A 288,358-nucleotide genomic window follows, 5' to 3' on the forward strand; every position below is an offset into this window, starting at 1 on the left:
ATTGTACCACGACTCTTCATTCTTGTGCCTGCTCAGCTCCTATATTTTCACCTAGGTATTTTTGTCACCACTAAGAAAGCATGGACTCAAGGCCTCTTTACTGACTACAGTGTGTCTGACTGTCCGTCATACCTCCTCTGGGTGACTGCCAGTCGTCTTGGTTCTATGCCTTTAAAATACACCCTCGGTGCTAAGCCATTGGTTTCCTTGTATCACGCATTTAGATCCTTAGATGACGATCGGTGTATTAAACAAACTTGAATCAACCTATAAAATGACACTGTATAAGCTACCTTTTGAGAGATACTTTTGCGCTGGTTAAACGTGTTACAGCAAATAGTATTCAGTGTTTGAACATATGTCGCTTTCATTATCGCTTTTCCGCTCTGGTTTTACAATAATAACATATTTGGCGGAAACTGAGTCAGATAATACATCCCATAGATACATGGATAATACCACCCAACACACATTCAGAACCTCTATCTGGAAGATAACAGATATTATCCATCATGAGATGAGGAGAAAGGCAAGTTAAATATGTATGTTAGGGTATGCAAGCCATTTTCACCCGTCAAACACAGAAAGCATATATCGGTCTTTGCTGTATACATACTGAATTATATAACGTTCGTACTGAAACCATGTCTTTCCTCTTTAGATGTTTTTGACAAACGATGTGTACAAAACTACAACAATAAAATCCTCCAGTGCAACGACGTTTCCCTTGCGTTGATGCCACATCGTTGAGCCTATGGTTGTCCTCCCTAACGTCAAAAACGATATCAGAGCTTGTGAGAGGGGTTTATCGGCGTGTAATACCTTCCGTATTTGAATTACAGTTATAGTAAGAGAAAGAAACAGATAAACAAACATAGACCAATTTACAAATTGCGGTATAGTTCATTGTGTCATCCTTGGCGGTCTCATTTGTGTTGGTGAGATTTGCTGATGTTCACGCACATGATGACGCCATTCTTTTCCGTTACACAATCATCTCAGAATAAGTTCACACCATCAATAAGACCTACATAATTTGTTCCAGCATTACAATCACGACGCACAGGTTGAAATGCTAAGGCGTTGTCAACATAACACCGGTATACACGTATGAAAAATTACAGGGTTAGCGATCTTCCAATTTCAAGTTCATCAATTTCATACTTCATCAGCTTTTATGCAGACATCCCTTTTTCTCAAATGCACACTTTTGAACTCAGGATATGACAATCGTTGTGGAAATCGATACATTCAGCAATTCTGTTCTCCAATTAAAAACAACATTAAAGTAATGCAACAATAGAACGGATGTGTTGCTTTGGTTATGTGACATATACGTCTTCCTGGATAAGCTTACGTTTCCGATATATGTCATAACATGAAACCACGGAATAATTTCCTCAAAACCTGAAGTACATAGTCATTCATATTGAAGCTTTCAGTTGCAGGCGAAATAACAGAGACAGGAGAACGGTAGCCAAGGAATCGAGAAATCAGTTGTCGATTCCCTGGGAAAAATGAACTGTACACTTTGTAATTGTAGACAAGATCAAGTTAGCCAATCTTTCATTAGAAATCCTAGTTTTCGAGTCTGCGATTGGGTTATTGAGGTGTAGAGTTGTCTGTTGTCAAGATCTTACTTATTCAACGGCTTTCAGCAAAATATTAGAGATCTGGAAACGATAGAGTCTGCACCAGGCAATCCAGTGACAATCTAGTGTTCATCAGTATTACTGGACTCAACAGCAGCACTTTTAGCTCCCATTTCAATTATCTTTCAATACACAATCTGACTTAACAAAGGTAACAGCTCGATTCAGCTGCCTTTTTGGCTACTGCCTGTAAATAACCGAACCATGGTCACAAATGACTGATGTTCAAACGACATTGTGGTACGATGAAATGATACCACAGAAAGTCACCTTTTCTGACCACCAGACCCTTGTAGTGAGTGAATGAGTCGGTTTGGTATTTTTTGGCGCATTTAGCAGTATTCTAGCAACATCATGAGGGGGACACAAGAAATGGTATTCGTTTGTTGTATCCATATGGAGAATTGAACCTGTGTATTCATACTCTAAGAAGAGCTGTCTCTGGAACCACCACCACTACCAGGACAGTGTATATGAAAGCCCTATTTTAATCAAGGTTGCTTTAAATGGACCAGGCGGCAGACATGTTTTACCAAATCTCATTCATTGATTGTCTGGTACATTTGAGCGTAGAACACTGACTTGCAACCATCAGTTACAGGATATGGACGACACATTGTAATCAAGGGTAGTATAAATGGCCCAGGACTTCGGGAAAGGCCGAGGTAACATTCCAGTCAAACATAAGTATTGGCAAGCACTTGTTGCCCACTCTCACTCGTCTTTTCAGAGACGCTTTCATCACTATCAATTAGTGTGAACGATCTTTCAAAGACACTGCTCATCATTATATGCTCGTTTGGAATGAATGCTATTAACATGAGACAGGCACTAAATCGATCTGACAAGCATATCCCATTCGTCAGATCTCTTTAACTGCCTTTTATAAAGCGTAAGTGGAAGTAAGAGAGATAGCCAAAAATAGTATTGTTCCTTTTCAATGTTTGAAGGTTCTCTTCTTCAACAGTAATGTACATGAAAGGACTGGATATATTTACATTCCGCCAATTTGAAGGATCTTTGAATGCTTTAATCATTTCTGCTTGATGTTTCGCAAAACATTATTCCCACAGTTACCGCCCGCGGCAGTTTATACTTTATATTTGGCTATCATAGCCATGCGCTTAAAAGAATCACTATCTCACAGATGCATTATTACACTATTACAGAATGATTGTTTTACCTCTGTGAAACTTTTGCAAATTGACCATGATATGATTTAAAGGAGCACATGGTTTCAGCATTCATATTGCTTCATTGTACCCTGTAGTTATTGTGATAAACATATGCAATAGCTGAGCATCTCCACTGTCCAAACTGAAGGAAAATGTCCCCTTGGATTGCTTGCATTATTCCTTTGATTTCTTATATGCAGCAATCTTCGTCAAGATTAAAGCAAAGGCTGGTATGGCCATTAGACTAAATTATTTCATTAAGATATTACATGATCTTAAGGTAAATGTCAAACATGTTTTAAAGCTAATTTAAAGTTTAGAAATCGAAGTTCTGTTCTGCGGTACGATCTGCGATGCACATGCATGAATTCCAGCAAAGATTTTGGTAGAGTGCGGGTATATGACATAACCATGAAAATGTTCTTACTCGTTTTTCCTATGGTAAGTAGACTTAGACTGAATAGATTGAACACAGGTATAGAGCCTTAACGGGTTACGTTCGGTTTCCTTGGATTGTGGTTAGCTTTTCAAACGAAGACATTGATCAAACAAAACCACCGCTTCAGGGATGATCTTGTCTGATTTTCAGTCATTACTCACATTCTACCTCCAATTTCTGAATATCTCGTTGTAGAAATTCTCTTAATGTGTTACATCAGAAATTGAGTTACATCACAATTATATGCAATGCATCACGGTATTTCAAATCAGCCATAATGCTTATAAGCCTGCATCAACAGTGAATCTTGTTTGGTGCCCAATGTAATCATGCACGACATGATTATGGCATGAAAACAGTTATGGTGTGCGATATTGATATGGCGCAACGTGATTCACGTGTAAGTATCTCTTTCATTACGTTAACTTGATTATATTACGGGTTTTCTGTTGGTCTTTTGTGTTAGTTTTTTTCCCATTCAATTTCATGTTGTTGAAGTTAATCAACATTATATCCACATCTTTGTGATTGCACGTATTTTAGTATGCAGGTTTATATCTTGTAAACGGGGTTATAAATTCAATTCACAGTTGGTGATTCTAAATGTGAAATGTGAATGTCTTTCGTTTCTTGTAAACTCCATGAATGTCCTCTTTTTCCATTTTAATCCGGCAGCTCCTGGTTATAATCTGCCTTTTACTTTTCACCACCTTTGTTCTTTACAATGATTACTATTCGTAACTTTCCGTTTCATGACATATGGTTCGAGTTCACATAATGCATGTATGTTTCTAGATGTTATATTTTGTATTCAGAATTTAATTGATTGTTACCATTTTGAAGTCGTGACTTAATTCATATTTCGTAAGCAGTCTCTACCAGTTCTAATTGTATCACTACCATTTTCCCCATTCATTTGATCTCATAACGATCAATAGTTATGCCCGTTACGATTCACCAGTACGGGCAATCGTGGGCTTGTCGTCTCTTGAAGTTTCATCTGGGAAAAACACATTTATTAAACTTTCAAAGTTTGTAGTAATGATGACGTGCCTTTACGATGACAGAATATCTCTACTCCTAATGCTATGTGCTATTACCGTGTGATGATACTCATCAACATAAAGGACCAAACGAAAGACCAACCATGCCAACCAGACCAACAGCTTACCAACTCATGCATTTGTATAATGTTTTCTCTAAAGCTATAGACAACGGGAAAGAAATCAACACTGTACTCTGGGATATAAGGCAACTGATAAAGTTAATTGATAAACCATAAACTACAACCACGTGGGATAGATTGGAAGTTATTGACATGATTTGAAAGTTATTGGCATTCATTTGTTACCTTCTTTGGCATTCTATCAGTAATAAAATGAAAATTAGCCATTAATTTCCGTCGTAGCTTTAAATGAAGACTCTCACGCAAAACGCAAGACAATGTATTATCATACATTTATTTGATTATTGCTTCCATCTCCGGGATCATTGTACAAACGAACAGTCTTATCACTCACTGGAAGACCTGCAGTTAGATGCCTTACGCATCATATGCGGTTCAGTTAAAGGGGCGATCCACGCGAAACTATATCATGAGACAAACCATGAGACTTTCTTAGCAAAACAGAGAGATACTTCTAAATTAACTGGTAATGAAATGGTGAACCATATGGTCCCTGACTATCTTTGTGGTTTTGCTCCGGGGAATGTTTTGTACCAACAAAAAATATTCTTAAGAATAATGACAAATTTCAGAATATAAGATGCAAATGTACTAATTATGCCAAATCGTTTTGCCCAATGCAGTTAACTCTTGCATGACCTACTTACAAATGCGACAGACGCTTCCTTTGTTTAAGCATCTAATCACACCACAAGTTTATAACAACACGTTCGATCTAAAATGTGGTAGCCGAATCTGTTAGATAATGCTCTGTCACCTTAGATTAAGATGCAGTGTCTTAAACAGTGATAAGTGTAGTTCTTTGATTTCTCATAATAATTTTTGTTTCTGCTCACAAGGTTATGAGGATATATTTCGCTATTTATCATGTGCCCTAACTATAACAGCTTCATGATAAGGCCGGAGGCATCGTATAAACGAGAAGAGATTTCATGTGATTATGGAAAAGATTTTTGTTTCTATATCATTTTCACATTTAGTCGAAGACTGAAACATGGGTAAAAATTACTGCTGGAGTTACTCGCATCTTTGGCCAAAGTACGGGTATTTATTAACGTATTGTACCCAGGAGCCAAATAATACCACAGACCAGCGTCGTGATAAATACTATAAAAAAGCTTAGTCCTTCACACACTGAACCTGTGTGAGTATTTCAGTCTAAAACAACAATGCTCTCTATGGGATGTTTCATCAATGATAATGTTCTCCTATATGTCAACATGTAGAGATTTCACTGTTATGAAAATGACTTTTGTTCCTGTGGTTCTGTAAACACCGAAATTACATTCTGAAAGAACAAATCAATAATGCATATTCACTTGAAGACGAAACACGGTGTATGTACTGTCAACTAAAATCAACATACCTCAGATCCAGTTCGTCGGTAGTATAGGCTGTCGTTGACGTATAGTAGCTTAGAGTACCCGTGAACGCTTTCAAACCACACAAATGACATAGTAAATACCACAGGTCGACTTCATGTGAGATGTAACGTAAATTATCGTGCATTACACAGTTACAAAGCTTTGTTCTGTACATACTGAAACCATGTCAGTATTCCGTCTAACGCGACATTGCTCTCTTAAGAATATTTTACAGATGATACATCAGGTTCAATTCGACATCATCTGGCACCCGTGCACGGCCACCTCCTCATGGTGGGTGCTGAGTAACGCTGAGAGCCGTTCAGCCCCCCTTGTGGACCCGGGGGGATATTTGGTCCACCCACCCGTTTGCCGTGGGTTGCGGCCCTGTGTCGGTGGAGGAAGGGATCCTGGTGGTTGAGAGCATGTGAGCAGGACCATTGTTCCTGTTGCTTAACACCCCACTTTGGCCCTGACGTCACCTAGCCGGGTGGTTGAATGGGCTCGATTCAATCTATCGGCTGGTCATGCTAAGCCCTGTACATGTAAATCTTCCTGCATAAATGTTTAGAAATTATTTAAGACTTTTGTCAGCTGTGATGGTCTCATGACGATACATCTTTTTTGTGATTGTATAACTCCAATTTCGTACCTTGCCTTGAGTCCCATGTCCAAAAGGCATGCGCTAATCTGGTGGAATAATTACTTGTTGATTATTCTGCTTGAGTATATCATCCGGGTATCCTTGGTGCTGCAAGCTGGAGACCAGCCTGCTCTTAGCATAGTCCTTGTGATACTTCGTGGGGGTGGGGAGCTTGGATGACGACACCATACTAACTTACCATGGAATACCAAACCCCAAACAAAAAAACGAAACACCAACTAGATAATGGTGATGATGATTGATTACTGGCCTCGTTTTCTGATCGTTGAGACTCTTGATAATACTCCCTTAAAGGTGAATCCGTTTTCGATATCTAAGGGCATCCACGGAATAGCAGGGGACTTTAAGGATGTGAAATGCTTGCGTTCAGGATGTTTATAACTTGAATGTAATAGAAAACAGCGAGCAACTAAGCTGTTGTCCACTGAAACGTTTGTTGGAGTCCCTTTTAAGGTCTCTGCACACAGAACTCTGAACTCCAGTAAAGGTATTGTACGAGACCGAGGTGGCCTATTTGCAGATATGGGTGAGACTGACATTGTATCAGAAATGAAGGATCAAGGTGTGATGTATGTAAAAAGGCTTTCCTCTCGGAAAAACAATGAGAGTGTTCCAACTAACAAATAGCTGTTTTCTTTTTCTACACCGAATCCGCCCAAATCAATCAGGGTAGGTTACTATAGTGTTGATGTTGATGTATACATCCCCAATCCTCTGAGATGTTTCAAATGCCAGAAGTTTGGACATGGTGTGAACACTTTCACATTGTCTGTTACATGTGTTCACTTTGGTGAGAATACTCATGTAACAGACGATTTTGAAAGTAGCTCCAAGAAATGTGTCAACTGCCATGAAATCACTCAGCCTTTTCTAAGGATTGTCCCACATGGAAAAAGCAGATGGAGATCCAACAGTATTAAATCCACTAATAACATCAGTTTTGCTGAAGCCCAAAAGTTTATACAGTCAAGGGATACTAGTGAAACGGATGCCTCCATCGTCAGGAAACCATCAGAAATGACCACCAAAGAAAATACTTCTCCAGTCATTACTTTGTCACATGCCTGTCAAACAGACTTGACATGGATAGACGCAGACACTCCTAAAACCTTTCTCCTGAACAATCAACACAGACAGCAGAATCACTTACTGATCAGCAGAACTTCTCGCAGCAACAATCTCCCGTTTCCAACCAGAGCCAGAGATAAATGAGAAACAGACATGTGAAACAATGATCAAATCAAGATCAGACACTTCGAGAACAAATCGAGCACCTAAAGGGTCAGACAAGATCAAATTATCTAATACGTTTGGGTCACTGGAAGATATGGATGTGTCTGATAACATCCATCCTCGGACACATAGCTTGTCGCCCTCTATGAAGGTGTGGGGTAGATCCCCAATCAACCCACCATAAAGATAGTTTCTTCCAAAAATATAATATAGTGGAATTGTAGAGGATTAAGGACTAATTTTAATGAATTACAGCTATTAGTCCAAGATTTTGCACCATCAGCTTTCTGTCTATAGGGAACTTACCTGAAACAGACAGATACTTTAAATTTACGTCAGTGTGATGCATACAATTATTTTTCCCCTCCCTGTGACAGGGCCACTGGAGGATCTTCAATCCTCGTTAAACAAGATGTTATCCATAGTTTTGTAGCTCATAAAACTAACCTCCAAGTCGTTGCAATGAGACTTACTCTTCACGTTACATTTACACTATGCTCATTGTATATACCGCCTTCCTCAACACTCCAACACTCTGATCTTCAAGGTCTCTATGACCAACTTCCTAAGCCATGTATCATAATGGGTGATCTCAGTGGCCATAACACTAACTCAAAAGGTCAAATACTGGAAGATTTTATCTCCAATAATGATTTATGTTTATACAATAATGATTCAAGCACGTATTTGCACCCTGCAATTGGCACCTACTCTTCTCTGGATCTGTCCCTTGTAGACTCTCCTCTACTTAATGAATTTGATTGGTCAGTCCACAATGATCTCTGTGGAAGTGACCACTTTCCAACTATTTTATCAGAACTTATCTTATCAGAATCAATCTGGCTGCCCATCATATACGAGATGGAATTTTTGCAGGGCAGACTGGTCCTTATTTCAAACAATACCCACATCTAAACTAAGACCCGAATATTTCAGTGACATAACCCATCCTATTCAGTGTTTTCAGACGTTTTAAATGAAATTGCTGATGAGTGTATACCAAAGTCCTCTTCAGCTCCATATGTATGGAAACCATGGTTTAATACAGACAAGCCTGGAATGCGAGAAAACAGAAAACTATTTCCGCCATCACCAAATGTCCACAACTTAAAAAAAAAAAATTTAAGATACTCAATGCAAAGGCACATCGTACCTTCAAACAAAATAAACGGCAATCTTGGAGGAAATATGTCTCCAAAATCAATTTACGTACACCAATGTCCAAGGTATGGAACATGGTTCAAAGAATTAAAACAAAGAATTAAAAGCAAAGTTCAAAATCTGCTGTTCACCATCTTAAAGATGGTGACAACATAATTACTGACACATTTAAGATTGCAAATAAAATTGGCGAAACTCTTGCCAAAAATTCATCGGCAACTTATGTCCCTGAGTTTCAGAGATATCAGAAACAACAAGAAAAGATCAAACTTAATTTTGACTCAAATAATGGTGAAGATTATAATGAAGTGTTTTCATTACATGAGCTACATACTGCTCTTGAGCAAGCTCATGACACTGCAACTGGCGATGATAATATCCATTACCAGCTTCTGAAACACTTACCTGAGCCATGTCTGATAAGACTTTTAGATATATTTGGTCAAATATGGACGTCTGTGGAAGTTATTCCTTCATGGCGTAATGCCATTATAATCCCGATACCAAAACCTGGTCGGGTTCAGACAGATCCGTCAAACTACAGACCGATATCTCTGACAAGCTGTGTCTGTAAAACCACGGAGCGTATGGTGAATAATAGATATAATAACTTGGTATCTTGCAACCAGTAACCTAATAACCAACATTCCGTGTGGTTTCATGAAAAATCGGAGTACAACTGATCATTTGGTACGTTTAGAATCCTTCACTAAAATGATATAGTTAATAAACAACATGTTGTTTCTTTTTCTTTTCTTTGATCTCGAGAAAACTTATGATTCAACCTCGAAGCATAGAATTTTGAAGGATTTACATGAGTTTGGTTTGAGAGGCCTTTTGCCTCTTTTCATATCACAGTTTTTAAAAGACAGGCAATTTCAAGTCCGAGTGGGTTCTACCCTGTCTGATCATTGCAATCAGGAGCAAGGTGTACCTCAAGGCAGTATATTGTCTGTCACACTGTTTAACATCAAGATCAATAGTTTATCCAAGGTTTTAAGTGATTCAATTGATGGATCAATATTTGTGAATGATTTAAATATTTCCTGTCGTGGTAAAAATATGCATACTATTGAACGGCAACCGCAGTTAAGTTTAAACAAAATATGTAAATGGTGTCTTGAAAACGGCTTTAAATTTTCTAAATGCAAAACCCATTGTATACATTTTTGTAGAAAACATAAGCCGCATAAGGACCCAGAATTATTCTTAAATGGAACTCCCATCAAAGGTGTAAAGGAGGCCAAGTTCTTGGGTTTAATTTTCGATTCTCATTTAACTTTCTTACCACACATTAAATCCCTTAAAGCTACATGCCTGAACGCAATATACTTGTTAAAGGTGGTTTCAAATTTGTGGTGAGGGATCAAACTACCCTCTTACACCTATACCGATCACTGATCCGTTCAAAACTCGATTATCGCTCCATCGTATGTGGCGGTGCCTGTAAAAGTAACCTTAAACTTCTTGATTCTGTCAACCAGCAAGGTTTAAGACTTTGTCTTGGGTCTTTCCGAACTTCTTCTATTGGCAGTCTTTACGTTGAGGCCGATGAACCATCTCTTACACAACGTGGTATAAAATTATTCTTACAATACATTATTACATATAATTATGCTCTAATGAATCTAACCCTGCATATAACTGTGTGTTCAATCCACTTAAGAGGATTTGTACCAGAAGAAGTCTTCTCTTGTTCCACCTCTAGGGCACAGAATTAAACCATTTCTTTCTTCGGTCGGCATCGAGCTAGAGAACATAGCTCCCTCCCGTCTTCTTTCTTCTCCTCCTTGGCAGTTGGTTAGGCCACAAGTCGACCTAACGTCATTTAAAAAATCATAAACTAATGAATTACAATATAAGCATCATCAATTAACGACTGAATATAGCAATTACAAACCCTTATTTACAGATGATTCCAAGAACGGTGCTGCAGTGGCTTGTGCCACTGTCTTTGGATCGAGAACAATATCTTCTAGATTACCGGATAACAGCTCTATTTTTACAACAGAAGCTAGCGCCATATTAACGGCTCTTAAATATATTCAAAGACACCCTAAACATAAACAGTATATAATCTTTTCAGACTCTCTTTCTTGCCTCCAGGCTATTAAAAATCTATCTTGCAAACATCCATTTTTAATTTAAATTATTGAATTGCATAATAATCTTGCTACTGGCCAAAACGACATCGTCTTCTGTTGGTTACCCAGCCACGCAGAGATTTCTGGGAACACAATGGCCGATGTTGCTGCCAAGGCAGTACTCAACAAATGTGACACACAACTTCTTATTCCATACTCTGATTACAAAGCGAGCATTAGAACTTACATCCGTGATCTGATGTAGAAGTGGGACACCTAAGTAGGTATAAATGATTTACATGAAACAAAACCGTATATTGGTTACACCTACTTGGGCTGTCAGTCCAGATGTCGTATTGGCCATACACGATATATACTCATGCATACCTGCTGAAAGGTGAGGATCCCCCGTTTGGTATCCCTTGTCATGAGAGAGTCACGGTCAATCATATCCTGCTTGACTGTGTTGAATTCTCCTATCATAAGGGATAAGTATTTTACAGTTAAAACAATTAAGGACCTTTTTAACACAGTTAGTTCTCATTTAATTATTGGATTTTTAAAAGAAATTGATTTCATAATTGAATTTTGATCATTATGTTCTGTATATAGTTGCATTTTAATTATTGGTAGTTTAGATTAGTAACTTGAATTGTTAGTGGCTGTACCCTGAAAGGGGGTTGAAGTATTGTAACATTATTGTAATCCTGAGAGGGTACGTAAATCGAAAAACATTCACAATAAATATAAACTTTCATCTGTTTTTAATCGTAGCATATGTGTATTTTTAATGTTTGGACAGATGTGTCTAAATTGCTAAATTGCTGAGGGGATGATGTAAAGTCAACTAGGGTCCATGCAGGTAGTAAAGGTACTGTACGTCCCCATGATCCCTAGTATGGTGATCTACCTTCACTTGTTGGTAATCTATAGCCCATTTTCATTTTGTATTGTCCTCTATAGTCAAACTTTTTTTAGATTTAATTACTAGTCTTAAATGGATATCTGTGATATATACTAGTGGTTTTACTGTTCTTCGTCAACAGGGTTTTAGTTTCTTATGTTCATCCATTCTATAAATACTTCTCATTATTACTTGTTCTCGTCACGATATAACTGCAATATTGCCGATGTGGCGACAAATATTAACTCACTCACTCACCCACTCGCCATCATCTCAGGTGTCGATTAGATGATTAAAGCCAGGAGTTACTGAGTAAACACAAGTGAAAAAAGTGACGCTGCCTTGGAGTGCATTGTCAGCCTTACGTGTAATGAACGACGGTCAATCAGATTCAGACACTTGCACCAATGGGTATCGTGCTGAGCCAAATTTGAAGCCACGACCAGTGGAGAATGTGACTGACATCACTACCATAAAACATCCCGAATAAACATTTCCAGTCCGCCATGGCCGATCCGAGAATAATAGAAGGCATTTGATGAAATAGAAAAACAAACCAACTGATTTAAAAACAGACGTTTTGGAACATTGATGTGTGACGCTGTCCAAAGTTTTCTTTGTATCTTCTTCCTATCTGTCTTCAGAAGAGTTTTCAAGCAGCTTCTAATACGCAGTCAAGTTGCGATGAACTGCTTCATATTCAGCTATAGAAATCTCATCGACGCTACGTGACAAAAAAGTAGATTTGATACTTTTTTGAAGGCAAATGTCCTTTGATGTCAGGCACAGGTTTCATTTATTTCAACTTTCACTGTCGACTTCTGAAGTGCACACACCAGTTGTCTCTTCCACTGATGGTGTTTCATCAGCGTTGCTAGTAGGGCATGTTGTGATTCGGTGTACTTTGTACCAAGTATTCAAAGGTATGGACAGTGTTTGAACACCGTTACAAATAAGTAAACTGATGCTGCACATGATATCATGGGGAGGGTGAACTGGGTGAAGGGTTTGTTTTGCAATTTCAGTTCTTTGTTCCAACCAATCATGATCCTTGCATTGTCATGGCGTTGTCCTTTAGCAATGCGGGCGTTATATCTGAAACCAAATTAGGAGTATTTTGGCTAACGTTCGTAGCGGTACACTCCCATTAGAAACAGAAATTGATGGGATGAACGGTATAGAGCCAAAACAAAAACAGACGTTGTAAATCTGGAAATGACTACCAATTTCTTTTGGGTTGCCGATTACTCGCACACGTTTAGAAAACAATATAGCGATGTGAAGACGATTTCAGTAGTAGTAGTAAACGAAAGTATTATCAGAAATGTTTCAATGTATTTACATCATGCAAATTAATTTGAGAACTTCTATACTATTCCCACATACATGAATGATTGTACCAATACGATACTATACATGTGAATATGCAATTTTTACGAATGCGCACTGTGCTATTTCGCTGAACAAGTATTCAATGTTGTAACAGGCCGTCGGCTGGAATATCAACTGAAATAAAGCAAAGCAAATAAAAGCGAAAAAAGAACCCTTTCCACATCCATAAGAATGCAGAGTCGATTGTACAATGGCAACTAAACCATGAGTATATATTTGAATCAGTAGTACCGCAGTTGTAAGCTGTAAACAAATCAAGAGTGGACCGGAGAAACCAGTGATTGATCACAAATAATGAACAAATGTTTGCCTGATGAGAAACGTTTAAAATGACAAGAAAACTGGTTTTGACTTTGATATATGTCCGGATTACTGCCATATCATTTCCTTTTCATCGTTGAAATATGCTGCGAATAATAAATAGTAAATAACGCCAAGTCACATTGGCAGTATGAAGTAAACACAGGATAAAGTGAGTACTTTTGTTGATCTTGATATTTAGCTTATATAGCCTCGCCAACAATTACCCGAGTTAATTAATATAAGATCTGTGTCCAATGAAAACGATTTTGAATAAACTCAAAAATTTCTATTTGTAGTACGTGACATTTTCGAACCACAGTCTTAAGACTGGTAGCAATAGGCTACAAGAATCTGTTTGACGTACGCCAATAAACACAAAATACTGGAGTTGTTTTGAAGTGCAGACGTCAGAATTTAGAACACTTTAAGGAAACGCCTCTTACAGTTATCCAAGGCAGATGCCCAGGGAGCTTGGCAGCCTCGTCTCCCCCGGGGTGCACATGACGCTGAACAGAATCTGGCATCTTACAACTCAACGATTTATTCGTGTCCTGCCCAATTTCATATGTGTCCCCCTCTGATATTGGAATGCTGGACTGTACCAATAAACAAATGTAGGCCCCGCAATTCTATTGAAATGATGTCATTTGACATCACAGTTACAGAATGAAGAATCGAGCAGTGTCGGACTGTTTTGAGTGTGATTGTGTTACCTTTCAATGAAAGTGGCAATGTCAGTTATGAATCATGAACATTTCAAGACTCACGACATCATCACAGTCATATCATACATAGACAATCATTATCAGGTCTTCACATACATACTTTGAAGGCACGGCTGTGCGTAATATTCCAGCAACAGAAATATTATACAGGCAAATACTCAAGCCTGAACTGATATCAGACCAGTGGTTGATATCAACACCAACGTCCTTTGGTAAGCGGGGACACGAAGCCTCAAACGAAATCCGTATCATCTTCAAGGATTACTACAATATCAAATTTTATCAGTAACATAAAACATACTTTATCATTATTAACCGGCGGCTAAGAGCGCCGTCACCAGTTTTAAGGAGTTACACCCCATGGACGCACCAGGAGGCTAATCGAATAACATCTTTCTCAGATTACGTTTCAAGGGTTCGTGAGCACGAGTGCTTTGTCCGTGGATTTCAAGTGGTAAAATTCTCCGACCGGTATCGGTATACTACAGGTATTCCTGTCCGATCAAGTTGACGCGCAGTTTTGTAACTGAACCACCTCACTCACTTACTCACTCACTCACTCACGCACTTACCGTTCCTCCTGTTATGATCCGTGATGATCAAGGTAATTGTTGATCTTCAGCAAACCATGTTTGTTGTAAGAGGCGACCAAATGTGGTCAGGCTCGCTGACTAGGTTAACGCATGTCATCATATCCCAGTTGCGTAGATTCATGCTCATGCTGTTGATCACTGGATCCAGACACGATTATTTACAGACCGCTGCCTTATAGCTTGAATATTGCTGAGTGCGGCGTAAAACTAAACTTACTCCTCCTGTTACTTACTCCAATGAATGATGAAGCTTTCAAGGGTAAGCATTATGAGCCTACATGTATATGTGTGGCTTTGAAAAGAGCCTTTGATTCATGAAATCTTTGTCTTGGGAGTTTATCAACGCTTAACCGTCTTCAAGGTGATTACTGATAATATAAAACCTAACCCCCGTTGAAATAATCCGTAGCCCAGAAACTATGCTCGCCCGTAATTAAAGAGCGCATCGAACTGTGCTTAAGTGTCTTACACGCATCGGGCCATCTTAATAGTTAATTGTAATTACTTCTCGGTGAATAACCAGCTGTTTCGTGCACAGACACCTAACGATAAAGTGAACATAGCCACGATGTAGTTTTCATTGTCCCCAAAGACTCATAATTGTACACTGGGTGTTACAAGTGGTAAATCTAGACTATATCCAGGTGATCGATTTAAGAGGGAATGATATGGGAAGCAACATTTCAATCACTTCTCAGATTTTGTACCGGGAATATAACGCTTCAGTTACTGAGACGGTTAGTCATGAAGTATTACACATATCTGGGTTTCTCACTCGTCGAATACAGTCATGGAACCAAGCAACGCAACTGCTAGACATAACCTTGGGCTATTAAGCGTTCCGCCTCTAGTCCGTAAAAGTATTGCTCCCAAACTAAATATTCCTTTCTAGTCAATGAGCCACGATAGGTGCTTAATGGTTAAGACTTAATTCGAACGATTTCCTGCATTGGTGCAACATATGAAGCACATTTCATCATTCCCTACATTTATGGAATATTGGCCTCCGAAATATATGCTCTTTAGGGTTTTAATGTTTCATTTTAAACCATGCGATTCTTGCTTAATTACAATGAAAACATCTTTTATGTGGTCTTCCATGCTCAGACAACTAACCGTCAATATACCGTACTGTGTGCTTACCGAGAAATGGATTAAACACAAGGTAATAACGTTGCTGCTTCCTCCAGCTGAATCGCTGTCATTTCATGATCCATTTGTCAGTTGCTGTGGAAGTTCTGCTATTATTAATCACCTTGTAAATATTGGCCAGATTTTCTAAAAGGATCTGGGCTTTTTCAGTGTGTGATTCGCCTATGGAATCTCATTGAAGTGATACCTTATGGGAATTAATAGACGAAGATTCCGTTGAAGTGGAAACTATCTCGAATTTTTGAGGGTTTTTGGTACTTTAAAGGACAAATGTTTGATATCACTGCTTTAATCAATGATTCCAGTTACTTATTTATATTAATTTGACTCACAAAAAAACACTGCTTCATATCTTAAGATAGGTAATGTTTAAGACCTCCATCAAGAAATATGCTGGCTTCAAAACACGCATTGGATAATAATGGAATAGACGTGTATAGACTTGTATTTTTGTACCGCTGACTTTAAGTGAGACTGTACGTGTTTGGGACAACAGAGAAACGTGATTTCAGCTTATCCGAGGCAGGTTATATAAGTCTAATAACACATTCCTCACGTGAAAGGATTGAATTTCGAAAGTAGGGAGCAACGTGATTTTTTACGTGCCGTTCGATTCCGTGCTGTTTACTCAAATCACAAGCACCGATTAAAATGAAGGATCGGACAACTCGGTACTTGGGATGCATGCATGGGCTTTCACAAGAGAGGCACGACTGTTGTCATATTAGTGGCAACAGTGACACTGAATTTAATTATATAAACGAGATTGAAAACACAAAGACATTATCGGATTCGTTTGACTGGTCAAAGAATTATACAATAATCATATCCTCTATATATTCTCGGTCGTACCATGGATGGTCATTGCATGTTTGGCTAAACGCTTAGTGTCCACTGACAAAGTGTAGGATAGATTCTTGAAATTCACTGTAGTATCTACATTTCATATTTACAGTTTGATTCTAGTGTAAGACGAAATAGTATGGTTGTCAACCTTTTGTTTATCTTGTTAAACAAAATATTTTGGATGTCGACTTCTTGTTTGTCTTATTAACAACATTTTGTTTAGTGGTTTATCTTATACTTGAATACCAACTTGAATGTTGTGTTTGGTTCCCTAAGTGGGTGACCTATGAAACCAGCAACATTCAAGTCTTAAATTCATCAATGACACGATGTATAGGAACAAAAATGGCTGATATATTATGTGCAGTAAGCGTTAACGTGTGTTTTGTAGACGTAAAGGCAGCATCTGCTTAAGTACCTCTCGTGAAACTCTCAAGTACGTAACCTTGAATATTAAAGTCACTGCAACAGATGTTGTGGTATCGTGCAATGTACGTTTTACGATTCTGCTATACATTCATATTTCCATATTTTCAAGTGCCTGCTGTTGGTAACAGGCGTAAAATGTGTACGAACGACATTTATTCATTTTTCTGTATTTTTCAACTTCCATGTTTCGTCAGTTATTTGAGAGAATCCTGTCGAAAAGAAGGTTAAAAACCGTTTCAATTGATAACACATATGCTTAAACCGTGAGAGTTAAAAGGAAACGGTTAACACGTTTGAAATTCTCTTTAAGGTAATGACGTCATTACATTTCTTTGATCGTGACATTTTCAAAGAATGACTGACAGGTCCATATTTGTAACATTCTGAAACAAACGATGCTGCAAATAGCAACTTTGGAACAAAGAGGTTCAATGAACTCTTTTTCATAGAAGATGTCCAAGTATAATGATCATGTTACGTTGTCCTCAGAATGACCCCCGAACAACGGTTCAGCTCAACAAAATGACCACGAACGTTGAACTTCTGTGCATCCTGTTCGTTGAAACCCATCACAGGTGAAAAATTAAAGTTTATTTATACTACCCATCATTCCTGACACAAACATACCACAATTACTACTGTACACAATCAGCGAGAGGCAAACGTTACTTTACTTAAGGGTTCGTCCTCAGCGAAGCAGCAATCTCGTGTACCGTAAACTTCAATCACGTGTAAGCTCTCCTGGCTTGCTGGTTTCGAGAAGGAACTAAGAAAGCTTAAGTAAATGGCTATGGTTAATTAGCCGATCTACAAGGACTATACTTCCATCTTATTATCTCTGACCAACACTCGTGTTATTAGTTCCGCGTGGTGTAGGCCAAGGTGGCGTTCCTGTTGGGGTTGATGATAGCGTAAGATGTGTTTCATTTGGAGAGTGAAAGCCAGCAAAACGTTTGACAACTTTTTATTACAATTTTATAGTATGTGACATCAACACTGCGACACCATTCGTTGTGTCGTTTCGTACAGTCTCCACACACATTCATTGTCTTTTTGCCCCCATATACTTAAAATTACCTCTTATTTCAGCTTCCGTGTACATTTAAAGTCGCCGTCAGTTTCTAGCGGGAGATTTAATAAGTGAAATCAGAAGACTACTGTAATTAGACAAAGTGTCATTGTTGAAGAATCACCTGACAGATTCTGTTTGGTAGAAAACTTTACAAAGTCTTGAATTTACATGAACGTTGAATTAAATAAACCTTCAGATTGTAAATATTTCGTTCCAAGTACATTTGAAGGGTGAGAGAATGAAAACATTCCGTTTGTACTTGAGGACATCTTGCAGTAAGACGAGGCGAGTATTGTAGATCTCGTGCTTGGTTTCAACATCAAAGAGTTTGGCTATTTGAATGTAAGTATGACGTGAATGGGTCCATGGTTTTTATCATCACAAAACGGAAATATAATTACACCAGTTATTCTCAAGATAAGATTCATCAATGTCGATAGGACTGTACAAGATGCAAACATATGTATTCGTAAACTTTTAAGCGTTTAAAAGTCATCAGTGTGTTAAAATGCTCTGGAGTCCAAAAATGCGCAAGTGACAACTGGGAATGGTTATATCCATACACTGGCATCTGTAACGCTTTCTACTCAAGCGGTTGTCACTCTGTATGCGTTTCTCTGTGTTATCCCCACGAGTTTACATAGAATAAAAGAATATGTATTGTTTAACGTTGTATATGTTTCAGGATAGTAGCATATGTATTCGTCAATCTTTGAGACTGTCGAAAACCTTTTAAAGCCATGCGCTCTCGAAAATGCTCTGGAGTCAATGAAATATGCCAACGGCAACTGAGGGTTTCCCAACATTGGCATCTATGATAAGTTGTAGACGTTTACCGTTATTCGCACGAGTCTTGTAGGCTAGAAGAATGTTAACGCTTAACGCTGTATACATATACTACTCCATAATGGAAAATGCAATAAACCATTATACACTGGGAGAAACATTGATTGATAGTAATTTCCTCGCTGTCTTGGAACAATGACACAAATTTAAGAATGTCGTGATGCCTTCTGACGAAACCGTATAGTGGTCCTAACCTGAAATTTCAACTGTGAAACCATCCCTCAGAAAACATTATCGTGATCCTATCAAGTTTCCCTGGCTCTGTTAAAGGTTCATCTCGATGCGATACTACTTATGGGGAGAAGCATAAACTACGTGAATATATTCATAAAATATTTGCTTCATGTTTCTTATGAGAGTTAGTGCTTCAAGAGAACTGTCACTCAACTAGACAGTAAAGGGTAATGCATTCTTAGACGTATCAAAACCTGCACAAAATGGATGCCATGGAATTACTTACACGATCTGTTGAAAATGTTGATGGTCAAGTTATGATGGTGATACGTACCCTGCTTCACAGGGGCCTGGGGCAGCCCAGTAGTTCACTTGTCACCTTCGTTTATCCAAATGGATACAATGAGTGAAGCCCATTTCTGGTGCCTGTCGCCGTCATATTGCTGAAATATTGTTAAAGCGGCATACGGCCCAAGTCACTCTCTCATTAATGTGCTTCACATATACATGTTATGAATTGTGTAATAGCGTAACCTTTTACCGTGACATGTTATACTCCTACCGTCCATGCTTCGTACACCTTTCAAAGGTCATGTATTCTATTGGCTTGTCACAGCAAAAAGCATTAGCGCAAGTCATGTAAAGTGTTGAGGATATGTTACATCGGGAGATTTCATTATAAAGTAATCTCAAGCCTTACAACGTACCGCTGAACCTTCTATACTGAACTTGACGGTACCAAAAAGAGTGATCGTGTGAGTTTAGTTTTACGCCGCATTCAGCAATATCCCCGGGGCGGCCAGACTATCCAGTAATCAGCAGCATGAGCTGTGTCAACGTGTCAGCGAGCCTGACTACAGAATGTAACGTCTATTAAAATCCTATCATCAGTATTAGACATCAGGTATGTTCTCAATACTTTCTTGGTTAAACTGTATTATTTCATCCTGATTCCAAATCTGTTGCAAGCAAGTACCTTTCCCGGGCAAATACAGTCTCTGGCTGGATTAAGGCAAACGCCTCTTTGGCAAAAGGTCGGATCGAAAGAAAAAAAAGATGAAATCCATAAGTCACGTCTGTCCTGTACTGCAACATCTAAAAAGCCACTTAGAGAAACGTGCACCATCCATTGATCTGGAGTCACTGAGTCTGAGTTCACCGAGTGTTTAGCAGTGTTCTAACTGTATCACACTGGGAACACAACAGATGGACCTAGTCACTTTTGGAGGAAATGAATGCTCAACGTCAATGCCAAAAAAGAAAAATAACCCGCCTCGACTACCCTCAGAAACAGATACCATTATGCGTAAAGGGCAAATGGCAAGCTGCATTATATCAATGGTATAGTGGAAATCAGTTTGACAGCAGGTGTTCACCAAAAGGGACAGTATAGGTCTTCGTTGAGAAGATGGTACCCATCTAATGATCGGTCCAGATCAGAAGAGCTTTACTTTATCTTAACTGAGCGTCTTAAATCATAATGGGTGTCATGGTTAGTCTCGTAATACTGTTTCAGGGAAGCGAAACCGGATGTGCCATGTATGTAACTGTGACACTAAGGTATTGTAGTGACATTTCCGCTAAATGCAGATGGAGAGGAGAGTCTCGAAGTTTTAAATTATGTCACAGACATAAACACAATTAATGTTACACAATGATCATTTACACGCTACATTACTCAATTGTTTGATTACTAATGAAGGAACGCATTTCTAAATTAAAGAAGTAAACGAGTTGTCTCTTTGATTTTATGCCGGCAAAGAATGTATAATGTATGTGAAGTCGAACCCCATTTTCCGGACATTTTGGTTACATTCGGAAATCGTCTGGATAGCGAGACTTCCGGTTAACTGGGTCAAACAAGCAAAACGTATTGATGATATATGTTGAAAATTTATTCATGTACATTTTATGTACTTCAATAAAGCAATGAAATTTTTGAGGTCTTTCTGTATTTATTCATGTGAATGTAGGTCATCGGACCTTGATACAATTTTATATATTAGCAGTCCCCGAGCTGCAGCGGCAACAATTATTAGCATGTTACATAAACATGGCAAGATTTCTAAACACAGAGCAGTCGGTTGAATGAATTTACACATGGTTGGATGGGTGAAAGCATTCACTCTGAGGTGAAAATGAACAGAATGTTTCATCGGCATTCTAGTAGTTGAGTCGAAAAATGAAACATACAATTTTATCGATGATAACTTTTTGTTTATGGCATAGAGCAACGTTTCGGTGTAGATTCTTATATTGTTTTCAAGCTAAAAGTGACAAGAACCAAATGATTAACAGCATATATGCATCTTCTGTATTGGTAAACAGCAGATTTACATTGTCAACAGCCTGTTATTTATGGAATAACAACTACTACATAATTAGGAGAGGCCAGTTGGGGACTATGAACAACAAAGGGACGAATGTTGAAACCAGTATTCAAGGGGGATTAAGTTACAACAAGCCGATGGGGTGCTGTGATAGAGTCTTTGTTCATCAGAGGTCAATGGTATGTAGTAACCTTGTCTCTGTTTATCAAAGGTTTGATGGCGATGGCTTCCAAAGGTTTTCTCTGACTCTTGGTGGATAGGACTTCGAATATGTCAAACTTGATTTCATACTATTAGGTAGGGCATTTCTGTTGTTGAGCTAAAAGGCCGATTTGCTGTCTGCAAATGCCCTTGAGCAAAGACTCGGATCTCATACGATTATGGACGAAGAACGCGCAGGGTGTATGGTCTATTTACGATCAACATTTTATGCGTGGTTTTAACAATTTGAAATAAATGTAAACTGCACGGAAAAGCTGACAGTTTATGGAGAGTCGGTTTATCTTCTAATGGAGGGGGAAAGTGGGCTTTTGTGTGTCATTATCAAATTACATGTATAAAAACATGCGACAAAACCATGACCATACGGAATATCTGGCAGAGTCCGCTGTACGAGTGGAAATATGAAACCGACACATGTTTATGAAGAATTATCTAATAGGTGCGTAAATGAGCGTACCCTGCTTCTCAAAGACATGCAACGAAAAGACAGTTGTCTATTTGACAAAATACACAAGAACAATTTTTCGTTGCATGGTGGACGTCAAACGTTTTGAAACATACCACTTGGTCGAGATGCCAGGATATTGATATAGACAAAGGGAAACTTTGATGAAGGGAAGATGAAGTCATGCTCTTTAATGCTCTACGTTTGTTCAAGTTAGTTGAATTGTGACATCTACATTCAACTACATATTTAATAAACTGTCCGTGTTGCTCTGGTGGAAATCTGAGTGAAAAACCCTACACTATTTTCTTACTTGCGATGACTATACCCAGATATTACACTGTAATTTTACACTACCGGTTAATACCTGGGTACCATTTTGAATTTACTCCTCATGTAAACCAGGAAATAGTTGAATCTGTCCACGAGTTTGCCATCAAACACAAAGCTTGAAGTTGTTTCGGGAAAATAATTAAATCAACTCAACGATTCTCTCAGGACTGATTTATATTTCTACAATGGCCTGGTTAGACAAATACAACTCAGTAATTAGACCGCTCTCAGTATAGCTGTAGTTGATGTAATGTGTATATATTTATATGAATTTATAAATATTATATTTCTGCGATATTCATTATCGATGACGTACTACATGTACACTCTGTTTCATTTTGTATTACTTTCATGTTGCATGAGAGCGTTGGTAACAATAATGCTTGTTCACCAATTCCAAATCATTTTCATGAATATAAATATGTTTAAACCACATTCATCTATATCTAAACTTACATCGATTTGTCCAATGCCTTAATGAATATTGTAGGGTAGGCATGTTCTCCAGCTGAAGGTACACGAAGACATTTGGTTTGTTTCCCCACTTTCTTCTTGTCTCTGCCTCTAGTATGATGATCTACCTTTAGTTGTTGGCGATCTATAACCTGTTTTTGTATTGCATTGTCTGAATAGTGATATTAGTTTTAACTTTTCACCCTAGTTTTATTTCGCATTGTGATATTCTAGTTGTTTTACTGTCCTTTGTCGACAGGTGTTTTACCATATACATAAATTCCTTTTTTCAAGAATGTTCTCGTCACGATATGGCTGGCCGATGTGACGTTAAATAGTAACTCACTCACTCACTGTTCTTGTGTCTCGCGTTGTTGATATGACTGGAGTGATATTACCATGAAGTAGAAACAAACTTTCACGCTCTACGAAAATAACTATCCAGACCGAAGGTTCATATAAGCGAGATAACAACAGCATCCCTGTTTTAGATCGGTTGTGTTATAATAGGGATAAACATATCTCTACTAAAAGAAACCCCATAAAAATACATATAAAAATCATGAAAGGGAGAAAACTCACTGTCTTCATTTCACGTATTCCATCTAGTGCGAGCTGTTTGTATGCAAGAAATCACCTTTGATGAGATCGCATGTGGTATTATATTTTCACATGTAAAAAAATTAAAACCTGTCAATTAAAATGCTTTCTTTCTAAAAGAGCTCGGAATAGTAGTTTTCGAGTTCAGTTCCTGTCGAACCAAGATTTATTGATCTGTCCAATTGTGTTGATGTTGATTGTGTACATGATTTTGGATATTGCTCATGAGCAGGTCTTGTGGTTTATTGAAGTGTTACACATTCTTGTAGTAGGGGAGTCGGATGATTAGTTTTAACAAGCTGGTCCAATCACCATATTGACTCAAGAGATATTTTCTATTACAATTATATTTCTATAACAATTAGCGTAAGAAATTGTTCTTGATTGATGGTGCTGCACATGCAGTTCGATGCTCTGAGATGTCATGTAGAACAGCAACAGGCCCATTTTCATAACCATGGAAAATGTTTGCTCAAACCATAGTCCAGTGTACGAATTCATCTATATCATGAGCATGACATTACATTACAAAGCGCTCGCAAAAAGATGGGCGTATCCAGTCACATTGGTGGTACCTGTTACAAACACGTGGAAAAGTAACTCTGTTGTTAAAATCACAAAAACATAGTGCCACAATTATTGACCCAAACATGTTTTCCATAACCAAGGTTGATGCGGCGTTGAGCAATATTCACCCACTCACTCATAACCAAGTTCGAAAGCTTTGCTGAGGCCCTGAATGTTACAACCTTGATCAATAAACATTTGAGGGTGATTGGTGTAACACCCTTGAAATTGTCAAAGAAACAGCAAATGTGATAGCACTGTTGTGAAGTGCAGACCTCATGGATGGAAACTGTTGGGATAGTGCTCGACTTAAAGAGGACACTCACTGTGAAAAAGTTGAATTCCGCCTTCTTGTCGTACTTGGGGAGAGTGATTTTGTCAGTCTGAATCTTTAGGCATTGATCTGAATATAAAAAAGGTCATGAAGAAGGGGAACTCAGTTTAAGTCTCCGAAGAAGTCTACTTTTTGTATGTTGGCCAAGATTAAGAACAATATTTCCAGTATTGTTTATTGTTTTCTGCATGAACTTTAGATGACATTTTGCTTTCATTTTTTGTGACATTTTTCCCGAGTCAGTTTAATTTTACGCCGCTTTTAGCAATCTTCTCGCACAACGGGGGACACCAGAAATGGGTTTCACACATTGTACCCATGTGGGGAATCGGACCCCAGGTCTTAACTACCAGACTAACTCACCACCCAATGAACGCACTGAAGATAGAAATGCAATGTAGTGTTCAATAATGGCAAACTAGACGTTTGGATACAACTGAACTTCCTAAACTGGTATGAATTCACATCTTAACGATTCTTACTGATCTTAGACACTTTGAGCAAATATATGTAAAACATCCCCAAAATGTTGTCAGAAGTATGAGTGATATTTTAGACACGAATGTGGTGGAGGTTTGATGTGATGGTACTCAAACTGATGGTAAAAGTGCAAAACGTGTCTTTCAGTGTCAGACAAACGGTACTCTCGACTTTGTATGAAATGAAATCGTGCGCATTTGCTTAAGAATGTTACTTTATATATGGTTTTGTTTTCTTTGCAAGCTTGGCCAAACACACTGTATACTTTCTTTTGAGAAGTGTTTATATCCTTTGAAGAATACATTATGTAATGAGGTAACTGCAACTTTGTCCTTCCTTCTTAAGTCGGTTTTGTTCAACGGGACTCAAAGCCGCAGCACTTTGCATCAAAAATAATTGACTATTTTCCCATAAAACACCACAAAATCCCCCGTTCCTTTATTTGACTAAGGCAAGCCAGGAAATCAACATCCATTCATAATTAATGTTTTCAATTTCGCCGAAGGGGAATCACTTACTTATTAAGAGAAAACTGAAAAAATCAAACTGCTGACATGTGTGAAAAGTTTATTGAAATAAAGAAAAAACCGCGAATTGGGGACGTCTAACTTACACAATACCATTAATGGTTCGATTGGAAGACGCACATATCAGTATAAAAAAAAACCCAATGAAAAACAGAATATGTGCTGGCTAATTACTGTCATGGGATAAGTGGGCTCTGACAGCATATCCTTGAGACAACACATCCTGTTTTTGTTGTTACTCAGCAATATTCCAATTATTTGGAGGTGGTTTATAAATAATTGACTCTTGGTAAGACCATCCTGGGATCAACAGCATCACCATCAATCTACGTAATTCAGATACGATGACAAGTGTAAACTAAGTAACCACCCGTTAGTCGCCTCTTACGACGAGCAACTGAAGACCGAGTCTAATCCAGATCTTCACTGATCTTCACTCGCATATAACCGTCCTAATAATTCACCATCGACATTTACAAAATCAGATCCAGGGAACACACGAATGTCTAAACCTGTAGAATAAGCACCACTTGTATAAAGGAGGACGTTGAGCCAAGCGTCGGCCAGTCTGAGACATAAATTAGGGGTTCCTGAAACTACTCCTTATTGTACAAAGGTCTATGAACGCTTGGTCTCCAATCACGATAACGATTGTCTCATATCCCCAAACATTATTCATATTAAGAAGATCCCAATAGACTTCGATTCCAGACGAGCTACACCGATTCGACCGGTTGGAAAGGAATGTCCGTAGGCGTTTCTCGACCGATCGGATTAACTTCATTCTTGGTAAACCGACCATTCTGGATGTAACATTGTAACACCCACTGAAAACAATCCTCGCTGAGGCTTTGTCCAACAAAACGTGAAATCTGTCACTGTTGTCCATTATTCAACAAATGTGAATAATAGATACACAGGGTGTATAATTCTATGGGTTTTTCAAGCGAATGACCTTGGCCATCTCATTGGTGTTTGGCTGATGGACCTTATCAGTTGCCCTAATTTTATCATATGGACATGAAAATGCTGAGGTACCGTTGTATTAGTTGTAGTTGTAGCAGCTGTAGCCGTAGTAGTAGTGGTAGTGCAGCAGTAAAAGTGGTAATACTAGTATCTGTAGTAGTGACAGTAGTATCCTTAGTGGTGGTAGTAGTAGTTGTTGTAGTTATGTTAGTAATGGTGGTAGTGGTAGTTGTAAAAGTGGTCGTGGTAGTAGTAGCAGCAGCAGTACCTGGCAAGATAACTTAAGACGGTCCGTAGGACCTTACTTCATACACTGGTAGTAGTAGTAGTAGTAGTAGTAGTAGTAGTAGTAGTAGTAGTAGTAGTAGTAGTAGTAGTAACAGTGAGTGTTAGTTTGTAGTTTTACCCGCTTTCAACAATATTCCAACCAAAACTTGGGGGACACCAGTAATGGGCTGTATAAATCCATGGCGAACAAACAGTGAGTGTTAGTGTGTAGTTTTACCCGCTTTCTGCAATATTCCAACCAAAACTTCGCGGACACCAGTAATGGGCTGTATAAATCCATGGCGAACACCACGCACGCCCCTGACAGGACACGAATCTAGAGAACCAGAATTTCAAACAATATCAGCCAATTTATTACATATCATGGCAATGATCAGTGCACTATATGACCACGTATATGTTTGGTTTGATGCCAGAGAAAACGTGCACCCAATCCCGTAACCTGCCTCACGCCAGGCATGGAACATCCTATCCATTATATCTCCTTGTACGATGGTTATACCTTTCTGGGAGGCTGGAATCCCCATGGATATGACACAGAGTTTCTCTTCCTAAATCAGAGTGTACGTAGTTTAACCCGACAGCATTTGTTTAAAAGTCAATTTACTTCAGCTGATTTAAACACATGAAATAGAAAGACAAGAGACAACTGGGAACACTGATCTGTTTAGATCTATTCAGATGGAGACAGGAGACTACGAAACTGAATAACAAAAGCCATGATTTCTACTTGCCGCAAGGTAATCTTTCCCTTTTTTGTCCAGTACTACCCAACCATGTAATGTCTTTGGAATCGTTAGCAACCCATGGCCGGGCATGTCTCCCCTTGTGAAGATCTGTTAGAATCGGTCTTTGGCGATCCATGCTTGTCATACGAGGCGACTAACGGGATCGATTGCCTCATATCCCACTGGCGTAGATCGATGGTCTGGATGCTGATCACTGGATTGTGTTTGTCCACTCTCCATTATTTACGGTCCTTAAACATATAGTTGGAATATTTGCTGAGTGTGGAGTTAAACAACAAACAAACAAACAAAGATTCCAGCATCTAGCGTGCTTCATATACCAAGATCTGAAAGGATGTTCCATAGAGCTTAGATATGCTCGACTAACCATTTCAAGAGGTGCATATATGAACAACATTTCCAAATTCATCAAGTGTAGCTAAAGTGTCGTCATTGGTACGCCATGCTCCTGTAATTGTTCAGGTGAGAAAATGACCTGATTTTGCATGTGTTTGTCGCAAGTGTCACCTGTGGAGTACTTTCTGCAAACACCTGGAATGGAGGCCATAGGTATATGGTAATCCTTTGGAAGGGCATGTTGATGTTGACTGCAATAATATGTTATTACAACAATTATTCAAATTTGAGCACTTTTGAGATATTAAGACAAGGTTTATAATAATTTGCATTTAACATACTGTAATGTTTTGGCCAGTAAAAATCCGAAACTCGGCATTTTATTTCTCTCAATGTGCAGAGTGAATAAAGGTGATATTGTCCCGCCGAGACATGTTTTGGTTTTAGTGCTATATCGGTCAGGAGAATTGAGAATCGGTCAGGAGTGATAAAAACATATAGCCAGGCACATTTTTGACATAGCCCTCTTTACGTTCTTCACGCGTCTACGACATAGAATATCGTCAAGACAGGCGGACCTGTCTAAAGAGTAGCCCCACCATTTGATATTCTGAGGACGTTTTCCAAAACAATTTCTTCTCAAAACTACTAGGAAAAATATGTTTGCATTTTATAAAACAAAAGCAACAAAACCGTTTTTTATGACCATTATAAATCTTAGAGGATACAATCAGTCTGTCACGAGCATGTGATTATGAATCAAGTTTCAGTTTTGCAAAGAGGTGTTTGAACACCTTTCCATTTGGTACAAATCATTTTCAGTGACCGAGGATCATCCTGGCATGCATGAAACAACTGAATGTCAAGGTGAAGGTCATTTGTTCTCATCATCTGCGGTTGCGTTTTACGTGATCACTCACTAATTATGATCATTTCTTAAATGTTGGTGGTGGTTCTTCTAAAAGCTGTAGTCAGTCTTGCCGAAGTGTCATGATCTTCCCACAAAACGGACGTTCAGCGGTTCGATTCCAAGTCACGTCATACCAACAAGTGTTAAGAGTAGATATGTGCCCGGGAACTCTGCCTGAGTCGAGGCATTAATAGGTAAAATCAGAGTGTACATACATATATATGTCTACGTCGTGCAATCGAGGGGCTATGGTCTGGAGACTTTGAGGGCAATGCCAATACTTGGATGTTGTGGTTCTTCAAAAAGGCCATAGTCAGTCTTGTCGAAGTGTCATGATCTGAAGTTTAGTGGTTCGATCCTAAACCACGTCCTTTTAATGTAGATTACATTCCATCGTTAAAAATAGGTTTCATCTTTTATCATTTTGTGATAATCTAGTAATTTTACTGTCCTTCATTGATAGGGTTACTTATACTATGTGTATTATAGATTTAGACCTAGTTTTAGTCACGATATGGCTGAAATATTGCCGATGTGACTCACTCACTCTGCCTGACCTTCTTCATTTAGAACATAAAACCAGAGTGAACTTAGATGTAAATATTTTGGTGAACTCGGGCTTTCATGCTCATGAAGCGTACACGTGGTGGTATTACTGGAATGCCGTGCCCAGCTCTATTACTGCTCGTAGCTCATTAGCGTTAATGCACACGCTTTGAGCATTTGTATTCTGCTTTAAATAAAAGTGAAACTACGAGAAACTCCTGAACCAATATTTTCCACATTTTCCGTCACATTGTTAATCTGATTTACATCCTTACATGCTATACACATGCCATTACACAACCAATGAACTTGTCTTAACCTGTGGCCATTTCTCATTGAAACTATTACTGAGTCACAAAAGACTTCACAAAATGTAATATTTAAAAATAAGTAATACCTTTTCTCTGATGATACATCTACGTATCCGAAATGGGATCCTTACCTTCCCACTCCATACAAACGTTAGCAAAACCCACTCAAACCCATCCATTCATCGTGCAAATGACGTTAGTGCCAAATAAGGTTTTGCACGTGCAGTCGATCATGTGATCTTTGCATCGAAGTTTGCTTGCATGGGCCTCAAGAATGGGAAAAAACACTTTTAAACCACACTTTTAACGGTACTTTAAATGGCACGACTGTCAAATATGCAACGTGAACGTGCCGTTGGCATGTTGAAAGCGGGAAGATCAGTTATTGACGTCGCAAGAGCAATGGGATGCTGCCGTCGTATTGTGTATGACGTGCGAGGTCGTCTATAACAAACTGGCACTAGCGTCCAAGGTCGGGTCGTCCACGTGTGACGTCACGAGCAGAAGACCGCCAAATCGTCCTACGTCACCTACGTGACAGATTTCTACCGGCTACACGAACCAGGGGTGAGATGTTTAGAGGTTGACTGTCCTCACAGACCAAATCGGTTGCGGGATGCAAATCTCCATTCTCGACGTCCATATCGCGGGCCAATATTGACGCCGTTTCATCAACGTCAACGTCTGATGTGGGCCCAACGCCACCTCCGATGGACCCAGAGAGACTGGAATCGAGACGCCTTGAGCGATGAATCCAGGTTTACACTCAGATCTGCGGACGACAGGCATAGAGTCTGGAGACGACGTCGTGAACGGTATACCCAATGTTGTGTACAGGAAGTCGACAGATTCGGGGCGGAAGTTGCATGGTGTGGGGTGCTTTCTGTGAGAACAACAGTTCCCGACCTCTGGCCATCAGTGGAAACCTCACAGCTGCTGCTTACCGCGACCAGGTGCTCACCCTTGAACTCGTTCCTTTCATGGCGACTCATGGCCCAAGTCTACAGTTCCAGCATGATAATGCTCGGCCTCATTCCGCGATGTTGACGCGATATTTCCCTCAAAACGCTGGAATCAACGTCATCGAGGCCCCCCGACCTCATTCCAATAGAGGACGTGTGCGAGAAGGCTTCGTGGTCTTAGGAACAGTCGACGAGGCAGTCATTAGGAGACAGCGTTTGGCAGCAGTGAATGCGCGGAGCGACTATACACAATATTGAACTGAGAAATTTCGAATTTTTATTCTTGTGACTTGACATTCTGTATACCCATGTTTTGGAGCGGCGGCGTAGCCTAAAGGAACTGATTGTACCTCACACAGATCTCAGCAATGATATCTTAACAATTTCTCTATTGTGCCCTGAAAAAAGAATGTGAGGTTTCTTTTTTTGACTCAGTATATTAACAGAATTTTGGAAAAACAAGCTAATCATAATGAATCAGGGCTCTTTACACGGAGATTACACATATCAACTCATAACACATAAAACAAACACAATTAAAGGGAAATATCAAAGAACATACATCAGAGCAATGACAATAACTGCATTCCATAATGTGTGTTTTGCTTTTAAATTATTTCCTTTAATTTGATTTAGTTGACAGTGTGTAACAAAGGGCACTATCTCAATGTCACATCCCACCTACCACCTTCGTCAGTCTTCGATCCTTGCCTCTCATGGTGTCTAAGTTAATGCATCGCTTTGACTAAGATGCAGAGCCCTATATGGTAGTTATGTTTCTCAATATTTTCCTCCTTTGATTCAATTACTCCAGTCTCTTACATCATGGGTAAGCCTCTCTAGTTTTATCACCCCTGAAACCGTGCTCGAAGGTTTCATCAGCATGGAACACGTCTAAGACCTGCATGACTTCAGTCTTACTTCAAACGTTAAGAGATGACACATCGTGACGTAACTGATCCAGATCGACATATAGCATTCGGGTTGTCATGGCTATGTCCCTCCCTCAGGTCGACTTTCTTCTTTTCCAAAGCCTTCTATCTCCAATATCACTTCCAACTCCTCCCATCATAACAGCAGACAGCACAAACATATGTCATTAGTTGATGGATCCCTAGCAATTTCATTAGAAGATCAGTCCAAGTTTATCAGTTTCAAGAAGCAGTAAATCACAGATGTAGGGCAACTATGTGTGTAATCCACAGGGGAAATCATAAAATAAACAGCCAGTAAGCATCTCCAAGAGGTTCAAATATAATATGTAAAGTCAAATGAAGCATGTTTCTACGTCTGGTGAATTGTCGGACTATGCAGAACTCTCAATCGGAGCGATATATTAACTCCGTCAGTGTGAGAGGCAAGGATCAAAGGCTGGCAAATGTGTGTCTTTTGCCGGAGGCAGGAGTTTCATAAATCAAAAGTAAAACGACCGTTTAATAGCAAAGCGAAAATTCAGAAATATAATCACCCGTCTTGTTGAAATGTATGTTCCCCATTAATTACAAGCAGACAGATGTAATCACCATGTTACAAGATGCAATTAATCATGTTTAACTTGTTTCTACAATATGCTGTGAGTGGTCCCTTTGCTAAATAGCCATGATTCAAGATCTAGCTCATATCTTAAGAGACGCAAGTGGATTGGTTCTGTAACATGTGGTTTATATTGTAGTAATAACAGATGAACAAAGTTATATAAATTTGGAAACTGTCTTTGCAGCTTCAGTTGGAAAGTTTGTATTTAAATATAGTTCCACTATGTGCATGGAATTAAGTAGCATTGATCACTACCCGGAAAATCCGGGTAAGAATTGATCTTCAGTAACCAGACTCGCTGACTTAGGTGACAATGAGTGTATTAAATGCCTGGATCTTTTGGACCAGACTCGACTGTCTTCACACGCCAGCTGTAATACTGCTTGATGTGGTGTCAGGCAACAACTAATGGTATGATCTGAAAATATACTCTGCTTTTAGGAGGGATTTCTAGAAAGGGTTTCTATTGCTATGGTTAGACTGACTAACTGACTGACTGACTAAATGACTGACGGACTGATTGAACATCCTCTAGAGTTGATTGATTTAAAAAATCATGCACAAGAACATAAGCCAAGAAACAATGACAATATGTAATCGTCATCATCTGTTTTCACATGCCCATCAAAAACAAAGTTATCAAACAGGCAGGAAAAGAAATGATTTGTCACATATACACGTTTCACAGTGATGTGATAGGGCAATTTCAGTCATAATAATGTTGATTGCAGTGGTTACTTTCTTTTAACACTTTTGCTCCTGGTTCAAAATTGTATGTAAAGTTGCAGGAGTTAGTTTTTACCTCAGATGCTTCAAGCTGTAAACAGCGTCAGACATTTGTAATCATGTGTGAATTCTTGTAATCACGAGAGATCGGATCTCTATGCTGACCTCGGTCTTCTTGGTTATTTTCTGACCAGTCGCCTGATTACAAAATCTCGCCAGACGGAGTTAGTTGGTAATGAACCACTATCCGTTAATTCTTTGTTATATTGATCAACATGATATTTTTCTCTGAATGTAGACGGTTGCCGTAGAAGGTAGTTACATATGAATGTAGGTGGGCTGGTATCGTCAATATCGTTGGTAGTAATATGACAGCAGAACAGATCTTTTGTTAAAATCTTTATTACAGGTCCTTCCTAATAATTGTAAACTACATATATCTATAGGGCCACATCCATATTTCTTAGCTGAATGTAGACCAATTTGCTGGGTGTCTTTTCCCCGGGCTTTGTACCTCGTGAGTTGAGTATCGGTGTGCGCTTTCAGCCATTCCAAGCTGCTTTTGCTATACGTCTGGTAACAGTTCACATCTATAACAGCTTGAAGGCAAAATGTTTAGTGTATACTGATACATGTAGCAGTGTGGAAGTAATAATCGATAGAGGAGATATACTGAATATAAACGTGTACAATTTGTTAAAAGGCAACCTATTTACGCAAACGATAAAGTCATTCCTGATTGTGTTTCATCCATCTGTTGTTATTGCACAACCTGCAAATCGTTAGCCCACTCCCGGCAGTGTTCGGGCTGTGACGTCATAGACTTGTTCTCGTTTCGTTTGTTTGAAGTGGGTCCATCAACATGGTAATACAGTATTTGTTCCGTTATATATGTAGTAAACGCGAGATGGTATATAATATTGTGTGGGCGTGTCTCAGTCCATCAGAAAAGGGCACCAATTATTGTTTCTTCAGACTTTCATGTTAGAGGACCAATTTAGCAAGGAAGAAATTTTGATTACTTGTGTTCCTTGGATTTTGAGACATCTGGACAAACTAAAGACACCTCGAGGCAAGGTGTTGTACCTATTAAGTTTGAAAAGAAGAAATTTGACAAACATGTCTTGCAAACGGGAATGCCTCTCTGATTATATTCACGCCACATGCAGGGGGGTTTGTTTACAATATTCACGAATTCTTCTGTGATCTAGTCTTGGAAATATTATGTATACGTAGTACCTAAAAGCACTAAAAGTATAGATTCGTTTTTCCTTGAATATCATTTTTTAACCTATAGCTTGCTGAATTAATTTCAGCATAAGGCATTGATAAGAGGGTCGGTGATTTCAAACAGTCGCTGTGTCACTAAATAAGGAACAACTGAAACAATATTCGCCTGTTTAATACTAGATACAAAATTTACATCATTATGAAAATGTATCCAGATAATTTTTAAACGTACAGAGATTAATTACAAGTCAAACACAAATAATGTTAATTATCCTGAATTTGCCTTAATTACTAGATTGACAGCCGTTTTTTGCGACTGTGTGCTGAGAAATTTGGCGATCATATTTTTAATTCGCAGCGTTTCATTTTAAGGTATAAAACTTATCGAAGATTATATATTTAGAAAGCTGAGAATGTGTGCATTCCATACATAATTCACATGACACATAAGGACGACTCGTTGAATAATTATTGCAAGTTTTAGTTGGAAATACCTTCTGCAAACACTTTGAAAGGAGACCATAGATATTTAGTACTGCTTTAGAAGGACATGTTTACATGGGCTTAGTAATACACTACCCTCGGCTTTTGAGGGCATTGAATACAGAAATGTATTTGTTGATTTTCTATATTTGCATAATGCTCCTTTTGTAACACCGGACGCATAAAAGTTTAACTTTTCTTATGAAACACGGAAAAACGTGGTTTTATTCTTCTTTGGGCTTCAGAACTGTATTGCAGAATATTTAACGGAAATGAAACTGGTTATAAACCGATAATCACGAAAATTGAAGTTATGATATCTAAACTATTCTGGCTGCAAGTACGAAAATAATGCTTCTATGTGTTTTTTCCTTGTTCGAATTTAATTTGATTTAATTTAAAAAGAAGATAAGAATCCGAATTGTTGGAGGAATAAGTGGTGGCATTCATGTTAAGGACTTCATCGTACATTATCCTCTGCCTTGGAGGAGAATCCTAATGAATACAGAAATAGTTTTGTCTGTTACTTCATGAACCTTTTGTATCGCCAGACACACCAACGTTGAACACATGTTTATCTTTTGAAAAGGGGTAAACTGATGGTTCCACCCTTCCTAGGGACCCCAACGTCTCCGATAATCATTGAACTTAAATCTGAACTGTTCTGGCGCTAAGTGCGAAAATAATACTTCTATATGGATTTTCCCTTTTCAGATTTAATTTGATTTAAAACAACATACGAATTCCGCTACGAACTGTTGCAGAAATAAGTGGTGGTTATGTGGACATAATCAAATTTAACAATAAATCAAAGCTATCAATGACAAAAAACCCCGAAACTCACAATACATTTTGCCGCTCAGTTTGGAAACGGTAAATTGTAAAATATCCGTTTGCAAATGAGTAGGTGTTAAACGAACGTAATGTCTGTCGGTAGTTTTACAGTTGTAGTCTTCCATCAAATACAGTGTACAAAAATGACATTGCTTCTGTTTACGACCCATGATGATCTTTTAAAAATGAACAATGATATGTTATTACAATAATTATTCAAATTTGAGCACTCAGGTTCGTAAACAGAACCTAAATATTCGTCTAACCAAATGCTTCTTGAGATATTAAGACAACGTTTATAATAACTTGCATTTAACCTGCTATAATTTTAGGGCAGTGGAAATCAGAAACTCGGCGCTTTATTTCTCTCAATTTGCAGAGTGAATAAATGTGATATTCTCCCGCCGAGACATTTTCTGTTTTAGTGCTATATAGAGAATCGGTCAGGAGTGATAAAATTACATAGCCAGGCACATTGTCGGCATAGCCCACTTTACGTTCTTCACGCGTCTGCGAACTAGAATATCGTCAGGCGTAATGTCAAGACAGGCGGACCTGTCTGAAGATAGCCGACCATTTGATGTTCTGTTTCCAAAACAATTTGTTTCCAAAATTACTGGGGTAAATATGTTAGCGTTGATATAGTATAACCAACAAAACCCTCTTTATAACCATTCTATATTTCAGAGGATACAGTCAGTCTATGAAGAGCATATGTTTATAAATCAACTGTCAAATTTGCAAAGATGGATTTGAATATATTGCAGTTTGGCACAAGTCACTGTCAATGACCGAGGTGCATGAAACAACTGAATGTCAAGGTGAAGGTCATTTGTTCTCATCATCTGCGGTTGCGTTTTACGTGATCACTCACTGATTATGATCACTTCTTAAATGTTGGTGGTGGTTCTTCTAAAAGCTGTAGTCAGTCTTGCCGAAGTGTCATGATCTTCCCACAAAACGGACGTTCAGCGGTTCGATTCCAAGTCACGTCATACCAACAAGTGTTAAGAGTAGATATGTGCCCGGGAACTCTGCCTGAGGCTAGGCATTAATAGGTAAAACCAGAGTGTACATACATATATGTATATGTCGTGGATAACTCTGGCTTCCTTGCACATTACACGTACACGTGGTGGTATTACTGACATCACGTGTCGTGTACGGCATATGTACATCTTCTTCTGCATAGGGACCACTGACACCATGCTGAAGAAACAAGGTCATGATGTATAAGCAGGTCTCTTTGCACAGATACTACATTTATCACACCCTAAAACAAAGCAGATTTAAGGGGAAAGATGAAAAAAAAACCCAAACCCACACACATGTGAACAATAAGGACGATTTCATAATATTTGCGTTTGGAAATAACTATTCCCATTGATTTGATTTTATTTGATTGACTGTGTGTAACAAAAGACGCATTCTCATACAAAACCTAAAGGCACATAATGGTCTCGCGTACCAACCCCAAAAGATGCTGATTCCTACATGGTGTTTATGTTTCTCAATATTTGCTCCCTTTGATTCATTTACTCCAGTCTCTCAGATCATGGGTAAACCTCTCTAGTTTTATCACCTCTGAACCTGTGCTCGAAGGTTTCATCAGCATGGAACACGTCTAAGTGTATCGAGTACATCACACAAGCCTAAGCAATGAAATAATAACAATTAAACCGTCTTACCATCTCTATCGTGCCCTGAAGAAAGAATGTGAAGTTCCTTTTTTGACTCAGTATATACAGAATTTAATCATAATTAATTAGGGCTCTTTACACGGATATTACAAATATCGACCCGTAAAAAACAATCACACATATCGACGCGTAAAACAAAACACAATAAAAGGGAAATATCAAAGAACATACATCAGATCACTAACAATAATTGCATTCCATAATATGTGTTTTGCTGTTAAACTATTTCCTTTAATTTGATTTGGTTGACAGTGTGTAACAAAGGGCACTGTCTCTTCAATGTCACACGGAAGGCACATACGTATACTGATCTCGCATACCACCTTCGTCAGTCTTTGATCCTTGCCTCTCATGGTGTCTAAGGTAATACATCGCTTTGACTAAGATATAGAGCCCTACATGGTAGTTATTTTTCTCAGTATTTTATTCCTCTTTTGATTGAATTACTCCAGTCTCTTAGATCATGGGTAAACTTTTCTAGTTTTATCACCTCTGAACCTGTGCTCGAAGGTTTCATCAGCATGGAACACGTCTAAGACCTGCGTGACTTCAGTCTTACTTCAAACATTAAGAGATGACACATCGTGGTGTAACTGATCCAGATCGACATATAACATTCGGGTTGTCATGGCTATGTCCCACCCTCAGGTCGACGTTCTTCTTTTCCAAAGCCTTCCATCTCCAATACCACTTCCAACTCCTCCCATCATAACAGCAGACAGCACAAACATATGTCATTAGTTGATGGATCCCTAGCAATTTCATTAGAAGATCAGTCCAAGTTTATCAGTTTCAAGAAGCAGTAAATCACAGATGTAGCGCAACGATTTATGTAATCCACAGGGGAAATCATAAAATAAACAGCCAGTAAGCATCTCCAAGAGGTTCAAATATAACATATAAAGTCAAATGAAGCATGTTTCTACGTCTGGTGAATTGTCGGACTATGCCGGACTCTGCGTCTCAATCGGAGCGATATATTAACTCCGTCAGTGTGAGAGGCAAGGATCAAAGGCTGGCAAATGCGTTACTCGAGATTGACGTCTGCCTTTGCCATTGTTACACAGATGAGAAGCTGTGCCTTTTGTTGGTGGCAGGAGTTGCATGAATCAAAGGTAAAAGGAACGTTTAATAACAAACCCAAAATTCAGAAATATAATCATCGGTCTTGTTCAAATGTTTGTTCTTTAAGATTTCTCCATTAATGAATTCTACACGCAGACACATGTAATTTCCATGTTAGGAGTGGCATTTTATCATGATTAGCTTGTTTCCTGGATATGCTGCGAATGGTCTCTTTGAGAAATATCTGTGGTTCAAGATCTAGCTTAGATGTTATGGCACACGTGTTCATTGATTCTGTATTATTATGTGGTTTGCGCGGTAGTAATAACAGATGAATACTGTGATATACAGTTGGTGTAGTATTAGTGTGAAAAAATAAATTGTGCATTTAAATACATTTCCTCTGCTTGCACGAAATTTACTTGCATTGCTCATGACATCGCTTACCAATTACATTAATGCTCATGTTGTTGATCACTGGATTGTCTGGTCTTGACTCGATTATTTACAGACCGCTGTCATATACTTGGAATATTGCTGAGTGTGAAGAAAACCTATGCCCCCTGCATTGGACACGTGTAGCAGCAACCCACTGGATTTCTATGATCTTCCAACCAACGTGTTGTACGTATATTGTGGCATTTGTTTCCTTGGAGTTTCTGGCTCAGACTCGACTGCTACCATACCGAAGCTGCAATAATGCGGTGTCGGACAAACATATACTAATGATATAGCCTGAATTGTATAGACAGACAGACAGGCCGACAGACAGTACTCTGTCACTTAAAAAAGTAAAATTACTTGAGGTACATGACTGTCACTGTGTAACAGCAGCCAGAAGATTAAAAAAATCAAATTAAAAAAATGTGTTACGTCATTAATGAGTGTTTCAGGCGTTGAAAGTACTTGCCCCTCATAGAGAAATGAAAGGTTAGTGAAAGTGACCCCGACTATTTTACTAGCTGTTTTTACTATGTTTTTATTTATTTTTGACCGAAAGAGACTCGAATCAGGACAGAGAAGAAAAGACATCTATACTATACAAGGACATCTGTGTTTGTATTCCCCGTTAACGCATCAATAACAGTTCAAGGGCACTTTGTATTCAGTAACTGTCTCAACTCGTTCATCATTAATGAAAATAGGTGATACTGTTGGGCAGATGGTGGTACAAACGACTAAAGCATATGCATTTAGCAGACATGTATCTGTTTTCAAATGTACATCCAAAACAAATTTATCAAACAGATAGGAACAAAAACGATTTCCATCACATGTAACCGATTCAAAGTAATGGCAACACAGTCAGAATAATGTTACTTTCTCATGACACGTTTACTGTTGATTCAAACTGAACATAAAGTTGCAGGTGAGGTTAAAAAACTGGAAAACGTGCATTTGTAATCATGTGTGAATTCTGGTAATCACGAGAGATCGAATGTCTGTGCTGGTCTCGGTTTTCTTGATTATTTTCTTTGTTCAGTCGCCTGATCACAATATCTCGCCAGACGGATGTATTTGGGAATGAACCACTAACCGTTAATTCTTTGTTATATTGATCAACATGATATTTTTCGCTGAATTAGCTAGATACGGTTGAAGGTGGGCTAATATTGTCAATATCGTCGGTAGTAATATGAGAAAAGAGCACATATTTTGCTACAACCTTTATTATAGATCCTTCCTAATGATGGTAACCTGTATTTATCCATATAACCGCACCCACATTTCTCAGTTGAAAATAGAATAATCAGCTGGGTGTTTTTATCCACGCTCTGTTCATGATGAACTTTGTGCTTTCAATCATTTTAGGTTCAGTTCCTGGTAACAGTTCACATCCATAATAGCTTGGAGACAATATTTCTTACCGTATTATGATACATATATATATAAATATATGTATCGATGCTTGATTTTTGAACTATCCTGGGGAAAACCAAATGCAAGTTTTATGCAGATAAATTGCACATGAGGATCATGTATCAAATTGCTAAATCGCCTTTTTCAATATCGTGCATGAAAACAGATGCGTTCAGTTTTCACTGATTTTCATCATGTTCTGAACTCATGACTATAATGTTACGAATTTCTTTTACAATACATCAGTTCATGTGTAAACCGTACCTTTAAACAGAATGGAATATTTTTCAGTGACTACATTAATACAAGTGAGTCTAAACTTTTGATGGGTACTGAATAATATTATAGGCTTGTACAATTTGGTAAAAGGCTACCTGTTTACGCAAAAGAAAAAACGATTATTTGCGAGTTTGGTTTATCCAACTGCTGTTATTGCACGACCTGCAAATCCTGTAAATCTCATTCCCATTCTCGGCAGTGCTCGGGCTTTGACGTCATAGTGGGGGGACCCCTAGTTTTTTCTTTGCTTGCTGTGTATTCATCTACATGGTAATGAGGTATAGTTTCCTTTATTCTAGTAGATGCGAGATGTTGTGATGCACGGGGGTGTCCATCACAAAAAGACATCAAGTATTGCATACGGAGTATTCAGACTTTGAAGACCAATATACCAAGAAGGAAATTTTGATTATAGCAGTGTTTTGTGTAACTTGCATTTTGAGACATCTGGTCAAACGAAACAAACCTGGAAGAAAAAGGTTGTGCCAACTAAGTAACCAGAAGAAGAAATTCGACAAACAGTTTCACAAGAGGGTGTTTTTTTATACATTTTTCCGAATTCGTTTGTAATGTAGTCTTGAAAACATTATGCATACAAAGTATTTTTAGGCACTGAAATGCATTCATTTGTCATAAAATATTTATATAATTATAGTTCAGATCCGCAACAAGACATTACATACAGTTTTATGAACATTAAGTCAGTACAACAGTTTTAGAGAAACCTGTTTGTGTTTCAGGATATGCCTCTTATCGATGGGGTAGCTATATGGCTAAAGCGTTCGCCCGTCAAGCCGAAGACCTAGGTTCGGTTCCCCAAATGGATACAATGTGTGAACCTGAACATGCAAATGTGTGTACATGATGGTTTCATGCTCATAACGCTCTTCTGTGAATTGATAAAATGAAACGTGAGGGGAACAACCACTACATGACAGACGAGTTTGAAATGAAATGCACGATGTCAAAATGGGCGATGAGAGGGAGGAGATAGCGATGTTGAGTTGGCACCGACAGCGTTGTTGCTGGATGTTCCTCATCATTTCTGTGCAAAAAGTCATTTGAAGGTGATTATAGTGGTGCAATAAAGTCACACACTACCCATTTCTGTCGAAAACTGTTACAATATATCATCAGTCAAAACATAAGTCGATCATTTGCAGTGTTTATTCCTTCCTAGAATTGTTTCCTAGAAAATAATCACCCTTTTCTCTAACTTGACCAGAAACACAGACTTCAACATGCAAGTATGCAAAGGATTATATTCAACAAATCATGTTTATTTGTTAGGAAGTCCGACAGTGTTGTCACAACGGAGAAACGAAAGTTACGAAAGTTGCATCGATCAGATTGCATACCAATGGAAAACAGTGCATTGACCATTGGTGGACTTAGGTTTTCACAACCAGCATGAGGAATGCATGACATTTGTTAAGTTAACAGGTTTCCGTGACTATGACAATACTAAACAAGGCGGCATGGTGTTTGAACTAAAGAAAACTAAAACCAAAAAGAGTTTCGCCTTGTTTGATGGTGGCTAGGAGGGAAACAAACAAGGACTAGTTAATCAGTCTTGATGCATTTGATGCGGATAGTTATGTATCTTGTCCTAACTTTGTCACGTTTCTTTGACCGTTTGTAATCCGTGTGTTGTGAAATTGAACTACAGTGTGTACTTGCCTTTGCTCGGCAGTACAATTGGAATAAGAATGGTGGGGGAAGAGCTTTGTTGGCGTTGCTTAAAAGAATTTACATAATTACTTTAATTTTAGCAAATAAATTATTGGATTTATACAAAGCATTCCACTGAGGACATAGTATATTTCTACCTGACCTACACAAATACCTACCGGGGGTTCAAGTAACAGGCTTCAACATACAAGTATGGACAAGTTAGGACGATAGCAATCGTTGACCAGTGAGAGGGTTTGCTTTGACCACATCCCTTTTTATGCGGACCATGTGTCAAGGTCGTTCATTTGAGGGTCAAAATCGGCGTTCATTCGACATGGAGAAATAACAAGAAAGACCTTTTAGGTGTCATGAGTGGTGATCGATAGACGAATCATCCATGATTATGTGTAGATGAAGTTTTAATCGATTGCATGCGACAGTAGCGCAGCGATTGGCAAAGCAAGCGGTTGGGGCACACCGAAGTGTCTAGCCTTATCTAGGTATATTGTACCGTGAAGCGTTTCAAGTCGGGGGTCATATCAACATTTTTTATATTATTGTTTTTTTTATTTGTTTTTTTTTTTTTTAAAAAATTTAATCCTCGTAACGACCTGTTGTGCACGTCCCAACCAAGGACTATTTTCAGTTGTTAAAAGAAATGTCTTAATCGTACAACGTTCCTGATTTGTACACTTAAAATGATTCTCAAGTCACCATATACAACTTCTTCATTGGGGCGTGACGTAACATTTAACATCATCTCCTTTTACTGCAATCTGCAGGTCACAACGCATATGGTAATTATAATAAAAATCAAAATACGATGTATGTGCATATGTCTGACCTGGACTTTGTCTATGGCAGAAAAGTCAAGTAACGTTTTACTATTTAATTTCAAGTTTTAAACCTGTTACAAATGATCTGCAAACACACATTTTCCTTTTCGCTTCACTGGCAACTTTCTCGAATGCATCTATTATTACGTCTGAAGAAGAGACGAGAACTCAAAGAAATCGATTCGAAATTGAGAACTCCTCAGAAATACCGACAAGTAGTCACACATTATTAATCTTTATTGAAAACAACTGCCTCCTAGCTGCCAAAACACAAACGCTTAAATGAAAACCAGTCGAAGTTATTGATATGGAAGGTATGAGAGATGTGCAAGAAACACTAAAGCTGGCGAATCAATGGAGAGTTCCATGCAGCAGTTTTAGACTGGGTGAGAACTGCAGCCTCTCCACGTCAGGTTCATTCACGGTCTTTTTCAATGCAACATTGATTCCGACCATTACCGAGGGACTGATGACATCTTTACAAACTAGGCAGAACAGACTTTTTTCTGATGTGGATGGTGCTTTGCATTGGTGGTGCCAAACAAACATTGTGAAGGAACATGTATTGGATATTTTTTTTAGTAAGATGCAGGTATCTTTACACGATTAAGCACCGATGTTGGTTCATTGCGGACACGATATTTCCAAAAACTATTTTATTGTGTTTACACGTGCTGGGAGTAAGCATGATGGCTAGGATTACACAGTTTGACAACATTCCATCTTTTCAGGAAACTTCTGCCAAAGTACGTCGACTGCCACAGCCATTGCTTGCTGCTGCAATTACGTCACCTATCATTATGCTTTAGAGATTAAGATAGAAATGCAGCTGCTCAGGGCTCTCGGCCCCTCTTCACGCAGCCCAGACAGCGAATGGGACTTCTCCCAGGAAACTCTGCCTTTTTGAACCCACCAAGAACTTTTCGGAGAATATGAAGGCTCCCCAGCTGCATTACCCAGATTGTCAGAAGGGCTGTGCTCCCGGTGGAGAACCCGGGCACTCTCCTGATCTGCGCCAAGAGTTCAGGAGATACCAAACCAAGGGCACCGAGAACAATGTGGGGAGCCTGACGACAGCGTACTTGGGATGCAAGCGAGACATTTCAAAGGCGAGGTCCGCATATTTATCATGCTTTTCCCGAATCCCGAAAAAGGACAAGATCAGGCTTGGTGGCTGGAAACAGGCATGGCAGAGACGATAGTTAAAGCAGCGAGCCATGTCATCATGTCTTTTAAGATATGCTGTTTGTGCCAAGGCAGGGCTTCCACTGACGAGGTGTTCGACAGTCTCTGTACATTGATTGCATAATCGATATTTCATGTTAACATTTTGACGAAGAATCACATTCTGACAATTGCGAGTGGGAAGTGACTGGTCCTGAACAGCAGAAAGGAAGCCCCCAGTTTCACATTTGAGACCAGCCGACTTCATCCAGGCGAAAGAGTCGGTTGGCTGGATTGCTGTTCTGTTACACACACTGCAAGTAAACAAAACAGCTTCCCTACAAAGGATGTGCACAGAGCAGACTTGGTGAACAACTTCACCTGGTTTACTCACGTCACTGTACCGTCAAGCGGTACATCGCCATCAACAAAATCAACCTCAAATTTCAGATTGTGTCCAACAACTTTGGCACGCTTACAACAGCAGTGGGATTCCTTGCTTTTATCATGAGTCTTGACGTGCACCACCAGAGGATCGCCCGATAAATAAATATCTGTAAAAGTACACAATAAAACGTTATCATGAAGAGCCTCCACATTAATCTTACCCCGACCTCCAGAACTGATTGGTAATATACAAACGATTAAGAGAGGAATGAGGGTGGTGTGCTCTGTTATCAGACATGATCCCTCTTGGTCCGGCGGTCAAGACTCTGGATGTCGTGTTTGGTCCAATCCACTACTCCAAAGGAAAAGGAGAGGACCGGCACAGCAAAAGTATTGACGGCTTTGACCGTGTTTCGAGCATCCAGCTCTGAACTCCTGATTTTCTTTAAACAAGATTTATACTTGACCCGAAGTTTATTTTGAATCGGGGCGTTCCGGAACTTGTCTCGCTTGTCTTGCTTGTGTCGCTTGTCTTGCATTCCAAAATAGGTGTAGGCCATCTTCCACAAGATGCTCAATAACCCTTGCCCCTTGTGACTTGACTGATTCATCATTAGGTATCTTGCCACGTTTCACATGAAGGGTATTACATTTGTCGAGTCCAAATGTCATGCCAATATCATTAGAGAAGGACTCGACAAGCATAACCTGTTCTTTCAAATTGGTATCTCCTTTGGCAAGAAGCTCGATGTCATCCATGTAGAGGAGATGAGGAAGAGGTGTTTGGGATTCGTGCTGAGGAGGTCCGGGATGGTAGCTATCCTCCCAATTGAGCTGAAAACTCAAATGAATTAAAGACAGACAAAAAAGCAAAGGACTGAAAGAGTCTCCCTGAAATATTCCCCTCCTGATTGGAATAGATTCCGAAGTCTGCCCCTGTCCGTACATCTCAAGTTTAATCGACCAGCAACTCATTAAAGACATCCAGTCGCCATCGCACACTCAAGTAATGTGGATTCTTTTATGTTTTGACCAAGATTTTCTTGGCCGGGTTCTGTGGCTTCCCCTGGGGCAAGTCCCATCTCCAGTATGGTTGGTTTGACTCCTGGGGGAAGGCTGGCTGGGCTGCGGAAGTGAAAGAATATTTTCGTCTTGTCTATCAGTAACCCAGTAAGATAACCAGCTTTTGGGGGTCAGCCCTAACTGATTGATGTACGTTCAGTTCAGGGAATTAAATTACCCTATCTATGTCCACCTCGGAGAGGCACACATCACCAGGCCCTTATTATTTTAACTACTACTACTACTGCTGCTGCTGCTGCTGCTGCTGCTGCCACCAGCACTTTCACCACAGCAACTACTGGTATGCATAAAATCATTTTATATATGTGGTCTTATTTCACACATTTGTTTCTGTCCCACCCCAAAATATTATGTCAACGTGTTTCTATATGTACTTTTAAATCGTAAATCATGCTGTTTCATCCTTCATTACCTTGATTTCCCTACTTCTATTACTACCAGAACTCCATCGTTAAAACTATGTTGTAATACACAGTCGAACAAAGTACACAAACAATGCTTTCAATCTTCAAGTTTGTCGTAGATTAGTGTCACGACAAATGATTCTGGTGACATCACTAAGAGCTGTGATGACCATTTGGCTCACTCTATTCATTATAAAAGCCTGGATGTAATACACTCTGCATAATCAGGGAATGTACACGCTCAAAACAACCTTTGAGCAAAGTTTCTTAACATTAAAACTAATGTGGTGTATTATCTACGCTGCATTGCTTGAGGACATGCAATTAGGTCAAAACACTGACATGCTGAAGTTGATTAAATGATACGAATTTACCAAACCAATGCTCTGTGTTTCTGACGTGACTTATTGGCGCTGAGGCATTTTTATCTGCGACTAGCTGTCACGCCTACCTCGTGACAATCATTAGCCAAATCAGAACCTCATTACTTTCGAAGTTTTTAAGCTTTGAGCAACTGCTTGGATGAGTGCATTAAGAAGAAGAATATGGTTGCGAGGAAATGGAAATTGAACCTTGAACCACATACTTTCTTTAGGAATCATGGCTATGTTTCTTGAAGTATTTTGAATGCTCACAACAAATTCTTCCATAGCAGTTTTAGGTTAAAACACGTTGGGGTCACGGGTTGCTTATTCAACATGAGTGGCCCGAGTAGCGCCCTATGGTAAAACAGAACCCACTGGTTCAAATCCAGATTCGTTCTGCTTTTCCTTCTAGGACTGCTGGATATTCATATTTCATTTTCTTACTACAGTGGATAAGTACGGAGAAGAAATTATTGCAGTTTTTTGAGTGAGTGAGTTTAGTTTTACGTCTCACTCAGCAATATTGTAGCGGCGACAGTCTGTAAAATATACACAACTGAGGTACGATGACATAGGGCAGCCACGTCAGTGAGACTGACCACCCGATCCCGTTAGTCATCTCTTACGACAAGCATGGGTTACTGAAAATCAATTCTAAACCGTATTTTCACGTGCTCAATACACACGAAGTTATGTGTGATGATGTATTGAGTTTCATCCAAAACTTAACTCACTGCATTGGAAACGTGTTGCAGCGACTCATTGGCATGCCATGGTATTGCAACCACCGTGTGTACTTCAATGCTGATTTACTAATACTGTTTACATGTACATTAAAGTGACATTCAAATGAATGAGTGTGACGTTAAATTATAACTCACTCACTCACTCACTCAGATGAATGAGTGTGTTCAATCCCTGGATCTTCTGGCCCAGACTCGACTTTTTTTCACGCCACAGCTGTAATACTGCTGAATACGATGTCACTCATACTCATGATACTGTCTGAACCGTACAATCGATTATTGCTTTAGCAGACATGTGGAGAAGGCATTTTAGTATTAAGATTAGAATGATGTCGTACAGCTGCAATAGTGGTATACTGTCAGACAAACACAAACTCGCGATAGTCAGTTGTTCGGCTGTTGTCAACCACTGGATAGTCTTCCAGATTCGATTATTTATGCATTACCATAATATTACTGAATGCAGCTTTAAGCGACAAATATGCTTCCAAGACTGCAATAGAGTTGGATCTGGATTAAACAATTACTTACCTGAAAAGACAGCTGTTATTGATATACGTACTTACACTTGAATTGGAAAAATCACTGATTCTGTTAAGATGTTGAATTTGGATAATTCTTCCAATCACTTTCGATCATGCACTGTCAGTTGTGTTGATATGTGTTCTCGCCTGAAATAATTGGTATGCTTCCTGGGTCTATGGCTTATAAATTCTGTGAAGGAAATGAATGTAACACGAACTGCTTATTTACCACGTTTCCTCCAGACAACTGGTAACACCGTTAACCAAAGTGATAATTAATACGCATCAAACAACATCCTTGCTGAACAGTCTCTAAAGGAAGAACAGTATCAGGATCCCTCACACATTGAGCACAAGGGATCCACAATGGTCGAAAGGTGCATCTCCAGATCTATAAGAATTTTACTGTGACTAAGCATAGCTGTTCGTGAGGTTTATCTTAACGAAAGACATTACATTTAAACATACGAGGGGATATCAAAAGTTTTGAGCTTTGCATATTTATACTTGCAAAATAGTAATGGGCAGGGCACCTAACGGATATTAGTGTCCAGGCTACATATTCCCGGTAGGATCACATAGCTGATGCATTTCTTCAATGACAGTGCCTTGTAGAAGAGATATACCCCCTAGCGAATGTGAAAAGGTTGAATATAGAGCAGTAATAAAGTTTCTTGTCCTTGAGGGCAAAACGGCAAAGCAGCTTGAAGAACTACTCACTGCTGTTTACAAGGAGTCTTCCCCTTCTGCTGCAACCATCAAACGTTGGGTGAAAGAGCTTCAGCGAGGAAGAGAGAGCTTAGATGATGACCCCCGTCCAGGACGACCCTCAACCAGTACCACCCACGCAAACATTGATACTGTGCATCAACTAGTGATAGGAAATCGTCGTATCACCCCGCACGAGTTAGAGGATGCAACCGGGCTCTCATATGGATCCATTCACAGCATACTCTATGACAATCTCCACATGTACAAGGTGTGTGCAAGATGGGTTCCAAGAATGCTTTCTGATGACATGAAGCTTTCTCGGGTCAACATCCGTGGCTCGGATTACCATGCTAACCCAGACGATTTTCACTTTAGAATTGTAAGCTGTGATGAAACCTGGCTTCATCATTATGACCCTGAGAGCAAGCAGGAGTCAATGAAATGGAAACATAGCGCCTCTCTAAGGACAAAGAAGTTCAAATCGACCAGGTCCCCAAAGAAGGTTATGGCAACCATTTATGGGGACAGTAAAGGTGTTATGCACATCGACTACTTGCCTAATGGTACGACAATGAATGGAGAGCACTATGCTAACCTTCTGAAGCAGGTACGCCAGTCCATTAAAGAAAAGCGGCGAGGAAAAATCCGTCGAGGGATTCTTCTTCACCAGCACAATGCGCCAGTCCACACCAGTCGAGCTTCAATGGAAACTGCGCGCGAGTGCGGGTACGAAATTTTACCTCACCCTCCCTATTCACCAGACCTAGACCTAGCGACTTCCACCTCTTTCCTCGACTGAAAAAACACATCCTAGGCCAGACATTTCAGGATGATGATGAGTTTATCGCTGCTGTGGAGGGTTTTTCTAGGGTACCAAGATGTGGAGTTCTTCACATCAGGAATCAGCAATTGGCAAACCAGATGGGAGAAGTGTGTGAAGTTGGAAGGGGACTATGTGGAAAAATAAAACAGTATGAATTCCAAAATCCTGCTTTTTCAGGGCGAGGCTCTAAACGTTTTGACATCCCCTCGCATAGTAATTGAAAGTGTATTATTTTATACGCTACAAGAAAGGAGTGTCATACACGTTCAAATTTGAAAACCGATATATAGTCGAAGTCATTAAAATTCCCAGTTAGGACTATAAAGTGTCCTTCGTCTCTATATTGAATATTGACCATCTAATCTAATATGGCCAAGAAGCATATCAAGCCTATCTGTGGTTTTATTTATACACCCAGGCATTTGGCTTATTATTATTTTGTTTTCTTTCATTTTGAATAAATATTTACTCACAATATCATTTTATGTGTTAATAATTTTTTGGTGGAGCAGTTAGTTAGTTCAAGTATAACTTCCCAATCGGCGGAATATACTACGATTATCATGATCTGTATATTGTTAAGATAAAACATTGCTCTCTTCTTCAGCCTCATGGGTGCTGTTGTACAAAACAACCATAGCGCTAAGGCTACCCTAGGTCAGTGTAAAAGTAACGGTCACCTTAGCGCAAACATCGCCCTGTACAACGGCACCCTGGTGTCTACACAAACATGCAGAGCCAAATAAACAGGTTCCTAGAATGATTATTTGTACATGAATTATTCAAGGATTGTGACAATAAAAAACGCTGAAGCGGAAACGTCCGCGATCTTGAAGATTTCCTTTGTGGATGTTGTTTACCACACCATACGACAAGATAACTCCGTCGTTAATGACAGCTAGGCTTTCATTATCACAGCAAAGATCTTTGTGTTTAAAAGCAGATTTGCTAAGCATTTGTTATATCTAACACGGAATACCTTCATCCCAACATCTGGAATGAAAAGCTGCCAATTTAGACGCGGATGTTTTCTGACTGCTCTACGTAAGCTGATAACAGGTTTCATCAGTTGAAATGAGTCCACGATAGAGATAACTGCTATAGTCGAAAAACCTTTATTTGTCTTTCAGAATTTGATGAACGTAAGTGTGGTTTATCGTATAGAAGACTTTAACCTTAAACATTTAGTAACTGGAACAGTTTTTATTTCACACGTTATAAGAAAGACTTTTCAGTACATACATGTTCACATTGGAAATTCGATAAAATAGTCGAAGTCAATGAAATTGCCTGTTAGGAAAGGAAGTTTCATGTGCCTTTCGGCATATTCTGTTAACGAGGATGCTTTTTCTCAGCCGCACCCTGAAAATGGACTTGGGCTTACAAATCATTATCAGGAAACTCGCACATGCCTCAGTGGATGTGTGGGGAAACAGCAGTGTTAAATTTATTGGTGTTGTCAGCTTAGTGCGTAAACAAGTCCTGTAAATAATCCTGCGTTGACCAGATACGTGCAGCATCTCAAAGAAGAACTGTTTTCCCCTCGATCATTGGATGTTAGTCTCAAATGGCACAATTAACCTTGGGGATCTAACCTCCTTGGGGATCATACAACTCTTGCAGCCACTTGGTGCACAGAGTTAATGTGGCTCTCAGGTCCTTACGGGGTACCCATTCACAGCTGGGTGGACTGGGACGCATAGTCACAGCAGTTTGACCAAGTTTACTGCTCTTTGCTGTACCCACAACTAGGTGTATGCACGTGTTCATGTGGCCACCATTTGGTTATATACCAACGGATTCGGGGGTTCTTTTAAGTACTGTACACTAGGGGTAGTGACAACACTGAAAGGGTTGACTCCAAGGTTTTTTACATCCGGTCCAAGGTGGGCTCGATCTCGTCACTCGGTCCCGTCCTATGTTCTATGTATGGTTGCATTTAATTGGTATGATCGTGGATATAACTCTTATCTAGGCACAGCCTGATTTCCCTTCAGGTTAGTTGGTAGTGTTCCCTTGCTTGCAGGTTCCCATGAGGTGAGAAATGCCTAAGACCTGCACCCCCTCGATCGAACTTAAAAAATTAAGTGATGATTATTCGTATCATCTTGGAGTGTCATAACGATGTACCACTCACAGGTCGACTTTCTTCTTTTCAAAGGCCTTCTGTCGCGAAGATCTCTCGAACGTCTCCCATCATAGAGCATGCAGCACCAACATATGTCATTAGTTGATGGATCTCTACCATATTCACTAGAAGATCAATCCAAAATAATCGGTTTCAAGAAGCAGTAAATCACAGATATGGAACAACCATATATGTGATGTATTAACTCTGCCAGTTGATTTATTGATTGATTGATGGATTGATTGGGCGTTGTTGACTATATTCCAGCTAAACCAGAGTCACTGTTTGTCTTGATGTAAGTGCCGATTTATCATCCAAAACTGTGTTCCACAGGAGATATCGCTTGTGTGAGATCAGACATCTCTAGGAGATATCGCTTTGACGAAGATTTTGCACAATGCCCTGACAATGCTATGACGTCATGAACTTGATGCGATGACATCGTTGCATTGCATTGCTGTGTTCTGTGTTTTGTTTTCATTGAAAACTAAGGAAGAATGATTTTGGATGATACATAGAATCTCACCCTCATGTCTACTGATATCAATTATATCAATACTCAATTTGTTACTTTATCAACTCGTGCTGATATATTTGATATCAATAGAAACTTGGGAGAGATTCTCTATTTATCACCTAGAGATGTTTCTGTTCGGATTTTTGCTGTATCTTACTTTGAATGTACTCTAATTATGTAACCCACTGAGCGTAATGAAGAAAAGGAAACAAGCAAGCAAAGAAAACGAACACACACACACACACACACACACACACACACACACACACACACACAAACAAACAAACAAACAGAAAAACACAATATTCCATCTACATTGCGGTGGTCTGTAAATAATGGAATACGTTTATAATTCTCAACCAAGCTAGCGAGCCTGATCACCCAATCTGATAATCGCGTCATGCAACAAGCATGGGTTATTGAAGACTAATTCTAGAGAAGAACAAGAACTGGTGAAGGCGTTATGTGCTGCTCTGATTAGTGAGGATGTGCGTCTTTTGTTAGAGAGTGAAGTCTTGTCAATCAAAGGGTAAATAACCATTGAAGAGTAAAGCAAAAGTTATGAAATGAAATCATTCTCCTTGTTCAAAAATATGTTCTTTTAGACTCCCCATGAACGTGTTATGCGGGCAGATAAATGTAATATCCGTCTGAAAAGGTGTGATTGATCAAGATTAGCTTGTTTCTTCAATATGCTGCCAATGATCCCTTTGAGAAATGACCATTGTTCAAGGCCTGGTTGAGTTATTAAGGGGCGGAAAAGTATTGGTTATGCAATATCCTGTAGCGTGTGTGATTGCAATAAAGGAAGAATGAAAAAGACAGAAAGTGTGGAAAGTGACCCTGCTGCTCTATTCGGTCTGAAAATTTGATCAGGTGTTGAAAAACAATTCCACGGCTTGCACGCAACTAGCTTGCATGGAACACCTGCAGCAGACAGTTGATAAGCAGGCTTTACGTCACGGCCCCTGCAGCAATATAAGCAGATATATTTATGCTTTTCGTTTGGTTGTTGTTTAACACCGCACGCAACAATAGTCCAGCTCTATGGTGGCGGTCTGTAAATAATCCAGTCTACACTAGACAAACTAATGATCAACAGCACGGGCATTGATCTACACCATTGGGATACGATGACATGTGTTAACATGACCAGCCGATCACGTCAGTCGCCTCTTATGACAGGCATACTGAAGACTAATTTTCATCCGGGTCTTTACGGGTTACTTATGCTGTTATTATGAAAATGACACATTGTATTACCATCAAAGGTGGGAAAACCACATTTATTGGGAAGCTACAAATGAAGAAAAAGGATAATTTGATTAAATAATAGTTATTTTGATGTTTTTATTTTCTCTTTTGACACACGGACCGGATCTAGCACTAAAACGATCTCGTGTCCTTGCCTCTCACACTGCCGGAGCCGGAGCCGGAGCCGGAGCCGGAGCCGGAGCCGGAGCCGGAGCCGGAGCCGGAGCCGGAGCCGGAGCCGGAGCCGATGTATAGCTGTGATTAAGACGCGCGATGTTGCGCGGTAAGCAATTCGCCAGACTCAGAAACATGATTCGTTTGACTTATATCTTAAATTTGAACCGCATGGAGATGATTCTAGACTATTTATTTGATGATTTCCCCCGTGGATCAGACATACAGTTGCACTGCTTGTGTGATGCACTGCCTGTGTTAACGGTTTGGTTAACTTGGACCGATCTCCTAATGGAATTGGTAGAGATCCATCAACTGATGATTTTGGAGATAGAAGACAATTAAAAAGAAAAAAGTCCACCTGAGGTAGGAACATTGCCACGACAACCGAGATGGTGTTTGTGGATCCCGATCCGGGTCACGATGTGTCATCTCTGAATGTTTGAAAGCAAAACTGAAGTAATGCAGGTCGTAGAGTGAATGACTTAGCGACTTTAGTTCTACGCTGCCTCTAGCAATATTCCAGCAATAGACTGGGCCTCAGAAATGGGCTTCATACACCGTACCCATATGGGGACCCGGGTCTTCGGTGTGACGAGCGGCGCTTTAACCACTAGGCTACCCCACCGTTTTACATGTCGTGGACGTTTACCACACCGGTGAAACACAATTGAACACCGCTGATAAGCCTGTAGGGACAAGCGTGATAAACCCGGACTCTTTTCCACTATGAGCAGCAAATACTTGGTTTATACACCGTCCTTGCATAACTCTTCCTTTCACCAAATACGAGATCAGGTATGATTTTCTATAAATCGTTGATATGTTACAAGCATATACATGCGCCAAGCAAAAAGTACCGTCTCGATTCTGAGAAATACACACATGTTAAGAGAATAAACCAAAGGGCAATGAAATATATTTTTTTCAGACGAACCCGATAAAACCTTAACTGTTTCATAAATAGCTAGACCATTGATTTCTCATTCTAAACATCAAATATACTGGCCAGTTGTCGAAACTGGAAAAAGTAAATTGAAACACAAACACTTTATGGTCCCAGTTTGAACTGTTTACGAATTTCTATGACATCCACTTTATATCTTCCTAGATAAGCATGTGTGATATTTGAGTGAACATGCACATCAGCGTAGAAGTAGCATTATACTGAACAGTCGGATTGCTGAACGATTAAAGTTGTCTCCTGATAGACAAAAAAAACCCCTCAAAACCCAGCTAACTGCATTGTGGACTCATCTCAACTGAGAAAACCTGTTATCAGCTGACATGAGGCAATCAGAAAACATCCGTGTCTAAATTGGCAGCTTTGTATTCCATATGTTGGGATAAAGTTATTCCGTGTTAGATAAAACACACTTTGCGCAAAGCTTCGTTAAAAATAAAGATCTTTTCTCAGATAACAAACAAAAAACAGAATTATTTACGATCTTCTTATCTCGTCTTGTGTTCAAGTCGACAACATCGCGAACATCTGCAAAACTACATTTCCGCTTCATCTTTCTTTGCATTATTGCAAACCTTGCATAATTCATGGACAAATAATCGTGCGAGGAACCTGTTTATTTGGCATTACGTGTTTGTGTAGAGACCTGGAGACTGGAGAATATAGCGATGTTTCATCTTACCAGTATACAGATCATGAATTACATTCTCCGACTGAGCGCCCTTCTGTGGAAGCAAGTCCAGGTTGAGTCACTAGTACTCATACATGTGTCGAAAAAATAGGACTAACTGATGTGACTCCAGCAATCGTCTGAACAGAAGGATCATAATTAAGATATTAAGAAATATATCTTTGAAAAATGTACATGTTTTGTTAAATGGAAGAAAGAAAAATGACACCAAATATATATATGTGTTCACAAATATAAATGAAAGCATAAATATTAGTGAATTGAATTGAACACATGCATTTTCTAATTTTTGTGAAGGGAAGACGTTTGTGCGGGGAGCTTATGAATGTCAAAGATTGCTGTTGATTTAGGACGCTATGCAATTCGATGTTTGATTACTCAAAACATCTGATGGATGTTTTTCTCACAACTCCCGACTGCCAACGTTATGAGGCTATTCCGATGGTCGGTTGGGAAATGTCTTTACTTCAAGTGGCTGTGCATGCTAGTTTCCAACGAAACACCATTTCACAAATTTTGAAACGTTATTAGAACAAAAATAGAGTTGCCGGTGGCTCACATGCAGGACGTCCACGCATCACAACGTCTAATACAGGAGAGACAGATACTGGTGATTCATCTCCAGCTCATTTCTGTGTTGACGGACGTGTCTACAGGCGCGAGCTACAGAGATTCTCGGACTACTGGTATTTCGTGGTCGGGATTGACGTTACAACAGGAAAAGGCCCGTTTTTTTCAACAGCACAATGTTCAAGCACTGATCTGTATAGCGGACGTAATTACCACAGATTTCAACCCAAACAGTAAATAGACTAATAATTGTCTATTTGAGTATAGACCTTCAAAGGTTAATTCCTGATGCAACTCTTCTGTAATCTTGGATTTGAATATGTGACGTCTTCTTAAACGTTTTCCTCTTCCAAACTTCGTAACCTGTAACCAGTGATTCTTGATGTGGAAATCATTACGTCTTTAGGTTAAGTGGTGGTTTTCCAAAGGTCACATACCCTTACTCTACTGGCTTGTGACAGCGAAAAAAAAAACGTGAGCACAGTTGACAATTAAGTCATCTTTAGCCTTTGAATGTATCAATAAACCTTCTTACTGCAACTTGACGTTACCAAAAAGAGTGATAACGTGAGTTTAGTTTACGTTCCACTCGCAATATTCCTGTCTGCTGAATAATCGAATCTGGACCAGTGATCAACAGCATGAACATCAATCTTCGCAATTGGAATACAAATGATGTGTGTCAACCAAGTCAGCGAGCATTACCACCCGATCCCATTAGCCAACTCTTACCAAAAGCGTCGGTTACTGAAGAGGGTCTACTTTACGTTAAGTAATAAAAGGTATTAGGACGAAATGCATAATCTAATGAAGAGTCCATATGTAAAACAGATTTACTTTCATATGCTTCCGGCATGAAGGACGGTTCTGGCTTGTGCAGCTATTGATAACTGTCTTACCCCATTACACATCAGAATAAGTGATAACACGATGATGCAGGGCACACTTTCACTCTCATCTTGGTGTCATCGCTAATGTCAGCTGAACCCTTCATATACTGAACAGAGAAACGCAACTCTGACTTTTTTGTTTTCTAAGTTTTTAAATAGAAGACATAAACATGAACGCTTACTTTTATGAGATTTCATTTTGTCGAAAAGTGCGTTTCGTTTGCTGTTCAGTCTATAATGTTCATCACTGATTCTATGTTTCCTGAAAGGATACCTCTTTTCTTAATTGGGTCGGTGGGTGGTCTAACGCTGAGCTGGAGATATGGGTTCGATCTTCGGGGAGTTTGATTTCCCACATGGGTATAATGTGTTAAGCCCATTTCTGGTGTCCTCCACCCTTGCTGGAATACAGCTTAAAATAAAATGCACTACGCTCTTTGTACAATGACACCAATGGAGGACACCAACAGAATATATGCGTGTCAAACCTGACACGAATGTCGCAGTCATCTAAGGTACCAATATTCCTTTTGTTAATTTGTGTCCCTTGGATAAGGTAGAAACCGCTGGCTGTGGCTCAGAATAGCGGTTTTTCACTTCGTATACGTCAAAGACTCGCCCCTACTCCGGTGAAGTTACCACACGTGCCCGAAATACAGTTCAAAGCAAAGACAGGCCAAACTTACTTATACACAGTTATATCATTTATATCTATTTTTTCGAAACTATATTATATCACCATAAACGAAGCGATGACATGTTTTCCACATCTGTCGATTGCCCAGCGTCATGAAGTTATTCGGACGGTCCATTTGGAAATGTCAAGTGGCTGTGCATTTAAATTTCCACAGCAACACCTTTTCCCAACTTTTGAACAATTATGAATTTGCCGATGGCTCACAAGCAGGAGGTTCATACGTCATAACTCCAGTACAGGACAGATGGGGAGGGGTGACCCATCTCAATAGAGAGAGGCTTCAAAACCCATTCCACATCCATACGAAATCTTTGTTAAACAACTGAGTCTAATGTACAATTGTGACTATATCATGAGTGTATTGCTGTTTCAGCAGTATTACAGCTGATTTAGTCCCGACCAGACAATCCAGTGATTGACACCCAGAGATACGATGACCGAGCATCTGTTTATGAATCATCATGTGTGAATGGATGAGTTTTGTTTTACGTCGCACTCAACAATAATCACATATATAGCTGCGGTCTGTACATAATGGAGTTAAATTTGAACCACACAATCCAGTGATTAACAACACAAGCATTATCTACGCAATAGGGATACAAGGTCATGTGTCAACCACGTTAGCAAGCTTGACCACCCGTTATGTTAGTCGCTTCATACAAAAAACACTGATTGCTGAGAACAATTGAAAAAATCCAGATCTTTATGGGTCTGAATGACTATAAAATAGGTGTTCAGGAGTTCAAAAACAGGAGAGCGTAATATAATAACACGACAACATTCATCTACGGATAGCATATGGATTAACTGTAAATATTACGGATGACAGAACAAATCTTCAACTCTAAATGATGCTCATGATTAATAACATACAACAAATATCACATGGAGACATGCTTAGATTGCTACACAATCCATTCTCTAGGACGTTGATCAGGACTGTGTACGGTGTTACGCGCAATTGAAGTTTAATGAAAAACAAAACACTTTTAATATCATTCATGTTTCGTTCTATGCCTCAGAGAACCCAAAGCAAATCACAATGAAGTTCATTTTCGACATTTCGAAAAATACGAATGTAATGTTATTGAGGTGAATGGTTTGCATGGTGAACGATTCTGAAGACAACGTAAAATAGCGTTTCGCAAAACGCTCTATGTTTATGATGAATACCATCAAAGATTTACACCATGGAACGTTGTTATTTCACGCCAGAGAATGATACATTGATGTCTGTATAGAAAGATTGGATTTCACAAAGGAAGACAATACATTGAAAAGGTTGCACAATAATTATTTTACAAGATTTGATTCTAAAAAAGCAGCTTGCTAATCGGATGTTGAATATCATTACCTTTTTCTCTGTGTGATACAATACAATTACGAATTAGGAAGAAAAAATGCCTGCATTTTAGGTCGTGTAATCACTAAAGAAACAAAGTTTCCTTCAAGTTTTACTTGGTATTTGTCAATGAAAACCTCTGTGATCTTCAGTGCTGTGCAGCCTATTGGGGTGCGGTTATGAATCTTGTCTAAATCATAATTTTAATTATCCTTGCACAAATAAAGCATTGGTCAAGTATATTACACATAAGAGAATGTTCATATGGAAATCCACATTGAAGGTAGATCATTTTCTAATGCAAGGTTAGGATAGTAAGCACCCCACAAGTTAAACATGGCCTCTGGTGTGTCCAGGTTAAATACTAATTGGTCAGCTGTTGACCACGGGCGACTCTGTTTACGCACAGATCGAAAAAAAGATATTAATATCAGTTTCTCAAGAAATTTCAAGTTCACAAGATAGTTCTCTGCCTTGTCTTTTCTGCGTTTTGCCTGCCGATGTAAATGACGGAAATCACGCTTAGAACGTTTTTATTCTCGATATGAAGATGCCTCGAAGATGACCCTTGGTTTGTCGTCTGCTAACCAGGTTTGCCGCGAGACTTGCATTTGGTAATGAGTAGCATTTAGGCCGTTACTAATCTGTTCATTATAGAGCTCAATGTCTGCAGGTTGCGCTTCATTACATGGCGTACATACGTCAGAGAGAAGTCTGTTTTCTCAGTGTAATTTTTTAATTCAGTGAAGTCAGCTAGGTGCCATTTTGGAATACACGTTTAGGAATTCCAGATTTAGGTTAGGTTACATTAACGAAACAAGGAAGGTGGTTAGAGATCGTGTAGTGATCAAGCTTGCTGCATCAGATAGTAAAAGGATATGGCTAATTATGGACTTACACAAACTGTCCTTACTTCTCCATTTAGTGTCCGGACCACACGTGCGAGGGGTATGCAGCACGTGTACAAGGTTTCTATATGTAATTAGCTTTTAAAGCGCCTTTTCACGTGAGGAGAAAGCAACTTTACTTCTTCACAAAGCATGTCATAGGCATCCATTAACTCATCTATACCATTAAGATTGAATGAGAACATTGGTAGATGGAAGCCGTCAACAGATTACATATATATCTGCATATCCGTTGCACATAAGCTTGGCACTTATCAGGTACTCAGACTTTTGTAATGGGTAAGCAGTCCATCGTGACTGGGAATAATAGGGCTAGATTCCCGGATCCCCTGACGGGGACACTTGTATTACACATACACGTTATAGCGTTGTACCCATGAATGTCATTCGGTTTCTCAACATGGGATTTAAGCAATATTCCTGGATACAAAGTACATCAACATTGATAGTAATGGTACTAGATATTACAACAGGCGTGCTGCTAGACACACCAGGTATATTCCAGGGCCCCGTTTCACAAAGCTCTCGTAAGCCTAAGATCTCGTAACATTTCTCGTAGCATCCGTAGCTCCTGTGTTACAACACAGGAGGCACAATGGCTACGAGAAACCTTACGAGATCTCAGGCTTACGAGAGCTTTGTGAAACGGGGCCCAGTTTTCTCGTAGCCATTGTGCCTCCTATGTTGTAACACAGGAGCTACGGATACTACGAGAAAAGTTACGAGATCTTAGGCTTACGAGAGCTTTGTGAAACGGGGCCCTGGTTAGTAAACTTAGAGTCAGGAGCAATAATATTGCACCCATGGGGAGATATATAATGCTACCGTTATTCGTGGATATGTAGTACTGTTCATCATCTCGGTATCCAGTACCATTGTATTGGTAGTATTGATATTCATTCATATTCTGTTAGCGATGTCGAGGCACATAATCCCTGCAACAAATGTCATGTGGCCAAAAGTCGCTGTTGTTGAAAGCGTTGTCATAGCCATCTGCAGACAAAGCTTTTGTGCAATCATAACGCTGTTTTTCCAGCAGAGGATGAGCATAGATAGTGCACACATGTCGTTGATGCGTGTAGTCAGAGATTAACTGCTTGATCTGAACAAAGGTTTCTCTACGTTTTCATGGACGAGGCGTGGACAAACTGTACAGGTTGTACAATTTGTTGTAGTCATACGACACTGAAGAGGAACCAAAATCCAACTACACCGTGAATGTATAAACTGATATCTCGGAACGAAATGAACTGAACCGCTTTGAAGGTGACGAGGTTGTGGTTTGGTCACCAGTTGTCAAGAAAGAGACGTGGACAATTTGGTGATGTGACAGTATCTCACAAATACAAATCCCAAGGGTCAGTATGTCACATCTTAAACCACAAGGCAGCGAATTAACGTCGTATCACCCCCTTCTTGTCAGCATTTTGCTCCTGGCTGCATGCCCTCCAGCAATGTGCAAGTAATATGTGGCATTATTTTCATAAAACATGTTATCTTTGAATACGTATGGTTCAAAGGCGTTGGTTCATGTGTTCTCCTTGATTATACAATGTATTGTATCCATTCTGTTAGAATGAATTGTCGAAACAAATTGGAAACTATAATTGTATCCGTTATGAAGCAATATGGGTGCTAAAGGTGTAAGGGAACATGCATCTTACTGAAACCAAACATACCCAATGCATACCCAAACACCTATGACCACCAGTGGTCAGTTCCCTCCCTTATCGAGTTTTCAGTTATTTCCGTTGTACTAGCGTTGAACGTCTGAAATACTGTCGGACAATTTCAACATTTATTTGAAAATTTAGACAAACATGAATTGCTGTTTATTATCCTTTCGACACTTTCGTTTTGAAACACTTCGGGCAAAATATGAAAAGGGGAACAATGTTCACAACCGTATGTGGTGTAATACTGCAATAACCCTCCAAAGTTGCATTCCAGGAAAGAAATATACATCACGAATTATCAACTTACATCTCGGCTGATAATAAATTGTAACGGTTTTCAACTTCAATGTGTTCTTCAACTGTTCAAGCTAGTCACTTTCTCGTAAACAATGTTGATGAATCACCAGAAACAACACCGTCGGTGCCAACACAACGTCTCCATCCTTTACATAGCATCTCCCCTTCTGACATCGTACGTTTCATTTTAATGTCTTTTCTCAGATAAAACGAAACTGGTTATTCTCTTCATTGATGCTACCTTTCCTGTATAAAAGCGTGAGGTATATGTTCAGTGCCAAGGAAATTGTTAGGGTCATCTGCTTTTAGGATTGGATTACTTTATAATGGTAGGTTAGTTGGTTTGGTTGGCTAGCTGTTTAATGCCGCTGTCCGCAATATTCCAACTATATGGCGTAATATCTGTAAATAATCGGGCATGGACCTGACACTCCATGATGAACATCATGAGCATCAATCCACGCAATTGGAATACAATGACACGTGTCAGCCAAGTCAGCAAGCGTGTCCCCTCAATCACTTTAGTGGCCTCTTTAAGCATGGGTTGCTGAAGACAGATTCTAGCCGGGATCTTCACGGGTCTGTGCATGTTTAATGTAATGTACATGTACATGTAATGTGAAGTGCCTTTTTTCTGAATGAAGCATCATGTAACATCAAGTTTTACGTAACATTAAGCAATGTTCTAACAATATCGCCAGAAACGAGCTTTACAGACTGTACCCATGTGGGAAATTGACCCGGAGCCCTTGGCGTGACTATCGAACGCTTTGATCACTAGGCTACCCCACTGCCCCTTGTTAAGATATGATAATCAACAATTTACTACTAATGTCCATATAATGTTCACCAATGTTATGCCTGCTGCATCCAATGGAAAGTAGGGAAGAAGTGAGAGCTTGATCTCTGGTGTTGGCCCGTTACATGTTACAAAGGCTCAGGGGTCTCGTTATATGTATTTCTTGTATTAAAACATGTCAGTTGTTAAATGTATGGTTGCCGTCACAATTACTTGTCATTTCAAGAATGGAATCAATGTTTCCTCATAGGAATTATAAATTCTTTTATCAAAGCACTAAATCTGCATTAAATAACATTGAAACCGAAATATTTACTCCCTACCACGTAGAGGTCTGATAGCACTTTCACAACAGCGGTATTTGAAAAGTTCTTTATGTATGGCTTGAACTACAGTGGAAGCTGTCTAAACTAGCGCGCGTCGGGAATGAAGAAATAATCCAGCTTAGACAACATGCCGGATTGTACAGCTGATGACAAATGTACAAGATACAGGCGGGACTTTATGCCTATGTTGACAACCTGCCGGATTGGACATATACTGGTTTGACAGCTTCCACTGTATGTGTTAAGATATACAATTCGCATTATTTTAGCTGTATCATAGGAATCTCGAGAGAAATGGAATCTCTATCATATAAAATAGTTTTTCATGTCATGAGCATTTGTCCATGCCATCAGCTGATTTGTTGTTTAAGGCCGCACTGAGACTGAGAGAATTATTAGTCATATCCAAAATTTCACATATGTGGGTAATGTGGTTAACGACATTGGGGTATAATATTTCTTATAAAATTGCAGAAAATGAAAAACAGTCTGGCATTTGTACCCTCCAGCATAATGGTATAAAATAATATTCAATTAAATGTGATCATTATAATATTTGATGACGTCATGATCAACATTCAATGATTTGGATTGCTTGATCTATATTTAGATATGGGCTGTTTCTTGAGGACGCCACCATTTTAATATTTTTAAAAATGTGTCCAGATATTCAAGGTTGTGAAGGGTTGTAACTCTGTTATGCTGTAAGTGGGTTCTTTTTGTTTTCTTCTCACTCTGAAGTTGAAGTTGAACTGATTGTCACTAAATATGTTTAAACTTTAAAGACATAACTTAGTATGACTAGTTTATATTGAATATTTTGAAAAAAAGTGTATCTAGTAATTTGATAAAAAAATGATATATACATCCCACTGTTCAAGGCTTAATAATCCATATATTTAAAATTAGTTTCAAATCTCTGCCTAAAATAACTCTAGCAGTGGTCAAAGCGACATTAAAGCTAACTCATCCAGTCACTCAACATGAAACGTGCATGTAAAGTCGACGCCTTTATGACTCCACTGAAGAAAACGATTGCACATATAAGTATGGTTAAGACAGAGATAAATGCACAAGTGTCTGGAATTGATGACACACCGATGCATCATACCGACTCACATGAAACATATGCATGTTTCAAATATCTTAACAAAAATGATTTGTCAAAGGTCATAGGAATGAGTCTTCAAGACTTTTTGAGAGCACAATTGTAACATTCTGCTGGAGAATTGCTATTTTTGATTCGGACACATTTTGCCACTAACTCTTTAAGCGAAAATATATAATAATGGAGATGTTCCAATAATTGTGACAGAATATTGATGAATTTTCAGCAAATACACCCGAACAGCGATTCTAAACGCCTATAAATGAGTGAAATGAACACGTCTTCAGTGTCTGGTATCGCATATTGATAGTTTCTTTTATTCAACAAGTTTAGTCCAAGTTCATTGTGTCAGCTTTAATAATGTCGTTTTATCAGTGCTCGATGCTGCACTGTGTTCACAGCTGTATTGTCATGTGATTTTCCTTCGTATGGGACTCTATTATCGGTTGTGCTTTTGAGTAAGATATAAGGGAGTATTGATTGCAAAAGAGACAATGATGTTTAGACGAATGAGGAAGGATAGAGAGATATTAGGGTGTTACACTGACATTTCGCTCAGACAAAGAGCTACCGTGTGTAAAATTATGGGTGAACAACGGTGGGAAGGGATAAGGAGAAACGGGACAGACATATTACGACAAAGACGGGAGTCCTTAATGATAATAGAATAGTTTGGGTCGAAGAAAATAATCAAAACGTCAAAACTTAAACAAAGGAGTGCTACTGGATTAAGTATTGAAGCGTTATCAGATCGTCGACGCCACAAAAGCTACTGAAAACAACTAACTTAAGAAAATATAGTATTCCCAGAAATTATTGAGAATCATAATGCGTCCTGTAACTCATTACGTTTATTAACTTCTGGCGTTTTACTTACATAAACATGTTAAAACATCATCCTTTTACAGTCTCAGTCTTGTTTTAGTACTTTGTTAGACCTCCTCGCTCAGCAATGCATGCCTGGATACGCCTAGGCACACTACCCATCAAAGTTTGTAGGTAATCGTGTGACAGGGTATCCCAATATTGGACCACCTCGGCCTTCATATCTTCAATATTTCTCAGTCCCTTTTGGTTTATTCTGTCCTTCATGACTCCCCACACATTCTCAATTGGGTTTAGGTCTGGGCTGTAACTGGGCCAGTCTAAAAGTTGAACATTTTCGCCCGACAACCACTGTTTTGTGTAGCTCGCAGTGTGTTTTGGGTCATTATCATGCTAGAAAATCCAATCATCTTCATACAATGTCTGTGCTGTCGGAAGAAGGTGACCATTTAGAATGTCAACGTATCTTTCTTTTGTCAAGTTTCCCGTGAAAACACACAATGGCGTCACTCCGCGAGCCGATATGCCACCCCACATGTGAAACTTCGGGCTATGTTTTGGTCGCTGGTAGATAGGTTTTACAGTATCTTTGGTCCAAATTTTCACACAATTAGGGAAAAGCCAAACAGAACTTTCATCCGAAAAGAAAACATTATCCCAATCTTGATTTTCATGAGCCCGACACCAGTTTAAACGTTTTTCCTTTTGTGCATCTTTCATCAACGGCGAGGTAATTCCACGTTTTTTCACCCAATTAAGTCTCTGTATTCCTGCCTAACTGTTCCATTGCATACCTGAGGACTTCCTCTGCTAATCATTTCATTTCTGATTTTCTCAACACTTTTCAATTTGCCCCTACTCACAATCTGCCCAAGTATTCGGCGATCCACAACACTGAATTTCCTAGGCCGACCTGCCCCTACTTTGTGCTCTATCCCGGTTCCTGTTTGAATATTCTTCAAAGTTCTGTATACTGTAGACAGAGGAATACCATGTCTACAAGCTAACACTTTAGCATCAGCCTCACCCCTTTCAAAATCATCTAGAATGAGCTTTCTTTTCTCTCTTGCTGTAAATTCTGCCATGTCAACAGAGGAAGCCGTCTGCTCAGACAAGGGAGATAACTCTTGACGTAATGAGCTGCCTTCTAAGCCTTCAAGAGTTGTCTCCCTTATTTAGTATGCTTAGTGCATAGTGAAAGCCCTTTTTCCAATCTTAGCATCATTAGAAAAAAAAACAAAGATTTTCTCAATAATTTCTTGGAACACTGTACACTAGAAGAAGATATGTTAACGAATAAAAAATATCCAAAACTAGTCCAGGAGAACTAGGAGAACTGGTTTAAAGGCAGTTCTAATTGTGTGCATTTCAGCCGTAGAGCAATATTCATTCACTCGTGTTATACAACGGTCGTTGTTGTTATGATTGCATAAACACAACAAAAGAATGGTAAAAGCTTATGACCATGCCTCTGACCACTGGAAAATGTGTTATTGCCACATTTCTTCATTCCGGACCTGCAAATACTGACAATAATGACATGCAACTCTCCTAATGGAAATGTGAATGCTAATGTGAGGGTTAACGTCACACTCAGGAGCAGCTCAGATGTGCAACGAACACTGCAGTATATCTAGCCTGTGACAGACAATCCAGAGATCGATGTCAAGAGCAGAGGCTTTCCATACCATGTGCATTTATCCATGACATCAGTTTGTATAAAAACATGTCAAATACTGGCAAGCACGGAAAGAGACAAAACCACATTTCGGTTGGCAATCATGCTGCACGCTGTTGCACAGTGAAAAAAGAAACAAACATATGTCCTAATATAGCATTTTGTTTTATTTTTTTTTTCGGTTGGAATGAACGTCGTTGTCGAAATTCTGTACATACCTCGTCACGATATGGCTGCAATATTGCCGATGTGACGTTTAATATTAACTCACTCACTGTACATAGCTTAAAACAGCGAATCGCAATAAGCTTTCTGTCACACTACTTTCTGAAGTCAATGTTGAACGTCGTCAACTATACATCCCTTTGCACGTTGTCATTTCACGCCGGCGAAAGGTGCATTGATGTCTTTACAGAACGCATGGTTTCAACAAAAGAAGACAATGCATTGAAAAGGTTGCACAATAATAACTTTTGAATGATTTGATTCTTAAAACAGCTCTGCTAACCTGATGTTGAATGTCATTACCTTTTTTCTTTGATATAACGCCATGTGCTTTTGAATGAGTGAGCGGTGATTCATCACACAGCAGGCTAAAGTATAGTTTGACGTATTGTGTCTTTAACATCTCCGCAAAAACCTAAAATGGCGTTTCTTCAAGTACTTTTGTACTCACACATCGCCATCTAGGTAGAACTATATCAAGGACCAAATGAGGAAGAAACTTTTGATAAAATGGAAAATGTATTTTGAAGCACGCTACAATAGCAAAGTGACAAAGTTTTATGAGCCAAGTGACATTGTAACAATAGACATTGATGCTATGACCACAGCAGGAGGTTCCTACGATGCAGGAAGGTCAAGGCCATTCAACGCAGCAGTCGGTGGGCCTACATCCCAGTATAACTAAGTCGCCTTGTCATTGTGAATCAGCTCATGCCATAACACAATGATGTAGCTGCTGATGACGTAACTGTCAGCATCAGGTTGCGTAGGTGAATAACGCGTAGATATTGATCCTCTTGTGCTGTTGTGACTCTGGGACGTCCGATTCTGGGTCGATCGCACGGTCAAACAGCCGTATTATGGTTTGTTTTGTGCAACCCATTGTCCTTGCAACATGGCTTATTGGATGCTCCCATTCCTGTGGCTCGTTCTCAGTCTTGGCATTTTCTCGTAATATTTCTGTTTGTTCAGTCTTCAAGTGCAAAACACTTACGAATGTTTTTGGTTGCATTTTGGCCAATGAGCCATTATGATTGCGTTCAATATAGATAATGTTACTTGTTAGAACGCTGATTTGGGATTGCCGCAACAATTACTTTGTAATTTCTTTTGCTCGTCATTTTATTTGAAGCGAATTAAGAATTAAAGGACGTCCTTGGCCGGGTGTGTTAGAAAATATATGGCAGCACGTTAGTGGGTGTGGAATTTGAGGTTGTCCTGAGTCCTGTTGGGTCTTCCATCCTTACAAGACGCACTTGTCACCTCGTGCAGTCATTATTTTGAGGAATGCTACTTAGACGGGATAAGATCACTAAACCCAATAGATTCCCTTACACAAAGTGATTGCAGGGCTGCGATCACCATATGTCAGTGTTACCGCTGTCGCTGTATTAAGACCACTTTGAAGTATGGGACCCTGAACCACATGTTCACACTCATTATGCCACTTACTCTTACAAGTGTGAAGCATCGTGTTGCTGAGTGAGGTCACTTTTCACCTTTAGCAATACTTTGAAATACCATGTGTTTTAACATCACTCCCTCTTCCTGCTGGTGAAAAGCATCTTTTTGTCATAAAGGAGGGCATCCTTTTTGCACAACACATTTTCCAAGGAATGACTGTTAAATTAAGTGAGTGAGTGTGTGATTTACTATTACGCCATACCGAGCAGTATTCCAGCTATATAGCGGTTGTTTTTAAATAATTGATTTGGATATGTTTCAACCAAATCAGTCAGTCTGACCACCAGATCCCATCATTCGCCCTTTACAAGCCTATGCTCCTGAATGAGATATGATATGATATGATATGATATGATATGATATGATATGATATGATATGATATCTTGTTCGTCTGGACCAAGGCTATGAATATACATGTATCACTAAAGTTTTTGCCCCTTTTGATAGAATGGGATTTATATGATTCAGCAAAAGCATAGCAGTTATGCGGAACTCGCCCTTGAAATGTATTACTTGCATCCCAAAGTACAGGCCCCAACTATCCTGTTATAGATAATGGTAATAACTATATACTTAGTGTTCCAGATTTGCTGACCAGTAGTGTTTCTGTCTCCGGACCGCATATGAGCTTGGTTGAAGGGGGTCGTGTATGTTTGATTACTTACGAAATCTAGATGGAAGAGGTAGCAGAATTATTCTGGTTTTGTACGGTTCCTATAGTAGGCATACATCATGGATGAGGACTGATAGTCCGACTGCATCTTGAATTTTGAAGCCGGTATTGAAGTTCATCTCAAGTGGCATTTCGTCATAATTCAGAATATTTTTGGAATTATTCATATCTTCACTGAAGTCACCGTCCCGGTTGGCTACAATAATGTGATCTGAATCAGGGAAAAACATGTCAGATATGTGGATTCTGTCAGGGGTAGAAGCATTGTGAAAGCTTTTATACGAGAAGCAACTGGAAAAAAACTGACTTGACAGTTCTAAAACAAACAAACAAACAAACAAACCCTATTTTATGAGAAAACAAAAGCTTTAAGTAGTATGGATGCTTAAGTATGTAAAGAAACGTGAAAACGTGAAACGTGCATCTTATTATAGAAATACCTAATACACTTTACTTCACAGTGGATTTTTCTGGGGTTTTTTTCAGTCGTGAAAGTAGGCATTCATCAATGCGGATAACAGTCTGACTGCTTCTTGAATTTTGAAACCAATACTGAAGTTCATCCCGATTGTCGTTTCTTTATAATCTGGAATAATTCTGGAATTATTCATATCATCACTGACGTCATCGTACCTTTTGGCTGTAATTTGATTTGATTCAGGAGAACATATGTAAACTATGAGGATTCTGGCAGGAGCCGTTACATAATCAATACGAATCAGGATTTGAGCCGGCGGTTTCAAATATTCTACGAGACACAACTGTAAAAGACAGCCCTAAAACAACAACAACAACAACAACAAAACACACACACACACAAACGATACCTATTTTATACCAAAACAAAAGCTTTAACCAATATGGGTGCTTAAGCGTGTAAAGAAACGGGAAACGTGCATCTTATTAAAATACATAATACATTTTCCTACACAATGTTTGTTTGGCACCACAAAAGCAAAGCAAAACCAACATCAGAAAAAAGCTTCTGTCTAGTTTGTAAAGATGTCATCAGCCCCTCGGTAATGGTTGGAATCAATGTTGCTTTGAGAAAGACCGTGAATGAACCTGACGTGGAGAGGCTTCTACTCTCACCCAATCTAATACTACTACATGGAACTCTCCATTGATTCGCCAGCTTCAATGTTTCTTGCATATCTCTCATACATTCCATGTCAGTAACTTCGACTGGTATTCATTTAAGCGTTTGTGTTTTGTCAGCTAGGAGGCAGTTGTGTTCAATAAAGATTAATCATGTGTGACAACTTACCGGTATCTCTGAGGAGTTCTCAATATCCCTCAAGACAAAAATCGATTTCTTTCGTTCTCGCCTGATCTTATCTATTTCAGACGTAATAATGTATGTACGCATACGTTTGTTCTAAGGAGGAAAGGGGAAAATATGTTTGTAGGTGGAGTTATATAGCTTTAAAATTTAAAATGGGAGGTACATATGTGTCTGCAGATGCAAATATTCACACTATGTATATGCGATTGGAGAATTATGCTGTAAACCTTAAGGGAAATATTTGTTTACAAGTTTAGATACTGACTCACTGTATTACCAATTAATACTGTGATGACAGATGGGAGGAAAATATATGTGTTCGCACATGCAAATGCAAACATCTTTTCTCAGCTATTGTAGAACTGTGCTGTGAACTGGGATAAATAGGCATTGCATGGGAATATTGACATAATATCTTAGACAAGTATGTCATTAACCGTGAGGGAAATGTGTGTTTGTATATGCATATACCGATCCACTGGCGTTTATTCCGTATATAGCAGAATTTCGGCTCTGTATGACCATGGCTTGTCAATGAAAAGCATGTCAAAACATTTCCATAATCACAAGAAAATAGTACTGATAGCAAAATAAAGGCGTATACATTTGTGTACATTGTAAGGTGCTTCCTTCGTGGATATCTGTGATATCTGTGTATAGTGTTACCTTGAAATGAAAGCAGCAACCTCTTTAAGGTAATCATAAAAGTGAGCATGATTTATTTTCTGTCTGTCTGTCTCCCACATGCAATTGCGTGTATAAGGTCGTGAAATACCCCCGAGGATGTCTGCTTTCGTAATCATCCATAGCTGAATTCATATAAGTGTATAAATGTAAAAAAAATCGACCCAAGTTAGTCTTGATTAGGACAGTTTGTTTTAGTTAAGAGATCAAAATTTTCAAAATAAATTTGATTGAATGCAAGCCCAAACCGTTCCTTAGTTGTGTAGTTTTGAGTGACTGAGTGAGTATTTTTGCGCAATATTTCAACAACTTGTACACCAGAAGCAAAAATGCTTCGAGTCTGATATTTTTCCATGTCAAAATATATCCAATATTGCTTGAGTTGTTTCAAGTGTTAGAAGTTAGGTAGTAGCGGTATATCTACTACATGTTAGTCACTACTACGTGAATGAGTGAGTTTAGTTCTATTTCGCTTTTAACAATATTCGATCAAGATCACGGTGGGGGACACCAGAGATGAGCTTCACACATAATACCCATGAGGTGAACTTAAGGTTCACCTCACCTGAACTTAAGCGAACGCTTTAACCACTAGACTCCCACCGCCCAGTCATCGTCATCATCATCATCATCATCATCATCATCATCATCATCATCATCATCATCATCATCATCAATCTATCTGCACTCCCACCCTTCCGCATAAAGCTGTATATACACACACAAAACAAAGGCTTGTCAACATGTATAATGCTTGAAAAAACAAAACTAAAAACATGTTCGTTACAAACTGAAAATCTGACTCATCGTTGTTTATCAGAGATGTAACATTATATAGCAGTATTCAGTTTCATTCCCGTGCATATCTTTCGCGGAAAGAATGTTTCAAATCCAACTTAAGCGTTTGTTTTGCAAGCATGTGGTCTCTTTAACGGTTAAATGTTGCTTAGCTGTTTCTAGGTAATTACATCTGAAGCTATTATGTAAACAAATAGATGGTTCCAATCACGGACTCAACAGGCAATCAACTAAGATGGCCTCCTAATGGCACGTTCGGAAGTCGGCGTCCGTGCGTGAACTCATTTCAGTACATTCCCACGGCGCAAATCTATATATTTCAGAAGATTAGTAACATTCTTATATGTCTTTTGTATATATAACTATTTCACAATCAAATTGAGTTACCTTATTAAGAAACCCGTGAAGGTCCCGGGGTAGAATAGGCCAACCCATGCTTGCCAGAAAAGGCGACTATGCTTGTCGTAAGAGGCGACTAACGGGATCAGGTGGTCAGGCTCGCTGACTTGGTTGACACATGTCATCGGTTCCCCATTCCGCAGATCGATGCTCATGTTGTTGGTCACTGGATTGTCTGGTCCAGACTCGATTATTTACAGACCGCCGCCATATAGCTGGAATATTGCTGAGTGCGGCGTAAAACTAAAATCACTCACTCACTATCTTATTAAGATGTATAAGCAATCTCGGCTCTCAGAAAAAGATACCGAACTTTCAATACAACACGCAGACAATTTGCCCATGTGTTTCTTTTTCATGAATTACAAAAAGACGTTTTTAGACGTTTACATAATCTAGCCCAGAAGAAGAGAAAACAAATCCCGGAGTGTAAACGTATGTATGATGAGGGATGATATAGGTTTGATCATGGAATATTACTCGGCATGACCAGCGTGTACACTATCCGCTTGGCTAGCAGAAAAATAGGATGGTCTAATTGTCACACTCTGATATGTAAATCATCTATGACGTCATTTTATTGCTTTTAGGATCAAGCGCACTGATATTTAGCTATTTCTGCATATTCTGCATCTCAGTATTATGTACATGTGAATTGTGGGTTCTTTTTGTTTTGATTTTACCCTGAAGTTGTTTTGGGAGAACTGATTATCACAAACTATGTTGGTTGTTCTTTAGGTTGAGAAAAACCTTGCACAATGCTGTGTTTCATCGTTTAATCTTTGGAGGTATTTCTTAGTATGGCTATTTTAAATTTGGTAAAAAATGATAAACATTTCTCATTGTTCAAGGCTGCAATAATCTACATATTCAAAATTGTTCTCAAATCTCTGCCTAATATAACTGTAACATCGGTCAAAGCGATATTAAAGCTAAACCCATCCAGTCACTCAACATGAAAGGCGCAGGAAAAGTCGACGCCTTTATGGCCCCGCCTAAAACCGCTTGTACACACAAGTATCGTTAAGACGGAGCTAAATGCTCGAGCTTCTGCAGTTGGTGACACTCATTTTTCCTTTGTATGGGGCTCTGTCAGTTCTGCTTTTCAATAAGATGTAAGGGGATATTGATTACAAAGGAGAAGAATGATGTTGAGACGATTGAGGAAGGATAGGAACGGATACTTGGGTGTTAATCTGACATGTCGTGCTGACAATTATGCGTGAACAAGGTTTGGAAGGGATCAGGAGAAAGAGAGTATATAGATTATGATAAAGACGAAATGCCCCTGATATCAAAATATTTAGAGACAAATAAGAATTACCAAAATTCAAAACGTAAACGAAGGAATAGTACGGGATTAAGGATTGAATCGTAATCATATTCTCAAGACCACGAACGTTACTGAAAGAACTATGTAAGACATTACACGAGAAGAAGATGGGTGCGTGTCCAAATGCCACAACGTCAAGAAAAAGAGCTATCGTACTGAAAAGTATGTGGTAACAAAATGGAACATGGAAATCAAGCTCAGAACAATCGTAAATTTGTGGCTTAGAGGCCATCAAAGCAATATTCATTCACTCATTGTCGTGTTCAAAAAGACAGTAAAACTTATGCTCATGCCACTGACCCCTGGTATATGTATTATCGCTACTTTTCTTCATTCCGTATTGGGGGCGGTGAGTTAGCCTAGTGGTTAAAGCGTTCGCTCGCCGGAGATACGGGTTCGGTTCCCCACATGGGTACAGTGTTTGAAGCCTATTTTCTGGTGTCTGCCGTGATATTGCTGGAATATTACAAAAAGCGGCGTAAAACTAAACTCACTCACTCACTCCGTATTGGCATACAACTCTTGTCATGGAAATAGATATCTTTAATCTCACATAAACTGTCTTTTCGTTAACGTCACACTCAGTGATAGCTCAGTGGTGTAACGGACATAAATATTTTGCCTGTGACAGACCATCCAGAGATCGATGTGAAGAGCGCCAAACCAATGACAGGATGACATCGAAACAACAAGACAAGTTTTCATAGGATGCCATCAGTTTATGATGAAACCAGTCTATCTTGAGCACAGGTGCAAATGTATATATAAAACGCTCGTTAATGTAATATGTGTGGAGCACCATGTCTGACAATACCATGTTCTCTCATGTGTGACAGCGATCTGCCAGGAAATCGTCAGATTCACGCTCTACCAATACAAAAAATAGGGCACTAGTGATCTAACCGTGTACCGCCTGTGCAGGATTGTATTCTTTGGGGAAGCTGGACGACATTAATTGTAGATTCAAACACCTGTTTCTTGGTATCGTGAAGGGCAAAGTCGGTCGTTCCTATCTCATTAAGTCCACTCTACATCACCATGACAAAATTCATGATCATGTTGATCGATAATAAGGTCTTGAACTTTAAAAGATACTCATGATTAATAACATACAAAACATAGCATATACAGGCAAGCACAGAAACAGGCTCCACCATATTCGTCTTGGCAATCATGCGGTCATTGTTGCACACTGAATAAAATATGTCCAAGTATAACGTTCTCTTTAATATTTTTCGGTTTAGATGAACGTCGTTGCGGAGATTTTGTAGATAATTTGAAACAGTGGATCGCAATAAGCTCTCTGTCACCTTACCTTCAGAAGTCAACACTGAACGCCATCAAAGATGCATCCCTTTGGGCGTTGACATTTTACGCCAGAGAATGGCCCATTCATGTCTTTATGGAACGTGTGGATTCCACAAAAGAAGACAATGCACTGAATAGGTTGCACAATAATTACTTTTAATGATTTTATGCTTAAAACGGCTGTGCTAATCTGATGTTGAATGTCTTTACCATTTTTCTCTTATTTCTCTACAACCATATCAAGGACCAAATAAGAAAGAAACTTCAAGTAAACTGACGATCAAAAGAAAGTGCACAGGTTGTGTTTCTTCCAAATAACAAAACCTTTTGATGAAATGGAAAATGTATATGGAAGCACTCTGCAATACATTTTTATCAGCAAAATGACATTGTAACAATAGACAGTGATGCTATCACCACAGCAAAGGTTCCTACGATGCTGGAAGGTCAAGGCCATTCGAAGCAGCAGTCGGTGGGCAGTGGCACGAAGTCGTCTTGTCACTTTGAATTTGACTCACGCTGATGACGTCACCGTCAACACACGGTTGCGTGGATGAATCACCCGTAGATAGTGATCCTTTTGGGGTGCTGTGACTCCGGGACATGACAATAATCACAATTTTGCAAAACTTCATCCACAACACGTCCAAATGTTCTTCGTTGAAAATGTCTTTTTTTTCAAATGATGCATGGTGATTGCGTTCTATGTATCATGGTCCTTAAATAATGTTACTTGTTAGAACGCCAATTTGGAATTGCAGTTACAATTACCAATTACACTTGTGTACTTTCTTTTGTTCGTCGGTTTATTTGAAGTAAATTAAGAATTAAAGGACATCCTTGGCCGGATGTGTTAGGCAATGTATGGCAGCACATTAAGGGATGTTCAACTTGAGACAGTCCAGGGCTTTGAGCCCTGCTGGGTCTTCCATCGTTACAAGACGCACTTGTCACCTCGTGCAGTCAATTTCTCTAAGGAGTCCTTCATAATCCGGAATATATCTGGAATTATTCATATCATCACAGAAGTCACCGCCCTGTTAAAAGTAATGTGATGTGAATCAGGGAAAATAAGCATGTCAGATATGTGGATTCTGGAAGACGTAGACACATTGTCAAAGCAAATCGGGCTTTCAGCCAATGGTTTGAGCTTTTCTACGAAACCCAACTGCACAAGACTTGAAAGACAGACCTAAAAAACAAAACCAAACAAGAAAAAACAAAACCAAACAAAAAGAAAACAATTTAAACAAAACAGAACTATGCATAAGCTTTAACCATCACCGATGAGTGAGCAATAATTATTGATGCAAATGCCTTCAGGAAGTTTCATTTCAGTGGTATAGCTCTATGCCAAAGTAGTCTCACAAGGATGAAATGAACCTCACAAAGCAAAAACAAGATGTGGTCGGTTTTAATAATTTCCCTGATGGCCACCAGACAGTTTTCTCCTTAGCGTAATTGTCGAAGCTATTACATGAAGCTGGAACAAATTTGAAGCTGACGGGTTTGTGATTTGACTAATGGTTATGCTGATATTTGCTGATGTGACAGCTTCTCGCAAATAAAGATGACCGTGCCAGTGCCAATAAGCTACGACAGAAGCACACATTAGCGAGAATTGGGAAAGTCATGTCATTTAATTAACTCCTGCATGTCAGCGTTTTACACATGATTCCTTGAACAAAGCAGCGCAGACAACCTGCAGTATTTTCGGGAAACTGGTCATCTGGGAATACGTGTCACGAGACAGTTTTTGTCCCATCCTTGTTGTGTATCTGTGTAGCGTTACCTTGAAATGAAAGCAATGACCTCTTTCCAATAATCATAACCATTTTTTCCTAATATTTGTCTGTCTCCCACACGTAATGTCAGATAAGGTCAAGAAATGCCTCAGAGGATTTCTGTTTTCTTAATCACCCATAGTTGGATTGATACAAGTGTATAAGTGTAAAACAAATCGACCCAAGTGGTTCTTGATTAGGACAATTTGTTTTAATTAAAAGATTATTTTTCTTTCACCCGTCAGTGCCGTGCCAAAGTAGTGATTAGTGGGCATTTGATTGAATGCAAGCCCAAGACATTCCTTAGCTGTGGAGTTTTGAGTGACTGAGTATTTTTTTCTAGGCAAAATTTCAACAATATGACAGGGTGGACACCAGTTACAACGTTCCTTCACAAGATGTTTACGTCATGCGTCCTGATTTGTCAAACGATTGCATGGAATAGTCTTCAAAGGTTTCAGTGGATTGCATGCATTTATGAAAAAACACATTATAATTCTGTGTATTGTTCAATGCCTTACTCCGAGTCCATTTCGCTTCGGTGAAATATTAAAGGCGCCCACTGTACTTTATCAGACGATAACATGCTCTTTTTGCTCTGCATCACACTGCGTTGTCATCACGGCGCCATTCTATTCTGTCCCCTAGTAATCGCACACTTTTCGCAATACGTTAGTTGCCATTGCCTCGTACAGCCTGCTACAGTAAACCACTCCGTTGAACCCCTTCCCTTGATTTGCAGTTGCGTCATGCAGCTAACATCACTGGTGGAAACGTTACGTTAATGTTTTCCAGCGGACAAAAACATTTCATAGCTCGACAATATTCCAGCGACACAGTAACGTTCCCAGTGTCTACACACTCACAATGCAATCGTGAAATGTTGCATGACTAGTCAGTTTCATTTGCAGGTACTGATTTAAACTTGGGTTGGTAGCAGAAATTCATATTGCCCCACGTGGTTTACATTAATCACAGATGCAATTAAAATGATTTGGAGAAGATATTTAACCCGATATTCAATCAAACTGTTTATTATCTGTTTTGTCTAGTGACATTCGTCTTGCCGTAGGGCGGCAGACACGTCAAAGAACAGCGCGTCAGTTTGCCCTGTGCCACCGACACCGTCTTTTGTTTCCTGCCTTAGATTAATCGAAATTATCCTTAGAAAGTGTTAAATATGACATCTTAGAAAAGATGTAAAGTTCTCTCTACCCCAGTGTGTTTTGTAAGAAAATATAGTTTTGCCTTGAATATCAAAGCACTCTGACTACCGTCCTAGTGACCATACTGTATTACAAAACACATTGGGGCAGAACAAACTTTATCCTAAATAACAAGCCAACGAATGATAGTATGAGAATGGATGTACCTGTTTGGGACAGGATAACATGCACGAACAAAGACTTCGAGTCCCATATGTTTGTATGTGAAAAAAAATAATTTTATTTCAGTTGTTTCAAGTGTTAAAGTTAATTACTGGCAGCATATCTCTAGCACATACGACACACCACTACGTGAGTGAGTTAAGTTCTGTGCAGCTCTAACAATACCATGGTAATATCAGAGTGGGGGACACCAGAAATGTTTTCACACACTGTTGCCATGTGGGGCATCGGTTTGTTTGTTTGGTTCTTCGGCATGATTAGCAAAAGCTTTAAGCACCAGTATACCCCACCCCAAATCACCACCATGTGTGCATGACTCAGGTAAGCCATTGATCAGACCTGGATTCGATCACGCATGTTCGTGAAGCTGAGGGACACAACTCTCACATGCTGCTTTGCTTCATACACCTCCAGGTATGAGTGAGACGAGTAGTGATCATCATCACCATCCTCCTCCTCCTCCTCATCATCATCCAACATTAATATCGTCACTATCACTCTCTTCATCTTGAACAATATAATCCTCATCAGAAGTTCAGAAGTTCACAAACACTGCCAAGCTCTCCACATAAAGAGGTTTATACAAACACACACAAAACAGAGGCATGTTAACATGTTTAGTGCTTGCACGAACTTGAAAAACATACCTGACAACATGTTTGTTACAAACTGCAAACCTGACTCATCGCTGTTTAGAAGGGATATAACATTATATTACAATGATAAATTTTATTCCCGTCCATATCTTTGGCAGAAATAATCTTTCAAATCCATCTTCAGCATTTGTTTTGCAAGCATGTGGTCTCTTTACCTGTTAAATGTTTGCTTGGCTGTTTCTTGGTAATTACATTTGAAGCAATCTTGTAAATAAATCGATAGTTCCAATCACAGACTCAACAGGCAAGGAATTTGTCTTAAACTAAGAAGTCTTTAGAAGTACATGGTCTAGTCCAAGCGAGGAGAGGAAACAGAGTTGTAATATATATGATGAACTCATATGTATGACAAGCGCGCACACTGTCCGCTCAGCTTGCTGAAAAAAACTGATGTTGTAGGAGTTTCGTTTTCTCTCTCTGATATTTAAGTCATCTGGGCAGTTACTTAACTATTTCTGCATGCAGCATCTCTTAATCAAGTTACGTACATGTGGAATTGGTGCGTGGGGGTTCTTCTTGGTTTGTGTTTACTCTAAAGTAGTTTGTGAAGGACTAATTGTAACTAAATATATTTGTTAATCTTTAGGCTGAGAAATTTAACCTTGGACAATGATGTCTTACAGTATTTAACCTTCAAAGAATTGACATATATTTCTCCCTGTTCAAGGCTGCATAATACATATATGTTTTCAAAATCGCTACCTGATGTAACTGTAACATCGATGAAAGTCATTCAGTCACTCAACGTGAGAAGTGCCTGAAACGTCGACGCCTTTACGAACCCTTCTAAAAATGCTTGTACAGACAAGCATCGTTCAGACGGAGATAAATGCATCAGCGTCTGCTGTTGACACTCTCGTGCATAATACTGACTCAAATGAAGGAATATTTTTTCAAACAGTTTTACAAATGTTTTGTCACGATTTGAAGGAATGACTTTGTTTCAAGTATTAGAGAGCACAGTGAAGGTCCCGGGGTAGAATAGGCCTTCAGCAACCCATGCTTGCCATAAAAGGCGACTATGCTTGTCTTAAGAGGCAACTAACGGGATCGTGTGGTCAGGCTCGCTGACTTGGTTGACACATGTCATCGGTTCCCAGTTGTGCAGATCGATGCTCATGTTGTTGATCACTGGATTGTCCCGTCCAGACTCGATTATTTACAGACCGCCGCGATATAGTTGGGATATTGTAGAGTACGGCTTAAAACTAAACTCACTCACTCACTCACTCACAATTCTGCCCGAGAGTTGCAACCTTTAATCAGAAACCAACTTACCATTTACTCTTTAAGGGAAAAACCTATTATAATAGAGGTGTTCCAGTCATATAACAGATTGACTTTTTAGCAAACAAAACAATTCCAAAACATATTTTTGTTTCGAACTGAGTGAAATGAACACGTCGTCTATATCAGCTATTGCACGTTGATAGTTCCAGTCAGTGTACTCCAAGTTCATCAAGTCAGCTTTAATGGTGGCGATTTTTAAATGCTGTATACCTCTCTGCGTTATCAGGCATATTGTCTTGTGATTTTCCCATGTATGGTGTTCTATTTGTTATGCCTCTCAGCAAAAACTTATAAGGATGATGTTAATTATGAGGGAGAAGAATGGGGAATGATGGGAGGGGATAAGGCGAAAGGAGGGTAGATAGGATATGATAAAGACGAGATGCCCTAATGATAACATAATAGTGCGAGATGAAGAAAATAGCAAAAAGTTAAAACGTGAAAAAGTAATTATACCGGGTTAAGGATTGAATCGTAATAGGATTATCGACGCCACAGAATGAACTATGTAAGAAAATGCACGAAAATAAGATAATTTAGTCCAGAAAAGAGCTAATATGCCTATTGTATCGACACGTATGCGTCAACAAAAAGAATATATCCAAAACAATCGTATAGTTGTGGTTTAGAAACAATACAGAGATATATGTACAGAAGTTACACCGGCCATGGTTCCTGCAACTCTTCGAATGCTTTTGAGTCATAAAGCATTATTCATTCATTATCAAGTTATGAAACTGAATTCTCCTTCCCAGACCTATACAAATTCCAATTCTTAGACTTAAGTTATAAAATCACAAATTACCGATAGAAATAAGACGTTGGTACAAGATCCTTAGCGAAAAAAAACCCATTTTCCGATTCTCTGTCAGTTAATTTCGAATTCCATTATTTCTAAATAGTCTATTTTTTAGCCGACATTAACGGCTATTTTCAGTAAAGAAAACAAAACATTTGACAAAACCTGGGTATTTTGTAAAATGCCTTGTCAAATGCACTGAAATAGAATTGTCCTCTAAATATAATCTATTTAACTATTCTAGTATTCGCCATATTCATTGTATACACATTATCAGTTGTATATTATTGTATTCTCATGTACCACCGTGAAATAAAATGATCTGTTCTGTCTGTTTCAAGGCCTGCTTTGTACCTGGACGAACGACAGTGTCCAGCTACGCAGAGGTTTACTATCTCAGTATTTGTTGAGTGGATCGAACACAAATCCAGACAAAATGTTCATGTATTTACAAACACCAACACCTCTATTCACAGACAAAAAGCCCTGGGCGTATCGGCAAATGAACCAGCCAGTGAATGTATTTGTTAAACTTAAGTTCACGGTATTCTGGATGCTTCGTTTGGAGGGAAGTAAACCCAAGTACAAAATATTGCAAGTACAAAACCATAAGCGTACAATCGCATTTAAAAATTCGATTGTACGCTTATGGTTTTGTTTATATGTCTCTTTTTATAATCAGCATTGTATAATATATATCATGAATAAATGATAGTTGTGGTTTAATTGTGTGTATGTATTGTAATGCATGTAACCTTTAAAACGGTCATGAATATAACATGTATGGAGTACTACGTTTAACAATATCATGTGTAACGTGTGTGCAGGATTGAGTGACTTCAGAAACACTAATCGTGGATTTGAATATCTGAGTATGTTTCTTGGTTCCGTCATGGGCAAACGCCTCTCCACTTAAATCTACCTTACATCACCATGACACAATTTCGTCAGCATGCTGATTTGTAATAACCACTTCAATACTAAAGATGACGAGAAAAGGTCTTGAATATTCAAAGGTATTCAAGATAGGTAACATACAAAATATTGCCCATAGAGACAAGCGTGGAAAGAAACATATTCCTGTTAGCGTAGTGAAAAAAAATGCATCTCCAAATGTAACGTTGTGTTTGATCTTTTTACGGTTTGGATGAACGTCATAGTGGAGATTCAGTAGATAACTTAAAACAGCGAATCGAAATAAGTTTTCTGTCACATTATCTTCTGAAGTCAATTTTGAACGCCATCAAAGATACGTCCCCTTGGGCCTTGTCATTTCATGCCAGACAATGGTGCATTGATGTCTTTCTAGAAGGAGTGGACTTCACAAAGCAAGACAATACATTGAAAAGGTTGCACAATAATTATTTTTAATGATTTGATTCTTAAAACGACCGTGCTGATCTGATGTTGAATGTCATTACATTTTTCTCTGACATAACGTCATGTGCTTTGGCATACTCGAGTGGCGGTTCGTCAGCCAGCACGCTATGGCTTGACGTATTGCAGGCCATTTGGACGTCTTTTTAAATCTCCAGAGTGTATTACTTACAGACCAAAAGCTCGAAATGGCATTTCCCCAAATATGTTTCGTTTCACATTGAACTACAGAGAACTACATCAAGGACAAAATAAGGCGTAATCTGAATACTGCATTTTACTGGAGATGCACAAGCATGAAGGAATGATGAAGCACCAGATGCCCCGTTTTAGTCCACAAGCTTAAACTTTCAGTCAAACGTGTTTACTCCATAGTCTGTGAAGTGAATTAAGAAATAACGGGCATCCTAGGCTGGGCATGTAAGAAAATATATGGCAGATCGTAAATGGACGTTGAATTTGAGGTTGTTCAGCGCTATGTGTCCTGTTGGTTCTTCCATCCTTACAAGACGCACTTGTCACCTCGTGCAGTCATTATTCAGAGGGATCCTACTTAAACGGGATAAGATCACTAAACCCAATAGACTCCCTTACACAAAGCGATTGCATGGTTGCAATGACTATATGTCAGTGTTGCCACTGTCGCTGTATTAAGTCTGCTTTGAAGTATGAGACCCTGAACCACATGTTCACACTCATAAAGCCACTTACTCTTACAAGTGTGAAGCATCTTACTGCTGAGGTCACTTTTCACCTTTAGGAATACTTTAGTCTTTAAGAAACTGTTTAGATAAGCTTAAAATGTGAAATTTTGTTTCAAGTATTCATGTATTCTTCTTGTTATTGCTTGTAGGTACATTTTTTTGTAGAAAATGAGAGACATCATTTTTGCATAACATGTTTTCCCATGAATGTCTCTTATATAAGTTAAAGAGACAAGAGGAATGGTGAGGTATAGTATGGTATAGTATGGTATGGTGTGGTATGGTACCATCTTGTTTTGTTTACTTTTACACACTGTTCGAGAGTGTTCAGTAAAACGCATCTCGTTCAGTTAGTGTTTATGGAATAAACAAACATCCGTAAGAACACATTCATTTCATACTTTCCATGGACACTGACTTCACGAGATTTACCTGCGAGTGAACCACACAGGATCCCAGATTTAATGTTAAACAATTCTTAGTTGGTTTTTCAATATCAGAGACAATAGATGCCTTGAGTTAGGTTAGGTTTATATTTTAGTTTAGACAATCAGTTGGGTTTTCATAGTAAAGAAAGTTTGAATATCAAAGCACTCTGACTACCGTCCTAGTGACCATACTGTATTACAAAACACATTGGGGCAGAACAAACTTTATCCTAAATAACAAGAATGATAGTATGAGAATGGATGTACCTGTTTGGGACAGGATAACATGCACGAACAAAGACTTCGAGTCCCATATGTTTGTATGTGAAAAAAAAAAATTATTTCAGTTGTTTCAAGTGTTAAAGTTAATTACTGGCAGCATATCCCTAGCACATGCGACACACCACTACGTGAGTGAGTTAAGTTCTACGCAGCTCTAACAATACCATGGTAATATCAGAGTGGGGGACACCAGGAATGTTTTCACACACTGTTGCCATGTGGGGCATCGGACATGCTTGTTTGGTTCTTCGGCATGATGAGCAAAAGCTTTAAGCACCAGTATACCCCACCCCAAATCACCACCATGTGTGCATGACTCAGGTAAGCCATTGATCAGACCTGGATTCGATCACGCATATTCTTGAAGCTGAGGGACACAACTCTCACATGCTGCTTTGCTTCATACACCTCCAGGTATGAGTGAGACGAGTAGTGATCATCATCACCATCCTCCTCCTCCTCCTCATCATCATCCAACATTAATATCGTCACTATCACTCTCTTCATCTTGAACAACATAATCCTCATCAGAAGTTCAGAAGTTCACAAACACTGCCAAGCTCTCCACATAAAGAGGTTTATACAAACACACACTAAACAGGGGCATGTTAACATGTTCAGTGCTTGCACGAACTTGAAAAACATACCTGACAACATGTTTGTTACAAACTGCAAACCTGACTCATCGCTGTTTAGAAGGGATATAACATTATATTACAATGATAAATTTTATTCCCGTCCATATCTTTGGCAGAAATAATCTTTCAAATCCATCTTCAGCATTTGTTTTGCAAGCATGTGGTCTCTTTACGTGTTAAATGTTTGCTTGGCTGTTTCTTGGTAATTACATTTGAAGCAATCTTGTAAATAAGTCGATGGTTCCAATCACAGACTCAACAGGCAAGGAATTTGTCTTAAACTAAGAAGTCTTTAGAAGTACATGATCTAGTCCAAACGAGGAGAGGAAACAGAGTTGTAATATATATGATGAACTCATATGTATGACAAGCGCGCACACTGTCCGCTCAGCTTGCTGAAAAAACTGATGTTGTAGGAGTTTCGTTTTCTCTCTCTGATATTTAAGTCATCTGGGCAGTTACTTAACTATTTCTGCATGCAGCATCTCTTAATCAAGTTACGTACATGTGGAATTGGTGCGTGGGGGTTCTTCTTGGTTTGTGTTTACTCTAAAGTAGTTTGTGAAGGACTAATTGTAACTAAATATATTTGTTAATCTTTAGGCTGAGAAATTTAACCTTGGACAATGATGTCTTACAGTATTTAACCTCCAAAGAATTGACATATATTTCTCCCTGTTCAAGGCTGCATAATACATATATGTTTTCAAAATCACTGCCTGATGTAACTGTAACATCGATGAAAGTCATTCAGTCACTCAACATGAAAAGTGCCTGAAAAGTCGACGCGTTTTCGAACCCTCCTAAAAATGCTTGTACAGACAACGTACCTGTACAAGCATCGTTCAGACGGAGATAAATGCATCAGCGTCTGCTGTTGACACTCTCGTGCATAATACTGACTCACATGAAGGAATATTTTTTCAAACAGTTTTACAAATGTTTTGTCACGATTTGAAGGAATGACTTTGTTTCAAGTATTAGAGAGCACAGTTCTGCCTGACATGTGAAGGTCCCGGGGTAGAATAGGCCTTCAGCAACCCATGCTTGCCATAAAAGGCGACTATGCTTGTCTTAAGAGGCGACTAACGGGATCGTGTGGTCAGGCTCGCTGATTTGGTTGACACATGTCATCGGTTCCCATTTGTGCAGATCGATGCTCATGTTGTTGATCACTGGATTGTCCCGTCCAGACTCGATTATTTACAGACCGCCGCCATATAGTTGGGATATTGTAGAGTACGGCTTAAAACTAAACTCACTCACTCACAATTCTGCCAGAGAGTTGCAACCTTTAATCAGGAACCAACTTACCATTTACTCATTAATGGAAAAACCTATTATAATGGAGGTGTTCCAGTCATTTAACAGATGGTCTTTTTAGCAAACAAAACCGCACTGCAATTCCAAAACACATTTTGGTTCGAACTGAGTGAAATGAACACGTCGTCTATGTCAGCTATTGCACGTTGGTAGTTCCAGTAAGTGTACTCCAAGTTCACCAAGTCAGCTTTAATGGTGGCGATTTTTAAATGCTGTATACCTCTCTGCGTTATCAGGCATATTGTCTTGTGATTTTCCCATGTATGGTCTTCTATCTGTTATGCCTCTCAGCAAAAACTTATAAGGATGATGTTAATTATGAGGGCGAAGAATGGGGAATGATGGGAGGAGATAAGGCGAAAGGAGGGTAGATAGAATATGATAAAGACGAGATGCCCTTAATGATACCATAATAGTACGAGATGAAGAAAATAGCAAAAAGTTAAAACGTGAAAAAGTAATTATACCGGGTTAAGGATTGAATCGTAATCGGATTTTCGACGCCACAATAGTTGTAGAATGAACTATGTAAGAAAATGCATGAAAATAAGATAATTTAGTTCAGAAAAGAGCTAATATGCCTATTGTATCGACAAGTATGCGTCAACAAAAAGAATATATCCAAAACAATCGTATAATTGTGGTTTGGAGACAATACAGAGATATATGCACAAAAGTTACACCGGCCATGGTTCCTGCAACTCTTCGAATGCTTTTGAGTCATAAAGCATTATTCATTTGTTATCAAGTTATGAAACTGAATTCTCCTTCCCAGACCTATACAAATTCCAATTCTTAGGCTTAAGTTATAAAATCACAAATTACCGATAGAAATAAGACGTTGGTACAAGATCCTTAGCGAAAAAAACCCAACATTTTCCGATTCTCTGTCAGTTAATTTCGAATTCCATTATCTCTAAATGTTCTATTTTTTTAGCCGACATAAACGGCTATTTATAGTAAAGAAAACAAAACATTAAATATAATCTATTTAACTACTCTAGTATTCGCTATATTCATTGTATACACATTATCAGTTGTATATTATTGTATTCTCATGTACCACCGTGAAATAAAATGATCTGTTCTGTCTGTTTCAAGGCCTGCTTTGTACCTGGACGAACGACAGTGTCCAGCTACGCAGAGGTTTACTATCTCAGTATTTGTTGAGTGGATCGAACACAAATCCAGACAAAATGTTCATGTATTTACAAACACCAACACCTCTATTCACAGACAAAAAGGGCTGGGCGTATCGGCAAATGAACCAGCCAGTGAAAGTATTTGTTAAACTTAAGTTCACGCCCACCCGCTATGGCTGGGTTAGGTATTCTGGATGCTTTGTTTGGAGGGAAGTAAACCCAAGTACAAAATATTGCCCTTTTAAATGCGATTGTACGCTTATGGTTTTGTTTGTATGTCTCTTTTTATAATCAGCATTGTATGATATATGTCATGAATGATAGTTGTGGTTTAATTGTGTGTATGTATTCTAAAGCATGTAACCTTTAAAACGGTCATGAATATAACATGTATGGAGTACTACGTTTAACAATATCATGTTTTATTCAACCCTCATGAGCAACAAAGGTCCGCCAGGAAACCGTCAGATTCAGTTCCAGATTCTATCTATACAGAAAAGAGGGCACCAGTCAATCGTGTAACGTGTGTGCAGGACTGAGTGACTTCAGAAACACTAATCGTGGATTTGAATATCTGAGTATGTTTTTTGGTTCCGTCATGGGAAAACGCCTTTCCACTTAAATATACCTAACATCACCATGACACAATTTCATCAGCATGCTGATTTATAATAACCACTTCAATACTAAAGATGACGAGAAACGGTCTTGAATATTCAAAGGTATTCAAGATAGGTAACATACAAAATATTGCCCATAGAGACAAGCATGGAAAGAAACATATTCCTGTTAGCATAGTGAAAAAAATGCATCTCCCAATGTAACGTTCTGTTTGATCTTTTTACGGTTTGGATGAACGTCATAGTGGAGATTCAGTAGATAACTTAAAACAGCGAATCGAAATAAGTTTTCTGTCACATTATCTTCTGAAGTCAATTTTGAACGCCATCAAAGATACGTCCCCTTGGGCCTTGTCATTTCATGCCAGACAATGGTGCATTGATGTCTTTCTAGAAGGAGTGGACTTCACAAAGCAAGACAATACATTGAAAAGGTTGCACAATAATTATTTTTAATGATTTGATTCTTAAAACGACCGTGCTGATCTGATGTTGAATGTCATTACATTTTTCTCTGACATAACGTCATATGCTTTGGCATACTCGAGTGGCGGTTCGTCAGCCAGCACGCTATGGCTTGACGTATTGCAGGCCATTTGGACGTCTTTTTAAATCTCCAGAGTGTATTACTTACAGACCAAAAGCTCGAAATGGCATTTCCCCAAATATGTTTCGTTTCACATCGCCTACTAGAGAGAACTACATCAAGGACAAAATAAGGCGTAATCTGAATACTGCATTTTACTGGAGATGCACAAGCATGAAGGAATGATGAAGCACCAGATGCCCCGTTTTAGTCCACAAGCTTAAACTTTCAGTCAAACGTGTTTACTCCATGGTCTTTGAAGTGAATTAAGAAATAACGGGCATCCTAGGCTGGGCATGTAAGAAAATATATGGCAGATCGTAAATGGACGTTGAATTTGAGGCTGTTCAGCGCTATGTGTCCTGTTGGGTCTTCCATCCTTACAAGACGCACTTGTCACCTCGTGCAGTCATTATTCAGAGGGATCCTACTTAAACGGGATAAGATCACTAAACCCAATAGACTCCCTTACACAAAGCGATTGCATGGTTGCAATGACTATATGTCAGTGTTGCCACTGTCGCTGTATTAAGTCTGCTTTGAAGTATGAGACCCTGAACCACATGTTCACACTCATAAAGCCACTAACTCTTACAAGTGTGAAGCATCTTACTGCTGAGGTCACTTTTCACCTTTAGGAATACTTTAGTCTTTAAGAAACTGTTTAGATAAGCTTAAAATGTGAAATTTTGTTTCAAGTATTCATGTATTCTTCTTGTTATTGCTTGTAGGTACATTTTTTTGTAGAAAATGAGAGACATCATTTTTGCATAACATGTTTTCCCATGAATGTCTCTTATATAAGTTAAAGAGACAAGAGGAATGGTGTGGTATAGTATGGTATAGTATGGTATGGTGTGGTATGGTACCATCTTGTTTTGTTTACTTTTACACACTGTTCGAGAGTGTTCAGTAAAACACATCTCGTTCAGTTAGTGTTTATGGAATAAACAAACATCCGTAAGAACACATTCATTTCGTACTTTCCATGGACACTGACTTCACGAGATTTACCTGCGAGTGAACCACACAGGATCCCAGATTTAATGTTAAACAATTCTTAGTTGTTTTTTCAATATCGGAGACAATAGATGCCTTGAGTTAGGTTAGGTTTATATTTTAGTTTAGACAATCAGTTGGGTTTTCATAGTAAAGAAAGTTTGATATTTCGAGGCTAGATTATTTTGGTATTAGTCGGGTTTTGAACATTAGCAGACTTAGCATTTAGATATTAGGAGTTAGTAAATTTACTTAAATTATTAGAAATCCATCAACAAAAAGTTTGCATATTTAATTAGTACTTCACACACTTGTTTTTTCGCATAGGTGTTGTCATATTTAGTTCTTCAGCTGCCCATTAGAAATAATCGTTATCACGTTTAGTTCATCACAGACAATAAGTGTGATTACGTTTAGTTGAACAGATACATTCACAACAAGATCTTCAGTACACAGACAAATATTTGTCCTGTTGTGAGACGTCAAAAACCCACGATGGAAGCTAGGCATTACATAGTTTCTAAATAGACATATATTTGTTAATGCTGATTGTGTTGACGGCTCAGAACCACTGGGCGGTACAGAAATACATGTCGATCAAGAGTAATATCAAATCAGCAGATATGTGGAAGTCGATGGCACCACTCGCAACTCGCAAGTGTTCTCCTGCATAAAAAAATGAAAACGTGAAATGTAGATAATGTAGTAGCTGTCATTATTGTGACAAAAAAAAACCCAAACCCCCAAAACAACAACAAAACAAAGAAACAAAGTTAACAAGAAAAAACCCAAGCCAAAACAAAACAAAACCAAAAAAACCAAAAACAAAAACAACAACAAAAAACAAACAAACAAAAAACAAAAAAAACAACAAAACCTTCCAAAATAAAAGAAAACAAACCACATCTTTTCTTCACCAAGCTTGTGGTGTTGACCTCGTGGTCCATTCATGGTACGATCCAGAATCTGTTGAAGGCGTATACAGCCACAGATACATCCATTCAGTCTAATCTCGAAACCAATGCATATGTATGTATCATTGAATTTTCTGACCCTTTTGATTAACAGGATTCACGAGATTCAGTCACACTCACATCGTCTTTGAAATGTATCACTTGCATCCAAAACTCTTAGGTCCCTACAGTTCTGCTATAAACAATGGTAATAATGCTATATTGCACTTTTGCTCATCTGTAGTGTTTGGTTTTCCATTTGTTCATAGTCGGAACACAGTTCTGGAGCTTCAGTCCTTGTCATGAACCTGTCTGAAGGTGATCGTATCAGTTGTATTACTTACGAAAAACAGATGGAAGAGTTCGCAGAATTATTCTGGTTTTATTCAGTCCCTATAGTAGGCATACATCAATGGTGAGGGATGAAAGTCGCACTGCTTCTTGAATTTTGAAGCCGATATTTAAGTTCATCACAAGTGTCATTTCTCCATAATCTGGAATAATTCTGGAATCATTCATACCATCATTGAAGTCGCCGTCCCTTTTCACAGTTATGTGATTTGATTAAGAAAATATGAGGATTCTGGCAGGAGAACAAAAATCAATCTGAATCGGGATTTGAACCATTGATATCAGCATTTCTATGAGACGCATATGTAAAAGGCTTGCAAAAACAGAAAATCTAAAGCAAAGAAAAACAACGGATAAGCTTTGACCAACACCGATGAGTGAGGAGAACATGCAAATTTCTTGGTGAATTCTATGACGAAATAGCACATCAGGATGAAATGAGTCTCACAAAGCAAAACCAAAACCGTGAGTAATTTCGTCGTCTTAACGTAATCGTTGAAGTTATTGCATAGCGGTGGAACAGATTTAAAAATGACAAGGTTGTGATTTCCCTGATGGTTGTAACAGGCTTGTCGCAAATGCCAATAAACCATGTCAGAAGCGATTGGTAAAGTCATGTCATTTTATCAACTCCTGCACGATAGCGTTTTGCCCCTCATTCCATGCCCTTGAGCAAGGCAGCGCAGATAACAACCTGCAGTATTTTCAGGAAACTGGTCATTTGGGAATACCAGACAGTTTTTGTGGTGACAAGCATTGGTCGAAGGGGTCGAGTCCTGCCCCATCGTCGATCATGCAGCAGCAGTAGCGGCAGCTGCAGCAGCAGTAGTAGTAGTGGTCGTAGCAGAGGCAGTAGTAGTAGCAGGATAGGGAAACTATGGTACCTGTTTTGATCCAATGTGGGTTCTCGAGCGTTTAGAGAAACATGATCATGAAAACGTGAGATATTCATCTTATTAAAAAAAATACATGTTGCACTTTCCTGCACAAAGTTTGTTTGGCACCACCAAAGCAAAACACCATCCACATGAAAAAAGCTTGCTTCTGATTGGTGTCTAAAGATGTCATCAGCCCCTCAGTAATGGTTGGAATCAGTGTTGCGTTGTGAAGATCGCGAATGAACCTGTCTTGGAGAGGCTGCAGTTCTCACCCAATCTAATAATGCTGCATGGAACTCTGCATTGATTCGCCAGCTTCAGTGTTTCTTGCATATCTCTCATACATTCCATGTCAGTAACTTCGACTGGTATTCATTTAAGCGTTTGTGTTTTGTCAGCTAGGAGGCAGTCGCATTCATTAAAGATTGTGTGATAACTTGTGGGTATCTTTATGAGGAGTTCTCAATATCCCTCAAGATGAAAACTGATTTCCGTCGTCCTTGCCTGACTTTGTCTATCCAATAATGTATGTACGCATATGATTGTTCTAAGGAGAGGGTTATACTGAAGAAAACGGCCAAAATAAAATTCGAGAAAACGGCCACCGCTCACGAGAAAACGGCATCTGGGTTTAGAGAATACGGTCATTCTTTAAAACAGAAAACTGCATGAAATTTTAGTTTACTTTTATTCATCTCTAAATAAATATCATAATAACAATGATAACATGACCATGGCAAAGTTTCCTATTGTACATTTACAATTATTTATGCATTATTTATTCACTCCTCTTCATTTGTTTGTTCAGAATGTTTCTGAACAATGCAAAATATTCTATAGTGCTATGTTCTTATGTTTCTTGTTATTGATAATAAATGTAGTGATACCTATAATAAAGAGATAACTAGAATAGATATATTAAGCACCCTATCTATCAAATAACAATATTTCAATTCTTTCTTAAAGCGATATAAATGGGTGCCGACTGGCTGAACAGGGTCAACTATGTCTGTCATCAGCTCCTCAAGAACAGCTGCAGTCGACTGGAAGGGATTATTTCGTGCTTTCATCTTCGCCCATCACCAACTAATTATTCAATAAACACACTGAAAAACATGCTATCATTACTCAGCGGCTGGCTGTGAAAGAGATGTTTTCTCTCTCCCTCACGCCCGTCAGTACACAGGGAGTAGCGTAGTAACTGGATACCTTGACCTGAATTTTAAGTCACACCGGCAATATTTCAGTCATATCGTGACTAAAAATAACTTATAATTTCAGGATAATTACAGGTAGATTATAAACACGTGTCGCTGAAGGACAGTGAATCAACCACTTTATCGCAGATATAAAATTAAAACTGGAAATGATATTCAAATCTTTTAAACTAAACAAAAACTTCAGTTTGAATTAATACTACTAACCCGCTCGTCAATATAAACACTACCTTACTATCCTTCTTCTCCATCATGAACTAGTCTTACCTGTAAAATAAACGGTCAGTCAAATTGGTTTGTTCATTGTGACTAACGAAAGAAAAAATCAAGCTTCAAATTCGCAATGAAGTAAATCGGTAATATTCAGGATATATATATATATATATATATATATATATATATATATATATATATATATATATATATATATATATATATATGGAACCTTTGTTTGCAGGTGAAATTATATAACTTTAAAGCTTACAACTGGGAACAAAATATAAGCTGTAAGGAAAATATTTGTTTACGGATGGAGATACTGACTCACTGTATTACCAGTAAACTACGACGAAAGCCTCGAGGAAACTACCTGTTTACAGTCTGAACAAGTGTCACCATTTATCATTTATTTAAAAGTATGCTATTAATTTTTAGGAAACGTAGATGGAAATACTGACTGTTTATAATCAATAAAATAAATGAAATTCTGAAAGCCTGGAGACAATGATGGTTTGCACGTGCAAATACAGACATCTTTTATCAGCTATTATACAGATGTACTGTGAACATAGAAACCTATGGCATTAACTCTGAGGGAAACATGCGCATGTGCATATACTGACACCATTACCATGGATCGTAAGATTATCTGTAAACATAGCTGAGTTAAAGAAGAGACAGCTTATTCAACCGTTCTACTGCTTAATGGTTTGTTTGCACACAGGAATTGTGTCTCTGCTTGTAACTGCTTGTTAAGTTGTTTTTTTTATCATTTGAGATAAATGGTATGTCAGCCGTTTACTACGTACATAGCAACGTTTCCGCTCTATATGACGATGACTTGAAAAGCATGTCAAAACATTTCCGTAATTACACAGAAAGTCTCGCATTGGTGTTAATAATTGCCGTGACAAAAAGGTTTAAGAAATTCTCCATGAACCAGCAAAATATAACACCGAGAATTCTGAAATATTCATTAATATGTATTGACCTAAGATACAATGATTCACAATAGAGGGTTCTAGTACAAAGCAGCTGAGTCAAATCTTATGGTCAAAGTAATGGGTCACAAATGTAACATGAATTCATAAAAGTTTTTGTTTTCAGTGAGAAACAGTTCTTCTAAATCTGTTACAGCGAGCTTTCTTGAATGTAGGTCAATCGTTGACGAAGCGGCAGACGGAGGAGGTAGGCCGAATGATGACACAACTCCAGTATTACTCCGGGCGTAAGTACGTGTGTATGTCCCGTCAACACAGCAGCCAGCCAGCCCTCATATACAGAGTCACTGATTCTTGAGCATTCCATTGAACCTTCACGGTCGGTGTCGTGTTTACCAACAGTCAAAACACACCCCAAACGGAAGAGCGCATAAAGGGAGGCAACTTTAAAGCGCTACCTTAAAAGGCATGACGCTAAAATACTAATATCGTGATACGAAATGTGACCCATAATAACTATCACTGAAAATTGTAAACATTGTGACCCAATAATAAGTTTCACGTAATCAATAGTAATACAAATTACAGAAAACACAATCTCGTAACAATAGCAAAACAGAAGTGTGTATATGTGTATACATTGTAAGGTCTTGTAGTGTCTTTTTTCTCAATGTTCGGGTTTTTCCTTCGCGTATGTCTGTACAATGTAATGGAAAGCAACAACCATAGTTGTGAACTTGATGTATTTTCTAACATCTCTCTGTCTTCCACATGTGACTGACTGTATAAGGTCAAGACATATCTCCGAGGCTTTCTGCTTTCTTAATCACCCATAGCTTGATTGATGTAAGTGTATAAGTGTGAAAAAAATCTACCCAAGTGATTCTTGATTAGGATGGGATGCCATACCAAGATAGTGATTATTTGATTGAATGAAACCCCAAGACATTCCGTAGTTCTGGAGCTTTGTGTGAATCAGTGAGTAAGCGAGAGAGTATGGTTTTACGCAATGTTTCAGCAGTATGAGGGCGGGGACACCGCAAAACTACTTAGTTCACAACATATGGAAAGGTTGTATGTAACAGTCTTACAAAGTGGCAGTCCCTTTAATGCTTTTGAAAAATAAGTTTCATTTGTAAAACTTCCAAGATGCTCTTAAAATACATGTATCGTTTTGTGTATTATTCATTGCCTCACTCCGAGATATTTCTGCGTAATTCTGCGTTCAGTAAAGGGAACAATCTAACGACTGATATAATGAAAATGGTTCTATTTGTTTGGGACCCGATAACAGGAGTCAACAAAGACTTCGAGTCATATTATTTCAGTTGTTTTACAAGTTAAAAGTTACTAGCGCAATATCTACTACATGTGAGTCACCACTACGTGAGTGAGTGAGTGAGTGAGTGAGTGAGTGAGTTTAGTTCTATGCAGCTTTTAGCAATAGCCTTGCAGTATCACAGTTGGGGACACCAGAAATGAGCTTCACACAATATACCCAGGAATCGAACCAGGTTCCTCGGCGTGATGAGCGAACGCTGTAATCCCTAATATACCCCACCGCCCAGTCACCACTATGTGTATATGATGCTGTCAGACCATGGATCAGAACTGGATTCGATCACGCATACTTATGAAGCTGAGGGACACAACTCTCTCGTGGTGTTTTTGCTCCATACACCTCACAGACACCCATATGTGAATGATCATTACCAACCTCATTAATATTTTGTCATCATCCTGATTACCAACATCACCATCACTATCATCATCGTCAACATGAACATAATCATCACCAGATATCCATAAACACTGCCAAGCTCTCCACATAAAGGGCTATATATATACATTCACAAAACATAGGCATGGTCAGCATGTTCAGTGCTTGAACAAACAGGAGAAAAAAACAGAACTGACATGTTCGTTACAAACTGCAAATCTGACTCATCAGTGTTTACGAGGGATATAACATTATATTACACTGCTCAGTTTCATTCCCGTCCATATCTTTGGCAGAAATAATCTTTCAAATCCAACTTGAGCATTTGTTTTGCAAGCATGTGGTCTCTTTTAACGGCTAAATGTTGCTTTTCTGTTTCTTGGTAATTACATTTGAAGCAATCATGTGAATAAATCGATGGTTCCAATCACGAACTCAACGGGCAAGCAAGTTGTTTTAAACTAAGGTGTCCTCATAATGGCACGTTGGGAAATATCTTCTGCGACTGAGCGTGTACTCTTTTCATTACATTTCCGTAGCACAAACTAACATATTTAAGCAGATTAGTAACATTCTTGTACATATATCTTGCATGTTTATTTGTTTACACAGTAAAAATTAATACACCTTATTAGGATATAAAGTAATCTGATTTGGTTCTCAGTTTAAAAAACCCGAACTTTTAATATAACACAAAGATGATTTTCTCATGTGAAATATGTTTTTGGTGTCACTATCTCCTACGTAGGACATACTATCTCCTACGTAGGAGATAGTAAGTCCTGTGTAGGACTTACTACCCCCTACCTATGTCTTAGCATCTGCTACGTAGGAGATAATAAGTCCTACTTACTATACTTACTATCTCCTACCTAGGACATAGTATCTGCCACGAGGTACATAATATATCCTTTTAAAGGTTCGGATTATGAAGTGATAGTAGAAATGTACGTCAATGCATATTTATGACACTAACGCAATGTTAATACACCTGTTATTGTGTTGTGTGTGTGTGTGTGTGTGTGTGTGTGTGTGTGTTATCTCCTCCGTAGGACTTAGTATCTCCTACAAAGGACTTATTATCACCTACGTAGGACTTGTTATCACCTACGTAGGATTTACTATCTCGTACGTAGGACTTACTGTCTCCTACATAGGACTTAAGATCTCCTATGTTGGACTTATTATCACCAACGTAGGACTTAGTATCTCTTGTATCGAGATGCTCGATATATGTTAATATAGATTAATCTGAAATGGTCAACTTAACTCCCCCTTCTTGACTGTTTAGTAACTCTTTAGAGTTTACAGCCATGTGTTTCATTTACGTATAGAGTCTACAGTTATGTGTTATATTTCCCATTAGAGTCTACTATCAGATGTTTGATTTACTCTAAGGGTCTACTGTTTCCTTCACCATTAGACGCTTCTGTTCAACTATACTACCCATCAAAAGTTTATGTTCACTAGTGTAAATGTAGCCGCATACTTTAATCACCTGTTCTAAACTAGATGTTGCAAAACATTCCATACTGTTTAAAGGTACTGTTTACACATGAATTGGTGTAAAATAAAACAAATTCGTAACGTTGACAAGATTATTGTCATGCGTTCAACAAATGATTAAACTCGGTCAAAAATGGCAAATACTTCACATGCACGATGTTTGCCCGATATTCAGCAATTTGATGAATCAACGTCATGCAATTAATCTGCATAAGGTTTGCAGTTGTTTCCCCCAGGTTAGCGAAGAAATTCATTTTCGTTGCATCCCTGTGTATATATATAACATACAGTGGGCGTTTTAAGTGAGTGTAGACTTTATTACTTTCATGTGTTGGACCGACTGTTGTACTTAACTGCCACGCGTTCAGTTTGCCCTATTGTTATGCGTTGCAGTTGGTTCACTGTTACATGTTGAGTGAGTGAGTGACTTAATATTTAACGTCACATCGGCAATATTTCAGCCATATCGTGACGACCACATTGCACTTCGTTACATTTTTCTATTACGCGCTGGATATTTCAGAGGTCGTTGCACATTAGTCATAATCTGCGTGCACAGAAGTGCCTACGTAGGAGATACTAAGTCATACGTAGGACTTACTATCTCCTACGTAATAGATGTTAAGTCATACGTAGGGGGTAGTAAGTCCTAGACAGGACGTACTATCTCCTACGTAAGAGATAGCGACACCCAAAAATAATTTTTCACCCTGGCCCTAATACGCTTCCGTAGTTTTACAAAACAATAAGACATGTTTAGAGGTTTACACGACCTGGTCCATGGGAAGAGAAAAAACAGAGAAACAATATATCTGATGAGGAATGATGAGCAAACACACTATCCGCTCACCTTTCAGAAACATCTGACGTTGTGCAAGTTTCATTCGTTCTCCCTGATATTTAATGAAGAGGAGACCTTTACCTTCATTTTATTGTTTTAACGATCAGTTTCTAGTGTGGGCAGTCCTTTAGCTATTTCTGCATGCAACATCTCTTTATCAAATTATGTACACTTGGGATTGGCGCGTGGGGGTCTCCTTTTGTTTTGTTTTGCTCTGAAGTAGTTTTTGAAGGACTAATTGTCACTAAATATAATTGTTATTCTCTAGGACGAGAAAAATCTTGGATAATGATATCTTGCAGCATTTCACTTTAAAGCCATTTATATTATGCCTGTGTTGTAGTTTACATTTTGATAAAAAAAAGTGATATATATTTCTCATTGTTCAAACCTGCATAATCCAGATTCTTAAAATTGTTTTCAGCCTGATATAGCTGTAACACCAACCAATCAAAGCGCCAATGACGCCTCTGTGAAGCCGCCTAGAAACGCTTGTACACCTAAGTATCGTTACGACGGAGCTAAATGCGCGAGCTTCTTCAGTGGAAGACACTCATTTTTCCTTCGTATGGGACTCTGTCAGTTACACTTTTCTGTAAGATATAAGGCGATATTGATTACAAAGGAGAAGAATGATGTTGAGACGATCGAGGAAGAATAGGAAGGAATACCTCGTTGTTATACTGACATTTCGTTCAGACAGAGAGCTATCGTGTTGACAATTATGCGTGAACAAGGGTTGGAAGGGATCAGGAGAAAGAGAGTATATAGATTATGATAAAGACGAAATGCCCCTGATATCAAAATATTTAGAGACGAAGAAGAACTATCAAAATTCAAAACGTAAACAAAGGAATAGTACGGGATTAAGGATTGAATAGTAATCATATTCTCAACACCACGAACGTTTCTGAAAGAACTATGTAAGTAAACACACGAGAAGATGATGCGTGTGTCCAAATGACACAACGTCAAGAAAAAGAGCTATCGTACTGAAAAGTATGTGTTAACAAAATGGAACATGGAAATCAAGCTCAGAACAATCGTAAATTTGTTGCTGCGTTGATGACACACTCATGCATAATACTGACTCACATGAAGGAATATATTGCAAATACTTTTACAGGAATGACTTTGTTTCAAGTTTTAGAGAACACAATCGTAATATTCTGGCTGAGAAAAAATCTTGGATAATAATGACTTATGGCATTTATCCTTCAAAGAATTGGCATGTATTTCTCCCTGTTCAAGGCTGCATAATCCATATATTAATTTCTTTGCAAAATCGTCGAATGATGTAACTGTAACATCGATAAAAGTGGCATTAAAGCCAACCCATCAAGCCACTCGACATGAAAAGTGCACGAAAGGTCGACGCCTTTACGACCCCTCCTATAAATGCTTGTACAGACAATGTACATGTACAAGCATTGTTCATACGGAGACAAATGCACGAACGTCGGCAGTTGACACTCTAGTGCATAATACTGACTCACATGAAGGAATATTTTTCAAATATTTTTACAAATATGTTTTGTCAATATTTAAAGGAATGACTTTGTTTCAAGTTTCAGAGAACACAATTCTGCTGGAGTGTTGCAACCTTTAATCAGAAACCAAGTCACCATTTATCCTTTAAGAGAAGAAAATATAATAATAGAGATGTTCCTATCATTTTGACAGAATATTGATGGATTTCTTCAGCAAATAAAACCGAATAGTGATTTCAAAACACAATAATTTCTCTCCGAAATGAATGAAATGAACACGTCTAAAGTATCAGCTATCACATTTTGGAAGTTTTCTTTTTTATTCAATGTGTGCAGTCCAAGCTAATCATTTCCGCCTTAATGGTGGTGATTTGTAAATGCTGTATGCTGTTCTTTGTTATCAGGCATATTGTCTGATGATTATTTGTTTGTCATTTATGCTTTTCAAGTAGATATAAGGGGTTGTGACTATGATGGGAAGGGATAAGGGGAAAGGGGGTAGAAAGATTATGATAAGGACGAGATGCCCTTAATGATATCGGAATGGTTAGAGACGAAGAAATATGGTCAAAAGTCAAAACGTGAACAAAGTAATGATACTGGATTGAGTATTGAATCGAAGTCAGATTCTCGACGCCACAAATATTACTGAAAGACTATGTAAGAAAATACACTAGGAGAAGACACTTTAGTGTTCAACTGACATTTCATCCAGATAAATAGCTATCTTGTTTAAAAATATTCATCAGCAAAAAGTGAGTGATTGATTGAGTGAGTGAGGTTAAGCAGTGCATTTATCAACTTCAAACAGCGACGAGCACCACATACTTTTCCCATACAGGGAATTGAACAGGTGCCGTCGGGCGAGAAGCAAACGCGTTAATTACCAGACTACCCCACTGCTCCGTAAGAAGAGACATTTGGAGTGGTGGTTACTAAAATTGTTATAAGGCATTTTGAGGAAAGGTGGAATTAGTCAATAATTTGAACGGTATTTCAGTCAGTACCGGCGCACCAGCAAAATGGGTGTGGAGCAGGGAACAGTGGAGTGAATTATCGTGGTGATACGTACTGATAGCCTTATGTCGCGGCGAAGATGCAAGGATGGCAATTGCAACACCCATGGTTCCTGCAACTATTTATGTACTTTTGTGTCATAAAGCAATGTTCATTCATTCAATTAAGCGGTCTTTCAGTAATATAGTATGTAATTGGCATGAGTTACACTAAATGTAATATCAAATGCTGACATTGGCATAAACATCTTGTCAAGTATATAAGCATTTAACCTCATATAACTTGTTGGTTAACATCACCCTCGGTAGCCTGACTGTATAAAGGACACTAATAATACAGTATGTAAATGCCATGAGTTATGAATAAATATATATACTATCAAATACTAACAGTGGCATACACATCTTGTCAAGTAAATGTAAACTTTTAACCTCATGTAACATTAATATTTTTGTTGGGTAACTCCACTCTCAGTACTAGCTCAACTGTGTGACGGACACGAATAATCTAGTCTCGATAAGACATTCCAGAGGTCGAAGTCAGGAGCGCCAAACCACGCCCGTAATGGTAGGATGACATCGAAACAACCATGTCACCCTGCCTCACCATGTATATATGTACTGAAACGGAATGTGGCTAGCAACAATGGCCTGTTTGCGGTAATTTGTAAATGTATTTTGTGTCTTGTGCTACACTGAGAAATTGTCTGTATGTAACAAGAGCAATTATTTACTTTTAAATGGACGTACGTCATTAACCAGGATAGAAACGATCGATAGTCTGGACCCGTTGAGTTGGTTTCGATGCTCAGTCTGTCAATCACTATATTGTCTGGTCTAATTGTGATTGTACACAGACTGTCAGATGAACTATACGTGACTATGGCGTCAAACAAAGGTACATCATATAATTTATATGTCCTGAAAAATATATTTGTTTGATTCAAATTTGCTTTGACTGCCAGATGCCAAGAGACTAATAATCTCTCAATTAGACGTCAATAACAACCAATATAGTTGGCATATTTTCTATCTCTAGTCCCTCCCAGGTGAAACGATCACAGTCAACAACTCTGTGTCGACGTTGAAGGGTCCTACGTAAATACTTGAAGTTCGAATTATCAAATACGCATGTCGCATATAAAGGGACAAATGCTTACTTCGAGACAACAGTATTTCGACAAAACTGTGTTTCAATCTATGTCGCTAGTTACAAGTTCATTAGTTTTGTGACACAAATATAGCATCAGTTTATTTTGAAATGTTGATGAGAGGAAAATATAGAAAATGTCAAACATGTGAGAAATTAGCACATAATGTATCAGGCATTAAGAAATAGCAACGACTTGGTTCGCTTCCACATTGAACAGCAGCGCTACTGTCTGCAGTCCGGACGAGTTTCAATCATACCTTTTTAACTGTCCACACATCGTAATGCACGAGGGTGCGCAAAAACAGACGTATCACTGGACAAGAAATTTTACAGATCAAGCCAGAAACAAATGAACCAGATGTTCTTCGAACACTCCCTTACTTTTTGTGCAAATGTTCAAAAGCTGTTATCCGGTGGAATCTAAAAATAATTTTATGCTTTCCCCGAAAAACTTTTTCTATGCCTTGTAAATGAGTGTTGCCATGGAAACTGAAAGCACCGTTGGTCATTTCCGACTGAAGACGAAAAATGAAACCCAACGATGCAATTTTTCAAGGATAAAACGGCCATTCATAAAAAGTTGAAGGTTTTAACATGGTACCAAGAAAATGCATTTTGCTTTAGGGCGCAGTCAGTAAAAGTGAATTATTTTCGGGGCTAACTCCTAACTTGAACCTGACTTCCAACTTATTGAAGGACAGTCATATGTTATGAGTCATCTCCATATCAAAGTATGATCAAGCCAACGGGGTCTCTTTTATTATGAAATGAGGGAACGATTGCATAACTATTATGAACTACATTGACTGTGTTCATATGAATGGAAATTGTACCCATTTCTTGTCACCAGTTTCACCTCCGTCTCGGCACTACAAGTATGTTTAAACTGTGATGAAAAGATTGTTTTTTAATCGCAAAAAGTATTTTCGCTTATTTTAACATGACAATTATATTTTACTCAACTGCATGTTTGAGATATTGAAACAACTCTAAAACAATTTGGTTTAGTTAATGTTCGAGATACACGTTTTTATTGACTTCATCTGCTTGACTTCTCTCATTGCACGTTTGTACTATATCCTGTCAATACAAAACCATGATATGATTTATGAAAGTAGAAATGCTAGTTAATGGTCCTCGTCTCCCTTTGAAACATCCCTGAAGAGCCAGGTTAGAATTGACATTCAGGACTAACTAGACTGGATTGTGAGATACATTTGGTATCAATCACTTTATAGTCTGAACCGGATTCGATTATTAAATTCACCGTTTTTAGCAATATTTCAACAGTACCGCACCAGAAATGGACAGTCACTTCACACATTGTATCTATATTTGGAATCGAACCTGGGTCTTCGGCGTGACGAGCAAACGCTTTAACCATTAGGATAACCCACACCTCTATTATTCAAAGACCGCCTTGAAATAACAAGTGCTCGTTAAACAAAAAACAAATAAACATTTGAGCTTACACCACTGTACAATTAAATCATAAGTCGTTCTCGTTTCACAAAGAGTGTTTGTTATCCTGATTTTGAAATATGTCCCGTCCAAAATTCCTTTCTTCTTGGTCGTCCTCTTAACGACCTATAGTCTTGAAATCTGTGAGCAATGCATCAACCCGCCGTATGTGTTAAAAGCAGTGTACAACAATGTCAGTAGCTCTTTGAATAAGACAGGTCAATACGTTTTCGCCGACTCCTGGCGTCAGTTACCATCTCTCACGTCAGGGGCATGTTCGTTAATAACATCAGCCCTGATCGAGGTCAACAAATGACGCATGATGCGCATGGCCATGAATCGACCTCGGAGGGTCAAAGGGAGGCTAGCCATGTGACTTCCACGTCCGGTCACAGGTGTCAAGCAGTTTAAGTCACGTGTATGTGTCCTCAATAGATTTACATCTCACATGGTAGATTAATTCTTGCTGCTTGTCTCGCAGGTGGTTAGAAAAGTCGGATTCTTATTAAAATCATGGATGTATCAAAACTGAAAAAGCCACGTGATTACTTTGATCGGTTCAGATGAGCTTCATGGAATGGATAATAGAAAATAGTTTATGATTCTGAAAACATAACATATGTTATTTATTTATTTGATTTTTCTGTAGAATATTGATTTTTTCGTGTTTCGGGCTGTTAACCCTCATCCCGAGATTCGAGCATACACTCTCAGAGTACGGCACCTAATCGTCTGACCGCAAACTCAGCGATCCAACCCACCAATTAAGGCACCGCCGCTTCCACAAAATCGAAGTCCGACAAGTTTTATTCTAGATCATGTATTAAGTGTATCCTTCTGAACTTTTATGTTTATGAAAATATATATTTTTTACTGATATCTTCCTATTTTGGTAAGATGATTAGATCCGTTTACATGCTGTTCTTTATCACATTTGACAAAAAATATAGTGTCAATCGAGCGGACATTTATATAGAGCATGTTGGAGTGACCTGGCGGACTTTACAGGATTCGTGGAGAAAAAAAAACAAACAAACTTCACAGCAATCTAGTCATCGGATTACAATAGCAGACTGTAAAATGATTATGAAAGAAAGCAAATTGCTGTCATATTTTTTCCCGCAGACACACGTCACCACGAACACAACCATTCAATCCCATCCATCACCCATCTGTAAGTGAATGTCAGTTTATGACATCACCATCCTGGTGAATGAATACCAGTACTTCTTACTTCTAACAACTGCATGATGTTGCGTCAAGTTTGAATTTACGAGATGAAAGTATTCAACGTGCAATTTTTAGAAGTTTAACAGATGTAGGAAAATCCGTTTTTGGGGAGGTGTTCCCGCTAGTCTACGTGGCACAATGTCTGCTTCTGTTGCGAGATCGATATCCACGAAACCGGGAGCTGCTCGATAAGAACACAAAATTGCTGACAAAATTTTACATTGCAAATTTCTCTTGTCATATAGATTGTCATACATCCAGCATAGTCGCTTGAAAGTTAGAAATCTCCCAGAGAGCATCGTCTCAGTCCCACGAACTGAGACACACTGGGAAACTTCTTGCAGGCAGGTTTTCTTATCATATGCTGAGCGCCTTCGCCAGCGAACGCGGAGAAGGCTCCGCGCGGTGACGTCACAGTCACGTGATACGGGGTATTGATCCGTGAGGGTTATGCTATGGTCGACGCAGTTTGGCACAGGCCAGTCACTGCAGATCATGTGAGGTTAAACTTTACTCAAGTTATTTACAGAGTGATTTAAATTCGTATCTTAATTTTATGTAATCCACGGAACCAGGCCAGCGAATGAAAATGTGATATTCTCAACGTTGAAAAAGCCCTGTCAAAGTTCTGCAGGAATTGTGACGGAAACGGTGTTGGAGTGCTGGAGAGTATAATATCGAAGGAAACGTGAATTGGAAGAGTCTACAGAATTTGGAGGTACATGTACTTCAGGACAGTTTTGTTTCATTGAACTTCCTACATGACAGGTCCTTTCAGTTTTACAAATCCGATATTTGCATCCGAGTAATGGATTCGTCCGTGTTGATCATTATTGTCTTTTTATGAAAAGATTAAATCTTACTGGCATTCTGCTGTTTAATTCGTATACAACCATTTTTGTTGAGTGGTTCCCTTATTAGAGCATAATTTAATGTTTATTTTTTTGACAATTTTTGCCTACAATTAGGTTTGCCTCGAAGGAGAAAATTACATTTCTTGTGTCAGTTTTGTTTTCAAATTGTAATTATTTATGTATTCAAACGTAGAATGAAATAATTGCATTCTAAAACTAATAACTGTATCGAAAGAGTATTAAATGTTAGGTCGCAAAAGACAGTGTAGTTCACACATTTCACTCGGTACGGACAATCCACGGAAATGAATTAACTTCTGTCAGTGTTTAGTTGAGATATGTTGTCACTTAAGAGTCCATGATTTGAACAGTTGACCACAGTGCGACAGCGAGACACTTGTGGGATGACATTACGACGTTAGGTATAACGTCCTCTTACATGAAAAAAGAATGTTTCACGATGTTTGACATCACAGATGAACATGTGCATTGTGTAAGACTCGGGAAACGTATATCTGAAGACAGTGTTTCTAAGTGGTAGGACATTTCAACAGTACATCTTTGGACATGGCATCTTGAATATCTGTAACGTCTTGTTCGTCATGAACCTTTAAGGCCGCTTGTGTCCCAGGCTTTGTACTTTTAAACATGTTTCTCAAGATCTAAATCCCTGATTAAAGGAAAGAGATATCTCAGAGCGATACTATGAGTTTTTCAACCAACACGTCATTCCCTCACACGTTGTATAATCTGACGTTGACGGAGAGGAACGTAACTATTGAAGACGAGGCATATGACGTTCCTCCTGGACTAATATTCCTCCTGGCATTCTTATATGGCTCAATATCCCTCCTCGCCGTCATCGGCAACGGCCTCGTCATCCTCGTCATCGTCAGGAACCGCCGCATGCACACCGTCACCAACATCTTCATCGCCAATCTCGCCGTGGCCGACGTCATCATCGGTTTGTTCAGCATTCCATTTCAATTTCAAGCAGCGTTGCTACAGCGATGGGTTTTAGCCAACTTCATGTGCTCTCTTGCTCCTTTCGTGCAGATCATCTCCGTCAACGTCAGTATCATCACGCTAAGCGTCATCGCCGTCGACAGGTACATCGCGGTGCTTCATCCTTTCAAAGCTGGATGCTCCAAACGTTCCGCCGCTATCATCATTACGGCGATATGGTGGTTTGCCATCCTTTCTGGACTTCCTTGTGCACTGTTCTACAAGGTTGATAAGGATACATGCCAGTTTGATTTCCCAAGACAACTGAAAAACTTCCCGTTTTACTATAACTTATACATAATACTTGTACAATACATGATGCCTCTGCTAGTTATCAGTGTTTGCTACTTCCGCATCGGATGTTATATTTGGGGAGCTCGTGCTCCCGGAAATACCAACCCAACAGAAGACGTCCGCAGCAGAAACAAGAGAAAGGTAAGTGTCCTTTTCTTACCATTACACACAGCAGTACTCAACTTCTATCTTTCAGCACATCAAGATAGAACGCAACGAGTAGGCATATAAACTGATTCAGAAGCTCTTTGATTAAACGTTTATGTGCTAAAACGAATCGCCGCATTGTGCAACAAGTCTAAAGAGATCAGTGTTGACACGTAAAGTCGTCTTAATGACAAGATAATACTCAACCAATAGACATATTAACTGAAACCCCTGCTGAACACATTTCCCATGTGATCACATGTTTTCGTCTGTTTTCGTTTTGTTCTAAAAATGACTTTAAAGATTCGCAGCAGTATTGTGCTTGTATCTTCAACGACATCAAGATAATACGTAACGAGTAGACATACAAATTCAAACCGGTGTTGAACACATTTCCTATGTGAATACATGTTTTCGTCATTCATGTTCTAAAAGCCACTTTAAAGATTCGCCATACTGTGCAACAAGTGCAAGAAAACTTGATATGTACATTTGTCTGGACATTAGGCGGAAATCAACGAATAGACACCTACAGAATACTTAGGTAACACAAACTATCATCAATCATCCTTCGATTGATAGAGTCCGGATGCGCAGTCAACTGAATTAAAGGTTACACAAATATTATTTCCGAGGGAGTGTTTTCACAGGTAGGCCGTCCCGTGCACAGTGGTCGGATGCTCCACCTGTATAATGTTCCCGTATCGCCTTGACGCTTTGTAGTTACTGTATATATTGTGAGCAACCGCTACCGCCAAGTACTCGAGAATGCAAGAGCGTCCTCTCTTGCAGTTGAAAGCAATTCATGTTAAAGTTTGAATCTGTTGATATCGCCAGAGGATCGTTTACAACACTGCCATTACACTCAGCGCGTCTGAATACAAAGAGAGTTTCTGTAAAGTTCTCATATGATCATATGATATGTCATGTTGACTGCTTTTATTGTTCAGCCCTGTAAAGTACTTAGCTTGTGTCTCATCATTACATGTTTATCTGTATTCAAATATAGATTCATCAGCAAATTTATCAGCGTTTATGTAAGCACGAATAAACTCTAAGACTTCAAATATATGCGGCATAGATTGTGTTCCAGACTCGAATGTTTACAGACCGTATCGCACAGATGTGATTCCGCTGCCACTGTTGTCCAACAAACGTATTGTGAGCAATTGTACAATCAGATCTGCTCTTAGCAGATATTTCTTATGGATGTTCAAAGGGCTTTATGGTTCTATTTAATGTTAGACACAAGCCTTTGTCCATGTCACCTGTAGAGGCTGAGACTTTATGTCAGTGTTTCTGAAGCTATGCTTTTCATTCTAAACCTTCATGTAATCTTCTGTCAGAGCGAATACATAACATAAACACATGCTATGCACAATACAAAATCATAACGGAAAGGTACACGTTCATCTTTTCCAGTTTGCTAGGTGTACGTAAGTTTTGAAATCAGGTGTTACGCCACTTCGCAATATTCCACCGACACCATTGAGGCGGGCATCCGAAATGTGCTTTACATGGTGTTTTCTTAACACTTTGAATTCACATAAATAATAACCACTCTTAGCTTCGAATAACCATTTGCACAGTAGTTCAAGATGCATTTTTGCACACTGTTGACGTTTTCCATTGCTGGAACAATGTCCGTACGCATTACACCGTCAACGAACTTTCTCTGCTCGCGATGGCGAGGCGAAATGCTTGCGTCCTGCTCGCGACATTTGGAATGTTTGAACGGTAACGAATAGCTTCACGTCACGGTTGGGAACAATGACACGCGTGATGTTGACAGTATGTCTAGGTTACGGGATACGTTTGACCTACAACGTCCATATGGCGGCTAGAGCAATACGTCACATCAGTAGATCGCTATCTGATAGAAAGGCGGAACAATCGCTGTGAAGCATCTGGCTTTGTCGACGATCACACCTCGTGACTCGCACACGCCTGTCCCAGGTAGTATGATATATTTAGGATGATAAGGATTTGTTTCCGCACGTGCTAAAACTGTGAGATTAATACAATGAAGTTTTAGGACGTTGCGACAGCTTGCATTATTTGACATTGTGCGGGGTGTCATGTATGTATGTATGTATGTATGTATGTATGTATGTATGTATGTATGTATGTATGTATGTATGTATGTATGTATGTATGTAAGAGATAGGAGGGAGTGTCAGACAGAGGAGGAAGATGTTAAGAGAGCAGAAAAGAAGAGAGAAGAGATAGATAGAGAAAGAGAGAGAGAGAGAGAGAGAGAGACAGACAGAGAGAGGGCTTTTCTAATAAGATAACCGACCACTCACCTCTCTGCGACACATACCCCAGCATTCTTAGATGGATTCACTAGAGGAGTCCTATGGAGTCGGCAATATCTCGAATTAGTTACATAAATTAACATCACGAACCAAGAGTGAGTGAGTGAATTTGGTTCTACGCCGCTTTCAACAGTATTCCAGCAATATCACGGCGCGGGGCCACTGTAAATGGGCTTCTCACATTGTACCCATAGGGGGAACCGAACCCGAGTCTTCGGCGTGACGGCGAACGCTTTAACCACTGGGCTACCCCAACGCCCTGTAAAATAAAGATGACATGTTAATATTTTTTCTTATACCTGAAAACCAGCGACTATATGCCTCTCAAGAACGTGTTAATGAACAGTACTTCAGATCAGATTTTTTCACAAAGAAATACGTCTGAATTGTAGAAAAGTCAATCTGTGAACATAAAAAGGTCGGCTCATGAACTTATTACCGATTAAACGGATTCCATTATGGCGCGTACGGCCAACATCAAGTTAATTCAACACTGGAAATCAGTAATGACACCAGGTGTTTGCGGTAACAGGTTCGTTTAGCTATCAACCTGTTCCTAACAGCGTTAATAATCCCTAAGCATAAGTCACGGTTTTCCATTTAAACCTATACCGTTAGCGAAATGAAACCCTTTAAAAATAGCAAGACTAATCGACTTTCGATTTACCCGTGTACATAGTTCAAACGAGGTACCGTTATACTACAGGCGACTTGACTTGCGACTGTCGTTATGTCCTGTCACGGGTGTTGATCAATAACCAAGCATGTCATTTCTGTGTTTCAGTATTGATGCATCCATTTTGTCGATATAGCACACCTTTAGTGGTGTTACCCATTTAATATTAATATTGACACGAGTGCACATGAACCCTCACCACTGTTGCACCACATTTTGCTATGTTATTTCACGTTTTCGTCATCTACGTCAAAATTCACTTTAATATTCGTCAAGTTGTAAAACACACACAAAACTAATGACATATAAAATCATTTTAAATAAACTATGAATAAATATCAGGTCATTAAATTTGTGTAAAATGCTTAGATTTTCTGTTTGCAAGTCATGCAAGAGATATTTTGCTTAACCCGCCATTTCAGTGCCTCAATTTACAGGTTAGTACAATAACAAGGGAAATAAATCCATGCAAATAATACCACTATTTCTCCGTGCACACAAACGAGCAATATAGGTAAATGAAATGCGTTAGCTTCATCCAAAGATTCCAGGTACAAAGGACTCCTATTCGTATCTAAGAAATCATTGGTCTTCATTTGTAGAGAGAAATGCATTTGTTTCTTATCATTGACATAAGCCCCGAGTTACCAATCTCCCAGGGTCGTTTACCTTTCTTTCTGGATTTATGTAGCAAGAAGGAACTCGTTCCAGATCGAACTGAATTTCCTTGACTCCTTTGGGATATGGATTGCAATCAAAGCGGCTTATTGTGAGAACCATAAAATCTGTGTCTCCATGGCAGTATCAGCAGAGGCTGAGTTTCTGCTACCGATCACCATCTCCACCCCTCCCGATTTGTCTATGTTCTCCGCCACGTGTCCGGGAGAGTTTTCTCTTCGTAATCAAAGTTAAACGGTGGTCCACGAGGCATACTTTTTAGCACTGAAATCGAATTTAGTGTTTAAGCAACATGGACATGTTTTGACACAAAGAACACCGATACGCCTGAACAGCTCAACACTGATATCTGATATACGCATGTTCTGTTGTTTTTTTCTGGTAAGGGGTGATTAGTAGACATGTGAGTAATGTCTTCGTTCATCGCTCCGAAGATCCGGTTCCTATTCCAGATACTGGTATTTTATAAACCGTGCATGAGCAGTCTGTCGCGATGCAAATGGAATATTGCCATAGAAGCGACGAAACCTTTCTGCATCCATATGACATCGCCGCTGTAACCAGCGTTACTGTAGCGTTCAGAGCTCCGATCCACAAAGCGTTCGAAACGTTACGACTCTGTAGTTTATATAACAGACTTACGAATGTCGTACCAACGCTTTTATGGATCGGTACCCTGATTACGTATGTAGTGAGCATGTATTTGTTTCAGTAGTATTACTGTCGTGTAACCACAGTCACTTACACATTCAGTAGTTTGAACACAAAAGGCGTGTTTTCATGCAGATATTTTCGGTTTGGTTTGAGAAATAATGTTTAGGAATGTGAAAATTTGCCTGAAGAATTCAGAGAAATTATTTGTTTGGAAGCGCAGATTGAAAATACTATTCTGTCACAGTCAGCCATTCAGACTATTAACCGTTCGGATCCGTGTATTGATGGACAATACCTGCACCATCAGACATTCGCACCAACCTCTTGAAATAATCGGGTTTGACATGTACAAATGGGTAGGGAGACAGCGTTAAAGAATAGCTGGCAGTTGGAATGCAATTTGGAGACGGATTATGTCTCTGCCTAGATAGGTTTAAATGTGGCCGGATATATAAACAGACAGGCATACTGAGAAGAAACGCGATAGACGTCAATGCAAATGTTTAAAACAGTGGTTGGATATACTGATACAGATGAGGCCGATAAAGAGACAGGTCCAGAGATAAATGGAGATAGCTTCGGGATATATTTATTTATGTTACTGCCAATGTCGTAATCAGGCAATAGATGTGTTTACTAAACAATGCCTTATAATTGAATGATGGATTCAAGTAATTTACAGTGTGAGTGAGTGAGCTTTTGGCACGGTTTAATCTCATTTTTCATTTGACCTACTTTGATATTTTTTTGGTCAAAATCTGCAGTTTACACAAACATTTGAAGCAGTCTTATTTTAACATATGAAATGAGAAAGGGCATGCAGTATTTTATCCTTGGTGGGGTGAAATCCTTTAGTGAAGTGATGATGAAAAGGTAATTCCTAAGCGAAGTAACAGTGTTCAAGAACCCTTGTAGTTTACATATGTGAACGGTGTCCTTGACAACAATAAGAAAGGTAACGTTTCATCTGGGGTTCGTGAAATAATGTTGAGACCATAAACTGCATATTAGTTCTAAAACTGTGAAACTTTGTCTTACTGTCGCAACAAGCAAAGTCAAATTGCAACAAAGAACAGAGCTGTCAAACACATCCTTTCCAAGAACCAAGACGACTTTGTCAAGGAATGCGCTGAAGAGCCTACAGAGATATGTTTGACATCAATAAAAGATCTCAACTGATGAATAAATGTCGAAGGTCTTGGTTAAAAATACTGATAGCATTCGTGAGGCTGAAGAACTGTATGAATCACTTTGTCAGAAAATGAATGGTGAACGAATAGCAACAATAGTCATCAATTGTTACACCCACAATGTCTACGAACATCGCTTAGGCAGACCCTACTGCCATGCAGTCAATGGTCAAGGGTTCGTAAAAGTGGAAAATGGTGTATTAGGATCATCTCACTTGGTTAAACGTCTCCTTGAGCATGGTCAGACGATGTCAAGGTTCTCATCCCTCATGTCGATGGTGTTGTAGGCGGCTCTCGTGGTGTCTTGGACGTCATTGTTGTCAGACAATAATGACTGTACCGGACAGTTGTTAGTTTTGGACTTCCATAGGGACAAAACAGTCTGTCTCGCTATTTTACTCTTCTGTCAAGGCCCTCCCCTTATGCAAAATCTCCAAATGAAGCAGATCCAGATTTTCATCAACATCAGTTTCTGAACCTCCCGTCACCGTTGGGCTCCTTTTCATCTGTGAGTTATTTGGGGCTTTTTCACAATGATATATTTTGACAGGCTAAGTGTTAGTCCAGATAATAAAATAGTCCAGCTCCAGTCATGAATGATTTCTTACGTGTAGATAGTCTTAGTCTGCAATTCAGGAAATTTGTTTACACGATTTGGATGTTTTTTCTAGATATATATTTTTTATCTCTTCAAAATATATTCCTGGGACTAGCTGTCAATCAGAGGAAACCAGTTGCACGCTACAATTGCGCATCACTGGGATTTCCAAAGAGACCAAGCGGTATGCCATCGTCAGGCAGAGCTGAAGGAACGCTTTAGTTTTGTATAGTCGGGCATTTGTCGAGTATAGTAGGTTGTAAGTGGCAAATAGCGTTAGACAAGCAGACGGTAAAGCAACAAGGGAGCTTTAAGATGCTACATCAAACGCCACTCCATCCTTACATGTGCCAACACGAACTGTAAAATTTTACACAAATGGATGCATTCACGCAGAAAGTGTCTGAGATGCATGTATGTATAGAATGTATGTATGTGAATAGACAATGAGGTACATTGATATATCGAGTGGCAGAAAGATCTTTCGAGAGGGGAATAGTTAGATAGACGGACAGAGAGTCAGAAATTTATTGAAACAGGAGAGAGACAGAAAGAAGTATATCCAGAAAACATCATGGGTATATAAAAAATAGCGAAATAAATGGATGGACGGATGGAACCTCTTATAGGCAGTCATGCAGAGAGACGGGCGGACGAATGTATTGATAGACAGGACCTCTTAGATAGACAGGCAGGCAGGCAGACAGACGGGCGGACGGCTGGGTATACGTAAATGCAGAGAGTCTTGTAGATAGATAGACAGGTAGAGATAGAAACAATCTTCATCATGACCTTACATTAGAACCCCGCCAGGTAGTAGCTACATGGCTGTCACGTAAATATCATCTGATGCGTCGAAGAAAGGCAGGAAAACATTAATATCATGAGTCTGTCCATATATAACATTCCTATACCTACTACAGTGAATCACCAGATCCCTGTTCAAGGCACGGTTATGTAACCCGTCTTGTGAGTATTTGAGCAATGTGAACTGTTAGATAGCCCCCGACTGTGAGCGGTAACAGAAGTGGCGATCTCGACTCCTCCGTGCGACCCCCCGGAGCGTCGTCTCGACATGCCCCCTTAATTTACTCAGCCACTCTCACACCATTCATTCGTCCGTCGTCTTTCACTTCATATCTATTCTTTCAATCAACTGACCTTCTGCTAATAACGTGGTTACTTAGAACTTCTTTCTGTCGTCATTCTGTACCTAGCTGTGCCTTCCATCTATCTTCACAGCCTTGAGGAGTACGTGTGAACCTGGGAATAAACGTCATGCCGTTCATTGGAGCAATAAAATCTCACTTTTGGCATTGTCTGATTCTTGCTTACTCTGTCCGTCTGTCTGTCTGTCTGTCTGTCTGTCTTACTCTATGCCTCTCTCTGAATATGTTGTTTGTTTATGAAATGAGTCTCGAGCTTGCTCTAGTTTCGTCTCTCTCATTTTCTTTGTTTCTCTCGCTGTCGGTTTCTTTCTATAACGCGCTCTCTCCCGTCTTTCATTCTGTCTCGTTCTCTCCCTCTTTCTCTCTCTCCCTCTTTCCCTCACGTTGTTTCTTTCCCTCTCACTCTCGTATTTTTGAACTTTATTTTTGTCTGTGCATCCGTTTACTAATTGTGGGCACATATTTGAATCATGGTATTCGTTTCAATAATATTGTCTTATAATCCCAGTCGGATTGCAACATATTACATTCTGTATCACCGCTGGTGTATAAATCTATTGACCAGCACGTCAAAAACGACATGCTTTTCCTTGCGTACGGGAGGCGGCTGGTGCTGAGACTCGCGGGATTGGATTTCCTCTGAAAACCAGAAACTCGGACATTCTCACAGTCGGACTATCACCGACTTTAGTAGATCGAATAACTGACCATGTCATGATAAGGATACCGATTACCGATTATACATTGTTATGACAGCGTGATCCTGTCTGGGAGTAGTATACTATTAATCATTTCGTAAATAGAAGTCCCGATGAATGAATTATCAGACTGAGCTAGATGTGTTTCACTGGCAAGTTGTATCACAGGCTCGTTACATGCCAGGGAATATTATACACATATACCTAAAGCCAAAACTGAAATCAACTTGGTATACCTGCTTACCTGAGGCTATCTTTGTTTCTCCACTCTGTGTTCGTCACATTCTCTCTCTATCCTCTCATCTCTCTCCTTTTTCTTTATTAAACCCAGTTTCACTCACTGTTGATACTCCTTATTCACCCATCATTCCTCTCCCAATCGCACTCTCTCTCTCTTTATTAAACCCTTTTAAACTCATTGTTGCTATTTCTTTCTCACCCATCCTCCCTCCCTCTCTCTCTCTCTCTCTCTCGCTAGCTAGCGATAGCTTCCAAGGTGAATTATTCACAGTGAATGCTAAGTGAAGACCTGTGTATTTCGTATTTGTATTTCTCTGTGTATTTCGAGTGTTATATGAATATGTGTATTGCAATAATCCAGGGGAGTTGCCATCGTACAAAAGTCATGACGATGAAGGAGCTAATGTGATATTTCTTTACATACAGCTAAAAAGATCAGCTAGGCAGCCCGGTGACTTATGTCTCTGATAACGTACGTAACTCAGCTGAATTATTTACCGACACAATGAAGGGATACAGCTGTGCGAGGTTTAAGCAACCAAGATACACACAAAATTTCATTTTCTAAAATGTAACCTTAATTCAAAGTCCAAATTCTTCACAATGCCAAGTTCGGCGAGTATTTGGTACACATTTTTCAGTTATCTCTAAGGAAAATTCATCCCAAACCTAATTCATATCCAGTAGATATTTAGCAAATGATCAAATATTTGGCAGTAGTTGAACTAGGTTCAAGCTAAATCGAATTTCATTTGATCGATTACTGAATTGCTTGTCGACAACTTACAATACCCAGATGCTACGAGTATACAGTTTCTATAATTACGCTGTAAAACATATTGTGTTTGCCAAATTATCAATAGTTACTGTTAATCTTTCGCCTGCTTATGAACTGAACGCAAAGCATTTGCGCCACGGGTGGGAGATCGCATTATGATAATGATTACTTTATTGGTGTTTTCTTTCCACATTTCAGAAACATTTATTTTAAATTACATAGCTTAGTAGTTGACTTGATATACCCAAGTCCCGAGTTCGATTCTGTACAAGGGTGCAACGTGTGAGGCATTCTTGGCGTGCTTCCAACTCTGGGAAATACTGTAAAACAGATGTTCAACAGATCAAGTATTGATGTATTTATCGTGGCTCCTCTGGAGTAGGGAGTAAGTGAATTTGCTTTAATACCGTTTTGCTCAGTGTTTCTGCGGGGCGTTGGGGTAGCCTAGTGGTAAAAGCGTCACACCGAAGGCCCGGGTTCGATTCCGCATATGGGTACAATGTGTGAAGCTCATTTCTGGCGTCCTCCGCTGTGATATTGCTGGAATATTGCTGGAATATTGCTAAAATCAGCGTAAAACTGCATTCACTCATCACTATAACACAACCTACCACTAAATTTGGGTAGAAAGTAATACAGGCAGCTTTCCAATTGGATAAAACACTGAAAGCAATACGCAAAAGCAAGTCAGAGGGAAAACAAACAAAACTGTATTTTATTCTTAATTGTGTATTTCAGTAAAATAAACAACCATTTTAGCTTCGAGATATTTCGTTCTGTACCTAAGACAGACCAAACCAAACTCGAATTGATTTACAACGTGGAAATGATTGTTGGAGAAAAGCTCCTTGAGTCTGTCAATACTTGGCGTTTGTTTATGTTCCATGCTTAAACCATCACCACCTTGTACACGAGTAAAACCAACAAACAGCTACAGATTGTTCGTCATATAGTTTAATATGTTGAGATTTCATCAAAAATATATTAATTTGAACGCGTGGGATGAAAATACATTAAGCTTCACAATGACTGTTACCCGCAATCACAAGAGCGTACGTATCCTTCCGCTCCGTAAAATAGTCCCGTGTTGTTACCGCGCTGTAATTTTCAGGTGCTAATAAACTTTCGTCTAATTTCCTGTTTATGCTCTGGCTCTCATTAAAGGCCGTTGTAATGAGGTCTTATTGACGTGTTGAAGAAACAGTGTTATCTTTCAATTCGAAGGAGCTTGACTTCGTGGATGCACAAAAGCAGGTGTTAGTTTAAGGAATGTGGTTTAATTAGTTTCTGTCTATGTCAGTTTAAACTTATGAAGGGCGTTGAAAACAGCGAAGCGGTATGTTTGGTCTGTTGATTGTTTCCGTATTTATTTGCATGAACATTTATTTATACAAAATGATCAATAATTTAAATCAATTTCGCGCCTTACTATTAAGACAGTGATAAAATGCACATACAATATTCCGGGTTAATTTAACTGTCAGTTTAGGGATGATTATTTCCTTGTTTGTCACATTACGATGTAAACAGCAGCTTCTTCCGTCTTATCATGGTGGCTTACAAACGGTAACCTACGAGTGAGTGAGTGGCCAGCTGATACACATTCGCTTTACCGAGAAAGTATGATCCCAAATATTACGCATCGTACATTGGCAATCCAGTGATCAGCAGTATGATCATTGATCTACGCAATTCGGAACTGAGGATCAAGACTTGCTTCAATCAGGGATAGAAGCCAGGGTTCCGCGAGGGCTAAACAGCAAGAAAAATAATCTGGATCTGGGACAGTGAGACTGACTATGCAAAAGTTTTCAATGTCAACCATGTCAGCGAGCCAGACCACCCGATTCCGTCAGTCGCCTCTTACGACAAGCATGGGTTACCGAAGACCAATTCTAACCCAGATCTTCACGGGTTGATCTGGACTATGAGCTGCGGTTGGCAGATTGGGCTAGATCGCCGACTACGTGTGTTGGTAATCAAGTGATGTTTTGCCGTGCTTAGTGTTCATTATCACACACACTCGACTTGCTTAGTTGACAGTAATACTCATACCAATCGTAAATAATGAAACTTAGCACAGGTGACAAACTCAGAGTTGAATGCGATTTGTCGTGAAACCAAGTTAACTCAAACTCTCTAACTGATGCATCGTTTGTAACAAAATAGAATTATTATCCCCACTTAACATTAAAGTCAAATTCGTATTTGCTTATGTCGATCATCGGATAACTCGATCCATATTCGACTCCAGCTAACCTATCGAATAAAACAATTTTGAAAAAAACACAATATTTCAGAGGGGTATTATTTTGAAGAACAGACAAAACACACCACTGAAATACCAAAATCACTTACGATCCTGAACTTATGTTTCAGTGTAAAACAAGCACCTTACAATTTAAGGGCTCGGAAGCTATAAACTGACCACAGACGGCTTGACCGCCTCAAACAATGTGGTCAAATTCCTCTGCAACGCCCATAAATTCATTCTGCCTGTATCCATTCCTCTAACCCATTCTCGGCATCCTCAACAGGCTTTTCATATACATCTCAGTGTGTGTCTAAGGGCATAAATAATAGGCTGGAGTATCCAATTTAAACATTAGAGCGTCCCTCTCTTTGAATAGCCCGACTCATACACTTCTCTGTTCCTCGGCCCAATGAACACTTCAAGGCTGAGATTAAATGCTGTAGATAATAGGTTAACTTAAGCGTTGCATACTGTAGTGAGGTAACCAACGTCCACCAACAGGTGGCACTGACGGGTGGTCACGTGCAGGGTTAAATCAGCTGACTGGCTTGATTGTTCTTCCGGCTGTTGTTATGACGTAGGATGATTCATTCATAGTGATCTTCGAATTGTACGGAACCAAACTTATCTTCATGTAATTCGGTACCATTACATCTTTGACTGTCTCGCGTTTGATTCCGGTGTGTATTGAGAAAGTGATTACACATTAGTTCCGGCATACCAAAGTCTATTAATATAATATATAATTTTCACAGACACATATGATTCCTTTCAAACTGAAAAGGAGCCCCATTAGAGTGGAGATTCAGAACCCGAAGGGCATTAGCTCTCCAGAAACGGCTGGGCGGAAGGGAAAATAATGCGGTTCAGAGACTGTGAAGACGGACGGGTTCCGGTTCTAATTGATCAGTTCGATCTGAGGGTACTCGTTACCCCAAAAAGAAGCTATAAGGAAAAAATAATTGTATTGTAACAAAAACGCCTACTTGGAACATTTTGCCGTGATGATTGAACGTGGCATTGGAGTAGCAAATTACGTGGTAATGTTGATAGGGTATAGGGACAGGTTGAAAAATAAATAAATAACGAGTTAAGGTGAAAATACGTACATGGGAAGGGTATATATGAGTGAGTGGAAGGTGGTGAGTATGTGTGTGTGTGTGTGTGTCTGTGTGTGTGTGTGACTGTCACTGAACCACCACATTTTCTCTTCGTCCTAAAACTGGCTGTAAATGCCAACGCTAGAGTAATGATTAGTGAATACTGAATACTTGCTTATAGGTTTGAAAGTAACAAGTTTAAGTCATTTAAACTGTAGAGGTTCCCGTGAATTGGGAATCTAGACTTGCTTCATTCAGGGATAGAAGTCAGGCTTCCGCGAGTGCTAAACAGTAAGAAAAATAATGTGGATCTGGGACAGTGAGACACTATGCAAAGGTTTTCAGTGTACCAAGTTTCCCTCATGTTCATGATTTCACACTTTATGAGGACTCCTATATATTGGTGTGTGATGCCTGCTAGCCAGTCGGGATAGTTACGCCGAAATTTGAATGTAGAGATGGGTTTCATTATTAGGCTGCCAATTTGATGAATATTTTCATCAGGCCATAATCTTATATGAGTGTCATAACGTAAATCGGAGAGTGTGATATACTTACAAAATAACCCCATGCAAATTCTCTAGTCAGTCGGGCCTGTGTCCGTGGAGATTTACTGGCCCTATTGGAATTTTACTAGCCACGGTCTAGCGAGACACCACTTGTGAAGCTAGCTGGAGAGTAGGGACGCCTGGTGGGATCCATGCAGTAGTCAGGCCCGCTGATGTAGGTGATACTTGTCATGGTGTCCAATAGTTACGTAATGTGAACGATGAGCTTGGCGTGTTAAACTGGATTGTGAGGTAATGCTTGGAAGATCTCTGTCATACAGCTTGCACAGTAATCAACGCGGTGATAACCAACATACCAACCAATTAACAAGACATTGAGTGAGAACTAAATGCAAGTTAAGGATATATCACATGAAAAAGTAGAATTCCCTTTATTTATTACATTTGCGTTGCATCTGTCGAACTCGACAGCAATACTCGAGCAAACACTTATGGTAGCTAAAAGTGCTAAAATCGGATAATGGAAAAGATTCCTATTGAATCTGGCAACAACAATGGTTATCTCAAAATGTTCCCTTAGGAATACGTATTTAAGTAATAATATGTCCATTCATTTATAATTTATCTGACTTCAAAGAAAATGTTATTGCTTATTAATGAAGATATTGCATTCCCAGCCTTTGATGATATATGTGCAACGTGTAACAAGTTTGCGTTACAGGTTCGTTGGTTTCATTCGAATATTAAAGTAGACGCCAAGAATTTTGTTCATTTAAATGTACAAGGTATCTTTACTTAGTGAGGTATCTTTACTCTTGACCACGTCGCTCATTCCCTTTGAAGATTTTGAAACTACAGTTAAGAGAAGCTCTTATCGGCTTGCCTTTCCAGCAAACATTTATAGGAGATAATGATCGTGCTTTCTAAAATAAACCTCAATAAACTTGTATTAGCTAACGTATAAATTATGCCATCGTCATGTTTGACGATTTTTTCAGCACTGAGGTTTAACGGGTCTGCAAAAAAGATGAATCAAAATCTTAGTTCAGTGAGGGGATATCATGTACATTACCAAATAGAAGCTATCTGTATCTTGTAATATTGCTTAATGGCTGATCGTGATCTTGTTTGAAGATGTTCAACTGTTGATGTCAAGGTGCTTTTATTGCCAGTGATAATGTTTAATGTTGATGTTTGCGATGGCCGTTGGGATTCTGAATGTATTATAGCAGTTTTACGGTCGCTAGGCATAACCTGATGGTTCTGCGTCGTTATTATGGAGGCCTTATGTTGTTAGGCACATGTTATGTGTTTTCAATATTGTTACGAAGGTCTAGTGTTGCTGGTTGTATATTATAAATTGGTGTGATGGTACTTACGAATATTACGAATATTTGGTGTTGCTAGTAATATAATACTATTATGAATAGAATGTGGTGCTGGTTATGGGTCATAAATAGGATCTGCTACTAGTTATGTTACGAATGTCTAGTGTTGCAAGTTAAAAGTGCATATTATGAATGCTATATGTGTTGCTAGTTATATTACGAAAGTCAACTGAAGTTTTCAAGTTTGGGTTTTTATATATTACAAGTGTCATGTGCTACTAGTTATATGACGTATGTCTGGTGTTGCCAGTTATAGATCAGTGTGATATATTGCTAGTTATATTACAACAGTCTTGGGACTGTAATGTACTGCTAGTTGTGTTACACATGGCCAGATGGAACAAACATAGCAAACAGGAACAAACATAGGAAGAAGGAACAAACATAGGAAGAAAGAACAAACATAGGAAGAAGGAACAGAGCAAGAAGGAACCAACATAGCAGGAAGCAACAGATATAGCAAGAAAGAACCAACATAGCAAGAAGGAACAGACATAGAAAGAAGGAACAGACATAGCAAGAAGCAACAGATATAGCAAGAACGACCAGAGCAAAAAGGAACCAACATCCCAAGAAGGAACAGGCATAGCAAGAGGGAACAAAGACACTTGAAGTTACCCCTATACTCGAGGGCTCCTTCAAGGGTCTCATATATAAACCATATACATGACTTTACTTTGGGAATATATTAGTCCAGATGGCCATGCGCTCCAAGTTCCTTTGACTACAGATAACCATATGTTGCCGCCGTGTGTAAGAACAAATGTATCACTTATGACTCTGCTATCGTGGTAAACTTTATGAAATGCAATATCTTTGATCAGTTCAGTCCAGGGGTTGCATCAGCTCGTTGGTATACCTTCATTTAGATGAATCAGTCGTGATATTAAACACATGAAATGTATCAAACTGCAAGCTTTTGTTCATCTGTTTGAGTTCCTATGTTGTTGACGCCGTATCTCTCAGTATTACCACTATACGCATCAGGCTTAAATATTCGGGATTAGACCAGAGAGTTTCATTGGGGAATGTAGATGTATACAAATACGTTATGACGACTTGCATTAACAAGTCGCGATCCCGTTACTCTCTCGCGGTAAGTATCGGTTGCTGAGGACCAATTCTAACCTGGATATCAGGAAGATACATTTCTTTGACGAAATAAGAACTAAGAACTTCGTTCTGTTCTGGTCGTTATATTTATTGATGCTCCTCTGAGATATAGAGGATACTAAACGACCTTCCGTGTTATTCCATTGTTTTTAAACGAGTTAATGATTTTGATTGCGACAGCGACATTAGTAATGTGACGTCACCGCTTTTAACCTTTTTGACGTCATACGTCATGCAGTATCGCAATATTGCCGTAAAAATATTACACTGCAGTATCTTCAACGGGAGAGTACTAAAAATCCAAGGAATCAGTACGCGAGACATATATAGATTTAAACGAGTTCAATTCGACTGATTGGATATTGTCTTACGCAACTTAAGAATCAACCTATTACTTCTTTATTGTCCGTATGCGTGAACACATAAAAAATGAACAGGTTTCATTCCTATGAAGAAATTTTGTTTTACGTCACGTAGGAATCTTACCATCAATCAATCTTAGTCCGTACACGTGAGTACATATAAACTGAATTGGTTTCATTCGACTGAACAAATGTTGTTATACGTATAGTAGGAATCAATCTATTAACTATTCCCTGTCCGTACGCGTGAATACATATAAATCCAAACTGTAGTAATTCGTGTGAATTAATTGAAGACTCAGCCAGCAGCCAATCGTTGTTACCGTATCATGGAACCACGGATGTGGGTTATGCATTCCTACACCCAGTCAAATCATCCAGTCATCATTGGTTTACTGCTAGAACACACAGAGTTGGTGTGGACGCATTTCCACCTGAGTGTTTAGCGTAGCGTAGCTTGACATAGACACCATCCTGGAGATGGCTATGAAGTCCTTGCATACAATAGCTACCAGGTGCAAACTATCTTTGCAATTAAACTATTGCGCCTTGAGCAATACCACTGGGATCATGCCAATTAGACAGACTGTGTGTACTCCATATGGTTCCCATTGAATGGGAGATAGCATATGGGATGGCACGTGGGTAGACACGTGTTCCCGACGTTGAAGGGGAAAGAGGCCGTTCCTGTCGGCACTGATTGCGAGATAGCCAGAAGGGGGTTGATCTCAAAGTTGTAAATAATCAATGGCCCGGAAGAAATAAACAAGGTTCTGCTGGATCAAGGTAATGTTATTGAAGGGGTTGGTTTCATGTAACGTGTAAATAAATACATGATTTATTAGACGGTGAGTGGAATGTGATCACATGAATTATGAAATTTCTTAACATTTTATTCTCTTTAGTTATGCATTTGTCTAACTCCTTGTTGACCATAGAAGTGACACTAGTCGACTGCAGCAGGTGTGCAACAAGCAATCTCACTTCACGCCACCTCCGTGCTTTTTCTCTCTCGTCTCTACTACATGTATTTGTCTCTCTCCTTTCTCATCCACTATCCCAATCTTCCTCCTCTCTCACGCCTTCTGTGCCCTGTATTTTTTTCTGATTTCTGTTGGTCTCCTTTCTCCCATTTTCTCTTTCTGTCTCCCACCTTATTCTCTTCTTTCTCTTTCCATTCTCCCTTTCTTCTCTCTCTTCTCTTCTTGATCGAGCTTCTTCTTTCTCTTCTCTTTCTCCTCCATCTAATCTCCATCTCCCTCCTTTCTCTTTCCCTCAATCCTATTTCTCTTTTACACTCTCTCCCTTTCTCTCACTCCAATCTCACTTCTCTCTCTCTCCCAACGTCCCTTTCTCCCTCTCTGTCGCCCTCTCACTCCTCTCTCGTTCTCACTCACTCTCTGGCGATAGACTTGTACAAGTACGAACATATTCATTAATATACGTTGATTGCAATGAAGAAAAGATCTACAAATAGACCGGTAGCAAATTGACACTTTCGTCTATCCATTAAGATAGATGTGCCCAATTGTAATAATTAGTTTTCACACTCAGACTGACACGAAGGTAGTGATGTAGCACCGCGGTAATAGCAAGGTGCTACAAGCATTCTAAACGAGCCAAGGTATTTCTAACTTGATATTATGTAACTTGATCTGCATCAGTGAAATATCAATCACGGGGAACTTCAGTATGAATGTATCTGCGGACTCCGGTAAAGTATAGTTGAAAACATTTGGAGAATTATCGACTGATCTGAAAATATTAGGAAGAAAATGAAAACATGAATTTTATACATGCAGAAAATAAAGCAGTGTTTAATTTCACAAATGAACTGAAAGTCAGTTAACATGTAACTGTCAAACATACCAGACTTGTCAGGACTTTAGGGTAGTTTAAAGGTTCAAACGTTCTCCCGTCACGTTGAATACCAAGGTTCGACTCCCCACATGGATACATTGTGAATAGTCCATTTATGGTGTTCCCGTCCATCCATGATACTATGGGAATAGTGTAAAAGGCGGCGCAAAACCACACTCATTCACTCACTCACTCACTCACTCACTCACATCAGACTTGGCTGTGCATGAGTTTTTGATGGGGGACTCAAGTCCGAGTTCTAATCTTTCCATATGCGCAGCAGTATGTAGCAAGCTGAAACTCCGCACCAACACTGAATGCTGCTCAGAGCTATCAACTCACTTGTTCACTCTTGTATACTCTAGTTTGGCAGATATGATAGATTTGCTCTATTTTAGGACAAACAAGCTAAGTAACATAAATTGTTAATTGCGTTAGCTGTTTCTTTGAAGTTACGGAAGTGTCTGGGACATTCTCACCACCAGAGTAATGATCATCGACCTCGGGAAATCGAATACCAATATTTTGCCATGTCAGCAGCTAATGATGAGGATAACAATTACGGTGTTCTACACATGATTTTGACGGATGACGGCGCGATTCTGTCTGAGAGAAGTATAATTGTCATTCGTAAATAGAAGTTCCGATCTGTGTCAAGAATGAGTTTAATCAGACATTGCTGTGTATAGTCTCAAAGTCAGAAAAGTATCTACATGAATAACCACAAAAATATAAAAACCCCAGAAAACAACTCGCCTTTCTGATTCTATACAGCCTCTTCCTGTGGCCTCTCAGTTTTCTTTATCGAGCTCATTCTTTCTCATCACTTTTTCAACTCTCTCTCCTCTGTCCCTACTGCTTCTTCTCTCTTTCCATTCTATCTCTCATCTATGTCCCTCTCGCTCCTTTTCTCTCTCTCTCCTCTCTTTCTTTCCATCAATCCCCTTTCTCTTCTGTTCTCTATTCCTCCCCTCTCCCTTTCTCTGTCCTCGCCCATCTTTCTCCCTCAAAACATTTCTCTCATTCCCACTCCCACTCTCAACCTTCCTCACACACTTCACCCTATTTATTCTCTCTCACCTCCACGCTGTCTCTCTTACGCACACTCTTTCTTTCTCTCTTTCTTTCTCTCTCTCTCTCTCCCTCCCTCCTTCCCTCTAACGCCAGTAAATCTTGTAATACCTCTGCCACATATAAACCTGTATACTTGTGGTTATATACCCGGGACTGCCGTATTCTAGGGACGCTGTGTCCTTTAAATGGAAGGCTCTACGTACTGTATGGCTTACGTCTCATGAGATACATTATGTTCAGTGAACAACCATGTTACGTTCTTGACTATTCATAGGATTCAACACGTAACAGCACGTAAGTCTGAATCATTGTGAAACGCTCACGTATTAATACGCTCAGATGAACAACTTTTTAAAACTGCATCAAATGTGATCGAAATGTTCCTTCAACAACGGTCTTTGAAGATTAAATGCATTAAGTGACTCAATCCTGTCAAGCAGTAAAGAAGGTAAGTTATGGACAGTACGCTTCTATTTAGTTCTTGTTAAATGTGAAAACGGTCGTGGATGTTCGCGGTTTTCATAAACCCAGGGTTTGACAGATAGTAGATACATGCAACGAGGCGGTGGGGGTAATCTAGTGACTAACGCATTCGTTAGACTCGGGTTCGATTCACGACATGTGTACAGTGTGTGAAGCCCAATGTGTCCCCCACCGTGATATTGCTGGAATATTGCTAAAATCCATATAACTGCAATATTGCTGAGTGCGATGTTACTTTAAAAAAACATCAAAGGCATCTCTGTTTGATCTTGATGATTAAAAGTAATCCAAGATGTTCATATATATTTCCTTATCAATCCTTATCAGGAAGGTCATGATGTTGACATGACTATCTGGTCCAGACTCGACTATTTCCAGACCAGTCACATTGCTGGCACTAGCTGGAATATTGTGGAATATGGTGTTAAACACAAATCCCTCCAATATCATGCACGTATGTTATCAGGACGGTTAGTAATAACATGTCTGTGATGTTAAAGACTTGTGATACCATCGGAAGAGACATAGGCAACTTCATCACAGCGACGAGGACTGGTTGATCAAACCTGGACAACCGTCTTCTCGATACAGTCAAAGAATCTTTGATTTATTTATCATTCAACCAGTTTCCTTTGATGGAACAGAAGCCACGCCGCTGCGGCGTCCCAACTGTTTAGTTTTAATTCTCACACTGTTTAAGGAAGGAAAACCGGAAAGATGATTTGGGAATTAGCAATGTGGGTTCACACACTATTCACAAAAACATACAGGACCTTGATTGGCACACAAATCTTTCACCTGAAAGTAGAGGATGACATGTTTATGGAAGCCATCAATATTCCACAAAAGAGTATCAAACGCAGGGCCATGGCCTCACAGCCCTTGATTGGTCCTGTCGGCGGCCATTTCGACATTCACAGTGTGAGTTTACGCCATTTCCGGGTCCAAACAAAGCAGTAGCCAAAGCGGTGCCACGGTTGACTACCAGGAATGCTGAGAACCTAAAACTTCCTCCACGTTCTCTAGTCAGTTACTTTTGAAATCTCCACCTTTGCGTTTGTTTTGACTCATTTGCGGAGTGCTGTAAGCAGCGTCATTCAAGAAACACTTCCATTTAATGGCAAGTTTCGTAAATGACGGATTTACCGGTATGACAGAACATGATTGACTATTCGCAAACTAGTGTCATTACTGAAGTTCAGTGTTCCATTCACCGTTTTGACAGCTATTCGCTGTTTTCATAGAACCTTTCATGTCGTGTAGTAGGCTGAGAATACCTTTATTGCGGTTTTCTTTTGTATCGGGAGTTTGATATTTCGGTGATGTGTTCGAATCTACGTTCTGCACTGATGTAAATTAGTCTCATTCACAGAGTGTAATGTCTTATCGAAAGACCTGGGTTTTTCTGTACATATCGGCTATAAGCCTTTACTAATGTCAATAATCCCCGATACGGGTGCCTCTGTAGACAGGAACGTGCGAGTCGGATGCTGTTTTTCCCCGCTACAGTTGGTTTTATAGTTGGTGTATAAAGAACCATATGTTAACAACTAGATATATTATGGATAAGCAACCAGTCGGCTATTAACAGTTCCTGTTACACGGAAGGCTACAATGGATGCAATGAGTTGGTTTTGAGACATGGCTTTATTTAAAATATGTATGTCTGATGATTTCAGTCACCGGCTTGCCTGGTCCGGACTATGTTTAGATATGTTACCTGAAATTACGTAGTCAGTGATAAAAACCAACACTTACTAATATAAGATATGTGGCGTCAAAACGAATGAAACATATGACGATGTGGCAGCATAATGTGTCACCAAAGCCGTCAAAAAAGTACACGAAATGAAGTTCTGTATTTTTCAAGCAGGAGTGGGGATATAGCCTAGAGGTTTCGGCGTTCGTTCGTCACACGGAAGGGCACAGCGTGTGAAGCCCATCACTTCACCGATATAGCTTGAATATTGCTAACAGCGTGTCAAACTAAATTCTGTCATTCATTCTGTTAAAGCCATAACTAAAATATTCACACCCGATGAAAATTCAGGAAGATTTCCCATCTCACCATAACTTTCCACTTCAACAATCTCATCAAACTCGAGCACCCCCTCTTTTCTTTACGTCCCGTCGGCAATATCCAAGCCGTATAACATCAGTATCTTTAGTGAGAGTGACGCTATCAACAAACACTGATTGATACTAGCCTTAAAATATAACTCCACTCATAATCTAAACAAAAATCATCCTGATTCATGTTTTTAACACGGGCAGATCCCGCTTTCAACATTGTGATTAATATGGATTAATGTACGAAAATATGAAACTAATACCATCGGATAGCGCAACACTCCTAAAGGTTGATTTATTAGGAAATGAATCGAGAAGATAACATGTCGGGAGAGATTTTCCCATTGGTTGGACAGGCTAATTACCCCTCTCTACTCCACTGACCAACCTTTCTCAGACCCAGGATCAAACTACAAACAGATAGTACATCACTCAAGTACCTATCGTGCATCAGACCCACAGATACGGGAGCTTCTTTGATGTGTGTCCAAGCACGATGAGAACTGTGAGCATCATTTGTTATATCATAATACAATTAATGTTGAGCTAATGTTGGATGAATGTTGATAAAGGTGAACATCCGTCCTCACCTTGGGCTTGAAAGACATCAAAAACAAGTAAGATGTTTTTTTCTTCTGAATTGGACCTTTGGGAAAAAACTACAGAGTGCTATTTTGAAATGTGAGGAGAAATTCGTTATCTTCTACGAACGCCAACCAACCTTGGAAATAGGATGGAAATCAATATTTCTGCTTGTTTAACGAATTTACGTTTAGATGAAAGCTCACTTGAGTCCCTGAGTACGTGACTCATAGGTCAGACTTTTAATGTCATCGATTTACTCGTCATCACAGGTATGACCAACATCGCAGAAAATTTAATTCAACATTCAAGACTATTTGATGACAGGGATGTGTACAATAAAGCAGATATTAAATTTTTAAATGCCAATTACCTTTTGTCACATCGTAAAACAGTTTAGCATTTTGAATAGCTCGGATATTTCCAACTTAGTAGGTTTTGTAAGTTGAAGATAATAAATGTACGCTAAGCTGTCTCCTTTCATAAAGCACGAAGGTGATCGTAAGTCACTAAGGTAAGCTTAGTGGAGTGTTAAAGACTGGGAGTCAAGGATAACCTTAGTGAGGGTTATCTCATAAAAGGAGCACCGGATCAATAATGTGGATACATTCACCATCAGAGATAGTAGTTTTCACTACCTCATCTTCATCTGTTACTATTGCTGATAAGGGCACTGGTACCTGGAGTTAATCTACAAACAGATTGCGAAGGAGATATGACCAAAGTTTCCTTGAAACGAATCACATCTCAGTATGTTTCGCGTTTACTGCATATATTAATACTGCATTTACTGCATATATTAAACACCAAAATTAATTTATCAATCTTTATCAACTTATACCCTGTTCAGATACTGTGCAGACATTGTTTAGATACTAATGAAATTCTGCTCAGGTACTGTCAGCTGGTGACCAAATTCCGTACATACAGTGTTCAGATTTTAAACAGACACTGACCAGATTCCGTTTATACATTTCAGATACTGTTCAGATATTGTAAAAATACTGTTCAGATACAGGTCAGATATTGTTCAGACACAGGTCAGATATTGTTCTAATTCTCCCCAGATGCTTAGTCAGATAGTCCGACCCCAGTTCACATACTGTTCAATACATACAGAAAGCAATGCTGAATCTATTAAAGAAAAATCCGGAATGTGAACAGAAATTCAAGTTCAGGATTTGAATCCTGAATCTGAACAAAAAAATCAGATTCGGGATTCGAATCCCCAATCCGTTTCTAAGTTCATGCTGCTCTGTTCAGACTGGTCATCGAGTCGTCTGAGACCTGTGAGATACTGGTCAGAGGTCATTCTGTTTAGAAAGCGATGTTTTATTATTCAGGCCGCAGGAATGCCGATTGATTTGTCTGCATTCCTGGCAGCTTCAATTCCAAATGTCTCCTCAGGATTTCAAACACCCATACACTGTGAGCCTCACGTTGGGCTCTCCCGTGACAAGCTTGACCCATAAACCATAAACCTGCTCATCATGTTCTTACATCAACGAGGGAACAGAAGCCTCTTTATGCACGGAGGTAGAGTTTCGGGATGTAACATATTTCATATTTGGTGCACACTCGTAACAAATGATCCACTGGGATTTTGTGTGACTGTATGAATGGGCCTCGACTCGGCTTTAAGCGTTAACGTCCCAATTATATAGGGATTTAGAGGGTCTGTTCAGCTCAACCTGCACTGCTTCTGATAACAAGTGGCTGGCCACGAGGAAATACGTATTATCTGTGTTGAGGGAATGAATGGTGTAAGATTGGCACCCATTGATTTTTCAGAGGCTGTAGTTTGTGCTTGTGTGTGGCTGTGTGTGCTTGCGCGTGTGTGTATGTTGTTTAACATCGCTTAGTTTTACTTTTGGCTGAAATCGGAGCCATGTGAACCCAGTGATTGACACAGTGAGCACCACAATATTGACATGGTAGTAATACTAGTAGTAGTAATAGTAGTAGTAGTAGTTGTTCCTGTTCTTGTAGCAGCATCAGCAGCAGTACAATGTTTATCACGATGCCATTTTAATATCCCCAAAAGGAAAAGAACAATATTAATGTACACAAAATACCGTCCTCAGACATAGGCACAAATAGAATTTCAGACTACGTTCTACTTTCATTGACACATCGCAAGGTTCAAAGTTGTAAGCTTGGAGTTGATGCTTCTAAAGTCGGACTAAACTATGACAGAATGATACGGTTTTAATGCAATATGTCCAGGAGGATGTCACTCATCTGTTCGTGCACAGTGTTCATTTTGATGTAAGCATCAAGATGATATTTTACATACGCTGTATAACAGTTTCAGATGATGTCAAGTGACACTGCCCAGAAACTTGTACAGTGGATTGACTAGCATAATCCTATGTTTCTTATTTTCTGCGGGAAGACAGGACGATCCACTATGTTCATTTGAAACAGTGAGGCTCTGTTCTATGTCAAGGTGAATTTGTGTTTATTTAGACTAATGATCCAGCGCTGTGTTGAATAAATACGTTGAAATGGACATGGTTTAAGACAAGGGGTTCTAATTAACATAGGTTTGCGGCGGAGTTGGTGCTGATGATGTTTTGGTTGGTGTTGGTGTTGGAGATGATGGTGTTGACGATTGCTGATGGTTTAAGTGATGGAGATCACGTCGTGCAATATTGGTAATATATGGTTGACATAAGTAAGCAACCAACTAACCACCCACTCACATGGTTACAGCGGTAGCGAATTATTATTGACACAAATGTAACTACAATTCGAGTGAGTTTGCTTTTACGTCGCTTTTAGCAATATTTCAGCAATATCACAACGGGGAACACCAGACACATTATACCCATCTCGCATTTGAACCCGGGTCTTGACGAGCGAACACTTCAACCACTAGGCTACCCTACCGCCCCACTAAAGTGCAAGAATCACTGCAGCTTGTTTTACTGATGCTCTGATAAGTGACCTCCTCTCCAACCCCAAACACACGAGACACGTTGAATAACAACATGAAATCCTTTGTTACATAATGCATGGAACGACTGATCTGAAAACAAATATCCTATTCATGGCAACCATACAGATACGATTCTAATATCATACTAACGAAATACTCTGATGCCTGTCCTTAATCATACAATCATTTACATTGACAGGCTGGTGATAAAACATTCCATTACACCGCCCAGACACTATAAACAAAGGAAACCAGAACCTTTTTTGATCAAGAAGTCACGGTTTCTTTACTGCTATTATAGGAGATCACCTCTTACCGAAATTGGATGGGTTTCTTCCATCTAGTCATATACTAACATATCTATCATACTACTCAAAAAAGGTACGAATCACAGATTCAGCATGTTATTGGCATGTCAGTCTGTAGCAAAATGAAAGAATCTATGTTTTTGTGAGTAGTATGTATGGAGTATCACTTTCATATGATTGCTAAAATTTATGTCTTTGGTTTAAATATGCCATGGAGTTTGAGATAGTCCTTATTTTCTCGACTGTCAAAACACCGGGGACATTATTTCGTCCATTAAATGAACTCGGAGGCCTTGTTTCTTCCCTGTAAAGTACTCGGAGACCGCCTTTCGTCAATGAAAATATTTCGGAGACCTCGTGTCTTCCATGAAAAGATCTCGGAGATCTTATTTCTTCCATAAAAAGATCTCGGAGACCTTATTTTGTCCATAAAACGACCTTGGGCAAATTATTTCGTCCTTTAAAAGAGTTCGGAGACCTGGTTTCTTCCATTGAAAGAACTCGGTTTCGTCCACTGGAGGAACACAGAGACCATATTTCGTCCACTGAAAAAACTCGGAGACCTGACTTCTATTATGGAAAGATCTTAGGGGTCTGGTTTCGTCCTGGGAGACCTGGTGTCATGGGCGAACTTTGAATTCTGTTGAGTGGTGCAGTGTTGGTAGTTAACATGAAGTGAATTAGCTCAATGGTCGCATCCGAAACTATTACACTGATTTGTGTATGTCATGACTAGCTGCTGGTTTTAAAGGTGTTAGTTGTCATTTCGTAGTATGATAAGTCGTGTGAAATTATTGAGTTCGATTCGGCAACATGTGAAGTGAAACATCATTAGCATGTATTTGGATACCCCATTAAAAAATCGATGACTTCATGGGAAACTAGCTTGCCTCACTGGTGACACCAGTCACACTGTCACAAACACATGCAAATGCAAGTCAATTCATCGAATGAGAAAACAGAACAAAACACAGCAACATATGGTCCATATAGGAAATCCCACATATTGTCTTTCATGACATCTACCATGTATAACTGAAAACCTTTGATGAGACACTGAATGATTCAATGTTGACCAAATAAGGTCAAGTGTTGTGTGACGTTTTAAACCGTAACGAGATGGCCGATTCTCATTTAAAGAAAAAATACCCAAGCTCGATTAGGAGTAATGTTCACGATTGGAAAGTTCAAGCGACCCTTCTTGTCTCACAACCTTGCAAAGAGTTATTTTGCATTATCCGGGGTTTAAAAAATTGAAATAGATGAGGTGGTTAAGGTGGTTTTACTTCTAGTGAACATAAGTAAAACAGTGAATCCATTTGTCAGACCTTTCGGTATTTTTCAAGGGGATAAAGGTCACCTGAAATACGTTTCTCTCCGTTTGCATTTTCTGGAAATAAACAACGCTTGAAAGAAACCGTTATATTCACTTTCTCTAACCAGTGTGTGAGTACAGGACGCGGTGATGGTTCTATTAGGTTGTAAAAGTGTTCTGTCTTCTAGACAAGTCTCGACAATTTACATCTCTGCTGCACACGGCGAATAGCAATCTATAATGTCTGAACTCAACTTGCCCTTGTCTTCCGGTGTATCTAATTTAGTTACAGCGAGTATGATGGCAAACAGCTTCGTGTGTTTAGAGTCACACAGGAAGACACGTAATGTTTAATGGCCGTATAAGTCGTGCATGATGTCGCTGCGTTGGTGATGACTGTCAGTGCATGACGTTGACGGACAGAGAAATGTATTTCTTATCACACACAGTGACATGCATGGTCGTCCATGCCGTGTAAAGTGATAATCATGAAGGTGCGTATTCCACGTCTACGTACCGACCGATGATTGTATCGTGCATGGCGATGTCGTTTCGAATGGCTCGTATCTTGGACGGTGTATATTAGTGACCCGGTCGTATAGGAAGATGCTGAATGGCGTCGATAGTATTGTGCATGACGTCTCTACGTGTTGTGGTGAAGTATCATGGAGTTATGTATAGTTGTGATTGTATCGTGGCTGACGTCGGTGTCGTTGGTGACCGTCGTATGACGGATGCACTGCGCACAGCGATGGAGATTGTTCCGTGCACGTCGTTGCTGTGTATTGAAGTTATTGTAACTTGCACATCCTGCAGAACGTAGCTGACTGGGGCGGTGACTGCATCGTGAATTACGTCGCTGTTTATTGTAACCTGTACTGTGTGCAGCACCGACCACAATACAATCCGCTCAACGAAAAGATCTTATGATAAAAACCACCGTAAGCCTATACTACAATGGCGCTATGATCACATAACCCCCTACATGTATATTCCACATTAGGAGTTAAGTTGAAAATCATGTCTTGAAAATGCACGAAAGACGGTTGACAGCTTATAGGAATATTCGTGTTTGGAGTAAAGTCGACATGAAATATACATGAAGCGGAGATAGCCAGACAATTCAGTGGATACTTTGAGTGGCTGATAGCTAACAGTTACATGGAGCAATCATTTTTTGGCCTTTGAGCTCAGTGTAACTGTTTAATTCATAACGTCAGTCAAACATCACGCCAAACATCACATGGGTGTACATTGCTGGAAATGAAACATGAAAAATCAAACGCTGTTTGAGTGGAGTGAGTGAGTTAATATTTAACGTCACCTCGGCAATATTTTAGCCATATCGTGACGGGAACAAAACACTGAAATGGAATATATGTGTATTATAGAAACCTGTCGACAAAGGTCAGTAAAACAACTACAGTAACACAATTTGAATTAAAACTAGCATGAAGAGTTAAAACTAATATCAATATTTAGACAGTACAATATAAAATCAGGCTATAGATCGCCAACAACAGAAAGTAGGTCACCATACTAGGGACCATGGGGACTTACGGTACCTTTGCTATCTGCATGGACCCTAGTTGGATTTACATCATCCCTTCAGCCGCTGGCAAGTGTACTATATGCTAGCCAAAATGAAAACAACGGGAATACTACGATTAAAAACCTGGTAGATTTAAATTTACTATGAATGTTTTTGGACTTACGTACCCTCTCAGGAGGACAATAATTTTACAATACTTCAGCCCCCTTTGAGGGTACAGCCATTAACAATTCTAGTTACGAATCTAAACTGCCAGTTATTAAAATACATCTTTTTACAGAAACATATTGCTCAAAATTCAATCAAAAATCAATTTATTTGAAAAAACCAATAATTAAATGAGACCTAACGCTGGTAAAAAGATCCTTCATTGTTTTAACTGTAAAATACATATCCCTTGTGATGGAGAATTCAACACAGTGTTTGAGTGGAAGAATAAGTATTTCAGAAGTATTATTTAAGAGCATCATATTTGGTATTCAGTGTACCTTGAAGTATGACGTCGACTAAACGAGAACGTAAAAAGTATTTCTTTAATTTGGAGTGTGTATGTTTTTATGGAATGCTCTTGCAATTTCACTCTGGAAATTGAAATGACACCAAAAATGGCCTGCCATTTGGAAAGTCGAACCCGGATCTTCCGCGTGACGAGCGGACGCTTAAACCATCAGGTCACCCCACTGCCCTTTAATTTGGATAATACGGTATTTCTCTGTAGGGACAAATTTTCTCAGTCAGTTTAGAAACTTCAGTTCCAGAATAATTGAGCCATTGCACGTTCATACCCTTGCACAATGTCATCTCCTAGTTTGTGACTAGATATTGCCACAAAGGACCCTCTTCTACAGACTGACAACTATAGGACTGACATACATATTGCCCACTACGTTCTTGAGAGGGAAGCTGCTGACGAACCAAGAGATTGTTTTAATGTCCAACACAAGCAGAGGTGAGATGATCTGAAACGGTACAATCGTGGGGCTCAAGCTTATTGTAGAGATGTAGAGACGTCTTTGTGCACTATACTCCACTCGTTATTCTGACTCAGTACTTCAGATTCAAACCAAGAAAGGTAACAACATGTTCACTCTTTTTGTATCAGTGGGAAATAAGAATAAAGACAACCAATGATTAATTACATGAATTTCATATTTACTTCATGATATAATGATTCTAAATAATATGGGAATGTCTCGGTTTGGGAACTGTGAGAAATGCTTTTTTTTTCAAAATACCAAAGTACCAGTTTTCCTTCATTTTCTTTACACTGATGCGTAAAAAACCCTAAAACACTTTATAAAATATATGGTAAAGAGAAAAGTATATGATACTATATAAAATACTTTCTCCTACATAAAATACTGTATAAACTATACAAGAGCTGTGAGGAATTTCGGTGGGATTGGTTTTTGACAGGTTTGCTCAAATTAACTGGCGACTTTTGTCCAGTGTGGCATATTTGGTCGAGGGTCTTTTGTCCCTTGAGGTTTTGGCCTGTGAACGTCTTTTCATATGACACGGCCCGATATAAAAACTAGCGGCTTTAACCTGTTTGTATTTCCACATGGCCAAGCATGCGTTATCTGTTTAAATTTTCCCGGGGGGGGGGGGGGGGGGGGGGGGGGGGGGGGTTTGTCTTCCCTTCCCTTGGCGGTTGTCAGGTGGTTATCAATGTTATCTGTACGAAGGGTCGAGCAATGTTCCATATAGGATGGTGGTCTGAAATCTGGTCCAGAGAATCCAGTGATTACAACTGAATGACGCAGTTGATCTCAGTGGAATGTCTCGTCAAGACTGGATTATTTACATTCTGTTGCCATTCAGCTGGAATATGGGTGAACGTGGCATTAAACAACAAACAAAAGCGTTCAGCAATGCTACGAAGCTAACAGCACCAACTGTAGGTGAGGCCGCTGATTCAGTATGATCTTCAGTCAGATACACATACACGCTAGGTCACAATCCGTAACTGTCAACAAACTAGCCAGACCCGGATCAACCTTTGCACCTTGGTCCATACATCATTCGAGACTTGGATTTTAATTGCGTAACATTGAAGGATGTAATGCCGTTTATGTCTTGGCCAACACTTGGGTCTACTTTTCTTCCGTTCTCCTCATTTACTAGGAAAAGGACCGGTGTTTTAACCGAATTAGTGGCATTGTTATTACAACACTGTTGTTTTATTACATTGTAAGGTCGCTAGTGACGAACGCGCTGGGACACCCTACAGCGTCTCTTCATCAATCACAGGGAGGTGTTGCTGAAGATGGATTTTGGACAACATTACCGAAACCTTTTAGGGTGAAGCCGTTGTATAGATCATCGAGAGCGTTCCTCCAGGGCAGACATACTCGCATCAATTTGGACTTTGTGAGTCATCGAGGCCGTTAATTCCTGTTTAGTTGTCACGGCAGTGTAGGTATTTACTGGTAATCCCGATAAAACAGGGCAGTGCAATTACTGCAGGTTTGGCAATAAACGACTGATCGAGCTGGTTTAGTGTTGCGTTAACTTGACAATAAAGCATAACAGGGCGGCTCGGATGGTTAAGTCCTCGGCTTCTTGTTTCGAGGTAGGCGTGATTTGGGAATTGGGCTGCACTGTAATCTCGGATTTGGATGAGCTTAATTGACAGAAAACACTGCAATGGTGTTAACGGATACCATGGATGGGCAGGCAGCAGAGAGATGTCTCTGCGAGAAAGGTAGATAGACTGTCGCGTGGAATGACTGAGAGGGACTCGTTTCAATACTGACGAGTTACATTTGTGGGCAGGTCTGTAGGCGAGTGCGAGTGCGGGTATGGGTTTACGTTGCTATTAGCAATAGTCCAGCTATATCATGGGCTTCACTCAATGTACCCATGTAGGGAATCGAACCCGTGCAAGGCCTGCAGGTTCGATGCCTGCAGGAGTAGTACGCGATAAGTGTGAGTTGACAGACGGCAGTAGGCAGGAATATGGAACAAACAGGCAGATTGTTGTAGGCAAGAACATATTAGAAGGTAATTGAAGGAAGTACATAGCTGATGGTAGAAGACATTAGTATAAAGGTAGATAAATGTAGACAGACGGGAGAGAGTAGATGCAAGTGGACAGGTAAACTGTTGTTAGAAGGTACATATGTGCAGCCTGCTGATGGTAGTAGACAGGTGGATGGTAGTAGACAGGTGGATGGTAGTAGACAGGTGGATGGGGGTAGACAGTTGGATGGGGGTAGACAGGTGGATGGTAGTAGACAGGTGGATGGGGGTAGACAGGTGGATGGGGGTAGACAGGTGGATGGTAGTAGACAGTTGGATGGGGGTAGACAGGTGGATGGGGGTAGACAGGTGGATGGTAGTAGACAGGTGGATGGGGGTAGACAGTTGGATGGGGGTAGACAGGTGGATGGTAGTAGACAGGTGGATGGGGGTAGACAGGTGGATGGGGGTAGACAGGTGGATGGTAGTAGACAGTTGGATGGGGGTAGACAGGTGGATGGGGGTAGACAGGTGGATGGTAGTAGACAGGTGGATGGGGGTAGACAGTTGGATGGGGGTAGACAGGTGGATGGTAGTAGACAGGTGGATGGGGGTAGACAGGTGGATGGGGGTAGACAGGTGGATGGTAGTAGACAGTTGGATGGGGGTAGACAGGTGGATGGGGGTAGACAGGTGGATGGTAGTAGACAGGTGGATGGGGGTAGACAGTTGGATGGGGGTAGACAGGTGGATGGTAGTAGACAGGTGGATGGGGGTAGACAGGTGGATGGGGGTAGACAGGTGGATGGTAGTAGACAGTTGGATGGGGGTAGACAGGTGGATGGGGGTAGACAGGTGGATGGTAGTAGACAGTTGGATGGGGGTAGACAGGTGGATGGGGGTAGACAGGTGGATGGTAGTAGACAGTTGGATGGGGGTAGACAGGTGGATGGGGGTAGACAGGTGGATGGGGGTAGACAGGTGGATGGTAGTAGACAGGTGGATGGGGGTAGACAGGTGGATGGGGGTAGACAGGTGGATGGTAGTAGACAGGTGGATGGGGGTAGACAGGTGGATGGGGGTAGACAGGTGGATGGTAGTAGACAGGTGGATGGGGGTAGACAGTTGGATGGGGGTAGACAGGTGGATGGTAGTAGACAGTTGGATGGGGGTAGACAGGTGGATGGGGGTAGACAGGTGGATGGGGGTAGACAGTTGGATGGGGGTAGACAGGTGGATGGTAGTAGACAGGTGGATGGGGGTAGACAGGTGGATGGGGGTAGACAGGTGGATGGTAGTAGACAGTTGGATGGGGGTAGACAGGTGGATGGGGGTAGACAGGTGGATGGGGGTAGACAGGTGGATGGTAGTAGACAGGTGGATGGGGGTAGACAGGTGGATGGGGGTAGACAGGTGGATGGTAGTAGACAGGTGGATGGGGGTAGACAGGTGGATGGGGGTAGACAGGTGGATGGTAGTAGACAGGTGGATGGGGGTAGACAGTTGGATGGGGGTAGACAGGTGGATGGTAGTAGACAGTTGGATGGGGGTAGACAGGTGGATGGGGGTAGACAGGTGGATGGGGGTAGACAGTTGGATGGGGGTAGACAGGTGGATGGTAGTAGACAGGTGGATGGGGGTAGACAGGTGGATGGGGGTAGACAGGTGGATGGTAGTAGACAGTTGGATGGGGGTAGACAGGTGGATGGGGGTAGACAGGTGGATGGGGGTAGACAGGTGGATGGGGGTAGACAGGTGGATGGGGGTAGACAGGTGGATGGGGGTAGACAGGTGGATGGTAGTAGACAGGTGGATGGGGGTAGACAGGTGGATGGGGGTAGACAGGTGGATGGTAGTAGACAGGTGGATGGGGGTAGACAGTTGGATGGGGGTAGACAGGTGGATGGTAGTAGACAGGTGGATGGGGGTAGACAGGTGGATGGGGGTAGACAGGTGGATGGGGGTAGATAGGTGGATGGGGGTAGACAGGTAGTCTGCTGTTGAAAAGGTACATGGGAGTAGGCAACTGATGATAGTATTCAGATAATGGGATTAGAACGTTGATGGGAGTAGAGAGGTAGATTAGAGTAGAGATGTTATATGGAAATAGTCATGAAGATGGGAGTGTACAAAAAGATTCAAGAAGACAGGTGGAATGGAAGTAGACAGGTAGATGGAAATAGAAAGTAGATGTAAGTAGACATGTAGATGGGAACAGACAGTAGATGTAATTAGACCTGTAGATGGGAGCAGAAGTAGATGAGAGTAGGCAGGTAGATGCGAACAGTCAAATGGAAGTCGACATGTACATGGGAGTACACAAATAGGTTGAGGTAGACAGGTAGATGTGAGCAGACAGGTAGAATGGGACACATTAAAATAGGAGTAGACAAGTACATGGGAGTAGACTAGTATATGGGGTAGACAGGTAGATTGGTAGACATAGAGGATACTAAACGACCTTCAGTGTAATACCATTTCTATTAAACGAGTGAATGGTTTAGTATGAAACGTACACAGAAGGTCGTTTAGTATCCTCTATATATAAGCAGGCTGGTAGGATGTAGTAGATCTTAGTAATACGTAGGTCGATACCTAACAGATGGCGACAATTGAAGAGCTGGAACGGTGTAAGATTACTTTACTTATGTAGCATCGCGAATGTGTGTGTGTACCTTTAGCTACTTGAACTTACCCAGGCTAATGGCGGTTGTATAGTGCTTACCCATGCAGCAGTTTAACATACTTCACTCTGACACGGTGTACTGACTGGGAGATGGCCGTTCTTGTTTAACAAGAAGTACCATCTTTCAACGTCTTTCGGTCTGACGCGGGGGTCGGTCTCTGGGCATACTATCAATCAACTGGTGCGGTCAAGATAAACAGACATAACTTTATATGCTGACACTGATAAACAGGCCTTCTCGGATGGACAGACAATGTCTAAGATACAGACATAAGCACTCGCCGATAGATACACACAATTTCAGACAAACCCAGACGGACACATGAATTCTGAGATATATACCGAAATATCAGGTTGACACGATCCTCTCAGATGGACACTGTAATTGTCACATAGACACAGGAACTCTAAGAGAGACACAGTGACTCTCAGATAGGTAGATGGACTCCCAGATAGATACAGGAACTCTCAGATAGATACTGGGACTCTCAGATAGATACATGAACTCTCGGACTGACACAGGGACCCAAGAGCGACAAAATGGCTCTCAGACAGACACAAGACATCTCAGAGAGGCACTCGAACTCTCAAATATATTTTGAAATATCAACAAAGCAATGGAGCGCATTGTTCGCATAGACTTTCACAATGACTTTTACACACATCTAAACTAGACAAAAAAAAATGCTAGACACAGGCACACACAGATAGACATACATCCCCAAATAAACACGGACGCTGAAAATGGTAACAGACACACTGAGGTAGACACAAACACACTCAAACAGACTCACACACTCTCACATAGACACAAACACTCTCAAACAGACTCACACACTCTCAGACAGAGACAAACACTTGCCGACAGACGTGCGCTCTCAGACTTTCACAGAACACACATTCTTGAACAGATTTCTGATCAATGGTATGTTCTTAAGGGATTAGGACATTGGAGGGATTTGGACAAATCAGCACTGTCGATAAACAGGCGATGTTGGCGTAGAACTCTCCACCATCTAGCGTGGTAGGTGAGATGATAAGGGTTGAGGAAGTTGCTGAGTGAAGTGATGAAGATGGAGAACGTTACTAAGTGAAGTAATGAGAGTAGGGGACGTTACCAAGTGAAATGATGAGAGTGGAGGATGTTGCTATGTGAACTGATGAGAGAGGGGAAGTTGCTGAGGTGATGAGGGTGGAGGATGTTGCTGCGTGAAGTGATGAGGGTGGAGGAAGTTACCAAGTGAAGTGATGAGACTGGAGTAAGTTGCTGAGTGCGGTGATGAGGGTGCAGGCGTGCACTGATGAGGTGGAGTGGTTGCTAGGACAACCGTCGAGTGTGCATAGTCTTGCTTGGTGTACTGAAGAGGCAACAGGGCGTTGTTTGGTATACAGATGGGGCGGGGAGGGCTGCTAGTTGAAGTGATGATGGAGAAGATTTAAGGTGAAGTGATTGGGGTTTGAGAGAGTTTGACGTCCAACTCATGACTTATATTTCGAGAGTTAAAGTCGATATTGAATTTAAGCTTATACATAACTGATGTGCACATACATAGATGAATATACATCCAACAAGTCTCAGACAGGCACGAGCATCCGTGAACACGGGCAGATACAGATAGGCAGAACGGACAGAGATATTTGGATACGGACACAGTAGGTAATAATGGACACAGATAGACAAAGGCACAGACAAAAAGACGTTGTCAGAGATAGATTGACAATGATATAGGGAGATCGACAGATACACAGAGAGGGAGACACTGACAGTCAGCTCGACATGGGCACAGAGAGATCAATGCATGTATGGACAGGTAGGGCGTCAGATGGACAAGGGCATGTAGACACAGAAACTTTCAGACACAGCTGTTGACTTACATCCCCGTGTACAAACGCACATACGGACACATTGATACCGACACAGATAGAGAAATAAGGAAACGGACACAGTGTGACCCAGATAGAAAGGTACAGACAGATAAATTGACTGGTTATATATAACTGACAGGTGGACAGTAGGTGCCTTATGTGACCACAGCACAGCAAGACAGTGCATCCAGCAACTGATCCGTTTGTATTTGAGTCTTGACACCAGAACGATTTCGATTATTTAAGTTGGAGAAGCAAGTATGTATTATTCCATTTACCAAACATTGTGTACTTCAATAAATCGATACATTCTTTTTAATATCTGATACAAAATCATGGAAAGTCCGGAATAGAAAACGGCTATACCAATCTATCAATCACAAGATATTTGATGAAGGCTTCTTGAAATTGATGCCTGTGGGCAATGATGTGTCCTGCCTTCGACTTTATCGTTTAGTATTCACGCTCCAACGGTTCTTTGTGAAATAGCACAAAACCATAGGCTCCATAAATCATTAAAAGAGTCAGATATTGGCCGAGTTTGATTTAATAGACAGAGAAACCACTTCTTGGCGCTGAACGGCTGACGGCAACGATCTTGAACAAACACAGTTGAGGACACTTGAGATAGTAGGAAGAATGTTATGGACTACCGACAACACTAGTGTAGCGTTGGTCAACACCAGACTCTATCTGATCGAATTTTTATAGCAATGAGACCATCTTTAATGCCCTTTGGTTAGCGGAATTATTCATGAGACACAACCGTATGAAGGCCAAATAAAAACACAATACCTTGATTATGTAGAGGGAGAAAGAACATTTCTCAGTTCCAGTTCAAGGATACATTTTTCATATCTGTCTGACAAGAAAATGATCAGAAAATGTATTTGTGGTGTGTGTTTTTAGCAAACGACTGACATAGTAGTGGTGTTATATTCTTTCTTGTTTTGTTTCCTTTGTTTTGACTGTTGATACTGACGTTAGCGTAATAAGATAAAGATAATAAACACACCATGCACTGTTGTGCCGTAAAAATGGAACGTTCGAAATAACGGTAAATTGAGGAAGAAGTGAATTTTGTTTTACGCAGGACGTAGCAATGTTCCAGTTTCAATGTTCCAGCGACGGTCCATGATCGATAAACTTTCGGGTGTTTTCCACAATGGACAAGCACCTACGCTTTATTTCTCTTAGTATTTAGCACGCTCTTTGATATAATGTAGAAACATAATGAAATACACGTGTTCCTACAAGCTGTTTACAATGGCTGTAAACACAATATGGATTGTGTCTGCTGTTCCTGTGAACATGGAAAGACTTTTGTCGATGTTATTTCCCGACAGCCTGAAACAGCACAGGTAGCGTGAGTGTGCTTTCACCAAGATTCAAGCAAGAAAACCAGAATTGGGTTCAGGTTTGGAATCGAACTCAGATGTAAAGTGTCCAAAGGGCGAACGTTTAACCACAAGGCTAACTGAACTAGCTCCAAGCCAAGCTCCAAGTGGAAGTGGACTTTTATGTAAGAACCGGTATCCAATCAACGAGACCTTGTGTCCGGGATTCTCTGACCAATGTGTTTCACGGCTGTGGTGGACGTATAACCTTATCATGATATTGAATCACTGCAAGTGTTCCTCCAGCGGGAAATCCGTTCCGCGCAATGAACTAAAATGATGGAATATGGGACATTGTACATTGTTGACCATACAAAAAAGGGAGAGCAAGCCACTGCCTACATCTCTTCAAAGATTCCATATAAAGTACAATTCAAAATGATCTTGTGCACGACTATCTCATTTCTTAGAGAAACGTTATGAGTTTGTGTCAACAGAAAGGGCTTGGAATTGACATTGTTTTGACAGCCCCGAAGGAACATCCCTGGACGTGATACTTAAGGAAGACGTGCAAAATTGTTAGGCTATGAACGTTCTCATCTTGCAATTACACATGCGTTGAATTAAGAGAATGTAGGTCTGTTTTCGAACCTCGAAACTGTGGCTGTTGACCACTGGATTATGTGGTTCAGATTATTTACAGACCGCAGCCACACAGCTAGAATATGACAAACCAACCAAGTGAAAGCCTAGAACAGTGTGTTAATTGTTTGGTCTGGATGCTTTTCCCTTTGTTTCGATTCGTTTTATTGCTATGTTTGTTTAACACATACTATCAGCATTCCAGCTATATGGCGGCGATCTGGATAATCGAGTCGGCCCAACCGATTCCGTTATTCGCCTCATACGCCTCCTGGGTAGAAGAAGACCAGTTCCAGGATTCATCTTGTTCCCAGCGTTTCATCAGAAATTTCCAAAATGAAAACATATAAGAAATTCAACAACTATTATCCTGCGAAGTCGGTCGCCGCGTGTCGTCATTGATTTTCATAGATCCATTCGCATAACCGTCCACGCTATATTACTCTTTATGCCAAATGGAAACTCTTTCCAAAATCGAAACTGATTATTCTCTGGTATTGACGTTTAATATTTACATAACTGTCCTCCTATCAACTTGTAAATTGCCACAAATCGAGTTCCTGGTTTCTGTATCTGTAGTTTAAAAGTACAACGGAAAGATGTGTTTAATGAGACCTCAGCTGGCTACATGAATCTATAATGTTTCAAGATGATGAGATGAAAATGAAACGTCATCAGCAGGAACGGCAAAGTTGTGAAGCGACGTTGCGATTTCAGTATTGACACGATGTCTTAAGTCAACATGGAAACAGTGGCTGTGATGACACATGCAAACTTTCTGTTTCACTAACTTTGTTGTTTTAGCGAAATGGCTGAACATGTGTACAGATGTGAAAATACTCTGTGGCATCCTTTTGATGAGGCAATAGAAATCTCAAAACATGGATCTTTCACACGTGGCAAATTGGTCACAAAGAAATAGCACTTGAGTGTGCAAGCATATTAACCTGTGTCAACTTCTCTCTATCGCTTGTTTATGATATTTTATTTTACGTTGAAAGTGTACCAATCATCTCTTTAAAATTTGAGTAAAGACAACATTACGTGGCTGTGTGGTTAAGAACGTTATGAAACAGGTTGCTGTAAAAACAACTCCAAAATTTTCTAAACATTTTGTGATGTGCGTGTTGAGTCTTGGGGATATTTAAAGAGGACAAAATTGTGATATGACATGTGACCACAGTTTTAGCGGATGAACTCCAAAGAATCAATACTCATTACAAAAGTATTTGTTGAAATAAACTCACTCAGTTTAGCGACTTGTGCACTTGGTTTGTGTCTAAAATTCACCGCACTTCATCGTGATGTTGGTAATGTTATCATTTGGGTTTGGTATTTGTGTTTCACTCGCTCATTCACTCAATCAGTTTTTGTTGGTCAAGCTCACCCATTCCTCCACCCACTCACTCACTTACTCAGCGTCTCTCAAGTGTAATGTGCTGACTATTACTCCCGAGTCTTAAAGGTAGAAATATGATTAATGATTTCTGTATCAGGCGCACTTGTTCCCCCTTGGGAAACTCAACTATGGACAACCTGTCAAACCCTGTTGGTCTCTAACCCCGACTGTTTATTCCGGCTAAAGACCATGAAAGGCAGAGTGCGGCCAGCCAGACCCCGAATGTTTATCTCAAACCGCGTATCCATCAAGCAACTCAACCGTGATCTGAGTCTACACAAGCTCAAGCAATATCTGTACTTTTAGTGCGAGAAATGTAAAGATGTCGTGTTAAAAGTCATCACTTCAGTGTGACCGAGCTGTCGTTAAGGATCTCAACGATAACACATCATAAACACTATTTTACACTTCCCTATATTGTTATCTTTCTAGGTTAAATCTCCCGACGAAATAATCTGTCAAAAGTGGAGTTTTGATTAAATAATGTATGTGATCGCGTCATTTACCAATTTTCCATTCCTGTGTTAATCTATTGACATTTACAACAGCAACCGGTTATCCGAATTACTGGGTCTGTGATTGGATGGTTTAACGGGTTTCCTGGGCAAACTATTTGTTCAGGAAATGTTTAGCTATATAGCATGGGTGACTGAACCTGGCATTGATATGATCAGGAGGCACTTGTACGAATGCTAAGGGATGCATGCATGAGTATATTACATAGTCCATATATAGAGTGCCCAATATACACTTCAAAGTTTCCTTGAATCAAATAATGCGCGGAATTATCATATTACCCTGATCCACCCAAGTTGTCTGTGGAGGTGCTAGGATGTTAACCGTTACATTTTGTCACACCTGGTACCCATTTACTGTTGGGTGAATTTTTAACAAACTCATTTGCCTAAGATGAGACCACCTGTATGTGCTTCGTTTTGGGGTAGGGCTGAAGGCCAAACACGGTCACTCCTCCTCCACGGTCAAGGACTGTCCATGACAAACATTACTTAACGCTAGAGAGCGTTCTGGTTCAAAGCCGCTCTCAATAATATTCCAGTTTAACGCAGGGACAGCTGGGTAGTTTGCTCGTCAGACTTAGGACCCGGGTCACATTACTTTGTATAAGCCGGGTGATTTCTCTGTGTAGAATAGAATCCCTAATCCACGCCTGGATTCAAAATCAGAGTATGACTCTCTGTTTGAATGCAGCTGGTTTTACGTCGCTTTTGGCAATATTTCAGTAATATCATCGTGGGGGACACCAGAAATGGTCTTTACACATTGTACCTATGTGGGGAATCAAACCCTGTCCCTGGCGTGACGTGTCGTGTCGTGGCGTGGCGAGACAACGTTTTAACTAGAACGCTACTCTGCCGCCCAACCAGCTCACAGGCTGCGTGTTCCTTCCTGCTGTGCTACAACGTCATAAAACTGTAATGTTTATATTTATGTACATTTGTTAATATTGTATATTCTTTGCTCTTGTGCCACCAATAGTGGCTTTATGAAGATAAAGAAGTTTAAGTTGACGTTGAAGTCAACACCTTCAACACTTTCTGATGCACTTGTGCAAACAAAATAAACATCATTAGGACAACAGCTCACACGATTCACTCAAATAACTTTTGAAATAATAAAAATAGAGTCTTTTCATTTTAATGACTCACTTTTAAAGCACCCAACACGTTTCTCTGAAGTTTAAAGGAAATACGTTTTACTGATTTAATAGCTGAGAGACTTCCAGAAGTCCAGGGATAGTCGTGTGCCTTTGTAGCAGAAAACGTTAAAGTAAATCGGAAGCTGCATCGTCTTCGAAAAGTGTTGTCTAAAACGGATTTTTAGTTTTAATCTTCAAAGAGAGTTTTCTGCCAATCTAAAAGTTCCTATAGAAGTTGCATTCCTTTCTTAAAAGAAACCAAACCACCTAAATCCAAGTTAAGGCATCGTTTTAAAACTTCACTTGCCATGAATGCTTTCCTTTACCAACTTCAAACCACCATCAATTTACCACATCCATGCCCGATTTTTGAAATTCTCTCGTGTTAATTTTTGTGGGCGTACAAAGAGTATCATAAAGGAGTCCTACCAATTACGTGGAACTATTTTTCAAATGTCCTGTCATCTTGGATGCTGCCGCTCCGTCACTGTTGCTGCTATTAGCTCATTGCACGATTAGGAAGCGGAAAGACAGATGAATGCGAAACACGAACATCGTTTCGTTTCAACGTGACAATTAATTAACATTTGACTCGAATGTCATGGCACTGGCAAGATGTGTCTTCATCTACGGAGCGTTTGAAGCTGATTTTCTCACCCTCAAAATCAGCACCCTCACCTACACCCACACCAACACCCTCACCCTCAAACCCACACTCACATTCACACTCACCCATACCTACACCTACACCAACACCTTCACACTCACACTCACCCATACCTACACGTACACCAACACCAACACCAACACCAACACCAACACCAACACCAACACCAACACCCTCGCCCTCACCCCCACCCCCACCCCCACCCTCACCTACACCCACACCAACACCAACACCTTCGCCCTCACACTCACACTCACACATACCTACACCCACACCAAAACCCTCACCGTCACCACCATGCTCACCCTTACCACTTACCTACACCCAAAACCTCACCCTCACTCGCACCCCCCACCCCCTACACACACACACACACACACACACACCCGCCCCCACACACACCCACACCCACACCTCACAACCTCATACCCTCACACCACCTCACCCACACCCACATCCTCACCCTCAAAACACACCGTCAACCTCGATCCACGTCTACAGCCATCGTTGAGTTTTACACATGTATCGCATAATTACAGCCCGGAAACAACGCTGATTCTCCTTCACCGCAAACTCTTTCTTTGAAGAGGTACAAGGAACTAGCAAATTCACAAAACTGCTTTGCTCCATGAGACCTTCAAAGCTAACATGTTCATTTTGAAAATGTATTGGATTCTCAATGAGAAGTGAAGACCGAACAGCGGAAATCTTTGAAAGAAGTAACCGACTCCTTTATCAATCACCACGAGTGAGGAGCTGAAGAGGTCACGACCTTCAAAATCCAGGCGTATCAGCATTCTCCTTAATTAGTTTTAATGAATGCATGTTTACAGTTTTAACAGATCTTCCCCCGTTAGTGTCAGCCCTGAAATCGATTTAACGTTTAAAGGTCTGGCCTACCGAACACTGGGTAAGACCTAGGCCTTTCAAGAAACCGCATGTGTACGATGTGTTATTGCAATCAATGTAGCGGTCAACCGCCAAGTGGTGGAAAACTGACCATGTATTCATAGAGTATGGGTCACTTGGATAGGTAAATAAGCACAATTAGTTGAGAAAACATCACTTGTTGAATCCTAGCCTTGACCTATCGGTTTTGAGGTGAACTTTGTTGTGAAGAATCGTTCTAACGGGACAGATTCCATTTTTTTCTGACAAGAAAACAGTTGCTGGATGTGTACTGCGTTACCTTTGTGAAGGCGCCAGTTGCTTCTGGCATGCATGTAATGGTGTTAAAATACTACGTCCTTTAAGAATGGCCTTAGACGCTAATGGTGTGTTCTAAAAAGAGATTCTATTTTCGTGGCTTACAATTACAATATCTTGAAGGCTTTACCTTTCTGAGATTCTTCATTCAGAAGAGTTATATCACGTTGTATTCGTAGATATTGGGAGTTGATAATTCTGAATAAGAAACGTAACGGAATACGGATAACTAAGCTATCCTTTTCAAACCCAACATACGGCAACCCTGCATTATGAATTGTTTTGTGGTAAGTTAATACTGTGTTGAATTAACTTCATATAGTCTCAAGTCTTGTGCTATCTCGATCATTTCCGCAAATGCAACCTACGGTTTTTCGTTATGAAACATACCCGTGAAAATCCGGGTTTCGATTGGTCTTCAGTAGCTCCTGCTTGTCATAAGAGGCGACTAACGGGATCGGGTGGTCAGGATCGCTGGCTTGGTTGACACATGTGTTGCTCATTGTATTGATCACTGGATGTCTGGCCCAACCTCGATTATTTACAGACCACTGAATAATACTGAGTGAGGCGTTAAACCAAGGTGACGTACATATCATGAGTTCTTACATGACGAAATTCTTAAATCACTTCAAATTGAGGATGCGAAATCGACTGGTTTCCAATTAATCACAAATAATTTTTATTCTTTAACACCATGAATTAAATGTGGTGTCTCATCAGACTCATTGTAATCACACAATACTTTTTAACGGCAATCAAAAGGAAAGTGCTTAAAATTGCCCCTGATCGCTAATGACTTTCCGAAGATGAACGAACAAGGCCGAGGTATGAAAGGACCTGACGATGCAGTGCCACAATGTGTTGGCGGAACAAAGGGTGTACTAACACCGTGCGATTTATTTCAGGCGAGACTGTTTAGGGATCCCTCGGCCCCAGGCTGTAGCCGAGAACTGTTGACATTTTTTAGATATCTCCTTCTTCCCTGTATAATTATTGCTATTTGTACAGAAATCATAACTCTAATTAGTGTCGTTTTCCCCAAAGCTACCTCCACCATTCTCTTTCCGTTGTGTTTGGCACGCTCAAGTATATGGCTCAAGAGACATCCGAGAAAATATATATCTGGAAAAAAAACCAGTAATGATTTTTTACTCCGGTTATTTTTATTGTGAGTGAGATTTATGCAATATTCCAGCAATATATCGATAGGGGACTCCAGAAATCGAAATTGTACCCATGTATGGAATCGAATTGGAGTGCGAGACGAGCAAACGCTTTACCCACTCGACTACCCCAACGCCACGTGCAGACTTATATAGGTAATCGATAAATCGATATCATTCCATGTGACCTACAACATCATTCCTACTTGGACAGAACACAGGGCTCTTCCAAGCGAAATGTCGAACACCTTTTTTGTCGAAGATGAAGCTCTTTAATACTTCGACTTATCGCATGTTATACACAACTACAAATGGTGACTAACTTTGGAATACACAAGGACTATGCTGTACCATAGTGGCAACTGAATGTCCAGAAAACGTTAAAGTACGATGCAGTCAAGTGTAAATGCAAGCACTTGAGGGGATGTGTGCGTGTGTGTGTGTGCGTGCGTGCGTGCGTGCGTGCGTGCGTGCGTGCGTGTGTGTGTCCCGTCGAGATTTCGAACGTAAAAATCTCAGGTTAGTCGCAAGTGTACACATGTGAGCGACCCAACTCACCAAGCCTCGGAACCTTCGACAAAGTAGTCCGGATCACGTACGTTGTGAAATCCCCTTCAAAACACGTCAAAGGGGGTCGTCTTCCACAGTCTGGTGCACATTGTCTGCCTTGGTCGACACAACTCTGGGAACGGATACCAGATGTGAAACCCAGACATAGTCTCGGTATGATTAAGGACATCATTAACCGTTAATTATGTATACATCCTGAACTTTGAACTAACACACGTGAGTAAGATTTGGCTGGATTGCCACCAGCAACCTGAAACAGCCACATTGCACCCCGTGGCATTGTAAAACACCAGCCTGCCTTAGGAAATATATTGTTCCGAATCTATATGTGTATAACTTTTATATTATCGATAACATTACAAATCTACACAGAGGTCTCTAAAATTCCAATTTGCCTTTGTGTATATTTATCAATATACATAGCATCCGTTACGTTGCAATTCATTCCGTATATGAGCCAAGGGGAGTATAATTCCAAGATGTGTAGATGGTGCGAGAGGTCATTGATTTATCCTATTACGCTGTGAGGGTTTATACAGCTCCGCAGAAAACGGGATTAAAAACACATAATGCAATAGACGCTGAAGAATGTTACATTTTGTAAAAAGCATTGGGATAATTGGTCGTCACGGAGTCTTAATCTAATGTGCATTTAAATACAAGTTAATTCAATCGGTGTTTTCTGTTCAGCACTGGGGCGAAATAAATTACTTTGTGTTTTATGAGGTTCCATGTTCTTTAAGCGAAGGCATGATGATTGTTTATATAAGCCTAGCACCAGCTTATTTTATACGGTTTTCGACATTTACTCTCTATCTTGATTACTTTGTCTTGGTGTTGGAATGCTCAAGCATTCAAATGTAAAGAACACGTATTTCCGACGTGTTTTTTAAAATCTCTCCAATGCACAGTGTCACGCGAGCTGAAAGGAAGGTTTGAATTGGACGTTGCATTGCGATAATCGGCTATTCCCTGGCGTGCAGAGTATTTCTATTGCCTGATAGAGGCATGTAGTCCTGGGCAATCAGATGACCTTAAGCAACCTTGGGCGCGGATAGAGTTTGGATGGGTGACCGCCCGTGACAACTTGACTCCTGAAGCACACTTGATACATATGGTCTCACCTTCGGCGAGTGAGGTTGTTCAAAATTACCTCCGTTCACCCAACACAAAATGGGTACCCGGTGGGATGCGTCATGTAACTATACCTTCGAGCGCATAACAGACAGCTTGGGTTTTCCGGGGTAATAATTATAAGTTTGTGTGCATTAAGAAGGATGTCTAGCTTGGAAAATTTAAATATTCTTATCATTACAACTGTTGTTATGATGACCTGTTATTCCATGAGCAAGAAATGGCGAGCACAAACCCGGAAACACATCTCGGATGAACCCGGATTCTGTACAATGAATTGTGCCGACTTCGACCACTAGGCCATTTGTGACCCGCATATTCTGAAAGCGGACTTTCTCTTATCTCTGGGTCTCAACTGAATTTAAATTTGTACGTAACGTAGCTGCTTTGCTGAATGTACTCGTGATGTACACGTGACGAAAAGGATCTTTCATAAATTCAGCCATCAATTGCCTTCTCTACAACCAATGTTCATTCTGACACAACCAGTGGCTTTTCTTGCAATAATGGGGCCGGTGGTGTGTGTGTGTGTGTGTGTGTGTGTGTGCGTGTGTGTGTGTGTGTGTGTGTGTGCGTGTGTGTGTGTGTGTGTGTGTGTGTGTCTGTCTGTCTGTCTGTCTGTGTCTGTGTTTGTGTGTGTCTGTGTTTGTCTGTGTGTGAGTATTTTACATGCTTCCCCATAAAAATCATCATCACCACCTCCCCCGTCACCCCCCTCCCACACACCAAACCCCACATACAGAGACATATATAATGAACGGTCCCTTATGTCATCAGTGTCGTTGTATTCTACTTAATCACTATATTGCTGACCTTTAATTCACTCACTCACTCACTCTATTTATTCTGTCATCATCGTCTTCATCGACGAACGAGACCTACCACATTTTCTTCATCAATAACGTTCTTAAACGACATGTGAATAAAACCTCGAAGGTACGCTGCTATCAGCGTCCGGTGAACTATCATTGTTGACAGGAAGCACGTCCACTTGGTGTACTACTTGTGCTGACACTCATTGTCTCCTTACAACGCCTACCGAACTGTACAACTTCATCGACAACTTCGAAGACACCGCGGTGCCGTTCCATGGCCCTTGACTAACTGCCTGTATTTACCTACATGCTCCAGAAGACTGTGTATGGCAAAGATCGTGTTTAGCTCTCAAACACTAACCACGAATGTCGATAGCGTCCGTTTCCATACTGCAGGCACTCGCTGGCGTGGAGTGGTTCTCTTTGAACATGGCAGTAGACAGTTGAATAGGCCATAGACGTTGCCTACATAGAACGTCTTGATAGGATAAAATAACACCCTCTGGTTCATGACCGTTCAAGAAAAAAGAATATTAAGAGAAGTGTTTTGGACATTAACTAATACAAATATAGAAAAGAATGGAAAGAACAGTGTTATCACATACTTATAAAACACATAAGACAAAAGTATATTGACGATGATGATGGATGATGATGATGATGATGATGATGATGATGATGATGACCACCGCCACCACCACCACTATCATCATCATCACCTTCATCGTTGTCTTCGTCATCGTCACAGTGGATGTTTGACATGTTTTTGTTGTATTAAGTATATACATTGCTGTGATCATTTACTCGCCGCAGTGTCAACGGCAAGACTCGTTCTTCTGCAATTATTTCACTAGAGACTTTGTCTGCCTTAAGGTTCCAAATGTTTGTTTTTTTTATTTGAGAACACTTCAAAGTTCAAACCGGAAGAAAAGGTAGCATTTTTTTAAAAACACAAATTCAGTTTTTCATCAGATCACAAGACATCTTTGTCGTTCGCTGTCCTGGTGGTCTGTACAAATCCGTCTCTTGGGGTTACATTAACACGGCGCCATCGATCCATGAACTGCAACTTCCAATCTCTCTTTGCTTTGTTCCAGGGAGATCGTTCGTTTTACTCAACTAAGCAAACACATGTCTTATAATACGACACCCAGTGTATGATGGGGAATGTTTTCATGGCTGTAATATATTTAAATCAGCCACAAATGACATTTCACTTTTAAATAAATATATGTGCGTCACCTTTGCCCAGTAAGAACAACACTAGTGTTTTCAAGTGTCTTTTCAGGCAGATATTGTCGTAATGTAATTTATTAATGCATTATGAAAACAGCTTTATGTTCTGTTTCTTCCTCTGGCAAGTTCGTGCTTTGTGAACGTGCTAGAATCACAACCTGTAGACATTTATGTATTTATTCTTTGTGCATTTCGACATCAGAAAAGAGTTCCTGGAAGCAAATGAGTGGGTGAGGATGATAGCGAGGGGGTGAAGGTGGGAAGGGGAAAAGAAATTTGATTATGTGTAATTGTATTGGCCTGGGTGGGTTGCTAATCATGCCCACTGCGAATCAGGGAAACAAGAGGGGATGGGTGATGGGGGTGGAGGGGCAGTTGAGGTGAAGGAAGACCAATTATATTATTACAGATCGTGGATGTTCATACTTTGGATGTGCCCCGGGGGAGGGTTTTATGGTGAAAAAATCTGACATTAGCATCTGGATCGTGGAGTCTTGGGGCTCCTTTCACAAAGAAACCCTTACTAAGGTTAACTTTAACACCCATTCTTTAAGTTTACTCTAAACTTGCCTTAGTGTCTTACGGTCACCTTAGTGCTATGTGAAAGAAGGTCCTGGAATGGCAGGTAAATGACACTTCGATTGATGCTTTTCTCATGTAGAAAAGCGGAGAATCGAGATGAAGCATGGGAGGGTTTTAGTGTATTTTTCCGTGCTTGACCTGTGAACGTTAAAGAAGAATTAGGTTAGGTATGATTGTAGTCTGATTCAAGAATTGTGATGCGGTTAAGTTATTAGTTAAGCAACACATATGGCAACAGTGTCTCTCGTTCACAATGGCACTAAATAGCCTGGCTTTAGATTAAGAATGGACTCCCGCCGTGAAGCTTAATCCCCGGTTTTTGTCATTTTCTCAAGATGAAGAATATTCGGACCAACTGAACAGCAAATTATTATTGGAACGCAAATCAAGCATGATCGCTTACCAGTAATTAGACATGACAGCAGCATAATTTCCAATAATTTCTTTTGACTGAATGTAGCATCTGCCAGTATCTTCACATGGCAGAGTGATAGTTTGTGGATATTTTGTCATGCAATCATGACATCTTACCAGTATTTTCCAATAACAACATGACTGCTCCCGATTATTTCCTTGACGGTATGATCAATTTCGATTTTTTCCTTTGGCAGCATGGCAGCTGCCCATATTGTATATGGCACCATGGCAGAATAGCGATATGTTCTATGACAGGATGGCGATTCCGATATGTGTCATGATCTATATTCTATGACGCCTTGCAGATTGTCATTCTGTGAGAGTTTAGCGGTATGCTCCTATGACATCAGGGTAGATTACCATTCGTTTCTATGTCAATAAAGTTCCATTTGAGGAGTTCATATGTTCACGTGTCCAGCCTTTTTGAAGCAAGTCTCTGACCCGTGAAGATCTCTGTTAGAATCGGTCTTCAACAACTAATGTTAGTCATAAGAGGTTCTCTGACTTGGTTGACACATGTTATCGTATCCCAGTTGAGCGATGCCCATGTTGTTGATCACTTGATTGTTTGGTCCAGACTGGATTATTTACAGACCGCCACTAGACAGCTAGAATTTTACTTAGTATGTAGTAAACAAAAAAACAAACAAACAAACAAAATAAAAAATGCCTTGACCAGAACGTGACCCAACCAGAAACACAATGTCCATGACAATATCCAATGGAGGAATCTTTACGATTTAAGACAGTGTTCAATTTAATCGACAGAACCTACTTCTTCAATCTTATTTGATCTTATTTCCTACAGTACGTGGCAATTTGAGAAAATGTCTTGCCGGTTCGACCTAATTGAACGAGTATTCCCTGATGCGCTTTTATCCACTTCTACCCCTCCGAACGAAGGAGTTAATAGACCGACCTTGACAGAATTAATGGAACTCTTAAACTTGGGTTCAGTAAAGTGCTGCTGCTCGTCATTGCTCGGGTCTTGGTTACTAATGGTTACAAAGTGAAATAAATGAACAAATGAGTGTTGTTTGACGCCCTGTCACTAATATTCTAGATGAAAACCCAAGTCCTCAAAGATCTTTGGTGTCCCCTGCCGTGATATTGAATATTGCTCACTCACTTGCCCACCCAAACAACTGACTTGAACAATCCGTGTTTAAAATCACGGGCGACAATCCATGCCACCACCCTGTGAGGCCGGACAGGTCGTCAGCAAGTCACGGAGCCAGAACGTTAATTTATGCTGTAAACATATACTTTGGGTAGGCCACATGTCGTCCCTGAAGTCTATTTTTTTTAATAGCAGTTCAAAACAATGTCACACATTGTCGTATAATGAAACAAAGCATATTCATTTCCCTGACTGTTTTATCTTTAATAAATTCGTAACAAATACTACACATTCATTATCATGGTTTAGCTGTCTTATTAATTAACGACATTAACTAATTCGGTGTTAAGGTTTACACTGGTTGTGCCACTAGGGTAGTCCGGGAGGTATATTCTTCGACGCTTGTCGATGTTGCTAGTTCGATTCCTACTGAAACATGGCTATCGTTAGGCGGCAGCATAGCCTAGTGGTTAACGTAAGCGGTTGTGAATAGGAACTGTTGTGAGTGACATTGAATGATATTATCACCGCTGCATCGCGTAAGTCTGTACGGGATGGTGGGGTAGTTAAGTAGTTGAAGCGTTCGCTCGTCACGACGAAGGTCCGGGTTCGATTTTCCACGTGGGTAGAATGTGTGATACTCAGTTCTGGTGTTCACCTCCATGATATTGCTGGGATATAGCTAAAAGCGGCGTAAAACCAAACTCACTAACTGTCTCATTTCGACGTGGCTAGACACTACCACGTCCATCAAGGAGAAACATAGTGAATCGAAACTTGACACGTGACTAGCTACGATTAACTTCAATGTTCTCTGCACCATCGCCATCTGTTGGTAATATGACAGCTTGTTAGGGGCGGCAGAACACGTGGCCGCTGAGCATGGAGATGATTTGTATATAGACGATTTGTAATCGCCTGACGCGCAACTCGTACCCAAGTAGCCTGATTAAAACTGCCAGCAATCCAATCGCGCATCGAGCTCGATTACGCCGAGTCTGGTTGCCGATCAATCGATCATGTACTCTTGTCGCTGACCTGGGATACCCTGATCGGGTCAACATTCAAGGTTTGTTGGTTCCTTTTCTAAAGTGAGTCGCGTTGGTGAACATGTTTTACGCGGTTTTAACAAACATTCCAGCAATATTAGGTCGAGGGACACCAGGGAAATGGGTTTCACGCACTGTACACATGTTGGGAATCGAACCCAGGTCTTTTGAATGACGAGTGAACGTTTAAACCGCAAGGTTGCCCCACCGCCTCCTTTTCCGTATTGTAACAGATGGCACATATACGTACATGTCACATGGACTGCATGGTGACTTCTACTTACATGTTTGTCAGATGCCCGTACGCGATCTTTGCGTTGCAGAGGTGGTATCCGTTGTTCAAAATGTACGAAAAACAATTAATAATAATAATAATAATAATAATAATAATAATAATAATAATAATAATAATAATAATAATAATAATAATAATAATAACTTCCCACTCGCAATCGCCAGAATGTGATTCTTAAAGAAAATATCAATATGAAATGTCGTCTTTGCAATCAATTTACAGAGACTGTCCAACACCTTGTCAGTGGATGCCCTTCCTTGGCACAAACAGCTTATCTTAAAAGACATGATGGCATGGTTCGCTGCTTTTATTATCGTCTCCGCCATGCCTGTGGTTTTGACTCCGAGGTCCATCCATGGTATGACCCTGAACATGTCCAGGGCGTCCTGGAAAATGACAGCTACAAACTTCTCTGGAATAGGCCAATATACAGCCTGAGACGAATTCCAGCCAACAAACCTGATCTTGTCCTTTTTGATAAAGCCAATGAAATTATTTATATCATAGAATTTTCTGTCCCTTTTGACAGCAATGTGATTGGCAAGATTCAGGAAAAGCATGATAAATATGCGGACCTCGCCTTTGAAATGTCTCGCTTGCATCCCAAGTACACTGTCGTCAGGCTCCCCATTGTTCTCGGTGCCCTTGGTTTGGTACCTCCTGATCTCTTGGCGCAGATGAGGAGAGTGCCCGGGTTCTCCACCGGGAGCACAGCCCTTCTGACAATCTGGGTAATGCAGAAGGCTGCAGTGTTGGGGAGCCTTCATATTCTTCGGAAAGTTCTTGGTGGGTTCGACTAGGCAGTGTTTCCTGGGAGAAGTCCCATTCGCTGTCTGGGCTGCGTGTAGAGGGGGCGAGGGCCCTGAGCTGATGATGAGCTTGACCAGCCTGACTGTGCCAGGATCACCCGAACCCTCTCTGCTGCATTTTCATTCTAATCTGTAAATAATAATAATAATAATAATAATAATAATAATAATAATAATATGAAGAGCAATTTTACAGGCAACTCAAGACAAGTGGTGTTGATGAGCATGATAAACGGCCTCCCATGGCTGCCAGTGAAAGGTTCTGGAAACAGTTGTGGTCTGTACCCGGCAACTGTAACCTGGAGGCACCATGGGTCAGTGATTATGACCACGCAATGCATGAGAAAGTAACTAGGTCATTTGTCTGTTACATCTCCCCAGATTGCCTGAAGACTGTTATAAAGAAGTCCAAATCTAATACAGCTCCAGGGCCTGATGGCATTCGAAACCGGTACTGGAAACTGTTTCCCTGTGTCCAAGCACCACTCCTTCACTGTTTCAATTCTCTTGTGGATACAGGTGATGTTCCTCCATGGTTCTGCAAAGGTCGCACAATACTCCTTCCCAAAAAGGGAGACTTGACTGATCCCAAAAACTTCCGCCCTATCACATGTCTAAATACTCAATATAAATTATTCACAGGGTGTTTGTCAAACCTCGTGTCATCTTACTGCTCTTCCAATGAGATAATTTACAGAGAGCAGAAGGGGGCGAGAAAGGGATGTTGGGGGTGCAAGGATCAACTTCTTGTACAGAAAATGATTTTGGAAGAGGCTAAAACCTATCACCGCAACCTCTCCATGTGCTGGATAGACTACAAAAAGGCATACGACTCTGTCCCTCACGAATGGATTCTGAAGTCTCTTCAGTGTATTGACCTCCCTGAGCGACTACTTCATTTACTCAAGTCTTTAATGAGTTGCTGGTCGACTCAACTTGAGATGTACTCGCAAGGAGAGGTGCAGACTTCGGAATCTATTCCAATCAGAAGGGGAATATTTCAGGGGGACTCCTTCAGTCCATTGCTTTTTTGTCTGTCTCTAAATCCTTTGAGTTTCCTGCTCAACGGGGAGGAAGGGTACCATCCCGGACCTCCTCAGCACAGATCCCCAACACCTCTTACTCATCTCCTCTATATGGATGACATCGAGCTCCTTGCCAAAGGAGAGACCAATTTGAAAGAACAGGTTCTCCTTGTCGAGTCCTTCTCTAATGATATTGGCATGACGTTTGGACTCGACAAATGTAATACACTTCATCTGAAACGTGGCAAGGTAACTAATGATGGATCGGTCAAGTTACAAGGGGGAGGAGTTATTGAGCATCTTGTGGAAGATCAGGCCTACACCTATCTTGGAATGCAAGTTCGAGACAAGCTCCAGAATGCCCAGATTCAAGATAAACTTCGGGCCGAGTATAAATCTCGTTTAAAGAAAATCTGGAGTTCAGAGCTAAATGCTCGAAACAAAGTCAAAGCCACCAATACTTTTGCTGTGCCAGTCCTCTCCTACTCCTTTGGAGTAGTTGATTGGACAAAACAAGACATCCAGAGTCTTGACCGCCTGACCAGAAGGATCATGTCTGATAACAGAGCACACCACCCTCGCTCCTCTCTTAATCGTTTATATATGCCAATCAATTCGGGAGGTCGGGGTTTGATTAATGAGGAAGCTCTTCATGACAGAATGTTATTGTGTACTTTTGCACATATTTATTTGTCAGATGATCCTCTGGTGATGCACGTCAAGATTCATGATGAAAGCAAGGAATTCCACAGCTACTTTAAGCGTGCCAAGGTTGTTGGACACAATTTGAAATTTGAAGTTGATTTTGTTGATGGCGATGTACTGCTGGACGGTACAGCGATGGGAGTAAACCAGGTGAAGTCTTTCACCAAATCTGCCCAGAGTCGGTCCTTTGTGGAGAAACTGTCTGAGAAGCCACTGCATCGTGTGTATATGCAGTGTGTGGAACAGAACAGCAATCCAACCGACTCCTTCGCCTGGATGAAGTCGGCTGGTCTCAAATGTGAAACTGAGGGCTTCCTTTTTGCTGCTCAGGACCAGTCACTTCCCACTCGCAATCGCCAGAATGTGATTCTTAAAGAAAACATCAATATGAAATGTCGTCTTTGCAATCAATTTACAGAGACTGTCCAACACCTTGTGGATGCCCTTCCTTGGCACAAACAGCTTATCTTAAAAGACATGATGGCATGGCTCGCTGCTTTTATTATCGTCTCCGCCATGCCTGTGGCTTTGACTCCGAGGTCCATCCATGGTATGACCCTGAACATGTCCAGGGCGTCCTGGAAAATGATGCTTTTAAACTTCTCTGGAATAGGCCAATATACAGCCTGAGACGAATTCCTGCCAACAAACCTGATCTTGTCCTTTTTGATAAAACCAATGAAATTATTTATATCATTGAATTTTCTGTCCCTTTTGACAGCAATGTGATTGGCAAGATTCAGGAAAAGCATGATAAATATGCGGACCTCGCCTTTGAAATGTCTCGCTTGCATCCCAAGTACACTGTCGTCAGGCTCCCCATTGTTCTCGGTGCCCTTGGTTTGGTACCTCCTGATCTCTTGGCGCAGATGAGGAGAGTGCCCGGGTTCTCCACTGGGAGCACAGCCCTTCTGACAATCTGGGTAATGCAGAAGGCTGCAGTGTTGGGGAGCCTTCATATTCTCCGGAAAGTTCTTGGTGGGTTCGACTAGGCAGTGTTTCCTGGGAGAAGTCCCATTCGCTGTCTGGGCTGCGTGTAGAGGGGGCGAGGGCCCTGAGCTGATGATGAGCTTGACCAGCCTGACTGTGCCAGGATCACCCGAACCCTCTCTGCTGCATTTCAATTTTTAATCTGTAAAACATAATAATAATATGTGTATTTATAATGCGCTGAATTCCAGACATAAAGCATGCTCAAAGCGCTACATTAGGCATTTTCCCTCGATCACCGGATGTCAATCTCAACAGCACATCGTATTTCAGTCTCAACTCCCTGGGGAGTATACAACTCTTGCTGCCACTAGGCGCAGAAATGATTATCTACAGAGATAATTACATTGTGCATTTTCAGAATGATACCCTAAGGTCAACTGTGACGCCATTGCACATGATACTCGCAACTGTGGGACATGTCGCCAACATTTATCTTTGTACTGATGATTAGTAGTATGAATATATCATTATCCCTTGTTTTTATAAAGAGAGTTTACTTTATACATGAAAAGGACATTAGTCTTCTCTAATGACACAGGTCGTGGTCGTTCGGTTTTTGTACACTGCATAATTCTCGGACAGAAACGAATGTTTGTTTTCTTCAACCGGTATATCGAAATGTACGGAGGAAGGTTTTTTTCGATATCCTGATAAGGTTCTTGAGAATTAATTTCAAATCACCTCACCTGTCAAAAAGGCAGCTCCATATCACAAGAACATCACTGTGGGTTTTAATGATAACCAGCTAATTTTCCTGAGAACTGTTTTTGTGTTCACTTCCTCCTGTCAAGAAGGCAGCTCAAGACAGATGTAGATGCACCAATGTGGTCTTTAGGGTAACGAGTTCATTTTCCTGTTTTTGTGCTCACGTTCAGCTATCTGTCAAACAGTCATCTCAAGACATATGTACCGAAGTGGAATTTGAAATACCCTGCCACTCTGGAAGCTACTACGGAGCGAGAATACAGACGTCAAAAAGGCAGCTCCAGACATATGTGCAGGTGTCAATATGGTCTCTCTCTTCCCAAAAGATAGTTTCTGAATTTCGTTGTTTTCATACGTGTCCGGTTTTATTGGTATTCTGTTGCAGTCGACATGTTGATTGCACTCAAAACCCGAAATCCTAGTGTTAGGTGTTGTTACAAGGTCACGTGACCGGATTTGGTAATGGCGTCGCATAGACCGTGGTGCCGACATGCGCCGTGCCAGTGATGAAGATGTGACAGGTAAAAGCAGATTTGGATTGAGGTGTCATAAACTCGAAACAAAAATTGAATTTTACCAATTATTTTTTTTTTACTTTCAAACTGTTGGCGTCAGACTTGGAATCGTGGTTTTGATTTGTGTTAGAATGCTTTCCGTTATGTGATTATCTCTGACATGTTAAAAGCGTCTGAGAAAGTTATTTGTTCTGAAGGTACGATTACTTGAAATTACACCGCGCCAACAAAGGGGTCTCTGGTTCATATCATAATCAGATTGTGATGCTTTAATAATTGGAGACAGTTTGCTTCAGAATGTTCTCCAAACATTTCCAAAAAGATTTCAAGCGAGTGAGTATGGTTTTACGCCGCATATATCAATATTCCAGCGAGTGACACCAGAACTGGCCATGGACTTCACACATTGTACCCATTTGGAGAATCGAACCTGGGTCTTAGGTGTGACGAACGAACGCTTTAACCATAAGGCTACCCCACCGATCCAGAAAAGACTTTAAGGAAACACGAGTCAGAATATCATATTTTTCATACAATTTAATTTCTCCGCTTTCACGACACGTTTCCTATAATGAAAAGTGAGACGAGTGAAAGGACCCTCCTCATGTTGCACTCCAGCATTTATGTAACAGTGTCAGTCGTTAAAGAGCGTCTTTTCCGAAATGTAAGCTAAGCAAACACATAACGAATGAAAGTTGTCATGTAATATTCTTCTCGTTCTTTACTGCTCCCAAAACTTCATCTCCCCAGACATCTATACGTCAACGAATTTACTACCACATAAAATGGATATGTTTGAGAAGACTCGTCATCTGATAAACCGCTCCTGACGAGCTAGCTCCGATCAATAATACCACGAATGACGATTCATCAACAATGCATTTAATTTGCATATAACCTTAAAAGACGGCCAGAGTTCTGTTATTTGTTATTGGTAATGCGGGCAGTGATCCAACGATTCAGCAATTATTGAACTTAGTCTAAATTTAAGCTTTAAAATTCAAACAGACTACCAGACCCGTGGAATTACCAAAATCACCTTCGATCTTTGTGGCTGTGTTATCATGGTAAAATGAGCTAAGGAAGCTCGTAAATGCCCAAGATAGATTATGACACATGGGGACATATTGTGGCTCATTTAGGTCTGTAATGATCTGAACTGGAACACTGTTTGACAGTAATTATGCAAGCTGATCGATGTAATCTGTTCAGCACTGTCACAGCAGACTAGTCGTGTGCGGTCCGAGAGTTTGGATGGCAGCGGCTGTGTCTTCAGTCACACACGTTGACGGACAGTCACAGCAATCGGAGTATCTTCATCCAGTGTTCGCACGATCTTTTCCGACTGCCATCGAGATCAATAAAATTAGGAAATGTAATAAATGCAGTCGAGGATGATTTAGATGGGTTAAGCTCCTAAAATCCACCTTTGATCTGTGTTTGGATTTTATTATATTTTGGTAATTTTATATTTCATATGAATTAAATAACTACACCTTCTAAATGTTAGTTTAATCGTGATCATAGGACGAGATGAGATGAGATAAGATAGATTTGACATGAAATGCTGCTGCAGTAGTAGTAGTAGTAGTAGTAGTAGTAGTTAGTAGTAGTATCACCACCACCAGCAGTAGCAACAACAGCAGCAGCAACAACAACAACAACAAGACAACAGCAAGATAGGATGCATGAGAACCTGAATACGTGAGAATATGTCACGATGACTCAGTTCAACTAACTGTACCTGAAGACGGAACAGATGGGACGCCCTTCAACGGATAAACGTAATCATAAACATCTCATACAGTGCCACAAATACTTCATCACTCGTACAGTAGGGGTTTCACGACTAACTACTTGTGGTTCAGAGAACCCATATACTCTTAATCGTCCCATATCTAATGCGTCACCCGTTCCTTATTGTCACCGCAACTTCGACATATATTTCCTGGCAGGCTGCATCAATCTGATACAGTATCTGGGGCTAGATTTTCTAAGCTCTCTTAACTAAGATAGTCGTAAGTGACGTCAATTAACATTAACTTACGACTATATCAGCGCTAAGAGAGTTTCTAAAATCTAGGACCTAAAATCTGGTGGGAAGACGTCGCCAGCAGCGTCGACGTCAAGAAACTTGACAGGACGCATTGTGTGTGTGTGTGTGTGTGTGTGTGTGTGTGTGTGTGTGTGTAATCCAAAACTGTGTTTCGCAAGAGATACATACTGCTTATCTTTTGTGTGATGCCCTGAAGTCATCATTTACATCACAATGCTATAACGTCAAAAACACGATTAGGTCACATTGTTATAACATTTCTGCACTGTATGTCTAATGGTAGTACTGGTTTCAGGGATGTAATTTTAAATTGAAAACAAATAAGAGTGATTTTTGACGATAAGTATAACCTTTTAAATATCAACTCAAAAAGACCAAATAATGATTCCACACGTTTTTATATCACAATATAACCAACGACATCGCCTACGAGGGATGAGGAAGGGAGGCTTGTCATTGCTGCTGGCGATTCATCCCTTGAGAATGCAGTGACGAAGTCAAGTCAGGCATTGGTTTTCGAGATTAGATCAGAGACCTGAGCTTGCAAACTATCCACACTGTCTAGTCTTGGGATATGAGACCATTTAAAATGTGACATGAAAGGTCCCGTTAGAGCGTACGTTAGTCCCAGAACAATTACAGAAAATTTCAAAGAACTACTGTAGCATATGTGTTATTTTAATTCATAGTTAGATTGTTAAAATTGCTATCGACTGAAGAAGTAAAGTAAATCCAGCAGGGGTCCACACAAGAATCAAATGTACTACCTTCAGTTAAGATATAGCGTGATTTATATTGTATTGTTATGTTCAAAATGTTTTAGATTTAATTAATAGCTTTAAATTGATATTTGTGATAACCTAGTTTTTGTTTTTTGTGATTCGTTAGCAGATTTCTAAAAAGTTACTTTTACTTTCTATAATTCTATAATTTGTCACGACTTTGCAGAATAATTGTCGATGCGACTTAAAATCTCAACTTGCTCGTTTACATGAAAAGCCACTGTCTTACTTAGTGTATAAGGCTTGTGATAACGACGGCCTCGCGCTCACCGTGGTAGTTGTTGCCGAGGTTGCTGTCAGAGGCATGGCGAAGCCTTGACAATAGCTAGCTTCTTTACCAACTCTAGGGTCCGGGCTATCGCAACATGAACCCTCGAGTTTGGTAATGTATCCATTTATGATTCGCGGTGGTAAAATTGACAATGTTATGACAGCTACGCCAAGCCAAGCTGGCTTTTTTCAAAACGTAAACAATTGTTCAAAACAAACCTCCTCATTATTTTTTCAGTATTTTTTAAAGAATGTGTTGAAAAAGAACAAATAATAATTCCACACGTTTTTATGTCACAATAAAACCAACGACATCGCCTACAAGGGGTGAGAAAAACGAAAATGGTGATTCGATGGTGTGTTCAACTCGAGTAGTTGTGTTTTAGACCTGGGGGTTGAAGTGTTTATGAGAGTTTTGTCAGCCTAATAACGTATGATAACATTTGTAATTTTGTGGCTGGTCCAAACTTCTAGTGAATACTTGCCTTGGCTATGCAAATTATACAGTGAAACAGGCCTGGAAATCCAAAGGAAGACTGCTCCCTTGAATTAAAGGGTCCGCTCGTCACACTGAAGACCCAGTTTTGATTTCCCACATGGGGACAATGTGTGGAGATCATTTCTACTGTCCACCGCCATGATATTGATGGAATATTCTCACAGCGGCGTAAAACTAAACTCACTCAGAGTACTCAGATAGTTGATGAAACTGTTTTCACATTGAACCTTGTAGAGTTACTACGATGTTGCCCAGCCAAATAAGGAGCGAAGGGGTAGCCTAATAGTTTGAAGCGTACACTCGTCGGGCTTAGAACCGAGGTTCAGTTCTCCACATGGGTACAGTGTGTGAAGCTCATCTCTTGTGTCCCCCGCCGTGAATATGTGCATGTTGGAATATTCCTAAAAGCGGCGTAAAACCTAACTCGCTCACTCACCCCAGTCAAAGTAACGTTTTGTAATGGGTTTGGTCAACATATGCGGTGTTATCACATGGAATAACACACTACGTTGCCAACACATGTGAGACGTCGGCGGATGTGCTTGCTTGCCCAGCTGATGGGCGTGTAAAGTGAAAGATGTTAACACAAGACAGCGAACATATCAATGTCTCTTCAACAACACAACCGCATATGATTTATGGCAAGCTAGTGTGGTGAACAGACCTCACAGAAACATGCTAAAGCTACAAGTGCTTGTACTACTGTTACTGCTGCTGCTGCTACTACTACTACTACTACTACTACTACTACTACTACTACTACTACTACTACTACTACTACTACTACTACTACTACTACTGCTACTGCTACTGCTGCTGCTGCTGCTGCTACTGCTGCTACAAAAACTACTGCTGCTACTGCTACTGCTACTACTACTACTACTACTACTACTGCTGCTACTGCTGCTACAAAAACTACTGCTGCTACTGCTACTGCTACTACAAAAACTACTGCTGCTACTGCCACTGCTACTACTGCTACTGCTACTGCTACTGCTACTGCTACTGCTACTGCTGCTGCTGCTGCTGCTGCTGCTACTGCTACTGCTACTGCTACTACAAAAACTACTACTGCTACTGCTACTACTTCTGCTGTCACTACTACTGAGTATACTATTGCCACCGTTACTAGTGTTGCTGCTTCTATTAGTATTACTGTTGGTGCTGCTACTCCTTCTAATACTGCTTCAGCTACTGCAACAAGCATTGCTGCTATCATTGATACTATCATTACTATAGTAATAATTATTATATTACTACTATTACTGCAGCTGCTGCTACTACTGCCGGAGCTGCTGCTGCTAGTGTTATAAACGTTATAGCTGTTGCTGCTGACACGATGTAAAATATAGTTGAAGAGCTTTATGTAAGACATTTTTACAAAGAGTTGCAAGTTCTACATTTTCCGTACAGGGAATTATTTAGAGACAAATACATGAGTGTATGAAGCCTCATGATCAACTATTGACCCTCATCAGTATAGTGTGTTGTATGTATTTTCCCTTCTTAAAATTCTCATTTTATTGCAAAATCGATTTTTCTAAAAACTGTTATTACGAGTGATGTAGGATTCTAGGACTATACACCTCAGGTATAGGTCGGAAATATTGGAAAACAGCTCATCATGGCTGCATAATGAACTAACTTCTGTGATGCTCTAGCAGCACTCATGTGAATACAATTTGTAGTTTTTATGGTATAACTCACATAATAGGACAATGGCATTATAATCCAGTTGTAATATTCGCGCAGTGAGTCTTTTCCAGTGAGGCATTGCCATTTGAATAGCTGAAATATGAGGATATTAAGGTCAAATAGTGAGTGCTGGGTTGTGAGATTTCTGCAATAGTTGTTTCAATACATTTATATAGTGAGTGCTGGGTGGTGAGATTTTATCTCTGCAATAGTTGTTTCAATACATTCAAATTGTGGGTGGTGGGTGGTGAGATTTCTGTACCAGTATTTTTTTGTTCGTTGAAATGGCGAGATGACAGTAAGAGTAAAAGTGGCATTTTGGGCACGCAATTATTTGAACTGCGGGTTCTCGTGGGTCTAATCCTAATCATACCCGGCATATCTACAGCTGAATTATCTATATAACGCTATTGCTCATATACTGATGCTCACCATACCCAATCTCAGGTGTCGGACAGCTAAATATTTATTTTTTTTATTTGCACAAATGGGTTCCAAATACAAAATGCATCTTAATTGTTCACAGCGTGATTGTATTACATATTTTGATACAAATGAGGGTTTGGTAAAACTGTTATTTAAAGTTGGTTTGGGGAAATACAGTAACAAGTCAGACGACTTGTCGGCGCGTGTCATATCGTGTGCAACAAATCTGATCGTGTAAACAGGACTCCAGTGTTTCCTCCAAGCAACATATGCGTGAGCACGACTTGTGTTATTTCTTCAACTGACAAAACCTCCTCCGTCATGTTAGATTGAGATGCATTCTTCACTCAGGATAAGGTTAACCTTGTTATGTCATTTACCTGCAAAACTGGCATCTCAACTTGCACTGTCAGTTGATAAAATTTACACTTGTGAGCTGTTTACAAAAACTCTCATTGGATCGGCTATCGACTACCGACGAAGTTTAACGCAAGACAGGGATGGGTAATGTGTATGTCAATATGTTAATGTGTGCGAGTAATGAGATAGAAAGTGAAGGAGTGATCAAGTACCATTACAAGAACAAATTGAGAATCCTAAGCTTGACAAATTTGGATCCTGTTGACTGAGAATTTGACCCTGTGGCCCAGTTTTGCGAAAAGACCAAACAGACCATGAAAGGTACGCACACGCGGGATTCGAACCCACTACAGCTGATGCTGCTTGGATATGAAGACGGAGTGTGCGACCCACCTTCACGACAGGTCAAAACAGACCACAAAACGTTATCGAACCCACGTGATTCGAACCCCTTTCTTGTTTAGAGTATCTTTCTTGGCATTCTCACATCTTACCTCATTTTCGCATCGTACCTCAATATCACATTTCACCTCGTTCTCACGTCTCACCTCAATCTCACATCAAGGTAGATGTACATCGACACAGCAGATAGTTAACCAACGTTTGATTTCTCGAAATAATCTTAAATGTTCACACTCAGTCGCAATTCTAAAACCTACAAGACAAAACTACTCACATGCCCTATCTGCCTAACTCAGATTGTCTGCTAAATTTGAGTTTGATATCCATTTCAGTTTATTGTGGGAAATGCATTTTCCTACTTTTTCTCAAAATTTTAACTAAAGTCAAAACTCAGACTTAAGTTTGTTTCGAGAAACTGGGGCCAGAAATGGGCTTCACACGCTGTATCCAAGACGCTTGAACCAATTGATTCCCCGTCTCCCATAACGTTACAGGAGGTACCGTTATTCCCAGGTATCCAAAACTCAAAATATCTCCTAACATGACTACCCACTGTTGTAGAATACGTTTTCATACCCTTTGCAGAACAGTGTGAAATGAGGGTCGTTTAGACGTGCATAAGTCTCTTAGTGAATATTTAACAGTATTAATGATAATTTCTAAACATATATAAATATTCCTGTAACAGACTGGCGTCCTTTGTTTAGACTTGCTTCTCTGAAGGGCTAAAGTTCTTTTCATCCATGGGTCCAGTTTTCAGAACACCCTTGGAGCATAGGAATACCATAGGTGACCATTTATTTCACTGGTTGAAAATTGGTAACGTACAGGTCATTGTGATTCAGATCTTTCTAAATATATTGCGTTTTCATATAAACATACAGTGAAGAAAGTGTATTACGAATACCCTTTTAACGAACTGTTTTCGACTGATTACTGTATATCTTAGCCTAAATGCATATAACGGACCTCCGTTACAATAAACTAAAATCATTGGTACTTTTGTTAGTTCGCTATAACTTTAGTTAGTATAACTCTCGGCTCTGACAATACCAGCGACTCACAGGCAACTTAATGAATATTCACTTATACGATCGTATCAAAAACATTAAAAAATAAAGCTTGGTTTTCTGTTCAGCTTTTACGTATTTTTCAGGCAAGTCCAAGATACGGATCCCATCATGAGCTTTGATGTAAAATGCTTATTCCTATTGGGAAACATTTGTGTGAAACCTTCATCAGTGGAATAAGCCAGGGATTACATTTTACGCCTTCCCTTTTACACCAAGCATTACCAGGTCGTAATTCTGTCACATCTTCTCACATAAAAAGAACTGCTACGCTCGTGTTACCTCGCCCGTGTGTAGAATTACTGAAAAACTCTTCATTTAAAACACACTTAAAAACACTGCTGCGATTATGTGTCATTTTCCATTCCTTGATGACAAGGCATATCCCGTTAACGCGTGGACAAATCTATTTAGTCCCAGTACTGTAATGTGCCTAACATTGTGGTTTTGTTGTTCTTAAATGTGATTTCTAATCTTTTGAAATATAAAAATATTTTTTTCTATAAGTTTTAAAGTTGACGTTCAAAGGTAATAATGTGCATGAAGGATTAATTGGATGTCTAGGTGTTTAGATTTGTGGATTTGACAAATAACGCTGTTCCTGTGAATCTGTGCTACTATATGAAGTTCAACATATATCCCTGAAGTTAAAGGTTAATCCGTATAGCGGCTGTCTGTACATATAACCAGATACTCTAGTGGCTAACAGCTTGAGAATCGATTCACACTATTGGGATACGATGATATAATTCAACCACATCAGCGAGTCTGACCACCCGATCCCGTTAGTCGCCTCTTGCGACAAGCATGGGTAACTGAAGAAGTTCTTCATATCTGAAAATACCCGGTTCACCTTTATACCGGAATTAAGCTCATGCTCCTCATTTTCCTTTTCAGTTTAAGAATATAAACCGGGCTATTAATATAAACACCTGAAAATTTGCTTCCTAAGCCTCATACATTGTAATGATGTATTCAGTTATAAAAGTCGGGATCGAACTAAATCAAATCCAGTTTCTGCGATCAAACATACGAGTCATTGATATCAGATCTGCCCCACTATTAGCAATAATCCAGAAATATTATGGCACCAGAACTGGGTTGTACCCATGAGGAAAATCGAGCCACGATTTCCAACGTGAAGAACGAACGCTTTAATGACTAGGCCACCCCATCGCTGAATACTGTAAGGGACATTCTCGTGATCTCGACATTCGGAAACAATCTAGAAATGCCAAATGTGCGATAACACGAGAAAATGTAATACCGTATTGTTGTGATCTCGCGATTTTCTGTTTTTGTGGCCTTATTTGACAATCGAGTTTGCGAAATTGCGAGATTTGACAGCAACTACAAATATCACATTCTTGCGTTGTCGACTTTTGACAAAAAGTGCAATGCACCAAAAAACACGAGAATGCGTGTGCATTCCCGCACTTTTGACATTTCTGGCTTGTTTTAAAAGGTTAAGATCGTGAGAATACGAGATCGCGAGTGTCCCTGACAGTATTCTATAAGTGTGGTTCTTTCGAAAGAAAATCCAACAAATTGCAATTATCTTAAATAAGTGTGTTCATGTGCAAAGTGTTAGTCTTCAGAAGCTGTAATTCGGACCCTGCTCTAGGGTTGTTCCGGCAATATAACCTGCTGTCAGCGATTGCTTAAAGTGGCCTTTACAATCAATGACGGTAGGATTAGCATGTGGATGTTAAGGGCGCACGGAAGGAATAAAGAAGCTAAAATCTATAAGTGAACCCTGTTTTCGCCCGTCACTGAGTGATTTTCGATCACCGTGGGTAGTGCTTGATTGATCTGAGAAATCCCCACCTCTTGTGATTGACAGGGGATCTTAGACACGATGCGTAGCTTCATTCGAAAAGAATTATTTCCACACTGGGTTTAATCATAAATGAATCGATAGAAGGACGGTTTCTTTTCGAATCAGTTATTGTTTAAACTTACAGAAAGTTCCCGTTATACCAAACTTGTTCTTATGCATGAGCGCAAGGGGCATTTCTGGCTCTCCGAAGTATAATGACTCTCCGGTTGTCATCGTGGGCAACTTGGAAATTCAGTTGAGGCAAAATTCCTGTTTCCTTTCTTTTGGTGATTTTTATAAAAATCACTTTAAGAGAAATACCTCCATGATTCTACATAAGCCGTTCTTCTTTCTGGATATAATTTTAACAGTTCTTTATTGCTGTCAACGCAATGCAAAAAGCACTGCTTTTCATATACAGTTTGTTTTATTTCAATTTTTTAGAGTCAGTTTATTCGTAGATCTGGGTTTTGAAAACAATCTAGTCGAGAGGGATGTGTTAAATTACGCACACTCGAGTCGACGCGATGACATGTTTTACTACAAAGTTTGAAATACTTGCATGCCACTTGCATGTCAAAGCAAAACATATCTGGGTCAGTTCCGTGCCAAATGTAATTGAAGTGGGATCCCCAATTTTTTTACTGTCATGAAAACTGGAATTTCGTTCTATTTAAGAAGGTTTACTTAAAGTTTACATTGTATGTTGTAGCTTCGACATTTAGCCGTGATCATAAAGTGCCACAATGATATTTACGAAGACTAGACAGTACATAGATTGGCGCTGAATATTTCCCATGCACTAAATAACACAATGCCGAGTTCTTTCCGTCTTTACCCTTGAAGATCCAGGTAAGAATTGATTATCATTACCCCGTGCTTGTCGTAAGAATCGACAAACCTGATGGCGTGGTCAGGCTCGCTGACTTAGTTGAAACATGTCATCGTGTCCCAATTGGATAGGTCGATGCTCATGTTGTTGATCACTGGAGTGTGTCGATTATTTTCATGCGGACACTAAAGTCCTCATTCAGATTTTTGGGCCTTCTCCCTTTGAGCAATCAGTTTAGTAATCTGTATGGTTTCGTAGTCTATGGGGGCGAATGAGAGCGATAGAGCCTAGTGAATAAAGCGCTCGGTCGTCAAGCCGAAGACCCGGGTTCCTTTCTCCACATTGGTTCAATGTGTGAAGTCCATTTATGATGTGCCTCGTCGTGATATTGCTGAAGTATTGCTAAAAGCGGCGTAAAAACCATACCCTCTCAGACAACGGGACATAAATTTCCTGCGAAACGTCAGGGGACATGGGTTCTATATCCTACCACCTAAGTCTGGCTTAACGAGATGTCATCGCTAAACATAGTGCCAAAGTAGCTCAGTCGTTATGACAATGATGACGATACCGACGATAACGACGGTGACGATGATGATTGGTAGTAGCAATAGACGAAGATGTAGTAGCAGCAGTAGCAACAGTCGTAGTAGTAGGAGCAGCAGTGGTAGTGGTAGTAACAGTAGCAGTTGTAGTAGCTGTCGTAGTAGTAGTGGTAGTATTAGTGGCAACAATTGTTTTGGAGCTAATGCAATTGTAGTAAAGTTGTCATCGACTTTGATTCATGAATTTGCATGAATATTGTTATAATTGTAAAACAATGGCGTTTTAGTTGTATTGGGCAAGCTTATCTTACCAACTGAACAGTTTTCAAAATGCCCAACGTATTTCCGTTCAAACACACCGACTTCCGTCCTTCGATCGCGCCACCAGTCCGCGAAACTGGGACAGTGTGCCGCCGCGATGTATCTACAATATATCGTGACTGAAGGAACGACGGCCATCATCTTTTGACATTAAACAGCCAACGAGTTACCACAATACTCCTGCTTAGTGGAATCTCGGAGGTGATAATTACGTCAACCAACCTCTCTCAAGCCAAATGGTACTTGTGACGAGACCAATCTGCCTCCGTTGTATATATAGACACAGACAGAACTGGACGTGTTTAATTGGCAATCGTCTGTCTCCACAGTTGTGGGACGGTAAGCTGAACGCTTGTGGTCAACTGGTCGACGGTCTTGGTGGACTACAGGTCGCAATTATCTCAGAGCGTATCCCCATCTAACTCTTCTCAGCATTGCGGATATGTCAGTTCTTGGAATGGGTATTCTTGACATGTTTTGCCGTCATGTGTGGTAATTAATGTATTACAGAATTATTGATATGTAAACTTGAATTTCTCAGGAATAAGGTTGAATAACGTTGTTGAAAACGAGAGAGAGATGGAAAAATTGTTGAAAAGTGTTGTGACTGGTGCAAGTATCAATGCTTATACAATGCGATAAAACTCCTCTTTTATCTGGCCCTTTACGTGAGCACTTTGTACGTACGGTTTGTTTGATGTTCAGAGTACTATTCAAGCTGTGTCTTGGGGACCTGTCGAGTCTGAACCAGACAGTCGAGTGACTGATGCTGACAACCTCGAACCACGCAGTCAGTCATGTGTCTCACCACCCGTTTGGTCACCTTTTATGACGGCCATGTGCTGACCCCACGGTATATCATTGTATGAATCCCGCTCCCTGTCTTGTCATGCCGATGGATATACGTTCACAGCAAAAATAACTTGGTTACCGTCAACAGCACCGCTGAAACTCACTCACTCACTCACTCATGTTCGCGTTCAAGCAGAAACCCACGTTTTCACACCAAAAAACATGCAAACAGTGCTAGCACAGATTCTGATCTACTTAGCACAATGCAGCAACATATAACAGAAACAATATACTTTGAAATGATTAAGGATTGTAATGAATTTTTCACGGGCGAAGATTCATAATTATTATTTCTGCACGCGCTTGTACAAAACCTACTGCGAACACTGCCCAAGCACTGATTCACTCGCCTACCTACTCGCGCACCCACTCGCATTCCTTTCAATGCATTTTTCTATACCATTTCCCAAACACGTTTGCGCTTTAAAAATAAAAATAAAAAAAACCCAAACAATACACAATGCTCTGGAATCTTAGGGTATTTCGGTACATTCCTTTTCTTTGATTTATCAAACGTTTTTTGTGCGTCTTTTTCATGGGATTTCTTTCTCCTTTTTTCACCCATATGTTCTGGCAGATACAGAGGTGTAAGTCGTTTGAAGAACATCCTATTGATGACAATGGTAAGGGTGCTTGGTCCTTACGTAAGACTTCGGCAGAAAAAATACATGTTTTTAACCAACAACAAGCGATAGTTCACAAAACTAATGCAATTGAAAATCCATCGATCCCTGGCTTAATTGTGTTTAATGTTCCTGTTGTAGCGACTCCAAGATCTCATTTTGTATTCCTCTGACGAACGGCGCAAAGCTAAGGGAGAAATGAGAGCTTAAGCTGGTCACTGCTTTGGCATGAAACATTTCCAAGAACAAAATTTTCCCTAGTTTAGTTAGCCATTTTTTTTTGGTTTTGTATTTTTCTGTCTTGGAATAGGAAGAAAGTAATGAGGCGAGGTATTATTTTCGTTCGGTGGGTGCTGCTTACAAGGACGAAGTTAAATGAGCGTGAGGGGGCGGTTGTTCGTCTCGTTCAAGGACTTTCCGGTAGGTCAGAAGTGGTCAGTTGTTTTGCTTGTTTGACTGAACCGGGTTCGGAAGTATGTTTGCCTGAATGAATAGTATCGCCGAGGCACACTGAAGTAGTTCCGGTATGTGTGTAGGAGTTCATCAACACATACAGAAACTGAAGGGAATTGCAAGCAGGACAATGTGCCATGCGTCCGTGTCGCTGCTTATAGGATTTCCATAAGGTTCTATCATTACTTTTTCAAGCTAATTACCAGGGTCTAGATTTTCGAAGCCCCCTCAGCGCTAAGATAGTCGTAAGTTAATGTTCATGTATGGCACTTCCGACTATCTGAGCGATACAAGAGCATCGAAAATATGGGCCCTGAATGGTGGCTGATATCGTCAGGACAGGGGGTGATTACGATTTTTGCTAACACCTGGTGTCATCGATGAGTTTGAATGATCAATCTATAGTTTTAGCACTCTGGTTTTGCCTTTTGTGGTGCCTCTTACTTCAGATGGTCCTGACTTTTTGTATTTTGATTAAAAGGAATTCCTTTGAAGACAACAGTTAGGTGATCTAAAGACGCACATAAAAAAGTACCTACTGTTTTCTGTTACGAATTAACGGTGTAAAATCAAGGATATCCGGCTCATTCCTTATAGATCGCAAAGCCCTGTTCACGGTTTTAACCATTTATAGACCTGTAATACAGCATTTACCAGTACCTTTAACATTCTAAGTAGAAACAAAAGGACTGGCTGATCTGTTTTATATTGTCCTGGGGTCAAGTCTAAGTATTCGATTATTTAGCATTGCTGTAATTCAGCAGCTTGTTTAGCTCGTGTTTTAGTCATATTCTAACATGCGTGACTTACCACTGATGACGGCATACAATGATTTTTCAGCATATGGTGTCATCAATAATTTTTGCGATCCATGACATAACGATTCCGAAATTTAATTAATCTGCATTGGCAGGTAATCAAGAGCGGTTTTTCTCTGACCTTGACCTATCATATTTAAAACGCAATGAGGTCATAGTTTAGAACACATCGAGCCCATTTGTCTCTGCCGCAAGCAGTACGTGGCATGTCGTAACACAGGCATACTCAATGGATTACCGCTTTGTTTAGGCGATAGATGCACTTACTTTATGTAACAGTCCCACGACAGCAATAGTTCAAATTGCACTGTAATAACAAAATCCAGCAGAGCTCGGTAATGCCAAGCTAAGTTTCTTCAACTGTACATATTTCTTAACTCCCACGCAGAAAAGGCTCTGGTTTCAGCTTCAGTAACGACCTTTGCCACAAATCACATGAAAGACTAGCCTATATAATACTATTATCTACAGTGGTACAATGGACTCCTGATCTACTTATCTCAAAGTAGTCATACGGCTCTATCATAATGACATTGTCGTAAAGTATGTCGTAAAATCCCCAAACGACCTCTTTATGGTATAACATTCTACAAGAATTCCTCTGTGTCGTATCCTTGCTTGGTATGTCCTAAAATTATCCCATAACATAGGATGCATTTGCCACTTATCGCATCAACGTCACGTAATTAAGAGTATTGACCAAATACTATCGCGTCCGATTATGGCCCTTTGTAGTGACTCAGACAGTGGCAGCGCAATCAGTGTCGTCAATGATGCTGTCGATGTTTGCATGCTAATGAAAACGGGATAAAAGTGGAAGCAGTATGCATATGAAAACTACATTTCCATTCTGGTCGGCTGCAAATACGAGTCCGTTATTTGAAAACGGACATATCCAAACTTTCACATAAATCGAAACCGTCCCTGTGCCCATTTACAAAGCTTGCTCAGCTTGACCTGACCTATTCTACATATGCATGACCTGGGAGGTCAAATGGCACAAACGGCAGGTCGAGTTAAGTTCATTTAAGAGGTAAGCAGAGATTATTATTAATGTTGCGTTCGTGCGAGGCATGCGCATATCGGAAACAATAAACCACTTAAGAAAGGAAGTTAGAATATTGCTGACGATTCCTGGATACTGAGATGGCAAACGTCAACCTTGCCTCGGCTGTTCGGACATGCTGACAATCAACTGACAAAGGCGCACCCCCTCACACTAATAGTAGACCCAACCATTTGTGACAAGGTCACGCAATGCATTTGTATTCACTTGATCAGATGAACCTGAACAAGCTGTAGATAGACCTACACACCCTGCAAAACTGAGAACTCAAATCAAAAGAAACAGGAACTCATGTCACTCCAAAAAAAGGGGCAAAATGATAAAATAATTGGTATGCGTGACAAAACCGGTGATGGTGACAGGTTCAACGTAGTCCACAGCCTTAATGAATAAATGTAGTTCAAACAAACTCTTCACTGAGTATGTGCACTGGTTACCTTATGCAAGGTTAAAAAATAGTTCATTTGCGCGGACTGATATAACCTAAGCACGACGATTCGTGTAAAGTTCGGTACTCACACGAAACGTGTGAATTGCTAACTTTGAAGACAGATCGAGAAACGTGGATGGATATAGCTGTTAAAAGTGTGTAACTTGTCCATCTGATCTTTCCATGTTCGGCTAAAAGCGCACACCGATTCTTTTGTGTGGAAATGCCTCTTGTAGCCAACTCCAATCAACGGTCCGTCAAGTTCTAATTTCTAATCAATTCCCGTGCATGATATCAACGCGTAATGCCGGGGAAAGAATTTAACGAACCGTAGTTTGAATATGTTCTGGTGACGAATTAAAAGTAGATCTATCGCTGTTCGTAGAGAAATACATTAGAGAGCGTGACAGAGTCTCATTCATCATTTCGTATCCTTCCGGGCTCGTTTTTCAACAGCGTTTGTGTCTTTTCTGTGAATATTTCAAATGGTTGTAGCATATTATTCAGTCCAGTACCTGGTACGACACTGTCGCCACCGTCATGGAAAGCGCTGAGTGATTGGTTCATTTCGTGCCAAGCAATACGACCGTGTCGGATTCACGACGCTGGTTATTACATTCGGGTGTTTACTGTTATTCTAATCCGTTCACATTCTATTGCCCTGTTATTACAATCCGTTTTCATAGAAGAGCTTTTCAAATTCCATTATAAGATAGACGTTGTAGTTCAGTTTTTTCTCCGTTATCTAAAGTAACTTAAAGTAATTAGCAACTGGCGTATGCAAAGCAAAGTTTACAACTTTAGAAAGTTCTCCACTCTCTTTTTCGCGCGACGCATTTCGTCCAAGGTCTCGTAACCCGCTGTGAGTAGTGTTCTCGTTCACGTAGATGACGGTGAGGCAGCCTAGTTGTCGTGGTTGATTTAGATCAGGTGACCCGAGTGCGATTCTCCAAATGGGCTCAGAGCCAGTTTTGTGTGCCCAGCAGTGATATTACCAATATATTGCTCATAGCGGCATGAAACTCTATTCACTGATAACGGTGTTATTCACTGCATCATTTGCTTGATAACGGTGTAAGAATCTACACCGAAACAGGATATCCACTGCAAAAAAGAAGTTGTGTATCCATTAAAGTCTTCATGCTCATCATACCAACTTCTAAAATTCCACTTAAAGAAGATATATTAACTCCCTCTCTCACTTACTGACAACCTAAACTGGGTTCTCATAATTCGCAATGGTTAAAAGACTGACATCACAAAAAGAGGGCAAACTATACTCACATGCATGGAGAATTATATGTTTCTGTGTTAACAAGTGCTCGTCTCCGTACAGATATCACCTTACCCTTGAAGACGCAAGTGTCATTCAAGCACACCACTTCCTTGTTAACATCCGGCTCTATCTCACTACCAAAAGCCACACATGCACCTTTCTAGCTCTTGCTATTTCCAGACTCAATTATTGTAAATGCATTCTATCTGCCCTCTTAAGCTCACTGACAAGCCACAGAAAGAACACTACAATGCTCGCATTATTAACAGATCGTCAAGACACGAGCATGTTGAAACTGTGATGAGGCTGCATGACAGGACCTGGATTGACTTTAAGATTCTTTGTTTAGTATATACATTTTCTAATGGACAAGCATCTCTTACATGCATCTGTCTCAGCATATAATCCATACGAGAGACGAAAACGTGACGTATGTTCCAGTCGTAAATATTACTGGACCGTTCCAATTTATATAACTAAGTAGTTTGCCATACGACGATTCTTGAATATCTCATGTCCAGCCAAAATGGATTGGGTAGTCAGTCAGTGTTAATAACCCACTTATTTCCTCCCTTTGTCTGTGTTGACGTTTAGGCCACTGAGCCACCCGATCCCCAATTAATTCTAGCTGACATTACACTCTGGATTATGTTTTGCTAACATTATAACATTGTCCTGTGTGAGTAAATCAGTGCCTGCCACGTGAGTGAGTGAGTTTACATGTGATAAGATGATAAGATGACATGTGTCAACCACGTCAGCAAGCCTGGCCATCCGATCCCGGTCTTCTGACAATCATGGGTTGCCGAACCCGGTACTCGATTTAAGAGTGGGTGAGTGAGTATGGTTTTACGCCGCTTTTAACCGTATTCCCGCAATATCACCAGAAATTGGCTTCAAACATTGTACCATGTTGGGAATCGAACCCGTTTCTTCCGCGTGACAAGCGAACGCTTTAACTTTCCCACCACCACATGCCGTGTAAGCACTATGCGTCAAACGTATTTGTGATTTCAACAGGAATGGATATAGTGTTGAGAGTTTGAGCTCAGACACCACATATGTATTCTGACATCATAAGAACGTGTTGACAATACCGAGCGTACAGTAGTACATATATAACAAGTAATTTCTATATATGTATGTGGGTGTATATCCTGCTTCAAATGTAGACGCCACAAATGGTATAACATTGTACCCAAGCGGGGATTCGACCCAAGGTGTTCGGTGTGACGAATCACTAGGCTAACTTCTAAAATGATGCATGTGCAAGTGGAATAAATTAATTCCGTTCACGTATAAGCAAATGAATGAACATTTATATGTATTTTTCGATGTTGTAATTGACCTGAATATCAACTGAAAGAAAGTTCGTCAACAAATGTATCCTCGGCAAGCTGATGCTGGCAGACCTAAGGGAAGAAACTCTTCACACCGAATTCGGAACTATCTTTCAGAGATATCATGTACATATGGAGAGATACCATTTGACATATCAAAGATATAGTGATCTTTACATACTGTGTACCTTGTAAGGGATGCTATGTGCCTTCTGAAGAAATACTTTGTACCTTAGGAGTGATACAATGAAATATATCAAAGGTATTGTGACCTTTGTCATACATACTAAGATGCTATATAAGAGATGCTATTAGTTTCTCGTACAGACCCTGAAGTATATATACCCAAGAAAGCCCATGCAAGTCTAGAAAATGTGGCAAGTCTAGATTTCCAATGAAGAAAGTGTCAGGGCTCCATTTCATTACATCATTTTTTTTCACTATCAACGTTTTTTCGGTAAAATATGTTCATTTCAGAGACTAGCTGTTAGTCTAGAGATGCTATGTACCTTATGAGTAAAACTAAGAGACATATAAAAAATAGTATGAACTTTAGCATACGTACTAAGCGCCTTGTTAGAGATACTACGTGCCGTATAATACATACTGTGCACTTTATCATTGATGCCATGCTCGCTAGCACGCACAGTATACCCCGGGGAAATGTATCCGACAGAAGAGACTGCAGTTCCTAATTCCAGTTATCTGAGGTCAGTGTTTACATTTCAAAGATTACATTTACACACTTTAAGGAGTGCTTACCATACCAAAGGACATTAACGTAAGCGAAACTGTTGCTTTGCTCCGCTGTTGGACTATACTGGCGTCGCCGTCAACTAACAGACAGAACTGGGTATCATTATGTAGTTACTATTGGCCGACTGAAGAATCCATGCCTGACTCCTCGCAATAATCATACAATCGTGTTTGATCGAGGCGACAAGAAACTGCGAGATAACAGCCAGGGATTATGCAAATTTTGTTGAACAAATGCTACTTTATTTTGAAACGAAAGAAATGCGTCCAAAGTACGTTGCCCTGAAATACCGATTCTTTGTTATTTGAAGGATTATTATGTTGAGGAGATTTTTGTAATTTTCTAGATAGAAGGTGCACAAATAGTGTAGTCAAACAAGATATATTTGGAATTAGGTAAGAAGAGAGAGTGAGAGAGCATGAATTATAACATAACATATAATTGAGGCTTTCCCCCTATTCAGTGGATACGCGTATGTTAGTTGAGTGACTACGGTGTTTGGCATTCTGTGTGAGAAAGGTAATGTTGGAAGCACTTGCCACAACATTTGAATTTAACCTAATTAGTTCTACAAATAAATACTCTGCATGCTGTATGGTTATTTACTTCAGTAAGCAATGATATATAGTGATATCCATGAGTGAGTGAGTTTAGTTTGTCGCCTCTTTTAGCAATATTCCAGCAATATAACGTCCTTGTTGGGATTGGACACGGGTCTTCGGCTACTTCGTGATGCTGCTCCATCGCCCCATCTACGTATCATATATATTTTGTAATCATGTTGTGGGGCTGAGAGGTTCTGACTGATTTTTGAGCTGTTTGTTTGTAGTTACATATTTTGATATTTAATTTATAACGTTGTTGTTCATGTTGCTAAAAACATGTTTTTGTTATAGTACAATACTACAGTTATGTCAAATCTTGGATAAAGTTTAATTTTACAGTTTTGGGGTGGCCTAGTGGTTAAGGCGTTCGCTCGTCATGCCGAAGACCCAGGCTCGATTCCCACATGGGTACGATATATGAATCCCATTTTTGGTGTGCACTGCCGTAATATGGACCGAAGATTGCTAAAAGCGGCGTACCACCATACATTCACTCATTTACCATTAGTATTTTAGCTAGTACACCGTCTTAACAAAGTATGAGGCCTCACTCGTTCCCTCAAACACTCTCAGTATTTTCGTTGGTTCCTTCAACTTCTATACAGCAGGATGTGACTGAATGTTCACAGACTGATCTTAAATTAAGCCTGCAGTTCAGGGTGCAACGTCCTTATGTAAAAGAAGCTAATATATTTCTTTTCTTGGCGCAAACCGGAAGGAAATCTGTCTGGGAATGCTGAATCGATAATATTAAAAGGTTAGAATTTATCCTTTCACCGTTAAATGTTTCAAATCAAATGTATACGCTCCAGGAAGGAAGTGACGGAGCTGACGACCTCATGTGTTGAAGCCTGGTCGTTCACTCACGGAACGGAGTTCAGTAGGTCCGCAATTTCAAGTGATCATAATCACTGATGGAGTATCCTGAATCCAGTATGGTGGCGCGCACGCGCCGTCACATAACCAAATGTTGACTTTTCAATATCGTCATGAAAAATTCAATATCTTGCTCTTCAGCCGTCGTTACATGTACTTGAGGTTGAAACGTGGCGTTGTACCTACAATAAACTGCAATATTCACTAGATGTAGAGTGATCGCACTTCTGCATCAAATGGCACTTACTTTTATATGAACGTATTCGGATTAAGTAATGGCGTTAAATGCAGTTAATTAAACTTTGGCAATGATAGTCAGTTTGTTTTATTTACTGGTTGGACATTGACTTAGAAAACATCAGATTGGGTGGGTTATCATCCAGTCTGATCTGCCACCTTCTCGATGCACATACCAAGGGGTGTTGTCGGTTTTGCTACTGAGTTACTTTAGCGGGACCAGAGCAGATTAGTTCTTTACATCTTGAGACAGCTCCATCCTTGACGGTTTTACTGATGTCGGAGTCAATAATGATAATAATCATGTTCTGGCACTTCAGAACCAAACAACAAACTCAATTGCATAATGCTCACTCGGGGCATGCATCAGTCGTTACCTTTCCTTTACCTGGCGAGGTTAGTTGGTTGGTTGTTCAACACAACACTCAGCATTATTCCAGCTACACGTCGGAGCTCTGTAAATTATCAAGTCTGGACAAGATAATCCAATGACAATATTATGAGCATCGATCTATGCAATAGGGATTCGATGACATGTGTCAACCTAGTCAGCACACCTGACCACCCGATCCCGTTAGTCGCCTTTTACGACAAGTATGGGTTACGAATACAACTCTAGCCTTCACCAAGACCCACGGGGCACCTGGCTAGGAGACGTATTTGGAATAGGTATACAACCTACGAAGTCTAATTGATCAATTCATTAATCAATTATCCGAAATCGTTTATTCGACGTATTCAGTAATATTTGTGATTTGGGGGACATAAGGAACGCTTATACGTACAGTTCCATACTAGAAAGCCAGATGCCCCTTTAACCTATGTAGGTCTGCGAATCTCTTCAGCGGTCTTTGTTACCCTTTATAAATATTCATTGGCTAAAACCGTCAGCGACGAAGTTTTCTCTTCTTGTTTCTTAGCCTCGTTGTTTGATCTTTGCCCGTCTCCGTATAAGTGAAGCGAATGCGTAGATGCTGTTGAAAGTGCAAGATCTAAAAGTGATTTTAAACATCGTTTTAGTGTGTTGTCTTCATCTCCGGTGTTGACAGATACTGGCTGAAATCATGCAACTGCATCTCTTTGTCTCTGGGTCCTGTCACATTCACAGCCGCATCTGGCTGGAGAAATTCCCGGGGGTTGATGGTGAGGCATATTTTGTGTTATCTTGGTCTGCCACGGCCGTTAAAGTATTGAACATTCCAGTTGTCTCCGTTCGTGATGACCAGTTGAAAATTACTAACGGATTGATTTTGTTACTGTGGGCATATGAGAAACAGATACATATTTATTACCTACAGCGATATATAGATACCGGTACTGGTATTAACACCAGTGCCCACTGTGATAAGAAATATCGAAGCGCTTGTCAAAACACCCAGCCGCGAAGATATCGATGCGTTAATTAAAACCAGTACCTACGAGAAATATCGTTATCAGTTGTGATATGTAATCCAGTCCCTACGGCGGTGAAAATACCAGTACGGATATCAATAACAATAACCACATTGCTAGCGGTGATTATACCAATGGCAGTACTTACATTGGTAAAAAATACCAATACTGACTAGTAACCTTATATATGGCAGTACCAAAGTAGGCAAATACAATGTTAATTATCTAACATGTATATAGTTATAACATAATATCTATACCGAATAGTCAGCATCCAAATAGTTCCGAAACAGATACCAAACCGCCGAAGAGGAGAACAGATGAGGGTCATAGCAGTATTGACATCACTCTTGTTTTAATTATGTCTCTTTCTTAAATATGCGGTAGTGGGGTAGCCTAGTGGATAAATATTTCGCTCGTCACACCGAAGACCCGGGTTCGATTTCCCACATGGATACAGTATGTGAAGCCCGTTTCTGTTGTCCACTGTCGTGATATTGATGAAATATTACCAAAAGTCATATTCACTCACCCTTTCTTAAACAGAACACGGGTATGAATTGAGTGAGTGAGTGAGTTTTACACCGCACTCAGCAATATTCCAGCTATATGGCGGCGGTCTGTAAATAATCCAGTCTGGACCAGACAATCCAGTGATCAACAGCATGAGCATCGATCTGCGCTATTGGGAACCGATGACATGTGTCAACCAAGTCAGACAGCCGACCAGCCGATCCCGTTAGTCGCCTCTTACGACAAGCATAGTCGCCTTTTATGACACGCCTAGGTTGCTGAAGGCCTGTTCTACCACGGACCTTCACGGGTCTATATGAACTGGTCTTCAACAACACAAGTTTGTCATAAGAGGCGACTAATGGGGTCAGATAGTCAGGCTCGCTGTCTTGGTTGGTACACGTCATCTTATCCCATGTATGTTAATCGATGTTCATTCTGTTGATCACTTGATTCTCTGGATTTTGAATATTTACATACCAAAGTCAAACAGCTGGAACATTGCTCAGTGTGGCGTCAAACATCAACCGAAATGATCAAACCAGTGATGCCATCAACATTAGACAATCATATTCTATACTGGATATGTCACTCGCCGCCAGGAATTGTAGCGACATTGCATTGTGTGCTGAATATACCACGTTTTCCTGCAAAATCTGAAGGATAATGAAAGTAACATTTGGCATATACAACATATGAATATTACTTGTCACTAATCATGCTACTCTTAATAATTCTCCATTTATAAGCGCAATTGCCACCGAGGGACCCAGTTTGAGCACGCTACATTTGCAGCTCAAATTATCTGTCGGTAGTTAATGAATACGGATAATTACGAAAGCCTGGAGTAATCCTATGGCAATCTCTTTACCCACTTGACCAATAAACACCATCTCACAAGGGAACTGCTTCAATACCATATTTACTGCACGTTTTACTCGCTGAAAATGTGATCGAAGTCTTCAATGGGATACTGACACCACAATGTTTTGACCGCATTCAGCAAAGGTAATGTAATTACGGGTCCGGGCGATGGTATTTCTGTCGTTATCCAAAGTACGCGAAACTCGCGATAGCTCACACTGTTCAGTGGAATATACCTTGTTCCACATTTGTACCTGTGAGAGGGAAGCGGTCGGGAAGCCATGCGGTTAAAGCGTTCGCTCGTCACGGAGACCTTGGTCAGATTCCCATTATGGTATAATGTGTGTGAAACATGTTTCTGCTGGAATGTTGCTGAAAGCCATACTCACTCACTCACTTTGTGTGCGAATGAGTGAATGTTTTTTTGTATAACAAAATACATTTGTATAATATTTCACTTAAATTGAATGAAAACCCACATGAGACAGGTCCTGATCTTTTAGTGTTGTCGCTTTCATTTAGTACGGCCTCTATGAGCGAGTGAGATTTTATGCCGCTCTGAATATCATTTTACTGAAATGAAATGAAATCCAAATGAGACAGTCCCTTTGGCCCATACCACAAAGCATTAGAGCACTACGTCATTTATATCTATACCAGTGATATATAGAGTTGCGATACTTCGAAATGTTACGAACGCCTTTTTGGATTGGGAACCAGATCATTTAGTACTGTGGTAATCATTAGTACTGTTGTGAGCATTTAATACTGTCTTTCTGAGTGAATGAGTGAGAGTTTATGCCGCTTTGAATAACATTTCACTTAAATGGAATAAGTACCACTTGTTGCAAATCAGTTTCATGTAACGCTAGAACCGGCGAAGGAATTTCTTAATTATATAATACTTTTCTTCAAAGATTTAAACAGCCGTGCCAAAGAAGATATACTCCCGTGCTTGAGTATCGAAAAAGGAAACAAAGCAGAATTGATGAATTGTTGGTGATGTAGTCGATATACACTGAAACAGCAAAAGAAACGCAAATTTCGAAAAATGAAATCTCATAATGTAAGCGTCCATGTTTTTGTCGTCTATTTAAAAGCTTGACAAAAACGGTTGCTTTTGCTTTGCTGTTCAGTATATAACGGTGTCTTAGTTGTGTTTTGTGTTTTAGCAACCGTTTGCGGCCTTTTACGTTTTGAAGATTTCTAACTATCAAATATGTAAACTCTTCTATCAACCGTGTTTTGCGGTTAGTCATTCTCTGTTAACATACGCTTTCGAGAAAACATTTGAATAATGGGAAATGTTTAAAAATAGCCTCTAAAATTTTAATACTCGTAAAATTTCACGACATGCTTTTAAAGATGAAACTGAGTGAAATAACTGATGACTTTGAAATCCGTTTATCCCTTAAACTTCAATAAATATTTAAACTGCATGTTATAACCGAACATGACTTCTGATTCCTTTTGAATTACAGTCGATCTTTTTAAATGTCGGGTATAGTATTATAGAATTGAAATAAACTTAAAGAACGGAATTCTGTTTTACATATTTTCAATGCACTAGCATGATTTTTCTTTCACGGAAACAGCGCATATTATTCTTTTGATTTGTCAGTCTATTTCCCATCAAGGTTATTGAATCGTAGTAACGTGCGTACATTCTTGATATGCTTTTTAAATTGTTTAATTGAAATTTCATTTATAGCCCCAAATACTCTCAACTCCAGGGCATTTCATTTCCAATACATTAAGCTGGATTACTGCTTACAGCGCACTTCGTACATCGATGTTAACAGAGGATCTAAGGATACAGGCTAATATAATCTCAGCTCAACACGGCTGACTATTTCAGCATGTTATTACAAGCAAAACCGATAATGCATTTTAATGAAGAAAGTTCCAAAGTTAGCACAATCCGAATATTTCATTTTGTCAGGGACTCTTCTAATTCACGCAAATGGGTTACATGACAATCTAAAAAGCAATACTCTGTTCCTGAACATCAAAGTCTGCCCAAATGTTCGTATTCATTCAAGAAGGCGGTGGATTTAGGGAAGCTAAATGAAAGCTCTGGTTAAATCCTATGTCCCTAGCTGTTGTCGCTGAAATTAAATATTTTCTTTAGTCTTGTTTTGTGTGTTGGCATGTGTTCATGATTGGCCGTCTATGTCCGTAAGAAGTCTGTTGACGTCGGTTCCCTTGTAAGCATCCCTGGATTCGAACACTTTCAATTTGCTTGATTTGCCACTCGGGCAGAAAGGAGGTGGTTGGTTGATTAAACGATAATTCTTGTTTCAAAACGTGCAAGTTTTTCAAAACATGCACTGATAATTGTGTCTTGTTTACGTGCATGTGCCCTGTATCCTGACACAATGCCCACACTGAGACGGACGCCATGTAAAGCCATGAACATGAATATTGTTTTACACCACACTCAGCAATATTCCAGCTATATGGCGGCAGTCTGTAAATAATCCAGTCTGGACCAGACAATCCAGAGATCAACATCATGTGCATCGATCTGCGCAACTGTGATACGATGACAAGTGTCAACCAAATCGGCGAGTCTGACCACTCGATCCAGTTGGTCGCCTCTCAGAACAAAGCATTTGGACGTTCCATTTCTTTATCAATAACGAGGAAGGTAGGTTAGTTTAGGTTCTGTTTAGTTGTTTAGCAGAGAGCGAAATAGTTTTGTTAGAAATCGATTTCTGAAGAACGTACATGGACAGTGTGTGGTTATCCCTTGCCAAGTCATAATGAAAATCATCATCACCTGCTCATCACCATCATTTTCGTCATCACCGTCGACAATGTCGTCGTAATTGTCATCATAATTATCACCACCATCTTCCTCAGAATCTTGAGCATATTGAGAATATTGTCCTGTATGCGTCATGCAGTTACAACGTTAAATATTGTTTCCACGTCTTTTTCCTCTGATAGGGCAATGGGGTAGTCTAGTGGTTAAACCGCCGTAGGCCCGGGTTCGATTTCCCATATGTGTACAATGCGTGAAGCCCATTTTTGGTGCCCCCCGCCCCTTGCTGGAATATTGCTAATAGCGGCGTCAAACTAAACTCGCGCTTCCTTTGATAGCCCTGGTAATCCTGTCCGCACATGTATGAATGTCTAATGTTAAAGAGCCATTACTGAATAGGAATGATCCGTGAGTCAGAACAATTAACAGAGGTATGCGCAATATCGCAGTATGCTTTATTCCAGTAGTCTTCAGTTGCAATGAGAACACCGCGATAAGGCAACAACGTTCGCTATTCACTGCAATCCTCTAATCCTTCATTTCCTGCTAATCATCCGCATGATCTGGGCTCACTCTACCCAAGGCCATTAACACATATAACCTTACATGTAGTCCTCCTTCTAAATTATCTCTCATCTCGGTATTACCCCATGCACCACACTAAGATGTCAAGATCTCATCACAGCGTTAATTAATGATGACGTGTCCAGATAGCGCTATCACTACAGCAACGATTAGTATCAAGTTCTATCGTATAACACACCAAGAACTAGACTTTACGATCTGGTCAACGTCACCAACGGCATTAAATAAACCGACAGCGCTGCTAACGTCTTCGACGTGAACATAATCGCGCTCGAAATCATAATGCCCCCACCTTCTCAAAACTTGATGACAATATGCACTTCAACACCATATCCCAATTTGTCATTTTCACGCGTCTCACACTGAATCGTGTTTCGTTTTAAAAAAACAGTTCATACGACTACTTTGCAGATATTTGGACAATGATTGGCATGGTGATTGTGTTTTTCTTAAACGCCTTTTCGGGAGTTTTCACATCAAAGCTACCCGCGCCTGTTAATGACAAGGGTTAAGATCGAGGATCCAACATCTTAACCTTTCGTTGATAGCCATCAACAGTTTCGTATCAAGAAAGAAAACTCCTTCCTCTCAATCGCAACTTAACCGCTACAATTCTGCCAAAGGCATACTGCTTTTCCGATAAAGCTTGTCAAAATATTCAGTTTGAACTATCTTCCTCCTTTAATTAAGTGTGAGTTTTACTCCAGGGCCTTCCAAACTAACAATCTTCCTATTATATGGCTGTTATTCAGCTGATGCGCTTTGTGTTTGTTTTCTGTTTCTCATTACGTAGAATTAGTGTTTAAATTTGAAACTTCAGGTTTTGTTAAAGATCCTGGAATTAGCGTCAATATTTGAAATATTTTAGTGTCACGTGACAAACTCCGATGTCCCTAAGCTGCATCTTTGTACTACATGCACGTGGAATTGAGTGTTACTGTTATTTTTAATCGTTAAGCATTAAACGGACAGTGATGGACCAGTTATATTGCTTGATTTCGCTGCCGACCGTTTTACATCATATCCCGCAGCGACAAAATAAACGGGTCAACGTATCATTAACATACATTTGTTCTCATTCAAAATGAGACATTTTTTGTCTGGCACGATTCCTTTGAGGATGACCTCTTTGGTGTACTTACTTATCAGCCAATCGGCGTCGAGGCTTCTACAGCCTCTGTAAGGGTGACCGAAGCATTTCTGATTTCTGTCTCGAACTTCCGACTTCCATGTCTTATTGTTTTTGAGCTTCGATCTATGGAACTGGGAAACGATGATATGTGTCAGCAAAATCAGAGATTCCGTTTCTGTTAGACGCCTGTTATTACAAGCATTGGTTATTGAAGACCAATTCTAACACGGATTCTTTTACCGGATTTGGTTACACGCGACAAACCAAGCACCCTAAAGTATGTCCTGTGTTCATATGACGGTTACTTCTGTCAATCTGTCATGCATGAAACTGAACAGACATTCGGAGCAAACTTTGATGACTTTCGAAGAAACAACATTAAATGTCATGTAAGGCTTTAGGATCGATACTGTCTCCATTTTGACCACCAGAGATGTCTATTATTATTAGCGAACAAAAACCTGACTGTTGTTGAGTGATGCGGCAGTTGGTATGGTATGCCAGATGGCTTACGAAAACGCGAGAATGTCCCGAACAGTATTCCATACATAGGGGATAGTCACGCGCAAGAAACTGGCGCTCTCCGAAGGTCCATTTTTTTGTACTTGGGCGAACTCATGTTTATCACACATTCAAAGAGAATCTAAAATCAAATTGCTGTCCAAAACGAAAACATCATCTTACCCCATACCGTGCAAATGCAAGATGATGCAAAGATAAAACTAAAACAGCAGCGCAGACAGACATAGCACCATCAAGATATACCAAGTGACCCTGACCTTTAAATAAAAACAAACTCAGAAATACCGGCATATATGACCAATATATGGCACATCCGGATCTCTAGCCACTGGATCTAATCTCTCTACACGCATTTCCGAGTCAAGAGGCTTCATTTACCCATGTTTCAAAAGAAAAGGGTGAGCCTCAGAGCTGCCGGAATAACTTGAGAGTGCATCTCATCGTGACCTCTATGGTGGTAACAGTAGCGTCGCTTGACACCTGCTGACATCCAATCTGTTTACTTGTGGATGGCCACGTGCCCAAGTAGACTGATTGGTAACACCAGCCAGCATCGTGTTCCTCTATTTACGCCAAGTCAAGTGTTGCTTGTTCGTGAGGAATGCTTGATATTAGTCAGATGCTGAGTGTGCTTATCTCACCTGCTTTTCTGTTAAGAGGAGTACACCTTCTTTGTCCGTATGCTGCCAATTGTTAGAAAACAGTACTCAAAGTCTTGAGTGATCGCTAATTGGTTGTGAACTGTGAGACTTGTTTTGATAAGTGAGTGGTTTCCCACCACTTTGATTTGTGTTGTTTAACGTCGCATTACTCACACTAAATGACGGTAGTCTGGGAATTTTCGAGTCTGGATCAGACCACCCATTGCCTTGGCATCAAGATCGTCGATGTAAGCGGTTTGTATATGAAGTGATCAGCCAAATTAGAAAGTAGGGGCCGGTTTCACAAAGCGGTCGGAACGATACGATTGACGTAAGTCTAGATTCATGTCAAAGTGTGGGATCGTCTCAGCTCTACGATCGCTTTGTGAAGTGGGGCACAGGCCACCAATCTGGTTACGCCACACTTTTTAATTACTTGGTTTACGGATTATTTCAGCAAGATTCATTTCGCTTTTACGACAAGCATGGGTTAATGAAGAAAGGGCTACGTTGTTTTGGACAGTCTTATATTTAGCCACAGTGTGTTACAAGCGTTCGCCCGTCACACTGAAGGCCCGGGTTGGATTCCCCACATGGGTACAATGTGTGAACTCATTTCAGGTATTCCCCCGCCGTGATATTGCTTGAATATTGCTAAAAGCGGCATAAAACTATACTCACTCACTCACTCTATGCCCTACAGTCATCACTTCCTAGTTTCATGTCATCATCTCATCACCATGGCCATTACCCATCCCTTCTGAGTGCACAGTTTTTCAGATGCTCATACCAACGCGTATATACCCTCTGTTGAGACGGCGCATTTCGGTTATCTCCCTTAGTGAGTTTTACTTTCAATTTTATTCAGTTATACGTAATCAGATTAATTACCCTTTAAGCTGATAGGAAACGTGGGGCTCTGTCATGAGATTTTACCTAATCTCGCGTTCGATTTGCGAGAATATATACACTAAACATAGTGTATAATGAAATCATTTTATAAACAGATATAACGAACTGTTTCTTGGCCCCGACCACATGCCGTATGATAGTATTTTAGTATTTAATTTTAGTCGAAATAAAAAAAACCCAAAAAAACAAAAACGAAAAAGAACTACGGTTACAAGGAACCAACATACATGTACATGGACCCTTTGAATTGTACAAGTACGTTGTACACGTGCGACATCGCTTTAACCACAAGGCTACACGACACCTTTAACAGTGTTGGTTTAGTGGGACTCTGTTTGTTAGTGGATTTTGCAGTCATATTGTAGACAAAAATATCAAAATCATGTGTAGGGGTGGATGGTATACAATATTCCCAACAGTCAACAGCAACGAAATTAAATCTCCTTCAGGCATCACGTAAATGTCACCTTCTAAATTCGTCTGATAATAACACATACAAAACAAGGCATTCCATCATAAAGATTAAGGTCACACTGCCCAAAATCGAAACTATAACATTGTCTGTTACTATGCGAGAGGGTTACTACAAGCATGCATCCATAAATATTTGTTGACATACTTATTCTGTCAAAAGTAATTCAGATCATACGGAGTTCAGTAAACCTTAATAATCTATTCTGAAGACGATTACCATTATTACTCTTTTCTTCCAAAAGTTATTGAGCACGATGAACTCAAGTCCCTATTATGCGCTTGATAAAAGCATACCCAACACAATGATAAAAATAAGACCATGCCATTGTCAACCCTAACGATCGACATATTTGCACGGAATGTCAATTATAACAAGGGTGCAAATAATCAAACGCGACAGTTCAATGAATCTATTTCTGCGGAATACATGCAATCTCACTCAGACCTTTAGGAATCCCTTGTTCGTATCAAGGAAACATTGCCGGTCGATTTTCTCAAAACGTTTCAGCACAAACAGTGTTCAGGTCACGTGGCAGCTTAAGACAGCTACCGTGTCTTAAAACAGTTAGTGTGTACATTCCTGTGTATCTAACAGCTTTAGTAGGTGTTCAGCAATCAATGAATCAACGGTGTGACAGGTTGATGGCTTGTGTACATACAACACGTTCGGGTGAGCGTAAAGGAGCCATGAAAAACACTCATAGCTATTTCCGCTTCCGGTTGGCACTCTGTGACCTTGGCAGAGGAAGGAACTTACAAAACTCTGTTGCCTTTGCTTGCTTATGGGTCCAGTGACAGAGCATTTTTCATCTGGATATTGTTAGATGATTAATCAATCTCTTGAAACCCCAAAGCAATTTGTGTGCTTCCGTAAGTCATGCTTTCCGTGCTTCAGTGTTCCATGTGTTATATAATACGCTTTCCGGCATTGTCCATGTTACATATCTTTAAGACTATTATAGTATATGAAATGTTACACCAAGGAATAAAAGAAATATGCCGTGAAGTGAGAGTGTTCGCTTAATCGCAGTGCTGAGCACTAAGCACGTCTCATAGTGTGAAAGAGCAAGGGGCGGAGGGGTAGTCTAGTGGTTTAAACTATCGCTCATCGCGCTGCAGGTTCGAGGTCGATTCCCCGCATGGGTATGAGGCGTGAAGCAAATTTCTGGTGCCCCTAGTATTGCTGGAGTATTGCTAAAGGGCCTTAAAACTATATTCATTCATTTCTAAGAAGGACCAAAAGTGTTTTTCTGTGAGCACCGGATTACAAGGATAAGAGTGAACCCAGGTCTTGAAACTAGGAACTATTTTGGGTTAAGGTATATCCCTTATGTGCATCCAGTCCTTGCTTCCCCAAGACTCCTTCTGGTGCAGCTTTATAGAACACATCTAATACCCTTTGTATTGTCATAATCTGCCGCCAGTAAGCCTCGGCAATCTGATAGGGTATGATATCAGTGGGAATATATTCGTACTTGGCTGAAAGCCGTGTCCAGTTTATGTCCACAAACGTATGTTATATGACTGATACAGATATAATCAACATCATACAGGAAGACAACGCTATGTACCGTTTCCATACCATGGATCTCATTTCAAAGAAAAATCGCTCCACGACGGCCTTGTGAACTTGACAGACGAGCATCGTTGCAATCCTCTTATTCGTGTTCAGGAGGGCCATGGTCGTTATCTGGGACTTGATTGTGGGAATTGGCACTATATTTAACCGTCATCCTAACTGACCACAACTAATATTTGTCCAAAATCTCTGAGGATGCCATTTTTACGAAGAACTTCCCTGGGAATTGGCTCGGCGGTGTCCAGATCGCTGGTCGTGTTTGCATAGCGGACCAATAACTACCATGGAACATACCTAATTAGACGTGGTTTTAGATCTGGAAGATGAACCTTGCCCGACTCGTGATTCCTTGGCGATTGCGCCAGTTACGGACAGATCGCAAAGCTTTCAGCGGCCAAGACAACCCCTAACTGAATTACACGGGTCCGGGGGTTTCGTGCACTACTTTCATTTAACGATTATTGTCGCCGGGCTTTGTTCCACGAGTTCTGCTTGGCTTCGCTGACTGCATTACAGGCCAGAATAACCGTATGGAATGCAATCAAGGGTTCATGATTTTTCTAAGCAAATACGTTTGTAATTAATCGTCTTAAACTTGCTTTGTAGTCCACTGGCACGGAACACCCTTCCTTCCATTGAAACCGATTTGTGTTGTCCTTTCTTGGTGGCTGCATATATATGATGTTGGTCATTGAAATTTGTACCATGGCTTCTCGGCGGCAACCGTCTCAGGGCTTAAACCGTTTAGAAGCGGCCAATAATTGCTTTGCATTTTGGAGAATTATGTTGCTGGAGCATGCAACAGACTGATCGGCTGGGGTAACAGCGAGGAAATTGTATGTCTTGAGGCTGCGTTCTTCTGTTGGTTTCTTAACAATGGTAATCGTCCTTGCGAATGTTCTGTATTCAATCACAATGATGTTTGCGTTGCTTTGGGTGATGCGTTATAGTACTGTGTGGAATATTAATGTTGCGTGTGTTCAGAGTGGAATATAAATAATAATCTGTATTAGTCATGACAATATTGTGTTGGGATATGCCATTACTGTTGAAATGAGTATGATATTGGGGCGTGTCAAGGACACATTTTCGTCTGATGTCGCTTTAGTTCAGATACCGTGGGCGATGGTTGAGCAGTCGTTAAAGGCGCTTCAGTGTTCTGTGTTGTAGGGGTATAAATGTTATGCATGTCAGAAACATACAGTAATGGGTTCACGCTGATAACGGTTCCTCAAAGATTACACCGGTTTGTAAAATAATTGGAATAATTTTCGCAATTTTGTTTAGTATTGGACTCAGAAATAAGTTGGTACAGATATCATGTTCTTTTTTTATTTTGAGCCATGTCTAGCTTTCCAGGGACGCAAAATGAGTCGTGACATGTGGATGAAAGACAGGTTTGCGCAGTCTTTACCAACACCCAAAGGCATAGCCTATATATTCCAACTCAACCCAACCCCAGCTCCAAGATTCACAGACACAACCGACAGTTCTTTCCCGTGCTCACGTGATCATTATCCACCCCGACACAATCAAACAAGCTCACTCATCCAGCACCGATCCAACATCCTTTCCACTCGTATCCAGCCAAATCACATTCAGATGTTAACCTTAAACTTTAAGTGGGAGATGGATAGAGCTTGTCACAATCTACAGACAACTTCAAGACTGCGAAACTTTTTTCATGATCACTCTTTACTAAGTTGACATCTGAAGCTGAGACGATCTGACCTTTACAAGCTAACCGACTAATCGTGTTGTAATTCATCTGAGGTATCAACTCTAACCTTTTGGTATTTCCCCTCTTCTCCCATTTTATGCCTTGAAAAACAAGATTTTTGAAATCATGCCCTTTAGTGCACTGAAGCCAATGATGGATTGTCGTGCAAACCTGCAGCTTCTAGACGTCAGTGCTGATTTCTACAAAAAGATGACTTGTCGTAAACTGTTAACATTTTCGACGAATCGCTTATGCTTTTTTGACGTAATTTGCTGTCAAACGATATGTCTTTGTATTTATTTCGCTATCCCTTGAAGATGAAAGCAATTAGAATCAAAGATTGCGAAATAGAGACGGTTGCTTCTCCGTGAAATTCTCGCATGGAACGGGGCAGTGGGGTAGACGGATGGTTAAAGTGTTTGCTAGTCTCGAAGGCCCGGGTTCGATTCCCCACGTGGGTACAATGTGTGAAGCCCATTCCTGGTTTCCTCCGACGTGATGTTGCAGGAATGTTGGTAAACGCGGCGTAAAACTAAATTCACTCACTCACTCGCATGGAACGTGCATTATCGGATATTCTGAAGGTTTCCTTATGGTCCTGTCATCGCTTTTCAACTGATTACAGATTGTAAGATGGCAGGGATATAAACAGTGTAAGCGACAATGTCTGTGGCAGTGTTAGTTACAGTGTCACTATTAATGACATTGTGATGCATGCTTCGAGGCATTTTAACAACGTAATTAGTGACAGTGTCAGTTCTAGTGACACTGTCAGTAACAGTAGGTAAAGACAGAGGCAGCTTCAGTGACAAATAGAGTGAAACGATCAGTTACTTAACGCGACACTCAGGAGTATTTCAGCTGTCTGGACCACACAAGTCGGTGATTAACATCATGATCATCGATCCACGGAACTGGGATACGATGACCTATATCAAACAAGTCACCGAGTCTGACCACGTGCACCTGATTCCGTTAGTCGTGTCTTAATGTAAGCTTGGGTCGCGGAAGACCATTTCTAATATGGATTATTACGGACACCGGTGCTAAAATCGAGCGGTAGGAGTCCCTTGGATCTGTTCGGCTTGTTTATCCCGCTTTCTCAACCTATAAGTATTTTGAGTCAAACCACGTCTGTACTTTGAGAGCTGACTGTAAAAAATAAGATCTTTGAATATGTCTGGGTAATCAATAAACACTATCAGCTTCGAGGTTTGTGTAAATTATTTTACTTTAAAGTTTATTACATCAGTCAAATTTTACTTTTAAGAAACACTTATGCATGTTTTTATAACACCTGGTTTCACTTTTTGTTCGCGCAAACCGTTTGAATTAACTTAGTTTAGCTTGTTTACAGACTCGCAACAAACTTTTCTCGACAGCAGCAGTCCAACACATGTACTTGGAACCAAACTGTGATGTGAGGTTTTTGCTTCTCTGATGTTGATGGGTTGATAAGACAGGGCGTTGGTTCTTTGATATTCGGTTTCAAGGGTTGTTTTACTTTTTCTAGTCTTTAATAACCTGACAGACATCTAGAAGAGCGAAATGAATACATGAATACACGTTCTGCGTCCTTTATCAGTATGTGTCACGGTGCTTAGAGTAAAGATGCCTTCTCTCTCGAAAATTGGAAGCTGTTTTTGAACTAGAACTAATGAAAATTAATTACATGTTAAGTATGTACAAATAGATTAATATTAATATGTGAATATGTGAACTCTGTTGATCAAACTATGAAATAGAATAATAAAATCAAATCATTAAAGGCACCGACCGATCTTGATCCCTTTTTCGTTTAAAGTGAACTTCATCGGTAAGTGTTCACTACAAACAGACTATATTGTCCTTTAGACGCAACAGTACCATTAGTTTCACCTGGAGTTGTTACGAAGAAGACGGTCCATGAAAGTATTCATTCGGATGACCATTGTATACTATGTATACTTCAGTATACTATATGTCCATGTAATTATTATAGTTCTTAATAAAATGTCCTATTTGTGCATGAAACGTCCCCCGGAACCTGACTCTCATGATCTAACTGTATAAGTGAGTGAGTTTAGTTTTAATCCGCACTCAGCAATATTCTAGTCATATGGCGGCGGCCTGTAAATGATAGGTTCTTGATTGGACCAGACAATCCAGTGATTAGCTGGGATACGATGACATGTGTCAACTCGGTCAGCGAGTCTGACCACCCGAACCCGTTAGTCGCCTTTTATGCCAACCATGGTTTACTGATTCTAACCCGGATCTTTACGGGTAGCTGTCTGTTTAAACTGGTGCTTCAACTATTGACTTGAGACATTAGTTTAGTTATGCATTCTCTAACTGGAACCAAGTTAAACGTTTATCGTTTGGTGGAAATGAAAGCTACAGATTCTGTTCCACAGCCACAATTTCTGCTACAAGCAGAAGGCAGTGCTCTTGAATGTTTTGTGATATCATCGATCACGACAAGGCTTGGTGACGCTGCCCCTTTGAGAGCATTAAACCCAGTTATTTGTTGAATTCATTATTTCGTCAACTTCCCGGAGTAGTTGTACAGAATATCCCTAAAGGCACATTTTAAGTTGTATTCGTGTTTACATATAATTATATTTTTTCTGACATTTCTACCATAGAAGTATGGATTCCAATACCACGGTTTTTCTTGTAAAAGGTAGCCTTTCACGATCAATTTCTAGGCATAAGTTTTCACAATAAACATTAACGTGATTTCATTTTGTAGAGCACAGACAGCATTATGATGCCAGCAATATATTTATTATTTATTAAGGACTTCGTTTCTCCATTACCAAGTTTCTTGACAATGTGTTTGCATCACAAATATTGGTTACTGCTTCTTGAACAGAAGGTGATTGTGAGACTGCTTTCAAATCGAAATTTTTATTATTTTTGTCAGATGACAAGATATCGTTTCTAATATGATGGTCTCAAGAAAATCAATATTTTTCACTTTCTGCCCATCTGAAGAATCAGAACGGAAAACAATCTCACCAAATTTCCTCAATGTTCCACCAGGTTTGTACAGTCCATATCTGTGGCAATTTGTAATAACCAATCTGAAATCGGGCCATTCACTGTGTACATAAAAAACGAAGAATCCACAGACTGTCGAAGATCCAGACTTTTAATAATATTTTCAAATTTGAAACTTGTCCACATTGACCTCGGTGTCAGAGGGAATTAAACTCACTCTGAAGTTATTTTTTGTGTTGAGCATACAGGGAGACTGACTGACTACATAAAGATTGCTTAAATGTCGCTGAGGCCGACAGTGCTCTATGTTAGACAATACTTAAATATATGTAAATTAATGTTATGGCCCTGTATGAACTCAGTCGGGAGATATCTTAGCTTGTAATTTCATTTCATTTAAGTTTGGGCAAAATTCCAGTTGTGTTAACGAACCCGGGTACTTACAGAACTTGGGAGATTGGTTAGCCAAGTGGTTAAAGCGTTGACTTGTCACGACAAACCCGGTTTCCATTCCCCATTTGGTTGCAATGTATGCTGTCCATTTCTCATATCCTCGGTATAATATTGCTGTGCTGACTATCATCCATTCACTGGCACCATTGGACACGTGGTCTTCAGCTCACTATGGGTTTAACAAAAATAATTACCCCCGCCTGCTGGCACCACTGGGCCCGTGGTCTTCAGATCACTATAGGTTTCGCAAAAAGAATTACCCCCACCTGCTGGCACCACTGGGCCCGTGGTTTTTAGTAACCCATGTGACGATCAGGACCTGGTGTTGTCATTTCGTAGATAGAGAGATTGTTTATACAAGTGAAATAAATGATATGAAATCAATATGAAATAAAAGTTGAGGCACTCCTATGAGGAGTTATAACAGACAGTTCCGGAAAGTGTACACAAAGATAAAACTCTATTCCATAAAGCGATAAATGTAAAAGTAAGTAAATATTAGCTCTTAAAATATAAAGCTGAACTAGGTACAATATATAATTACGCTTATGCATACACATAAGGCTTTAGCTTACAAAAATACAATGGCTGGTGTGAACAGCAATTAAACACACCTTTGGTATTCACAAAATGTAATATATTTTTATTATCATTAAACCATTCAAACCATTACAGAAGATTAAAATGCCACCTATATTTATGAAATACCTACCTTTCGTGCATCATCATATATTTTACTGTTACGCATATTTAATCTGTAATCCTTGCAAAGTCTGTAGTTGTGAGCGGTGACTAAAGGGACCGGGTGGACTTTGTACTTGGCATGTCATCGTTTTCCAATTTCGTTTTCCAAATACGACTACAAACCGCCGTCATATGGCTGGAATGTTGCTAAGTCTGGCGTTGAAAACAAACAAAACATAAAATATGTAACGAACCTATTGGAGTTATGTCCTCTAGGGTCTGATTGTTGTCTCCCTTTGTTTCAGGTGGTGAAGATGCTGATCATTGTGGTGTGCCTGTTTGTGTTATGCTGGCTCCCGCTTCAGACGTATAACCTCCTAGCTATCACATATCCCATTATCAATGAGTGAGTACACCTACAAGATAACTTATGTTGAATTCATATTGATTTCAAAGTCTGTTTTCTTTAATTTTTTTTGAGCGTTCGTCCACAGGAAATTCGCAGTTTCTACCTTCGGACGCGTCCTGCCAAAAGACGTTAAAATATATTACTTGTTGGTTCCTGCCTGACGCTCAGCATTAATGGGTACAACAAGGCTCGGAGTCAGTATAATCTGTCTGAGTGGTATTATTTATGCTTAACTACGGCATGGTATCTCAGTGGGCTAGCAATATAAAACCAGTTTAAGTCTGAGTTAGTACAAGATATGTATGTACAAACAGTCACATACACGCGCATGCACCTCGTCACATGCGCGAAATATTCTTAAGCGCGACGTTAAACCACATTTCACCTCACCTCACCTCTGTTTATTACTATTCATATTGCCTTCATTGAACTATAATTCAATATTCTATTTTCTTTATCCATGATTTTATAACTTTCGTTTTTCGATATTGTATTTCATGTTATCATTAATTACGATTTTCGAATAGATCGATTCATTGTACTTTTAAGATGAAGAGTATTTGAATTGTCAGTACACTACGGAAGCGTATTAGGGCCACGGTGAAAAATTGTTTTGGTGTCACTATCTCCTACGTAGGACTAAGTATCTCCTACGTAGGACTTACTACTTAGTATCTCCTACGTAGGACTTATGTCTTAACATCTCCTACGTAGGACTTACTATCTCCTACGTAGGACTTATTATCACCTACGTAGGACTTAATATCACCTAAGTAGGACTTACTATCTCCTACGTAGGACTTAGTATCTCCAACGTAGGACTTAGTATCTCCAACGTAGGACTTAATATCTCCTACGTAGGACTTATTATCATCTACGTAGGACTTACTATCACCTACGTAGGACTTACTATCTCCTACGTAGGACTTAATATCACCTACGTAGTAGTAGTAATCACTTAGTATCATCACTTAGTAGGAGTTAGTAAGTTCTACGTAGGTGATAATAAGTCCTACATAGGGTATAATAAGTCCTACGTAGGAGATACTATTTACCACGTAGGTGATAGTAAGTCCTACGTAGGTGATAGTAAGTCCTACGTAGGTGATAATAAGTCCTACGTAGGAGATACTAAGTCCTACGTAGGTGATAATTAGTCCTACGTAGGAGATACTAAGTCCTACGTAGGAGATAGTGACACCAAAAATTTTTTTCACCGTGGCCCTAATACGCCGCCGTAGTACACCAGCAAATGCCATCAAGCACAACCTTTTCCTTATCATGACATAACGGTAGTTAAATGTGACCCTTATTATAAACAAGTGGTGACATCAAATGGAAACAACTTTGTTACAATGAAGGAGTGACGTGTCACAAAACAAAAATATGTTCGTCCGTATGTCGTATCCTCTCGGACTACACCAACTTCAAAATGCGTCTTGGGCTGTGGGGGTAACCTAGTGGATAAAGCGTTCGCTCGCCACGCCGAAGGCCCGGGTTCGATTCCCAACATGGGCACAATGTATGAAGCCCATTTGTTTGTCCCTCGCGGCAAACTAAATGCTTCTCAAAGACGTCATGACGTCATGACGTCATATTCTAGCCTTGTGAGCTATGTTTTTCTTTATCTTACACATATATCTTATCTATACATTTAAAGAATAGAAAACTACACTTAATAACTGTCCATTTTGAGAATTGTTAACAAAATCAGTAAGAAGACCTGTGTGTAAATATATTTGACTGTAAGTGATATCATATCATATGTGTTTCAATATTGCCTGAAATAGAACAGCTATGACGTCAATGTCTTCGCATTAACAGCAAAGAGACAGACTGGCATGAGTCTAGACTGAAACATTATCTACTTATTTTGCAAGCTGTTCTGGGAACAATGCCATACGTAACAATTCCTTTAATCCTGATGCTTCTGATCCAGTAGAGATCATAAAGGAAATCCGGTCTGACTGGTCGCCAGCGATGGCATGTCCAGCTTTAGGCCCGGAGGAAAGGGCAGAAGGGGAAGTGGGGAAGGGGGTCTGTTTGGAGGAGGGACTGTGTGTGACGGTGTCTCGGCTAAAAATTGTACACCGTGTGTGTGATTTTGAAGTCATATGATTTGTAATCGTTGTATTCTCATCAGCAAACGAAGCATACTGGAAGACAACTAATTTAGAGTAGAATACTGTAAGACTTACACGGCTGTTTACATCAAGACGACATATTTGTGTACCCATTGTGGGTACCCAAATATACATGGTGATGCCAATAGTAAGGTAAAAGTGTGACAAAACCTGAAAAAACCTAAAACATACACAAAGTATTTGAGTATTTTCACAGCAGCTTTAAGGTTATAAATAAGTAATGAATACTAAAAAGTTCTCCCTTGAAATATGATGCTGTAAGTCCAGTTTTGGAGAGCAAAAATCGAAATTTTCCGTGAACAATTTATAGAATCTCATGGTGAGACAAATTTAACTTTTTATATACATGAGTCCACAAGGTGCTACTAATAAATGGGTTAGAGGACAAAGGTTAGAAAGGTCAACCAACGCAATGACATATTTTAGCGTAAATAAATGAAAAGTTGATATATTCAGAGAATACTTTTTTAAAAATCTCCTATTGAGACACAAAAGATTGGAACAAGGAAGAGAGTTTCCAACAAAACACCTGAGCAAGAACGCTATGTTACATTGCATATCAAAACATATACCGTTGGGCGTGACACTTACAGTGGAGCCACACATGTCAATTAATGGATGATGTTTCTGCAATTTCTGAAGGATTCTGCATATCTTTCAGTTCTGAATGATTATTTTCGCTCATTTGTTCGTGCAAAAGAACAAGTAATGCTGCGTGTGATGTCTTTGATTCGGACTGTTGGGATGCTGAAAACTGACAGTGATGAGCCTGCAGTGTCCATTGCCTTAATGTCTGTGTTAATGTGTCTGTTGATGTCTGGCCCTATTCAGGGTATTCCGGTCCGTGTCAACGACAAGCGATGCAAACCAAGACACTACGAAATGGAGCTCAAACGGTGAACCAAATAGTTGCAAACTTTCTTCAGGGTACTGAAGTACCAGTTACGGGACAGACGACTAGAGATCGAAGCCCACAAGTTGTGCCAGTACAACAGACGTGACCGGTATAGGCTACGCAGAGATGCAACCCTTACGCTTTTGGCGTAATTATTACTATTTTGACCAATTAATTTCACCATTATACTTAATATGCAAAAAATAGGCTTTTCTACAGGTTTTAGTGGAAAAAGAAAATCAATAAAGTGGATAAAATTTCACAAGGAAGTGTTTCGTAACGCACTAATGCAGGGGTTAACAAATGCCTTACACCGATAGAAATCGCTTATTCTTGGAATCGCTCTCATTCCGATTAATTTGTAAGGAATTAAAGAATCTTGTGACACCTAACTAAGGATTTTTTTATGCATTGAGTTTCATAAAGATTGGTGACGTGTATTCTGTCTAGAATATTCCTCTTGTGAAAACGTGCTCGATATTGAAGCGACTGGAAGACAAGTACCACTTTGGGAGGTCTACATTACACATTTTGACGTCCAGTATTACACGTAGGTCCAAAATAGGTTGGTATCTCTGGCTACGTGGGAACTTTGTAATCTGCATTACAAGGGGGCACGTACATTAAATGAAACACCGAGAACAAGTAGAGTTGGTCTAAGTTAACGCTCACCACTCATAACGCCGCATTTGTTTCACTGCGCTTACCCACTTGTAATACAAACCAGTAATAGCGGTTGGAAATTATGATCGTTCGTTAAACAACTAAGCTTAAGTTGAATAAAATTCTGAGACTTAAATGTGCAGTTGCCATGGTAAAATTATGAGGATTCGCAATCATAATTTCACTTTATTCGATTTACTATTTTCTGTAAAGTGAAATTCATCGGAATGTTGGACAGTGGACAGTACTGTCCGGAGAAACACTGACACATTTTGTTGCTCCATTCGCGAGAATTTGAAATGACGTTTTGTCTCAATGTCATCAAAGTTCATAACCAGCCCAAGCAGCATAGCATCCATGGAATGCAAAAGTTTAAAGCAAGGCCGTTCCCCATTCAACACGTTTTCTACAACACAGAGAGTGAGCGCCAACGTCACAAGCCGATGAAAACGCTGGATTAAGTTCTACAAGCACCTCAAGAATGGTGGTATATGCTTTGTCAAGTCGCCATGTGTCGACTCATTACACAACATACCTTTCGAGTGAATGATTGTTTGAGAAATCGAGGTGGTATGACACACACAGATCAGGAACGTCAACAAAATTGACAACCTTATTCCAAATAACTAATGCGTTCCCAATCCGTCCATCACTGCCATACTAGACTACCTTTCATGCTAACATACCTTTCGATTTGGGAATTTCTAGAAATATGATCTTTGTAATTAGGGAAGTTTCCGCGTATCACTCAAACGTTTTGAAGAGCTTAATTCTAATTTACTGATGAAGCCCTCATAGAGATCATTGATTTAGCTTCATCAAAACGACAGCGAGCTTTGCATCACACACAACGCGCATTATTCATTCGTGTTATCGTACAATTACTGTATTTCTCGTTCTTTTAGGCTAATGTAAAATGATTCAAAGATCAGACAGCCGCCATTTTAACGCAAGACACGTGCAGATCAGTTTGTGGGTCTGTCTTCAGAAACAGGACACTATCAATAGATCAATATTGATTCTAAGCCGTTAAAACCTATTTCAATTTTCAACCTTTAAAATTACGACAGGCCACTGATTTTCTTGTCTAAATTTGCATTTGCCCTGTAGGGCCACTTTCATGTTAAGATTGAAAAAAAAACAGCAAAGCAGTCCAGCCTTAGGAGACGTGTTTCCATAATCCTGTAGTGCCAGAAAACGTCATCCGGGACATTGATTTGTCATTGTCTTGGTCACGTGACAGTGAGAACGGCGCTTAATAGAGGAAATCATAAAGGATTTATTCGTGTGTTAACTGCACGATTCTGGTGAATTGCCATTCTCATAGCCTAATACTGGATTTTGACACAATTAAGTGAATTCTGTTTTAAACTAAGAAATGCCTGTTGATTGAAAAGTTTCAGAAGAAAATCGTATGTTTTTGTAATTATGCATGGAAGCGAGTCCGACAGATCAGAGTCATCGCTTCCGTCAAGGCTCCGGAAAGCATTCACAATATAATTACATGCGCACTGGTATTTCCGGTTATGGGTCGGCTTCTGGCACGGTAAACAGTATTCCCAGCTTGAGGAGACGCATTGCTATTACAAAACGCCCGTTCCTATTACAGAACACATTTCGCTCACACGACATGCGCGAGTTACAACTTGCATTTTATTAAACATGTTTGCCGAGCTATTTCAAGGTCGAATGCAATTTCGTCGGTACGAGGTAGTAACTTTGTTGATGTAAATTGTGCTGTATATATTCTGGTTAGTTTGTCTCGTACTAGACAATTAGGACTCGTTGGTCTTGGTTTCGAATCACATGTATCATCTGATTAACTATGTAGCTTATCCTTTTGGCTAACACCTGGTGTCGATGCTTTTCCGTTACCCATGCATTTATTCTGAGCACCTATTTAACCATCTCTAATTTATACAATCTGTTTTGTCAAGACTTGACAAGACAAGACTGATTCACTAGCATGTCATATTACGATTGGCCTATCCTGGACCTTCTATATAATATCGCATGGTTAATTACTTTATTGGAGCGTAGATCTGGCTCTGTATCTAGTGTGAGTTAGTAAGTATTGTTTTACGCCACGTAAAGCAATATTCCACCCAGCAGTATCACAGCGGGGGCTTCACACGCTGTACCCATGTGGGGAATCAAGCCCGGGTCTTTGGCGTGACGAGTGAACGCTTTAACCACTTAACAAATACATCATACATAGAGACTGATACTTGTTTGTTGAATTAAACCTGTGGACTATTTCATTGCACGTCAGATACAAAAAAATATCACGTCACGATTTATTAGTTTCTCACAAAACAGAAAAACATGAGAAGACATGTGGGTTCTCAGGTTTTCGGCGATGTCAGTTAAAAATCAGTTCCTTTTGAAGTATTCCCTCTTTGTTATCACGCCATTAATTCTTTTTGCTGACTAAAGAAGTTGTCTCTTGCTAATCCCCTTCGGAAACGTCAATCCATTTTGTCCCTCTTTATATTATATGTGTGGAAACCAATTCGTGCCACACTGTAATAACAATCAGTCAGAATTGCACTTTTTGAACGTAAAACTTCATACCCCGTTTTGATTCAAAAGGAATATCGTGTTTGGATACTTTTTAATGTCCCATTGACGTGATTTATTATGGTCGAGGTAAAAGATCCTCTTTCCTAACTGAAAAAGTGACGATCCCGCAAAACGATTACCGCAGCTGTTACTACCGTTATTGAAAAACCTTGCTCAATAAAACAAAACCCTGGTTGTTATTGCCCAGACATATCTTCAAAAGGCCAAAATCGATGAAACAGTTGAGGTCAAAGAGCCCTAGCTCCTATCAAGACTTAGTTAAAGTGGACTAAAGGATTACCTCTGTGGCAGAGTTGAGCGAGCACGCTGAGATACTGAGATTGCAGACGCTCGAGTAAGGCTCTTGATGTCGGACTCAGAACTGTGATGAAGTAGATGTATTAATGCCTGCACTCGTAACACTCTGTCTGCTGTCGCCCATGATATCAGTTGGTAACACAGTCTGCTATCGCTCATGATATCAGTTGGTAACACAGTCTGCTGTCGCTCATGATATCAGTTGGTAACACAGTCTGCTGTCGTGCGCGATGTCAGTTGGTAACACAGTCTGCTGTTGTTAGTGATGTCCTGTGGTGACACTTTGTCCCACGTTGTCCCTTGTGTCAGTTAGTAACCGTGTGGCCTGCTGATGTTTTCGTGATGTGAGTTGCTAAACGTTGCGGTCTCCAATGCGTGATGTCAGTGTAACCGCGTGGTCTCCTGTTGTGCGTGATGTCACCTGGTAACCGTGCGGTCTGCTGTTGTTCATGATGTCAGTTGGCAAACGTTGTGGTCTGCTGTTGTCCGTGGTGTCAGTTGGTAACAGTGCAGTCTGCTGTTGTTCGTGATATTAGTTGGTAACCTTGTGGCCTGGTGTTGTTTGTGATGTCGGTTGACAAACGTTGCAGTCTGCTCGTGTGCGTGATGTGAGTTGCTATCCGTACGGTCTCCTGTTGTCCATGATGTCATTTGGTAGCCGTGCAGGCGGCTGTTGTCTGTGCTGTCAGTTGATAGTCATGCGGTGTGCTGTTGTTCGTGATGTCAGTTGGTAAACGTTGCGGTCTGTTGTTGTCCGTGATATCAGTTGGCAACCGTGAGGTACGTTAATGCGCGTCATGTTCCTTGGTAACCGTGCTGTTTGCTGTTGTGCGTCATGTCAGTGTGCTGTTGTCTGTAGTGTCGAAGGTGGACCAAGGACACAATCTAGACAGACTATGGTAGTCAGGACATTTAGGAATGCCGACTTTCACCTTCTTATGTTAAAGCATCAAAGTTAAATATTATTCGTGTCTTTTTGGCTGAGACAAAGAAATAAACTTTACCAAAATTTAAAAAGGATGTTGGAGGACGTCTTGATCTAAAATTGTAAGGCTTGCTTAGTATCTTTTGTCAGGTATAAAGCTCACCTGGTATATCCATATACGCGTTATATGTTTTTTGTTGTTGTTTTTTTTAAAAAATGAAATCGAAAAATCAAACGAAATGTAGACATTATATAGCTTCACATCGGAGACTGTGGAGTAGCTTTTGTGCTTAAAGTGGAAGATTCTCAACGTGGGAGCAATGTATGAAGCCCATATCCGGTCTCCCTTTTCGTCACATTTCTGGAATATCACTAAAGGTGATGTAAAGCCATACTCACAAGTTCAACATCGGAAAAAGTAGCCTGTATGTAAAATGCAGAAGGAGAGAAAACATGCACTTGTAGATCTTGTAAATGTTACTAGAAAGAGAACTCGTTAAAACACTGCAGATTGAACTTCGTATTTGATTCATGGGTGTTCCATCATTTTATCCAACAGTATATATCTTTTGAATATATTGACTCAATTGGTTCGACCGCATACAGTTTTCATCGTTGTTCATTGTTCAAGCAACGCTCATTGTTCCAATGTCGCAGTAAACACGTTCTTTGTACACTCTGATACTCTCGTCATTTCGGACCAGGATTAATCTCAGCCTCTGGATCAATCACCAGCTTCAATAAAGCAATCTCTTCCCAACAAAAATATGTTTTGATTGGAAACAGCTTGCAAACATGCGCTAAATACTAAGCGATCTCCCAGAAGTCGATGTCAACACATGTATTTTCTTTTAATCAGAGAAGTATTTTCTGTTCTGTTCGGGTCATAATTCTTTCTGTATCATCGCATGAGCTTTCATTAGTGTTGTTTTATGACTTGACTCAACGTCTGTGTCTTAGGCTGCTTAATAGCTGTGATTGTTCGAAATAGTCGACCACTGCTCGGAATAATAGATAAAGGGGGCATTAACCATGTCCACAATCATTAGAGATCTGTCCTAAAAGCAGAGCCAAACATTCTACTGTTTACCATAAGACGATAACAATGGACCTTGGTCCGGCGTGCTGATTGCATGATAAGGAAGCCTGGCTGAAGGAATCGTTGCCTGTGTTTCAACTACTGGTCTGTTTACGCCTGATGCAAGTTACTGAAATATTGTGGCGTAAAGCAACATACAAGTTAAGAAAGGTTGCTTTGGCGAATTTGCCGAAATGTGCAAATACAGCGACAAGGCTATTTTATTTAAATCATAAGATATCTTAAATCCAGGTAAGAATCTGAATATATGAACACGCGTTCATGAGGACTGTCAAACGGTATTGATACAAGATGATACCAATGATACCTTACCGTCAAAAGGTGAAAGTATCCTATCCCACCGGAGGCGGAATTGACGATGAAAAACACATCTTTAAGATAGGAGTCTTAATGAATAACGTACAAAAATATTTTTGAAACCATTTATCCGAATGATACATAATCTATTTGGAACGTTCTCAAACATGTACTTTATGTAACAACTGTGATTCCTTTCCGAGATTCTATGGATTTTTTACATAAATTGGTCTCATAACATTTATTCAGAGGATTCGTTGTTATTTCTTATCGCATCACCAACCGAAGTAGATGTAACGAAGCATAGTCTAATGTGGAGCAATGCACGCTGGCCGAGCATCATGGTATTTTATAGTGATTCATGTTTTGTGTTGTTCATTTAATTGGAGCGTTATCTCTGTTGTATCTGAATCAGCATTGTATTAAACATCATGTGAAAGGGGCGTTTCCTCAAAGCACAGAGTAATGGATTGATCACAAGAAACATCAATAGCTGTCCACGTTGTCCAGTGAAACTGGACCGACCGTCACCGCTTTATCAACCGAGGGCCTGAAACCTCGTAAGGAAAGACTTGTATATTTGGTTACTTATATGTATCTACAGGATTCTACGGTACATGAGTGTTTAACAGTCACGCCGTCCAGTTCTTATGTCCGCGCATGTTTTAATTGAAACCAGTCAAACGAGCGTCTGTCATTTTCGGCTTTGCTGATGGCAACTAGTGCTGTTCTGAGCAGCGCCTATGGCCCCTCCTTCTACGACCTCTTTCGTTCCTTGCGGGTGTTGTCAAGTCACACGGAAGCCATATACGTGCCTACTGGTCGTCTGTAGAGGACAGTGCGGCCGGACCGACCCCGGGGCAGAGATCTACGTTCTCTAACGTATTTATTTGTATCATGCTGTAGCCGTTAGATCGGCAGTTTGGGCGCAGCAGCACGTAGACCGGTCTGCCGTTGCAGGTTTTTGTCAGAGTAAGATGCCCATGTTCTTTAGGAAGAAGGCTACAGAGACTATTGGCAGATTCAGAACCATAGTCATTTTGAAAGCTATATTACTTCTCAGAGATTGTTTTTTTCAGACGCACAGTCGTCGTCGTTGTGGGCGTTCATTTTGTACATTTCATTTTGACTGACTGCCTGAATGTACTTTACAAATTCCTTTCGTGCATATGCTAATTTTGATAGGACAGTCACGTGGGCATGATTAGCCCCTCTGGACAAGAAGTCCATGATTTCCCTTGTGGCAGACCACTTTGTCTACAAATGACCTCGACATTGAGACAGGGTTCCTATGAGGTCATTTCGAAGTCGCTCGTATGTACCTCCGCTCATTGTTCCAGACGTCTGTTTTCGATTGGAATACAATCTGACGATTTACCATCGATTTGCAAGAAAACAAATCTCTGTATGAGCGACCCTGTGATTATGACTTTGGATCACAAAGAGCCGGACGAAGAGATCAATAACTATCGGTAAATACATGTATGCTCTGTCTTGCCGAATTTCAGTGGTATCTTTCAAAACTACACATCGTTGCATGACTTGACTGTACAGGTCCAAGTGTGGTAGTATTAAAGGGGCTCGAGTTACCAGACTGGTGAGCCAGTGAGTAGTGGTTTTACGACACTTATTCGGCATGTTCTGATAATGTCACGGCAGGGGACACCAGAAATGGGCTTCGCATATTGTGTCTATGTCGGGATTTGAACCTTAGTTTTCGGTGTGAAGAACGAACGCTTTAACCATCGCGCCAACCCGACAAGACGTGAAGACGGCTGCAAATCGCTGTGCAGAGTTCCGTCTCATGGCTGTGTCAGGATCCTGCGAAGCGGAGTATAAATCCCAAATTAAATCCAGTTGTGTTTCTTGGTTGTCAGTACTGGATCCAGGTGACGTGTTCAGCGAAAGCAATGCTGATGTCAGGCTTGCCTTTCCTATTGTTTTTTTGTTTGTTTGTTTTTGGGTTTGTGGTAGGGTTTGACAACATCGTATTTGTTTACCCGCTCAGTCACTAACATGTTAACTTGATGTTTGGTCATATCAGTGGAATCGACTTATAATATGTGTAAACTCGAAGTAGTACGCAGTAAACCACTACGCCATGGTAAAGCGCCCGCTGATCGCACCGAGGATTCAATTTTCAGTCGTCTACAAGGGTTACATGCAACTATTCCACTGCTACAACAATAATCATAATCACGCATGGTTATAAAGAACCGCTTGACTCTAGAGGGATGGGTCCGTCTTCGCGAACGGCAAGAAAACCCCAAAAAAACAAAATCAGCCCCGGTCTTTTGAGAGACTGTTCCTGAGACCCACTCGAGTAAAGGAAGACATTGTCTGAGAAGAAAACGCGGTTTTGTAAAATAACAACTCCAGTGAAAATCAGAAGATTGGTCTTGAAGTCAAGGTAAGAATGTTTCCAAGGACAGAAAAATGTGCCCCCTAAAACGACCTGCGCTTACACGTTGACTGCCACGGGATGCCACATCCCTCCTTTCATTCTCAAAGCAAAGCAGGGCTCTGAACACAGCTTCCACTCCGCTACATCAACCCTACCCTGGGCACAATTGAAGCACTAATAACCATCTCAATTCAAGACGCATGTCGATGTTTCCGAGAAATACCCCGATTGCTCCTCAATCGGAGGAAGACGTCTGACAACATGCTTGTAATTCTAGGAACAAGATCCTTAAAAGCCCACGGCAATCCATAGAATGGATGTCTCTGTGCTGCCTCGGGCTCCAGTACTGCAGACACTCATACGGCAGATTTAAAAAGATCTCAGATTTCGCAAATTAGCATTCAGTGTCAATCTTGAGCATGCTGTCTAATTAGTAATTGTGAGTTCATGTAACCTCTCTTGAGGTGCTTGCCATTATTTATCATCCTTCATGCAAATCAATAATTTGTGTTTCTGTCCGGTATAAAGTAAGGATGTTGTTCGTGTAAAGATTGTTCGGTTTTGAGGGGAAGAGTTATATTCCCTTGTCTGAACTTTGAATTTCCGTTCTTGATTCATGTCAGTCACACAGTTTCTGCTGCTAACGGAAGATCCCGAGTGGATCCGCAGGTAGTTAATACGATGATTGTCCTCTTTATAAGGAGGGGATACTGATCTCTGAATAAGGCGGACTCTTAACCACCATTTGTTCGTGAGGATTATTGCATACTTATATGACATATTTTTGTCACGGTCTAGGATCGAACACGAGCATCTCAGGTGGTCAACCTTTTCCTTAGAGATAACCCCTCACTGGTAGGTAGGGTTTTTGATGGCTTGATATACTTGACATCGTCATCGACGTTATGAATCCTATTTTGTGTGAAAAATTACGAAGGATTTATAAATTTCTCTTCATCCACTGCAATCGATTCTCTGTCACTTGAGATCGAGAAAACAAACAATGGAATTTTTAATGAAATGGTGCTTGTAGTTTTTCCTTCAGCTCAGCAACAATGGTTACTTGAATTGGAGATGAACGACAGTAATTTGGGGCTCATTTTGAAGTGATGCTCTAGGAATGTTTTTTTCTTCAAGTGTTCTAGAAATACAGAACATTTTCGATTCGGTGACGAAAGAATTAGAACTGGATGTCGCGTGACAATTAATGCTCAATAAAAACCAGAATGTTTTGTACCTGGCTGAGAATAATGAACAAAGACAGGAACCGAAAACTTGAGACTTGTTGATGCTGCGGACTTGGCTTGTTCACTTTTCGAATTGAGTGTGTTCATTCACACGTGCGTGAACAGATCTATTAATGCGGATTTGTTGGGGGCGAGGAAACGCACGAACACGACATGTACGAACATGCATAACACCTTTTCGAAAACAATATCATGTATTCAAGGCACGCCTTTGAAATACACATGGAATATATACTTGGCTTTTAGCTTTCTGACAAAAGCTCACATCTTCCATGAACACGTCATGATATTTACAAGGCACACGTTTGAAATATACATGAAATATGCGTGGCTTTTCTGTAATACCAAAACCTCACATAGGCTGAAAACTGCAGTTGCAAAGTGGATTCCATTAAAACGTCATGATTTTGTACACGGCACATATTTGGAATATATATGAAATATACGTGGTGCGCTGTATTCTCAAAAGCTCACGGCGCACAGATCTAATGTCAGTCGTGATCATTCACAAATCGATACACGCTCAATCAGCTAGCGGTATTACAGTCATTCGCAATTATATTTTGTTCATACAGACAAAACGACTTTGCTCCAGACTGAGACGATAAGATTTAATTTCCCAACTCGAAATGAACATGCCACATTAATTCTTCGTCGAATCAGGCACTCAACGGAATAGTTTCTTGAGGAAACAAAGGCTTCTTGAAGCGATCCAAATGTCCGATCATCAGGCGTTGGGACCTAATCTAGTATAGTAAAGAAATCAGACTTTCTTCAAAGTAACCAGGGACATGTAATATAAAGTCCTGTCATGTTGAAAGAAACTTGCAAACTGTTTGTGACCTTGCAGGGCCTTCGGCGAGTACATCTGAATCGATGAAAGCTCTTGTAACGATACCCTCGAGAAGAGCATATTAAACTAGGCGAAACAGAATTACTGAAAGTAGTTGTTCCACTTACGGGGTCAGGATCTGGTGAAGATAGACAGACATCTTCGATGTCATAATCTATGTTTTATTGAAGCAATGTATACAACATTTTGTATGTTAGGGGGAATGAAAAGAACAGAACCCGAACATAGTATGTTTATTTGACGAAGGTACAAGTAGAATAGCAAGATTGTGAAACGTTTTGAGCTGTCTCAAGTCAGCTAAACTTTTATTTTGAGCTTTCCCAAGTCAGCTAAATTTTTATATGCTCTTCAAATAAAATAAATGACCTGTTAAAAATTGGATTTTAAGAACATGATTAATTTTGATTAAAAAATGTGGGAGGATACGTGCGTTGGAAAAAATGTAACGATACACGAAATGTACGTGCACCTTGAAATTGTATGTCAGCTTGAGTCTGAAGCTTATGATTGAAGGCTTTAAAAAGACACATCAATGGTTCTCCACACACATTGTTCTATGCAACTCTCGACGACAAGGGAGTGAAACAACTGGCAGAACGCCAAAACGCCATCGGCCGCTTACACGGATGGTCACCGCAGCATGAGGTGGCAAGGCATCTCAGCGTGTCCACACAGACCATCTCAAACCTGCGGACCCGATAGAACAATACTGTGAGTGGTACCGTGAGACACAGGTCAAATCGACCCAGAGTTAACACCGCCGGCCAGGTTAGCTACATCCGCATGAGATATTTTCGTTCAAACACCAAGGCCGCATCATCCACAACACTCCAAATCCCTAGATTGGACATGCACACATACACACACGCACACGCACACGCACACGCACACGCACACGCACGCCTCGGGAGCCAGGAAAGCATTTTGACATTAGTAACATATTGTTAAATTAATCAACATGGGACCAAACAGGCTAAAAGAAGTATGGTCTCGTCAAAGCTATAGCATTAACAAGAAATTAAAACAATATATATATCTTAGGATGCCTTTTTAAAAACTATTTTAAATCTATAGACAGGGAATTTGTGTTTAAAATACACTGGCCAATGAAGATTGGAGAAAGAAATGAATTTGAAACTTTGTCATTCTTTGAGAGCCTGCATGGCTCCAAAACATGTTTTGTATATAACATGATTAACATTGTACAATTAAAACACACTCTATGAAAATATACAAAGGGGATACTTTGAAGAATTAAATAACTGCCAAATGTTCTATTAGTCATTTAACATTTTCATTTCAGAATATCTCTACAACGATAATGTATGCACTTTGCCATTGCCCAAAACCAACAATCAACGTACATATTTTTATCAGCCAAAGTGTTTCTATATAAATATATTTTCGTTATTTTCATTCATCGCTCTCGGTTTAACACGTTCTGTTATATGAACGCTCTAAGGATGACTCACAACTGTTAATTATTATTACATATGGATTCAGTTTGAAACAAACAAGCTACGTGCATTATGCTCCAAAAGACATTACTTCAAATGGTTTTCCCCTCTGAAATACACGCGTACGATATAACACTGATGCCGTAAAGTTCATTATAACTACCCTTGTGGTTGGTTAAAAAAGAAAGACAGCTTTGTTCTTTGAAACGTCGTTTTTCATAATTTCATTTTCAATTTTATGACACATTTTAAATACATAATATCATATTGATTCCGTTTTTATCATTTAATCTATTTATGATACATTTTCAACATGTAAACCTTTCACACTAACTCCCTGATGGTGAAAAAAGTGTATTATACGTAACTACATGTAAAATATTTTCTAATTTGACTCAGTTTTGTTCTTTAAAACGTCGTTTTATCATTTAATTTATTTATGATACATTTTAAACATATAAAAACATTTACAATTGACTCTCTTGAGTGGAAACAATGGTTCATCACACTGAACTAATTATACTACACTTTCCAGCTAGCTTTTCGTAACCTTGTGAACTTTTCGTAACATTGTTCTTCAAAAATCGTTTTTATCATTTAATGTATTTATGATACATTTTGAAAATATACATTTTCCCATTGACTAACTAAAGGCGAACCAACTGGGTCTTATACTTAACTATTTATTCTATACTTAGCTTAGCTTTCTAATTTCACCAAATGTTGTTCGGAAAGAGTCTTTTTTATCTTTTAATTTATTTATGACATATTTTAAACAGATAGAGCATTAACAATGACTCCATGAAAATAAAATATGTGTATGATATGTATCTACTTATACAGCTTTTTAAAACTCATTTTTCACAATTTCGACACTAAAACAATGCAATAAACCTTATGCTGCATAAAAAATTAAATGTTTCTCGGGCACATTATTTTTTTCAAAAGTGGCGAGGGAGCAGGACTTTGTTTTAAACAATTTAGATTTAGAAATCTTGGGACGTTTAGCACACGTTAATGAGTTGTAGATTCAGTCACACTCGATCCTACAGATACAGATACTTATAGTGGGCAAATGGATGATCGGGACATGGTCAAATCAAAATTCTTTTAGATGGCAATAAAACTTGTTACACACAAAAGTCAAATCGACTGGCCGATGCCCGAGAAACCTTTCACTCTCTCTTATTTAGCCTTACCTCGACATGGACCTGTACACAGAACACTCGAACTAAAAATATACGAAACAGTTCCTCAAGTAACTGCTTCCATGTTGCTGTCGGATTGAGAAATGTCTGAACAGGTTTGAACTCTCAGACCTATGATTCAGACACTGGGGTCCTCTCCTCAACGTCAGTGTAATTAAGGCCCGGTCATTCGGAGATAGGTATGTCAGCATTAAGTATGGCGAGGATAGGTGCATCTGATGTGTTATGCTGACAATAAGTAGCTCTCTGGCGCGTTGTCTGGACATTGTGAACGCAGGTTTCCCCAAGAGGTGGATGATTGAGTCAGACATCGACAAAATAAATGCTTAATAATAGAAACTACGGATCACATGTAAACAGCCTGCGTTAAGTATTACATATTTCAGGAACGAACAGATTAACACCACATCTGCAAGGACAGGTATTAAATACAAGAGTCTCGAAATGTATGACGTGGGCAGAAAACTGATTCCAGTAGAATGATCTTGTACGGATCTTAAACAAATTAGAGAAAAACATGTATGTAATGGGGTTTGAAATAGGTTGCATTTGTGACAGGATTTTTTAACAAATGCTTGTGCATTACGTTCAGACTATGTTCGCTTTTCAGAACGCTTGAGGGAGGTAGAGTAGGTAGTTGGTCTAGGCGTCCGTTCCTCTCGCTTTAGACTAGAATTATTTTGTTCTCTGTTAACTGCAGATCAAGAGGAGCCTGGAGTTCATGATTAAATGATGTCAGAGGATTGCAGCTTATATGTTAGTTTTTTTATCTTAATTTGTGAAAAATGCATTTTCCATTACCCCCTCGATGTTATAGTTGGTGACAGGTTCGTCGAGTTTCTGCTTCCTGGTGTAATATGCGATGATGGCCATAGAATACCGTAGTGATTATGGCTGTCGACACTACACAACACCCAGTCCGTCCAAGAAAGTCCAAGATAAAAGGTTTAGCAATCCATTTTCAATGCCAGTGATGAATATTATCTCCTCGAGTTATCTGGTTATGGTACACTAATTGTATAAATGCATGTTCTTTATAACAGACACGCTATGGTCTGGGACAGACTCAATCACGTACAGATCGAAATCATATAGCAGTTACATTGCTGACTGCAGCGTCAAACAATATGTAACTACTAAGTAACGAAAAAAAATAGAATTCTAGAGTGGGGCACCAGAAATGTTCTTCACACATTGTAGCCATAGAGATGGTGGGATAGCCTAGTGGTTAAAGCTTTCGCTCGTCACCCCGAAGACCCTGGGCATGGGCACAATGCGTGAAGGCCATTTCTGGTGTTCACCACAGTGATATCGCTGGAATATTGCTAAAAACGGCGTAAAACTCACTCACCCACTCATTGTACCCATATGTGGAATCCAAAATGGGGTCAGTGCAGTCACATGGAGAGCCTCATACGGGGGTCAAACATTTCTTCATTTATTTCTTTAATCGGGACTGTATTGCAGGGTCGGGGAAGGTGACGAAAACAATGTTTCTAACCCTGAGCAATGTTCTTTCAAGTTTCAAAAACCAATCTTTCAGCTGTATTTTTTTTGTTTGAGATGATAATTTGCCCAAGATATGCCCGTCCATTTTGAATGAAATGTTGTGTCTGAAAAGTCGGGAAGACCCTTTGGGTACTGGATGGCAGTGATCCCGATTCATCAACAATACGAATTGCGTAAAGTCTGTGTATATGCTAGAATTAATCCTATTTACCTCGTGTAATCATATCATTCACACGTGGTACTTTTCCTAAACGTGTGGAAGGTTCTCTTGAGTTCCGATTCAATTCTGCGGTAATTGCTACCCTTAGTCCGTCCCTCCAGACGACGCATTAACACAAGGGCCGGACACTTTTCATTATATCCCCTTGAGGGTTCAACACAACGAGCAAACCCTTCTCCCTGTCTAAGTGCTTCTGTCTTACTAGGCTACGAAAACACATACCGGAAGCTGTTCTAAAAACACACGGATGTCTGGGATTTATATGACCTCCGATACGAGGTCAAAGATGCAATAGACCGGAAGTCAAGGAAACATTCGGAAATGCTCGGCGCCCGCTATCCTGCTTAAAGCGCTGGTGAGAGTAACGGAGAGTTCATTGCATAGGTAGCGGGCTAAAGTTAAATCCATTGATCCCCTGGTCTGCATTTAGACTTACTTAGCTATTCCCTTAATGAATTCGTGGTGCTACCCCAGTGCCTCGGGCGTATTTATTATATCAATACTAGTCTTTGACTTGAAAATACCTAAATCTCAGGAACTAACAGACCGTTCGCTGGTCGCTTGGAAAAAGTCAATCATTTAAGGAGCAACTTCAAAGGGTGACTTTGCAAGACATTTCTGGCCTTTCCATGCTTGTACTAGGTCAGGGTAAACAAGGGCTACATTTTCACGTATTGGTTTTTACGAATACGTCGCCAGCGGCGACTAAAATATTATAAAGCTCAGATACCCTATACAGTCTTGCGCCATCTGATACATAGCTGTGCTTCATGTGTCTCTGAATGGTGTCAAGGGTGATCTTTGTCCTCGCCCTGGTCTTTCATTCTATGTTCAACGTTTACACCCCAGTAGGGTTCATTTTGAGATTGGACATGTCTCTCTCCCCCTTTCGTTTGCTTCAACGGTTTTTGATGAAGTCAAATTGTTATCGAAATTGTGATGTTCCTGGAAAACTTTTAACAAGTTTCCAGAACATAAGAGCGGTAATGCAGAGTCAGGGTTGCTTTAAATTGCTTCTGCTGGATAAATATCACTCTAATGTGTAAGGTTACATTTTCAGAGAACAGATGGATTCGTTTTCCTTTTATAGTTCTATGCACTTCATGTTCGGATCAGGTTAGAAGAGGTCAAAGGTCAAGGTCAGCGTTGCAGACTTTTCAGTGCTGTTTGCATCAGTTTCTGAAGCTGGAACATCTCAATTGTCGCGTTAATGTATCGTTTACTTGGAATTACTAATACCTGGGATGTTAATAGAAAGTATATCAAAGTTCGAATTCAATGTTCATCTTAGAGGTTATTGCCAATCAAGGGTACATTGTCATTTACTGTTGTTCTGGTATTTTACAATACTGATAATGCTTGGTAATTGCTGGATCCTGACTCAAGCTGAATATTACACTTTCGGTTTGGAATTTCATGACAAGTTAAGAGTCAACAAAGATTGGGCAGCCTTGACAAAATTTAATGACCGGCGTTAATTGTTTTGCAACATCTAAACCAGTTCAGAGAACATGAAATTTTATATGCTTGGCGTCTTTTGCATTGACGTTCTGTATGAGCATAATACCACGCTAACAGAATTTACTGACGAAGCACAGAAGAGGCAGGTCGTTCAGGCAGACGTTTTGATCCCAAACTTTATGGCTTGATAGGTCGAGGATTCCTTGTGACTCAAACCAGTGACTTTCGGATTCTCCGAAGGCAAAGTTGAACAGATCTGAACAGTTAAATGTCACATGTTAGTCCTCCCAGCTATCAGACTATCAGATGAGTTTAACATCACAATCCCTAGCACAAAATAGCTACCGTGAGTCGAAGTAAAGTAGGTCACTTTATCGTTAGTGGAGAAAATGAATTTAGAGACACATATATGTAGCCTAGTAGGTGTGTATAAAAACGGAAACATCGAGCGAGCAAGGTCTACATTTGCAACATCCAGCTTCATCAACGCTTTTTAAGCGAGCTATATCACATTTCCTATCTCAGTCTTCATTCCACACTGTCAACGCATAACCTCATACACTTAGCTCAAAGTCAGTCGGTCACGCTCTCAGTACGTCACATGTGACCTTTTCTTCAGCTATGTCCGTAATTGACGTTCTGATTGCATCACGGCTTTGTTGACTTGATTACGAAACAGAACAAATATATGACATTTTAAAATCTAATTGCATTATATGTGATGCAAGACAAGAATTTGTTGCAGGTTAGGAGGAGTGCGCATCAATAAGTCGGTCACTGTTACCAGATAATGGGCCAGGTTATCAGGAGCACCTAACGAGCACCTATTAACGCTTGATTTCAAAATGACTGATCTAGTTTAACAAACGACTGACGCACACATTCAAAATGATGCTAGTTTTGTGGTAATCACATCTTATGGTTATTTATGACAAACAGTTATATGTACTATTATTACTTTCGACAAACGTTATTTCCAAAATTGCCAACAATGGAATATACCTTCACTGACGACTTTGCTCTCACAGCCTAGGACAAGCGTAGCCTTCAGAGCATCGTGACCCTCAGAACTTATGACAATCGTAGATTACATCGCTTACTTCTTGTTCTCGAAGCTTAAGACAAGTTTAACCTTCACACTCTACATGTAGATTTTCGACGCTCTATTCTATCATAATCCTAAATCCATGTTAATCTATGGCACTTATGACCATCTTGACGCCAAGAGTGCTTCGAAAATCTAGGCCCACAACTAAGGGCACTAATCCTCATAACGACAATCTTAACTCTCATTACATACAAACATCGTTGCTCCCATTGCTTACGACCAGTGTAACACACGTTATTAACGACAATCACACTCTTCAGAGCATGGCAACCGCAAATTTCATTTCTCACCTTCAGACCCTTGGCCTAGAGTATTGAAGCTCTCTTAGCGCTAAGACAGGCGTAAGGTGATGTTAATGTATGGCACTTACGACTATCGTAGCGCTAAGAGACCTTCGAAAATCTAGGCCCATAAGTACGACAATCGCAGCGTTCATGACTCACGATAATCGTAATACCCAACCATAGTAACATTATGATTATCAAGAAGGAATTAACAATTTCGCTACCACGAATATCAGTTTTCACTTCTTTATGTTAAATAATCTTCCCGTCGATTCACATACTGTTTTGGTCGAAAGAACTGCACTTATATCTCCACGGCATATTGTTCATAATGTGATGGTCGAGAGAAACGTCTCTTCACACGAATATGTAGTGTCCGAGAAATTGTTTAAGATGAACGTTCGTGCATTTATAGGATAATTCTGCAATCGCTAATAGCGAATGAAACATATCTTTTTTGTTTCTTGCGTGGGATATGTAACGCCTCAAGATATCAGAATCTGATAGTTGCGATTAATTACAAAAACTCATTTTACAAAAAAAAAAATTACAGGATGGATAGCCAGTTTCCGTACACATTCAAAGGATCATTTAACTCTAGAATCGTATAAATAAGACCAATGAGATTCAATACGGGCAGTGCATACGTTTCGCAATCAGTTTAATGAACGTTTAACATCCACTCCAAATCCAGGAGATTTTAAATTAAGTAATTACCAAAATGTTGTCTTTTTTGTTTGGCATCATTAATCTGACCGAGGTTCCTTTTTCATGCAAGACAAATGAGGACGACATTCACTGTAATTACGTCACTCAATCCTTATCCGGCAAGATATCAGGTGGATCCATCTGACTGATAGGTTTTCAAAGACATTTGGGCTGTGCAGCACTGGTTGAAATTAAGTCATCAAGGGACTTCGTTGTCAAAAGGGTAGAGATTATGTATTCGGCCTTTTTGTGTTTGATGCAATCCGTTTCCAAACGATTGCTGAACCTGTTTTCGAGATATTTTGGGTATCAAACGTTGTTTGCAATTTCCGCAGATACATTTCCGAGGGTTTCAGGTGGGCGGTCTGTTGGTCCTCGATTATTTCTGTTAGGATGAGACACTGAGTAAATTGGCGAACCTCTTGTGTCACAGCACTAGGATTTCCTAGGATGGAAAATACTCTGATCTGAAACAAGTTTTCATGACGTGACTTTGCTTAGATTGCTATGGTGTGGTGTATGGTATGAATTATTGTATCATGCTTGAAGAGTGCCTTGGCATAACGTGAGTCAGTGAGTGAGTATGGTTTAACAACACTTATATCTATATTCCGGCAATATCACAGCAGTGGAGAACCAGACATGGGCTTTACATATTGTAACCAAGTGGGCAATAGAACCCAGATATTCGGCGTGGCCAGCGAAACCTTTAAACACAATGCGACCCTACGGTCCTGACATAATGTGACGAAAGTTCCTGTGTTCATTTCAAAGCAGTATGGTTAAATAAATCTGAAAACCTCTTTTTCAAAGTTAAGATCGTATCGCAAACATACGCATGAGCAGGATAATTATTCACCTATATAATCAAGAAATACGTGACGGTCAAAATAGAGAAGTTCATCGGAAATGCTTTCTGTAATTGATGCGTAAGATTTCGCGTTGCCCGCATATCAATCATAAAATCATAAAATAACAATTGTGTCGTTGATCAGTTAATGTCGTATGACGTTCTTTGAAATCTACTAAGAGAGATCATGCTCACTTGAACCACCAGTGTTGTGAAATGTAGACGTCGAAGGTTAGAACTGTTGAATATCGCTGAACACAGGTTGACTATTTGAAGACGTTACACACGCACACGCACACGCACACGCACACGCACACACCTTGTCCTACAGTCCGGTGCAAAGTTTATTTTTATTGTCCCTGGGTAACTGTATCTCGATATCATTTCTAGGTCAGTGTTTTGTTAAGTCACTAGTATCGGCTATTATTAAACCATATCAGATCACCCATAACTCCTGAAGCGATAGAAAAACGTCTTGGCCGAGTTTTCTGGTAATGAATCTGATTAACAAATAAGGTGAATGCAAAGCATGAGATAAACGTATGTGCGTCCATGTTCATCACGTTTACAAATCCCCCATGGATCATAGAACAGAGTTTTTCCTTCTGTTTGTCGAGTGAGAGAGCAAGGGTCACAGTTGTACGAAGTAGAACGTTAGGTCATTTATCCGGAAAATGATTCTTTTCTGCGTTTGCAAACACAAGCAAATCCTTTTCTTCGTTTGATTTTTAGAATCCGTTTTTGTCCCCAATACAATTTGTAAATATTTAAACAATCCTTCCATGCTGTTACGAAGGACTTTTGTTATGAAGAATGCATAAGAGGACATTTTTAGTGGATGTGCAGTTTCTTTATTCTGTACAGCAGACGGGATATGATGGTGCATTCACTCTGTAGTACCTCTAAATCGCAATGAATACAAAACAGGAATGAACAGGTCTTCAGATTTTATGAGTCAAGAACAAAGTCTGATAGAACTGAACTGATGCCCGTTTTTTCACACTGTTTTATTTAAACCATTGGTTGATATATCATGATGCGTTTAAACTACATGTAAACCACAATAAATACCAAACATGAACTGCCATGCCTTCAAGAGACAAGTCAGAATCGATTATACTCGGGTATCTTTTTCACAGTTAATACACTACATTGGTTCATATGTCATGTGCACGAAGCTGCTAAATTAGCCCATTTTGAGAAGTAGAAACACCTTTCTCATGTAAAACAGCTAGACAGTCGGCAGATGGCTTGGGCAGAAGTGATTTCAGTTCGTTTTCCCTTTTTCCGTTTTCACATCCTGTACCAGTGACAACCTCAAGCAGATTGAAAACATCAAGCATGTTGTTCTTCTCAATTGGCCTACTGCTTAGCGTATGTTTCCACAACAGCCATGACGGTTTTAAAGTTGTGGGCCTCATTAACGAGTATGAGCCACCCACTATCCTGAGATCGGGAGGACAACGTCTTCTCCATGTTCCAGCACCCAGCAAAACACACTTTAACGACCTCATCTTTTTCCTGTTCTCCGAAACAGCCTTCCACAGGCAGTTAGATCCGTCACAAGACTGACTACTTTTCAGTCCAAGTGGAAAGCTCGCTTTTATACCGAAACATGTTAACCCTTTGTAGTTTTTGTGCGGGCTCCAAATTGCTTTGAGCAGTTACTAGACTGGATACTAGCGGTTTACAAATTATCAATTACTACAACTACTACTACTATTATTATTTACAGTGCATGTAAGTTGCCTTATGTTTGTCTTTAAACTGTATTTCATGGTTTTTTTCAGGTATCGTTACATCAACATCATTTGGTTCTGCTCCAACTGGTTCGCAATGAGCAACTCCTGCTATAACCCCTTCATCTACGGCCTACTCAACGTTAGTACCACAATAGCAACGTCACTATTTATCACGGAGTAACCGGGTTTTGATGCAGATCTCTCAGTTGGTCTTTGGTACTAAACGAATTGCGCTTCACTGACAGGGATTTGCACATATTGAACAAAATCTTATTTGACCTCAGCAGAACCTAATGCACGCTTCGTAATCCCGAATGTATTACCGAAACACCGTCATTGAATCTAATTCCTCTTGAGTAGACATGGCGGAAAAGAAACTTCCATTTGAATAAATAAACCTTAGATTTTTTAGTGAAGTACCTATCTCTCGTGATGCCAGAACGTGTCATTCGAATGTGCGCTTTTTTCACATCGGGAGTACGTTGAATCATTTCACACTCAATCAGGGAACACGACGAAAAAGGTCTAATCCCCATGGGCAGCTGTCACAATGTTAAAGGTGACTCTTGGCCCTAAAAATACAAGCGTCCTTTCTCCAAGCAAATCCATAAATAACGCATATACCAGTAACAGAGTCTTTCTTCCGAGCTGTCCTCACAGCAAATCATTCTGAAACAGACTGTATATCAGTACTTGTATCAGTACATGTACTTACATCTGCTTCTTTTCCCTATGGTTTGATTAGTGATCAAAGTAGACTTGTTTTCCGCTGACCGTAGGTTCGTTTCTCTCATTTGGTTCATTCAAAATGTTTAAGTCATTTTCTATTTTCATGAGCAGAAGGATATTACTTAAACTGAGATATTTTTAAGTGCATAACACCCATCTTAATCACACAAGAAGCTCTATACTAGCTGTATCTTCATGCAAAGTCAAATACAACTTGTGCAAATTAATATAACAGTTTGATCTTAATCGATAAAGCTGCAACGAGAATTCCAGGAACATTATTGCTAAATATCCGACGCTCCTCCGCGTAGAGTAAACTGTTTTTTAATTTAAGACGTCCTTTCCTAGGCTTCTGATACCTTTTCAAATGATCGTCAGGTAATCAGATTTTGGTATAGTATGAAGTTGTTTTTTTAAAAAATATATCATGAAATTATATATGTGACGAAATTAACATGATTTCTTTTTCATTTCCTCCAGGAGAAGTTTAAGCGAGAGTTCAGGATCCTCTTTTCTATGTGTCCATGCCAGTGTGCGCAGAAAGAATACAAGAAGGAGTATACGGACTACTACAGTGAGGACGGCAACCAGACGTTTCGACGATGCAGCATGATGAGAAACCCGGCAGTGAGGTACAACTTCAACAGGGACGAACACAAACGACTGTTCAGAAGGTCCACGGAAATGACAGAGACATCCCAAATCTGACTAGAACGGGACAGGCGCCATCGAGATGCAGCCAAAGCTCTGAATATGTCCAGCGTTTGACATCCAATGTCTATGCTGATTGTGAGGCTTGATGTTCAGGCGTTGTGAATCCGCAAAGTTGATGGACACAGATGTTTGGAACATTGTACAAACATGCGCCATCCCAGGTAAATTAATTAGCTTGCTGACATTATAGCGCTTGTCCCTTTCGGCGGAATACACACACTCGATATTCCTGTTTTATTTTTACTTCAAAATCTTATTTTCAAAGGTTGAAGACTATTTCTTCATGATCTATCTATGAACAAGGAAGATGCTGTTGTTCATGAGGACAGTTGTACATGATATTTCATGGTTGATGTAATTTGAGGTCATGGACAACCAAATGCTGGGTAACGAGACACGAAGGCTAAGAGATCATATACATCGACTCTGACTCTGACTTGCATCCGACGACAGGTTTCTGAAAGGAAGTTGAAAGCTCCCTGCTGTAGGCGTTGGTGCTTGCCATTTAATGCATATCCCCTGACAAACTTGTTAGGTTTTAAGATGTGTAGTTCAGTAACCAAACACTCTTTTACGGTTCTTTGGCACATGATTTGCCTGTACCTCGTGAGACTGCGGTCTGTGGGTACCAGTACGTACACTGTTCCGTCACCTACTCGTCCCCTGACCTACGCAGAGGAGTGGTCTCTACGTGTGGCTATGGTGAGTTTGATAAATTGTGTGGACAATAATCCAGTGCGTGAAACTTTGCCTTGATCAAACTCTTTACTTTTGTCCTCGTGACAACTAATCAATGGCAATGCTATCAAAGGTTAAATGTAATAATGTGCGGTACAACGGAAGCGCTGATTCATGTCCAACTGACAAACACATATATCTGAGTAAAAGTGGAACGACCAGCTCTACGTGGACAATGCTCAGACATCGTGTTGATGCCTTTAACTAGACATGTACATCACGGTACACCAGTGGGTTTGAATATTCGTCAATGGCGGTGTTTGCTGCTCAATAAACCTTCGTGTCAGTGTTAAACAATTAACCTTTGGGTTGCTATACAAGCAAACTAATGGCATTTCCAGTGTTGTGAAGTGTAATTCCTGCTGGCTTGATTGTAATTATGTGACTCTCCGAGCCACGTTCTGTGACCTACAAAATGTGCATTACACGCCTCAGGGTGGGATCTCATGGAAGTGTTTTCTCACGGACAAATCACCATGCTGGAACTCTTAATCCATGGTTGATGGTCAAAGATCGGTTGTTAAGAATTGGCTAGAAGGGTCACAGTGGTGCCTGGATACGCGTACCAGCCTTTACGTATTCCTAGATATGATTTGAGATTAGTTTCACCAAGTACTGTGGTGGACCGACATACGTAAACGGATTCGTTACGTATCACTGAACAAAGCAGATTTGGAATATTTAGACAGGGTGTAACGATAACTTTGATTTATGACAAATAGGATAGGTGGATAAACGGACACAACAATGGTGATGATACGATGCATTGCCGTGTGATGGAAGGAGCCTTATATAATGCGTTAAAAATCCTCTAACTTGGTGTGATTGATCGCAGGTTATACAAACAAAAAAATCACCATCAGGCTTCATTAGGTGATTAATATAGGGGAGCAACAAACCATCTGGGGTTGGTGGGCATTGGTCATGGTCTGTGAAATGGAGTTGAAGTTGTCCCATGGGGTCGGGTAAACTTTTCTCTCCATTTCATGTCAGAGAGACAATAAATTTAACATAAAAAACCCCCAAAACAAAACCAAAATATTGCTCTTAACTTTCGACATATTTGAATACTGGTTTTTGTTCAAGAAGGAACCTCAAGGCTATGCTCCTCTAGAGTCAAACGACAAGTTTGAAGGATTGAAAACACGAAATACTGTCGACAGAATGATTGAGAATGTCGGCGGAAAAATGTCCAGGTTGACGATTGGGGCGCATCAAATCAGATGCAGGTAGTCCTGATTTGAAACCTATTTAAACACGAATAAGATTACATACTTCAATATAAGCACGGGAGCGGAGAATACCGACTTTTCCCTCATGGTATTATGAATACCATATACAACAGGCCTTTAACAAATGAATCTGCATGATATTATGGCTGGTGCAATCTTCAGTATAAAAAAGACCTATACACGCATATTTCTCTCAGATGTAATTTGTATTAGTTTATTAGAGCCTATCAATATTCTGTGTTTAACGCCTGTATGTTTTGCTGGGTTTTCAATGTAACAACCTTGTGTGTATGTTACATATTTGTATATTGGGATCCATATGTATGACGTCACTTTCATTTCATGGGTTGTGCTGGCATGTGAATTATTTGCATTCTTAGATTAAAGCAGTCATGTATTTACTCAAACTCACTAAGATTATGTTTGTATGTGATAATTCATAAATGTTTGATTCAATAATTCAATAAATGATCGATGTCAAATTCCTGGAACATGTGGACAGTTTGATGTATATGATTACTGAATATGATAATAAATTATTTCAAATTACAGTTTATTGTCAAATTATTGTCTGGTATAAGATGGGAATGCCTTCCTATGATTTTCAGTTAGGATTCTTTCAACAGTATCGTGTTTGCACTGTCCATATGTCGCAAAGCAATGGTATAAAAAAATCAACCATTTTCATAATCTTAAGAAATTAATATATTAAGAAATCCTATTAACTAGTTAGACGTATAGCAAGCACTTGTTTGTGGAATACCGAGGAGCTGGGGTGAACGTGTAGGTAAGGTGTTCGCTCCTCACGCCAAAAGCCCCTGTTCGATCTCCCACATGTGTACAATGTGTGAAACAGTTTTCTGGTATTCCCCACCGTGATATTGCTGGAATATTACTAAAAGCGGCGGAAAACTAAAGTCACTCACACTCAGTCATGAAACAGCATCATATGCTGAGGACACCAGGACCCACGACAACCAAGATTGCTTTGGGTAACGAGTTAATGGCTTTCGCCAAAAGGTGAACTTATCATGACCGTTAATGGAGACCATCACAAAAACCTTCAAAGCCAAGTCAGTTGTACGCCAGAAAAAAACAACATGGAAACAAATGGTAAAAGGAGGGGGTTGTGTTAGATTTTCATAAATAGTGTTGGACATGGAAATAATGATGTTGTGCCCACCATGTTAAACGTTACTAACGCCTTGAACAGTGCACTGTTGATAAACCCCAAAGCAATGCTGGGGCGGAAAGTAATCGGAAAGGTGACTATGCTCGCTTGATTGGATAATACAAAGTTTTGGCCCTGTTAATTTTCAAATTTACTAAATTATTACTTATTAAATAACACATCGATGTCCCCTCGAACTTATTGCCATGCATTAAATCAAGTACGTCTTGTTTGCATGTACAGTGAGTGAGTGAGTTAATATTTAACGTCACATCGGCAATATTTCAGCCATCGTGACGAGAACATTTAACAATGAAAAGGACTATATGTGTATTAGAAAAGGATATGTGTATTATAGAAGGACAGTCAAAAACTGGAATATCACAATTAGCATGAAAACTAGCGTGGAAAGTTAAAACTGATATCATTACATGGACAATACAATATGGAAACATGCTACAGATCGGCAACATCTGAAGGTACATCACCACACCAGGGACCGTGCATTCTCTTCCCACAGAGGTTACTTGTCATTTCTTCCTACGAACCTCTGTTCTAATACGGCCATATTTCGCGGTTCACATAAAATCCCCAAGCGGCACAAAATGGCAGCAGATTTATCTCCCTTTTTTCTGTCCAATCAGGACACGTGTTACATCGACATAGATTCAACTTGAAAAATACAAGCAATGTGGAGAAACAAAAATGACATGACTGAGTTCTGTCTAGAAGAAACATTTGAGTATCGCGCTCGGGAAGAGGTTCTAGTTTTCACGATGCATCTGGAATTTACCGAGATCTTTCGAACGATCACTTTTGAAACAAGGTCGCTGATTGCACTACTAAATCTGACTGCCTATAATCAGAACACTTGAACACTCGCACCATGAAAGGGTCGTATTAGAACAGAGGTTACGTAAGAAGATGTGACATGGTGACCGTGGGGACTTACAGTACTTTTGTAATTGGATTTACACCATCCCCTCAGCCGCTGGCGATTGCAAAAAGAAATAGCCAACGTTGAAATAACAAAATCCTGGTAAGTTTAAATATATTTTGAATGTTTTGGGACTTACAATTTATCTACAGTCTGACAATGAGTCTGACATTCTTTGAAAATTATGGAGCAAAAGGCCTTCATATCTTCAAGAGGACTTCCTCAAATAATACATCAGTCATATGACAGAGAGTTGTGACATAGGAATCTCCAGAGAGCGCGGTATGAAAGATGTATATTTCACAAGGTTTGTAAAAAGTTTGTGTGGTATAGAATAGTTTGGACCTTCCTGTATCTCATTCACATATATTATTTATGAATATTGCTAATAAACATTTAACGATATTGCGTGTGAAAGTATTCAGCCTTGAGTTTCTGTTTTTTAGCATATTTTACTGTAGACTCGATTTGTTCTGCTGTCGAAGTTCTGTACACTACTGTAACATCTTTTTAGCATGAGAGGGTTCAAATGTTTGGAAAACGTTTCTTCATGTCAGATTCACATTGCTTTTTATTGACGTTTTAGTAATATTTATATCTGTAAGATATGAGGTTATCAAGTGTGAGAGGAATAATTCCTAATCACATAACTACAAACGGATTTCTACACAACAAAACCTAAAATCATTTCTCTGACCATTATGCGATTCTTACTTTTTCATGCGCATGTTTTATCACTCATAAACATGTGTTGTGCTGCATATTGTTGTTTAGAACAGAGTTTTAAGGTGACGGGCAGTGGTCCCTGGGCCCGATTTCTCGAAACAAACTTAAGTTTTAACTCAAATCTCAAACTGAGTTTGACAGTTTGAAACAGCTGAATTTTTATCACAACTTAATTTTTATGGCTAAAAAGTCCAAACAGCTGAAGAAATCTGTCCACCAAATTCAGACTGTCTACTATGTTTGAGCTGGATACCAATTTCCTTTCATTCTGGAAAATGCATGTTCCTGCATTTTCTCAAATTTGAGCGAAAACTTGAACTTAAGTCAAAACTCAGACTTAAGTTTGTTTCGAGAAATCGGGGCCAGGTGTTCTCAAAGAGTTCCTTCTTCTGTAAAATGACTAGTCCAGACAGTCTGTAAACAATTTAAACAGGATCTGAATAGATGTTTTTATGAGCATTGAGGCACACTGAGGTGTAACATGAGACATTCAAACAAACCATCGAACGTGATAACCCAACCATATGAAATAACTGAGTGACATAACATCAAGCATATAGTCTGTGAGTGAGTGAGTTTAGTTTCACGTCGCATTTAGGCTTGACACATTGTTCCCACGAGCGGGATCGAACACGGGTCTTTGGCGTGACGACGCTTTAACCACTAAGCTACTCCACAATCCCCATCAAGCATACAGAAACACGTTATAATATAATTTACGGAAAAGAATATTTAAAATAATATTTTCATTTCATAAATAATATCTATGTATTTGGTATAAACTTTTCACTGCGCGAAATAGTTATAATTTTTATGGCAACCTTTTCGACCAGATGGTATGTGTTTGCAGTCTAAATAATGCCTCGACGAGCTGTCTATTTCCTCCCTGATGTGACTGACTGCATGTATTTTTAGTTCTGTGTGACTGATTGGTCTGATTGGTTTGATTGGGTTGCTCTCTCAATCCAGACAGGTCAATGTCCATCTCAGACAGAGGGGAGTATCCATATTAGACTCTACATTGGAACCGGAACACACGCGAGGCATTTTACTATCTTTGGAGAACAATTTACAGAAAAAGACATATCAGTTTCCATGTATGAGCTATGTATCCTTCAAATGGGTGAGTGAGTGTAGTTTTACGCCTCATTCAGCAGTATTTTAGGTATATGGCGGCGGTCTGTAAATGATGCATGAGCATCGATCTGGGCAACTGGGAAACGAGCACATGTGTCAACCATGTCAGCGAGTCTTGATCACCCGTTCTTGTTATTCGTCTCTTAAGACACGCATGGGTTAATGACGATCAATTCTAACCTGGGTATGGATATTTACGGGTATCATCCTTCAAGAACATGCATCCATTTTACCAATTTTGCGAATACTCGTATATTGCGAAATAGGTAACGAAGAAAGGATATCATATGAGCTCGTAGACCTCTGCATCCTTCATGGATGCATCGCGTTTGCCAGCTTTGGTACTGTTGAAAATCTAGACACCAGGGCACTGAATGCATGTATAGGAATAAACAAGTCGATATGGTCTACAAAAGCACGAGAAAAACAACAAATTTCATTTGGTGAGAGCCATAACTTTATTTGCAAAATAGGACAAATCTACTCTACTAGCCACATAAAGAACTGTGCATTGTCAAAATATTATCCCAGTTGATAAGAACATAACTATTCGGGAAAATTTCATTTGAAAAGTCAATCACAATGACGTCAGGAGTCCACAAGCTGGCACAGGGATCAAACGACCATATCACAAGCTCAATAACACAATCGAGGCTGATCCCGTGACGACGTAAAAATGTCAGTGGAAATGTGCAGCTACTTGTCGTTGAGACATTTCCCTAAGGACCATCCCAATGGCCTCCTGGCGTTGTGCAGATGTTAGCCTTGGCATGCTATGCGTTTCAATAGCCGTTTACTTTTTCGCAAGGGCAGGGGTTGAGCTTTCCAAAGTGACAGTATTGTGTGGCATTCGTTTGCTCCGTTTCTCTTTCCCAGAATGCACGTGCATGCAACGTATTGCACGTCTCAAGGACGAAACCACTGACGTCACGGAACGTCTTACGTGCTTGCATGTTGGATACATGTCACTAATCTCTGTGTTTCAATCCTGATGTGTCTACACAGGTTTGAAAAAAAATAGATTTTAATTTTTTGAATGCACAGTTTCTCTAAGTGCCTAGTATATTTTCTGAAATGTTGATTTGTTTCATAATCTGGTGAAACGATCAAACAGGTGACCATGACATGACATGACAAAAAAGGGCGCAGTCATGAATCTCATACAATTGGTTGCTTGTGTCTGCAAAATGGAACATATTTTTTGCAAATTGTAATCAAGCTAAACACATTTACTACATGCTGTGGTGGTTGGCGTCATGATGTCAACACAATATGTTAGATAACACTACGTCTCCATCGCTGCAACGATATTATTCAGTTGGAGGAACATTCCGAATATGTAAAATGCATGTGTTTTTGTATAATAAAAGCACAGCGCCATTCGAACTCTTTCTATTTCATTAGGCTCACAATAGCTCGAGCGACAATTGAGTAGTGATAAAGTATGCATGAATCCACTGATAAGGTATGCATGAATCCATTGTAGACCGTGCAGCTCGAATTCCTGCAGTGTGATGTTTTTCAGTAGGGAATAGACAGTAAGTGTAACCGTTCATATAACACCCAAGTCTTCTGCCAGGCCGCTTTGTATAATGTGACAGTCACGTGAACTCACACTTTCTCAAGAAAGCATTGTGTGGTCATGCTTTATCAAATTCCAGTTTGGATTCCCTGCAATCTTGACCAAGATTTTTGTCGCGGATATCATTGTTGTTGTTGTTGTTGTTGTTGTTTTCTTTTTGCAAACCGACCGGCCCTAAAGGTTCATGACCAGTACAATACAAAGAAGATGATCGGCACAATCCAGTTTTACTTTTATTCCGGTCTTTCAAAAATGCCATCAAACCCCAAAGTCCATCAAGGGGTACCCTAGTGAATAAGGTGTTCACTGCTTACGCTCAAGATCTTTACCATGTCAGATAGAAGTGTACGAGAAAAAACAACTCCTGTGATTCTCCCATGGTGCAATGTGAGAAGTCTCTTCTTGTCAGTGATTTTCATTTTTAAGCATTGCTGAAGGAGGCGTTATCCACAGTCAAGGTATAGAATACTGCTTGCATTAAGAAACCTCAAACTTCCATTTGAAGTCGCACTTAACTTACAGTGAACATTTCACTCTGTCAAAACAGGGAACTCTGTGTCCGCGTTCTTGTAAATTTTATCCATTCTGTTTCCGTGTACGACTTCTGATTCAGGTTATCATCTGAGGTTGAAAGAAAACCAAATGGTTTCCCACAGACGGTGTGGCGGTGGGGTAGCCTTGTTGTTAAAGCGTGCGTTAAAGAACTGCGTTCAATTTGTCAAGTGGGTACAATGTGTGAAGCTCATTTTCTATTGCTAAAAGCGGCGTAAAATTAAATTCATTCACTTACTTTCCCACAGACGTCCATAATAACGTTATATTGTCTTGTACCCAGCCATGTGGCCTGAAATAGTAAAACAATAAAATCACAAATTTTGGATAGATTAAACAATTCCTTTTCCGAGATACAGAGGGTTGAAAACATACCAACCCCAGTTCCGCACCAAATATCACCTACTTGAAAATATATTAGCACACATACAGTATAAGCCATTATGTCAGCAATATTGAAAAATATGGTCGGTTTTGATTACTGGATGAATGTACATTTAAAACACACATAAGTCATACACAAAATCATCCAATCACAGCTGTCAGTTTATTCTGCCTGCACTGAAGTGACTTACATGATTCTTAATTTGTGGAATCTTATCTGGTGTAGAATCCATTTATAGCCATAGGGTGCGATTTGGTCAGAAAAATAAAGTTGACTGTGCGCGATACATTCGTCACCACTCGCCCCTTTCCCTCCATATTTGTCTACTCAATTACCATCTCTCCTTCATCTTATTTGTCTAATCATCTCTCCCTCAATCTATTTGTCTACCCATCTCTCCTTAAGTCTGTTTGTCTACCCATCTTTCGCTCAGTCTATTCGTCTACCCATCTCCCCTCAGTCTGTCTAGTCATCTCTCCCTCAGTCTAATTGTCTACCTATCTCTCCCTCGCTCAGTTTGTCTAGTCATCTCTCCCTCAGTCTATTTGTCTAGTAATCTCTTCCTCAGTATATTTCTATATCCATCTCTTCCTCACTCAGTTTGTCTAGTCATCTCTCCCTCACTCTGTTTGTCTACCCATCTCTTCCTCACTGAGTTTGTCTAGTCATCACTTCCTCAGTCTATTTGTCTACCCATCTCTTCCTCACTCAGTTTGTCTAGTCATCTCTCCCTCGGTCTATTTGTCATCTCTCCTTCATTCAGTTTGTCTAGCCATCTCTCCCTCAGTCTATGTGTTTCCCCATCTCTCCCTCACTCAGTTTGTCTACCCATCCCTCCCTCACTCAGTTTGTCTAGTCATCTCTCCCTCAGTCTCTTTGTCTACCCATCTCTCCCTCACTCAGTTTGTCTAGTCATCTCTCCCTCACTCAATTTGTCTAGCCATCTCTCCATCAGTCTGTGTGTTTACCCATCTCTCCCTCACTCAATTTGTTTAGCCATCTCTCCATCAGTCTGTGTGTTTACCTATCTCTCCCTCACTCAGTTTGTCTAGTCATCTCTCCCTCAGTCTCTTTGTCTACCCTTCTTTCCCTCACTCAGTTTGTCTACCAATCTCTCCCTCACTCAGTTTGTCTACCCATCTCTTCCTCACTCAATTTGTCTAGTCATCACTTCCTCAGTCTATTTGTCTACCCATCTCTTCCTCACTCAATTTTCCTAGCCATCTCTCCCTCAGTCTGTGTGTTTACCCACCTCTCCCTCACTCAGTTTGTCTAGTCATCTCTCCCTCAGTCTCTTTGTCTACCCATCTCTCCCTCACTCAGTTTGTCTAGTCATCTCTCCCTCAGTCTATTTGTCTACCCATCTCTTCCTCACTCAGTTTGTCTAGTCATCTCTCCCTCGGTCTATTTGTGTCGTCATCTCTCCTTCACTCAGTTTGTCCAGTCGTCTCTCCCTCAGTCTATTTGTCTACCCATCTCTTCCTCACTCAGTTTGTCTAGTCATCTCCCCCTCAGTCTATTTGTCATCTCTCCCTTACTCAATTTGTCTAGCCATCTCTCCCTCAGTCTATGTGTTTACTCATCTCTCCCTCACTTAGTTTGTCTAGTCATCTCTCCCTCAGTCTATTTGTGTAGTCATCTCTCCTTCACTCAGTTTGTTTAGTCATCTCTCCCTCAGTCTATTTGTCTACCCATCTCTTCCTCACTCAGTTTGTCTAGTCGTCTCTCCCTCAGTCTATTTGTCTACCCATCTCTTCCTCACTCAGTTTGTCTAGTCATCTCTCCCCCAGACTCTTTATCTAGCCATCTCTCCCTCACTCAGTTTGTCTAGTCATCTCTCCCTCAGTCAGTTTGTCTACCCATCGCTTCCTCATTATGTTTACTCATCTCTTCCTCGATCTATGATCATTTGGGCAGACCTATGTTCGTAATCAGTTTCATAATATCACGCATTTTATTCACAGGGACGATTCTTAGTTGGACCTACCTTCCCCTGTCTTCAGTCAAGCAAACAAAGATTGAAAAATGCATGCTGATCCACCTTCAAGAGATTCCAAATCCACACACATTTTGTAATTTCAATTTTATTTTTGTAAAGGGTCGAGATGGAGGTATTTTCATCTTTCGAATAATGATTTTCCGTTAATAAAGCCATGGCACCTGGGGGTAGTCGGATCACAGCTTCCATCATTCCACATCACAGACACCAACATTGTACTTGTTTTTTTCTCCCTGCTTTCCCAAGCACGCACATCCCCGACGGGACCGGTTAGTGCAACAGTGCGTATGCGTATATTACCGTAAGGGATATCATGTGCATGACGTGCGCTGATCTGCTGTTGGTGGTGTTAGGCATTTATTGGATGGAGGAAAAATTTGAGAATACCATTTTATCAATTTAAGCATTTAATAGCATATGGATGAAGGCTGTCAGACAAAAAGTGGGCGTGGAAGAGGGCAGATGGGAAGACCCGGATAGGATTGGTACTTATCAAGTATTTTCTCTCTCAGTAGATCGTCGAGATGGCTGATCAAGCGTTAATCAGTATTACTCTCTCTCTCGCCGAGATTATGGCTGTGCTGGTAGAATAAAGGCGGCAGATTATGGAGGCACACTACAGCTGTACGTCAGTCTCACGCAAGAATGATTGTCCATTCAATCGTCAGAATTCTGAAGCATCGGCATTATTTCTGTTGTATGGATTTGTTGTTGTCTGGTGTATCATTTTTCCTAGGTGCTTATATCGTATTTCCTCATCTCATGTTTTATGGGGACGTTGTTGATCGGTCAGTTAAAATCTGTCAATATTCGCTCCACTGCACTTCTGTATGTCCCAGCGGCAACAAATCATATACTGTCATTTGTTCAATTCCGTTTATGATATTCAAGGCAAATGGCCCACATTCAATGATACCGGCTCACGACTCTGAAAATACAGGTTCTTAAAACAGCATCACCAGACATATCGATCGTTGATATTTGTCGACCTATCAGAACAGCATGTATTTCAAATGTATAATTTATAAGCTCCAATGAATTTACTATATTTCAAAAGTGAACTTTATATAGATAATTCAGACGAAATCGGTCCCAAGGGAGGCCCCCAAGAAAGTGGTTGTTGTCCACTTACTTGGTTGTTGTCCACTGCTTATGTCAGACTAGGTTAGCCAAATTTGGTGAATCATATGAAGTGATTCCTCAGGCCGAATCCCGGATTCAGTCAATTTTTGAAGCCTATAAATGTGTTCCTGATGGCGTATTGCGACGAAAAAGCAAAAGAATCGCTTTTTGGCAAGACATAAATATGAACGTTTCCTTTTATGTATCAGGCAAACTGAGATGCAACTCTGAAACACAACTCTGGCTTCTTTGTTTTTTTGTTTAAAATAGAAGACATATATAGAAGTTCACACATAAATGAACAACTACTTTTATGAATTTTTTTTCGGACTTTGCGTTTCTTTTGTTGTTGAGTATATTATCAAAAGGATGAGACTTTCATGGATATGACCCTCGGCGTATCATGAACACAGCGTTTCGGAGTGTATCCTTAGTCTTTCGTCAAACGAATGAATGCTAGGAGGCTGGGAGAATGTATAGGTACATGCAAGAACAAGAAAAGTATAGTTTTTTCAGCTGTCATAAGTTACCTTCCTTTTGTCCTGTACAAACCACATATCAGCGCCTTCTATTGTTGGTTTCCATTGATAAGCCTCCATCTTTGTTGTCTCATTACTTTTCGTGTTCTCAGTTGTACATATACATGCACTGTCTCGTAGGATTCATATATCTGATGAAGGCGTAAGAATATACACCGGAAGGTTGGCATTTATAAAACTCTCTTCCTTATGTGTACCACTTCACAATGCCTTTCAAAGGACAAAATATTACCAAATTCGCAATAGAAAATTCCCCCACCCACACGGAGCGCAAATGACCTTGTCACGACCTCACTTGTTATTTACATCCCCGATCGTAATCAATTTTAGGAATTCCGATTCATTATAGATGTACAAAACACCCCCGTAACTGTGAATGGACAAAGCTATTGCCTTCGTTCATTTGTAAGACAGAACCAGGTCGCGACCCTTTGACTGGTTATTGTCACTTATAACCAAAGCCGCCTCATCATGGAACTAGGCTAAATGCTGAATTGAGTCAATCAGCAATTACTCGCTCGGTCAAAGGAAGACTGTGTTTAGATGGAGCATCTACTCAGCTTAATGCCTTAATACTTCTTCAATACATCATTAGTGCCACTTTCTTGTACAAAAGTATTGTCTGTGTAACCCATGCAGATTCACCACTCAGCACTTCAATCTGTTATTCCCAGGAATGGTAAGAACAGCTGTTTTTAACCCTTAAAGAGTTCGAAGAGGGTACGGCAGCCTTACGTTTGCCTTTCTTAAGATAAAGTTATCCGTTTGAAAGTCGTCAGTTTTAATCTCCTGATATTTACGTCTTTTTCTATGTTGGTTTTAAAACTACATTCTAGCGCCTTGTTGCTTTTAGCTATAACTTGCATTATTCCAAAGCCTTTTAAATGCTTCCTTGAATTTTCAAAATGATCATTCATTGATTGTTTCCTTTTAAAAGATTTTATATTCGTCATATGTTAACGAAATGTACAAATATTATTAAGAATGCCATTCGTGGTTCTTGTGTGGTTGCAAATGTTCATTAAAACATTTGTACGTTATAGGTAAAATCTGTAGACTTTGATGGTACATCGATATTTGTCGTCGACATTTGAAATATATAGGTACTTATTGACAGATCGAGTTCGATAAAGTGAGTGACTGAGTGAGTTTAGTTCTACGCCGCTTTTTGCAATAAACAAGCAATATCACGAAATGGGTTTCGCATGTGTATCCGTGTGGACAATCGAACCCGGGCCTTCGTGTGACGAGCGAACGCTTTAACCACTAGGCTACCCCACCAAAGGGCCTGCATGTGAAGTTTCAAAGAAACACGTTGTAGGGAATTCTAATGTTTCAAGTGAAATTACTTGTAAATATACACAGCAGGGCGAGTGCAAATCCAAGAGCGTCATCTCCCTTTCTATACAACTTCAGTACGATTCTGTGGTGTTTGTTTATTGTTTACGCCTCACTCAACGATTGTCTGTATGAAAGTTCGCTATAATAATCGAGTCTGGCATACCCAATCAAGTGATCAACACCTTGGACATCGATCTACGCAACTGACATCCCATAGCATGTGGCAGTGAAGTCAGCAAGTCGGACCACGTGATCCCGTTAGTCACCTCTTACGACAAGGGTGGGTTGCTAAAGGTCAATTCTAACCCGAACCGATCTTCACGGTTCTTATTCTCTTGTGTAATTACAGTCAGTGTCTTGATATGAGCAAAGCATGTGTTCATGTAAAACACAAGAGTCAGATCTGTCACACAACAGAAAAAAGCATGAGTTATTATTATTATTTTTACAGCAACCATATTTTCAGTGGATGGGAAACCATCATTCGGTAGCTATTTCAAAGAAACCACAGTCACAAACTTTCTGCGATATTCGCGTCTTTCTTTCTGACTGTCTGTGCTTCTAGATATTACACGTTTCCATATCATATTGCACTGTCTGTCGTGTATCATTACAAAGATTCATATCGAGGTTTGAATTTATATCAACGTATGTATGAAACGCCATCAAACTAATTTTCACGTGTGTTGGCGAGATACAACATGAAACAAAGGAATTACTGAATGTCTAGCAATATTAAGAAATGTTCGTGTGGAACACACAAGGCTAATTTGAACAATAATGTATACATATGGAAATTAATTAAGCAACACCAAATTCAAAGACACATAAAAACTTAACAAAGTTTAATGAAGTAATTTTGATGATTGATTATTCAATTTTGATGTATTGACATACAGCATGAGCTTTTCATGGGTTGATATGACGCGCGTGAAGCTTGCACAGCGCACGTGCATTGCTTTAACCTCAACTTTCGAAAAATGCACTTTTTCCCTGGGGTGTTTACAAGCGCAGGTTGTCGATTGCATTCGGTTTTTCATTCATTTCAATGTCATGGCACGTAGGAAATTATCAGAGGCCACTCGTTGGCAAATAATCGGCATGAGGAATGCTGGTATGTCTCTAAGACAAATCGGGACTCAAATCGGACGACATCATTCCATAATTTCAAAACTTTTGAAAAAATACCGGGCCACTAATGAAGTTAAAGACCTGCCTAGACCAGGAAGACCCAGGAAGACCACAGTCCGGGAGGACAGAGCTTTACTGAGACTTGTACGGCGCAGGTCCTTCGACTCGAGCTCTCGGTTGAGACAGGAGTGGCTTCCAGGGAGACCCATCTCGAACAGGACTGTTCGGAATCGTCTGAAAGCTGCAGGATACCGGGTAAGGAGGCCAATCAAGCGACCCAGACTGTCTCCAGCCCATAAGGCAGCCCGACTGGCCTGGTGTAATGACCGTTTGCACTGGAACATTGCCTCTTGGAGGAAGGTCCATTTCTCAGATGAGAGCCGGTTCTTGCTGCACATGGTGGACGGTCGTACTCGGGTCTGGAGGCAGAGGAACACAGCAATGGCTCCACGGAACATCCAGGAGACTGTGGCCTTTGGGGGAGGTTCCGTTATGGTATGGGGGTGCATTTCCATGAACTGCAAGTTGGATATCATTACCATCCGTGGCAACCTTAACGGTGTTCGTTACCAACAGGAGGTTCTTGACAGGGCTGTGGTACCTCATTTTGAGAACCATCCTCTGGCAACGAGACCCATATTTATGGACGACAATGCTAGACCTCACAGGGCGCATGCTGTAAATGATTTTTTGCGGAAAAATGCAATTGACAGAATTCCATGGCCTGCCATGAGCCCTGACCTCAACCCCATTGAACATTTGTAGGACTTTATTGGCCGTCGTGTGAGGCAGAGAGACCCACCAGTCCATAATCTCAACGAATTGACGGCTGCCCTGCATGAGGAGTGGAACAGGATCCCCCAGAATCAGATCCGGAGACTCATCCAAGGAATGAGAAGGCGTCTGGAATCGGTGGTGCGTGCGCAGGGAGGACACACTAGATATTGATGAAAGTCGGTGTGCAGACTCTCAGATGACTGTTCTTTCTTTCCATGTGACATTTGTGTTAATACACCTGACAACAACGTCTGTGGATGAATAGTAAATTGTGTCCATTTTTTCATGAATTTAAGACAGTTTTAAGAATTTGGATTTCGTTGCAATAAAGCAAAGTCTTGATACTTTTTCCCTTTAAGTTGTTTGTCAGAGATCGTCTGTTGAATAAAAAAGTGTCAAACTATATCAACCCGGCATATTTTGATTGTCAGAACACTTCAAAGTTGCTCCAATAGAAAAAATTGGGGTGTTGCTTGATTAATTTCCAGGTGTATATTTCAACAATGTCTTATTTCAACAATGTGAAATCGGTTCAAATTTTCAAAATGTGAGACAGGTTGTGATATGTGCTACATATAATCAAGGATTCAACTTAATATATCGATACGTAACTGGGACGAGTATTTGCAGGATAGGTCATGTGGTTAATTATACATAACTCTGTGCATAAGCACATGTATTACGCACTGACACATTCGTTCAGCCATGTTGCCTTTGATGCGGTCTGTTTGAAGTGAGTGAGTGAGTTGGGTTTTACGCCGCACTCAGCAATATTCCAGCTGCATGGCGGCGGTCTGTAAATAATCGAGTGTGGACCAGGCAATCCAGTGATCAAGATCATGAACATCACTGTTCATGATTGTGCGCAATTGGGAACCGATGATAGGTGTCAACCAAGTCAGCGAGCCTGACCACCCGATCCCGTTAGTCGCCTCTTTCGACAAACATAGTCGCCTTTTATGGCAAGCATGGGTTGCTGAATGCCTATTCTACCCCGGGTCGTTACGGGTCGCTCTGTTTGGAAGACAACTGGTGCAATAAATGCTGAATATTATTCACGCCTTCTAAACGTTCAAAGTCCGTTATCTGCTTAGTTTAAGCAACCAATGCCCTTTTGAGATAATCACTTATATACCAAATTGTTCTGTTCCGTGTGTTTGCAACTCATTAAGTTCCAGGTTAAATTTCGGGGGCCATCTTGGATTAATATATATCGTATAAATATCCGAACTGGGACAAAACATTTTGCGAACTTCTTTCAGCAATAAATACAAAAGACTATAATATTTGTTTTGATCAAAAACATTCACGGAATCTCATAAGCTACTTAACCGTTAAAAGAATAGGATTTGGCTTACTCTGTTTCGTTTCTATTCGACGGAATGGATCGTTGTTCATGATGTCAGTCCAGACTTGTGTGAGTAAGAAGTAAGAGTATGAGTGAGTGTGTTTATCCTTTAAGCAATGTTCAAGGAATATCACGACGGGGGACACCAGGCATTGCCCAGACTTGAGAGCTGCGTTAAAAAGAGTAAAAGCTATGGAACAGGATGGACAAAACCCTATCCACATGCATACGAAATCTCTACTTAAGGCAGAGTCGATTGTATAATCCTGATTATCTCATGGGTTCGTGGGTACGTATATGTTTCAACAGTATTACAAGTGTACTATGTTTGTAAACAATCGAGTCTGGAGCATACAATCTAGGGATTGTCACAATGCAATACGTAGTCTGTCGTACAGACACTGAAGCAAATATATCCAGGAAAGCCCATGTAAGTCTAGAAAATGTGGCAAGTGTGGAAGTCTCAGGGCTCCATTTCATTATATTATATTTTTCTACTATGAACTTTTTTCAGTAAAATATGTTCATTTCAGAGACTAGTTGTTAGTCTATGCAATACGATAAGAGGGTGTTTATGGATCATTATGAAATAGCGACGGTATAGCGGAAAGGTGAGTGTATCCTGTCCTAACAGCGGCACCCGTCCACAACATACGCAAAGCATATGAAAGGAAGCACTGGGCAAGTCAGGTCGGATGACGGGACTATAGATCTCCAAAATTAGTTAAAAGCGTTGAAACCGACAGCTGATGTATTGCTTGGATACTGTTAAAGGGGTTAAATCAAGCTTACTCACTTTAGGTAAATTTCTCTTTTCTCTTTTCCATTTGAAATCACTCTAATCTTTGCATTTTGACATCCTTGAAATGCCACGTCTGAATCTTCAACAGACAACATAAATCATGTCTTTTCAGAATGTCGATTGACATGATACTGCCAAAGATTACATTTTTCAACAGATTCCTGAATTAAAGTGGCTCTTAATACGTTATAAAAACTTTGAGATAACGATGTGATTGGAACAAAAATGCTGGCACTGTTCAATGTTGAATGATTGAGTCTGATGGGGCGTTGTAATTTTCATTTTCCCTGCAGGCAAAGAACCAATATTTATACCCAGCTTTGATTTGTTATGATAACACATCTTGCGTGTCAATACTTTTTCACATTTTATGAAAGTCATATTTCGGCACTTCATCTTTAAGCTGAAACTTTTAACTTTTCAGAACCATATCGGCGAAATCGCCTCAAATCTTTATAAACCTCATTGGGATTATCTTGGCATCTCCGATAAGTCTGTTGCTTAATAACAACACAATTAATCAGGCAAGACATTCTGAATGGTTTCAAGCAATCAAATTGCAAAGGTTTTGGAGGGTTGATTTAAGAGATTTTGATGACTTTCTTAATTAACTTGAGAAGTAGAGGCGACAAACACAAAAGCATCGTCTTCAAGGAACACGTCAGTTGTAATAACAGAACTAGAGAACATCTCTCGTCCTCGTGGGGACAACATGAAAGTACCTCTAATTTTTTAATATATTCTCATCTTCGACTATTTGCCAGTGTTTCTACAATTACGGCCCTGCCTAGCACACATTGCGGGCCCTATCTCATTCTGAGGCAGCTGTAGATGTAGGGTTTTTGCTCCAGCAATTTTCCGTCAATATCCCACAAACACATTTTCTACAAACGTTAAACCCAAGTGGAGAACTGGACCAGGGTCTTTAACATGACGAACGAACACTTTCACCGCTAGGCTACCCTGGCGACCAGGTGACTCCATGGGATTCAGCAGACTTCTCCACCATCCATTCCAGTTTAACAAATCGATGGAATTGGTTTACAGAAACGTCCTTAATGTGCAGACTACGTGCATCCATTCCCTTAATGAGCAACACACAGGTATGTCACACTGCCATCATTACAGACACCACTTACGGTCTGCCAATTTTTTTCTTCAGAGGCAAGACTGAACACTTTCAATCTTATTGCTTCCATTAATGGTAAGCAATTATCAGCCTTAATGGTATCATAGACGACATCCCCGGATTCTTCCAGGAGAATGAAGGTATTTTTCTGTAAAACAGGAAATCATACATTTTAATGAATGCAGTCGCACGACCTTTTAGAGAAGCATGGCCCAATAGCCTCAACTATGGTGAGTGAGTGAGTTTAGGTTCACGCCGCTTTTAGCAATATTCCACTTATACATATATCTATCTACCAGAAATGACCTTAACACGTTGTTCCTATGGCACCATCTCAGACATGAGTAAATTCGACAGACGAAAGTACACAACCATGTTTGGTGGTGGCTAAACATTAAACGAACAAGACGTGATCATTTGATGGTGATGTTCTTCATATGGATGGCTTTGTTTCATATGGGTTTCACAGATGGGTTTGAACCTTTATAGGTGTTTAAACCCAGTTATGTTTTAATAGCGTTTTTTCATGTTTAGGTCCAATCCAGTTTGATATATTTTTACTTTCTTTTGCCTAGCCAGGTTGTAAACAAACTGCGTCTACAATAACCTAAACCAAAAACATCGAAACATGTGTGCTACGAAAAAGGGAATATGTCGATCCAAATTAGTTCCTGCATGTTGTCGTAATCAAACGTGTCGTGTCTTCTTCATAAAATTGGTACATGTAGGTTTCTCTGCAGAATAAAGCCAATGGATAAAAATTGGGATCATATACAAATAAAGATGCAGATATACAAGGTCATGGGCATACGGCTTCGCCCTTGACATTCGCCCATCGTATAAGAATTAATCATCAGACATGGAGAATAGTTGATTTTTTGCGTGGTCTGGGATTTACATCAGTAATCTACTAATATATTCGCATATCGTAACGACCAGGTTGTGGTTACAGAATAAATTCTGAATAAGACTGTGCGTAGGGAGATCTCTTCTACATACAGGATAAAACCGCATGGCCGTTGCATTATCGTGGCCTATAAAATATACTGATAGAAACTATATATCTGTTCCTATATCTGCTGTCAGATATTTTTCTGCAATACAAAATATATGAAGTAATGCGGTCAAGATTAAAGGAACACTTGTATTTTCATGTTCCCTTATTTGTTTCCATCAGTATATTTTTTATTACTTGAAGCTGCGGTATTCCTCTCTCTTATTCCCCTATGTCTCCTCTATTTTGGAATCCCGGTGTTCATCAAATGGTTCTGTCAACAAGCTAAAAATCCACTTTGCTGAAATTCAGGTTTTCATTTGTTTATAGGCAGGTTCCTCGTTTCATTACACGGATGCTAAATGTGGGTGTTCGTGAAAGCTCTGTACATCAACACAAAAAGGAGGGCTGTGGATCTGTGGAACTTTTTAATGATGATATCACTTAAAAATTTCAAAACGTTGACTCGTCACGCCACACTGCCGACTCCGTCAAGATCCGGGTTGGAATTGGTTTTCTGCAACTCGTGTTTGTAATGACAGGTTTTCTAACGACATGAAGCTCCTATTTTCCTTTGACTAGATTCGGATTGAGGGATCGACACTTCTCTTTTAATGAGGCATATATCTTTTCGATGGAAATTAAATAACAGCTCGGGTCGCTATATTCAACATGTTCTTGAAAGCCAATGTTATTTAATGTGAACCCGTAAAGATCTGGGTTACAGTTGAGTTTCAGCAACTCATTCTGTTCGTAAGACACAACGCACGGTATCAGGTGTTCAGAATCTCTGACTTACATGATTTTGCGTGTGTCAATTGCAAGGATCGATGCTCATTATGGTTATCGGTGTATTTTCTGGCTAACACGCAATTAATTACAAACCAGAGTCATGTAGTTGGAATACTGCATTAAATTACAGAAATGGAAAGTAAGCGATTAATGTGATGGACGTGTTGTGCTTTACGGTACAGATATGAGTAGAAAACAACAAAAATCAAATTCTCTCAGGCCTTCTGGCTCTCTGAGTAAAGCATGTGGCTGCTGTATTGGGAATCCCTACATTCTCCCAAATGCTCTTGGTGGTTTCGACAAGCTTCCTGGGAGGCGTCCAATTCGTTTTCTGCGTTGTGTTTGGATAAGATAATAAACAACAGCGACAAAATCCTTTACACATTCCTAAGGAATCGAATGTGCCTTCGTGACTACAGATATTTGTTTTAGCCGCATTACGACTGTACGATGTTGATTGCCATCAAATCAACCCGACAATTCAGTGATTCTCACCATCGGATACGATGACAATGCATGTGTTTATTAATCACTATGAAATAGTGATGACACCAGCTGTTTGCGAAAAGGTGAACGTATCCTGCCCCACTTACAGCACCAGTCATAAACATATGCAATTGCTCATCATTTTCGGGAACATATGGTACTCGTCAAAACAATCATATTTGCCACTGTTTTCGAGTTTTGGTGGGTAAATCAGTGGAATGGAATTGGCTATTTGATGTTTATTAAACTACAAGAAGTTATCGATATACCCGAAGCTGTCTTAATGATGCCGTCCATGTCGAGGTGTGTTACGATCACCCCGACCTTTAAGTTAAAAAACTTATCAAATCCCTAACATGTTCAATATACACATACAATAATGAATAACACACAAACTCCTATTCATAATATAGGAATTTCTGGTGGAAGATATGATTGCAAATATTTTAACTGTTACTTAAAACCGCAATTTTCTAGGATATTTCACGTTTTTTCTTTGTAGCAATATTTTCATCTCTGAATAATTATAGCTTTTGAGCTCATATTTGTCAGATGCTCAGGAACGCTAGGTTATATGCTCTGTTGAAGAGTGTTGACCAAAGCTGATGATATCCAAGGATCTCCTGATCCACTGCATAGCGCCAGATTTATTAAAAGGTATGTTTTCATACGTTGTCATGGAGATCATAATGCATGTTCAGGTGAGTAAACCCTTGCAATTATCTTGCAGGAATACAGGAGCCAGACCATGGGGGGATTTGTAAACTGATGCCAGCAGGAGGGAATCACAATGCCACCTTGAAGTGACAGCTACATGGACCATGCATTTGGCATTCATTGATCAAATAAGCTTAAGATCAGAACTTGCATCAGAACTCAGCACTATTTCAGAATACACGTTATACAATATGCAAAGGCATTTAACAGCCCACGGTTACACTTGGTTTCACTGGTTTTTCGCTAGGTGATTTTAACAATATTTCTGCACAAAAAATACCATTCAGCATTGATTTCGGCGGCATGTTGATGATGTCTTGTGAAAGATGTCTTGTATACAACTATCATCATCTTCTTGTGATCGAGCATGTCTTTACAGCGAGTTCTGAAAGGAATCTGTCCATCAGGGAAGAAACATTTAATTAGCAGATTCCGGTACCCATCTACATCCGGAGCCTCCACTGTGAGCACCACAAACACACCCCCAATTGCTTGTCATTTGCTGCATGTCAGTTATAAGGAAATGGAAGTAGTGGTTGTCTAGAGCCTCCTTATCGGTGTGTCATCTGTAGCCCTAATGACGCCTCTTGAGGGGCCGCTGTGCTGACACACGTTCCTTACTGCTTCATCACTCTTATGTAGCAGTCTGTTTCTGGAGACCTGTTGAATAGATCCTCGGCAGCCTAAGTTGGTTGTAACTATTGATTTGACTCATTGGCAGATATTGTTGTTCACAATGCCATTCGCTGGATGTTTATGTTACTAAGAACGTTTATTCCAATATCTAACATATTCACATTTGACCATTTAAAACTGTGTATAACTATGATATTCATTGCCACATCATGAATTTCATCGTGCAGTCAACACTTCCTTCCACAGAAGATACTAACTTTATGTTGAATTTGACATAACAGAAGATTTCAACACGATAAAGTCCATGTGTGGCGTAGTTAACAATCGGAATTGTCCATCATTAACCTCACTGTTTGCTCCAAGCCCCAAAGCCCCAAGCGCCAACCCCTTTGTAACAGAACAGTGATACTAGTATACTGTTGTTAAAATTTGCATAAAATTCAGTTTTCTCACTAATATCACGGGTTAAATACAGTCAAAAATTGTATCAGGAGACGTCTGACGTCACTGTTCGCCCCATGCCTCAACCCCTTTGATATGCTATCAGTTTATTACTGTTACGATCTACATAAAGTTCAACCTATTTTTCCAGCTTTTATAAAGATTGTCAAGGCTTATCACCATAAACACAACTGGGAGTTTGTGTCAAATATTTAAAAGGACGCGTAAATATGTAGAATTATAAAACAATCAGAATGCGAAACCTTTGACAATCTGTGCTGATGGGTTTTAGGATTTTGTTGTTTTTTTCTTCCTGATTCTGAAGATTTAGACAGAATCTTGAAGAATTAGACACACGAATCCTGAACCATCATTATAAGGCATAGAAACAAAATAGAAGAAAAACAGAATATAATTTCATTCCAATTTATTTACACCCACTCATATTTTTGGACAGTTAATTCGTAAGTCGAAAATTGTAATTAATCTTGCAATATTTCACCCTTGGGCCATGTTCCAGAGATGTCTCATATGCTGCTACACCGCTGTCAGTATGGAAATAGAAGGGTGTTTATTAATTACCGAGAGCGAGAGGAAGACACATATTTTGAATGCGTTTTGCAATAGGGATGTTGATACTGAAACATTTGTTGACCGTAGTATGGGCGGGTATATCCATGATATGTATCATGGGATCAGGAAGTACTTTTTGGACGAAGATAATAATGGAATATAGAAATCGTTCATCAATCGTAAACTAAGTTGTTTGTCTATGACACATCATCGTAGTTGATGTGATATCGGAAAACAGAAGATCGAATTATGAATACGAAGACGAAATATTAGGAATACGAAACATATTTGTTCAACTGTGGACCACAACATAGACATAAAATAATAACACAGAGGAATCGGAGCATTCTCTATTTGGTATAAAAGGTAAAAACGAGGTGAAAATTACGATGACACAGTGCATGTAACGGATGCATGCTGCTTATTCAGGTCTGTCACCTTCTATTTATCTGGAACTAGTTCCATGAATTTAATATATCACATTTTGCTGAAACTAGATTTGTTACACGTGACGTATGACATCTATAGGCAAAATATCGTTTTGAAGTTACAAATGGCAACGTTTCCTGAAACCATCTTTTTGGTGTAGCAGCGGCAAATTTTCCACTATTTCGCCAAGTCAGGTGGCATGCCATGACAATTGAATAAGTCGAAACAAAACGGATGTCATGACGTGATAAGAAACCTTGTTAGTCAGCCTTGAAGCAAATAAAAAATATTATATATTTAGGTTGGTGGCAAACCTTGGAGTTGCTTTTACAACGTTACAGAAATCAGATTACAAGATCGATATTGAAAGTGACACTACGTTTGCGATCTTGAATACGATACGATGGCTCAGATTTGTGGTTTACTGTACATACAGAAGTCGGTTTAATCAAGAATGGCAATTATGTTTCCGTTGAAGGTATGTGTTTTTCCCTACCAGACAAGGAAATGAGACGGAGTGTGCTCACAGAAGGAAGACCTTTGTCTCTCACTACTGCCAACCGTGTGGTCAGAGTCACTGATAAAGCTCGAACATTGCAGGAGGGAATCACTCAGTTTCCTGCCACTTACATAATTTTGATTTCCAACTGAAGAAAACTCCCATAAACACCTGAGTAAAGCGGTGCAATATTGCCGGTAAACCGGTACAGTATCTCGCGATATGATTATCATGATGTGGTTCAGATTCTGAGTAGTATAATGGGTCACCAGAGTTAGCTCCCATTGAATTATCTGGGCCCCTCCCCCTTCCGACCAAGCTAAATGGCCGAGTTATGTATTTTGTAAAAAAAACTACCCATTTAAATGAAGCAATAAACAAATTAACTCCCCAAACAGTTTTATTTCATTTTCGTGAATATTTAGTCAAGGATCATAGTTACTGAAGTCACAAGAGATCTTAAGCTCAAGCAGTTATCATTTGTTTGTTTCACTGTTCGATATTTCATGTTGATACATGTTCATACTCGAGTTGAATCTGAATGAATCACTGATATACAGTAATACTAATTACATACTATACTGAAGAGCATTCTGTTGACGCAAACGACCGATGTTATACTATTACGTTTATCATTATGTTCATGAAACCTTGTTGCAATGCTTCATGCAATACAATCCACGTTGAGTCTCTACGTCCTTTATCTGTAAACCATTGGCATACAGTGAGGACGAGGAGCCTGAAATTATGGCATAACAGTAGCTAAGAAAATGATGTCGTCCAGAAAGAGCTATTATGAACTTATGATGCACGCACTTGAGCAGAAGTCTTATATATTAAGTATATATTGCAATATCTCTGACAGTATTGCAGTATATAGCAATATGAAATCAGGGCAATATCTAGAATGTCCTTGCTGGAAATGAAGATGTACCGTGGTGAAAATAGCAAATAGATATTGATCTTGAAGTGCAATTTTATCAGAGAATTCATGTGTTTGTTGTTACTGATCCCCCGACCACCGTCACACCCTCGTTCTGGTGGTTTGTTTTTCGAACATTTCTTTCCTTACATATTCGTTATCCTGCAATGAAAAAAATGAACATGTCAGAACCATGTTTGTTTGGCAATGAAACATAAACGTGTGCAAAAATGAATGTATGAAACGGTCTAGGTGGCATTAGTTTTGATTTGATTGACTGGCGGTTTCAGAAGAAAAATGTCTCAAAAGACAGAATTGGGCTAATTAGTAATCATAGTCAGTATTCTAAAGGTTCATTTGATTTATCTGCCATTCAAATATTTGAGACTGTCATTTAAGACTTTTCGTGAGAATAAATGTGAAATGTTGTTAATTGATTCACTCAAGACATGCGTTTGTCGAAAGCGCTGTTCGTGTGTGTGTTTGTGGGTGCCTGTGTGTGAGTATTCATATTGAACACTGGCAATTTAATATTCCTTTTCCAGATTATGCTGAATCTCTTTTCCCTCTTCACAAACCGACAAAGCTTCAAACACGCAAAGATATAAACAGATCTAAATTAAGAAACACCACGAGTATTGCTGGCACGAGACTGCAGTAATATGCTTAATCACCAGTCGCTTAGAGAAATTGGAACTGGCCTATTGGAACTGCCCTGTGTTCCCTCATCGAAGATAATCGTGGGATTAAGAAATTGTGTTTTCAACATAGGACATCGTTACCTACAGAATCAACTTCGCAAAACTCATTTAAGAATCAGGTGCACAGTGGAACGTCTGTTAAAACAGTTAGTTTATCGCGATTCAAACATGACAAAACATTACGCGAACACGATATTGAGTGAAGAAGGTAAGGAAATTTGTTAGGCTCTGTACATGTCATCAACGACTGGATAAGTAAGGCGACCTTCTTGGAAACACCCATGTCTTTGTAAACACTTTAGAGATGCTGTCTGGAATGTCTGACAGTCCATTGTGTCTCGAAATACATATGTGTGGAGACTAACTTACATCAGAAGGTTTTTAGCAGTTAGGACGATTTAGTAACAGGGCATGGCATGATTCGGGTATTGTCCACACCCTATGCCTACTTTGGGAGATTAGTTCGTGTCTCGATCAGTTTCCCAACAGTCGTCACTCTCCAGAGTAGTTCGGGCAGTTTCATAGGTAGATGTGTTTGCTACTTGCTATGTGGTTTCTCTGCACAAACATTAGGATTGGTTTTCGTAATCAAATAGGAAATTTCAAACTGAGTGGCAAATATGAAACCTTTTTTCCAAAACAGTAGCGTGTGACAACATTTGTAAAGAGTAGTAATGGTAAAAATATTTATAATGGTAGTGTCGTCATCGCGCTTTCATACAAGCAGAATCTTGAAGTATGATTGTAATCAATATTCAAAAGTTCCGTATCCAGTTACGACGGGCTTTTCTTTGATGCAGTGCATGTACTGGCATTAAACTTTAAACTTTAATGAGGTTTAAAATGCTTCTTTTACAAAAGTGATATATTTTTGGGTCAAACCTATCACATATTGTCTAACTTTGGAAGCATTTTGCAGGCCTCCAGCTTATTTTCAGTAATTGGTCTAGTTGGCTTTCTAATTCTAAGACAATAACCGCTTTTGAGTAAGAATGATTGGATCTCTGTGCTTCAAGGCTGGAAATTAAATATTGCACGTTTGCGTTGGCGTCCGGAAACACTGCGTCCGCTCCCTGAACACTGACACAACCTTCGTACCTAAGCATGTGTTAGGACGCCTCTGATGAAATAACATTCTTGCGATTTTATACAACATAGCTCTGAGCTTTTAGCAGTACCAGCAAATAAAAATATGAGTATATAGAAAACGCTGATGCGTGAAGAGGAACTATTGATGAATAACTTCTTTATTACAATGGAATGCAGACTTTCGGGGCAGATGTCAAAACTGTTGTCAAGTAAGTGAGGCGATACAGGTCTTGGCATCTACACTGACACGTTGCATCCATTACAAAGTAGAAGCTGCCCATCCATAAGAAATAGCCCCTGTTCATAACAGCCACTCACATAAGTTAACAGACACGTGTTTAATTTCTTATAATATGATATTTACGTTTGCGGCGGATGTTAAGAAAATGACTAACATACCACAGTTAGGGTTAAACGGTGTGTAATCATCCTACATCTTTTGTCCTGTTAATAGGTTTGTCATTTCTTTTATGAAAACAGAAGTGATGAAGTGATTGATATTTATATAGCTGAAAAGAGTGTGTCCTCAAGTTCTCAATCCCATAGCTGTAAAATCGGAGCACTTTGCACGGAAGGGGAATCTATGATTCTGTGGCAATGGGGTAGAATGCCTTGCAACTATGGAGATCCCTGTGCAAATGAAGGCTGGCGAGAACTTTGGAACATAAGTCTTATCTAAAAGCCAGCATTACTGCAACTAATTTGAGGAAAAATATGTAAAACCAGAACCTTTAACATTGCCGACTAGTGTATGCATCATTCACAGATAATTCTATCTTAAATGCCTGGTTAGACGTTTAGCATATGAAATACTACTCGTTATTCAACAGAGTACGCTGATTTCAGAGATCTGCTATGGTACCTTTCACAGTGTCAAAAAAGAAGCACACTGCTCTTTGCATGAGATGTTTCTGAAACATTGTTATCAGGCTTGATATTTTGTACACAGTTTAACGGTTCTGAATACACAATGACGGGTGATGATGGCATCATCATTCAACTAGAGCATAACACATGTCATAAGAAACCATACAAGCCAGTCTTGCCATGGAAAAGCTGTGTTCACATATTTAGGACGGAGACAAAAACTTGGAGTAACATTGTCCTCTTAAATGCCCGTGTCTTGCGTCTTGATTCCCAAACTGATCCTCGAAGGTTAATCCAGTAGTCGTGAAACCGCAATCAGTAAACAGCCAACACAAGATCGATAACGAAGAACAGACCGACTGTTTTGAACTTGATATTGCGCTTACAAATCGCACATCTTATACATGATTCAATGTATGGTCAAAAGAATATACAATGAACCCTATTACTAAAGTCAGTTCCTTTGCGAATGCCCTGTATTTGTTGGGTTTAAGACAGAGAGGTATTTCCCAGTAGGTGTCCCGTCCGTACCAGACAAGTAGATTTGACACATGTGAGGTAGTAGAAGGAACCTTTGTCTCTTACTGTAACTAGTTATTCTAGGTCAAGGTCACTGCCAAACGCGAACATTGTACGAGAGCTTCTATCAGTTTGTGCCTGCTGCCATTTACAGACCTGTACTACTGATACGATGAAAAATAATGCCACTTCCCAGCTCCGATTTTCCGTTTTTGTAAATGGAGGTATGTCATGGCGATGATCGAACACGGATCTTCAACGTTAGAAAATTCGCGCATTTGTTGTTGCTGATCATGCCAAAATAACCCTTTAATCTAGGATATCCTCTAAAAAAATAAACTACCAGACCTTGTTCCATTTGGCAATCAAGGTGAAACGTCTATAAAATTAATGTACAACACGATCTCGTTTGCATTCTCCTGATTAAGCCTGAATAAAGGGTTTGGAGTTTTTCATTAGTTTCATTAGTTGATTGACTGGAGGTTTCAGAAAAAAATAATATGCCAAAAGACAGAATTGGACTAATCAGTAAGCACAGTCAGTATTCTAGTGGTTCATTTAATTATCTGTCACTAGAATTAACAATATTGTCTGTCCACAGAACTTCATTTGAAACTTTTCATGAGATTAAATGTGAAATCATACTTTGTGTGCTTGTGTGCGTGTGCTTGTGTGCGTGTACGTGTGGGTGTGCTTATGTGCGTGTGCGTGTGTGTGTGTGAGTATACATGTTGAACATTGTCCCCTTTAACATTCCTTTTCCAGAATGTAACGAATCTATTTTCCCTCTTCACTCCATTTATCAGAATATTAACAAATTGTGTTTTCAACTGAGAACATAGTTACATATTGAATTAACTTCGCGAAAGTCATTTTGGAAGCTGGCGCACAGTGTAACGTCTGTTAAAACAGTTTATCGCCATTCAAACATGACAAAATGAGACTCAGACGCGATATTGAGTGAAGAAGATAAGGAAATTTGTTAGGCTTTGTGCACGTGTAATCAACGACTGGATAAGTAAGGTGGCCTTCTGGGAAACACCTGTGTCTTTGTAAACGCTTTAGATATACTGAGTGGAATGTCTGACAGTCCATTATGTCTCGAAATACATATCCGTAAAGACCAATTACATCAGAAGGTTTTTAGCAACTGGGATGATTTAGTAATTGGGCATGGCATAATTCGGGTATTGTCCATGCCCTATGCCTACTTTGGGAGATTAATTCATGTCTCGATCAGTTTCCCAACAGTCTAATGTACTATTTGTTGTTAATACCACGTCACTCTACAGAGTATTCTGGATAGGTTTACAGTTAGATGTGTTTGCTACTGGGTGTGTGATTTCTTTTGCAAACCATGAGTATCAGTTTTCATAATGAAATAGGCAATTATAAATTGAGCTGCAGATATGAAACTCTTTCAACATGTTAGTGTCTAACCATACTTGGGAATATTTGGCTTAGATCCACAAACCAAAATAGTGAAAAATAGATCTTACTGTTTTAATGGTAGCATTGTCAAAGCACTTTCATTCAAGCAAAAACTTAAAATAACATCGTAGTCAATATTCAAAGGCTCCAATTATGACAGGTGTTTCTTTCATGAAGAGCATTATTGGCATTAAATTTGAAATTTAATAAGGTTTAGAATACTTCTTTTACAAAAGACATATATGCTATGGATCAAAACTATAACGCATTTTGTAAATTTGTAGCTATTTTTGTGCATCTCTCCAGCTTATTTTCAGGAATTGGTTTTGTTGGCTTTCTCATGCTAAGGCAGTAATCGGTTGTGGGTAATTGCATCTCTGTTTATCTTGGCTGCAAAACATACTGCACGTTTGTGTCCGCGTCTGGATACCCTGTTTCCGCTCCCTGAACACTGACACAACCTTAAAACCTAATCATGTCATAGGACCCGAATGATGAAGCAACATTCTTGCATTTACCGTAGAGGAAGATACTTGTCACAAACAAAACCTCTTAACTGATGTAATTCTCTTGGCGTTCTAAGGCATACAGAATGCATTTACGTAGTTTAATGTTCCACTCACGACAAAGACACAGTGGTTTTATGTAACAACATAGCTTTGAGTTCTTTGTAGTATATGCCACTAAACATGGGTATAATAAACAACTTCTTTATTAGAACGGATGCGATGTTTCTATGTAGATGTCAACACCGGTATCGGGCAAATCAGGTGATAATGGTGTTAGCATCTACATCTACAATAAAGAAGCTACCCTTCCTGTTCATGTTTCTGAATGCCCCTCACAAAATGTCTCCCCCGAATCGTATTTACGTTTGCGGCGGATGTTAGGGAGATTACTAACGTAGTACAGTCAGGGTTAGTCTGTGCCCTGTGAATGCCGTTTTGCATTTCACCAGAATAATAAAGTGTACTTTGTTTGAGTGCACTCGCATATAAATGTGTGAAGACAGTATCGCAGTGTTGAGAAGTCTCAAGCCATTTTTCTCCCCCAAGGCCTTTGTTCCACGACTCACAGTGATATCATTGGATTACTGCTATCTTGAACCTATCTTCTCCCTCGTTATCAAGACTGTCAAGGCTCACTTCCATAACGACAACTGTACGTGAAGAATTAGTCACGCATTTCATTTCCTTCCATTAGAAGCCAGGCACGTAAAAAACATACAAACTAATTCAATTCAAATTTCTTTACATCCAGTCTTTACTCTTCACCTTTGATTCATGAATGTGAATGTTTATCTCTTCTTGCGTTATCTCGCTCTGGAGCTGTATTTGCCCTCCTAAGCAGATTCCTCGCAAGTTTCTACACAGTTGTCAGTGTAGAAGTAGAACTGCATTTATCATTTACTGATGACACACATCTATTCTGAATTACTTACAATGGGCATGTTGTTTCTGACATAATATGGAGACTCTGACCAATATCTTGTGATCGGCAACTAAATCTTTGACGAAAACAATAGAAAACATTACACATATAGCTTAACCCTGAATAAAATACAATGCGTTGCGTAGTTGCAAACTCTTGTATCATTAGTCATAACGTAACAGTATGACGTATTTACATCGAAACGTTCATCGACAGCAAAATACGTTATACAGAACAGATTTTATGGACAGCAACTTCTTGGGTTATTTTCACGACGTTAAAACTGTTAGCCTTATTGTTCAGTTCAGCTCAACCTGTTTAGGGGGCTAGGATAAGCCCCGAAACGTCGTGAAAACAAACCCAAGATGTTGCTATCCATAAAATCTGTCCTGTATTACTATGCCAACTTCTAAATGCCTTTGAAGAATCACAGCAAAATACGTTGCCTATGAGAAACATGGGAATCAGCGTGTTTTGTCCAATAGATTCCACTTGGCATAAAGGCAAATAAGAGGTGAAAAAACTATCCCTACAATGATGACACAGTTCATACAACTGATTCAATATTACATCCGGTCTTTGCATTAAGGTCTGCACTTAGTTCCAAATATTTAAGAAATTAAATATCACAGTACACGTGACACATAAAATCCGTTAGCACAGCCTCTCATATAAATTGCGAACGTATCGATGAAACCACGTCCTAATGGAACCGTGTCCATCTCTCATTGTAACCACAGCGAATATTTTACATATTTGCCGACTCTTGGGCTATGGCAAGATGATCTGATCAATGGCGGTGCCACCATTGTTCTATTTGGGTAAGTTCCTTTTACAAAAAAAGTGTTATTCTTCCATGAAATCACTGAAACAACAAGACTTTACCAACACACGATCTCTCTAGTATTCTACAGAGAAACAAGATTAAAGGGTAAGGAGTTTTTGTTATCACTTCATCTGACTTGATTGACTGGAGCTTCCAGATGAAAAATTTGTCATAAGACAGAATTGGGCTAATCAGTATTCGCAGTCAATATCACAGAAACTCATTAAATTAAGCTGTCGCTCACATTGCAAACATAATCTATCCACAGAACTTTGTTTAAGACCTTTCGTGACATTCAGTGTGAAATCCTGTTGTTAATTGTATTGACCCAGACCCAGAAAATATTAAATCTGTTACCCCTTTTTACTCGGCATCGAAGCAGCACCACTTGAATCACATACAAACGTGCACAATTCTAAAGGAAGAAACATTGATGCCACAAGTATGCAATTATATTGTTAATAACGAGACACCTGATCCACGTTCGTCCTACAGAGCGAATTAGAAATTAATGTCCTGCAGAACAGCGTTACCTGTAGAATTAACTTCGTAAACTAATATATCTATCTATCTATCTATATATCTATATATATATCTATCTATATATCTATATATCTATCTATCTATATCTATCTATATCTATATCTATCTATCTATATCTATATATCTATATCTATCTATATATCTATCTATCTATCTATATATATAAAAGAAAAATTAGACAAACTATTTATTGAGGCAGACGAGGAAATTCGTATGGTTTTGCGTTGGTTTCGACGTTGAATGGGCACTACCTTACTACCTTATCTATCAACGACTGTATCAGATGGGTGACCTTTCTGGAAATACCCATGTCTTTGTAAACACTTAAACGATTTTCTCTCGAAGGTCTGACAGTCCATTATGTCTTGAAATACATACATCTTTAAGACCAACAACAGAAGGTTTTAAGCAGTTTTGATGGCATTGTAACAGGACATGGCATAATTCGGTTATTGTCTATAACATGTGCCTACTTTGGGAGATTAGTTAGAGCCTCGACCGGTTTTGAAACAATCCAATGTACGATCTTTTGTTGATGCTATGTAGAACTCTCCTCAGCATCAGTGTTAAGTTTGGAGTTAAACTTGTTTGTCACTTGCCATGTGTATTCATAGGAAGCCTGCAGTCAATAATAACAAAAGATCTTTACTGGCAGATGTATTCAGACAAGAGAGGTACATCAAGAAGATGAAAAATATATATTTGGAAATATACTTTTAGATCACGCACTACAAATACAGTCTTTGGAATATCCTATTTGACACATTTCAAACTTGTGAAGTTCTTCAGGAATCCAAATCACATGTCTGAAAATAGTCTTTCTCTTTCTATGGTAGTGCCGTCTTGGCGTTTTCTGGAAGCAAGATTATAAAATGTAATTGTAATCAATAAACAAAGGCTCCATATCCAATTATGACGGACATTCTGTGATGGAGAAGATTTACTCCCATTAAACTTTATTATTCAAAGAGGTTTAGGAGGTTTCTTTTGCAAATCTAATTTGTTCTTTTGGGGAAAAATAATCACACATTGTAATAAATGACACGTGACACAAGACTTTTACATGGACCCAGATTATTCTGAGGACGTGGTTTCGTGGTTTCGTTGGCCTTCTAATGTGTTTTTCATGACAAAGTGGATAATCAGTTGAAAGAAATATGATTGGATCTATGTGCCTTTGGAGTTTCAAACAGATATTACGTTGTAGTTCTGGGGCGCCTTTCACGAAGCAACTTTTACTTAGGTTAACCGTACCTCTCATTCTTAAATACTGCACTGAAGTTACCCTAGAGATCACCCTAGTGCTTTGTGAAAGGAGGCCCTGGAACCATCCCTCAATACTGACACAACCTGCAAACCCAGTCATGTAATATGACCTCCAGGGTAAAGTAACATTCTTGCTCCAAACTGATGTTTGTCATACACTAATCCTCTTTAAGTGGTGCAATCCCCTTGGTGTTTTAAGACAATCAGAGTGCTCTTATCGGTGTTTGTGTATTACTCACGAAGTAGACAAAATGATGTTTGCCACCAAAGTATATGTTTATGGAAAGCACATTGACTTGTACCTAATTATTCGTTTTTTAACTTTTTAAAGAAATTTCAGCAAATATTGAGAATGTGACTAAGATATCATCATCAAAGTTATGGTAAGCATTTGCACTGTGATCCTAAACCTTGTTTCCTGTGAATGTGTCTACATTTTCTCCTTCATAACATCACTTGCTTGATAACGGTGTTAGTATCTACACCGAAATGTCACATTCGTTGCAATAAAGAAGCCGACGATCCATAGGACTTTACACATATAATGCAATGTTTGTTCACTGGGTTTTCATTTGAATGTCTGAAATAAATTTGTGATCGAGTGCTTGTTGAAGATTCCAATCTGATAGCTGTAGAATCGTAGTTTTTTGCATGGAAGTGAATGCAATGCATGAAAAGCTTTAGTACCAGGAAAGGCAAGTTGGAACTCTGGCTGAAAGCTGCGCAACACTTCATGACACTGTACAAATGACGAGATCTTTTGAAAGTAATCGTCTCATCGTAAAGCTACTGTTACCGCAATCAATCTATGCAAAAATATGAAAATCTGTGTATAAACATAACCTTTAAATTGCTGGCGAGATTTTATCCCTTTTAATTCACATCATGGTCCGTCTTATTCACATGTAATGCCTGGTTAGACGTTGAGTTCTTGTTGTTTAATGTAAGGAATACTGTTCTTTTGTCATCTGAGAAGGCTGATTTGAGGTCTGCTATGTAGAACCTTTCACAGTGTTTAAACAACAACTACCGCCTTCCATAAACGGTACTTTTCTGATTTCAGTAAACACCGTTTAGTAGGGTGTGTGTGTTGTGTGTTGTGTGGTGTGTGTTGTTGTTTGTTTGTTGTTGACGTCGCACTTAGCAAAGTGAAGCTACATGTTTTTTATCTTTATTTTAATCAATGGACTGGTGAACAGGCATTACTGCCTATGTTAACGCCGCTCCACAGTGAAGCTACATGGCGGCAGTCTGTAAGTAATCCAGTCTGGGCTAGAACATCCAGTGATTGGCATTAATACATCGCCTAAGCAACTGGCACACATTTACGTGTTAACCAAGTCAGCCGGTTTCACCAACCTGTCTTGACCACCTATTAATTACCAATTCTTTTATCACCGCAAATGTCCTAAGCATATTTTTACACACTATATATAACTATACAAATAATCTTTATTCTATCTATTATAATTTATCATGTTATGTATCTATGTTATTACAATGTTAACTTGATTTTCTGAAATTATGTATGTTTCCCAGTTAAAGAACGTGACCATTCGGCTTACTGAGGCCTTGCACAATCAATTGTATCGTTGTATATGTATTATGTGGGTATATTAATTTTTTTTCGTAACACGTAAATAAACTACACATTCATTCAGTTACCCCCTAAGACAAGCACGGGTTGCTGCTATAACGCTCTTAAGAGACGATTGTTTACGTACCACAGTCACATAGGTGGAAAATGGCTGAATGCAGCATTATTGAACAAACAAAGAAATGTGAGCGACATGCAGGACTGGTAGTCATTACTAGAAATTAGAGCATTAGTTATACGCATAATCACATTATGAATCTTTACGTTCTGTTTCGAAGGCAGTACAGTGTCAAGAATGATTCAGCATCAGGTTATAGAGTGAAATACCATTGGGAAACCATACCATCAAAACACACTATTACAGCCTTAGGTTGATTTGTTATATGCCGAGATGCATGTGACCTTTATGCTTCGGGATTCTTTTCGGGGGCTGGCCTTTGATCACCATTCACCACAAAGGTCACAGAACCATACTCACGTTCAGTAATTAATTATCAGCAGTTCGAGTTTAATCATGTTTCGATCCCAGCACAAAACGTGGCAACAGGTGAAGGTTGATACAAGTATGTTGATGAAGTCCAGAGGGTAGTGAAAGAAACAGCAGGTTGTTTGAAAGCATACAGGAAGTGATTCTTTTAGTCACAGTGAAACTATATAACGTCATCGTCAGAGAGCTTCCAGCATCCTTTGCAAGAGATTCATTTTGGACAGAAAGGGAAACGCTGGCGAAATCTAGATATGAATCACTGAAACTAGTCTTTCCTATTTCGAAAACGCTTTTATTCGGTACAAAGAGAGACAAAAAGGCTGCCAAATGTTTCGAATCAGTCATTTCGCGAAAAACAAACACGTCACAAGGAATTATCCTGAACAATTACAAAGAATTAAAAATGATAAAGCCATTGTTTCACGTGAATGCGTGACGATTTGATCCATCAGTGACAAAACATATATCCGATGCAATTCCTTATTTTGACCTATACGCGCTCCCAGATTTCTCTAAGTGAACAAGTGAACAGATTTAGCATCTGTGCTGCAGGATACATTCACGTTTTCGCGAACACTTAGTATCGTCACTATTTCATAGTGATACACACATGCTCCGTCATGGTATTATGGGGGCAGTCACTTGACTGTCTGGCTCAGTCGCAGTTTCTTTACAAACAATATCATACAGCTGGTGTAAAACAAGAAATAAAAAAGCTAATGAGGCGAAGCGGTCGCTCATCTGCATTGGTAAACTGGCTCTGTCACATTAAGGATACTGTTTCTGAATAACAACTATGATTTCCATTTCTATCAAAAAAACTCTCCATCTCTTCACTTCACAAAAACTGGAAGGATCAATGTGACAGACAGTTACTTGCTAAATCATGACATTTCTGATCATATGGAGACAGTGTGTCTTATATTATTCACTTGCAAACCTCATTATCATTGGCTGATCAAATCGAGGCTCGGACACGCCAATCAAAATAGCTTTTCTACTTAAATAAGATGAAAAGTAATCAAATAACACAAGTCTTGGCCTGGAGATTTGACGGATACATGTTAAGGGATGTGACAGTTCTGCAGAGTTTGGTAGTTCGGAAAATACGAGTATGGCCACTGTCACAAACCTGCCAATCTGTTTTATCCCTACATGTAGATTATATTAATGATCAGTTTCGGTTTACAGATTTCTCATAAGAAAATTAGTTAGAGCAAAAGAAAAATCTCAGCAGAATACGATATATATGAATGAGTGAATATGATTTGACGCCGCTTTTAGCAATATACTAAAAATGTCACGGTGGCGGACATAAAAATGAGTGAGTGAGTTAAAATTTAACGTCACATCGGCAATATCTCAGCCATATCGTGACGAGAACATCTAATATCAAAATTAAGTATATGTCTACTATAAAACCTCTCAACGAAGGAGAGTAAAACAACTAGAATATCACAAATGGAATTAAAACTAGCGTGGAAAGTTAAAAACAACATCACCATTAGGACAATACACTATAAAATCAGGCTATAGATCGCCAATAACTGAAGGTAGATCACCAAACTAGGGACCATGGGGACTTACAGTACCTTTGCTACCTGCATGGACCCTAGCTGGATTTACACCATCCCTTCAGCTGCTGGCGAGTGTACAATATGCTAGCCAAAATTAAAACAACAAGAATACTACAATTAAAAACCTGGTAGATTTATATTTACATGGAATGTTAGTGGACTTACGTACCCTCTCAGGAGGACAATAATTTTACAATACTTCAACCCCCTTTGAGGGTACAGCCACTAACAATTCTAGTTCCTAACCTAAACTACCAATCATTAAAATACATTTATATACAGAACATATCACTCAAAATGCAACCAAGAAATCAATTTCCTTTAAAAAACCAATAATTAAATGAGCGCTGACTGTGTTAAAAAGATCCTTAACAGTTTTTACAGAAAAATACTTATCCCTTATGATGGAAAATTCAACACAGTCAAGCAGGATATGCTTGACCGTGACTCTCTCATCACAAGGGATACAAAACGGAGGATCCTCACCTTTTAAAAGGTATGCATGAGTGTATCTTGTATGGCCAATACGACATCGTCGCAAAATGACTTCTTCAAATGTGGACTGACAACCCAAGTATGTATAACCAATATAGGGTTTTATTTCATGTAGTTTATTGATACCTACTTGGGTGTCCCACTTCTTCTGCATCAGATCACGAGTGTAAGCTCTAATGCTAGCTTTGTAGTCAGAATAAGGAATAAGAAGTGGTGTCACAGATTTGTTGAGTGCTGCCTTAGCAGCAAGATCGGCCATTGCGTTACCGGAAATGCCGACGTGGCTGGGTAACCAACAGAAGACGATGTCCTACTGACCAGTAGCAAGATCGTTATATAATTCAATAATTTCAATTAAAAGTGGATGTTTACAAGAAAGATTTTTAATCGCCTGAAGGCAAGAAAGAGAGTCTGAATAGATTATATATTGTTTATGTTTATGGCGTCTTTGAATATATTTAAGAGCTGTTAATGTGGCGTTAGCCTCAGCGGTAAAAATAGAACTGTTGTCTGGTAATCTAGAAGATATTGTTCTGGATCCAATGACAGTGGCACAAGCTACTGCGCCACCGTCCTTGGACCCATCTGTAAATAAGGATTTATAACTGCTAAATTTATGTTTCAATTGATTATATTCTTGTTTATACTGTAATTCATTAGTTTCTGATTTTTTAAATGTGGTCAATGTTAGGTCCACTTGTGGCCTAACCAACTGCCAAGGAGAAGAAGAAAGAAGACGGGAAGGAGCTGTATTTTCCAGCTCAATGCCGGCAGCAGCAAGAAATGGTTTAATTCTTAAACCAAGAGGCGGTACAAGCGAAGATTTCATATTGTATAAGTCCTCACACAGAGGACTGAAAACACAGTTATATGCAGGGTTTGACTCACTGGAATATAATTTTGTTACATACTGTAAAGCTAATTTGATACGTCGCTGCTCAAGAGATGGCTCATCGGCCTCAACGTATAAGCTGTCAACAGGTGAAGTTTGAAAGGAGCCAAGACAAAGTCTTAGACCTTGATGGTGAACAGAATCTAAAAGTTTCAGGTTGCTCATACAGGCTCCACCATATACAATGGAGCCATAATCAAGTTTTGACCGGATCAGTGATCGATAAAGTTGCAGGAGGGTAGCTTGGTCCCCTCCCCATTTAGAATTTGAAACGACTTTCAACAAGTCAAGTGCCTTCAGGCATTTAGTTTTGAGGGATTTGATATGTGGTAGAAACGTTAAATGTGAGTCAAAAATTAATCCCAAGAACTTGGCCTCCTTTACAACTTTGATGGGAGTGCCATCTAGAGATAGTTCTGGGTCCTTATGTGGCTTACATGTTCTGCAAAAATGTATACAATTAGTTTTGGACTTCGAAAATTTGAAGCCGTTTTCAAGACACCATTTACTTATTTTGTTTAAACACAACTGCAGTTGCCGTTCAATAGTATGCATATTTTTGCCTCGGCAAGAAATATTAAAATCATCCACGAAAAGCGATCCATCAATTGAATCGTTTAAAACTTTTGATAAACTGTTGATCTTGATGCTAAAAAGAGTGACAGACAAAATACTGCCTTGTGGAACACCCCGATCCTGACTGTAATGATCAGACAGGGTAGAACCCACACGGACCTGGAATTGTCTGTCATTTAAAAAGTTGGCAATAAATTGAGGCAAACGACCTCGCAAACCAAAGTCATGTAAATCCCTCAAAATACCATGTTTCCAGGTTGTGTCATATGCTTTTTCAAGATCAAAAAAGATAGACACAGCATGTTGTTTATTACTTAGTGCGTTTTTAACAAATGATTCCAGTCGCACTAAGTGATCGACAGTACTTCTGTTTTTACGGAAACCACACTGTATATCTGTGATAAGATTATTTGTTTCCAAGTACCAAACAAGTCGATTATTTATCATGCGTTCCATGGTCTTGCAAACACAGCTAGTTAGTGAAATAGGTCGATAATTGGACGGATCCGTATGATCACGTCCAGGTTTAGGTATTGGTACTACTATGGCGTCACGCCATGACGGAGGAAAGTTACCCGATGTCCAAATATCTTGAAAAATATTGAGAAGAGTTTCTAGGCAGGATTCCGGTAAGTGCTTCAGGAGTTGATAATGTATGTTATCAGCTCCAGTAGCAGTGTCATGAGCTTGATCAAGAGCAGTATGGAGTTGATGAATAGAAAACGTTTCATTTTAATCTTCCCCATTACCAGAATTGAAATTAATAGTTTTCTTTTCTTCTTGTTTTTGATATTGCTGAAATTTTGGTACATAATTGGAAGAGGAAGAGTGTTTAGCAAGGGTTTCACCTAGCTTATTAGCAATATCTGATTTATCAGTAAGCAATTGATCTCCATCTTTAAGATGATGGACAGTAGATTTAGTACCTTTACCTTTGATTTTCTGGACTATGTTCCATACCTTGGACATGGGTGTCCGAGAATTTATTTTGGACACATAATTTTGCCAAGATTGGCGTTTGTTCTGTTTAAAAGTACGCCGTGCTTTAGCATTTAAAATTTTAAATTTCTTTAAATTATGTACCATAGGATGGCGACGGAAATAATGTTTTGCCTTTTTCCTTGCCTTCCTAGCTTGTTTGCACTCATCGTTGAACCATGGTTTTCTTATGTGTGGAACTACAGAGGAATTTGGTATACAGTCATCAGCTATGGAATTCAGTTTATCAGAAAAAGATTTAATAGCATCAGGAACGTCAATAAAACGTTCGGGTTTAAGCCTCCCAGCACACAGCGTTTCATACAAAGTCCAGTTAGCCCGTCTTGATGATGGAGGAGCATCAGATGGAGTTACAGCTTTTAATATAGTAGGAAAATGGTCACTTCCACACAGGTCATCGTGGACTGACCATTCGAATTCATTTAATAGTTCTGAATTTGTCAATGACAAGTCGAGAGCAGAATAGGTCCCTGTACCAGGTTGTAAATATGTGTTGGAACCATCATTATAAATACATAAGTCGTTGTCAGAACAAAAGTCCTCCAACAATTTGCCTCTAGTGTTTGTATTTACACTACCCCAGAGTGGGTTGTGCCCATTTAAATCTCCCACTACAACACAGGGCCTCGGGAACTGATCATATAGGGCTTGAAGATCGGTTTTGGCAAAAGCCGAAGACGGTGAAATATAAAGAGAGCATAGCGTAAACGCTACATGTAAAGTAATTCTCACTGCAACATCCTGCATATTAGTATTAAGTGAAACAGGGCTTTGAATAACGTTTTGTTTGACTAGAATGGATGATCCGCCAGTGGCCTTATCACCCGGAGGTGAAAAGCAATGATATGCATTAAAATGACGAAGGTCAAATGTATCTGTTGGCTTTAAATATGTCTCTTGGAGACAGATCGCTGAAGGTGTAAAATCTTGGACTAATAGCTGTAATTCAGGTAAATTAGTCCTCAATCCTCTGCAGTTCCACTGTATAATATTATTGGAATAAACTATCTTTTGGGGGATTTATTGGGGATCTACCCCGCACTCTTTTGGAGGGCGACAAGCTATGTGCCCTAGAATGGACGTTTTCAGAAACGTCCATGTCTTCAAGAGACCCGTATTTATTGAACAATTGAATTTTGTTCTGTGACCCTTTAGGAGCTCTGCCACTTTGTTGTTTTGAAGCATCATGCTTTGGCTTCGGTTTACTTTTCACTGTTTGTTGACTATCAGCTATCGATTGAGACTTTGAGTGTGACTGAGATGATTATTTGTGATCAGAAGAAGACTTTGATTTACTAGGAAGTGATTCCTCAGTCTGTGATGATATAGCGGGGTACAAAAGCTGTGGAGAATCGCAATCTACCCAAGTCAAGGTAGTTTGGCAGCCTGTGGTTGATGTTGTTTTAGAGCTAGACCCCGATGATGTTTTTGCTACTGCAGCATAACTGTCTTGAAGATCAGATCTCTTTACCAGTTTTTTGGCCTCGGAAAAAGAGATATTTTGAGTGAATTTTATTTTATTGATCTCCATTTGCTCTTTCCAAACAGGACAGTCTTTTGAGAATGATGAGTGTTCCCCGTTACAGTTAGTGCATTTTTTGACATTACTGTCACAATCTTCTGTTGTGTGTGTCTTTTCACTGCAGTGAGCACACACAACAGACAATGTGCAAGTATTTACACCGTGCCCAAACTTTTGGCATTTGAAACACCTAAGAGGGTTTGGAATGTATGTCTCAACATTGAGGTTACAATAACCTGCCTTTAGTGATTTTGGTGCAGTAGGTAGCGAAAAAGAAAACAGATAGGTGTTAGTTTGAATGGTTGTGCCATTTTGTCTGGATGAGAAACGTTTTACATTAAGTACACCCTGATCCTTCATCTCGGAGACGATATCTAGTTCTGACATGTCGGCCAGCAATCGCTCACGATCTCTAACAATCCCCTTGCTCATATTGAGGGTCTTGTGAGCTGAGACAGTAACGGAAATGCCAACAAAAGTTTTGGTGTTTAAAAGGTTAGTTGACTGTTGTCTTTTGGCACATTCGATCAACAGTGCACCAGAACGCAATCTTCTAATACTCTTCACATCGCCGGCAATGCCTTGGATACCTTTAGACACAGCAAAAGGGTTCAATTTTAATGGTGTCAAATCATTTGTCTCCATGACAACAAATCGTGGCCAGTAATCAATTGGTTTGGACAGTCTGAGGTCGTTGTCAACAAGGTCATTTTCAAGAGGACGTTTAGTCTTTTTGTGTGGGGTTTCGTAAGCCATGGTTTATGTTTTAGATTTCATCATCCGAGCTCCCCACCCACCACGGAGTATCACAAGGACAATGCTAAAAACAAGTGGGTCTCCAACTTGCAGCACCAAGGATACTCGGATGATATACTCCAGCAGAAGAGTTACAATTTACAAATCCACCAGATTGGCCCATGAGCCACCGCCTTCTGGCATAAGACTCTAGGCAAAAGTGTATAACATCATAGTTTAAACTGTAAACATTTTATGGGAACAGTTTTGCCAAGACCAAAGGTTAACATTTTCAAATCAAATTTGTGTGATGATAAGTAAATAAAAGTCCACACACAGGGCTTGGCGTGACCAGCCGATTGATAGAATCGGGCCGATTCTACCACCCGTCTAGGTGAAGTAAGGGCCAAAGCGGTGTGTTGAGCAATAGGGGCAAAATGGGTCAGCCTCCTACTGCCCTCAACCACCAGGCTACCGTCCTCCACCGACACGGGACGCAACCCACGGCAAACAGGTTGCCCAATTTGGTCGCCTCTTACGACCAGCAATGGGGTGCTGTGGACACATTCTGTCCCGGGTCCACACGGGAGAAGAGCTCTTAGCATTACCCAGCACCCACCACGAGGAGGTGGCTCTTCCCGGGTGCCGGACATAAAAATGGGCTTAGTGCATTGTAACCATGAGGGGAATTGAACCAGAGTCTTCGGTGCGAAAGCTTTAATCACATCACTGCCCCATCACTCCTGACTAGTAGCTAAACGGATGAAGTGAGTGGGTTGGGTTTTACGTCGCTTTTAACAACATTCCACCGATATCATGGCGGGGAAGACCAGAAATGGGCTCCACACATGAAAGCCATGTGGGGAATTGAACCCTGTGTAACTAACAGGCCAAACTTTCCACACCCTTGATTCAACAACCCTTCTTTCCAACGTTTTCTCTCATAACAAAAGATGGAGTTTCTTGCCAATTCCAACCTTGTTTTCATGTTTATACTCATCTTGAAAATCCATAATACAGAGTGCTATAGTGTTTGATCAACCAAAATGGATGATTTATTCCAATTCAATACCGAACAATTAAATGTGAAACATGAACCCGATAGTTGTGTATGTAGTAATTAAGAAAATAGTAGTATGTATCTCTGTGCTATGAGTATCAGTATGTATCTCTGTGCTATGAGTATCAGTATGTCTCTCTGTGACATGAGTATCAGTATGTATCTCTGTGACATGAGTATCAGTATGTATCTCTGTGACATGAGTATCAGTATGTATCTCTGTGACATGAGTATCAGTATGTATCTCTGTGACATGAGTATCAGTATGTATCTCTGTGCTATGAGTATCAGTATGTCTCTCTGTGACATGAGTATCAGTATGTATCTCTGTGACATGAGTATCAGTATGTATCTCTGTGACATGAGTATCAGTATGTATCTCTGTGACATGAGTATCAGTATGTATCTCTGTGACATGAGTATCAGTATGTATCTCTGTGACATGAGTACTAATTAAAATATAAACAATCACTGATAGAAATAATCATGCTTCAACCATGACTTCATTCCAAATTATTACAAACAATTTAATATTACAAAAAGAATCTCTACTTTGTTATATATAATATCATTACTAATATTTTATACTGCCATTTACTTGTTTTTTAGATTTCAGTAATGTGCTCATTCCCTCTTATTTCAAACTGGCTTATCAGATAATTACTGTCTTAATTATTTTAACAACAACAACACTCAACAACAACAACAACAACACTCAACATACGATGTATATCAAATGTCGCTTCATTTATCATTCCACTACAGTGTCTTATTAAACATTCAAAAGAATGGTTTGATAAAGGGCATGGTTTGCCCATGGATATCTGAAACACATTTCATTCACCAAAATTAGTGAACACGTTTATGTGAATAATGTTCCATTATATTTATACCTAAATACAACATATGTTTGATAATATGCAACATGATTAGAGAGCAAGCAACTTTTGCAGGTTACTCGTCTTATTTACCCATCAAATGTGCAGGTTATGCGTGTTATTTACCCATCAAATGTGCAGGTTATGCGTCTTATTTACCCATCAAATGTGCAGGTAATGCGTCTTATTTACATATCTAATGTGCAGGTAATGCGTCTTATTTACATATCTAATGTGCAGGTAATGCGTCTTATTTACCCATCAAATGTGCAGGTAATACGTCTTATTTATCCATCAAATGTGCAGGTAATGCGTCTTATTTACCCATCAAATGTGCAGGTAATGCGTCTTATTTACCTATGAAATGTGCGAATGAATGGTGACATGATTTGGATAGATGAAGACCTAATGCAATGCGTCTTGATGGGTATGGCGGCAGGAACAAGATGCAGTTCAAACATAAGTCCATTCGAATCCCAAGACACCCACGTCGGAGGCAAGAATGGACCATTTGGTAAAGAATGTATGTGGTAAAGAATGTGTACCACGCTTTAAGCCTAAAGTACTGTTGGTATGGTGTTTGTAATAACTTGCTCTCCCCCTTTTGATATATGCCGAATGATGGGGACGAAGTGGCCTATTTAGGTCAGCATCCCCCCTTTTGTGAACTGTGAAATATCTGGACTAAACAAATCAAAGACACAAAGCAATACCACTCCATCGGGTGACACGGGTGACACGCAGATGTGTCAATTTGCTCTACCTCATCACCAGTCAAGCTGATATTAACCCCCTGAACAATAAATGACGTTATTGTACTCTAATGAATATATGGACTCTGCACTCTGATCAACATCAATGTTTGCAATCAGGGCGATAGGTTAGGCGACTCTAGGTCGGTATTCAAGGCAAGGCAAGGCAAGGCAAGGCAAGGCAAGGCAAGGCAAGGCAAGGCAAGGCAGGGCAGGGCAGGGCAGGGCAGGGCAGGGCAGGGCAGGGCAGGGCAGGGCAGGGCAGGGCAGGGCAGGGCAGGGCAGGGCAGGGCAAGGCAAGGCAAGGCAAGGCAATCACTGTCCAGAATAAAACACTGTCAAATTGTGTATGTGTCCAACGCTTGTAAAAGGTCGGGTAAGTCATTTAGAAACGTAAACGATAAAATCCGGTAAAATACTGACCGCAGCATTAGTCGAATAACATAAAACCTCCTGAATATCTTCTGGCACAGATTACACAGAACTTTATAAGGCAAATATCTATGAATCGCTGAAAATCAGTGCTGACACCGGGTGCTCTATTCTATCCGTAGCTAACACCTTGTAAGTGACTGGGACATATAAGTAGCAAGTGAGTATACTTTTACACCGCTTCTAGAAAACTAAAAGCAATGTCTAGACGGGGGACACCAGAAATGGGCCTCACGCATTGTAACCATCTGGGGAATCGCACCTGGGTCTTCAGCGTGACAAGCGGATGCTTTAACAACTAGACTGCACCACCGCGCCAACTGATTCAGATATGGGTAAAATTACGTAAGTGTCAATTCTGTTTCTATAAAAAACGGCCTCAAAATGAATATGTGCAAAATTGATAAGAAAACTAATATATTATACATCCTTGTGTAAAGTAACAAGTCTGGACCAGACAACGCTGAAATTATGAACAACGATCCACTTTACAGAGCATCTAATTGCCACGACTGACTCAAGACTATGTTCAGGTACCCTAATACTTAAAACCAGTTAAAATGAACGTATTCATGTATGACAGTGGGACAAATAATTAATACGCCGTCGTATCCACCCCAAGAACCTTAAGTGAAAACCTCTCCTGTCACAATGAATGGTTACTGAAGGGAAGAGGTGACTGGCGGGTAATTCTATCGCCGTTACTTCAGATATGTTTCAGTCTCACTTGTAATCTTGGCTACCATTGTATGCAATCCGTATTTGAATTGGATTCAGTAGTATCACATGTTTGCATGAATATCATGTGACACAATCTGGAGGTATTCTTAGTGCTTCTGCAAGTTGTATCATATCAAATAGCGTCATTCTTTTAATCATAAAAAATAATCACAATCATGCACCATCTTTGCCTCATGATTGCGAAGCGTTATGCACGTTACAGAATGAACCGAGCCAATCTGAATGCTCCTTCCTGCACATCTTCTAGGGTTGTCGAACGTCCAGCCTGTAAAACAGGTAAGAATTGAAGCAATACATTTTAATCAGCTGTAATCAAATACGAGTACAACTCAAACACTGTGCTGTGGTACTTGGAGCACTGACGACCTCATGTAGTTATCGACGTGTTATTTAAGTCGATCTTGATTCAGACCACCAAATCTCAATATCAATGAGCATCATCTAGTCCTTATTCCGTCGTAGTAGCTGTAAGTATCATACAGTACGTCCAAGCACGGTCCTACCTAAAACCTTAAAGTGGGATAACAAACCGCGAAAGGTCAAGGTCACGTCTACGAACGAATCATTCATGGCTTGAAAGACTAGAATATGTTCCTTTCAGCTTGATTTATATACATATGAGCTGTTTCAGATATACCTTAGAGACGTTCGGTTTATGGTATCACAATAAATGATGACGAACGGTTGCTAAGTCAGATGTCAACCGACCTGGTCGTGGTCAGCATCGGATATCAATATTGTTCCTATTTATATACCTTCCTCACAGAAGAACCAAAATTTCAGAATGGCGTCGGGGGTTATCTCCCTTTTATACATTTACTGTTTCTGTTGGATTTGTAAGCTCGAGTCTTTCATAGAAACACGTTGGGTTGCGGAGAAATCAGTAATATTAAAGGACTGTTACTGAGAGTATTTGTCGGTTTGTCTGGAATCTGTTTTCAACAGCATATATCAAACAGCGGAGGCACCTCTTTAATGATCAGTTTTTAGCTCGCTATTGATATTCAATTATTTGGTGAAGTTTCGTAGTATGTGAAGGACTTTCAAATAAACCTCTTGTGAGACGCGTATTTAAATCCGATGAGTCAACATCTTTTTCTCTGTGCTGATATTGTACGCTGGTAAGTATCTCCCAAAGGTCGCTGTTTTTAGAAATGCTTAGCTAAGCTAATTCCAATCCCCGAATTCCAAGAAATTGCGACTTATATTTGTTCAGTGATAGTTCCTGTCGTCGAGATTTTCGACAAATCTATACAACTCTGACGTCTTCATAGGTTTTGTAACAACTGTAAGATTTCGCAAAAATATCTTAAAATTCATTTACAGTTTATGTGGCGGTATAACTTGTATATTTTTAGCCGCTAAATTTCAGCACCTGCTGAAGAAGTGTAGGCCTGGCGCGTGTGTGCTGACAAAGGATTGAATCATATTTGTCTCCTTTGAGGATTAACAAAGGAAATGGAATGATTATCTTTAGACTTCGAAATCTTTCTTTTATAACACGTTCATCATTTTCTCAGGTGGCATCTATTCTTTACTGAAATGACGCTAATTCCATCCAATGACTAAAAGAAAGATAAACTGGTCGTTTTATGTCTTTTAATGGTGTGATTCTCTTGTCCTCAAGCGTTTCTTTGTCTCTATTCTGTCAGAGTGAGGGTGAGAGTTTGGAAGGAAATCTTTTTCATTCCGTTGTAGAGTTTGGAGATTTTTACGAAAGATTGTCATTTACCTTGATTGAACTAAACACACCAGGACTCAAGTAGAGATACCAGTGAGCGATAGCATGAGCAACAAAGCGGAGTGGAGACCACGACCACGACCACGACCACGACCACGACCACGACCACGGCCACGACCACGTCTACGTCTACGACAAGGTTCATGTTAAGTCACTTGGTATGTATGGTGGTTGGAAACAATTCTAACCCCTGAATCTCTACGGAACATATAATACAAAATAACAAAATATATCAGTAAGTGAGGGAGACAGTTTTGCACAATTTCGCTTCAATGCAGATCTAGTGTCCAGAACCAAACGCTGATAGTCATACCCGTCATTTCAGTTTACTGCAGTCGGATCCGTGAGGTTCCACGTTAGAATTGGTCTTCAGCAACACATGCATGATGTAAGAGGCGACTAACCGGATATACAATGACTTCAGCTTTAAGCATCTATCGCCATGAAGATCAGGGCAAGAACTGGTCTTCAGTAGATCATGCTTGACGTAACAGGCGACAAATGCGATCGGGTCGTCACGCTCGTTGACTTGGTTAGCACGCGTCGTCGTCTACCAAATACGTAGATAGATTAGCATGCTGTTGATCAGTAGATTGTCTTGATTCGATTCGATTATTTACAGGTCGTCATATAGTGCAGCGTAAAATTACACATGTTCACTCACTTCATCATCTAGTGTTGTTATGGACGTATTTTTGTCGTTTTGATATGCACATATAGTACAAGATAGAAAGTAATTGTTTTGCTCACTACCACCAAATAATGTGTAGCGTACATAGAACATCCAGTCGAGCATCGAGGTCTTTCAGTGAGGTTGGTGTCTGTGGCCATGGGTTTGGACACCATTCAGTGCAGGTTTTGGCGTAGTTACAATGGATGTTTTATCGACCATGTTCGTGGACTGAAGTGCGAGAGTAGATCGGTAACAAGTTTTACTGCAGCATTGACGTAACGTATTCACGGAGTTGCTACCCTGTAAAACACGTGTCTGATGTATTAGCAGCCTGGAACACTTTTACAGCCTGGGTTTAATTACTGTAATCGTCCAGTCTAGATGTTTACGATATGCACTGTACTTGTTTTTATGTAAGTCTAAAACCTTCATCAAACAAACGAGGAAGATGCATTCTTTGGCCTGGAATAGGAATGAATGCATTAGTAACAGGGCATAATTTGTACTGAAACGAACCATCGAAGCAATGACGTCTGTGCATTTGTTTCGAGTGCTATTACGCAACGAGGTCGATACGTCAGTAAATGAATAAGTGTTGTTCAGCACTGAAGTCAACATTTAAAATTACCCTAGTGGCTTTAACATAAGTAAGAGTCGAGGATCTGGCGATGGTGACTTTACTACTGACACAAAATTCATGGGGTCTGGTCTTTCCTTTGCAGTCACTGCCGTGGAATGCTGAGATTACGAGAAATCGGTTTTTATTCTACTGGTCTTATCAGAAAAGCTTACGAGAAATCCGAATCGGAATTCATTACACAGAAATATGTTTCTGAGAGGCATCCGAATGACGAAACCTGTCGCTGAAAGTGTGTCGCATTTGCGTTATCGGCGATAAAATCAGGGTCGGTCGGTGGGTCGGGCGGTCGGTGGGGCGGTCGGTGGGGCGGTGGGGCGGTGGGGCGGGCGGGCGGGCGGGCGGGCGTGCGATGAGAACCACAGAAAATGACAATGCTGCCCTAATAACATGACACCAATGAGCCTGGGCACTGTATTTATTTGGTCGTCTTATACTGGAAGCTAAGATTGCTGAGACCTATTCCCACCTGGATTGCCCACAGGGGACACAGTAACCAGACAGTTATGGTGGGCACGTATCGTCTTTTTGAAGGATATTCCAGAAAAAAATGGACCAACTCTTTCCTGACTTCCTCAAGATATAAATGAGTTAAATGTAATTACTCCTTGGCAGAATATGGAGGCCACCAGAATGGGTTACAGGATGGAAGGTCTGCGCAAGACATCCAGAAGGGAGTCCAGTGACACAATCTTGCTTGAATAGAAATTAGTGCATATGAGTCAGTGCCACGCTGCTTTATAATACATTCACTTTAGCTCACGATACAGAAATGGATCAAAGATGTTTGAGGAAACAAGGGATGGGTGCAGATAAATAAAACTCTATGACTTGGCCTTGCTTGCAATTAATATGGAGAATGTCTAAAAATGTCTTTTGTGTTATTGTGTCAGAGGATTATGGTTGGTCTAGCTGAAATAAACATTTGGCATATTTTCGAACGTGGGTCAGGTAGATGTGCAGATGTCTATCTGAGACAGATAGGTAATTGATGCTAGTGTGCTTTTCTGACAGGCAAAAGAAAGTACACACCAATATTTTGTCGTCCACAGTTGAACAAACACGGCATGGCAATCTAATGAGTTAGTGAGTTTGATTTTACACCGATTTTAGCAATATTCCAGTACACGACAGGGGACATTAGAAATGTGTTTCATATATTGTTCCCATGAGGGGAATCGAACCCGGGCATTCTACATGACGAGCGAACGCTTTTACTATTTACCTACCCACCGCCCACAATTCGATGAGGGTGTATCTGAAACGGATATGATAAACGTGGTTTTGGTTATTGACAGTATACAGGCGTTTGCTCTCAGACTCGTAGCGTCCTCATCAAGTTCGCAATACTTGTCACACCGTATAATGTATACTTTCTTCTTTCTGTCAGACTGATAATGCTTAATGCGTTCTTATCATGATTCACGATAAGAAAGACTACTTTTAATTGACTGAATTTCATAAAAGGGATTTTTTCATGTGTTCCTTGTGTGATTGACAGTTGTCATTACGGACATTCAGACCTTCATCCCTGTGTCATACATACCGTTTTAACTGGTTTCATGAGACAAACCTTGTCACAGTGTCTTGTTAAAAAACACGAAGTCCGCTCATTAGGCACCAGGAAGTTCTTAAAATCATACCATTACGATCTGAACTATTAAGTCACTTATATGGGGGAATTGAAAACGTTATAATTTCATTCTTGATCCGTCGTGTCGGAAAAAGCTGATGATAGGCGTCAAGAAAATATGTCTCTGGCATGACATAATGACAGCGATTGATTTCTTGGATGTTTTAGCTCCCACTTAAGGACAATCTTTTAAGCATACATCCTTGACTTTGGAGACACGTTCATTCCTGGCACAAGTAGTTTGTTACCTTATCCTTATGCAATAAAGCGACACAACTAATTAGTTTTAATTAGCTGGACTATTCGTGTTTGGGTGGTTTGTTGTTTAATGCCATACTCAGCAATATTCCAACTATCTGTAAATAATCGAGTTTCGAATCCAGTGACATCATGAGTATCGTTCTTTGCTATTTGGAATGTGTCGACCAAGCCAGCGAGCCTGACAACCGGATGCCGTTAGTTAGTTAGCTACTGAAGGCCAATTCTAAGAGGGTCTTAGTAGCATTATTCGTGACCTTGGGGTACGATATACTGACCTAGGGCATGGTGAACGCTTGGATTGAAGACCTGATAGGTAACCGGTTTGACTGGTTAAATACAAACATGAAATGCATGATTTAATGTCAGATCACCACGATAGATCGATGTTAATCTTTTGGTAGGGACATTGGTAGGCATTAGTCAACTCCGAGGGCACACGGATGTGTACGGTTTGATCCGATTGTCAGCACCATACCCAAACTGCCGAGCATCAAAGTGGTAAACGTTCGAGACACACATCTTCGGGTTTTCCTCCCACGCAGGTTGCATACGAGTTGACTGAAACCTTGTAATTGGTTTCAGAGGTAAACTACTGTTATTACGAACTCAAACTAATTTTATTTCGACATAGCCGGGGTTCGTTGTTCGCATTTGGACTGAAATATACAGTAAGTACTCGGGACCCACAAACAGCATGTGTGTTGTTATAGAAATAGTTAACTTTGTTAGGTGAGTAGTATATCCCCCAAAAATGATAACGTAGGCAAGTGACGTCATAAAGGTGTGTGATGATGTAATGAGATCATGGCGGAGCTTACACGTATGGCAGACTTCCGTTGTTGGAGTACCGGACGATCCACCCACAACATCGGAAATACACGACAAACTGGCGACGAGCGTGGGATGCAAAACCGTGAGATTGTTGTGGGGTAGTTTTGAACATGCAGCGTAGTGAGAGACATTAACGATCATATTAGTCACAAGGGGGCTCAGCGTCTGTATGAATACATTGCTATGTGATACGTTATTGGAAATAAGGTGTGTAAAGTTGAAGAGAAACGTGAAAGTGAACTTCAAAGTGATTTCAAAACTAAAAAGGGAAATTGTCAATTTGTTTGTGAACAAATTGTACGAAACGATCTTTGAAACTCTAAACTGGTGAATCGGACACACGTGGCCAAACAAAGATTGCCAAGCCCATGATCTGAACAATCCACCAGATAACGAAGACTGGGGAAGCCATAAGAAACGTACATGGATGAAAGCAAAAAAGTAAAGAAGGAGGACAGGGCTACTGTTTTCCTTGCTACAGAGGGGCCAATTGCATTTGAACTGTCGTTATCATTGCTAGCACCACAGGATATTAGTGAGGTAAATCAGGTGTGGTAGGGTAAGCCAAGCCAGGCATCGGGTTTATAAACCTTGTTTCAGAGGTACCAACTCTAACCATCACTCTGACGAATGTTACTTTAGGAATGAAACTTGCCTCAAGTGTGGGAAATTAGGTCACGTAGTTTCTCAAGTGAAACAGAGCAGACAGGCATGGAACAAGAAACAAACTTATAGGAAAGCAGGCAGTGGTAACACTAGATTAAAACCCATATGTTAACTGATGAAGTAGAAGAAGAAGAAGAAGAAGATGATGATGATGATGATGATGGTGATGATGAAGATGAAGTAGATATTGATGATGATGCAGATAGAAACTGTTGATAAAGAGCTTGATAAATTGGAGACGGTGGGAATAATACGGAAAGTGGAAAAACCTGACTGGGCAATTATTTGTGGTACAGCAAGAGTGTTTGGCTGTGTAGAAATTTTAAAATGACAGTTAATCCTATCCTTTACATATTACCTACAGCAGAAGATCTGTTTGCGAAGATGGGAGCAGCGACATTGTTCTCCAAACTGGATTTGTCAAACGTATATATCCCACTGTAACTGACTGAGACGTGAAGGCCTCTGCTGGTAATCAACACTCACAAGGGACTGTATGAATTCCAGAGACTATGTTTCGGTATATCCACAGTACCATCGATTTTTCAGTCAGTCATGGGCCAAGTTTTCCACTTCGGGGATTCCTCATGTAGAATGTCTACTCGATGACATACGCATAGGTACAGTGCCAGAGAAGCAACATGTTGTGATCCTCCATCGAGTACTCAAGCATCCAGACACTTGGAATGGAATGGAATCAAGGTTAACTTAGACAGGCGCATGTTTAAGGGTCACAGTGTCGACTATCTTGGACACCATATTGATGGGAAAGGCCTTCACCCAATGACTGTAGATACAAGCTGATGCACCCACATCCAAAGAATATGACAGGGTTGAAAGCATTTGTAACGAGTGAGTGAGTTAATATTTACCGTCACATAGGCAATATTGCAGTCATATCGTGACGAGAGTAATCCATTTAAAATAACGAAAATATCTGGAAGAATAAAACCTATGGACAATGGACAGTAAAAATATGTTATAAGTTCGTTGTGCCTTGGCACTTGTAATTTTAACATTATTTAAGTTATGGACGGTAGGATGTCTATGAAAGGATTTTCCTGCTTTCTTCCTACACTTTCATGCTTGTTTACATTCATTGTTGAACCATGGTTTACGAAGGTGAATAATTTCAGAGGACTTCGGAATTGATTGGTCAGCGATGTTATTTAACTCAGCTGAAAACAACTCTATCGGATCCGACACATGCATAAAGTTTTCCGGTATCAATTTTTCCATACACAACATTTCATATAAAGACCAACTGGCCTTATTAAAATTCCACCGTGATAAAGGGGGATCATTATCAGGTTTGATAGCTTTAAGGACAGTTGGGAATTGGTGACTTCCGCAAAGGTCATCATGAATAGATCAATCATATTCGTTGTAAACATTCGAATCAACGAGGGACAAATCAAGTGCAGAATAGGTTCCTGTTCCAGGATGTAAATAGGTGTTTGATTCACACGGGTGTATACTTCAGTATTCATATCTTCGAGCAATCCATATTTATCATGAAATTGCACTGTATATTTTAGTGTTTTTGGCAATCTGTCACACTGAATCAGTATTTATGTTGTATCCACTTTGGTAGATTCGGACGATTTGAATTGATTTGAGTCTGTGTAGAAGATGTTCCTTTTTGTTTTGGTGATGGATCTGTGTCCGGTTTGGAACTTCCGGTATTTTGTAATTGATCTGAAAGGGATTTTGGATGGTCGGAATGTACCAAGGAAAGATCTGTCTGACAGGGTATAGACACCGTGACCTTTTAAGCTACTGAAGCATATGAGGGACTTTCTGAATCAGCTACAAGAAGTCTAGCTTGAGTCCTGGCATCAGAGTCGTTTTTCCCTTTATAACCTCATATTTCCATAGAGGACAATCTTTAGAAGATGCCACATGGTCACCTTTGCGATTTAAACACTTGATGGTGTTGGTACATGTTTTCCCATCATGGTCAGGTTCTCCACATCTAAACCAAGCTAACTTATTCCTACAAGAATTTTGCCCATGGCCGAACTTCTGACAGTTAAAACAACGGGTAGGGCGTGGGATAAAGAAATATATAGTCATGGAGAAACATCCAAACTTAATAAAAGGTGGCAAAACTGGGGTGTCAACAGTCAAAAGATATATATTGGCAACGGGATTACACGGTCATTTTTACGGTATGTGAATCTTTTTGCCTCGGTGACACCTTGACTTCTGAGCTGAGAGACAATGTCTTCAACGGATATGTCAGCGAGACTTCGGTCTCTGTCACGGATTAGTCCTTTGGAAAAGTTAAGTGTCTTGTGTGCTGAACATGTAATTGAAATGTCAGTTAGTTTGGTTGAGGTCATAAAGTTAATGGCCTGTGACGTCCTGATACATTCAACAAGAAGACCCCCAGACCGTAATTTGGAAACATTTTTCAACTCACCCGCTTAACCTTGTAGGCCCTTTTCTAACAGAAATGAGGAATAGGAAGCAAGGGTTCTTTCACCCTTTGCTTCCAAGACAAGAAAGCGTGGCCAAGTATCCCTTTCAGAATATAACAATTTCGTCACGACGTCATTTTCATCAGACGCAAGGTCAAAATCAGATTTTGGAAGTTGCCGTTTTAGTTTTTTTTATATTCTGCTTACTCATAATGAATATTATAATGGTTCATCAAATCTCTTCCCTACCCACCATGGAGCGCCAACAGGGACGATGTCATACGTAAGTGGAGTTCTAGCAAACTGACACCAAGGGTTACAGAATATACATATTCTCCAGTTAATCCAAAGGATCAACCAGATTGGCCCATTAGTCACCGCCCTCTGGGAATAAACTCTAGGCAAGGATGTGAAATAAATTCATAAACGTTCTGAGTATTCAGAATGAAGGTACAGAGTCAAGATCCCCTCCTCCACCGACACAGGGACGCAACAAACAGAAATACTTCCATGATAATCATAATCGTCTGAGAGAATTCCAGACCAATGAACCCTGTGGAGTGCGTCACTACAGAGATGGAATGACCAGAGGTTGGATACCAGCAAGAATGGGACCTGAACGATACTCGGTATTACTCACGCACAAGGTATACCCATGTAAATCAGATGATACATTCTCTAGGCCATGCAGAGGATGCACCACCACGAAACGAGCAGATCACTGACTACTGAACAGGGCCCACTTGCGAAGACAATGGACAGTAGTCCCTACCAACACCATTAATGTCGGGGGAGGAGACACCACAGCTGACACGTGTGGATACTTCGGCACGTGCAAGGGAGATAATTCATGCTGAACCACCAAAGAGCTACCCGGTGAAGACCAGCAAACCAATTCAAGGACTGGGCCTTTAATATTTCATAAACATTCTTTCTAGACACTGTTGGTCCACAAGTGTATTTCCCTAAAACCGATCGAGTGCATACTTTTACTGTATATATGTTAGCCATTATGGCAGAATGAATTTATCATTCTAGTTCAGCCATTGACTTTCAAGGTTTCAAGTTGTAATTGTTTAAATGAAAAATGACAATGCCAGTCAATAGTAGCATCTGATCAGGAGGAGTGTGATGTTTGTTAGGTGAGTAGTATATGACCGAAAATGATGACGTAGGCAAGTGACGTCATAACAAGTGTGTGATGATGTAATGAGATCATGAAGGATTAAACGTATGGCAGACTTACGTTGTCCTGTTAGAATCCCGTACCGTCGCCCACTAAATCGAAAATACATGACAAACTGTACGTGAATTTATATATGATATCTCAAACATCTCACACTTATCTGAATATATAGAGTAATAATGACAGAGAAGGAGTTTTGAATTTTGTTGACTGTGGCGTAAAACAACAAAGAAGCATAATGACACAAAGACTTCTTAATCAGACACCTTTCGACAACTATCAAGAGACATTATTATACTCATTTTTTACATTACGTTATATTATATTACATCGGTTTAGTTTCTTAATTTGTTCATGGCTATCAATTTGGAACCCTTCGTGTCAATGTGTAACTTAAATAAGGTGAATGTTTCATTGGAACCCTGTAAGGTGTTCCTGACGAAACCCGCTGGCACAGAGTGGGCGATCGGCAGTATTGATCAACGTATAATGTATAATGATAGATTTCTTGCTTGGCGAATACAGTGGTAATGATGGTATTCTAAGTGATGGTGATACAGTCTAAAGATGCATCAGAGGCAGGTGCGTGGGACAAAGGTTTTTTCGCTAGGCGTCCCATCAGTTCCATCCGATAGTTTTTGATTCGTGTGATATGGTAAATTATTATCTTGTACATGCATTGAACGCACAGATATATCAGTGATTTGTTTATAAAGATGCACGCATATATTTGGTTAGTTTGTGGTTTAACGTCACGCACAACATTTTCCGATAGGCGGTCCAAATAATCCTGTGATTGATATCATGAGCATCGACCTATTCGACGTTAGACATGCATCCACATCCACGTCAACGAGCCTGACTTCCAGTTGCCTCATTCTACGACAACCATGGGCTGGAGGAAATCAGGCCCCAATTTCTCGAAACAAACTTATGTCACAGTTCGGACTTAAGTTTCAATTTTTACTCAAATTTCACTGAATGAACCGAAGTCAATATTAAACTCAAACACAGTAGACAATTTCAGTTTGGTGGATAGATTAAGTATTGTGGATGTTTCTATGTTAAGAATAAAAATTCCGCTGTTTCATTTTGTGAAACTCAGTTTGAAATTTAAGTAAAAACTGAAGTTTGTTTCGAGAAATCGGGGCCAGATCTAACCAGATCCTCACGAGACATGTATTTGATGAGTGAGTTTAGATGTATGGCCGCTTTGAACAATGGTTCCGTTGTAGCATGTGACTTGAAACCTTGATGTTAATAAACGAGTCTGGTCCGGACAATAACGAAATGTTTAGAATGGACTTCAGTCCACATTACATGATAATCTTACTGCTACGACCCCCATACTTCAGTGTTAAGGTATGGCAGTCACGATGATATCAGCAGGAATATCGCTTTGTTCACTGATCCATGGAGTCGCCCCCAGCGCCCAGAATGAATTTGTTTTGCAATGTACAGGTACAGTTTGATCTCACATCGTTATATACCCTAATACATAACAACAGTTTAAGTACATCGACTACAGCAAGACAAACAAATAATACATTGTTGTATCCACCCGAAGAACATTAAGAGTACACTCTCTCCTGTCATTGTAAATGGTGGACTGAGATTATTGAGGGCCATTCTGTCGCAGTTACCTCAGAAAGGCCTCAGTCCAACGTGTAACCTAATCACCGTTACTATTGTACTGCACCCACATTGGAATTGGATTCGGAAGTATCACTCGTTTACAGGAATACTCGCGCTGCACATTACAACCTTGTAGTGGTCCTGCAGATTGTGTTAACGTAATCGTTCCGTATACCACTAGTAATTAGCATTTACACACACACACACACACACACACACACACACACACACACACACACAAACACACACAAACACACACACATACACACAATACCATTGCTCCATGACATCGTGGCCTTATACAGGTACACAGAATAAACCCATACAAACCTAATGGTCCAACTTGCAAATTCTCATTGTCTGCCATTTGAAATGGTGCACGTATCATGGAGTGCCTGAGCGTCCACGTGCAGTCTTATCTTACACACGTGGAATGACAAATCGCGAAAGGTCAAGGTCACGTCTGCCAGCGAATCAGTCAGGGCTGGCACGACTAGAATATGTTCCTTTCAACTTGATTTATATACGTGTGAGTTGTTTCAGGTATAGCCAAGAGACGTTCGGTTTATGGTATTAAATACAATGTTGACAAAACATTGCTATGTCATATGTCAATCGACTTGCTCGTGATCATCATCGGATGTCAAGAGAGTTTACAGCTATGTACCCTCCTCACAGAAGAACCAATCTTTCAGCATGGCGTCGAGAGTTATCTCTCTTTTATACGGCCACTGTTTCTAATGGATTTGTTCAGAGCTGGATCCTTTCAATAACACAAATTGGTTTATCTTGCTAAGAAATCTGTTTCCTAGAGTATTTGTCGATTTGTCTGGAACCTATTGACAACTGTATATATCAAACAGCACAGGCACCTGTTTACGGATCAAATGCAACCTTCAACTCGCTATTGATATTCAATTTCTTGGTGAAGCTTCGGTTTATGTGAAGAACATTAAAAACAAACCTCTTGTGAGGCACTTATTTAGATTCGTTGAGTCAATTTCATCTTTTTTCTCTGTGCTGATATTGTACGCCGGTAAGTATCTCCCAGTGGAAGTTTACAGCGTGTGTATTGAAGGTTCAATTTTGTCTTCAGAAATGTTTAGCTAAGCCAATTCCAATCCCGAATTCAAAGAAACTGCGACCTACATTTGTTCAGTTCCTGTCGTTGGGGTTTTTCACAAGTCCAGACTGCTCCGACGTCCTCATTGGTTTTGTAACAAAAGCAAGTTTTCACAAATATGTTTTAAAATTCAATTGCAATTATGATTTAACTGATATAATGTGTATATTTGTAGGCTTTGATCTTCACCTCCTAAGGACGTGTAGACTTTCAGCATTTGCGACAAAGGAGAGAAACATTTTGTCTCCTTTGAGGAAAATGAAAGTAATGATTATCTTTAGACTTCACAATTTCTATTAACACATGAATTCTTTATTTGAATGTTTGCTAATGCCAATGATCCAGGGAAAGATAAACTGACTGTTTTATGTATTTTTATGTTGAGATTTGACGCCACGTCCTTAAAACCCAGGCACCCCTTTGTCACTATTCTCTCAGGGTGAGGGTAAGAATTTTCAAGGAAATTGCTCATTCCGCCGTCAACAGATGTCCACTTTGTAAATTGACAGTTATCTTGACTGAACTAAACACACCAAGACGGAGACACAACTAGGCGACAACAGGAGCATAAAACCAGACAGGAGACCACGACAAGGTCATCCACTTTGATGGTTGAGAACATAGTGCAGGCGACTAACCAGATCGTACAATGGACTCTGCTTTAGGAAGATCCAGGTTACAACTGGTCTACAGCAACACATGCTTGTCGGAAGACGCCACTAATAGGATCGATGTGGATAAAACGTGTCATCGTGTCCAATTGCGTAGAACTAAAGTCACCCACTTAACCATACCAACTGATGGTCATCATAGCGAGTGGGTGAGTATAGTTTTACGCCGCACTCAGCAAAATTCCAGCTATATGGCGGCGGTCTGTACACAATCGAGTCTGGGCCTGACAATCCAGTGACCAACATAATCGATCTGCGCAATTGGGAACCGATGACATGTGTCAACCAAGTTAGTCGCCTCTTACGACAAACACAGTCACCTTTATGGCAAGCATTTGTTGGTGAAGGCCCATTCTACCCAAGTCCCTTCACGGGTTTGATGGTCATCATAAGACGAAAAGTGAATATTTCACTCATTCGCTTATTTTAGTATTAATTATTACTGTCATGGATATATTTTCGTGGTGTTATTTCACAGTTTAATGTAGAAAGTAATTCTCTTGCTCAATACCACTAAGTAGTGTGTAACGTACATGTAACACCTTCTCGAACATCTAGTAGAACATTGAGGTGTTTAAGTCAGGCTGGCGTCTGTGGCGATGTTTTTGGACACCTTTCCATACAGGTCTCGGTGTGGTTACAATGTTTTAACTATGTTAACATGTTGTACTGCAACATTCACCGAGTTGCTGCCCTGTAAAACACGTGTCTGATGTATTAGCAGCCTGAAACACCTCGTCCAATCTAGATGTTTACGATATGCACTGTACTTGCTTTAATGTAAGTCTAAAACTTCATCAAACAAACGATGACGATGCATTCTTTGGCCTGGAATCGAATGAATGCATTAGTAACATCATATAAATTGCGCTGAAATGAATCATCGAAGCAATGACGTCTCTGTGTGTGATGCTGATACGCACCAATGTCAATACGTCAGTAAATGAATAATTATTCTTCAGCGCTGAAGCAAACATTTAATATAATGTGGTTTGGGCCATACTGTCTTTAGAATGAATGACAGTCAAGGATCTGACGAGGATGATTTTACTTCTAAACCAAAACAAGGAATCAGCAACGGTATTTCTACTGGTCCATCAGAAAAGGTCTAAGAGGAATCGGCGACAGTCTGCCTCATGGTATTATCAGAAATGCCACGAGAAATCAGCAACAGCCTGTCGACTGGACAAATCAGAGAGGTCTACGGGAAATAGGTAACAGCTTGTCAGCTGGTCCTACCAGGAAAATCTACGAGAAATGGCCAACCGCTTGCCTGCTGGTCAGAAGTCATCTGGTATGTATTTAACAAAAATATAGTTCTGAGAGGTATCCGAATGAAGAAACATATCGGTGAAAGTTTGTCGACCCTAATTTTATCGTCAGGAGATGAGAGCAAAACAAATATGCTGCCCTAATAACATCATACCAGTGAGTCTGGCCACTATATTCATTTAGCCAAATTGTACAAGAGACATAGGTTGGTGACATCTATGTTTACCTGGAATCTCCACTTGGGACAAAGTACCTAGACATTAACATTGGGTACGTATCGTCTATTAGAGGGATACTCCGGAAAAAACGGACCAACTCTTTCCAGTCTCTCTCCAGATATGGATGACATAAATGCAATTTACTCCTTTGCAGGATGTGGAAGTCACTAGAATGGCTTACAGGAAGGGACATCAGAGTGGGTCCGGTGACATTGTCTTGATTCATAAGCGGATCCAATGGTTGTTGCAGGGGTGTCCAGAATGTGAAGGAATCATGCATTTTGAGCCGGATTGAGGAATAGAAACACACATTTGTCATAGATTCACATGTGAAACATGATAAATATGATGATGCTAATGTGAAAATAATAACTAAACCAATTTTGCGTGTGCTATAATAACAGACAAAAGAAACTATACTCTAAAGTCTTTGTAGAACGTAGGCGATCAAACAGTGAATGGGTGAGTTGAAATTTATCGTCACATCGGAAATATTTCTGCCATATTTTGACGAGAAAGATTGATTCTATACATATTAATTGATGGCAAATTACATTACTTTTGCTACCTGCATGGACCCAAGTTGGATTCATACGGACCCTAGTTGAATTCAAACCGTCCCTTCAGACATTGGCGTTTATGCTGAGATTTAGCCAAACATTAAAATTGCTAAACTCCCACGATTAAAAACCTGGTAGACCTAAATATAGAACAAATGTTTTGGGACTTACGTGCCCTCTCATGAGGACAATAATTTTACGACACCTTAACCCCCTGTAAGGGTACAGCGACTAATAATTTGAATTACGAATTCAAGCTTCTAATCTTAAAAAAACTAGCTATTTACAAATCGGTTAACAAATCTGAATCTTTTAAAAATGCAATAATGAGAACTGATATTAGTAAAAAAAATCCTTCATAGTTCGGGACTTAAAATACTTATCCCTTGTGATGGAGTGGTTAAACGTCAGGCAAGATATGTTTGATTATATTCTTCTTTCATTAGAACGGAGGCTCCTCACCTTTCAATAGGTAGTTATGAATATATCTTGCATGGCCAATACGACGTCGTCGCATGATGTCGTTGACCTCTTCAAATCTTGACTGACAAGGTTTTATTGCAAGTAATTTATTGATACCTACTTCGGTGTCCCATTTCTTTTGCATCAGATCACTGATATTTAATCTAATTGTAGCTTATATAGATCTATTATGAAATAAGAAGTGGTGTCACAGATTTGTTGAGTTCAAAGAAATGCCAACGTGGCTGGGCAACCAACAAAAGATCTAGACCATGTCGTAATGGCCAGTAGCAAGATCTTTATATGTTTCAAGATTTTCTATTAAAAGTGGATCATTTACATAATAAGTTCCAATAGCATAAAGTCAAGAAAGCGCATCAGAAAATATTACGTATTGTTTATATTTAGGATGTTTTAGAATATACCCCAGAGCTGTTAATATGGCGTTTGTCTCAGCTGTAGAAATAGAGCTGCTTTCCGGTAATCGAGAAGATATTGTTCTGGATCCAATGACAGTGCCACAAGCTACTACGCCACCGCCCCTGGATCCAAAATAAGGATTTGTAATTGCTATATATACTTTTTAATTGATTATATTCTTATTTATATTGTAATTCATTAGTTTCTGATTTTTTAAAAATGTAATTCAACTTGTGGCCTAACCAATTGCCAAGGAGGAGAACAAAGAAGACGGGAAGGAGATTCATTCAGTAGCTCAATGTCGGCAGCAGTAATGAAAGGTTTGATCCTGAGCCCAAGAGGCGGAACAAGAGAATATTTCTTATTATATAAATCTCCATAAAGAAGTAAAGATGCAGTGAAATGCAGGATTTTTATACGGCGTTGGCTAAGAGATGGTAGTTGAACAAACAAGACGTGGCAATTCAATGGGATATGCAATGCAAGATACGGTAAGGGATATGTGTAGTTGTGTGTGTGTGGGGGGGGGTGGGGGGTGGGGGTGGGGGGTGGGTCTCGCACCGAAAGGAAGCGTGTGTGTTCATGTGTGTGCGTCCTTGCGTGTGCGGACGAGAGCGTGTTATAACATCAAAATGTGTACACCACTTTAATACCGTTCCCACTTGAAATAATTTACTCAGGGTTGGATAAGTTCAAAATAATAGTCTTACTGTTTTTGCATGATAACGCGTAACAAATATTAAAGCGTCGTTTCATTGATGAGTGACTTCATGTATCTCAGGTCTCTGCTGGTTTCAAAACTTCCATTAACGAACAATATTCAGGTTGACCAAATTAACATGTTGGTCCAAAGTCACATTTCGCTTTTAAAGAGAACTGTAGTATTTTATGCTTCGATATTCCGTCTTCATTGTTTAAGCAAATCTTGCCAACAGTATCCTCTTCCGTTCTTATTCCCTGTCCGGTATTAAAGATAATTACTCTGCCTCCAC

At 39.8% G+C, this 288,358-nt stretch overlaps 1 protein-coding gene across 1 annotated transcript; it reads left to right on the forward strand.

Moving 5' to 3' along the window:
• Positions 1 to 104,668: 104,668 nt before the first annotated feature.
• On the forward strand, positions 104,669 to 226,922 carry LOC137272494 (tachykinin-like peptides receptor 99D). The gene is made up of 4 exons (XM_067804878.1): positions 104,669 to 105,486; positions 198,901 to 199,001; positions 223,007 to 223,097; positions 224,168 to 226,922. Exons 1-4 carry the CDS (start codon positions 104,752 to 104,754, stop codon positions 224,393 to 224,395), a joined length of 1,155 nt encoding a protein of 384 aa, XP_067660979.1. The 5' UTR covers positions 104,669 to 104,751; the 3' UTR covers positions 224,396 to 226,922.
• The last annotated feature ends 61,436 nt before the right edge of the window (positions 226,923 to 288,358 follow it).

Source organism: Haliotis asinina, chromosome 2 (genome assembly GCF_037392515.1).
Source record: "Haliotis asinina isolate JCU_RB_2024 chromosome 2, JCU_Hal_asi_v2, whole genome shotgun sequence".
Taxonomy (NCBI): domain Eukaryota; kingdom Metazoa; phylum Mollusca; class Gastropoda; order Lepetellida; family Haliotidae; genus Haliotis; species Haliotis asinina.

Excerpts from the sequence above, each read along its gene's own strand:
- LOC137272494 (XM_067804878.1), top strand. The coding sequence starts at position 104,752 with ATGAGTTTTTCAACCAACACGTCATTCCCTCACACGTTGTATAATCTG. Across the intron at positions 105,487-198,900 it reads GCAGCAGAAACAAGAGAAAG|GTGGTGAAGATGCTGATCAT; the intron begins GTAAGTGTCCTT and ends CCTTTGTTTCAG. Across the intron at positions 199,002-223,006 it reads ACATATCCCATTATCAATGA|GTATCGTTACATCAACATCA; the intron begins GTGAGTACACCT and ends GGTTTTTTTCAG.